This window comes from Anolis carolinensis, chromosome 2, assembly GCF_035594765.1.
Source record: "Anolis carolinensis isolate JA03-04 chromosome 2, rAnoCar3.1.pri, whole genome shotgun sequence".
Lineage (NCBI taxonomy): Eukaryota > Metazoa > Chordata > Lepidosauria > Squamata > Dactyloidae > Anolis > Anolis carolinensis.
In genome coordinates this window covers 285,376,199-285,664,523 of record NC_085842.1, presented here as the reverse complement: position 1 = coordinate 285,664,523, position 288,325 = coordinate 285,376,199, and the positions used below count along the sequence as shown (strand labels likewise).

At 40.0% G+C, this 288,325-nt stretch overlaps 5 protein-coding genes across 17 annotated transcripts in view; 4 read left to right on the top strand and 1 right to left on the bottom strand.

Moving 5' to 3' along the window:
• The window catches only part of msh3 (mutS homolog 3), an 83,118-nt gene extending 69,990 nt beyond the window's left edge, over positions 1–13,128 (top strand). For 4 of the 7 annotated variants that reach the window (XM_062972291.1, XM_062972296.1, XM_062972293.1 and 1 more), the window contains 4 exons: positions 6,054–6,240; positions 7,800–7,929; positions 8,154–8,328; positions 10,580–13,128. In XM_062972291.1, coding sequence (XP_062828361.1) covers positions 6,054–6,240; positions 7,800–7,929; positions 8,154–8,328; positions 10,580–10,679 — 592 coding nt within the window. In that variant the 3' untranslated portion in view covers positions 10,680–13,128. The other 3 variants (XM_062972292.1, XR_010003556.1, XM_062972297.1) reach the window with 3 other exon arrangements.
• A 43,247-nt stretch (positions 13,129–56,375) lies between these two features.
• Positions 56,376–194,271, top strand: rasgrf2 (Ras protein specific guanine nucleotide releasing factor 2). Of its 2 annotated transcripts, none has more exons than XM_062972286.1 (27): positions 56,376–57,003; positions 98,504–98,610; positions 101,496–101,643; positions 102,114–102,203; positions 110,575–110,828; positions 112,899–112,978; positions 115,238–115,431; positions 115,681–115,790; positions 121,145–121,263; positions 128,129–128,289; positions 129,660–129,726; positions 130,683–130,819; positions 134,905–134,987; positions 136,354–136,602; positions 138,200–138,588; positions 143,548–143,673; positions 145,539–145,628; positions 157,536–157,642; positions 170,764–170,876; positions 173,543–173,603; positions 176,326–176,429; positions 177,987–178,071; positions 179,240–179,437; positions 183,672–183,751; positions 188,179–188,296; positions 189,219–189,287; positions 190,879–194,271. In XM_062972286.1, exons 1-27 carry the CDS (start codon positions 56,746–56,748, stop codon positions 190,969–190,971), a joined length of 3,690 nt encoding a protein of 1,229 aa, XP_062828356.1. In that variant the 5' UTR covers positions 56,376–56,745; the 3' UTR covers positions 190,972–194,271. The 2 variants fall into 2 exon arrangements, with proteins under 2 accessions (XP_062828356.1, XP_062828355.1); XM_062972285.1 differs by having other exon boundaries at positions 56,377–57,003; positions 143,545–143,673.
• A 2,573-nt stretch (positions 194,272–196,844) lies between these two features.
• ckmt2 (creatine kinase, mitochondrial 2) lies at positions 196,845–233,693 on the top strand. Its single transcript, XM_003216273.3, has 10 exons — positions 196,845–196,990; positions 210,816–210,987; positions 213,655–213,853; positions 218,280–218,375; positions 220,228–220,449; positions 222,485–222,570; positions 227,542–227,665; positions 228,944–229,078; positions 229,267–229,392; positions 233,425–233,693. Exons 2-10 carry the CDS (start codon positions 210,836–210,838, stop codon positions 233,542–233,544), a joined length of 1,260 nt encoding a protein of 419 aa, XP_003216321.2. The 5' UTR covers positions 196,845–196,990; positions 210,816–210,835; the 3' UTR covers positions 233,545–233,693.
• A 4,180-nt stretch (positions 233,694–237,873) lies between these two features.
• Positions 237,874–243,847, top strand: zcchc9 (zinc finger CCHC-type containing 9). 2 transcript variants are annotated; one of them, XM_003216274.4, is made up of 6 exons: positions 237,874–238,033; positions 240,088–240,470; positions 240,878–241,028; positions 241,197–241,289; positions 242,060–242,128; positions 243,154–243,847. In XM_003216274.4, the coding sequence occupies exons 2-6, from the start codon at positions 240,114–240,116 to the stop codon at positions 243,270–243,272; spliced, it is 789 nt and encodes a 262-aa protein (XP_003216322.1). In that variant the 5' UTR covers positions 237,874–238,033; positions 240,088–240,113; the 3' UTR covers positions 243,273–243,847. The 2 variants fall into 2 exon arrangements, with proteins under 2 accessions (XP_003216322.1, XP_008101202.1); XM_008102995.3 differs by having other exon boundaries at positions 237,932–238,082.
• Positions 243,848–245,163: 1,316 nt separating this feature from the next.
• Positions 245,164–286,971, bottom strand: acot12 (acyl-CoA thioesterase 12). 5 transcript variants are annotated; one of them, XM_008102991.3, is made up of 15 exons: positions 286,643–286,948; positions 276,096–276,165; positions 270,599–270,659; positions 269,689–269,790; positions 264,325–264,460; positions 261,147–261,303; positions 257,838–257,957; positions 256,198–256,348; positions 255,426–255,481; positions 253,093–253,156; positions 252,234–252,317; positions 250,207–250,340; positions 247,790–247,903; positions 246,729–246,852; positions 245,164–245,652 (listed from the first exon to the last, which is right to left on the bottom strand). In XM_008102991.3, exons 1-15 carry the CDS (start codon positions 286,758–286,760, stop codon positions 245,521–245,523), a joined length of 1,623 nt encoding a protein of 540 aa, XP_008101198.2. In that variant the 5' UTR covers positions 286,761–286,948; the 3' UTR covers positions 245,164–245,520. The 5 variants fall into 5 exon arrangements, with proteins under 5 accessions (XP_008101198.2, XP_008101200.2, XP_008101201.2 ...); XM_008102993.3 differs by lacking the exon at positions 246,729–246,852 and having other exon boundaries at positions 245,164–246,657; positions 286,643–286,954; XM_008102994.3 differs by lacking the exon at positions 246,729–246,852 and having other exon boundaries at positions 245,164–246,661; positions 286,643–286,953.
• Between the last annotated feature and the right edge of the window lie 1,354 nt (positions 286,972–288,325).

Here is a 288,325-nt window from a genome sequence, read left to right as displayed (position 1 = left end):
TGTCTTATGAACCTCAGAAAAAACCTCAAATTCTAGACAGATAAACACAAAAAGTGGGGTCGAAGCCATCCTGTGTGCTGTTTCAACCAACTTGAAACATTTTGTGCTGGGATTCCTATACAGTCCACATGGATAAAATGATTAAGTCTTACTAGTCTAACAATAAATGTCTTATTAATTTGCAAATTTTATATATGCACTAAACCTTTTAATGCATTTTTGTTCTCCATTATTATAAAGTAGTACTAAATGAAAAATGAAAAGTGATTGACTAACACTTAGAGTTATATCTGGAAGAGATGCTTATTTAGTAAGATTAGGAGTATGGGTGTCAAAACCCTTTGAATATATTTCATAATTTCAAGAAAAAATGTATGTGCTTTAATATAGAATTATAAATGCACTTGATTGTTTCAGGGAAGAATAGCATCCACTAGCAGTGACAAATTGACAACTCTTCAGTTTTCAAAATTAGTGCCACTGCATTTTTATTTATTTATAAAAAGATGTGAGACTGAAGAATACCTACGTAGTAGAACAAAGTGCTAAACATGGTTCACCTAATGGAATCATAACAGACATATGCAAATTCTTAGAGAATCAGAAAAGTGCCTAAAGACAGAGGGGGGCCAAATGTCTCCTTTTAAAAGGAGGGGTGGTGGGTTGAAGACCCAGGCAACTTCTGACCATTCAGCTCAACTGAGGTCCGGGAAATGTTCTAGAACTATTTAGAATCAGCATGTGTCCTTCGAAAGAAGTTCATGCCAGACCAATCTCTCCTTTTTAAATTATTGTAATTTGCATTTACATAGATAAGGGGGATTCTGTAAGTGTAGTTTATTGTGAGTTCAGTAAGAATTATGAGAAGATAATTATATTCTTGTAGAAAAGTTGGTAAAATACTGTTGAGCATATTTGTAGTTGATTAATGAATAGAACAAAGATTAGTTAATAGAACTCAGGTGATTTCCTGTCATCTTTCTGAGAGATGACGAGGACAAAGTTTTTGGATAAAGAAGTTGGCATCCTCATCAAATGTCCTCACCAAACTGGAAACAGTAGCTCAAACCTCAGAATACGAAGTCATGATTTAAGCTGATCTGAACAGAACTGAGTCTATGGTGGTCATCTCATTTTGCAGTAAAAGTTTTGCATTTAAGTAGGTAAAATAAGGTGAAAAAATATAAAATAATACCTAGGTTTGCAATAATAAATATGAAAAGGATCTACAGGTCTTGATAGAACACAAGCTAAGCATGTGTGATGTTGTGGCAAAAAGAAAAACAAAAAAAACTAATATAATCCTGGAAGTATGAACAAACATTTAGGTTCCAGATTGAAGGAACTCATGGAAACACTGTTCTGTCTTTGTCAGAGCCCACAAAACTAGACATAATGCACATTCTAAAGTGGGACACAGAATGATAAAGTCTCCAGAAAACAGCCTTTCGAGGAATAGTTGAGAAGAGAAGATTGAACCTGGGGAAGAGAATATTGAAAGCTGCTATCTTAAAATATCTGAAGGGCTCTCACATGGAAGAGCATATGAATCAGACCAGTAGGTTTAAGAGCTGTTTGATGGAAGTGAACAAACCAAAAAATTGTGAACATTCTTCTCACCGTGAGGTGAATGCCCATTGCAGGAGTGTTTTAGCCATTTCTGCATTGGCAGGAGGATTGACAACCATGTGTAACTCTTCCTGCTCTGTAATTCTCTGAAGGAAGGAACTGTGGAGGTCATGCCATACAAAACATGGCCTCCATGTTTTGTAAGCCTATTTTCCTGTCTCTTCAACTGGTTAGAAATTCCCAGTTAAGTATTTCTGAGGGGATACGGTAAGAACCATATGAAACTATTAATGGTTTATAAATCATTAGTAATATATTTAGAATCTTTAATAATTCTAGCTGCATTAGCTGTTTTGATTCAACCTAGGCCACCATCTTTCATCTACCTTATACTAATCTTTATACCTACTCATCCCCACTATATCATGATGCAGTTGCATTGATCTGCTGTGCTGGCTTCTTCCTACTGATTCTTTGCATATTATGTGACTACAATATCAGGGGAAATTGGATGAACAAACTGCCCCCATTGCTGTCATCTTAGGGAGAGGTAGGTGTAATTCGGACATGCCAAGTAGAGAAACGGGTGAAAAGGGCGGGATAGAAATATTTGAAATAAATAAAAAATATTAGAAATTTACCCTATATTGGTCCATTGGCTTCCCTCAAGAGACCGGTTGTATTAACAACATACTTTCTGATTTACTGGGGCTGCTGATGGATTCCAAATGTTTCCAAAATAATACAGCTACTATCCATTACTTGGTTGTGGATAATGGACTGATCAAGTAGGTAATTTTGAGACCCAGCTAAACAAGCTTGGTGAAGTGGACCTTTTCTAGCATTGTCTGTCACAATAGAAATAAAGAATTATCTAATCTTGGAGTTGGAAGTGATTGATAGGGCTATCTAGTCAACTTTCTACTGGCATGAATACATAATTACAGCTCTCCTGAAAAGAATACCCATCCATCCTCTATTTATGCATCTCAGTTTATATCATTCACCATGGCAGTATATTGCACTATTGAAACACTCTTTATCGGGAAGTTCTTCCTAATGTTGTAATTCTGTGAGGAGCAGATGCAGCACCTGTCCATTTGGAGGAGGATAAAAATTTGCAATCATGCATAAAGATTCCACTTGCCATAGTAGCGCCTTTGAGGCTTTGTACCTTGCACTGTGCCAAAGAGACAGCAGAGATGCTGCTTGAATATTGCCCATTCTGTTGCCCAACAGCCTCCCTATCTGAACTCGCACAGGTCATCTGAGAAGTGTTAGAGAGCAGTAGTTTGTAGGGAGAGACTTCAACTCCATATCAAGGATGGCAGTTTGTAGGGAGAGATTTCAACACCCATGCCAAGCCTCTTTGGATGGGGATGACTTGGAAAACAATGGGGCTGTATCAGTACATTATTGACCAAATTCATGTTGACAGTACTGACATCTCTCTTATTTTTTGCTCATGGGAAACTATTAGATACTTTACAAAAGGTTAAACAACCTTGCTGTCGTGATTTGGTGGTAGCAGGCCCTCCCTGTGGCAATTTAGTTGAGACCTTGATTTCATTTTAGAATAACAAGATGGAAAGGGCTGTCATTCCTAAGTACCTATTTCAGTACTATGAAACCCATAATTCACCTTGGCACGCTGAAGATCTACAGGCAGTAAAACAGGATGCTTGGCATATGTTATCGTCACAGAATAAGGAGTATGGAACATCAGTGAAAGGTTTCATGCTTTTTATGTAGCAGTGAAATGAGAGGGAAAATTTTAGCATTCATTTCTTATTTTACCCTCAGCATGCTACCCAGCAGCATTGTTTCATAAGATGGGAATTGGGCTCAAGGACAACTTTGGTTGCCTTCTGTAAAAAATTTACTAGTACCTCAATGAGGAAGTTCCTTGTATATGCTCAGATCATGATACCAGGGTTATTGCAGAGTTCGATTAAGTGTCCAGTGGTCGATCTAACCAGGTTTCTTGGGATTCGTTTCATGATTCTGTGCACAACATGCTGAAATCACTATCCTGCTCTGACTATCAAGGCTGTTCTGTTAGCATAGAGTCCAGTTGGTTGAAGCCAAGGGTGTGTATACAATATTATAGAAAAGCTTAATGGGAGGTCATAATGGCTGTAATGAAAGGGATGAAGAGCATGTGCTGAGAACAATCCAAAGTTGAGAGTGGAGTAGTAAAATCTGCATCAGAAAATCATAGGGATTCAACAAACATCATAGATAATGTGGTTCATAAACAGCAGTCAGTATTCCAAACAGAGAAAAGTAAAAAGCCAAAACTACTAAAGTTTCCAGCATTTTGCACAGCATACAAACCTATTATGTGGCGGGTTCTTCATGGGTATAGCGTTAATGTCAATTTTTAATTTAGTAGACTATCAAAGATGGATGAATATTTTTGTATAAAATTCATTTGCACCCAATTCCAGCAGCCATTGTCAGTAAAATATTTAATAGTGTTTGTTTTAAGAGAGTTGTTAATTCTGTCCACATCATCAGTTTGCGTGGTTGTAAACTTTAAATGACTCCTATGTGTCCAATAATGTTTAGGGTCTGTGGGGCTAATAAAATGTCAGCTAAGAAATTCAAGCTAAAGAGAGCTGAGTTTGATTCTCAGTTGGAAGATAAGCAAACTTTCGAAGGTGGTATTTTTAATGTTTGTTTTCCAGAGTTGCTGTTTTATACAGACATTTCTGATCATTCATATTAATAGTTTATAGCTACATCAAGTAATAATGTCTCCCTTTTGGTTTCTATGACTTTGCTGAGTATACTTGGTTACAGAGGCTATGTAATCCAAATATAAAAACGGATTAAGCAATTGCTGATTTATAAAGAAAATCAGCTCCTGTTCCACATTATCTAAAAAAAGCAAAAATATTTTGGCAGCAATTGTATACCCCTATTATAATTTTAATAAAGGGAAAACAAAAACATTTTATTTTTGATATCAGATACATTTACATTTTAAAAAATATCTTGAAATATTGAGCTCCTTTTAAAATTGCTTGCTGAACTAAGTAATCTGTGATTTATAGTTAAAAATGTTTTGTTCTGTAGGAATACATAGAAATGATTTAATTGCTTATTTCTAGCCAGGTTGAATTTGCTGTGTGGTAATGAGTTGAAGTCATTATATTAGAATTCTTAGTTCAGTTGGAATTTTGTTAGTAACTATATTGGTGGAGCACGGCGAGGAAAGCCCAGTCAGCACATCACAGTAAGATAGGATTATGGGGAATCCTAGCTTAATATGATAAAGCAATATTTAAATGTGATCCACTTCCTCTACCAGCAGTGTACATTTTAGACTTCTGTGTGCCCAAATTAAGAAAAAGAAAATGGACAAATCCCCAAGTACAGTAGAGTCTCACTTATCCAACACTCCCTTATCCAAGTTTCTGGATAATCCAAGCCGTTTCTGTAGTCAATGTTTTCAATATATCGTGATATTTTGGTGCTAAATTCGTAAATACAGTAATTACAACATAACATTGCTGCGTATTGAACTACTTTTTCTGTCAAATTTGTTGTAAAACATGATGTTTTTGTGTTTAATTTGTAAAATCAAAACCTAATTTGATGTTTAATAGGCTTTTCCTTAATCCCTCCTTATTATCCAAGATATTCGCTTATCCAAGCTTCTGCCGGCCCGTTTAGCTTAGATAAGTGAGACTCTACTGTACTACTAAATTTGGGTGGTGTTGCCATTTTGTGTTGTGGATATGCCTTCAATTTATTGCAAGTTAATTCTCTTTGTGAATGTTGGAAGAAACTGAATCATTGCACACATTTTATACAGTATGTATAAAATGGCTAAATGCCTTTGTGTTTAAAATACAGTTTTGCCTTTTTGAGAAGAGTTAAAAGTATTGTTTTTGAAAGAGTAATACAACTCATTGCTGTGTGCCTTTAGCACATCATTTGTATCATATGTTACTGTTGTAAAATTTATGGTAAGTTAAATCTGTTTATAATGAATGAAATAAAGATTAATTATAGCAAGTGATTCCCAAAAATAGTTAAAACTAAAATTGATTTTAAAAAATGGCTAATGTTTCAATGTAAACCCTGACTTTACAAACAAAAGCAGCATAAATCATCCACTGTCTGCCTTTGGCATTTTCTTACATTGCGGTTTGCTGTTGAATGTGCCTTATTTTGTAGCTCTTGATATCCTCTTTCAGGGTATTAAACATTGATTCAGAGTTTAGATCTCTTTTCTATATACCACAATACTTACATTTGTTTGTTTCAGTCCTTTATAATATATTTGTTTTCCTGAATGCTTCAGTAGTCAGATAAGGTTGTGATTGACAGAGAATACAGTAAAATTATTCACTCCAAATTCATGATTTTTTGCCATTGCATGTGCATGTGCTAATTAGAAAATAATACTATTGTGTGATGGTTTTGTTTATTTTGTGTCTGATAAGATTGATAAGCCTTGTTTTTTACTGCAGAATGGGTGCCACAGATAACATATTCAAAGGCCACAGTACCTTTATGGAAGAACTAACGGATACAGCTGACATAATTAGAAAAGCAACTTCACATTCACTAGTAATTTTGGATGAACTTGGGAGAGGAACCAGCACACATGATGGAATTGCAATTGCTTATGCTACTTTAGAATACTTCATTAGAGATGTAAGCATATTATCTAATTTTGAATGGATGTTGATGTGAATAATGAGAGACACTCTTTGAAATTGTGACCAGCCTAATTCTAGAATCTTGGAGAAATTACATTTAGGGCAAATCACACAGCAAAATTAATGCAGAGAAAGCAGGTGGAAAGGTAGCAGGTCTCACCACAGTTAATGCCATATACCCTCATATCTGAAATTACAGTTTTCCTGGAGTATTCTCAGACCCTGGCCTTGGCTAAACTTCCACTGGGGAGTGTTTCAAATGTGTGGGAACGCTGAATCTTTCTCTTTATGTGTGGTATTTATCAGAAGGATGTGTTTGATCTCTAGCTGAGAACTGGCTCCTTTTCTCTCACACTGACAGAGCTGTGTCTGAACACAGTAGGATACAGGAAGAAAACTTGGGCTTACATGCCTTCCCTCACCCTTTATAGAAGATTGAATTGAACCCATAAGTATACAAGTGAGTTATGTTGAATATTTATAGTCCATCTGCCATGGAACAAATGTACATGTTGCATATTGCCCTTGGGAGATTAAAAAAATCAATACCAAAGGTGAAGTGTTAGAGTTATATGTATCTTTGATATGCTGAGTCACTTTAGTCCACAGATGGCTCTTCCAGTAGTCCAAGGTGGCCCCACATACATTGTACTGCAGTATTCTAAGCTTCAAGTGATATTGATGCTTTGTCACTTTTTAAAGTTAGCATTTTCATCAGATGTGTGGCAAATGGTAGCCAGTATGGACTGTCACAATCTGGAATGGATCCAGCATTCTAAGATTGTGAATCTGTGTGAATTAAAGAAACTGAATGCCAGCTATTAATGTTGGTAGTCATGTGGCTCCCATCTCCTGATGTGAAATATATTAGACTGTTTGACTTCTTGGGAGGAGAGCAATGGCCAACCTTGACAAAATAGTGAAGAGCAGAGACATCACACTGGCAACGAAGGTCTGCATAGTGAAAGCAATGGTATTCCCCATAGTAACCTATGGATGCGAGAGCTGGACCATAAGGAAGGCTGAGCGAAAGAAGATAGACGCTTTTGAACTCTGGTGCTGGAGGAAAATCCTGAGAGTGCTTTGGACCGCAAGAAGATCCGACCAGTCCATCCTCCAGGAAATAATGCTCGACTGCTCACTGGAGGGAAGGATATTAGAGGCAAAGTTGAAGTATTTTGGCCACATCATGAGAAGACAGGAAAGCTTGGAGAAGATCATGATTCTGGGGAAAATGGAAGGAAGAAGGAAGAGAGGCCGACCAAGGGCGAGATGGATGGACGGTATCCTTGAAGTGACTGGCTTGACCTTGAAGGAACTGGGGGCGGAGACTGCCGACAGGGAGCTCTGGCATGGACTGGTCCATGAGGTCACGAAGTCGAAAACGATTGAACGAGTGAGACGACGAAGTTTGGTGAAGAGATGACATTATGTGTTGAACATGAGCTCCTCTGGCCCCAACTATATGTTTTAAAGAGATTATTGATAATGATACTATATGGCTTCCCTGTTAGCTTTCCAATTTTCAGATCTGAATGCATTTTATTTCTCTAGGTGGGTTCACTGACACTGTTCGTCACCCATTACCCTCCCTTATGTGAATTAGAAAGAGCTTACCCAAGACAAGTTGGGAACTATCACATGGCCTTTTTGGTGAATGAAGATGATAGTGAGCAAAAAAGAGGTATAGTAACAAAGCTACCTAACTGGTTATTTTCTTCTTGCAGTGTCTCAATGTTACTCAGATTTACTGCTTGTTACCATATTTAATATTTGAAGAAAGGAAACTAGAGGTGTTTTAGAATTATGTAATAGTTGGAAGTAACCTTGGAGATATCTAATGTTACTAAAATATAACATTGGAATAATTTTGAAATCTCAATAGAAAAGTCTTTTTTATTTCTCTAGGAATGAAAGATGAAGAAAATCCTGAATTTGTCACTTTCCTGTATCAAATAAAAAAAGAAGTTGCTGCAAGAAGTTATGGGCTAAATGTTGCTAAACTGGCAGATGTTCCTGAAGAAATCCTTAAAAAAGCAGCTCACAAATCAAAAGAGCTGGAGAGATTTGTGGATATTAAAAGGTTAGAGAGTAAATTGATTGATCCCTTGTTTTAGTAGTGACATTTTTATATGGAGGTAAAGTAAACTTCCAGTACTGTTCCATTATCCAGGCAGCCACTAGGGGGTGCTAGAGAGAGAAGGATAGTCCATTTTACAGGGGTGGAGGATGGGTTGAAGGAGGAAAACCATTTCCCCCTGTTTTTGTGTTATTTCCCCTACCCATGTCCCCATCATGGAAATAACCCTAGTTTATGATAAGGGAAGTGGGGAGTGGGGAATGACTAGCGAAAATGGGGGAAATGGTTTTTCTCTTTCAACTCCCTCCCTGTAAAATGGACTATCTTTCTCTATCACTCCCAGTGGCCTCTGCCCAGATAATGGAACAGTACCAAACTTTCTAAGTAGTCATAAAAAGTAGGTTTAAAATAGTCTAATTTGATACCTCAATACTTAATTGTATAGGTTTAAAACCAGTTGTTAGTCCCAGCTGAAGTAGAACTACTGAATGAATGAGACTGTTAAGTCCCTGCTTATCTAAGTCCTGCTGAATCAATGGGGCCATCAAGTTTGGGTTGAAAATTTGATTTAGCTACTCTATTAATGGAAAAACTAGGAAACAATGTTTCACTTTATAATGACTGAGCATAATGATATGATACAGCATACCTATATACAGTATGTAGCATTTAATCTCAAGTCAAGAAAACAGAAATAAATGACTTTTAAGGTTTATTATTCAAAAACTGGGGAAAAGTGCAGCATTGCTTATATATTTCCATCCCACCTTTCTCCAGAATGCTGGTGGTTCATAGGGATTTAATGTTTAAAGAAAATAATGAAATTCGTTTCCATATTTCAAAACTCCCAACCTGCATTGTTTATTGTAGCATTTAAATGCTTGGATGGAAAGAAATCAAACCAAATGAATGGTTTGATTTATTTTTATTTTATTGTGTGAAGGATTATTTTGGGTCACAGCTGTTTTGAAATACTAAGCCAGTATCCAGTGAAGTTACTTTTCATGTGGAAGCAGCTGCCACAGCTGAAAACATAAAGTACAAAATCTTTATGCCTCCTGAAGCCATCTCCTACATCTTGAACACTTGTCCTAGACCTTCCTGTCTCTTATAAACATGCTCTTAAGGCTGTAAAATTCTGTAGAATAGATTTTCACACCATAGAAGATTATAGTAGAGCCAGGTACTATTTAGGTAATACAGTAGAGTCTCGCTTATTTCCATCATTTCTATGCCGCCCTTCTCACCTGAAGGGACTCAGGGTGGCTCACAATCTGGCAAAATTCAATGCTGGTATACAGTACAAAAGATAAAACATAAGCAATTAAAACTATCTATTTAGCATAATACAATAAATATATTTAAAACAGTACAATAAAAATACTTAAACCATTCATCCACAGAAACCTTGCACGTAAACCTTAATCCAGACCGAGTCAAAGCCAACATCGTTCATTCATTAAACGCTTGCTCACGAAGTCAGGTCTTCACCTTTTTCCTAAAACTCAGAAGGCTGGCATAAACTGGCTGGTAGAATGTTGGATAAGCGAAAATGTTGGATAATAAGGAGGGATTAAGGAAAAGCCTATAAAACATCAAATTACATTATGATTTTACAAATTAAGCACCAAAACACCATGTTTTTCAACAAATTGACAGAAAAAGCAGTTCAATACATAGTAACGTTATGTAGTAATTACTGTATTTACAAATTTAGCACTGAAACATCACGATGTATTGAAAAAAATTGCTACAAAAACATTGACTACTAAAAGGCAGACTGTGTTGGATAATACAGAACGTTGGATAAGCGAATGTTGGGTAAGTGAGACTCTACTGTATGTGGTGGGAAGGACAGTGGTATGGTGATAATTCTCCATAATAAAGATATAAACTGCATATAATTTAATGAGTTAAAAAAGTAAATAGTTGAGAGTAATAATTCTGATAGTTTAAATATTAAGTCAGAAATCATTTAGAGGCACACAACAACAAGAGTGAGTTTGAACATAACTTTCTTTTAAATAAACATTCAGTTTCATTAAGGTTTGAATAGAACTTCAGGATGAAAGTTGCTTCTATTTTTCTCATTTGTCAGGTTTTGAAATTAAATTTAAATATCTTCCTAATGTTCTTTTTAATTAGACAAATGAATGATTTTATTGATTAGTTGCTGTGACTAAGAAAAGTGACTAAGATATTTAAATGTAATGTGCAATAAATTTTAATACTTTCTGGGTTTGTTTTTTTTTAGAAAAAGGCTGTTGATCTTTGCTGAATTATGGAATATTCACAGTGCTGGAGAACTGCAAAAATGGAAAAATATGTGTGAATCAGATCAGATACAACCTTAACATTTCTTCAGACTCTCCCAAATGAAAATGGAAATAGCACAGGAAATTTAAGATAACTGATTAGACAAAGAAAGACATGCAAACTGAAATTTCAGAGCCCTTAATGAATATAGTGGTGGAATTTAGATGGCTAATATAATCAGGGTTGTTTAATTCATATAAACTGGCTCCAATTATATTGTTTGGAGCAAGTTGCTGGAGGACAATCTTGTGGGACAAACTAGACATCAGAAGATCCACACCCTTTTTGTTTTTGAAATGCAATTATATAAAAAGAAAAGACAAACCAAGCAACTCTACAAATAATCCCCAGTTTTACAAATAGCAACAAAATTAAGCACCTGCTGATTTGTCCTAAAATTTGAACTCATCTTAGTTTTCTCCACTTTTATCTTCTTTCTTTTCCTGGACCTTTTTTTGAGTTCTAGCCGATTTTTTCCATTTTGTTTTATCGACGGGGAGCTGAGGAAGTCCGTATCTCTAAATAGGTCATTGTGTGAAGTTTACTTCTTCTTTTTTTTTTTTTTTTTTGGCCTTGCTGAGTTTGAATCAGGATCTGCTGGTGTAGAGAGTGCAGTTACTATATGTCATGGCACTGAGTAAGCTGACTTAGACAAAATGCAAGGCATGTTCTTCAGGGCAGTGTGAATGGGTACTGTGAGCTTGCAGAGCAGGCAGTCATCATAGGAGATGGCTGTCTCATGAAAACCTTAGAAAAGGGCTGGACAGTTCTTCAGTAGAAGACCGGATGAATCTGGATATCGCACCTGTACTCATGAGGCCAGGAAATGTAGGTCAGCATAGGATATGGATGACCTTTACACTGCCACACCAGACCCATCCACTTTGCCCCCTTCTGCCTTTTCGTGCTGACCCTTTCTTGCTCTCTCATTCCCTCATTTGTCACCCAGAACATTCATGTTTAAATTCAACATTTAAAAAAGCTGCTAAGGAGCTGAGGTACCTTTCATCTCTTGAACAATTTCTAGTTGAAATCATTCTGAACCACATTGCAGAGAAATATATAGGTATACCAGATGGCTCATAATTTGTTTTTCCTTTTTGGATAAACAACAAGGGGGGATACTTTGGGAAAACATATGCAGAGTGTTATGCCCAGAGTCGCTTTTAATTTTGAAACAAATGAACAAGTGTGTGAGATCCATCAATGGGTCTTCTGGTGTCTAATCTGTTTTGGCAGCCCGTAATAGAACTACTGCATCAGAAAATCACGGAATGACCCTTTAACATGGGCTTTAACATCAGGGATACATACAAGGGCTATAATAAGGTGTAGAAGATTTTGTTGGAAGAAAAAAATCGAATGTATCTTTCTTTTACCAGAATTGTCAATCCCAACCATCCTCTTATATTCTGAAAATTTGTTCTAGAGACTTGAGGAAACAGTGGGTCAAGTTTTTGGTGCCATGGAGTCCTGCAGAGGGGCAGATAAGGGGGAAGAAGAGAAATGATATCTTGATTTTACTGAGATTGATATGGAGGTGCATCATGAGATCTTGTCCTATGTGCCTAGACCATAAGAATTATTTAAATACAATAGACATGTTCAACGCTAATGTTTAGTTTTTAATATTCCTTCCTAATATCTAATCACTGAAAATAGAAGTATTTTATTAAATGTCCTCATAGGATGTTTCACAAAGGCAATTCTTGCCTATGTCTGCTCCAAAAATGTACTTAATTAAAACACATATTTTGCTGTTAGATGAAGTTAATTGGAATTATTGATAGAAAAATCATGAAAATCATAAATTATAGAGATATAGTCTTGTATTAGAGAAAATGTTCTTTAAAGACTACATTTTGTGTCTGGATCAGTTACAATGACCAAATAGTAAATCCTTTGAATTAATATTTATTAATGTTTATTTGTGAAGATAGTTGAATTGAGCTGTATCAAGTCTAAGGAGAGAGTACAAGAAATCCAATTTAAACTACAGTTTAACTCAGGAAAGAATAATGCAAATGATTAAACCATTTAAAGCAGGTTAGAACCATTTAAAATTATGTATATGTACAGACTGGATAAAATATTCAGATCAGAAATTTTTGTAAAATAATATGAAAGTTCTGTTTGCCATCTGTTCAGTTGTACAGAAGTGTATCTTCATATTTTATAGAATTAGATTTAATTTTTGAAATGTGGGTACTGTTTGCTTGCATGACTGCTGCATTATCAGCCTTGTGATGATAATACTCCTGTGGTGATCGTGCCTCAGTATTGCCACTCTTCCCAAGTGTGTACAACTACCAGGATGCTCAGTGAATTCAACTTCTGACATATGAAAAAAGATATTCCTAATATAATGGGCCGTTCACCTAACTTTTTGCTCTCACCTAGCTAAAGTGGTGGTAAGTGATATACTACCCAGGCAGCAGATGTGGTTATGCTGAAAAAAATAATAAATGTTTATGAGATACAATTCAATACGTTTATGGAACTTTGATTTTAATAACTGTAAACTACCTAGTCTTATGACAATATGTAGTACACCTTCACATAATATCTTAGACTTTCAGACTGTTTCTGTCTCAATCTACCCTAACCCTACCTTTCAATCTCAGCCTCATAAAATACTGCAGCAACGATGTTTAAGGTGCTGACCCACACTTGCAGTAATGAGTCCTACAGTTTTTTGTTGCTGGCTTGTTGGCTGCCATCAAGTTGTTTCAGATTTACAATGACTAAGGATGAAGCTATAGCAAACCTGTTATGAAGTGTCCTTGACAAGATTGCACAGGAAGTTCTCTGGAGATTTTTAAACAAGCTGAATGACCATCTGTAAGGCATTCCTTGATTGTGTTTCCGTGCATGGAAGGGATTAGACTGGATGGCCCTTGTGGTCTTTTCCAACTCTATGAATCTAAGTGCCACTGCCTTCTTGTGAGGCTGTGACTTGACCAAGGTCACCCAGTGGGTTTCAATGGCCAAGTGAAGATTTGAACCATACTATTCAGTCCAGTAGTAAATGTTTAGCTTCCAGTCTCCATTCTGATATATTATGGGGAACTGACTACATCTTCAGCCTTGCTGTCAGCGATAAGAAGCATCGCTAATCTGATCATTCAGTGTCATAAAACTTCAAGGCACAAGTATATACACCTTCAACTCTGCAGTTGTGCAACATGTTGCAGACTGTGACTAATGTCTGATGTGGTAGCATTAACACAATAACTCCATTGGTGTTTTGGAAGTGAGACTTCTGTTCTATGGGAAAAGGCCTATATAGGTCTAACAACCTCATCAGAAGGCATGCACCGATTCCTCTATAGTTTTACAATGGAGCCCCTGGCTCCTATTCCACAACATAGAACTACTTCCAGTGAGGCTCCATAGTAAAACTAGAGGAACTGGTGCATGCCACCGTGGCAGCAACACAGGAGGCTTTTCTGTGTTCAACTGGGGTGAACCCTGGGGGGGAGGGAGTCAGGCGGTAGATGCTTCCCCCATTGGATGAGGTGGGATGAAACTGGGCAGTGTGGACCATGGGGGCGACAGGTTCCCCATGCTTGCCAGCAGGCACAGCTAAATGCGCCATAACACTTGGCAATTCCAGCTGCCTATCTGATGAAGTTGTAAAACATGATGTCCCATGTACAGTACAGTTGAAATGGGGGCATTTGGAATGCAGAATCAATGTCTGTGATGACTCATGGGCCATGTAGTCCCGTTCCTAGTGCTGTTGTGACGGATGAAGAGGAAAACTTGGGTTTTCCACCATTTCAGCCAGAAAGGGAACTTTCCCAGCCAGAATTGGAGCCCTTGCACCTGCAGGAGGTTTGTCTTCCAGAAATCTGCCAAACAAGCCCTGAGTCAAAATCTCCCCCATTTTCTCGCCGTAATTATTATCAACAACAAAAAGGAGTTCAGCAGGCTAATCGCAGAAGCCTGAGAATCGCAGCAAAGCATTCAGATGATTAAGCCTGCTTCCATGAGAAATTTTAGGGAGTCATACATCTGGGCACAGAGATTGACTTTCGGTTCTGATTCCCCAGAGAAGTGTTCTTTGGTGGGAAAACGAGACCCTATTTAGGTTCCTTGCCCTTTAGGAATCTTGCGGAGTCAATTTGTCAGCTACTGGAGTAGTGTGTGTGGACAGCGCTACTCCCGCTTCCAAGCCTCGTTCCTGTTTCCAAGCCTCCGCTCCCAGCCTTGTTTACTCCCCGGATCTTGCCTTGCTTCCCGGACCTTGCCAAGTAATTACCACGGATCTTGTTCTTGCTCCTCGTTTCTTGTTGCCTTGTTTCAAGCCTTGTGTTCCAAGAATCAAGTTACTTCCTAGCCTTGCTCAAGTTTCATGGACTAAAGGACCTTGTCATCTCCCCTCACTTTGCTTGGCAAAGTGAGTGTTTCGGTTATTGGATTACAACTTTGGACCTTAATATTTCATATTGGACATTGTTTCTTTGGACTAATTTTGACCTTCCCTGAAAGGTCTACTTCTGAACTATTTCCTACACTTGCTTTTATTAACTTTATATATTCCCTTAATAAAGATATTAGATAGATTCTGGCCTCTGTGTATGGTTATTGGTGCTCTGCAGCCTGGGTCGTGACAGTTTGACTCCGCCGCCCTAAGCACCAATTAACCTAGGCCAGAATGTCTACCGGAGCCGGACCGGGGGCCCAGCCACTCAGCTACACCATCGACAAGGACGAAGTGGACCGTATCCGTGATAAGCTCAACGCGCAGGATGGTGAAATAAGGGGTTTGAAGGAGCGCGGAATCCGTCTCCCGGCCATGGCGTTGCCAACCAAGTTTTCTGGAGAAGCTTCTAAGGTTCATGTTTTCCGTCGCCAATGCCAGGCTTATCTAGAGGCCCGTGCTGCCGAGTTTCCCCAAGAAGACATCAAGGTGGCGTGGATTTACAGTCTCCTAGACGGGCCAGCGGCCAACTGGGCGACGGCACTGTTCGACCAAGTTTCCCCACATCTAAGATCAGCGCAACACTTCTTGGACCACCTTAAGGCGACCTGGGGGATCGAGGACAATTTGGAGGCAGCCGGCCACAAACGCCGGCGCCTCTCCCAAGGGGACAGACCCTTGTCCCAGTACATAGCCGAGTTCCGAGTGCTGGCCCATAACACCGGATGGAACGATGTAGCCCTCAGAGGACAATTTCGGGAGGGTCTCAACATCGAGATGCTGGAGGAAATCTCCAAGGTGGATCCTCCACACTCTCTTGAAGCACTCATTGATCAATGTTTACGAGCTGAAGTCATGCTTGCCAACAGAAGGCAATGGATCCGAGGCCAGAGCGGTAGGACCGGAGCGAAACCTCCCGCTCCCACCGGCGTCCAGCCGCGTCCAGTGTGGAGACCCCCGCCACCAGCCCATACCCCAGAGGAAGCGAGGAGGTGCCGATGCAGTTGGGCAATGTGCGTCCCAGATTAGATGCCGCCGAGAAGGCCCGCCGCCAACGCCTAAATCTCTGTTGGTACTGCGGAAACGGGGGCCACTTTGCCAGAGAGTGTCCAGCCAAAGGGAAGCCCGCCGCTCGTCTGGCGGCGGCGTCCTCCACGGAGACGAAGACGTCTGAGGCGGCTGGCGCACAGCCGGCGGGGGAAGCCAGCGACCGGGCGTAGAGAGGCTCGCCAACCCGGTCAAAAACCCCACTCAAGAGCCGCCAACCGGGGTCCTATTTCTCCTAGTGGTCACCTTGTGGTCAGTGAAAAAAGGACCCGTCATGGTCCATGCCATGATAGACTCAGGAGCCACAAACAATTTCATTGATAGAGAGTATGCCGACTCTCTGGGATTACAATATCATGACTTCAAGAACGCCCGTGTGGTGCAAGCCATCGATGGCCGCCCCCTCAAGACAGGTCCAGTAAGCGAGTGGTCGGAACCCACCATAATGTGGATAAGGGAACACATGGAAGAGATTTCCTTCTTTGTTACCGAGGTTCCCCACTTCCCTGTGATTTTGGGAATTCCATGGCTGACACTCCACGACCCAAGCATCTCCTGGTCCAACAGAGAACTGCAGTTTGCTTCAAAATATTGCCAAAACCATTGCCTTGTAGCCAAGGTCTGTCATGCCACAGACGCTGAACCCATCATCACCTTGCCCAAGAAGTACTCGGAATATTGGGATGTATTCAATGAAAAGGAAGCCGAGAGACTACCCCCACATAGACCTTATGACTGTGCCATTGACTTGGTGGAGGGGGCCCTGATCCCGCGAGGACACCTCTACTCCCTGACTGAACCAGAGCAAGAAGCTCTCAGGGAGTTCTTAGAGACAAACCTCCGCAAGGGGTTTATCAGACCCTCTCAATCCCCAGCCGCTTCCCCAGTGATGTTTGTGAAAAAGAAGTCAGGGGACCTACGCTTGGTGGTGGACTATAGAGCATTGAACAATATCACTAAGCGAAACCGGTATCCCCTGCCTTTGATCTCGGACCTCTTAGACCGGCTTCGAGGGGCTAAGGTTTACACCAAACTGGATCTTCGAGGAGCTTATAATCTAGTTCGCATCAGGGAAGGGGACGAGTGGAAGACTGCCTTCCAGACTAAATTCGGTTTATTCGAAACCCTGGTCATGAATTTCGGTTTATGTGGAGCTCCCGCAACGTTTCAACATTTTGTCAACGATATCTTTCAGGATTATCTAGACCGGTTCTTGATTATCTACCTGGATGATTTTTTGGTGTTTTCTAGATCACAATCAGAACATGAGAACCACGTCAGAATGGTGCTGCAACGATTGCGGGATCATGGACTTTATGCCAAGCTGGAAAAATGCGCTTTTGATCTACAAGAGGTAGATTTCCTGGGATATCGTGTCTCGCCACTAGGGCTCACCATGGACCCGGCAAAGGTTGCAGCAGTATTGGAATGGCGGGCGCCAACCAACAAGAAAGAGGTGCAACGCTTCTTGGGGTTCGCGAACTACTACCGCAAGTTCATTCCAGACTTTGCCCGCTGGTCTGATCCAATCACCAGCTGCATCCGAGGGAAACAGCCTTTCCGCTGGACAGAGCAAGCTGAGAAAGGATTCCAACAACTAAAAAAATTATTCACGTCACAGCCAATCCTTCAGCACCCAGATCCTGAAACCCCTTTTGTCGTACAGGCAGACGCCTCCGATGTGGCAATTGGAGCGGTACTCTTGCAACCAGTGGGAGAACATCTTCACCCTTGTGCCTTTTACTCTCGTCAACTGACTGCCCCAGAGAGAAACTACACTATTTGGGAAAAGGAACTTTTGGCCATAAAGGCAGCCTTTGAAACTTGGAGACATTGGTTAGAAGGGGCCAAATTTCCCATTGAGGTCCACACTGATCATCGGAATCTAGAACATCTAAGAACTGCCCGCAAGCTAAATCAGAGACAACAACGCTGGGCTTTATTCTTTGAGCGTTTTGACTTCCAAATTCATTATGTAACCCCAGCCCAGACCAAGCAGGCAGATGCTCTGTCACGAAAACCGGAATATGCTGCAGGGCGCAAAGAGACCTTTGAGTCCCAATTGCTGCAGCCCGAGAACTTTGCCACGCTCACAGTGGGAAACACCAAATCCACTCCAATTGAATCTACTCCCTCTACTCCAGGGCCCCTTTGTGCTCAGGAAATCAGGGCCAGTCAACAAGCAGATGCCTGGGCTCAGGACCAACTTCGCCAAGGACTACATTTTCCCTTCTCGCTTAAGGATGGTTTACTTTGCTATAGAAATCATGTCTACATCCCCCCGGGGCCGGGCAGGGAAAAGGCACTTCGTCTGTGTCACGACTGCAAGCCAGCAGGGCATTTCGGACTATTTAAAACCATGCATTTGATCCTAAGAGATTTCTGGTGGCCCAAGATCCGCAAGGATGTGGAAAAATATGTCAATTCCTGCCCAGTATGCCAGCGCTCCAAGACAAGACGGGAGAAGCCCTCAGGGCTTCTGCATCCCCTTCCTACTCCATCTCGCCCATGGGAAATAATCTCGGCGGATTTTATCACTGACCTACCACCTTCCTGTGGATTCACCACGATCCTAGTGGTGGTGGACCTTTTTACCAAGCTCGCCCATTTCATTCCCTGCGATGGCCTTCCCACGGCCAAAGAGACTGCAGATTTATTCCTTCAGCATGTTTTCAGATTGCATGGTTTGCCCAAAAGTTTGGTCACAGACCGTGGGTCTCAATTCACCTCTCGTTTCTGGAAAGCACTACAAAAACTATTGGGCATAGACTCTCGTTTATCTTCGGCTCACCATCCCCAAACGGATGGGCAAACTGAGCGCACCAATGCCACTCTGGAACAATACCTTCGCTGTTATGTAAACTACCAGCAGGACAATTGGGCTTCCCTATTACCGCTGTCGGAGTTTGCCTATAACAATGGTGTCCAGGCTTCAACTAAAGAAACCCCGTTCTTTGCAAACTACGGCTTCCATCCACGTTTCTTTCCTTCTATTGTTGAAACCTCAGAAGTTCCCGCAGCAGAAGACTGGCTGCAGGAACTCACAGCGGTGCAACAACTTTTGCTCCAGCAACTAGACCAAGCCAAGGAGGACTATAAACGCCACGCTGACAAACATCGCCAGCCGGGCCCCGAAATCAAGGTAGGAGACCGGGTTCTTCTGTCCACTTGCTTTTTGCCCTCCCATCGCCCTTGCCGGAAGTTAGATGTCCGTTTCATTGGTCCCTATCCGGTGGTGGCGCAACTTAACCCCGTGACTTTCAAACTCCAACTCCCGCGCTCTATGCGCATTCATCCAGTGTTCCATCGCTCCCTGCTCCTTCCGGCGGATGGTGTGCGCCCTGATGCAGACCGGCCGGCCCCCCCTCCTGTTTTGGTGGATGGGGAGGAGGAGTTCGAGGTTCAGGACATTTTGGATTCTCGCTTTCACCGCCGCCGCCTGCAATATCTCATTGACTGGGTGGGTTTTGGCCCCGAGGAACGCTCATGGGAAGACGCTTCCACAGTCCATGCCCCCGATTTAACCCGCCGCTTCCATCAGACCTACCCCACCAAGCCGCGGCCTCGCACCTCGGGGAGAGAGCCCTATTTTGAGAGGGGGCTTGAGGAGGGGGATAGTGTGATGACTCATGGGCCATGTAGTCCCGTTCCTAGTGCTGTTGTGACGGATGAAGAGGAAAACTTGGGTTTTCCACCATTTCAGCCAGAAAGGGAACTTTCCCAGCCAGAATTGGAGCCCTTGCACCTGCAGGAGGTTTGTCTTCCAGAAATCTGCCAAACAAGCCCTGAGTCAAAATCTCCCCCATTTTCTCGCCGTAATTATTATCAACAACAAAAAGGAGTTCAGCAGGCTAATCGCAGAAGCCTGAGAATCGCAGCAAAGCATTCAGATGATTAAGCCTGCTTCCATGAGAAATTTTAGGGAGTCATACATCTGGGCACAGAGATTGACTTTCGGTTCTGATTCCCCAGAGAAGTGTTCTTTGGTGGGAAAATGAGACCCTATTTAGGTTCCTTGCCCTTTAGGAATCTTGCGGAGTCAATTCGTCAGCTACTGGAGTAGTGTGTGTGGACAGCGCTACTCCCGCTTCCAAGCCTCGTTCCTGTTTCCAAGCCTCCGCTCCCAGCCTTGTTTACTCCCCGGATCTTGCCTTGCTTCCCGGACCTTGCCAAGTAATTACCACGGATCTTGTTCTTGCTCCTCGTTTCTTGTTGCCTTGTTTCAAGCCTTGTGTTCCAAGAATCAAGTTACTTCCTAGCCTTGCTCAAGTTTCATGGACTAAAGGACCTTGTCCTTTGCTTGGCAAAGTGAGTGTTTCGGTTATTGGATTACAACTTTGGACCTTAATATTTCATATTGGACATTGTTTCTTTGGACTAATTTTGACCTTCCCTGAAAGATCTACTTCTGAACTATTTCCTACACTTGCTTTTATTAACTTTATATATTCCCTTAATAAAGATATTAGATAGATTCTGGCCTCTGTGTATGGTTATTGGTGCTCTGCAGCCTGGGTCGTGACAATGTCAAAAGAACATGCCAAAAGTAGCCTCCATCAATATCCTTTGCAAGGTTTAAATCTTATTTGGAACCCAGCGGAAGAGACTATACAAACAGTTGAGATCCTCAAACTGATATTCAGACTCTTCTAAGTTCTCCTTTAACTTCAATCCCAGCCATGGTTTGACATTCTGTTCCAGCTGTCTGGGTCGGCTCATGAAGCTTCCTGTGACTACTAGTTTACTGTCACATTATCAGGGCGAGCAGCTTCATTCCAACATCAAAATGCTCTGCATGGAATCAGTCCCTACATGTATTTTCTGTACTTTAAGTCTCTATAAGTTGTCCATGAGAAAGTTATATGTCTACAACTGGTGCCATTTTTGTATCTTCATGGAGGGTAGATCTGCTTTAACAAATGAATATAACCTAACTTTAAAGTTGATATTTCTAGTAGCCATCACTTCTGCCCAGAAAGTAAATCAACTTGCTGTAGTGTGATTAGCCTTTCCTTTGTTTCCATAGGGATAAAGTAGTTCTGAACTTTATCTCATTTTTCTTCCAAAGATTGTCTTGGACAATTCTACCTATCTTTTATCCAAATCGATCTTTACCTCTTAAGAGTTCTCTTTACTTTCTGGACCTCGGGCAAAATCTTGCATTCTGTATTCAACATACAGCTTTTCTAAACAAGAGTCCAGGCTATCACTTGCTAAAAATCTATTCTATCTAACATCAAAAAAGACTCAACAAAGCTTGCTGTCATTTCTGAAGCTTTATTCAGAGATGTCTGTATATCACAGCTTTATAAGGCAGTCACATGGTCTCAGCCCTGTACTTTTCATTGAACACTACTACCCTTGGACTCATTTAGATCATATACTTACATGATTTTTGTTTCAGTGATACGACCCACCTATACTGGTCAACTTGTTCACCCATCTGTGTTAGGCAAAGAGATCACAATGAAGAGCAGGTTGCTTACCTTCAATGGTGATTCTGAATGGTCACATGTGCGGTCACACAATCTGTATTCCCACCCCCCTCAGTTCCATTGCATTTTTTTCCTCATTTTGGTGGGCTAAGGTTGTAATAAGGGAATGGAATTCCTGTCAAAAGCATCTAGGTGGTTCTAGAATGTGTAAAATGGGGACTTTGTGAGTGCAAAGCCCATTTATGTGTGGGTACAGGTCATCACTTGAAGAGCCACAGTAGCAGGAATGCAACTTGTTCTTCGCTGTCGCTATTTGTTGACAGTCTGCATGAGTTCCCTTCAAATGCTACATACTCCTAAGTGAGCAAATTGTAGAACTAGGACTGGATATTGTGGAAGGACAAGAAAAATCACTCTATTGAACACCATGCCCTCATTGGATGTCATCTTTGGATGCTTGTACTGAATACCTTTGGCAGGTGGATGAATAAAAAATCTGCTTTATTGTGTTCTGTCCCCTGACCCCAGTCTTTGTTTGCCAGAGTTTATTGAAATAACCATTATCAGTAACACTATTTTCTATCGGAAATAATGTATGGATAAATATCTGAAAGAAAGCTGTCCTCTGGAAGACTGTCATTGCGATCCAAATTAATATATCTAAGTATATAGATACAGTTTAGAATTTCTAACAGACATACATTGTGATGTACCCTTATGGAAGTGAAAATACTGAATGCATTCATGCTATCCAAAGTGAATGTATGAATTTATTCCATTTCTATTTGAATTTAATAATAAAAGCAGGAAATACAATGTCCCATAATACAGATTTTAAAAGTATGAAAGCTAATTTTTCTAAGTTTGCATAAATAAATTTATCTTCAAAATTGGGCATGTGAGCATGGCAACTTTTTGTTGTTTTTAATATATAAGTATAATTTAAGCAAAAGTAATGCTACAAATATTTCCTGCTGTGTTTCTGTGTAGTCATTACTTATTTGGATTCACAATTACCATTAATTGTTTGTCAGAATTAAAATTAGAATAGGGAGCAAAATTCTTCTGAGTAGATATTAAAAACGAAACCTTTAATATTTTTTTCTGTCTTGTTCAGATACAAAATTATTTCAGCACAACACATCTACAGATTAGCTATCATTAGTATCTTGTTCCAGCTAAACCTCTATTAGAAGGTGAGTTTCTTTCTCCCTAGCATGTCAATAGAATGTCATTTGTAGAAATTCTTACTGAAATTATTCAAGGATGCCCCTTTTGTTGTCTCTCACTTCTGAGGCCAGCCTGATTGCTTTGTGTTACGTAGCCACAGAAGACAACAGCCAGGTTGCCATGGTACAGCCATAATTGAGCTCCATAATGGCTCCCTGATTAGTATTGTGATGGCTTAAAAATAATAAGAAATATGTTTTAATTCTAAATGTGAATTGCAAATTTAGTCACATCTAGGAATGTTATTTTTTTCAGAGGTTAGCTGGCATCATGTTCTATTTTTCATGTCTGTAGATGTAGAAACAAATCAACCGAGTCACAAAAAGGTGGTACAAAGAAACAACTGAAGATACAAAATGTTAAGGATGTAATACATTACTGTATATGTGATTTAAACAACCAACCTAAGAAGTAAGGCAACTTGCCTTTGTAGCTAAGAGTATCTAGAACTGTGCCGTCCGCCGGACAATAAAAAACTATAAAACTGAAACGTGCTGTCTTTTATCCGGGCGAACTGCAAATCCCTATAAGCTGTCCTATAGATATTGAACGACTGAGTCTGGATAACTTCAAAAAAGGATGTTTATTCATACAAGGTTGTAAACCTGGCACAGATCTTAAAGTTGCAGAAAATGAAACAAATTTCTATAGGTTTTAGGTACAGAATTATCCCTGGTTCCAGAAAGCAAAGGTGATTATAAAACCACTATACCCTAATCACGCTGCCTATATTAGAAGGAGAAACTCTTTCCTTCCCTATCTTTACAGCAAAGATTAGTTCTAGAAGCGACAGAATAACCCTGCTCCTCCAACTAGATTTCCTATTCCAGATCAATATAATTCAATACTTATCTAATTTGGATAGGCTTAGATTGGCCTGGTTTTGAGGATGATTTGTCCCAGTTAGCCTTGCACAGCTCCAGCACGTTGGAAGACTATAGCCAGAATGAAGCTCCAAAATGGAGACTAGACCCTGGTAAAAAGGGCGGTCCTAAGATGTTGCATTCTTTGACCAATCACTGCAAAGAAAACTGCAGCCAGCTCTTGCAGATTCCAAGCCACTTTTCCTAGGCTTTTGCAGCCAGAGGCTCAAACAAAATGTAAAGGAGGGAAAACAAACAAACGACCAATAGGTAAGGCAAACCATCGTCCTGGGGGACGGAACACTCCCCGCTAAATTCCCAGGATGTGGGAATTTACCAATCAAAAACATACAAACACCTTTGTATACACAACAATACAAACACTAGAACTTTAAACATCTCCAATAAGCAACACGAGGTCACTAATTGGTCTGTCCAAAATGGACACTTTGCCTCTGTTGCAAGTCTTTAATTGAACTTTCCTGACCTTACCGTCCGGGCAAGGAAAGGTCTTTAATACAATGCCCATGGGCCATGCATGGCGGGGCAAGTCTTTGTCCTTTAACAACACAACGTTGTTAACCTCAATGTTGTCCTGTGGGCTTTGCCAGATTCTTCTAGCTTGAAGCTGGCTTAAGTACTCAGCTTTCCACCTTTTCCAAAAGTGGTTGGCCAAGGACTGCACCTGTTTCCACAGGGCACGGTGAGTTCCGTCCGGAACTGGCAACATGACGTCCTTCCATCCTGGCACCTTTTGTGTCAAAATAAGTGCAGGAGTCAGTGGTTGTAAGTTCTCAGGGTCACTGGTAAGGGGAACCAGCGGCCGGTTGTTGATAATTGCGGTAACTTCCGCCATAAGTGTCACCAAAACATCATGCGTCAATGACCTATGACTCAAAAACATGGCATTAAGGATTTTGCGACTAATACCAATCATCCTCTCCCAAACACCACCCATATGGGAGGCGTGAGGAACATTGAAAGTCCACATAATTTGTTCAGTATTCGTAAAGTTCTGAACCTTTGGGTCTCTCCCAAACCTAGACACACAATTGAGTTCTTTGGTCGCACCTACAAAATTGGTGCCACAGTCCGACCGAATTGACTTAATTGGCCCTCTGAGGGCTATGAACCTTTTCAATGCGTTTAAAAATGATGAAGTGTCCATCCCTTCTATGACTTCTATATGGACAGCTCGTATTACTAAACAAGTAAACAAAACTGCCCACCTCTTGTTATTTACAACACCACCCCTGGTTTTCCTAGTGACAACCTCCCAAGGACCAAACACATCGATTCCCACATGGGAAAAGGGTGGGTCTGTCAAAGTCCTATCCTGAGGTAGTTCTGCCATCAACTGACTTTGACAGTTTCGCCTAAGGTGCCTGCATTTAACACATTTGAAAATACAACTGTTGACCAACCTTTTGGCATTAACTACCCACAGACCTTCATTTCTAAGGGCTGCCTCAGTTAGAGTTCTACCCTGATGATGGATCCTTTCATGGTGATGCCGAACGAGCAGCAATGCAGTGTGACTATTAGGGGGTATGATGATGGGGTTTTTTATGCACGCCTTGAGTTTAGCTTTGGCTAACCTTCCTCCAACTCTCAAAATACCCTCCTTGTCTAGAAATGGGTTTAACTCATTTAGAAGACTTTGATTAGGGATGTTGAGCCCTTGCTCTAGCCTAGCTATTTCCTGCTTGAAAGCAGATCTCTGTACTGACTTGAATATGACGCTCTTAGCCTTTATCATATCCTGGACCTGTAAAGGCTCACTATCTTTGCAAGCTAAACGATGTATAAGCCTAGCAACTGCTCTAAGAAGACTGTGCCACTCCGAAAAACATTCAAAACGGTGTGGTTCCAGGCAAGATCTTTGGCCCATCTTGATTTCTGTGGTCATCTTGCAAACTTTCACCTCTGGAACGGACTTGGGCAATTCTGTATTTTCGGTGGGAGAAAAGGCTGATGGAAAATTGACTTCGGCGTAGTTACTTTGGAACATGTCTTCCATAAAGCCAACGATTTGCTCTTTTACCTTGGGGTCTTTCTGCATCTTCTTCTTCAGTGACCAGAGTCTATTTTCTGCCACATGCCTGTTGTTTGGCAAAGTGGGTTTTTCTGCTTTAAAAGGCAGAGGGGCTATCCAACTTCCCTCTGGACTCCGGGAAACTTGAGAGTTCATGATCTCTAAAAACCTCTGTTCATCTTTGGAAAGCGCTGTAGTTTCATCCCTTTCGGAGACTTCAAAGATGGAAGAATACTCTGGTGTTATCCCCTGACAATAGACCGAGACATGACTCAAACAGCTATGCATTAGTGTGGGGCGACTGCCTTGAAGCACGTGCGCTTGACGAGTGCCCACCGACGATGGAGGGTGCATCCTATTTATGCACACTGGGCCTGTAACTGTCCAGCCTAGTGGTAGCAGCTGAGCAATGGGCGCCCCTGGAGGTCCCTTAACTTGGTCGTTCACATAGAACAAGTTCGGACAGTCCGCACCAAGCAGAAGGGCAATGTCCACATCTGGACGGAAAGCAGGTAAGGCGTTCTTCAGCTTTCGCAAGTGAGGATGGGCTTCCACGACTTCTCTGGTGACAATCTGCCTTTTGTTCCGGGGAATAGAGGAACACTCAATGAGGTCTGGTAACTCGAACAGTCTCTTCTGGTCACAAGAGGAGACAACAAAGCCGGATGCTATGCGACCCTGCAACTTCTTCTTCCCTACACAGGTGGACATGGTGTAGTCGACCGTCTGGGTTTTTATGTCAAACAGTTGGAAAAACTCTGGAGTCGCCAGGGAGGCGTCGCTTTGTGAATCCAAAGCCACGTAAAGTCTCTTTTTAAGCCAAGGTCTTCTGGCTGGATATACATCTGCTAGGCAGATGGGATGGCAGACTCTGAACTGGTGCACGTCAGAGCATAGTTCAGTACAGGCGACCGATGGGGCATCCTCCTGCATCCGTGACGCGGTCTGCATGTTGGTGGCTTCAGTAGATGACCCTTCTTTGGAAGACGTGTCCCCTTTGGCGCGGGAGACAGCGTCAGAGTTGTGCATCGCGGTGTAATGCTTAAGGCTGTTACACCTTGCGCATTTGACGTCCTCTTTGCAGTTGGATGCAAAGTGAGGAGTTGCTCCACAGCACCTAAAACATATGCCCAGCTTCTGTACAATCTGTTGTCTTTCTTTATAAGGCTTCTTGCCAAATTCCCGGCAGTTGGCCAAACTGTGAGGCTTTTGGTGAATGGGGCAGAGCACCTCCTTCACCTCTGACTTGGATTCGTTGGCCCTGTGCTGAGTTTCAACAGCCTTAACACTAACCGGTCTTTTGGCCTCTCTGGATGGTTTTTTCTCCACTTTAGGTGCCTTCTCTGGCTGGGTCCCTTGGTATAAGGTGGGGAGGCCCGTCTGCGGATCATTCCTTTCTCTGGCCGCCCTGGTGATGAACTGGACCAAATGAGAAAATGGAGGGTATGCCTGGGAGTGGGCCTCCTTGTAGTTGAAGACCTCCTGTCCCCAGCGTTCTTGCAAAGTGAAGGGCAGCTTGGTCAAGATCTGCCTCTGGGACAGGTGCTGATCGAGGCACTTCAAACCGGGCAGTTCTGGATTCTCCTTGGCCGACTCTAATTCCGTAAGGAGATCGCTGAGGTCCCACAAGAGTTTGAAGTCTTTGAGTTTCAAAGCTGGGAACCTTTGGAGCTTGTCCATAAGAGATGCTTCAATCTCTGCTGGCCCCATACCTCTGCTGCAACCTGGCCCAGGCCTTTTCCAGGGCTTTGTCGGGATCGGCTACGTGGGCTGCGTAGATCTTCTTAACTTGTGAGGATGAGGCTGGGCCCAACCATGCAGCCAGAAGAGTCAGTTCTTCCTCAGGCAATAACTTTAAGTCTCTGATTGCTCTCTGGAAGGTGGCCTTCCAGAGAAGAAATTCCTCAGGCTTGTCCGAAAACTTTTCGACACCCTTGTCCTTAAGATCTCTTCTGGGGCTTCTGATGATGGAGACAAGCTGGGACTCTGGCGTTGAAGGGAACAATTGAGGAGTTTGCTGTTGTGGAGTGGACTCCCACCGTGCACCTTGCGTCAACCTTTGGCCTCTTGGAGGGATGACATCGACCACTGACGAATCGGTGGCTCCCTGTGCAGCTGTCTGTAAGGGCCAACTAGCACTTGGCCTTGAGGCCCTGATTGACTGACCTAGGGATTTAGCAGGAGGCACAGGTAGCTCGGGCAAGGGTGAGCTCCCCGCTATGACGCTCTGCTCTGCAGGAAACTCAAAAGTGACTTTGGGGCCCTGCTCTGGGTAAGGAGAGAAGTCTTCCTGTTCCTCATCCGAAAACTGGCTGTTTAAGCTATTAAGATGCACAAGCACCTTGGAAGAAGGGTCCTGCTTCGGCAACTGACTTACATTTTCTTCTGTGAGTGGCTCAATTAGGGCCTTGGCCAAAGTCTCAGCCCTTACCCTTTTGGCTGCGGCATCCATCTTTATTCTAAGCATTTCTATTTCACATTGCCTTTGGGCCTGTTCTATTTGCATTTTGCTTTGCAGTCGTTGCTCTTCTTCTTTAAAGGGAAGGGTGAGATCAGCTGCCTTAGCATCAGCCTCCGCCCCCGCTACCTTGCTCTTTAGCTCCAGACGTGCAGCCTCCTTAATGTGCAAGGCAGCTAGGGAAGAGATGGCACTCCCAGCAGCAGAAGACTTGCTAGAGTGGCTATGTTTAGATGATGCACACTCCCTTAGTTTAGATACCTGGCTAGAGCGGTTGGACTTAAGACTAAGTGCCACAGCAGGTGATTTTAAAAGATTGGTCTCATTGCTGCATAAGGAAGACTGATTTCCTTTTGGCTCAGACCTTAGATTAACAGGTGGAGAACTAAATTCCAAGGCATCTAGAATTGCCCTCACCTTATTTTCTTTCTCATTAGTGTCAGCTAAGACACTCACTATTTCTAACTCTGAATCCTTGGCGTTAATGCGCTCGAGGACCTGGACTATCTTAGACACCAAACCCCTCCAGAGACCGAAGGTCTCTTCAAGGTCGGTCTGTAATATGGATGGCACCCTTGTAATACCCAAGCTCTCAATTCTGTCCATCAATGTTACAATTCGCTCCCATGCCGAACCTAACCTCACATGGAGGAGCTCCTTTTCATCTATTAGATGGGCTAGCATCTTGGCTGAAGGGTGCTTTATCCTTTGGGGCCTTTCATTCCTACTTTCAGCCTCAGAAGGAGGTATACCATCTGTATCATCTTGAAATTGCATAGACATTATGTATTCTTAATAGCAAGTAAATTTACAACAAAAGCAAATACAACATACCAGCAAGTAAATTTACAATAAAAGCAAATGCAATATATAATACAATGCACAACACTTAACCATAGCAATATATATCACTAAGTAACTATACTTTACAAAGATTGTGACCTTTGGCGCCAGATTTTAGTGGGCAAGCTGCAAAATGCCAACTGACAGCAACTTGCCACTTGATACCTCCCTTGCCCGAGTGACGTAAACTGCCAAAATGGCGACTTCGCCAAATTTTCAAGCACCTCGTGCTCTGCGGCTCGAGGCCTGCCGCCGAAGGAGCACCGAGGCTGGCTTTGGAAAGGAGGAGAGAAAAGACGCCTCCTCCCCGCTGTGAAGGGAGGTCACCACCGCAGGACGATGAAGCAGGTCACCACCGCAGGACGATGAGGCAGGTCACCACCGCAGGACGATGAGGCAGGTCACCACCGCAGGACGATGAGGCAGGTCACCACCGCAGGACGATGAGGCAGGTCGAAGCCGGCCGAGTTCTCCGGCCGAACTCGCAGCAGCGTTGCCAGGCCTGTCCAGGTTCTAGCCTGGTTCTGGTGGGCTTCACGCCTCAGAGCCAGCCAAAGAACTGTCGCTGGTGCTCCGCGGCTCGAGGTCTACCGCCGAGGGAGCCCTGGACGTTGCTGGGAACTGCACAGCCTGTGCAAACCCAGAAAGCCACTGGGCCACGTGCGCACACGCGAGCCAAATAGCAAGGAAATAGAGCCCCACTATTTGACTCCTTCAGGTCTGAGAGCGGGCTCCACTGCCTCAGACGCTGGTAGAGTCTTTAGGTATGCAGACTGAGCTCAGGCGGAAAAGCCGCGGCCTATACTAAACTTCCTAAACTATAAAAAACTATAAGCCGTGCAAGCTAGCTCAAGCGGAAAAACCGCTGATCTACCTCAAAACTGTGCCGTCCGCCGGACAATAAAAAACTATAAAACTGAAACGTGCTGTCCTTTATCCGGGCGAACTGCAAATCCCTATAAGCTGTCCTATAGATATTGAACGACTGAGTCTGGATAACTTCAAAAAAGGATGTTTATTCATACAAGGTTGTAAACCTGGCACAGATCTTAAAGTTGCAGAAAATGAAACAAATTTCTATAGGTTTTAGGTACAGAATTATCCCTGGTTCCAGAAAGCAAAGGTGATTATAAAACCACTATACCCTAATCACGCTGCCTATATTAGAAGGAGAAACTCTTTCCTTCCCTATCTTTACAGCAAAGATTAGTTCTAGAAGCGACAGAATAACCCTGCTCCTCCAACTAGATTTCCTATTCCAGATCAATATAATTCAATACTTATCTAATTTGGATAGGCTTAGATTGGCCTGGTTTTGAGGATGATTTGTCCCAGTTAGCCTTGCACAGCTCCAGCACGTTGGAAGACTATAGCCAGAATGAAGCTCCAAAATGGAGACTAGACCCTGGTAAAAAGGGCGGTCCTAAGATGTTGCATTCTTTGACCAATCACTGCAAAGAAAACTGCAGCCAGCTCTTGCAGATTCCAAGCCACTTTTCCTAGGCTTTTGCAGCCAGAGGCTCAAACAAAATGTAAAGGAGGGAAAACAAACAAACGACCAATAGGTAAGGCAAACCATCGTCCTGGGGGACGGAACAAGAACAATTAGAATTAAGTTTCAGAAGGGGTTATCGATTTTCTTTTTTCCCCATAGATGTGAAGGCCTTGTGTATGTGTGTGTGTGTCGGGGGGGGGGGGATAACATTGGGAAAACATGCTTCCCTCCCCATTTTTTCAAAGCCATTTTCTTTGGAGAAAAATGGGAAAGTTGTTTATGGGAAGTTTTTATATTTGAATATTTCAGATAAAATATTCATATGTTAATTCCCTCAAAATTATTTCTAAAAATTATATAATGAAATGATATTTATTTAAAAATTATCTGATCCTTTCTATTTCATAATTTTGAGTTTATTTTTGCTTGATGTGATGGAAGACAAAATAATTTCCTCTTGTTTTGCTAATGATTTTTTTATTTTATTGTTTGTTCTTAAAAGATTGAAAAAATGCAATGGTTCAGGATCTTGCAAGTTTACTTTCCAATCCTAAATAATTTACCCCTGAAGGAAGCCCCAGTAATTTAGTCTCAGTTAACCCAAAATAATTATCTAAATTATTCTGCATATAAATAAGATTATTTTTGAAGAGCTTTGAGGGTTCAAATAATCCCCTATTAAGCTTTCTCAACTTTGGATAGTAGCAGACAAGATCAGGAAGGATAAAGGGAGTTGGAGTGGTACATTGTGATACATTTGCAGATTCTCCTTAGTGAAAGGTGCTTAAGCAGAGGCAGTTCGAGGATGCAGTCGCAATAGATTTCATGTACTAGAAGGAGGTGGGCTAGACGATCTTTGATGTCTCGTCCATCTTCTGCACGTTGTTAGATTTGCTAAACATAAAAGATACACTGGCAATGAAGGTCTGCATAGTTAAAGCAATAGTATTACCTGTAGTAACCTATGGATGTGAGAGCTGGACCATAAGTAAGGCTAAGCGAAGGAAGATAGACGTTTTTGAACTGTGTTGTTGGAGGAATATTCTGGAGTGCCTTGGACCGCAAGAAGATCCAACCAGCCCATCATACTCCAGGAAATAAAGCCTGACTCCTCATTGGAAGGAAGGATATTAGAGGCAAAGATGAAATTCTTTGGCCACATAATGAGAAGACAGGAAACCTTCAAGAAGAGAATGATGCTGGGGGAAATGGAAGGAAAAAGGAAGAGGGGCCTACCAAGGACAAGATGGATGGACGGTATCCTTGAAATTACTGGCTTGACCCTGAAGGAGCCAACAGCCGACAGGGAGCTCTGGCGTGGGCTAGTTCATGAGGTCACGAAGAATCAGAAGCAACTAAACAAATAAACAACAACAAAACAAAAGACAGTTTAATCTGGAAGACTTCATAGCATTCTCATATTGTGACATACTGATCATCCAGAGTTGGAAAAGATTTCATCTCATCCTGCCCCTTTTCCAGGCACATTATAATAAAACAGGTGCAAATGCCCCTTGTACATCCATCTTGCAGGTAAGCAAATTGTCAGAAAAACGCTATCTCTGTTATTGTATCATGATTGCATATATGGTGTACAGATACACAGGAGTTTTGATCAAGGCTGTGAGTTTGAAGTGCTCTTATGGACAGTTTCCATTCCGGAGCCCAAGGTCTCTGCTATGCTTTGAGTGGAGAGAATAATAATATTCTCCAAGAGGTTTCTTGGCTGTTTTGAATGTTTCCAAGGCTGCTGCTTTCATTTTCCTTCTGTTTTTCATTGATTCATTCATTTGTTCACTCACTTGAAGTCTGACTTCTGGTATAAATTAAATGCATTTCTTGAATCTTCTGTTCTGAAGTGTCAGTGATCTGTTGGTAGGTTAGCAAAGAATGATTTTATGAGGGCAATGTGCAATATAACACTTGCCAATTATTACAATATTTGAACTTAATTGTAATGGGAAGGGTTTGCTTCTGTATGCTGAAGCTCAATGAAAGATCCAAGCAGAGTCCTTCAGTTTGCATACATGCTCCAATTAAGTTTCTCTTGATTTGTTATGTTGTAAAAACAGCAGGTAATTCCATTACTGCTGAAAATACTACATTTGTGTCACTGCAGGTTTTTGGAATGTAAATTTTATTTTGATTATTTTGAATTTCCACATGGAAATATAAGGAGTTGATCCAAAACCACACTGTGTTAGAGCTATCACACTGATATGAATAGCCTTACTATTACTTTTACTACTACCACTACTACTACTACTACTATTTCTATCATGCTTCCTCACTCTAAAAAGAGTCTCAAAGTGGTTACCAAAACAACATAATACAATACAAGGCAACTTTTACAGGTAGCCATTTAGATTCTCTTCTCAGTTCTGCTTTTGTCTGGCATGGTCTCTTCTCGTATCCAAAATGTATGTGGAAATGGTGCACTCCCTTCACTTCAGAGATAGATTGCACCTTAAGAAGTGAACATTGGCTGAGTGTTTTGAAATCTACCTCATGACCTGTCTGCCATATAGTTGCATTAATCTTGAATTATGATTGGATTGTCTCTTTTCATTGATGGAAAAAAACCTGTCAATGAGGCCAGCATGGCTACTGTTTTGCCATTTTTCCTTGTACAATAATTTACTTTTGCTGCAGTCCTGGTTTTGCAAAGTGAGGAAAGTTTGGGGACAATGCCAAAATGGCACAACAGTTCATGGGCAAGTTTTTTTTCAAATAGAAAAAACACAGTGTGCATGTGTCATTTGTGCCTCATCTGAACTGGTAATAATGCCATTGATTTTTGTATTCTTATGCACTTAGAAAACAACAATTGATTTTAAAAAGACCTGTGGCACATACAATATTAATTTTGTAATATGAAGATAGCTATTATTGTTTTTTTAACATACTACCAACCTTTGCTGAACGTTGTTTTTATTACTTAATAAATGAAGTAACAGTATTTCCTATTTCTTATTATTATTAACTTGAAAGCAATTGGCTGCAATTTTCATTAGACTAACACCAAGTGCTTGCGTATTTAAGGATCAGTTCGACTAGGAACAATCATGAAACCACAGCTCCTACATATTGCCCTGAATATTTTGAACGACACCTTTTTTATTAGATCTGGAATGTTTATATAGAAATACAATTTTTTTGTAACATATCTACCCCACACCTAAGAGATTTTGAAATCTGATGATTTAACACTCTTACATAGAAATAAGTGCATAGAAATATATAAATGCTATGTAATGTTAAGGGGAGAAAAATGTAGTCATAATGATATATAACAAATTTTGTTTATACAATAATAACTTACTAACAGACTGCCTTTATCTTTTAGATTCCTTAGGTAATAAATAGAATTAGATAAATGTCTTTATGAAACAATCTCACAGGAATAATCAATATGAACTTTTACAAAAGAAGGCTAGAAAAGAAGAAAGAACTACGGTAGAGTCTCGCTTATCCAATGTAAACGGGCCGGCAGAATGTTGGATAAGCGAATATGTTGGATAATAAGGAGAGATTAAGGAAAAGCCTATTAAACATCAAATTAGGTTATGATTTTACAAATTAAGCACCAAAACAAATTTGACAGAAAAAGTAGTTCAATACACAGTAATGCTATGTAGTCATTACTGTATTTACGAATTTAGCACCAAAATATCATGATGTATTGAAAACATTGACTTCAGAAATGCATTATAATCCAGAATGTTGGATAAGCGAGTGTTGGATAAGTGAGACTCTACTGTATATGAGAAAACTCAAGAAGACATCAGAAGACACAACTAATCGAGTTAAAACTAACTGATAATATCACTCCTCACCCCTACGGCTGAGGGGAAAAAGGAAAGGGCCCGATTCTGTTAGGAATTGTGGGAGTTGAAGTCCAAAACACCTGGAGGGCCGAAGTTTGCCCATGACTGTTATAGAGGATATATATAAACGTTTAAATACTTTTTAAACACCTTAAGTAATGAAAATAAGCATAATGGAAATGAAAAATTAGATGTATTAACCATAATTATGTACATTGCCTCCCCCCATCTCCACACCCCTCCCCTGCGAAATATTAGATATTGGTCAAGAATTAATTTACTAATAATAACTCCATTATCCACACTTTCCCTTTCTTTTTCTCTGACCTCCATACCCTTTCCCCTTGTATGTGTGTGGGGAAAAAAGTGATGTCTAATAAATATATATCTACAGATTAAAAATAATACTAATAATAACACTTTATTTATATTCCGCCCTTCTCCCCAAGGGGACTCAGAGCAGATGGCAGTATATAAACAAACACAGGCAAACATTCAATGCTTTGTTACAATGAGACACACATACACAGACAAAGACAAAGGCTTCTCCTTTCATTTACGTCTCTGGAGGCAATGCTCATCTTTGGCTCTGGGGGAGGGAGGTGCTCTTCTCCACTTCCAAGCCAAGGTGCCTGTGCTGTCAGGTCCTGGTCATGTGGCTGGAATGACTGCTTGGAGGGTCTTTTCGCCTTTTCCTATAAAGCAGTACCTATTTATCTACTCACATTTTCATGTTTTTGAACTGCTAGGTTGGCAGGAGCAAGGGCTAACAGTGAGAGTTCACCCATCCTGTGGATTTGAACTGCCAACAACTACCGTACTTTGGCAATTACAAATGGGCAAAGTCAGAAAATCAACTGTATAAATAAATTGTATAATTATGTATTTTTAAAAATAATAATAAATAAAAAATATTAGAGCCAAAAATACATTTTCAACAGGGTCATACCCATCACTTTAAGGTCATGATATTGTGGTTTGAATCCTATTACTTATTTCCAGCTAGAATAGATCCATTGAATTATTCTATGCTAATAAATGTGCTCACAATCCCCATTGATTCAGTTAGTGTACTAAAGTTGAGACTAATAGCAGCGATTCAGCCATGTGTTTTAATACAGAGCTGGAGACTGATGTGATTTGAGTGTATCCAAATATTTTGAAGATAAGATGACATACATTTCTATTAATCCATGTGGAAAAATCCCCAAATCGCAAATTGTTGTACTGACCAGTGGAAATGTTATAAAAGTGTGCAAGGTGTAGGGTTGAATCATCATTGGGATCAGTACTACAAAAAGAAGGAGCAATTGAAAAAGAAAAATGGACATCATCCTGAGCATTATTCAGATCAGTGGTTCTCTACCTGTGGGTTCCCAGGTATTTTAGCCTACAACTCCCAGAAATTCCAGCCAGTTTACCAGCTGTGATTTCTGGGAGTTGAAGGCCAAAACATCTGGGGACCCACAGGTTGAGAACCACTGATCTAGATGTTTGTTTTTACATGAACTCGTATAATAAAGTTTGTTTTTACACTGTTGACTCCATTTTCTTTTTATTTAAAGAAGGGGTGGGAAAAAACATGGCTTTCCGGATGCTGTTGGGCTACAGCTCCCAGCAGTTTTTGGTAACCCTGCATACTCAGGCTCAGAGTTACAATCTTTTAATAAACTCCTAATTGAATTTGTGTGATTGTGACTATAAGTATTAAATTTAATAGAATTAATTAAAATATGCCAGGAAGATAAAATTGCAGAAGCTACTGTCAAAAAAGCACAGTTCGGAGGTTTCTGACAAGTTCTAGGCAAAAATAAATCAAGCAACATTTCTCTCCCTTGCAATTAACCAAATGAAATCTGCATCATTTGGCATGGAGACAGACTCTCCCTTTTGCTTATGCAAGCAAAGGGATTTTGTTCTTGCTAATATTTTCCCCGTCCTTTACTGTTCCATACTCCTCTCATAGTTCTTTATCTATTTAATGGTTTTATAACATGTTAAACAATTAAAATGTGCATACAAGAATTACTGTTTACATTTCTAATGATGACATTACAGGTGCCTGGATTGTGAACTTTTGCACTGCAGTATTTTGCCACTTTTAATTCCCAGACTCATTACCTTCATATCAACCAGATGAACAATTATCTAGAACTCGGATGCTTCATTGTCAAACGTATCTCACTTGCATGGTCTTTAAACTTTAATCAATCCAGGTGTGATTAAAACTCATCACAATTTATATAGAAATCTAACTTCCTTTCAATTGCAAGCATATCTTTACAATAGATTATTGTAATTGAATGAAATACATACGATAATTATACAATTTATTTATAAAGTCAATTTTCTGTCTTTGCCTATTTGTAATTGCCCAATTATGGTGGTGCAATGGGTTAAACCCTTGTGCTGCTGAACTGCTGACCTGAAGTTCTTGATTTTCAAAACACTCTTCATTCGAAATAAATTAGTGCAAATCTCACCCCTGAAAGTAACAGGAGGAGGAAGTGCATTGCAATAAGCAGAGTCTGGAAATGTAACTTTTTTGGACTCTAGCTCCCAGAATTCCCCAGGGTCAGATTTTAGGGATAATAATGAAAGCAATTTTTCAGAGTTCTGAAGGTGACCAATTAAGGTCAAGTATTATGAGATTGAGTTGTGTTGATAGACATACAGATACAATATATAACTAATATAAATAGTAGCATCCATTTTTTTCGATTTCTATTTGTTTATTCAAAGCATTATAGTGCTAGTCCATCTCAAAACAGTTTGAGAGGCAGAACCAAAAGATGGAAATCTGAAACTTAATATTTAGCTTCAATGGACAATAAAGCTAGACATCTCAATGGGCATTTAATATTCCAGGCTGGTATTCACAGATCCCTGTTGATCTGTGTTATGCTAGTAGCCACATGTTTATGTTTAACAGCAGCAACAATGTCTCTTCTTTGGTTATTTTCCTACTGTAAACAATAACATTATAGAACTGTTCAAAATATGGCTCCTAATAAATTATCAATATAGTAAATATGAACTACCAACAGAAGCCCTTTCTCCCAAAGTTTACAAAATGCTATTGAATACCAATATAGGGAGTTGAACTATGACCCCAGCTGTTCTTAAATGGGATTTATTTTAAAGGTCGCTTTTTTATCAAAATGCTACTTAGATGCATTTAACTGCAGTGCTGGATATGTGCTTGATAAATACAGTAAGTCTTTAAAATAAGACTGTTCTGAAAGATGAACTTCTTATATATTACCTAAATGTTAGCTTTTTCCTCTTGGAAAGATCTTCCCTTGCATAATATAGTGACACTTTGGTGTCCCATGTTTGTACCCAAAATGGATTTTTAAATAAAAGCTTACACTAAGTGATTCCTTTTCTGTTCTGAAAATATTTGTTTTTTATACATTTAATAAACGATGTGATAGCACATTCATTAAAAACTGTGATATAGTGGCGAAAGTGTTGGATTATGACTCTGGAGACCAGGATTTTAATCCCACCTTGACAAGAAAACCCATTGAATGACCATAAGCAAGTCACATTTTCTTAGTCTCAAAGGGATGCAAAGGCAAATCCCCAGTGAATAAATCTTTCCAGGAAACTCCAGTGATAAGTTTTCCTTGGAGTCACTATATATTAAAAGTAAATTGAAAGCAAACAGCAACAATGACAGTAACATATAATTTAGTAGTAACAATATTTTTACAATACCCAGAGAAAGACAAGAGGAAACACAAATCTCATATGAAAAAGCTAGCTATATCAGGCCCAGAGAGAATTAAGGTCTTCAAATATCTGAAGCCAGAGAATACTTGTGCTGCATTGGACAGGAGTAGAATGAGTGGGTACAATGCAGGGAAACGAATCTTGGCTAAGCTTCCTAATGGTACAAGCTGTTCCAACAGTAGAACAAAGTGCTGCAAGAGGTGGTTTGTTCACCACCAGAAATATATCACCAAAGGCTGGTTAGTCCTGTATGAAGGATGAGGTAGTGTCATCCTGCATGGCAGGACATTGGCGTGGATGGCCCAAGCTTCCCTTCAACCTTTAGTTTAATTTGATATTCCAAGAGTCAACAAACAGAGATCATCTGCTTTAAAACCTGCTCTTCTGTTAGTTCGATTAGTTCAATCTTCTATCAGTTTTGTTCCCAGGTTGCTAACAAATGTCACAGCTGAAGAAGAACCTGGAGGGGAAGACGTAATAGCTGTTGCTTGGAGACTCCGGGGAACACAGCTCGATTCACAATTCATTTACTCAGGTCTCAGTAACACAATCCAGATTGGCATCTTAATCCATTATCAGATCATGAATTAGCAGGTTGTTGGGAATGTATAGTTGTGTTGTAAATATGATGCACTGCAGAAATGAAAAAGATAAATTCCATATAAAGATGATTAGATAATGAATCTGGCACTACTGTAATGTAAGTAAAGTAAAGTAAAGTAAAAGTTTGTTTGTATACCACCCTCTCTCCCGAAAGGGACTCAGGGTGGTTTCCAATATAAAATCAGCATAAAAGATTGTACAATAAAACACTGAAAACACTATAAAATGCTATAAGAATTAAAAAAAACATAACAATTGACTAAAACAATCACATAAACAGAAGCAATATAATCACTCAAATAACATATGAATCAGAGAAGAAGAAAAAAAAAAGACCACTGGGATGGAGGAGAGGATGTGTTAATATTAATCCAGAGCACATTTGGAATACTGTGTACAATTTCAACTGTCCCATCTTTAAACAAAACAAAAGCAAAGGTGCAGCAAAGGACTGTCAAACATGGCAAGGCTTGTTTCTTTTGACGCATCTACAAGGTTGGTTTCCTTTCCAACTGAGGAAATCCTTCTCAAAATGATTTCTCAACTTTCTTTTTTTAAAAAGTAAGTTAACAGGAAGTAATAGAACGAAGGGGTGGGGGGCGAAAGGTAGGAGTTATACCTCTCTTTCTTACAATATTTCAACTTTCACACCAGCAAACAGACTCTGCTTTGGAAGGCTTAGGACAGAGGTAGTCAGTTGTGGCAGATCAGAGACTAATGTTATGGCCCTAGGGCACTTAATTCCCCAGAGATTTCTGGAGTTTTGGAAAGAGAAAATGTCTCTCAAATATCTTCAGAATAGTGTATGCGTGCAAACAAACAAACAAGTTTGCTACCACTCCACTGCTGATTTTAAAACAATTCTTATTTGCTGTTAAATACTGCAGAACAGGGCTCCAGTGTATTTAAAGGGTGGCTTGCCACTCCCAGAGGCTTTCAAGACAGGATTTTTTCCGTATTCTGGAGAGTTTGGAGGAAGAAGTTGCAGAAATAGATTTGAGACCAATGTGTAACCCACCTTGTTTAAAATCTGCTTAGACCTAAACTCATTCAGTTGCTTTTTATCTCCCACCAACTTATATAGTAACTGCTTTGGGAGATGGTGATCGGGCATTCAGACAACATGGCCAGTCCAGTGGAGTTGATGGAGTAGGAGCATTGCTTCAATGCTGGTGGTCTTTGCTTCTTCCAGCACTCTGACATTTGTCCACCTGTCTTCCCAAAAGATTTGCAGGATTTTTCGGAAGCAATGCTGCTCATTTACCCATCCATTCATACGCTCATGGAGGCAAGAGTGCTAATCCTATATCCTTAACAATTCATGTGTTTTTCCCTTCCTTCCTTCACCTGCCTGAGTTGCCCTTCTTCTCCACTCTTATGCTATTTCTTTTCCCTTTAATCTTTCTCTCCTCCCACTTTTTTGCCTGCCTCCATCCAGGTGCTTGTTGAGCACTTCCTTCTTCTCTGTTAATTCCTTCTTCCAAATATTTTAATTAAAAAAAACAACAACAGTTGTATCACTTAATGAGGGAAGATGTTATTGCAGACGACAGCTAGAGTTACATAAACTACTTTTTCTTTTGGGTGGTTTTATTTCACCACCATCTTGATGGGATGCCCAAGTTTAGTAGTATCCAAACAAAAGTATTCTGAGTTTCATGTTAATGGTTTTAAAATAAATCTGATTTTTTTCATCTCCTCTTTCAACTTTCTTTTATCTGTCTAATTCCCTCATTTTTCTTTTTCCATGTTTCCTCTTTTCCAACAAAATCATGCTGGAGTTTCTAGACACGTAATGTTCTTCCATATATAACTAATATCCAAAGGCACATTATCGTGTCAATCCTGTTTAAGCACAATGCATTGTATTCAGTGGAATGTATATGCAGATTAAAATATTCAAACCTATCCACATTCTGGCATGTGCATAAATATCACTTTAAAACATGACAAGAGCTTAAATAGCACTTTAAACCATGGCCGGAATCACACATGTTTAGAAATTAATTCCTTTTAGTAGTGCTTCCAGTCTGTAAACTCACCGCTTTTTTCATTCTAGTCTATTTTCCTCCAACAGAAGCATTAAGACTCAGAAATCCTTTTATCAGTTTTTTTGTTCAACCCCCCATCTATATAATAGCAAACCCTAATCCAGGACCTTCATTTTCCTCCCTCTCGGATATAGAGCTTGTCAACTCACATTACAGATGGTTAACAGAGAAACATAAAGACATACCCTTGGGTAGGAAACTTGCTCAGCTTTTTAGGATGGTCAGGCTTAAGTGTACAAAATTACAATAGTATGTGGTAACAACTATAATGTTTTATGAACCTGACTGTCATTATGAACTATATCCCTCAAACAATACCAAACATATGCATTAAAAACAAAAAAAGTGGGAGTATATAGTTAGGCCAAATTAACACAGAAGGATTTTATTAACCTGGTCCTTATCATATGCAGTTCACAAAGAATCAGGATGTGTTTCTGATTCTACTGCAGTTGCAGTAGTGCAAGTTAGCTAGTGTTTTAACCAGGCATGCTTGTTGGTAGCTTGTAATTTCATTATTTATACTGAAAGTACTAGATCTAAGTCTGTTTTCCATGTATGCATGCCTGTTTGCATGGGTTTGTCAGAACGATTTGTCCATAGTTTCACCAGCTGGAAGGCTGTCTTGAAAATCTGTAAGAGATGACGGTAGTATATATGTTATCCTGAATCCAATTGGATGTACCAATAGTACATTCATACAAATCTCATGGTTTGATAGGGTCTACTTTAACTGGGACTAGCAATTAGTCTTGGGCCATGAATGCTACATAACAACATTTCAGCTTCCCCCACCCTCACTTAATATATATTATTAGATTTCTTCAATTTTCATACGATTTTGTTTCTAAAAGTTGGTGTTGGTCCAGGTTGTTCAATACAGTTACTATAACTTACTAGCTGTGCCCGGCCATGCTATGCTGTGGCGTTGTCTGGTGGTGTTGGTGAGAACTTGTTGAGGTAGTGGTGGTATTGAATGTCTGTTGTATGGTTGTCTTTATGTTTAGTATGCATTTGGTTGTTTGTGTACTGTGAAAGTGATGAGGGTAGAGGGGGTCTATGTCCCTGTGTGGTATTGTATAAGGAGCCCCGGTGGCGAAGTGCGTTAAAGCACTGAGCTGGAGACCAAAAGGTCCCTGGTTCAAACCCCGGGAGCGGCATGAGCGGCCGCTGATAGCTCCAGCTCCTGCCAACCTAACAGTTCAAAAACATGCAAATGTGAGTAGATTAATAGGTACCGCTCCGGCAGGAAAGTAAGGGCGCTCCATGCAGTCATGCCGGCCACATGACCTTAGAGGTGTCTATGGACAACGCCGGCTCTTCGGCTTAGAAATGGAGATGAGCACCAGGCCCCAGAGTCAGACATGACTGGACTTAACGTCAGGGGGAAACCTTTACCTTTACCTTTAGTATTGTATAGTATTTATACGTTGTCCATGTGTTGTGAAAGCTTGGGTTGTGTCCAGCTGCATAGTAGAAAGGGTTGGGCTGGATGGCCCCTAGGAGTCTCTCCAAACTCTTGGATTCTATGCTTCTATTATTATTATTATTATTATTATTATTATTATTATTATTATTATCATCATCATCATCATTATTGTTATTATCATTTTCCTAATCATCATTATTATGTAGAGGCTGGATGGCCATCTGTCAGGAGTGCTTGGATTGTGTGCTCCTGCATGGTAGAAGGAAGTTGATCTGGATGAACCTTAGGGGTAACTCCAAACCTTAGGATTGTATGATGTTGTTATTATTATTATTATTAGTAGTATTAGTATTGAGAGGCTGGGTGGCCATCTGTTGGGAGTGCTTAGATTGTGTCCTCCATGGCAGAGTTGAGTTGGAGTGGATGGCCTTTAGGGGTGTCTCCTAACTGTCTGATGCTATGATTCGATGTGTATTATTATTGTGCAGATATTGGATGGCCATCTGTCAGGAGTGGTTGGATTGTGTCCTCCTGCATGATATAAGGAAGTTGAACTGGATGATCCTTAGGGGTATCTGCTAACCTTAGGATTGCACAATATTCTTATTCTTATTCTTATTGAGAGGCTGGGTGGCCATCTGTTGGGCGTGCTTGGATTGTGTCCTCCATGGCAATATTGGGTTGTTCTGGATTACCACAGTAATTATTTCATATTACAGTAGAATCTCACTTATCCAACATTTGCTTATCCAGAGTTCTGGATTATCCAACGCAGTCTGCCTTTTAGTAGTCAATGTTTTGTAGTCAGTGTTTTAAATTCATTGTGATATTTTGGTGGTAAATTTGTAAATACAGTAATTACAACATAGCATTACTGAGTATTGAACTACATTTTCTGTCAGATTTGTTGTATAACATGATATTTGGTGCTTAATTTGTATAATCATTACCTAATTTGATGTTTAATAGGCTTTTTCTGAATCTCTTCTTATTATCCAACATATTCACTTATCCAACGTTCTGCCGGCCTGTTTATGTTGGATAAGTGAGACTCTACTGTATATTGATAATCTTATATTATCTGCTTAGAACTGGATTATCTGAGGCCCCTTCTACACAGCTGTATAAAATGCACACTGAAGTGGATTATCTGGCAGTGTGGACTCAAGATAATCCTGTTCAAAGCAGATAATATAAGATTATAAATGGGTAATATAGCTGTGTGGAAGGGCCTTGAGTCTACACTGCCATTTAATCCAGTTCAAATCAGATAATCTATGGAAAATGCCTAAGTGAGGCCTAACTGTGCCTGTCCCGTGAGCTGAGTAGGTTGCTAGGAAACCAAGTGGGCGGAGCTTAGCACTCTAACTAGCAGCAATTGGATAAAAACAATTATTCCTCTCTCTCTAATTAGGACTTTATTTTTCTTTTCTTTTTGTTGTATCAACCTAGAGGCGTGGATGATGGGTTGTGTTGTCAAATTTCGAGGTTGGGGGGCCTGTACTTTTGTTGTTTTGTCCACTGCCCTGATGCCATTACTCTTTTATATATATAGATTATTGCAATCAATTTAAATGTTTAAACTTTTCTAGGTATAGCATATCAAGCATTTTTGTGTGGTACTTTGCTATGACAACAATCCTGGGTGATTATTCATAGGTGCATCTGGTTTGCACATAATAATTAGCAGTAGCAGAGCATCACTTCCAACACTTGGCACTCTTCTTCTAGTACAGCCATATCATTCAAAGTGTTTGCTTCAGTTTCTATGAATGGCTATTTCATGCTAAATCCAAGTGGGAAAAGGTAGATAGTTTTAAGTATGGTTTGTCTGAATACATCAGGATCATTAACCCATGATTTGAAGTCTTGTTTAGAAAACATAGTGAAAATTAACTATAATCTATTAACATTCACAGCTATGATGTGAAAGGTGAGAGCGGTGCATAAGCTGAAGTGGAAAGAGGTAGAGCAGGAAGATCATCAAGCTATAAACAGACATTTGCATTCAGGTGGGATCTGTTGATCTTTTTTTGCTTAGGTAATCTTAGGGTGCATCTACACTGTAGAAATAACACCACTTTAACTGTCGGGACTCAAATGCTCTGGAATACTGGCATTTGTAGTTTGGTGAGGCACCAGCACTCTTTGACAGAGAAGGCTAAAGATGTGGGAAAACAACAACTCCTGTGATTCCAGAGCATTGAGCTATAGTGGTGAAAATGGTTGTTGAACTGCATTACTTCTACACAGTAGATATACCCTAAGTTGCATAAAGGTTCTACAACTGACCTAGCAACCATTCTTTCTCTGGAGGATAGCACTTGTGGTCCAAGTGGCATCTAGCCATCGAACCCTAGTAGAATCATAGAATAGTAGAGTTGGAAGAGACCACATGGGCCATCCAGTCCAACCCCCTGCTAAGAAGCAGGAAATCGCATTCAAAGCACCCCCGACAGATGGCCATCCAGCCTCTGCTTAAAAGCCTCCAAAGAAGGAGCCTCCACCACGGCCTCGGGGAGAGAGTTCCACTGTCAAACAGCTCTCACAGTGAGGAAGTTCTTCCTGATGTTCAAGTGGAATCTCCTTTCCTGTAGTTTGAAGCCATTGTTCCGTGTCCTAGTCTGCAGGGCAGCAGAAAACAAGCTTGCTCCCTCCTCCCTTTGACTTCCCTTCACGTATTTGTACATGGCTATCATGTCTCCTCTCAGCCTTCTCTTCTGCAGGCTAAACATGCCCAGCTCTTTAAGCCGCTCCTCATAGGGCTTGTTCTCCAGACCCTTAATCATTTTAGTCGCCCTCCTCTGGACGCTTTCCAGCTTGTCAACATCTCCCTTCAACTGTGGTGCCCAAAATTGGACACAGTATTCCAGGTGTGGTCTGACCAAGGCAGAATAGAGGGGGAGCATGACTTCCCTGGATCTAGACGCTATACCCCTATTTATGCAGGCCAGAATCCCATTGGCTTTTTTAGCAGCCGCATCACATTGTTGGCTCATGTTTAACTTGTTGTCCACAAGGACTCCAAGGTCTTTTTCGCACACACTGCTGTCAAGCCAGGCGTCCCCCATTCTGTATCTTTGATTTCCATTTTTTCTGCCGAAGTGAAGTATCTTGCATTTGTCCCTGTTGAACTTCATTTTGTTAGTTTCGGCCCATCTCTCTAGTCTGTCAAGATCGTTTTGAATTCTGCTCCTGTCTTCTGGAGTGTTAGCTATCCCTCCCAGTTTTGTGTCGTCTGCAAACTTGATGATCGTGCCTTCTAACCCTTCGTCTAAGTCGTTAATAAAGATGTTGAACAGAACCGGGCCCAGGACGGAGCCCTGCGGCACTCCACTTGTCACTTCTTTCCATGATGAAGACGACGCATTGGTGAGCACCCTTTGGGTTCGTTCGCTTAGCCAATTACAGATCCACCTAACCGTAGTTTTGTCTTGCCCACATTTTACTAGTTTGTTTGCCAGAAGGTCGTGGGGGACTTTGTCGAAGGCCTTACTGAAATCCAGGTACGCTACATCCACAGCATTCCCTGTATCGACCCAACTCGTAACTCTATCGAAAAAAGAGATCAGATTAGTCTGGCATGACTTGTTTTTGGTAAATCCGTGTTGACTATTAGCAATGACCGCATTTGTTTCTAAGTGTTCGCAGACCACTTCCTTAATGATCTTTTCCAGAATTTTGCCTGGTATTGATGTGAGGCTGACCGGACGGTAATTGTTTGGGTCGTTCTTTTTTCCCTTCTTGAAGATAGGGACCACATTCGCCCTCCTCCAATCTGCTGGGACTTCTCCCGTTCTCCAAGAACTCTCGAAGATAATTGCCAGTGGTTCTGAAATAACTTCCGCTAGTTCCTTCAGTACTCTTGGATGTAGCTGGTCTGGCCCTGGGGACTTGAATTCGTTTAGAGTGGCCAGGTGTTCCTGGACAACTTGTTTCCCTATTTGGGGTTGGATTTCCCCCAATCCTTCGTCCATTCCATGTTGCTGAGGTTGAAGATGGCTTTCTTTTTGTGAGAAGACCGAGGCAAAGAAGGCATTAAGTAGTTCTGCCTTTTCCCTGTCCCCTGTCGCCATCACCCCATCTTCTCCTTGCAATGGCCCTATCGCCTCCTTTTTCTTCCTTTTTCTACCAACGTAAGCAAAAAAGCCTTTTTTGTTGTTTTTTATGTCCCTGGCAAGCCTGAGCTCATTTTGCGCTTTAGCCTTGCGAACCTTTTCCCTACAGGTGTTGGCTATACGTTTGAATTCTTCTTTGGTGATTTCTCCCCTTTTCCACTTCTTGTGCATGTCACTTTTGAGCTTTAGCTCAGTTAGAAGTTCTTTGGACATCCATTCTGGCTTCTTTGCACTTGTCTTATTTTTCTTTTTTGTTGGCACTGTTTGCATTTGCGCCTTGAGTATTTCACTTTTGAAAAACTCCCATCCATCCTTAACTCCCTTGTTTTTTAATATCGGCGTCCATGGAATGCCGCTCAGTAATTCCTTCATTTTTTGGAAGTCAGCTCTCTTAAAGTCCAGAAAGCGTGTTTGACTTGTCTTAGTTTCAGCATTCCTTTGTATTGCAAACTGCAGGAGCACATGGTCACTTGCCCCTAAGGATCCAACCACTTCAACTGTATTGATCAGGTCTTCCACATTTGTTAAGAGTAGATCAAGAGTTGCTGATCCCCTTGTTGCCTCTTCTACCTTCTGGACCATAAAATTATCTGCAAGGCAAGTGAGGAATTTGTTGGACTTTGTACTCTTGGCTGAGTTTGTTTTCCAGCAGATATCGGGATAATTGAAATTGCCCATGACTACTATATCTCTTCTTTGTGCCTGTTTGGTCAGCTGTTGACAGAAGGCTTCATCAAGTCCTTCATCCTGACTCGGAGGTCTGTAGTAGACACCCACGACAAGATCTGTTTGAGTCCCGGTTCCCTTGATTCTTATCCAGATGCTTTCAAGCTGGTTTCCCGGATTACAGTCTTGCATTTCTTCTGCAACGTAACTGTTTTTGACATATAAAGCTACCCCCCCCTCTCCTTTGTTCTATTTCTGTGAAAGAGGTTATAGCCCTCAATGGTTAAATTCCAGTGATGGGAGTCATCCCACCAGGTTTCAGTGATGCCTATGACATCGTATGTGTGGTGCTGTGCTAGGAGTTGGAGTTCGTCTTGCTTATTTCCCATGCTCTGAGCATTAGTGTAAAGACATGTAAGCCCCTGTGACCTCCCCTCGAACTGTTTATTTGGGATTATTGTGCTCTCTGTACTTGGTCCTTGCTGTGTTTGTGCAGCCCTCCGTTTAGCCTTTTGGCGGTTCCCTGTGGTCGTGGGTAATATAGTGTTCGCCAGGCTGTTGTTCCCCTCCCCCAGTGGATCTAGTTTAAAGTGCGCCTGATGAGGTTTGTGAGTCTGTGTGCAAAAAGATGTTTTCCTACTTGTGTGAGATGCACCCCATCGCTTGCCAGTAGTCCATCCTCTTGGAAGAGTAGACCATGGTCAAGGAAGCCAAAATGCTCCTCTTGACACCATTTTCTGAGCCAGTTATTGACCTGTACTATTTTTCCGGCCCTTGTAGAGCCGTGTCCTACAATGGGGAGGAGGGATGAAAAGATCACATGTACATTATACAGTTTTAGCTTTGTTCCCAGAGCTCGAAAATCATTTGTGATCTTTTGAAAAGTATGCCTAGCGGTGTCATTGGTACCTTGGATTGTGAGTTGGAGAGTGTGTTCCCTGGATTTGCATAACTCCTGACCAATTGATGGGTTCAATTGGTTTTCTATAATATAATTAATCCTATAATTAATCATTTCTTTTGTCTTCTTGCTAATGGCAGAGACCAGAGTGTGCTTCCCTTCTGTTCTGCAGTTCAACCACATCCTATGAAGCCCCCCAGTGGCACAGTGGGCTAAACCCTTGTGCCGGCAGGACTGATGACTTGAAGGTTGGGTTGCTGACCTGAAGGTTGCCAGTTCGAATCCAACCTGGGGAGTGCGTGGATGAACTTCCTCTGTCAGCTCCAGCTCCATGTGGGGACATGAGAGAAGTCTCCCACAAGAGTGGTGAAAACATCAAAAAAAGTCCAAGCGTCCCCTGGGCAATGTCCCTGCAGGTGGCCAATTGTCACACCAGAAGCAACTTGCAGTTCCTCAAGTCACTCCTGACACACACACACACAAAACATCCTATGATATACCATTACGCGTGTAAGTATAATATCTGCTCACAAGGGTTGAATTTTATGTCAAGATCTAAAATTTAAATTTAAGCATTACTACAATAAATACAATGAATAGTCACTAGAAAATAGTAGCCTCAAATTTAGACCCAGAACTATATTGACCTCAAGTCTCTTGAAAGTACAAGTCTTCCAGAGAACTATACAATCTGTTTCCTTGTTTGCTTCTCAGTGGAGCTACATTTCAGACTAGTTTGTGATTGTACTGGAATAGTATGTAAACTTGTGCAGGTCAAATTTCAACCCTGATATCACATGTTGCTTTTGTGCTAATTTTGTTTCCATGGTTACCCACTTCCTTTCGATACATTTAGCAATACCAAACATTTTGCTTTCTGAGTCTCGTCGCACCATCCCAGTTGGTTCACACGGGATAATTGTTTGGTCATTTGGGGGATTATGCAAGTTTCACCATCAAGTATAGATGTGTCTTCTACCTTGAAAGAGTTAGTCAAAATTAATTTCTTGCGTTTCCAAGAGGTCTTGTATATGTGTGTCTATTGATGCAGATTGCTCTTGCTCTACGTAGCTCAGTATTATCCGTAAGATTGCTTTGCTGCTTTGAGACTTAATGCATCTAGAACATAAGCATATATATAGATAAGATTTAGCATTTTTCATCTGGAATTGCCTGTTGGGGTTATATAACCAATAGGGTCAGGAAATCAGCAGTATATTATTACCATACCATGCATATACCTGCAGACATGAATAATAAATGCTCATTATCTTCATGCAGAAATCATTCCCATGAGAGGTGGCTTTCATGTAGAAATCTTTTTCTTAAACTTATCATTTGCTAGTTTAGAACACATATCTATAGCATTCTTAGACTGCTTCTCTAAAAGCAATTAGCTCCCTTACTTCTGTCAATTTTGTAATGCTCATATTGTGTAACAAACAATGTATAATGTGAAAACCACGCATTCAGCTTGTGCTAGTTGCAGTTTATAGTTGATTGTTTTCTCTTTCTGTCTTGGATTGACGGTAGTCATATGTAGCCCAAAAAGCAAAAGAAAGCTAAAATATAATTTTTAGGATTATATAAAAGTCATGTTGATACTGTTGATGGCCTATTTGCAAAATATGAACAGTATGAACATCTCACAGGGTTGCTCACTTATGTACTCCCATAGTGTCGTAATCTATCCCTATTGGAACCTTGTGCAGCATTTGATGGAACGAAAGGAGAAAAACGCAACCAGTAAAGAAATAGGGTTGGAGCAAGATTAATTAAACTGGGCATACCAATCACCCACTTCAATCAATGTGAAATAATTCCACATAATTTCAGCAACAAAAAGCAAAACCAATTTATCATGGACTCAAATTACAATACAGTAAATATATTTTGGCAGCAATATGAAATAAAGCAGAGTAGGGTGGATAAGCATCTGTAGTTCTCAAATATCTGAAAAGAAGATAGAAACTCTTCAAATATCTGTCGAGTAAAAGGTAAAGAGCCATGGATTGATAAATTCATCAATCTGTGTCTATTCACTCAGACATGGTGATCCATACTCTTCTCATCCAAGCATGAGTAAAGCCCTGGAAATGGAAACTCTGTCATTTGTTTATGGAATAGATGAAAATGTTCTCTCTAGAAATCTCTAGGCTCTCCAGTGTGATTTTATGGTCAACTTCCTCCTGTCATGCTGGAGGATCTAGAGCAGTGGTTCTCAACCTGTGGGTCCCCAGATGTTTTGGCCTTCAACTCCCAGAAATCCTAACAGCTGGTAAACTGGCTGGGATTTCTGGGAGTTGTAGGCTAAAACACCTGGGGACCCACAGGTTGAGAACCACTGATTTATAGTTTCCAGAGACAACACTTATATAAGAATCTGTAGTTCTTTTGGTGCAATTCTTTAGGCAGCTTCCAGTAAAAGTTAACCACAGAGTCATGTTGGAAGACCTCGAAATTCTCTCTGGTAAAAATCCCAGGAATGTATTTATCACTGGGGCTGTGTGGACGGCTGGCTGTATAGGGATTCTCCAGTTATTTGGTTTGATTCATTGACTAATTCTTATCTATTTTGTTCATTATAATTATTATGCATTTGTATTCATAAGGTTCAAACTAGTCCTATAAAATAATTGCCAGTAACCATGCATAAAATTAGAATATATCAAGACAACAATAATACAATTAAAAAGTGTTCGCGTAAAATATTATTTGGGTTACAAAGTAATCACTAATCAAAAGAAGACATTTTCACACAGCAAACTGGAAAAAAAGATTAGCCAGTTTATTTCCCCAAAACGTGTATCAGAAATTATACTATGTTGTGAGGAGTGTGGGGGGAATGAATGAACGAGTAACTTGTTTCTTGAGTTAGGCATATGAGTCAGGTTGTAAACTGCATATCCTGTTTACTATTAAAAAGCTACAGTATTATTGTAGCTGGCAATCCGTATGGCGATTAGTGAAGAAGGATGTCAATGCTACAGAAATTGTAATTGTAAACAGCTGGAACAGCTGGACGGTTTGGATTTTGCCAGTTTGTTTGATCATATGGCAGATATCTTCCAAGTCTGATTGACCTTGCTGTTAAGTTGTTGAGCTGAGACTGCAGCAAAAATGTCATTCTTAGTTCTACTGAGCTTGATTTTATCTGCATCTGTGAAGAGGATGTTGCTTTTAGTCTGAATATTATAGACCATTCTTAGCCCGTTTTCTGGATAGTAGGAGTGTGTGATATAATTGGATCACTGCAGAACTGAGTCTCCCTGGTTTTAAAATCGATGGTTTCTTAATGCTCTATAAATAAAGCAAGCATGTTCTTTCTCATCAGAATTTCCATGGTTTTATGCACCTAAAATGGATGAATTGAGAATGTGACTGAGTGCAATCCTGTGAATAGCAGTAAATTGGCTGTTAGGAATTGTGGGAGCTGAAGTTCACAACACCTGGTGGGCCGAAGTTTGCTCATGCCTGATCTAGAGTCAAACCTTGTGATTTTCTTATCAAAACATAGGATCTAAATCAAGGGTGAGAATCATGTGAACACTCCAGAGTTTGTTGTACTGTGACTCACAGCATTCCTCATTGTTTTGGCATGTCAGGGATGCTGGGACTTTTAATTCAGCAAATCAGGAGCACCACACCATCAGTCAGACACAAACTATGGCTCCAATTTTCTGATTTTCTTCCAACCTTCTGCCTTTACCCTCCTCCTCCTCCTCCTCCTCCTCCTCCTCCTCCTCCTCCTCCTCCTCCTCCTCCTTCTTCTTCTTTTTTGTTTCATCTATACTGATGCAAAGTACTGAAGGGTTGAAAGCTTGAATGCTATTCTATGACATCTTGGCAGGTTGTTTCCTTGATTGATTGTCTGTGGCAGGATGTCATGAATTTTAACCATGGTTTAACAGGTGATGTGTTGAACTTGAAATTTCCACCTAGAAGAAGGGCATCGCCTGCGCAATTTCTGTAATATTTCTCATTAGAATTTCCATGGTTTTGTGCACATTAAATGGTTCTCTTCTTGATTGATTGATTGATTGACGGCAGCAGAAGGATAACTAATACTCCAAAGGACAGGATCAGAAGTCAAAACAACCTTAAAAGATGAGAGAGCTGGATCAAAACTAACAAAATGAATTTCAGCAAACCGAAATAGAAGATACTGCACTTAGGCAAAAATAATAATAATAAAAAAATTAAACACACAGATATAGGATGGGTGACGCCTGGCTTGACAACAGTACATGTGAAAGGGATCTTGAAGTCTTCACAGACAACAAGTTGAACATAGGCCAACAGTGTGAGGCAGCTGCTAAAAAGGCCAATGCAATTTTAGGATGCATCAATAGGAATATAGTGTCTAGATTGAGGGAAGTCATAGTTCCACTCTGTTCTGCTTTGGTGGGATCTCACCTGGAGCCATGTGTCCAGTTCTGGGAATCACAAGTCAAGAGGGATATTGAAAAGATGGAACAGAAAAGGGGGACCACAATGGGCAAAGGTTTGGAAGCCAAGCCCTATGAGGGAAATGTTGGAAATCGCAATCTCCCAAACCTTTCACTATTTATTTGTTAATGTATATATATGCTAATCTGTATTCTATATGTATGTTGATTTGCCAGTTTGACTGTATCTCTTTAGTGTGGAAGGGGTTATAGACATATGATTGTACTGAGCATGTTCAGACTCAGGACTACATTTTGTTGTCAGTCTGCTTCAGTGGAGGTGGATGCCTGTCTGCTTTACACCTCAGTGGAGGTGGATGCATGTTTGCATCAGACTTCAGTGGAGGTGGATGCATGTTGCTGTTTGGACTTCAGTAGAGAAGTATGACTTATGGACTTCAGTGAATATAACTATACCTAAAGACTATGGACTATTGAGTACATACGGTATCATTCTTAATCAACACCCAGAGAACTACGTCCGATCGATAACTGAACCTTAATAAGAAATGTGCCTGTATAGTGAATTAATACAAGATGTGAGTAAACAAGATATGTTATTTTTCAAAGAAGACTTTGTTGTTGTTTTTTATTATCTCTGAGTGCATATTTTAAACTCAGAGTTTTCAAGGGAGTGTATATCTTTTGGACAACTGCAACTGCAATTTCGGCTTCAAAGAAACAACCATCCTCTGCTAACAAAATTTATTTTGTAGTGGCATGTCTTTGTCCTTGGTAGTTCAAAAACATGGTTCTTCAGTTTAATAGCTGAGTTACCTGTGTGCCTTTACATGAATGCTTGAGAATATCACATGTTCAAAGGGTTGACTTCCAACAAGGTTGTGCTTTTCTTGATTAGTGGTTTTCAAAAGGTGGTCTCCACATGTTCATGGAGATTCACATTTGCCAAACAGATATGACACCCTTTCCCCCCTTTTCAATAAGGTTATGATTGCCATTTATTTCCAAAGGGATATATTTGTGCCCAGACACTGGATGCAGTTTTTTTCCAATAGGAACTAGGTCTGGGTTGTTGTGAGTTTTCCAGGCTGTATGGCCATGTTCCAGAACTGCATCTGTTTAACTTGGAGAAGAGGAAGAAGACTGGAAAAGCCATTTAATCACCTTAATTAGCATTGGAAAGGTTTATCTCCTGGCTATTTCTGCCTGGGGGCATCCTTTGTTCAGAGTCATTAGCTGCCCTTGGAACTATTCTGTTTTAAGAGTGTTGCTTCCTATTTACAGTATTAAAAAAACTCAAAAATCAGAACAGTAAATAGGAAGCAACACTCTGAAAACAGAAGAGTTCCAAGGGCAGCTAATGACTCTGAACAAAGGATGCCCCCTGGCAGAAATAGCCAGGAGATGAACCTTTCCAATGCTAATTAATGTGATTAACTGCAACATTCACACTGGCTTTCCAACTGACAAAGAGTTCTTCTCACACCCTGGACTTTCCACAGATATATATTAATCTTCCTTGTTTAGTTTCTCCATACCTCACAGCCTCTGAGGATGCCTGCCATAGATGTGGGCGAAACTTCAGGAGAGAATACTTCTGGAACATGGTCATACAGTCCGGAAAACTTACAACAACCCTGTGATCCCGGCCATGAAAGCCTTCGACAATACATAAGCCAGATGGTCCTCTGCCAGGAGTGCCTTGAAGGTGTGTTCCTACAGGGCAGATTGGGGTTGGACTGGATGGCCCTTCCTTGGGGTCTCTTCCAACGCGAGGATTCCTTGATTCTAAAGCCAGAGTTCAACAGGTCCTCCCTCCGTCCCCGTTCATCCCCGCCGCGCTCTCTCTCTTCTCGGGAGCGCGCACCGGAGAGCTTGCCTTCCTTTTCGCGCTCCCTTCGGGCAGCAGGACTGGCTGGAGAGAAAGCAAAGTGTGTGTGTGTGTGTGTGTGTGTGGAAGATAGAAAGAGAAGCCCTTGGGGCAGCAGGCAGAAGCAGAGAGAGAAAGAGAGGGAGAGACAAGGAAAGAGGGAGGGGAAGAAAAAAGAGAGGAAGGAGAGAGGCAAAGAGAGAGAGCCCAGAAAGAGAGGGAAAGAGCGGAGAGAAAGGAAGAGAGAAAAAGAAAGAGGCGAGAGAAACTGCGAAGTGATTTCCACCCATTCCTATATTTAATTGGATCTTGGGTTGCTGTGAGTTTTCTGGGCTGTATGGCCATGTTCCAGGAGCATTTCTCCTGACGTTTCGCCTGCATCTATGGCAGGCATCCTCAGAGGTTGTGAGGTCTGTTGGGAACTAGGCAAGAGGGGTTTATATATCTGTGGAATAATGTCCAGGGTGGGAGAAAGAATGAACTCTTGTCCGCTGGAGGCAAATGTAAATGTTGCAATTGGCCACCTTGATTAACATTGAATGGCCTTGCAACTTCAAGTACTGACTGCTTACTACCTGGGGAAAATCCTCTGTTAAGAGGTGTTAGCTGGCTCTGATTGTTTCCTGTCTGGAATTCTCCTGTTGCGTGTTGCTCTTTATTTACTGGCCTGATTTTAGAGTTTTGTTTAGCCAGATTTTGTTCATTTTCATGGTTTCCTCCTTTCTGTTGAAATTGTCCACATGCGTGTGGATTTCAGTGGCTTCTGTGTGTAGTCTGACATGGTGGTTGTGAGAGTTGTTCAGCATTTCTGTGTTCTCCAGTAATATGCTGTGACCAGGTTGGTTCCTCAAGTGCTCTGCTATGGCTGACTTCTCTGGTTAGATCAATCTGCAGTGCCTTTCAAGTTCCTTGATTCGTGTCTGGGCAATGCTGCATTTGGTGGTCCCTATATAGACTTGTCCACAACTGCACGGAATACATAGACTCCTTGTCCTTTGTTGAGCATAGCATAGCACAGCACTTGATGAACCAACCTGGACACGGGATATTATTTGGGAGCACAGAAATGCTGGACCACTCTGACAACCACCATGTCAGTCTACACAGAAAATCCATTGAAATCCACAAGCATGTGAACAATTTCAACAGAAAGGAGTAAACCATGAAAATGAACAACATCTGGCTAAACAAAACTCTAAAATCAGGGCAGTAAATAAAGAGCAACACTAAAAAAAAAACGAACCCAGGGGAATTCCAGACAGGAAGCAATCAGAGCCAGCTAACACCTCCTAACAAAGGATTCCCCCAGGCAGTAAGCAGCGAACCTGAAAGGCAATTCAATGCTAAACAAGCTGGCCAATTGCAACATTCACAACCTCCAACAGACAAGAGTTCATTCTCCCACCCTGGACGTTTCACAGATATATAAACCCCACTTGACTAGTTTCCAACAGACCTCGAAACCTCTGAAGATGCCTGCCATAGATGCGGGCGAAACGTCAGGAGAGAATGCTTCTGGAACATGGCCAGACAGTCCGGAAAACTCACAGCAACGCATCTTTTTGAAATTGTGAGCCGCGTTGCGGATAAAAGCGAGATACATATAAATATATACCATTTCTTTTTCCTGTGTCGGGAGCGACTTGAAGAAACTGCAAGTCGGTCCTGGTGGGAGAGAATTGGCCGCCTGCAAGGACGTTACCCAGGGGACTCCGGGATGTTTTGATGTTTTTAACCATCCTGGCGGGAGGCTTTTCTTATGTCCTCCACATGGCGAGCTGGAGCTGAGAGAGGGAGCTCACCCTGCTCTCGGTGGAGTCGAACCGCAGCAGGCAAGGGTTTAACCCAGGCATGGGCAAACTTGGGCCCTCCAGGTGTTTTGGACTTCAACTCCCACCATTCCTAACAGCCTACCGGCTGTTAGGAATGGTGGGAGTTGAAGTCCAAAACACCTGGAGGGCCCAAGTTTGCCCATGCCTGGGTTAACCTATTGCGCCATAATAATAATAATAGGTAAAGGTAAAGGTTTTCTCCTGACGTTAAGTCCAGTCGTGACCGACTCTGGGGGTTGGTGCTCATCTCCATTGCTAAGCCGACGAGCCGGCGTTGTGTGTAGACACCTCCAAGGTCGTGTGGCCGGCATGACTGCATGGAGCGCCGTTTATAATAATATATATATATAATAATAATATAATACCATAATAATAATAATAGAGAGAGAGGGTCAGGCGTCCTCTCTGCCAGGGGCGGGAGTGCTCTCTCTCTCTCTCTCTCTTTCTCTCTCTGATTCAAGGGAGGGAGGCGGGAGTGCGCTCTGCTCTGGCAGCCGTGGCCGCGGCGACTTTGCTCTTTAAATTGGTCTCAAAGCCGATTACAGCTGATCTCCCACGTGACATTTCCCCTTCTGGCTCCCTCCGAGGGAGGAAGAGGAGGAGGAGGAGGAAGGAGACAGGGGCCCAAGAGAGAGAGAGACACACACAGAGAGGGAGAGACAGCAGTGGGCAAAGGCGCGCCTGGCACAACTTTTCCTGGCGGCGCGCAAAGGAGGACTGCGGAGATGCTGCCGGGAAGGCTGAGCTAAGGACAGGAGCGAAAGGCAGGCAGGCCAGGCGGGCGCAGGGTTAGGGTCCCTTTGGGGGCTCTCCCGGCGGGTGGGGACCATGCAGAAGAGCGTGCGGTGCAACGAGGGCCACGCCTTGTACCTGGCGCTGGTGGCCCGCAAGGAGGGCTCCCGCCGGGGCTTCCTGAGCAAGAAGACGGCCGAGACGGCCAGCCGCTGGCACGAGAAGTGGTTCGCGCTCCACCAGAACCTGCTCTTCTACTTCGAGGCCGAGAGCAGCACCCGCCCCGCCGGGCTCTACCTGCTGGAAGGCTGCACCTGCGAGAGGGCCCCCGCCCCCTCCGCCATGGACAAGCAGGTAGCCACGGGCCTCTGCCGGGAGGGATCGGCTTGGGTTGTCCTTCCAAATGTCGAGTTCTATGACTCTCGCACTTGAGAGCTTGGTTTCCCTCTCTTCCTTTCCTTCCCGAGGAAGGCATGGGCAAACTTGGGCCCTCCAGGTGTTTTGGACTTCACCTCCCACCATTCCTAACAGCCGGTAGGCTGTTAGGAATGGTGGGAGTTGAAGTCCAAAACACCTGGAGGGCCCAAGTTTGCCCATGCCTGATCTACATTCCAAGTTTGTGTTGGAATTACTTTCAGGCTGTAAAGCCATGTTCCAGAAGCATTCTCTCCTGATGTTTCGCCTCCATCTATGGCAGGCACCCGCAGAGGTTGTGAGGACTGTTGGTAAACTATAAGTGAGGCTTATATATGTCTGAAATGTCCAGGGTGGGAGAAAGAACTCTTGTCTGCCTGAGACAAATGTGAATGTTGCAGCTGGCCAGCCTGATTAGCATTGAATAGCCTTGGAGCATCAAAGCCCGTCTAATTCCTGCCTGGAGGAATCCTTTGTTGAGAGGTGTTAGCTGGACCTGATGGTTTCATGTCAGGAATTCCCCTGTTTTCTGAGTGTTGTTCTTTATTTATTGTCGTGATGATAGTGTTTTTAAAATACTGGTAGCCAGATATTGTTCATTTTCATGGTTTTCTCCTTTCTGTTGAAATTGTTCACATGCTTGTGGATTTCAGTGGCTTCTCTGTGTAGTCTGACACGGTGGTTGTTAGAGTGGTCCTGCATTTCTGTGTTCTCAGATAATATGCTGTGTCCAGGTTGGTTCATCAGGTGGTCTGCTATGGCTGATTTCTCTGGTTGAACTAGTTTTCAGTGCTTTTCATGTTCCTTGATTCGTGTCTGGGCAATACTGCATTAGTGGGTCCCTATGTAGACGTGTCCACAGCTGCATGGTATACGGTAGATTTCTGCAGAGGTGAGAGGATCCCTCTTGTATACCATGCAGCTGTGGACAAGTCTACATATGGACCCACGAACCCAGCATCGCCCAAACACGAATCAAAGAACATGAAAGGCACTGCAGACCGATTCAACCAGAGAAGTTAGCCATAGCAGAGCACTTGATGAACCAACCTGGACACAGCATATTATTTGAGAACACAGAAATGCTGGACCACTCTAATAACTACCATACCATATTTGTCTACACAGAGAAGCCACTGAAATCCACAAACATGTGGATAATTTCAACAGAAAGGAGGAAACCATGAAAATGAACCAAATCTGGATACCAGTATTAAAAAGCTCAGAATCAAATAAAGAACAACACTCTGAAAGCAGCGGAATTCCAGGCACGAAACAATCAGGGACAGCTAACACCTCCTAAAAAGGATTCTCCCAGATAGGATGTAGCCAGGCTTTGAACCTGAAAGGCCATTCAATGCTAATTAAGCTGGCCAGTTGCAACATTCACACTTTCCTCCAACAGAAGAGTTCTTTCTCCTACCTTGGACATTTCACAGGTATACTGTATACAGCCTACTTGTTTCGTTTCCAACAGACCTCACAACCTCTGAGGATGCCTGCCATAGATGTGGTGGAACGTCGGGAGAGAATGCTTCTGGAACATGGCCAACTCACAGCAACCCAATGCCAAGTTTGCTGCCACATTCACTGCCCGGGCTCAATGCTATGGGATCTTGGGGGTCTAGCCTTGTGAGGAGATGCCACAGCTCTTGGATAGAGAAACTACATCTCTCCTAATTCCATGTCCATAAAAGTGTTAGGCTACTTTCATTCTGCAGTGTAGAAGGAGGCAGACTCGGACTGCGTACCTGGAACTCTTCTCTGCCTCTCCTGGGGCGCATCTACACCATAGGGAGGGCAGTTTGAGGATACTTTAACCGCCATGGCTCTATGCTAAGAAATCTTAGAATCTGCAGTTTAGCAGAGAAGGCATCTGGTGTTTCCCACTCTGCAAAGGAGAGGATGAAGCCAGGAGCTCGTTTACAAGCCTTCCATCTCCGAAGTCTTCTACTTGGAAGCCCTTTTAAGAACAGGGGTAGATCTTTATTATATACAGGCATGGGCAAACCTGGCCCTCCAGGTGTTTTGGACTTCAACTTCCACCATTCCTAACAGCCTCAGGCCCTTTCCTTTCCCCCCTCAGCCGCTTAAGCGGCTGAGGGGGGAAAGGAAGGGACCTGAGGCTGTTAGGAATGGTGGAAGTTGAAGTCCAAAACACCTGGAGGGCCCAAGTTTGCTCATGAGTGCTAAATAATTAACACAATTGGATTGTTTAGATGCCATGGCTCATTTCTAAAGAATCAGGGGACTTGCAGTTTTACAGCATCTTTAGCCTGGTGCTTCACCAAACCACAACTCTCACAATTCCATAGTCTTGAGCCATCACAGTTAAAAGTGGTGACAAACTGCATTAATTCTGCAGTGTAGATGCAGCCAAGAGCACTTAAACCCAGTCACTTCTGTTCTGTGTTACTGTGTCCCTTGTACACCTGGGCGTGAAATAAGGAATTAGATGGTCATTATGTGTAAAAAAACAGCTTCACTGCACCTGTTCTGTTAGCCACTAATAGACAGTTTCTACTTCTCAGCTGTGACCAATTTTTGCTAGAATTTGGGTTAGGAGACCCTTGGAAATGTTTTTCTTCCATTGGTGCTTTGTGATGTATTGTTGGAATACGAGTGCACCTGCTATTAAAAAACACCTGCTATGGACTTGCAGAGATCTGGGTATAGAGAGAGTTCATTTTGACTAAATTTTAGGCAATTTGTACAGTGTAAATGACAAGGGAAGCTGGCATAGAAAACATTGCATTGTCCCACCAATCTCCTCTTTGTGCTAGGCTGGTTTTGATCTGCCCACTTCCCCATCTTTGCATTGCTTGTGGGCAGATTACAGCACAGCCCACTTCTGCTTGGAAGTGTTTTCATTTTCATGACAGTCACACACTTTTTCTTGGGCTGAGCCTTCACAAAACAGATTTACGGTCTGTTCAAAGAGAGTTCTGTGTTTGAGGCTTAAGATGTCTTCTCAGCTGCTTCACAGAAAGATACAGAGATAGAACCAGTGAGGAGCATGCAATACCAGGTTTTGCCTCCATTGTAAACCTTTCTAATATTAACACGGATTATGTTCTTCAAGGTGGAAGAGCAAAAATTCAACATAATGGAACAGGACAAGATGAGTGAAGGTGTAACACATTTAGTGTCAGTGTACATTACAAAAGATTAATAATCTATGGTTTTTCCATCTTGCAGTTTAAACAAGACCTGTGACTTAAATATTTTGTTAGGTAATTAGTCAGCAGTTGTAGATCAAATATTCCCCAGTGCGTATTTTCATATACCATTAACGATGTGTACTTCGATAGAACAAAATACATCTTTTGGAATGAATCTAAATGAGCAGAATGTTTTTGACGGCTCAGAGTGAAATTTTCTGACATAGTTGGAATGCCTGAATCTTCAAAAATTCAGTTTGACTGCTTAGATTTGGGTTGACTGGGTTGTTCTGAGCTCTTTCTAATCCCGGGGAGAACAATAGACAAGAGAGCAATAGACTTAGTCAGGCAAACATTTTTTAAAAAACAAAACAAGTTTGCAGACTAATCTGTACACCTTCTACTGTGAAACTAAACAAATTGGATTTCAGTGGGGACAAATCACAAGTTTGAATTAGCCCCCGGTGGTGTAGGGGATTAAACCGCTGAGCTGCTGAACTTGCTGACCAAAAGGTCAACAGTTCAAATCCGGGGAGTGGGGTGAGCTCCTACTGTTAGCCCCAGCTTCTGCCAACCTAGCAATTCGAAAACATACAAATGTGAGTAGATCAATAAGTACCACTCTGGCAGGAAGGTAACAGCACTCCATGCAATCATGCCAGCCACATGAACTTGGAGGTATCTACGGACAATGCTGGTTCTTCAGCTTAGAAAGGGAGATGAGCACCAACCTCAAGAGTTAGACATGACTAGACTTAATGTCAAGGTGAAACCTTTACTGAAGAGCTGAAGAGCTTAGGCATTATACAGATATTAACATTTAGGGCTGGATCCAGAAGCGAAGTAACAATTAGCACTGATTTATCTTTTGGAGACAGAATCTGGAGATATCATATTCAACAGAAGTGTGCAAATTTGTTTCTCATTTGGTGTCATGAAGCTGAAGCTGGGAAGTTCTGGATTTACAGATGGGCTTACTTTTACAAACTGAATATAAGAGCTCGGTTGATGAAGTAGGCTTTATCAGAAATTATCATCTGTGAACCAGTAAGCTTTCGAAATGAAGACAAATTAGATTACCCATATAGGAGTGGTATGTTTGAAGAGGTAGTATGGATGAAACAGATTCCTTCGGAGCTGCTTCCAGATTGAAGGTTCTTGCTGTTCAAAGTTCAAAGCCACAGTGCAGATAGATATTATGTCTTTTCAACTTGACAGATTTTATCTGCTAAGAAAAAACTGGAAAAAATATTGGGAAAACATGGGAAAGATAAAAACCAAAGACAGCACTGCCTAGATCACTGCTTCTTAAATTGTGGTTCCCAACCCCAAATGGGGTCCTCTCAGCTCAATGTTGGGGTTGCAAAAAAAATGGCAACAGTGAAAGATTTCTGAACTATTTAATCTGAACTACATACATGAATTGCATAAATATGTTAGCAACAACATGCAATATTTACAGTGGGCTCTGCAAAAAAAAAAGCAAAAAAAGAGGAAAATCTACTTGTTTAACAAGACTTGCAAATGCTGATTTATTATCAGTACTTATTTGATTTTTATGCCTATTTTATATACTTGTATACTAGGAGTTAGCTTTGGTGAGCTTGTTGTCACTCCATCATTGCGTGTGTGTGTGTGTGTCTTCAAAAGAAGTGATCTGAGCATTTGTCTACAGTTCTAATGACCAGGGTTTGAATCTGGGCTTGGCCATGAAAACCCATTGGGTGACTTTGTGCAAGCCACCTTCTCTCTGCCTCAGAGGAAGGCAAGGCAAGCCCCCAACCCCGCTCCTCAAATCTTGTTAAAACAGCTCCATGATAACTTTGTCTTAGGGTCACCATAAGTCAGAAGTGACTTGAAGATACACGAAAACAACAATATAACCAAGCCGCATGTTAACTTATGGTAACCCCAGGAATTTCTTTAGGTTATCCTACCAGTTCCCTCCTATGAAGTTATAGCCTACAGCACCCTATACTAACCAGGGTTGACTCTGTTTTGCTTTCACAACCAGAAAGAATCTAGAGCCTTTGGGGGAACAGGCACGTTTTTTTTTCTTCTGAGAAAGAATTTGTATTTTGTAGATGTTAGAGTGAGATAGGCTGTAAAATAAAATATGTAAGATTAGTTTTGCATGACTTGTTTATGAGAAATCAATGTTGACTATTGTCACTAAAAGTCAACATGGGTTTCTCCAAAACAAGTCATGCCAGGCTAGTCTTCTCTCTCCCTCTCTCTTTCTCTTTCTCTCTGGTGGCTGTATGTGTGTGTGTGTGCTAGAATTACAAACTTGTTACATGGATGGAACGCTGTGGATGCAAGGCCTTTGACAAAGTTCCCCATATTACTCCTTCAAACCAGCTAGAAAAATGTGGGCTAGACTATGCTACTGTTAGATGGACTTTTAATTGGCTGGCTCTACAATGACACCTCTTCATTCTGAAGAGAAGTGACTAGTGCTATTCAACATCTTTATCAGTGACTTGGATGATGGAATAGAGAACATGCTTGCCAATTATGTAGATAACACCAAATTAAAAAGGGTAGCTAATACCCCAGAGGGACAGGATCAGGATCCAAACTGACCGTAACAGATTAAGGGTTAAAATTAGCAAAATTAATTTCAACAAGCTCACATAGCAGCTGGTTTCAGGAGGTGATTGGTGAGGGAGATTGTTGGTGCTTCATCTACTCTGAGTCAGGCACATCTGGATGGGGCTTTGGGAGAGTGGAAGACTAACAATGGTCTTTGCCAACCACCTCCTGAAGCCCACACTGCTGCTGACTTTGGGAGGAGGTTGATGGGGAAGATCACTGGTGCTATACCCATCCAAAGTCAGCGGTTGAGGTGTGCATATTCACACAGCATCCCTGGGCCAGGGGAAGGAGTTGGTGGCATCCATGGCAAAGTAGCAAAGTGGTAGCAAAGTAACAATACTGTGAATCATAAAATCTGGGGTTGTCTAATCCACAAATTTATAGTGTTTAGTTCGAAGGAAGTCATAGTACCACGTTATCCTTTTTTTGGTAAGATCTCACTTAGAATACTGTATCTACTTCTGGGAGCCACAATTAAGAAGGATATTGACAAGGTGGAACATGTTCAGAGAAAGGTGACTGAAATGGTAAAAGGTCTGGAAGCCAAGGCCTTTGAGTGGCTTAGGATATGTCTTGCTTGGAGATGAGAAAGTTGAGAGCAGACATGATAGCAATGTTTACATTTGTTTCTACTACTTCAGAGACTAGGTCACAGAGCAATTGATTCAAATTACAGGAAGGCGATTCCACCTAAACATTAGGAAAAACTTCCTGACAATAATAGCTGCTCAACAAGTACATATGTTGCCTCTGAGAGTGGCAGAGTCTTCTTCTTTAGAAGTTTTGAAACAGAGTATCGTAGCCCATCTATCAGAAGTGCTTTGATTGTGTTTTCCTATTTAGCTGGGGGTTGGATTAGATGGCCCTTGTGATCTCTTCCAACTCTTTGCTTCTAATAGAATCCAGAAAGATGCAAATCATGTCTCTTACCCTAAACGTTCAAAGGGATGCATAAGGAGCAAGGCTGTGGCGCAGCTGGTTAGTAGCCAGCTGTGATAAATCACTACTGACTGAGAGGTCATGAGTTCAAAGCCTGGGTCAGATTGAGTGCCTGACGATTAAATAGCCCCAGCTCATTGTTTACCTAAGCAACCCGAAAGACAGTTGCATCTGTCAAGTAGGAAATTTAGGGATCGCTTACGCGGGGAGGCAAATTTAACTAATTTATGTCACCATAAAAATGTCCAACAGTGTGTGTGCTATAAGATGAGGAAGTACTCCATCAAGGACTCAGCGTCACAGTGGATGATGAAGCAGCAGCTCCTCCTGTGGCTGGAATCATGAAGCCAGAAGCTGGGAAATGTTAAATAGCCTCTGTGTCTCTGTCTGTATGTCATACGTCTAATGGCATTGAATGTTTGCCATGTATATGTGCATTGTGATCCGCCCTGAGTCCCCTTCGGGGTGAGAAGAGCGGAATATAAATACTGTAAATAAATAAATGCATAAGGTGATACAGATCTTTCAGATCTTCACAGTCCTCAATTGGTGCAGAGATGCAAAAGCAATAAATCCACTTATCAAGAGTCAATTTCCCTAGGTTCAAAACTCTCCTTGAGATGATTTTATTTTATATGTGCACTGAGGAATCTTTTGTATGTGGTGTGCCATGTAACCACTGTTTTTATTAGGTTGCTGTGAGTTTTTCAGGCTGTATGACCTTATTCCAGAAGCCTTCTGTCTCGACGTTTCACCCACATATATGGCAGGCATCCTCAGAGGTTGTGAAGTCTGTACAGACCTGTAGAGGAAAGAATGCTTCTGGAACATGGCCACACAGCCCGGAAAACTCACAGCAACCCAGTGATTCCATCCATGAAAGCCTTTGACAACACATTGTCTTTATCATATCTCTGCTAATGGATTGAAATTTAAGAATAGAATTCAGTTCATCAGGTTTTCTTTCTAGTTTTTCATTATAATTTCCTTGTTCAAAGACTTATAAATCATTTACTGTGTGCCCAGGAAGGCTGAAATATTCTGCAAACTGGTTTTTGGGTAATGCTATTTCTAATGTAAGATTTATGTCCAGTAATCCTCTTGTATAGAATCTGGCCTGTTTGTTCAATGTAGAGTGCAGAGGGACAATGCTGGCCGAGGATGGCATGTATCACATTGGGGGAAGAACAAGTAATAGTACTTCTGATGTTGTGAGTGATGTTATTGGCCCCTGTAATATTGCTTCTAGAGTTGACATGGGGAGAGTTGGCACCTGGGTTTATGGCAGGGTCTTGTCCTGTATTACCATTTGTGTTATATATCCTGTTGTAAATGAGTTATTGTTTAAGATTTGGAGACTCTCTATAGGCCAATAAAGCTGTGCTCTTCTGCAGAATTGGTTACAGCTTGTCGATGATACATTTGAGTGGTTTCAGATGAAGACTGTTGGTGGGCATTAGAGGTGTATTTTGGGTCTGTCTTATAGTAAATAATTCCTGGGTTAATTTTGCCTTATCAATTTGTTTCTTCACTTCATTTTACTGGTACTGTAGTTTGTATGATGCCTATTGTAAATCCAAGAGTTTTGAGGCTCTGTCCTGTGGGCCTGAGCAGATGTGGTTGTATCCAAGGGCTTGGCTGTAAGCAGTAGATTTGGTAATGTATTCTGTGTGGAAGCTGTAGGAATGTAAGTATGCGTAACAATTGATAAGACTGATAGGATGTGGTGCTTAGAAGTCCATTGTGCAGTTGCACAGTGGTGTCAAGAAAGTGAATTTGTTGTGTGGATTATTCCAGGCTCAGGCTGATGGTAGGGAGAAAGTTGGTGAAATTCTGGAGGGACTTTTTAGCGATGTGTCTTACTTAGAAAGATGTAATGAATAAGCAGAAGTTAATGTTAAGTACACTTATTCAAGTCAAGTAGACTTACAGGTGGGCTGTTTGTTTTTCCACTTTTGAAACCGTATTAGGTGTAAATGGTTTCCAATGTAACCACCAGAACCTAAGCACAAGATTATGTTCTGCTAGAGCACAATCTATCTTTGTAGTGAGCTGCCAGTCTACACCCACAAGTCAAACTATATTTAATTTTGTACATTAATGCTTGCATATGGAGATGATTAATTGAAAGAAAGTAATATTGTTCTTTTCTTACAAACATTTTACTTGCTCTGCTGTTTTGACCAAGCCCTTACTAAAAAGAAAATGTGTTTTGCAACTTAATAACAAATTGAAATAAATCCTGTGGATTTACCTAGAATATATTTATCCTTAATAGGTATTATGTTACAATCCTGTGGTGCAATTTGTTGATTTCAGTGGGGCTCACTGTACTGGGAATGGCCATATGATTGCAGTGTTGGAGACCAACCCGCTATTTATCTCAGTGCTGCTGTACAGAATTATGTATTATTTGCAGGAGCATTGATATTAGCTGCACTTCAACTCATGGCACTGAGCTCTCTCCAGATACTAACCTTTGACTCTCTGTAGTAATGCTTCTGCGTCTTTTGTGCATCATCTGCAATGATATTTCTATGTTGCCTGGAATGGAGGATGATCTCCAATGGCCTATAAATACAGATACTGCTGCAGCATGAGGAAAATGTATGTAGACAATTCCTTGCTTTCATTCTTAGGTCCCTTCCACACAGCTGTATAAAATCCACATTGAACTGGATTATATGGCAGTGTGGACCCAGATGTATTGTGGATTATCTGCCTTGATATTCTGGATTATATGGGTGCGTGGAAGGGCCCTCAATGAAAGTAACAAGTAATATTAGCAGTTTTCTTCCTACTACTAAACATTTGCACATTGTTATTCGTTTTGTTGCAAATGTACTTTTTTGCACAGAAAATAGTTTTTATGCACAAGAAACAACGTTTTCTGCATAGAATCAGCCATTTGCCCAGAAATATTTTTTCCTGTGCAAAAAATGCTGTTTTCTGCAATAAAACACAAGCTTTTGACAAGTTTCCTCATTGTCGACTTAGGCCCCATCTGCACAGCCATATAATGCAGTTTGAAGCAATTTTCAAGGGAAATAGTCTTGTTTCTCCCTGCGTATCTCCCTCCTGTAGTCTGCTGGAATGGCTGCTTATGGTGAAATCATTGTATCAATGCCTATTTTGAGGGTTTTATGGTATATTCCTTAGAAGTCAATTACACCTTTCCATGAAACCTGATTCTAAGTGAAAGTAAGATTTCAGGCGAAAGTGTATGCTTAAGAGTATACTCTAGAAACCACTAGAATTCACTTCTGATTAAACATGTATAATATTACACCTTAAATTATTTGGTTCATTTTAGTTGAAACTTTAATTGCAAACATCCATTGAGTTCAGTTTGAATTGATAGAACCCAATGAGAATTTTTGTTCACATACTAGTTTCTATGTTGATGACTTGGGGAACTTTTTCTTTTAGACCAGCAGAGTTATCTTATAAGTTGTTATGGTTTACAGGAAATCACATAATGAAGGCCTCCATTCTGTTACAGTAGCTCCAAACTGTTTGATGCAGTGTGTTTTGATTTACTGCATCCACCACTGAATGATGTATGATGAAAGGTGTAGAGTTGTGTGATGATGTACAAACATTTCTAAGACTGTCATGAAGTGGACCATTACAATCAATAGACATTCTAAAGGGATTAATATACAACAAGTGTTTAGAGATTTATTATAGAAGCCTCTTTTATTAGGCATTGCTCAGTCCTATAGTCTGAAATGAGTATGCTTAGAACTGCTGTGAAATCAATGCCTGGATGACAATGTATATATTTTGCCTTTTATAGATAATGTAATAATATGCAATATGGTAACTGTCTTTAAGAAGTGTAAGTAACTGACCTCCATATAGGCTCCTCAAGCATTACATATGGAAAGTCAGAATATATATGTAATTATTTATTTATTTATTTACCATATTTCTATCCCACCCTACCTCATCCCAAGGGAGACTCAGAGCGGCTTACAGCTTGGCACAATTGGATGCCACATCAAAACATAAACATAATAGATTATAAATACATTAAACATTAAATCATTAAACTTAAAACAATAACATATAAATACAATTAAAACAGGATTTAAAACAACTATTAAAACAATCACATAGTCATGTATAATATTTAGTATTATGCCAGAAGATATTATGAATGTTGATATATCTTTAGAAATAATCTGTGTTGTGCTAAAACCATTCAGTGAATTTAGATGAATTTATATGTCTACAGTAGAATATTTACATTCATAGTAAAATGATTGTAACTCACTTTATCATAAAATTTCATGGCAGTATATAGATAAAATCAATTTAAATGTGCTTACCATTCCGTCTGGCATACCACCTAATACTCATTTGAACTAACATTTGACCCATATTCCAGGCTTTAATTAAAAAAAAGTATCATTCTTTTCTAAGAATGCATTTAAGGTGCCAAATCTGTTATATATCTATCTGAGCCCTCTCCTTTATTTCAGTATTTAGCCAATTAGTCATATGTAAGACTGACTGACAATGGAAATGCAGAGTTAAATATGACTCATTTGTCAATCAGTACCAATTTCTAGACCTTGAAACCAGTGTTACAAGTTTGCAAGAAATTCTAACTTTGAAGGGAAGTCTAACTCACTGCTGCTCAAGATGCTGAAGAGCCAGACAGTGTGTGGTTAGTTCGTAGCCCTCAGAAAGGAGTGTTAGTGTGATGCTGGATTAAAATCCAAATTACAGTAGATTCTCCAGGAGTTTGTCTCCTTCCATCCTATGACTTCTGTCTGGTTTCAGAAGTCAGTGACAATAAGGCGAAACTGAAGAGAAAAATGTGAGCAATGGGGATGTATATGTGCTCTGAATATGTGGTCAGGGCATCTGAAAATAGTAGTAGTGCAACTGGCTGGCTGCTTATTGTTTTCTAATGCTGTTCAGAACAAGGAGTAGCAACAGCTGAGAAGGGGAGAGTGCATGAAAGAGATGATAAGGAATTTCCTTTTTATTTAAGAGAAAAGGAGCAATGAGAAGAGAATTTGGGGAGCCATTCACCATAGGTTGGTCTCTACATTTGATCTCTTTCTCTCTGAGTAAACATTAGCAATGGAAACTGAGTCCCTGTATTGGGTGAGAAGGGCAGGGTAGAAATCCTGTAATAAATAATAAATATATAAACAACTGCTTCCAAATTTGATTTGAGGATCATCTCATATCTGTTTCTGGCTCATCTCTTTTCCTTTTCACTGACTTTGGAGTGAAGCAGAATATTTGACTATCTCCTTGTTTGCCTTAGCTCCAAAGCCAGCAGAAGAAGCAGACAGTAAATATCATCAGGCAACAAAAAGCTCCCACCTAAACAAATATCAGAAAGATTGGATCCCTTCTTTAGCATCTCTGGTTCAAACTCTGTTTTCAAATTTCATGGATGGAGTTAAAGATATTGGTTATACATTTTCTTTTTTGTTCCATCCATACCCTCCTTTCCTCCTTTCGCTTCCTCTTTCCATTCTCCTTCCTAATTTGTATCTTTCCTCTTTCCTCTGTCTTCCTCTCCTTCATGAAACCATGATTGCTCTCTTGCCAGAATTCTATATCAGATTCAATTCAGTAAAGCTAGTTTGAGAACTATGACTGGCCTATTGGTTCCTATTGTCTGAATGCCCTGTTGTTGACGATAGAAACAGAGTTGGGAGGAGTATGGTATCATTATCCTTATCATCTCCATCATTACCCCTTTCAAAAATGTATATGGTGATTATTAGGTATGTTATTATGTTGATAGCAGAGGGATAAGGGCAATTCCATTTCAATTCTAAAACTAGGTATTTAAAAATGTTGCCATTGAAGGGAACTGGTTAATTAGAGCAATACCGCGGAATAATTACTCACCTGTTTGCACTAAAATTGTGATCAAAGTTGTGATTTGACCTCAAAATTCACTTAAAAACCCTCCTGCTAAAGAGTCTTGGTGTGACAAGACTTCATAGGGGTCCTTGCTTCTACTGAAAATCCTATATCTGTAGGAAGGGATTGGTCACTTCACCCTCCAGCACCCAGCTTACCAGTGTTGCAGAACTCTGTTGCTCAGCATAGCTGACCAGCTTTTATGGTGGGTTTCTAAGGCATTTATTATTGTGGGAATGATATGTAACTGTAGAGAGGCAAAAAGGTTGTATGCATATAAGTCTAACTTATGGCATTGTAACTAACCATTTTCAGACAGTATTTTTTTTAAAAAAAGAAACTTGATAAAACCTAAAAGGGCTTGTTTGGCACTACAGGTGTAGTGACAGAATCATAGTCCATGAGACCTCTTCCAACTTGATCTAGTCCAGCCCCCTGTTCCTACATGGAGTCCAACTCCTTCCTACAAGGAGTTGGACTTGTTCCCTGTGGTGCCCTTTCAGTTCTATTATTGTTTTTTCTTGCTTTCAGATGTTCAGGTTTGATGGCCTAACAACCATGAATTTAAAACAATTAAAATAATATAAATTTAAAACAGTACGTAGGAAGGTATATTTTAAGCAGTGAAAGATACTAAGTAGTTCAACAATTAAAATATTTAACAATTTAACATTTATAGAAGATTTAAGATAGTTTGCAAATGCACTCTTAATATTTAATGTTTAACTACTGAAAGTGCACCCAGGGCACTCCCACACATAAGAGTGATAGCAAACATGGCAACTACTGCCACATTTACTAGTCTAGAAAGTGCTTAAGGCTCTTGATTTTATTGTTTCATAGCCCAAACATTTTTGGCATTTTGGCTAGAGATATAGCAGGAACAATTGATGGAAATTATTTTTGAGTTCAAAGCACGCTATTGCAAAATGCAATGCATACATATTGTCTAGGGGTTAGCATGGAAATAAATGTGTGCACTTGATTTATTTGGAGTAATTTCAGGTGCCATTGCACTCTATCTTTCTCTGATGTATTGCCAACAAAAGTATGGTCTGCTTCTCTGAAGCAAACAACCAAACATTAAAACAGCAGGCAGGTGCAGGCACATAGCACTGCTGGTATTTGTTGGTACCCACATTGTCCACTTGGAGCCTTTAGCAAGTTGTTAGGTTTGTGAATGTAAGAATTTTTCGGAACCTAATGGTAAAGATAACATCATTTTGCTAATTTTGATTAGTCATATTGCAGACTTGAGGCTTGAGACTAAAATCAGGTGGAATCCAGTTAAGCCCTGAGTTTTACCACAGTAAGTGCTCATTATGGAGAAGTACTATGCATTTGGAAACTTCCCACAGTAAGTACTCATTGTTGAGAAGAATAATGGAGACTTTGGTCATTTAAAAGTTCTTCTTCACACCAGCTTTGCAACTCCTAAACAGGCTCCTATGGATGTCCATATGTGGTCCAGGGCTAGGCATGTTTTCCTGGCTGATGGATAGTCTAGTACAGTTCTGTGAAGAGTACATCTGTGAAAATGTGAATAAGATTATGGCTTGACCAGAATAAGAAAAGTTACTTTTTGAGTGAAAATTCACCAAATCCTTGCAGCTAGCATATTTCCACAACATTTCCCATTTGGATTGTTTATTCTTGCTTTAACTCTTGTATCTTCCTCATGTTACGTTTTTTTCAAAAAAATGTTGTGAGAAACTTTGAGTCCTGAATTGGGAAAAAGGTAGGATAGAAATATCATCATACATACGTAGCAATTCCTAGAGTGCAGTGCTAGAGTAAAATAAAAGTCTCTCTAAGCAAAGGAAACAATTTTTCAAGACTGAACTACAGCTGACACATTGTCTTCTAGTTTTCTGAGTAAGTCATAGGTGTTCTTTGCCAACAGCGACAAATGAAGTTTGAGCCTCCCAGAACCTGGCCTGCTTTAAATATATTGGAGAACTACTTTGAAGCTATGTTCCGTCCCCCAGGACGATGGTTTGCCTTAACTACTGGTCGTTTGTTTGTTTTCCCTCCTTTGCATTTTGTTTGAGCCTCTGGCTGCAAAAGCCTAGGAAAAGTGGCTTGGAATCTGCAATAGCTGGCTGCAGTTTTCTTTGCAGTGATTGGTCAAAGAGTGCAACATCTTAGGACCGCCCTTTTTACCAGGGTCTAGTCTCCATTTTGGAGCTTCATTCTGGCTATAGTTTTCCAACGTGCTGGAGCTGTGCAAGGCTAACTGGGACAAATCATCCTCAAAACCAGGCCAATCTAAGCCTATCCAAATTAGATAAGTATTGAATTATATTGATCTGGAATAGGAAATCTAGTTAGAGGAGCAAAGTTATTCCATCGCTTCTAGAACTAATCTTTGCTGTAAAGATAGGGAAGGAAAGAGTTTCTCCTTCTAATATAGGCAGCGTGATTAGGGTATAGTGGTTTTATAATCACTTTTGCCTTCTGGAACCAGGGATAATTCTGCAACTAAAACCTATGGAAATTTGTTTCATTTTCTGCAACTTTAAGATCTGTGCCAGGTTTACAACCTTGTATGAATAAACATCCTTTTTTGAAGTTATCCAGACTCAGTCGTTCAATATCTATAGGACAGCTTATAGGGATTTGCAGTTCGCCCGGATAAAGGACAGCACGTTTCAGTTTTATAGCTTTTTATGGTCCGGCGGACGGCACAGTTTTGAGGTCGATCAGCGGTTTTTCCGCTTCAGCTAGCTTGCACGGCTTTATAGTTTTTTATAGTTTAGGAAGTTTTAGTATAGGCTGCGGCTTTTCCGCCTGAGCTCAGTCTGCATACCTAAAGACTATACCAGCGTCTGAGGCAGTGGAGCCCGCTCTCAGACCTGAAGGAGTCAAATAGTGGGGCTCTATTTCCTTGCTATTTGGCTCGCGTGTGCGCACGTAGCCCAGTGGCTTTCTGGGTTTGCACAGGCTGTGCAGTTCCCAGCAACGTCCAGGGCTCCCTCGGCGGTAGACCTCGAGCCGCGGAGCACCAGCGACAGTTCTTTGGCTGGCTCTGAGGCGTGGAGCCCACCAGAACCAGGCTAGAACCTGGACAGTCCTGGCAACGCTGCTGCGAGTTCGGCCGGAGCACTCAACCGGCTTTGACAGCCTCTTCATCAGGAGTTCGGCCGGAGCACTCGGCCGGCTTTGACCTGCCTCATGGTCCGGCGGTGGTGACCTGCCTCATCGTCCTGCGGTGGTGACCTGCCTCATCGTCCTGCGGTGGTGACCTTCCTCATCGTCCTGCGGTGGTGACCTGCCTCATCGTCCTGCGGTGGTGACCTGCCTCATCGTCCTGCGGTGGTGACCTGCTTCATCGACCTGCGGTGGTGACCTCCCTTCACAGCGGGGAGGAGGCGTCTCTTCTCTCCTCCTTTCCAAAGCCAGCCTCGGTGCTCCTTCGGCGGCAGGCCTCGAGCCGCAGAGCACGAGGTGCTTGAAAATTTGGCGAAGTCGCCATTTTGGCAGTTTACGTCACTCGGGCAAGGGAGGTATCAAGTGGCAAGTTGCTGTCAGTTGACATTTTGCAGCTTGCCCACCAAAGTCTGGCGCCAAAGGTCACAATCTTTGTAAAGTATAGTTACTTAGTGATATATATTGCTATGGTTAAGTGCTGTGAATTGTATTATATATTGAATTTGCTTTTATTGTAAATTTACTTGCAGGTATATTGCATTTGCCTTTGTTGTAAATTTACTTGCTATTAAGAATACATAATGTCTATGCAATTTCAAGATGATACAGATGGTATACCTCCTTCTGAGGCTGAAAGTAGGAATGAAAGGCCCCAAAGGATAAAGCACCCTTCAGCCAAGATGCTAGCCCATCTAATAGATGAAAAGGAGCTCCTCCATGTGAGGTTAGGTTCGGCATGGGAGCGCATTGTAACATTAATGGGCAGAATAGAGAGCTTGGGTATTACAAGGGTGCCATCCATATTACAGACAGACCTTGAAGAGACCTTCGGTCTTTGGAGGGGTTTGGTGTCTAAGATAGTCCAGGTCCTCGAGCGCATTAACGCCAAGGATTCAGAGTTAGAAATAGTGAGTGTTTTAGCTGACACTAATGAGAAAGAAAATAGGGTGAGGGCAATCCTAGCTTCCTTATGCAGCCATGAGACCAATCTTTTAAAATCACCTGCTGTGGCACTTAGTCTTAAGTCCAACCGCTCTAGTCAGGTATCTAAACTAAGGGAGCGTGCATCGTCTAAACACAGCCACTCTAGCAAGTCTTCTGCTGCTGGGAGTGCCATCTCTTCCCTAGCTGCCTTGCACATTAAGGAGGCTGCACGTCTGGAGCTGCAGAGTAAAGTGGCGGGGGCGGAGGCTGATGCTAAGGCAGCTGATCTCACCCTTCCCTTTAAAGAAGAAGAGCAACGACTGCAAATAGAACAGGCCCATAGACGAAGCGAAATGCAAATAGAACAGGCCCATAGACAAAGCGAAATGCAAATAGAACAGGCTCGTATAGAGATGCTTAGAATAAAGATGGATGCCGCAGCCAAAAGGGTAAGGGCTGAGACTTTGGCCAAAGCCCTAATTGAGCCACTCACAGAAGAAAATGTAAGCCAGTTACCAATACAGGATCCTTCTGCCAAAGTGTTTGCGCACCTTGGCAGCATGAACAGCCAGTTTTCGGATGAGGAACAGGAAGACTTCTCTCCTTACCCAGAGCAGGGCCCCAAAGTCACTTTTGAGTTTCCTGCAGAGCAGAGCGTCATAGCGGGGAGCTCACCCTTGCTCGAGCTACCTGTGCCTCCTGCTAAAACCCTAGGTCAGTCAATCAGGGCCTCAAGGCCGAGCGCTAGTTGGCCCCTACAGACAGCTGCACAGGGAACCATCGATTCGTCAGTGGTCGATGTCATCCCTCCAAGAGGCCAAAGGTTGACGCAAGGTACACGGTGGGAGTCCACTCCACAACAGCAAACTCCTCAATTGTTCCCTTCGACGCCAGAGTCCCAGCTTGTCTCCATCATCAGAAGCCCCAGAAGAGATCTTAAGGACAAGGGTGTCGAAAAGTTTTCGGACAAGCCTGAGGAATTTCTTCTCTGGAAGGCCACCTTCCAGAGAGCAATCAGAGACTTAAAGTTATTGCCTGAGGAAGAACTGACTCTTCTGGCTGCATGGTTGGGCCCAGCCTCATCCTCACAAGTTAAGAAGATCTACGCAGCCCACGTAGCCGATCCCGACAAAGCCCTGGAAAAGGCCTGGGCCAGGTTGCAGCAGAGGTATGGGGCCAGCACAGAGATTGAAGCATCTCTTATGGACAAGCTCCAAAGGTTCCCAGCTTTAAAACTCAAAGACTTCAAACTCTTGTGGGACCTCAGCGATCTCCTTACGGAATTAGAGTCGGCCAAGGAGAATCCAGAACTGCCCGGTTTGAAGTGCCTCGATCAGCACCTGTCCCAGAGGCAGATCTTGACCAAGCTGCCCTTCACTTTGCAAGAACGCTGGGGACAGGAGGTCTTCAACTACAAGGAGGCCCACTCCCAGGCATACCCTCCATTTTCTCATTTGGTCCAGTTCATCACCAGGGCAGCCAGAGAAAGGAATGATCCACAGACGGGCCTCCCCACCTTATACCAAGGGACCCAGCCAGAGAAGGCACCTGAAGTGGACAAGAAACCACCTAGAGAGGCCAATAGACCTGTCAGCGTAAAGGCAGTCGAAACTCAACTCAAGACTGACGAACCCAGGTCGGAGGTAAAAGAGTTGCTTTGCCCTATTCACCAAAAGCCTCACAGCTTGGCCAACTGCAGGGAGTTTCGTAGAAAGACATACAAAGAAAGGCAACAGCTAGTTCAAAAGCAGGGAATCTGCTTTAGATGCTGTGGAGCAACTCCACACTTTGCATCCAACTGCAAAGAAAACATCAAGTGTGAGAAATGCAACAGCCTCAAGCATTGCACCGCAATGCACAACTCCAATATCATCTCCCACCCCAAAGAGAACGCTTCACCAAAAGAAAAGTCAGCAGTCGAAGACACCGACAAGCCAGCCGCACCAGAGATGCAGGTGGAAGTTTCAGCAGTCGCCTGTACAGAGCTGTGTTCTGACTCGCACCAGTACAGAGTTTGTCATCCTATCTGCCTAGCGGATGTATATCCAGCCAAGAGCCCTTGGCTTAGAAAGAGACTCTATGTGGCCCTGGATTCACAGAGCGACGCCTCCCTGGCTACTCCAGAGTTCTTCCGCATGTTTGACCTTAAAACCAAGATGGTCGACTACACTATGACTACGTGTGCAGGAAAAAAGAAGTTGCAGGGTCGCATAGCATCTGGCTTTGTTGTCTCCTCTTGCGACCAGAAGAGACAGTTCAAGTTGCCAGACCTGATTGAGTGTTCCTCCATCCCTCGGAACAAAAAACAAATTGTAACTAGAGAAGTTGTGGAGGCTCATCCACATTTGCGACGGTTAAAGAATGCTATACCAGCCTTTCGGCCAGATGTGGACATTGCCCTTTTGCTTGGCTCGGACTGCCCGAGCTTGTTCTGTGTGAACGACCAAGTTAAAGGACCTCCAGGTGCACCTATCGCACAACAATTGCCATTAGGCTGGACAGTCATAGGCCCAGTGTGCATAAACAAGATGCACCCACCATCGTCGTTGGACTCCAATCAAGCACAGGTGCTTAAAGGTGGACGTCCTACACTTGTGCGCAGTTGCCTAAGTCATATCTCGGTCTACTGCCAAGCAATAACTCCAGAGTATTCCTCCATCTTCAAAGTCTCTGAGAGAGACGAAGCCACAGCGCTCTCGAAAGATGAGCAAAGGTTTTCGGACATTATGAATGCTCAAGTCTCACGAAGTGCAGAGGTGAAAGTTTGCAAGATGACCACAGAAATCAAGATGGGCCAAAGATCTTACCTGGAACTACACCGCTTTGAGCATTTTTCAGAGTGGCACAGTCTTCAGAGAGCAGTTGCTAGGCTCATACATCGCTTAGTCTGCAAAGATAGTCAGCCTTTGCAAGTTCAGGACATGCTAAAGGCTAAGGGAGTAATACTCAGGTCAGTTCAGAGGCATGAGTTTAGTCTAGAAATAGCCAGGTTAGAACAAGGGCTTGACACCCCCAGCCGGAGTTTCTTGCGTGAGTTAAACCCATTTCTAGACAAGGAGGGCATTTTAAGAGTGGGAGGGAGGTTAGCTAAGGCTAAACTCAAAGTGTGTACAAAGAACCCCATCATTGTACCCCCCAATAGCCATATTGCTTTGTTGTTGGTTCGTCACTACCATGAGAAAATCCATCATCAGGGTAGAACTCTAACTGAGGCAGCCCTTAGAAATGAAGGTCTGTGGGTAGTTAATGCCAAAAGGTTGGTCAACAGTTGTATTTTCAAATGTGTCAAATGTCGGCGACTCAGACGAAACTGTCAAAGTCAGTTGATGGCAGAACTACCTCAGGATAGGACTTTGACAGACCCACCCTTTTCCCATGTGGGAATCGATGTGTTTGGTCCTTGGGAGGTTGTCACTAGGAAAACCAGGGGTGGTGTTGTAAATAACAAAAGATGGGCGGGTTTGTTTACTTGTTTGTCAAAACGAACTGTCTATATAGAGGTTGCAGAGGGAATGGACACTTCATCATTCATAAACGCATTGAAAAGGTTCATAGCCCTCAGAGGGCCAATTAAGTCAATTTGGTCGGACTGTGGCACCAATTTTGCATGTGCAGACCTTAGCCAACCACTTCTGGAAGAGGTGGAAGGCCGAATACTTAAGCCAGCTTCCAACCAGAAGACTCTGGCAAACCCCAAAGGACAATGCCAAGGTGGGAAACCTTGTGTTGCCAAAGGACAAAGACTTGCCCCGCTATGCCTGGCCTATGGGCATTATACTAAAGACCTTTCCTTGCCCTGACGGTAAGGTTAGAAAAGTTCAAGTAAAGACTCATAGTAAGGACAAAATGTCTGTCCTGGACAGACCAATTAGTGACCTCGTGTTGCTTATTGGAGATGTTTAAAGTTTTATACTGTTGTATTGTTGTGTATACAAAGGTGTTTGTATGTTTTTGATTGGTAAATTCCCACATCCTGGGAATTTAGCGGGGAGTGTTCCGTCCCCCAGGACGATGGTTTGCCTTAACTACTGGTCGTTTGTTTGTTTTCCCTCCTTTGCATTTTGTTTGAGCCTCTGGCTGCAAAAGCCTAGGAAAAGTGGCTTGGAATCTGCAATAGCTGGCTGCAGTTTTCTTTGCAGTGATTGGTCAAAGAGTGCAACATCTTAGGACCGCCCTTTTTACCAGGGTCTAGTCTCCATTTTGGAGCTTCATTCTGGCTATAGTTTTCCAACGTGCTGGAGCTGTGCAAGGCTAACTGGGACAAATCATCCTCAAAACCAGGCCAATCTAAGCCTATCCAAATTAGATAAGTATTGAATTATATTGATCTGGAATAGGAAATCTAGTTAGAGGAGCAAAGTTATTCCATCGCTTCTAGAACTAATCTTTGCTGTAAAGATAGGGAAGGAAAGAGTTTCTCCTTCTAATATAGGCAGCGTGATTAGGGTATAGTGGTTTTATAATCACTTTTGCCTTCTGGAACCAGGGATAATTCTGCAACTAAAACCTATGGAAATTTGTTTCATTTTCTGCAACTTTAAGATCTGTGCCAGGTTTACAACCTTGTATGAATAAACATCCTTTTTTGAAGTTATCCAGACTCAGTCGTTCAATATCTATAGGACAGCTTATAGGGATTTGCAGTTCGCCCGGATAAAGGACAGCACGTTTCAGTTTTATAGCTTTTTATGGTCCGGCGGACGGCACAAGCTAAGTGGGGTCAATCTTTTAGTACTGGAAAGGGAGACTCGCAATGAATACAGGTGCTGAAGGCAAGATTTCAAAGGCTGTGGTTCACAGTTTAAGACGCTATGACTATGTGATAGAGTACCAGCCTTGTGATTCGTCAGTGATGCGTAAAAGCAGTCATAAAAAACTCCTCCATCAGAAAACCACTTTATATCTGTGATTGTGCATAAAGCATGTTTCCTCCTCCTTTGCAAGCTTAACAAAATCAGACATAGATAGTTTAATAGTACTTCTAAACCCATGATTAGGCATTTTACATAAACAAGCCAGGATAATAAACCAGACTAAACTAAGTCTGTTTCTAATGATTCCTGGCTTGTATGATCTCAGTAAACTATAATGTTCAGTTGACAAAACTTTAAACCAGTGATGGGCAACATAGGTAAAGGTAAAGGTTTCCCCTGAATGCATGGAGCGCCGTTACCTTCCCGCCGGAGCGGTACGTATTGATCTACTCACATTTGCCTGTTTTCGAACTGTTAGGTTAGCAGGAGTTGGGGCTAACAGCGGGCGCTCATTCTGCTCCCGGGGTTTGAACCTGGGACCTTTTGGTCCGCAAGTCCAGCAGTTCAGCACTTTAACACTGAGCCACCAGGGCCCCCTTGATGGGCAACATAAGCCTATCTAAATCTTTTACACCATGGCTAGCATTATGGCAGTATGAAGGCTATAGTTCGGTTTGTTTATCCATTTATCCAACAAATGAGGTGTTATTATTTTTGTTGTTGTTGGGTGTCTTGAAATTATTTTGGCATACCTTTCATGGAGTTTTCTTTGCAAGAGGAAGTTTGCCATTGTCTTCCTTCAAGAATGAAAGGTTGCGACTTCCCCAGACACTCATTGGGACTCCATGGCTGAAAGGGATTCAAACCCTGGTCTCCTGTCATAATTTAACAGTCAGACTACTGTATCATACTGGCCCTATGCACACATATAGGTTATTAAGCCAGCGTTTCTGCCATAAAATGAATTGCAGATGTGTTTACTGGTTTTCGATCATGATTTTTTTTTTGGATCAAATAATAATCTGTGGCCACAGCAAGCTAGAATAAAAAACTGAGATACTCTGGTCTGGTCAGCCACCAGAGTTAACCCAGTCACTGCCTGATTTTGATGGGGAAGTTCTGGTTCCGTCTGCTACTGTTAAAAGCCTTGGGGTTGTGTTGGACTCATCGCTGACAATGGAGGCCCAGATCACTGCCATAAGTAAGCAGGCCTTTTTTCATCTTCTCCAGGCAAGGAAATTGGCATCCTACCTTTCAACAGAAGCATTGGCAATGGCAATCCATGCAACAGTCACCACTAGGTTGGATTATTGTAATGCCTTATATGCCAGCCTTCCGAAGACAAAAACCCAGAAGATCCGAATGGTCCAAAATGCGGCGGCCAGGCTGCTAGCGGGATCATCTATAAGATCCCATATTACACCGATTCTGAAATAACTGCATTGGCTACCAATAGAACATCTGATCTCTTACAAGATACTGATACTGACATTTAAAGCTCGAAAAGGCCAAGGACCATTATATCTTAGGGACTGCCTCATTCCTTTTATTCTGCAAGGCGTAGAGCCTTTTTGACCTATGCTCCAATTCTGTGGAACTCATTGCCTCCATATGTTAGAGCAATGTCGGAGTTGCGACCTTTTGTAAAGGCGCTCAACACTTGGCTGTTTGGTTGTGCATTTAAGTAAACCAGATCAAATTTGCCAAATAGTCACTGTTGAATGTTTTTATGTTGAATGTTTTTATATTGTGGAATGATATTTTAAATTATAAGTCGCTCGGAGCACTCTGGTGGAGAGCGACTAATTAAGAAATAAGGTGAAGTGAAGTGAAGAATACAGACATTGACCAAGGCCTTTCACACCACACAAATAGAGCACTATGCCTTCATTTCAACAGCTATATTTCTATTCTGTGAGCTCCTACGATTTGCAGTTTAGGGGAAAGCATTTACAATTTTCAGCGAGAGCGTTCAAGTGCTTTATGAAATTACAGTCCTTAGGATTTCAAAGGTGGTAGGTAAAGGTAAATGTAAAGGTTTTCCCCTGACATTAAGTCTAGTCGTGTCTGACTCCGGGGGGCTGGTGATCACCTCAATTTCTAAACCGAAGAGCCAGCATTGTCTGTAGAGACCTCCTAAGTCATGTGGCCATCATGACTCCATGGTGTGCCGTTACCTTCCCGCCAAAGCGGTACCTATTGATCTACTTACATTTGCATGTTTGCATAGATGGTAGCCATGGCTTAATGCAGACTTATAGTACTATGATGGAACCCGCGGTGTTGCAGTAGGTTAAACTGCTGAGCTGCTGAACTTGCAGACCGAAAGTTCGAACCCGGGGAGCGCTGTTAGCCTAGCTTCTGCCAACCTAGCTGTTTGAAAACATGCAAATGTGAGTAGATCAATAGGTACAGCTCTGGCAGGAAGGTAACGGTACTCCATACAGTCATGCCGGCCCATGACCTTGGAGGTGTCTACAGACAACTCTGACTCTTCCGCTTAGAAATGGAGATGAGCACCAACTCCCAGAGTCGGACACAATAGACTCAATATCAGGGGAAACATTTACCTTTTTATAGTATTACGGGCCTGTCATTTGGATGATCTTATTCTGGTTTAATAACCACATTATGCATGAATATTATGCGTCCAGGCTTGTTCACTTGATTCCTGAAACTTTAGTGCTAGAATTAAAGAAGGCAGGAAACAAACAACCATGGTTTCCTTAAATTTAAAACTTATTATTTGAAGCATTATATATTCTGTCCTTGAACAAAAAAAAATCCAGATGAACTAACAAAAAACAACAAAAAATAATTGTCTCTGTTCTCAAGCCTACAATCTAAATAAGACAGGATGTAATACAATCCTAAAGCAAAGAATGGGGGAATTAATTTTAGCTGCATCCATATCTTAGCATGATACACCCCAAACATCAATGCAGTTTGAGACCACTATAGCCCCCATAGCTCAGTGTAATGGAATCAATGTCTTTAGCCTTCTCTGCCAAAGAGTGCTGGTGCTTTACCCAACTACAACTCAGGTTGTGGCAATGATGAGCTAATAAGCACTTTTTAAAAAAACAAGCTATGAAAGATGCAACATTTTGCTCCGTATCTTCATTTTAACTGTGGGCAGTCAATTCTTCTTAGTCCTAATGGTTTTTGTGTTTGTGCTGTTGTAAATATTGCAAATGGAAATGGGAAGGCCTGAGGGATACTGGATACTGGAGGGAAAGCTTATCAAACCGGTGTCCAGTAATGGCCCATTATGTGCAGTGAACTGAGAGCATGTTTTGATGACCAATCTCAACATTGCTTCCAAGCAAAGAACATAGAAGTGATGTACAACATGTAGTCATATTAAAGCATTTTACAAAAAAAGGGCATTTCCCCTGTTTTGCAGCATGTCATAATAGTAATGTGTGGCATGCCATAAGGAATACTGTAAAGATATACCATATTTAAAATAATTTAAAGAAAGAAAGGTGTAATTAAAATGGAAAGAAAACATACTACAGAACTGTTCACTACATTAATAGTGTTGATTCTTCCTGGCCATAGGGGTGCCTTTAATGATGGAAATTAGAGTTCTTCTTTAGCTTTATTCTAATTTTTGACTTTTAACAGTTCATGATTTGTGCCACAATCTCCTTCTAGTCCTTTTTGTGCAAAGAGAATGAAGCTTTTCCATCATCTGATTCCAACTATGTAGTCGGTTTGTAACTTTTCTGTCTTTGCATTTAATTATCTTATTGGTTTAATTTATATGTCTGTGTATTCTATAAAGGTGGGAGAGATGTAACAAACCAAACCTACCAATTCACATCCCCAACATTTAAAATGGGTATGATATAAAAAGTCATAATACCATTGGAATCACCTTCCTGTGCCCATCCGGACAGGTATTCCTGAAACATTGGCATTTTGGACCAAGTTCTGGAATGTACTTGTTGCATTCCAGAACTTTGTTGTATGACTCCTGTTTATTCTTCTGCAACTGGTGAATTTGGTAAGCATGGCTATCTGAGAGGTGTAATCATTTAAAATTGGAAGGCATGGTGAGTGCAATCTTGTGTCTCTGGGTTGCCTGAGCCTGGGCAATATGGAGTGGCTGTGTAAACAGTTGCAGTCAGTTACTTCTCAGTCAACTCAACAGCTTACATGGGGCCAAAGTCACAGTTTGCTCTGGATTCTTTGGAATAACCCATGATTTGTGTATGTGGTTCAAGGCCGCATTAAGGCTAATCGGCTCCATGTGCTCTGCAACTGCTACAGAGTTGGGCTATTTTCCAGAAGACAGGTGTTTTGCATGGAATGGGTAATACAAAATCATTTCTGTGCAATTTCTGTGACTTTTAGCATGGACCCTATGTAATCTTGTGCATCTACTGAATTTGGTGAATTTGGCAAAGAAAGAAGGAATTGTTCAGTTCACACCTCACTTTCCATGATGAATGCTCCCTAAAACAAACTGTTTGATGACCATACTGCCAAGTATTTCTTGATTGTATCTGTTATTATATTGGTCTCAGAATGTAAAAAATACTATATCAAAATGACATTACTTTTTCCATAAAGCCACCGTCAGACATGTAAGCTTTCCTTCCTGCTTTGAGATATTATCTTTCCAGTGTTGACCATGTTCTGGTAATTGTAATTATCATTGTGATTTTAAGGCATTCTCTCAGCTATTAAGGTAAATTGCAGGGATGAGATTGCTAGGCTGCTTGACAGTTGACACAGATCATTTGGAAGCTAATTTAGATCACTGAGTGTAAAGACCTTAGTTTGAGCTATCCAGTTTCTTGAATGTTGTTCTTTTTCATTAGTAACTTCTAATGAGTGTATTTATCTTGGAAGCTAAGGAGGAGATGTGTAGATAAAGATGCACAAGGAATTAGAAGAATGTCATTCTGTTGGATGAAGCGCTTTTGCCAGGAGGAGTTGAGCAACAAAACCTATGTAACTATGCCATTTATTGCATTGCAAAACAAATAATAAAAACATCTCTCAAAGATTGCAACATGGAGCATCATAATATGTTTTTGCTTATGATGCATATTTACCAAAAGGATTTCATGGGAACATCTATGGACAAGATTTGTCTTGTCTGCAGTATGAAGTCACATTCCAGCTTATCCAGTTTCTCCTTTGCTTGTATTTTGATACTGAACTACTTGTAATAGCTTATAGTACACTCAAAATAGAATAGGGACAAATTAATTTGACTGGCAGCAGATGTTTCAAGGGTAAGGCACATCACTTTCAGATCATTTAACTGGAGGTGGGATGGGTTGAACCTGGGGCTTTCTGCATGCTAAGCTAGGTGCTGTGCCACTGAGCTGTGGTTCTTCCTGTTCTTAAAAGAACTCGTTGAGATTAAATACAGAGGGCCCATCCAGACAATACCTTTATCCCAGGAGCTCCCGCAGCAACCAGGAGGATGGCCAGACACTGTTCCCTGCAAACCTGGAAGCAATCGCTACAAAAGGCAAAAACCGCGAGATTTCCAGGTGCTGGAATATCGCAGTTTTTAACTGAATATCCAGATCTTCGCATGTCTATATGTCCCTGCAATCAGAAATCATGGAATTTTTTATCAGGGTTTGTTCCTGAGTTTTAGATGTTTGTTCCTGATTGGTCAGTTCCTAAAAAGAAGGTGACCCTCGAGTGGAAGGCTAAAACTTTGGGAAGAGGAACTTCGCCTTTCACCTGTTTAATAAAGTTTGTGGCAGAAAAATGAAGTTCCTGGGGTGCAACAAGTACTTTCACATTAAGTAGTACTCAATGAAACAGGAACAGACACTTTCAACAAGGAACAGAATGTCATCATAACTGTAATTAGTCAGACCTTGTTGTATGGCCATCTGTACAGACAGGTTTTGTGGTGATGTTGCCGGGTTATACATTGGGTGTATGCTGACAACATGGGTACAGTTTAGTAAATGGCAAAAACTTGTTGTTGGGACATGGATGTGTTGGAGTGGAATGTAAATACTGAGAACCAAGGTCATGCAAGAGGCTAATAGGAATAGCCATGTATAACCCAGGAACAGCACCCTATTGTTCGACGCCACAAGTACACAACCAAATCTGCCTGGACAGATTGCCAGGCAGCCAGGCTCTAAAAAGTGTCAATAATGACATAGTTCTCTTCCTGGCTTGAAAGCGTGTTTTCCTGTTTCATGGTGTACTGCTGACTTGGACAGAAGTGGTCCTACCCCATGAGGTTTGTTTGTGTGGCAGATATTTCAAGAAATGTTTGGAGGGCATAGTTTTCTGGCCAGGACAAAGAACAGAACTTTTGCTGTGATCCGCATATCTGCATATCCGTATATCTTTATCCCGGGGCTTTAAAAAAAAAAAAAGCTGCTGAGGTTTCCAGTGGAAGTTCTGCAGCAGCCATCTTGGGAATCTCTAAATCTCAGAACAAAGCAGCAAGTCTGGACAACGGAGGCAGAAATCCCAGGACTAACAGGTCTGTATGTAGACCTCTTCTGAAGTCCTGGGATTTTTGCCCCTGTTTAAAAACTGTGATTTAGTGTTGTCTGGAAGCGCCCTGGGTCATTCCACTTGAAGGTGTCGAAAACACTGAAATCCACCCAATTGTCTTTTGGATGCATAGTGAGGACTAGAATGATCATCGTATGGAGAGCTTAGAAGCATTCATATTACTCTCTCTGGGTTTTTGGGACAACTATTATTGGATTTGCAAACACAATTAAAATTTGTCCCAGTGTATATTTTTAAGAGTACAACAAAATCAGACACAAATGCATTGTACCACAATTTCCAAGTGAAATTACAGGCATGTATTATGCAGACATAGGGCTCATGCTGCAAAAAATAATAAAATAAAATAAAATAAATTAATACAATGTTGAAGAGATTGAAATTTGTTGTGTACCTTCAATTATTTCTAACTTAACGGCAGGGGTTTCTTAGCAATCTTTGTTCAGAGAGGATCTGCATTTACCTTTTTTGAGGCTGAGAGAATGTGATTTGTCCAAAATCACTCAACATGTTTCTGTAGTTAAACAGTGGTTAAAAGCTTGGTTTACAGAGTTATGGTTCAACATTCAAACTACAACTTCCCACTGGCTTACAGAATGAAAATAACATTAATGTGGGACTGATTGGTTATCCTGACTATTGCTGATGGGAGTTGGCCCCAAAGCATCTGGAGGGCCACATGATCTCTAGCCTCGGGCTATGAACTTTAATTCCTTAGAGTCATTAATCCGCTAAATCATTACACTGAAGCATATCTTTTAGAATAGCAGAAAATGACCTCTATAAGTTAACATAATGAGGCATGCTAAAATAGTATTCTTTGACATATTAAGTAATGAATTTTACATTTGCTGATAAAAGATCAGTGAATTAGTGTAATTAATTAATTTCTGCACATTATTTCTATACTCTAGGACAGCAGTAGTAGTCATGTGGCCCTCCAGATACTGTTTGAAACTTCCAGCAAATCTAGCCAGCATAGTGAATGGCGAGGAATTGCAGTCCTATACCATCTGAAAAGCCGCAGGATTCCCACTCCTGCTGTAGAGGAGACTCGAAAAGGTACAATTAACTGCAGTGCTTTTCTGTAAGAGCCCTAATGCAGCCTCCCTGGTAAAGTGTCTTAATGTATTCAACTTTAAAAATACAAGTTAAGAGAAGAGTTAGACATTTCTTATAGACTACACAAATGAGACAAGAGAGGAATAATCATTATGCCAAGCAATTTTAGTAAAAAGTGACATGTCGATAAAAGCACACAGGAATGACAATTACTAATCGCTGCACGTTCCATTAAGTAAATACCCTTCAGTTTAGCATATTTTGTTATTTGTTTTCCATGTTGACTTTGGTGTAAAGAAGTGAGAGGTCTCACAATAGACCTCCCAACTTGTTGCCAGATTTTGTCTGCTGTTGCCACAGCGGCATCCACTTGCAAAAACAACAATCTGGCAAGCTCCAGTTCGCTACCAGTTGTTGGAATGGCCAAGAAACCCAGCATGAACATGTGAAAAACCCTATTAAAAGAAACAAACCCCTTCTGCATGGGGATAAAATGTTGCTATTGATACTTTGAATTGCGAGCAAATAATCCATGTCAGTAGAAGCTTTGTTTACTTAAAACAAAACTATGAATTACAGTAAGAGAAACTGTAACATTCACCATTTGCCTCGTCAAAACTGTGCCCCCAGACATGATGATATAGTCAGAAATCATAAACAAAACCCAAGCCCAGCAAAGCCTGTGGAAGAAAACTACCTAACTACTGGAGCAATTCTTCAAACTTTCCACTCCTTTCCAAACAAGCCTTACTCTTTCCATCTGAAAATTAGCACGTGCCATTCTCAAACCTGTTGCTCTCACAAGCTTCAAGTCAAAACAATCTGTTGAGCCATTTTCCAACTGTGCAGCACCTGTATCTGCCTGTGTATGTTATCTATTCCTCAGTTATCACAGGGCCACAAGTGGGGCCCTGTGATGAATGCAGTGACATAATGCATTCTCCATAGAATCCTTCAGAAGTGTTTTTATAATCTGAGTAGCACTAGCGAGAAAATTACTTGTTTCAGTTCACATGGAAAACTGGGCATCTTAATCTAGCATTTTTGTATATATGCCATTAAGTTTTATCTCAGGTCAAGATTATTTCCAAGCCCCGAAAGGGAAGGATATGGAAAGGGGTGGAGTACTGTGGAAAATGTTGCCAATAAATGGAAAAATGGTTTGAAGGATTGTTAAAACAAACCTAAAGCAAATTTTACAAAGTGTTAAGGTTTTGGACTGCTTCCCAAATTGTATTCCATTGTCTTTTATTAATTGCCTTATTTTTTTTGGAATAGATGGGAAAACCAAATACATGTAAGACAAAGGTATTGTATTGTGTACCAGGAAAAGCTTTGTTTGGTGTACATGCATATATAAGATTTTTCTTCTGACATATTTTTATACAATTATAACCAGAGTTTTAATCAATGTGTGTAAGTGCCTTCAAATTGAAAGGCAGCTTATGGTGAACTGATGAATATCATCATATTTTCTTATGCAGTAGTAGGTTTGCCAGTTCCTTCCTCTGAAATAATAGGCTACAGTTCCTGGTATTTGTTGGTGGCCTCCCATTTAAGCATTAACCACGGGGTTAACCCTGCACAGCTTCCAATATCAGTCAGAATCTGGTGCCATCAGGATATTAGCCACACATATGCTTGCAAAAATAGGTTTCATTATTCTATCTCAGGAAATATTTATTTTCATTATCTGGTAAATGCCTTAGATATGTAGTTATGTGTGTGTGGGTTCCTAGCAAGATCTATTGAGCTAAAGAGAAGGGGGAAAAGGATAAATATTTAACTATTAATGTATGTTTCTCTCTCACCTGTATTGTAAGTACCTTAAAAATATTGTAATGCCTAGACATATAGTACTAGGCTCTTGGCATTTCCTAAAGTTCTGGTTGTTTCAGTTGGACCTATTAATAAACCACAAAATAACTGTTACAATGCCTTTAAAGATTACCTTTGCATCTGCTCCTGGTGGCGCAGCAGATTTGCTGCGTTGTTGAACTTGCTGACTGAAAGGTCAGTGGTTCGAATCCTGGGAGCAGAGTAAGCTCCCACTGTTAGCCTCAACTTCTGCCAACCTAGCAGTTCGAAAACATGCAAATGTGAGTAGATCAATAGATACTGCATTGGCAGGAAGGTAACAGGGCTCCATGCAGTCATGCTGGCCACATGACCTTTGAGGTGTCTACAGACAACGTTGGCTCTTCGACTTAGAAATGGAGTTGAGTACCAACCTCCAGAGTTGGATACAATTGGGGGAAAACCTTTACCTACCTACCTTCAATTAGCCAATTTGCCAGCTGTTTGGATATCAACCAGTAGCTATGTTTATACTTGATAGTTTTTGCAGCATCAGAAATCAGAAAATAATAATAGAGTCAAGAAAAGTGACTTTTTTGGAATATGGATTCCAGAATCTCTCAGTGAGTATGGTAGATTCTGGAAGTTGAAGTCTAAAAACATTACTTCTCTAATTTATGATAATTAAAGCTGAATTATCACAATAATAATGCAGCAGTTATTCCAATACACCAAGGGTGGTATTAGGAGTTGCAAGACAGTGGGCTTTTCCACATTGCTTTAAAGAAGCAAGACTTTTTTTTGGTTCTGCCAGTTATTGTTGCCTCTGTGGTCTACTTGTTTCATGCTTTTGGTGGGTGTATTTGTAGTCATTTCTTGGATCCGCACGAGGGTTCTTTCAAACATATTATTATAACTGTGCTGTATTTTGCAAAGTTATCTTCTGTTTTGAAGGGCAAATTTTCTACTCTGAATTTTTTAAAAAGAGTAATAATAGAAAGGGCCCTTTCACTGATGCACTGTAGCACTGTAATTGTAGAACAGGCACACACACATTTAAAAAAAGAAAAGCAAACTAAATAACAGAACAGATTATTTCAATATGTTTCAGAATTAAAAACAAGCCCTCCTGAGGGCTGGAATATAATGTTCCAGCGTGTTGCTGGCAATTATCAGAAAACAGTAATTTGAATATTTTTAAAGCACTCAAGAGGTACAGCAGAGACATGTTCTTCAATCTCCTGACACATGCGTCCCATTTGAAGGAGCTCCACAGTCTGTCAATATTATAAATGTTGCTTCTTAGAAATTGTAAGCAATTGGGGCCATATGAGTTAAGACACAACGTTAACGCTTGGCAAGAAAATCAGAAAAGTAAGTGGCAGGAAGGAGAAAGAGGAGTTAAGTCCATGAAGATCCTGGGATGTTGTTGGATGGATAGATGCTGATATGGGATGGATAACAAGGGCAACAAGCAGCAATTCATTGGCTTCCGGGCTCCATGAAAATTGAACAAAATTGGGAAAGGAGGAAGAAGTCTGAGCAGTGGGAATTGTAGTCTTGAGAAAGAGGAGCTTTGTTAAAACTGATACATTAGAATAACTGTAAATTGAAAGGTTTGGTAGTGAAGTGCAAGCACTATTAATGGGCTGCTGACTATTAATCTTTTTCAGCCACTTCCAATTAGCTGTGCATGCTCATTTTTGGAGAGAATGAACATTTTCTGCTTCGCAAGCACCGCTTAGTTTAAATTTTATTTCATTCTAAAACAAATGAATTTGAATTATTTATACTCATCTGTCAATATGGATGTCAATATGGATTTCTTGCATGCTATTTGAGGAAGAAGGTATCTTATTTAGCCCAAATGCATTGAGTATTGCATTGAATCTATTTTTTTTTTGTGAGAGAAAATGACAACTGCACTAGGATAGGGTGAGGTGGTAAATCACTGAAAAGGAAATAGAACCATGAAGGATCTGAGGAATTCTACATTAATAATAATAATAATAGTAATAATAATATTTTATTTGTTACCCACCTCTCCTCACGGCTCGAAGTTAGGCATAACACAGTCAAAACATATCACCAAAAAGTACATACAATAAAATACATATATTAAAACATATGGTACACAGATTAAAATACAATAGTAATAGAATTAAATCTAAAATTAGTGATTTAAAATTGACTTGGTAGGCCAGTCAAAAGCGCTTGGAGACAGCTGCTGAAAGAAGCTGTAAGAAGATTGCTGCAAAAAAAAAAAAGCACTATTGTAAGTAACAAAGCAAACACACTTGCAATAAATGAATTCCTAAACAGATGGGTTTTTATAAAAGAACACAACTGATAGATTAAAGAAAAGATAGAATGAGAAGCAAATATATTAAAACACTGATTTGATCCTCCTGGTTTTCATATGGCAATCTTTCTTTTCACTGTCACCCACACTCACTTCAAATGTTGTTGATACGTACATACATTTCAGGAAGGTGGTTTTTTAAGTGGTTTTTTTCCTTTTCTTTTTTTTAAAAAAAGTGAAGCTTTTTACAGTAGTAAGAAGGACTCCTTTGTCACTTGTCTGGGATAATGTCTTCAAATAATGCAGCAGACTATGTTACAGAGGAAGTAACTTTTAAGAAGAGTGAATGTAACGATATGCTAAAACCATCCATAAGTAATCCTTGATGGAATGATTCTGAAATGATTCTTTTTTTTCATGACAGGAGTGACTTGAGAAATTGCAAGTCACTTCTGGTGTGAAAGAATTGGCTGTCTACAAGGATGTTGCCCAGGGGAGGCATCTCTCATGTCCCCGCACGGAGCTGGAGCTGATAGAGGGAGCTCATCCATGCTCTCCCCGGGTTGAATCCAAACCGACAACCTGCAGGTCAGCAACCTAACCTTCAAGTCATCAGTCCTGCTGGCACAAGGGCTTAACCCACTGCGCCAACAGGGGATCCAGACCTAAGATGTCATCCTACCATTGCTCAGTTATGGATGACGTCACCATGTCATTACATTAATTTGTCTTAAAAGTAACTTTCGAAGCTCTGCAATTCACTTTTGCTATCTCTGTGTTTAAATCCACAGTTGAAGTATGCTTACATTCTGTTTTTGTTTTCAAAGCATAAAACTTAGCTAACTTGCTCATAACAATCATTCTTGAGAGAAACAAAGTGTCAAATATTTTCATCAAGGAACTTAACTGTCAGGACCCAGGCTGCAGAGCACCAATAACCATGCGCAGAGACCAGAATCTATCTAATATCTTTATTATAGAAATATATAAAGTCAATAAAAACAAGTGAAGAATATAGTTCAGAAGCAGACCTTTCAGATGAGGTCAAATATAGTCCAGAAATGTATTGTCCAATATAAGATATTAGAGTTCAAAGTTATAATCCACTTGACCGAAACACACACCTTGCCAAGCAAAGTGTGGGGAAATGACAGAGTCTTTAAAGTCCAATGTAGCTTGACAACAAGGCTGGAGAATAAACTTGGTTCTTGGCTAGATTCAAGACTTGAAACGAGGCAACATGAAACATGAACAGAGTCCAAAGAAGTCCGTGAAACAAGGCAAGGCTGGAAACTTGATCCGAGAAACAAGGAACTGGGGTTACGAAGTCCACACACGATCTCTCTCCTCAAGCTGAACAATTGACTCCGCAAGGTTCCCCTTGCGGCAAAACTCCTATATAGGGTCTTGTTTTCCCGCCAACAGAACACTTTCCCTGGAGAACAAGAAGCGAAACCCAACTCTGTCCAGATGCATGACTCCTTAGAATTTCCCAAGGGAAGCAGACCTAATCAGCTAATTGTTTGGCTGCGATTCTGAGACTCCGGCGATTTGCCTCCCTGACTCCTCTATCTCTATTATAATTGTCCTTTCGGGATGTCAACAGCTGAACATCCTTTCAGCTTGAGCCTAGTTACCTCTTTCAGCACATCACCAGTTGCCGTCTGCTGTAATTCAGTAGTTTGTTGAGAGATTTCCAATCTGAGCATGTAATCTTCTGACACTATCTCTTGTTTTGGATTGTCTCATCATAGGGTTTTCATGGTAAAAGACACTCAAAAGGATTTACCATGCCTGCTTCCTCAGAGTACTAACAAATATTAGGTATCGTGCCACCGTCATTGTCTCTAAGGTACCCCTCCTCCCCCTCCTCTCTCTTACTTATTTATTTACTGTACTTATACCCTGCCTTTCTCACACCCAAAGGGGGACTCACTCTCACTCTTCCACACACAAACCTTTACTGTTTGGCATATTTAGTCTGACTCCTCAGCAAAAGCCAGTCTGCAATGGGAAATCCTATTGTCAGCCATTCTACTGTCAGCCTAGTCTCTGGCCTTAAGTACCACTTCTAGTGGTTCTCCTAACAGCTGGTAAACTGGCTGGGACTTATGGGAATTGTAGGCCAAAACACCTGGGGACCCACAGGTTGAGAACCACTGATCTAGTGGATTCAGGATTTTATGTACATAAAACTACACTTGCAACATTTTGAAACTTTTTGAAATGGCATTGCAGTGATATTGTATGGTGCCACATATCCAACACAGAGCAGATTCATTTTGAGGAGTATTTTCTTGCTGTTGCTTTGTCTGCAACAGAGCTGGGAATCATGTGGGTCACCAAACATTGTGAGGCTGCATTTTCTAGCAGTTCAGCACAGCCAATCGTTGAGGGATGCTGATAGATGCAATCTAACACTTGAACTTTTTTTTATCACAGTGACTGGGCCTTACGCTCCAGTTTTCATGGATCATCTCTAAGGCTGATCAAATAATGCCATTTGAACTGCATTATATGATCAGTAGTAGAACTATATAATGCAGGCATGGGCAAATTTTTAAACTTGGGGGCCACATGGTGGGCCGGAGCAGGGTGGATGGGTTGGGCAGGGAGGGGGCAGGGGTGGTTGGTGCAGGGGGAGGGAGGGTTTCACACATGGTAGCTTGCCTAGTCCACAGCTGTGCCTAAAACATTGTGCTCATCAGCACCACCCCCGGGCAGAGCCTCTTCCTGGCCTGCACCTTCGCCTCCACTGCCACGGGACTCAGCTGCTCCTTGCCAGCACACTCTCCTTCTTCTGGGCTTCTGCCCCTGGTGACAAGAAGGGCAGCTCCTTGTCCTCTCCTCCACACCGTCACCTGGGCATGCAGCTGCCTAGGGCTCTCCTTCCCTTCCCTCCTGCTCCTGTGGTTCTTCTCTCCGAGGGGGAACTTGTCCTTGTCCTTAAGGAGGGAGGCAGCAGCAGAGAAGGTGGAAGAGAAGCTGCTCTCTTCATTGCAAGGGCCGGAGGCCTGGAAGAAGAGGAATGTGTTGGCTCCATGCACGCCAATGAGGAGCAGCTAAATCCCGTGGAGGTGGAAGCCAAGGTGCAGGCCAGGAAGAGGCTCTGCCTGGGACTGGTGCTGCAGTTGCATATGATTTCCCTGGTCTCTTCTCAGCATGAGGACGTGGCAGGCCGCCATGTTCTCATGCTTATAGGAAGGTGAAAGAGAGGAGGGCCTGAGAAAAGAGCCCAAAGGGCCTCATCGGACCCCTAGGCCTGGATTTACCCATACCTGATATAATGCATTTGAAATTCAAGCTGCATTATTTGGCAATGTAGATCCGGCCTAAGCAGAAAACAAGGGTCCAATGAGCTCAGCTCCAAGCGAGAGAAAAGTATTCAAATCTCCTTCTTTGTTATTAAAGCAGAAGCCTGCTACAATTAATCATTTTGTTGCTGTAACTTGCAAAAACTCTTCAGAGGATTTATCTGTTTACTTAGTTGCCTTCTTACTTCCCTCTTGGTGATTGTAATGCTTCCATCCTGCTCTGCATTCACCTTTACAAACATCTGACAAATGATTCATAGTTAAGAATGGAAGTGAGACAACAGGAAGAAATAGAAATCTGTCCCTAGGAAGGGAAATTCACTCCTGAAAGAGTTATCATGGGGAAATAGGGTCTCCACTGAAACTTTTCCACCAATCCTTGTTTCCACAACAAGCCACATTTTTCGACATCCAATGATCACAGAGACAGAAAGTGAGGTGAAATCTTCTGAACAGGGGCACAGATAGCAAAACAAATACCACAAGGATGTTAATGCTTCCCTATATTATCCAAAGCTAATTAATATATATCTTTGGCTGGAGTTACACTTCAAAAATGTACCTGTTTCAACTTACATACAAACTCAACTTATGAACAAACCTACAGAAGCTATCTTGTTTGTAACTTGAGGACTGCCTGTATGTGTTCCCCAATTCACTTTGAACTTAAAACTATTTAGCTATTATTTCTGTGTAAATTCCAAAACAGGAAAATGTAATATGTATTTCATGAAATGTTATTTATTGTATCAGAAATGAAATGAGGGTACAGTTGTAATGTATTTAGAAACACAAACAAAGTTAAAAACTTGTCATGATACAAAATGTCCTTTGACAAGAAACTGGCCACTTGGAGTGCCTCTGGTGTTGCTATAAGAAGGTCCTCCATTGTGCATGTGGCAGGGTTCAGACTGCGTTGTAATAAGTGGTCTGTGGCTTGTTTTTCTGCACATTCATATGCCGTGGACTCCACTTTGTGGCCCCCTTTCTTAAGGTTGGCTCTGCATCTCGTGGTGCCAGAGCGCAGTCTGTGCAGTCCCTTCCAAGTTGCCCAGTCTTCTGTGTTCCCAGGAGGGAATCTCTCATTCGGATAAGCCATGGCTTGAGGTTCCGGGTTTTAGCCTGCCACTTGCTTGCTGGGGTGTTCCTGCGAGTAACTCTATAGATCTTAGAAAACTATTTATTGATTTTAGGCATTGGCTTGCTGGCTGATATCCAAACAGGGGATGGGCTGGAAATCTCACTGCCTTGGTCCTTTTATTATTGGCTGCTATTTCCTGGCAGATGTCAGATGGCGCAATACCGGCAAAACAGTATAATTTCTCCAGTGGTGTGGGAAAGACAATATGTGAGTGACTGTGGATTGGTACTAATGCATAATGCTTAATCACATTTCCAGGGGTCATCCCTATTCTCAGGTTTTGGTTCCAGGGCCTGGAACAATCTGAGCTGGCAGTTTTATTACAATATGTAGAGAATCACACAATTTCTACCCAACAGTCTTAGATACTAGAGCAGTGGTACATCTTATATTTACCATGTGAAGATTCTTTATTTTGAAAATCCTGACACAAGTCAAAAATCCTTCTGATCCCTATTCTTTGTAGCTAATTTCCCTAGGAGTTAGGAGAGAAGAAAACGAAGGGAAGATACCACACTATTGATGAAGACTAGCCAATGTTTTTTTTAAATGAATCATGTTCTTCCTGCATCCCTTCCAACTCTGTCTGCCAGATGGTGAACCCTCTTTGTACTTTTCAAGCTTTTATCTGTTGGGTTGCTGTGACATGCAAGCACAATATGTAGCCAGACTCATTGGTTTCATTCAGAGGTAACTCTCTTGGGCCAATAAACCAATCTGTCTCCTTTTCTGTGTCCTACACCTACATATTGAGCTTTGGTACTTCAATCCTAGCTTACTAAACTATAGTTTCTCACGATATATGTACCAGCAAATTATATTTTGATTGGGTGGGCTCATGATCTCATCTTGTCAGGGAGCTCATCTTGTCAGAGAAGGTTTCCTCCAAGATGTCAATAGCAATTGTATTACAGTACTTTCATCTTTTAAACTGTCATGCAAAACTGTGTATTAATAAGCCAGGAGAGAAGTGTTGAAGCCATGGGAGGAAGAGATTGAGGAGGAGGCATTTTCTTACACAGCCTTTTCTTATATCAAGAAACCACATTTTGTTAGTTTGAAGAATGGTGCCTTAGATTGTGTCTTGAATAGGTAAAACAAAGAAAGTCAGGCTCACTATTTCAGTTTTGTCAATGAGAAGAACTAATTAAGGCAGAGTTGGGTTTCTTTTGCCAATGCCACATAAAATGATTGCAACATACCATTAAAGGCTCACATATTTTAACCAGGAAATGATATGCTGTGTACATGTGCTCTCCCGTAAGTTAGTTTTATGACCTAACCATAAAATAAGCAATCTGTGCTCCTCAGCACAGCTTGCATGGATAGTGGAATGCAGAAGGATTCTGAGTCAGGGCAGAGCATCCTAGGCAATCAATGTCTTTTGGCGAACATGTGAGAACAGAGGATCCTTCTGTATATAACAACCATAGCTTGAGTATCCCTTGTCTGCTATGCTTAGAACCAGGTCTGTTTGGGATGTTGGTTTTTTTCAGATTTTGGAATATTTCCATGTACATAATGAGGTGTCATAGAGATGGGACCCAAGTATTACATGAAATTCATTTATATTTCATATGCACCTTACACATACACTCTGAAGGTAGTTTTATACACACTATTTTTAAAATTTCTCACCTTTTCAAAGTTATCACCACAATATCATTTTGAGATATACAGCATAAGATATTGCTGAGCACCTTCTTGGATAAACTAATGATCTGAAAAGTAGAAAGGAAAATGCAGTCATGTTATACCCTCCACTTTTTATTTTCCAACCACAATCCCTTGTGATGTGAGCTGCTGCAGGACAATTAGGTACACAATACGAATAAATCAAACTGAATAGAAATGCATTGTTTTGACTGAAGTTTTCTGTGAAAGGTTACAAAGGTACCAATTCCAAATTGGTACTGACAGAAAACGCTTGGAAATGTTGCCTGTTCTGTTTTACTACAAGTCTCAAAGCAGCACAGTCAGCTTGGTGAATTGTACAGATCTTGCATTAGTACATCTGTACTCATTAAACTGCTGAGCTGCTGAACTTGCTGACCAACAGGTCAGTGATTCGAATCCGGGGAATGGGTGAGCTCCCGCTGTTAGCCCCAGCTTCTGCCAACCTTTGTCTCCCATTGGTAGAAGATAATCAGCAGGTTCCATGGAAACAAATCATGTGTGGTCTGTTGATGTGCATCAATGGCTAATAACAAAAGCTAGGCAGCTTTTAATGACGTCATCATATTAGCCAGGTGAAGGGTCCCACTTTGCCTGGCATCCGGAAGGACAGAGGGAGCAACATGGTGAATCTGTTGCTCTGCTTGCATTTCCCTCTTGATAACACTTTCCCCATCACATGGGGAAAGTGTTGCCCTCCTGGAGAGGCCTAGTGAGCCTCCCATGTTGCGAGGGAAGCGTCGTATGATGCTTTCCCTCCGGTTGAAGCTGGAATGAAAGCCTTGTAGGATGCTTCCCAAGGTAAATGTGATGAAGTGGCGTGACAGCTTTATGAGCCTTTGGCCTGTCCTTGGATCTATATAGCATTCCTTACACTTTTCCAATACAACAATAACAGCTAGCTGACCTCTTGGAAGCTGAGTAGGAAATGTCTGTGTACTATTGATTGGTCCAGATTCTGCTCCCCACCTTCTCCTATTTGCTGTCCAAGCATTTGAGAAAGTTTGGCATGAATTGTCTGCCTGTCTTACTATCTCAGTCACAGCTTGGTTATGTGGGTATCCAAACAGATGAACCAGAGTACCTTGGTGAGCACCCAAAGGTACATGGAGAATTAAAGTTCTCTGGCACAGTTCTCGTCAATGGTGGCCATTGGATCTGGTTTGAGAACAGCTTGACAAACTGTCACCTGTTCATTACTGGTCAGTGAAAGTGAGGTGAGCAGGAACAGATTTCTTTATTTGTCTTCATGGAAAGGAGGCAACAAAAATCGAATTACATTGATAGTGAGCTGTATATATGTAATTTTGCAAGGGAAGTATTTTATTATCCTGAGCGAAGCTGATTTGTCAGGCTCAAATAGCATGGGAAGCCTGCATTTACCCTTGTTTTGTCACCCATTTCATATCGTTTTATGGACTCTGAAGACTTTCATTAAATGGATAGATTTGGGGAGAGCAATATACCATGGCCCATTAGATTGAAAATGTTTGGTCCTTCGGAGTTTCCCTCATGTCATTTTGAATTTGTTATATTATTAATCAGTGGTATTTTGCAAGATTCCCCCCATTAAAAAAACAACAAAGGAAAACCTCAGACAACAAATAATCTAGTTAGTTCAAAGCAGTATGTAGAATTTAATCGCATTTTGCCTCAAGGCCCTCATAGCCAGCTTACAAGATTCCCATGAGCACCTTTTTTCCACTGTAGAAAAAAAATGCTGACCTTCTGATATCACTGAGCAATGTTTTCTTATTTGTAATGTGCATACTGTTTAAATTATGAGTCAGAGCTGAACTGCATGTATTGACAATGTTTACAATACAGGTTAAGTATCCCTTATCCAGAATGCTGGAATCCTAATTATTGAAAATGTAGAAATGAGATAGTGATACCTTTACATAATATTGTATAAATATTTGCATAATATTGTATAAAATTACTTTGTTATATGTATATAAGATGAAATAAATGCATTTTGCATTTTAACTTGGATTCCTTCTCTAATGCAATCTCAATATGTATATGCAATTACTCCAAAATGCCCCTAAAATCATAAATGCAGATCACTTCTGGTCACAAGCATTTTGGGAAAGGAGTGCTCCACTAGTGTATTAAATGTGTGTATCATATTCATTCACAGTAAAAATGACTGTGTTCAAACATGACTTTCTCTTTTTTTTTGTCTTTTTTTTTTTACAACTTAATAGTTCTACTTCACTGTCCTTTTTGGCCATGAAGGACAGAAACCACTTGAGCTCCGCTGTGAAGATGAAGCAGATGGAGAAGAATGGGTAGATGCTATTCACCAGGCGAGGTATGAAATCAAACCTCCCATGACTACAGTTAATTCCTAACCAATTGTTGTGGTTTGCTGAGACAGAATTTCCTTCCTTTTCTTGTGTGTTTAATTGGCCCCAAGGATCATATGAAGTTGAATCTGCTCTTGGTCTGCTTTCTCCTGAGAGACAACAAAAGCTCCAATCCAGTAACTTCAGTATCATTTTTCAGTGGCCAGTATAGGCTCACATTAGGAAAGCTACAAAACTCCAATTTTCTTTGATTTGCTCATGCTATTACTTCATTACATGCTGTTCAAGTCTGTCAAGGCTTTCTCAGCTCTGTCTGGTTCAGTATAGTGGCAATGCCACCTAACTGTGCTCCACTTGAGCAGCACTCTTCACTAAATGCCATACATCCCCCCAGGAAGACTTTCTCCTTGGATTTCCTGCCCATTAATATCTAATTAGTACTATCAAAGAGCTAAAACCTTGATGTTTCCATTGTATATATAATAGACGTCATTTTACTGTGCCATTGTATATAATTGGACTTGAGCAGCCACAGATTTTGGTGTCCGTGTTGGGTCCCGGAACCAAACACCAATAAATATGAAGGGCCCCCTGTTACTTCTAATGCCAATGCTATTTTTACTTGAGTATATCCAATTCATTGTTTGGATTATAATTGCCAAAATACTTCACTATGCATAGCCACTAGCCATGGTGCATGATGGATTGTGGGAGTTGCAGGTTTTCCAGAAATTAGGTTTAATATAAAAAGCATCCTTATCCAGTACATGAGATCTGAGTTACATCAGGAAGCACAGAGGTATTGTTTTGGTTTCAGTGATAGTAGTGATGGTAATTATGATAACAGAGGTAACTATTTTGTTTTCACAGAAGAAAATGACTTGAAGAACCCTTCCCAATTAAGTTAATAGGATTTTGTTTTCCAGGCCAGCAAACAAGTTTAATGATAATCCCTAATTTCATCCATTGGTTGATAGAATATTATTATATCATAATGAATGTTTTATAATGGTTTTGTTTAGTTTGGAAAAGAATAGGTTGACATTTTAAATACCTTAATTTTTTAATTTGAAAATGTTTTAAATGCTAGATTAAAAGTGGGAAAGCAATTGTAGGAATAGACCATTTCAGATATAGTCAGGGGAACTGCCCCCATTAAACACGGCAGGAGTAGATATGCATAGGATTATGCTGTCAATTGGTTTTTGGTTACATGATAATATTTTTCCTGAGCAAAAGCTTTTGTTCTTAGGTAAGCAACCTGAAAGGCAGCAGAAGGAATTGCAGAATGGGGAACAAGATATACAGGAATAGGATGTTTCAATGGAAGGTGGTATTGTCCTGTCCTCTAGAGTCTGGAATTGATTCCACTGAATTATTGGCTTTCCTTCAAAAACAATGCAGTATGACCTCTCCTTCGCCATATTCACAGGGAATACATTCTGGAACTTATCATGGAAACAGAAAACCATGGATAATTGAAACCTATTGAATTGAATAACTTCTGCTAGAAGTTTCAATAGAATTGCATTGGAGGATGTAGAAAATTATTGGAGAGGCATCCTCTCTGAGAACTAGCTAAGTCCTCCAGGGCAACTGTATGGTACCGTCTAACAGAAACAAACCACAGAACTACCTAGAGGACCTAAAAATTCCTAGAGACAAAATTCATATTTTGTCTCATGTGGGTAGATGAAACCACAAGTTCTGAACTTATGGATATGCAGGTCTTACTGGATACATTACATGTTCTTATCAAAGAACGTTCTCAAGGGTGACATATTGCATAAATTCTTAACACTTGGCAGCATTTTAGAATTCTATTGTTCGATCCTGCAATATATGAATATCAGTTAAATAAAACACATATTCCGATATCAGCATTTATCAATCATTTATTTCAATTAATAATATATATATATATATTTTCCATGTTGAGCCTCTGGTGGCACAATGGGTTAAACCCTTGTGCTGGCAGGATTGCTGACCAAAAGGTCAGCAGTTCGAATCTGGGGAGCGGGGTGAGCTCCCGTCTGTCAGCTCTAGCTGCCCATGCTGGGACATGAGAGAAGCCTCCCACAGGATAGTATAACATCAAACATCCGGGCGCCCCCTGGGCAATGTCCTTGCAGATGACCAATTCTCTCACACCAGAAGCGACTTGCAGTTTCTCAAGTTGCTCCTGACACACAAAAGATATATAATAGGTTGGTGACTTCTCTTTCCATTTTTACCCATTATGTTAAAAGAGTGGTATCTTGCCAATGCATGCAATTAGGAATGCCTATAAATTTATGGCGTAACTACACTTTATTGAAAATAATTGGAAAGTGTAATAGATTAACTGAGTTAATCTGTGAGGTTTTTCTTTCAATTTCTCACATATTCAAGACTTCAGTTTGTTTCATCCTATTTCTGCATCAGTTTGCAATTTGAAACAAAATCTAGAAAAAAATAGTGTGTGGATTTCTCCTAATATGCACATTTTTCACATAGTTTTGCTTGGAGAATTACATAACAAAATCAGGAAATACAAATTTGGTATGTTTATATCTCTATGCAAAATAAGCAAAAAATTCTCCCAGCTTCCCAATCAGAAGGCATCTCAACATAAGTGCAGATAAATGACTGTTAATATAAATGATAACTCTAATTGCCATTTACTGATCAAATTCAGCAAAAAAAATAAATCAAAACATAAATTAAAATACAACAAATTATTAAAGTGAATTTTGCCCTATCCCTTAGCAGCACATCCTGTCCCTGAAATAGGAGGGATGAAATTTTAAACTTTTATCATCAATTCGCATGTTTTAAAAGTGATCATGAAAGTTGTATCTGTCACGTTTGAGAACTTAAAATGTTTTCTCTCTTCTTTGTCTATTTGTAGTTACTCAGATATCTTAATTGAAAGGGAGGTATTAATGCAAAAATACATACATCTAGTTCAGATTGTAGAGACAGAAAAGATCTCAGCCAATCAGCTGCGACATCAACTTGAGGATCAAGACACAGAAATTGAAAGGCTTAAATCAGAGGTATGTACTGAAAGCAGGAGCAGATTACTTTTCTCTAGTGCAATTATTGACCAGTTTATATATTGAAAATATAATTTATGCCTCATTTCACTCAATGACATGAAACATGCAGGCAGAAACAACATATTGTGTATGACTTTTGAGGTTTTCTGACTGTTCTGAGGGATTTGGGATGAAGCTGAAGCTTAACAAAAAGCTCTTGTTGTTGGAGGCCTCAAGTAATGGAGATTATCCCATTGGAGTTGTTTCCCCCCATTCTCTCCTAATACTTAAGAAGCTTGGCAGTGTAAGAAAAGGTTTAGGAGGCTAACACTTCCCATGTTTTAAATAATCACTTATCAGGTTTTGCACGAACAATGATAAAACTAAGGAAGCTAAGAGGACTACTCTGTCTTGAAAGTAAACCACTGAAGTAAGATTGTGGAATAGGTTTAAATTTGTAGAAAATCCTAATGATTTCTTTCTTTCAGATTGTAGCTCTCAATAAAACTAAAGAACGTATGCGACCTTATCAAGGCAGCCAAGAAGAAGAAGATCCAGATATCAAAAAAATTAAAAAGGTAAACTTCCACACTTTGTTTTGTATCAGAGGGAACATATACATTTCCAGTTTGTTCTTCAAATTATCAAGAGACCCCACCACACTCTGAAGTGGCGTATTCCACCGTGAAGTAATTATTACCACAAGGAGTTTTTCCTAATGTTCAGGTGTAATGTGAATAGGCTGTTAGGAATTGTGGGAGTAGAAGTCCAAAACACTCGGAGGGCTGAAGTTTGCCCATGCCTGGGCTATACTCTATCTAGGCACGTTTATTTAGGAAATCTTTTCAATAATCCGATTCAATAATTACGATAATTTCACAATTTTAATTTTATTTATTTATTTATTTATTTATTACATGCATTTATACCCCACCCTTCTCCCCGAGGGGACTCAGAGCGGCTTACATTCTGCCACGAGGGCCAGCAACAAATATACTATAAAAACAAAACAATTAAAACATGATAAAAACATGATAAAAACATGATAAAAAGTATACAAAAATTAAAACGCTGCAAAGTAGCGATATTGCACCATCCTCAGTCATTCACTACTGCTACAATTACAGATTTGCGACCCGATTACAACAGCCAATGAGCTTATTCGCTGAATGCCTGGGCGCAGAGCCAAGTTTTTAGTTTTCTTCTAAATCCCAGGAGGGATGGGGTTTGCCGGATATCGCTGGGGAGGGAGTTCCACAGCCGAGGAGCCACCACTGAGAAGGCCCTTAGCGTTTAATAAAATTGCTATGAGATTTTAGTTCAGTGTGGAGCCTCTGGTGATGCAGCAGGTTAAACTGCTGAGCTGTTGAACTTGCTGACCGAAAGGCCAGTGGTTCGAATCCAGGGAGCAGGGTGAGCTCCCGCTGTTAGCCCCAGCTTCTGCCAACCTAGCAGTTTGAAAACATGCAAATGTGAGTAGATCAGTAGGTACCGCTCCGGCGGGAAGGTAACAGCATTTCATGCAGCCATGCCAGCCACATGACCTAGATGGTGTCTACAGACAATGCCGGCTCTTCCGCTTAGAAATAGAGATGAGCACCAACCCCCAGAGTTGGACATGACTAGACTTAATGTCAGGGGAAAACCTTTACCTTACCTTTAGTTCAGTGAGCCTCTTGTGGGCATTTTCAATTATAAATAATAACACTAATGATCTGTATGGTGCACCATTCATGTTTTCCACTTTACTCCCCCCCTCCCCCCCAAAACAACTATTTTTGGATTGTAGCCTACTTTACCAAAACTTTTTTAACCTTATTTATTTTGTACCTTTTGTTGGACACTAATGCTGTATATGGATGGTTTCTTCTATGCCATTTTTTCCTGATAGTGCTATTCTCAGATCCAACTCACATGCAAGCTTCATCCTCTTGGATTCCTTGTAATGTATTTTATATTACAGGAAGCTTGCCCATTTGTTTTACTTATAATATAGCTGAAATATATCTCAAATACAGTTATGGCTCTTTGGGGATCTTCTGTTTTGCTTTAACAAGGAAACAATATATTCCAGATAGAATTCATTGATTCAAGTTTACTTGTAAATTCATTTGTTTGCAAAGGTTTACCAGTTACAGATAGATCTTTTATCCTATATATTTTACCTTATAATTCCTTGTATTGATGCAGTGTATGTTTTAACTAAGATGGATGATATGATTTCTATATTCACAAGGGGGTATGTACCAAGCCCACTGTGGATATCTGGAACCATTAATAATGAACTTTATTCTGACTGTACCTTGGCCCAAGACATGCCATGGAATAGTATGGTATGCTTTTGGCCCAAGCAGGGACACTTGAGTTCCTCTTATAACTCACCTGAGTTGTAACCAAGGCAACTCTTTTACCTTTTCATAGTTTATTTTAAGTCCAGTAAACCCCGGTCTTCTGTATTTTCATGCCACCTTTTATATCAGTACGGATATAAACTGCTGGTTTAATATGAATGTCTGAAGGAAACGTATTTTAGTACCTGCTGTCTATCTGTATAATACTGAGTGCAATAACAGTGACAACGCTTTGCATTTGGATCTCCAAACTGTAAAAATCCATATCTGCCCATAGCATTTTATATTTCACTGAAATTTTTATTGATGCAGCTGTATAATTTTGCCACATGCCCTACAAAGAGATTATATTGCCATTTTCTTGAATGTTTAGATGTAGTTAAATACAGTATGTTGAATGTTTAAGCATTTATAGAATGTTTAGATGTAATTAAATTGACCTTCGGTACAGCTGTACAATAATTGTTGTTATACATAGTCCTGTATCTTGTTGCCAGAAGGATTCTCATTGTTTGCATCCATCCATAGTTTTGCTTTTCCAAATAGTTTACTGAAACACTTGTTCTTGATTTTCTTTTCTTGTGTGTCATCAAGTCATTTTTACTTATGGCAACCCTATAATGACAGGAGTTGTTCAAATGGGAATTTGCCTTTGAGTTTGAGGGAATGTGACAACTAAGGTGGGTTTCCATGGCTAAGCAGGGATTTGAAACCAAGTCTCTAGAGTCATGAGGGCATCTATACTGCAGAATTAAAGCAGTTTAATACAAGTGGAAGAAGACAATAGAATAAGAAGGACAAAAGACCTCTTCCAGAAAATTAGAAAAATCGGAAGTAAATTTCAGGCAAAAATGGTCATGATCAAAAACAAAATGGCAAGGACCTAACAGAAGCTGAAGAGATCAAGAAAAGGTGGAGAAAATATACAGAAGATCTGTATAGGAAGGATAATAATATAGAGGATAGCTTTGATGGTGTGGTGAGTGAATTAGAACCAGACATCCTGAGGAGTGAGGTTGAATGGGTAGTCTATCGCCCTGGTCAGATGCGCCGCCTTGCAATCTGCTGGGTCTGAGTGTCTCCACTTGAAGGTGGGTACCCGGGACAGTTTGGGGATTCTGCTGGTGTACCGTCCACCCCGCGACACAGCAGTCTCCCTGCCTGAGCTAGCAGAGGTGGTCTCTGGCGTGGTGCTGGGTTCCCAGCGCCTGGTGGTGCTGGGGGACTTCAACATTCATGCTGAGGCCACCTTGACAGGTGCAGCTCAGGAATTCATGGCCACCATGATGACCATGGGTTTGTCCCAAATAATATCGGGTCCCACTCATCAAGCGGGACATACACTCGACCTAGTCTTTCTGGCGGGCGACGGTTTGGTTGGAGTGGAAGAGCAAATTATTCTTCCATTGTCATGGTCCGACCACTATCTGATCAGTTTAAGCCTTACCACATCCTCAAACCTCCGCAGGGGTGGTGGACCTATTAAGATGGTCCGCCCCAGGAGACTTATGGATCCTGAGGGATTCCTGAGGTCTCTTGGGGATCTGTCTGCCATGGAAGCTGACGATCCTGTTGATGCCTTGGTCGCTCGCTATAATAGTGAGTTGTCCAGGGCAATAGACATGATCGCTCCCGAACGTCCCCTCTTGCTACATGGAATTGCCCCAGCTCCCTGGTTCACCGGGGAGCTGGCGGAGATGAAATGCTTGAGAAGGAGACTAGAGTGCCGCTGGCGGACAACTCGTGATGTATCTGACCGAACACGGTGTAGAGCTGCTATTAGGGCCTATTCCGCGGCGTTGCGGGCAGCCAGGAAGGCTTTCTCGACTGCCCGCATCGCGTCTGCAACAAATAGATCCTCAGAGTTGTTTCGGGTTGTTGGGGAGCTCCTCCACCCTCCTCAGGCTGGGGGGGTACCTGACATCCCGGCAACTCGGTGTAGCGAGTTTGCTCACCATTTTGCAGACAAAGTCGCTCAGATTCGTTCTGACTTAGATGCTGGCCTTGTTGCAATGCCAGGTGAGGTAACCGAGGCTTCTGTCTGTTTGAACTTGTGGGATTCGTTTCAGCTTGTGCAGCCTGATGATGTGGACAAGATTCTTGGAGCGGTGAGGGCGACCACCTGTGCCCTTGACCCTTGCCCATCTTGGCTTTTAAAACAGGCCAGTGGTGGGTTGGTTGATTGGTTTTTGAGAATAATTAATGCCTCTTTGGGGCAGGGTAGATTTCCATCTTGCCTAAAACAAGCGGTGGTGAGACCTGTCTTGAAGAAGGCCTCCCTAGACCAACTTGTGTAACTACAGACCAATCTCCAACCTTCCATTTTTGGGCAAGGTCTTGGAGCGGGTGGTTGCCTCTCAGCTCCAGGGATTCTTGGATGATACGGATTTTCTGGACCAATCACAGTCTGGCTTCAGGCCTGGTTTCAGTACCGAGACGGCTTTGGTCGCCTTGGTGGATGACCTCCACAGGGAACTGGACAGGGGGAGTGTGACCCCTACAAACTACAAACTTCAAACTACAGGAAAGGAGATTCCACCTGAACATCAGGAAGAACTTCCTCACTGTGAGAGCTGTTCGACAGTGGAACTCTCTCCCCGGGGCCGTGGTGGAGGCTCCTTCTTTGGAGGCTTTTAAGCAGAGGCTGGATGGCCATCTGTCGGGGGTGCTTTGAATGCGATTTCCTGCTTCTTAGCAGGGGGTTGGACTGGATGGCCCATGTGGTCTCTTCCAACTCTACTATTCTATGATTCTATAATTCTATGACCCTGCTGGTTCTCTTGGACATCTCAGCGGCTTTCGATACCATCGACCATGGTATCCTTCTGGGACGTCTCTCTGGGATGGGCCTTGGGGGTGCTGTTTTGCAGTGGCTTCAGTCCTTCCTGGAGGGGCGTTCCCAGATGGTGAAGCTGGGGGACACCTGCTCGGACCCCTGGCCATTGTCCTGTGGGGTCCCGCAAGGTTCTATTCTGTCCCCCCATGCTTTTCAATATCTACATGAAACCGCTGGGCGAGGTCATCCGGGGTTTTGGAGTTCGGTGCCATCTCTACGCGGATGACGCCCAACTCTATTACTCTTTTCCACCAAAATCCAAGGAAGCCCCTTGGATACTGGATCAGTGTCTGGCCGCTGTGTTGGCCTGGATGAGGGCGAACAAGCTGAGACTTAATCCTGATAAGACAGAGGTCCTCCAGGTCAGTCGCAAGTCTGATCGGGGTATTGGGTGGCAACCTGTGCTTGACGGGTTCGCACTCCCCCTGAAGGTGCAGGTCCGTAGCTTGGGGGTCCTCCTGGATTCGGGGCTGACTCTTGAGGCTCAGGTGTCGGCCGTGGCCGGGAGGGCCTTCGCACAATTAAAACTTGTGCACCAGCTGCGACCATACCTCGAGAAGTCGATCTGACCATGGTGGTCCATGCCTTAGTTACCTCTAGACTGGACTATTGCAATGCGCTCTACGTGGGGCTGCCTTTGAAGACGGCTCGGAAATTGCAACTAGTACAACGCTCGGCAGCCAGGTTTCTAACTGGAGCAAATTACAGGGCACGTTCAACGCCTCTGTTTAAGGAGCTCCACTGGCTGCCATTTACCTTCCGAGCCCAATTCAAGGTGCAGGTTCTTACCTACAAAGCCCTAAATGGTTTGGGACCCGCCTACCTTAGAAACCGCATTTCCTCCTACGAACCCGCACGATCTCTTCGCTCGTCGGGGGAGGCCCTTCTCTCGCTTCCACCACCCTCGCAGGCTCGGTTGGTGGGGACGAGAGAGAGGGCCTTCTCTGTCGTGGCCCCCCAGCTTTGGAACTTGCTCCCTAGGGAGATTAGGCTGGCCCCCACCCTCCTCTCCTTCCGGAAGAACCTGAAAACCTGGCTTTTCCGGAAAGCCTTTGATGAATGAATTCTGTTGGTTCAAGTTGTCTGCCTACATAATAATAGACCCACTGATTCACCTTCTTATTGTCATTATTGTCATTTCTAGTACTTTAATGACTATGTCAATTACGTAACTACCTCCCCCCGATTTGACACATTCGCCCTTTGGCCTAGACTTGTGTTTTATATCTGTTTTTAACGCTTTTTCCTGCAATATTGTTTTTATGATGGTTTTACTGATATTGTTGATTTGTTGTTGTAAATTTATGTGTTTTGATTTGTTTTTATATTGTGATGTTGGGCAAGGCCCCATGTGAGCCGCCCCGAGTCCCTACGGGGAGATGGGGCGGGATACAAGAATAAAATTATTATTATTATTATTATTATTATTATTATTATTATTATTAAGAAGCATAGCTAATAACAAGGCAGGAGGAGACAACGGGATCCCAGCTGAGTTGTCTAAAATCTTGAAAGATGATGCTGTCAAGGTGATGCATGCCATATACCAGCAAATATGGAAAACACAAGAATGGCCATCAGATTGGAAAAAATCAATTTATATCCCCATACCAAAAAAGGGAAATGCTAAAGAATGCTCAAACTTTCATACAGTGGCACTCATTTCACATGCCAGTAAGGTAATGCTCAAGATCCTGCAAGGTAGACTCCAGCAATTCATGGAGCGAGAGTTGCCAGATGTACAAGCTGGGTTTAGAAAAGGAAGGGGAACAAGAGACCAAATTGCCAATATCCGCTGGATAATGGAAGAAGCTAGGGAGTTTCAGAAAAACATCTATTTCTGTTTTATTGACTATTCTAAAGCCTTTGACTGTGTGAATCATAATAAATTGTGGCAAGTTCTTGGTGGTATGGGGATACCAAGAAACCTTGTCTGTTTCCTGAGAAATCTTTATAACGACCAAGTAGCAACAGTAAGAACAGACCACGGAACAACAGTCTGGTACAAGATTTGGAAAGGAGTACGGCAGGGCTGTATAGTTTCACCCTACCTATTCAACTTGTACACAGAACACATTATGTGGGGCTTGATGAATCCACGGCCAGAGTTAACATTGATGGAAGAAATATTAACAACCTTAGATATGCAGATGATGCCACTCTGATGGCTGAAAGTGAGGAGGAGCTGAGGAGCCTTATCACCAAGGTGAAAGAAGAAAGTGCAAAAGCTGGGTTGCAGTTAAACATCAAGAAAACCAAGATTATGGCAATCAGCAGAGCCATCCTTAGGTAATTTTCAGGAGTAGGCAAACAGAATTTTGCCCCCCCCCCCGCGGCACGGGCGGCGGGGCCGCGTGGGGCGGGAGGTGGGGCCACGTGGTGCAGGAGGCGGGGCCTAGGTCTAGGTCCCTGGCCACCTTTGCTTCCTTCCTTCCCTCCCTCCCTCCTCACCCCCTCACCAACTTCCCAGGAGGCGGAACCAAGGCGAGGCCCCACGCGCCAAGAGTTGGCTTCTTCCTCTTGGGACAACAGAAAGGAGGCAGCTGTGGCCCACTCGCTAAGGCAGCCGGTCTATGAACCCCCACTTCCTCCGCGGCCCAAGCCTTTCCCTCCCTCTTCCCACAAGTCAGCAGTGCCAGACGAATGCTGGGCCCCTCCTCCTCCCCTCCCTCCTTCGCAAAGGCCTATCCCACCAAGAGAAGCACCCCATCCTTTCCTTTGCATTCCCTTCCCCGTGCACAGAGGAGGTTCTACCTCACAGAAGCCAACTGCGTCTCGCGCCCAGAGGCTCGGGGAGGGCGCGCAGTTCACGCGAAGCTCCAGAGTCCCCGGGGGCAACAAAAGCCAACAGGAAGCTCTGGCATGGGCTGGTCCATGAGGTCCCGAAGAGTCGGAAACTACTGAACATTAAACAACAAAACAACACAATACAACTTTAACTGCCATGGCTCAATTTTGTTGAATAATTGTAGTTGTAGTTTTATAAGATCTTTAGCCTTCTTTGCAAAAGCCTCTCCAAACTAAAAAACTCAGGATTCCATAGAATTGATCCATGGCAGTTAAAGTAGTATCAGACTGTATTAATTTTACAGTGTAGATGTACTCATTGTCCAAGACTTAATGTTGGTCAGGTCAGAGTAAATCAATGTCTGCTCTAGATTCTATTTTGTTACTTTAGTCTAAAATCCTGGGTGAACTTCAGAGTATATGTGGTGCTCATCAAAAACCAAAACCTTTAATTCTCCTTGTTGCATGAGGCAGACCCTCTTCCTTCGCAAGAAAACATGGGCTTGGAATATAGCTCTTCATATTATGATGTGTACAGTTATGAAACACTGAAAGCAAACTCTGTATTTTGGCTGAAGCCCAGTGCTAAAGGACAAGCTCTACACGCAAAAGGACCCAGGTTCAGTCAAGGACATTAACAGAGTAGATTTTGAAAGATTTCTGTCTGCATTCCTAGAAGGTGCTCTTATTTATACCAGTAATCCATATAATAGTGAACAACATGGGCTACTGTACTGGCATAAGGCAGTTTCTTATAGTCTCTGTTCTTGCTTCACATATAATGATTTCCCCCCAGTGAAAGTGTACAATTTCTACTCCCTTTTTTACAGTAATGTCTGATGTTTCAGGGGGACTTAATATTTTTTTGTAAATTTGTTTCAATGACCATTATTATTATTATTATTATTATTATTATTATTATTATTAAATTAATAATTAAGTTTCAGTTTAATCAATTATTTGTTTTATTTTTAGGTTCAGAGTTTTATGCGAGGTTGGTTGTGCAGAAGAAAGTGGAAGACAATTGTCCAAGATTATATTTGTTCTCCTCATGCAGAGAGCATGCGGAAGAGGAATCAAATTGTTTTCAACATGGTTGAGGCTGAATCGGAATATGTGCATCAACTTTACATTCTTGTTAATTGTTTTCTAAGACCCTTAAGAATGGCCGCAAGCTCAAAGAAGCCACCCATTAGTCATGATGACGTCAGCAGCATATTTCTCAACAGGTATTATTTGATGTATTGCATAGATGTCATTGATCATGGTTGGATTAAATTGGCCCATCTTTGTCTGTATTATGTATCTTAAACTCAACCAGGGGCAGAGATGGCCTTACCTAGGACAAAGTGAGGCAACTGCCTCAGGCAGCAGCTTGTATGGGGCAGTAGCACACCAACTACCACCCTGTTATTCACATTGAACTTCACTGTGTCAGAAGAGGTAGCCTAGTTGATGATCAATCTGGGAAAATGCAGTGGTTTTTGATCTAGTGCAAGGCTTCTTAAACCTTTTCCACTCACAACTTCTTTCTGCATGAGAAATCCTTTTTGTGACCCCAGGTATATTGGTATATAAGATAGGTATAGAATCAAACTTTGGTGCTGGAGGAAAATCCTGAGAGTGCCTTGGACCACAAGAAGATCCAACCATCCTCCAGGAAATAATGCCGGCTGCTCACTGGAGGGAAGGATATTAGAGGCAAAGATGAAGTATTTTGACCACATTATGAGAAGACAAGAAAGCTTAGAGAAGAGAATGATGCTGGGGAAAATGGAAGGAAAAAGGAAGAGAGGCCAACCAAGGGCAAGATGGATGGATGGTATCCTTAAAGTGACTGGCTTGATCTTGAAGGAGCTGGGGGCAGCGATGACCGACAGGGAGCTCTGGCGTGGACTGGTCCATGAGGGCATGAAGAGCCAGAAACGACTGTGTGATTGAAGAAGAAGAAGAAGATAGAATCAAACATTAATTAATAGTAAATTAGCATTTCCAAGTCTTGCTAAACTGCTAAATCAGCATTTTCAGGTCTTGTTGATTAAAGCTGAACTATTTCCTGCAGAATCCATTGTAAAGACTGCACATTGTTGCTAATAGATTTGTGTAAATGGGTAGCATTCATGACCCCAACATTGAGCTAAGGTGGGATAGTTTAAAAACCAATGATCTAGTGGATCTGTGTGTATCTCCACTTAGTACATGGAAAGCCCCACTCAGCCATTCCACATAGTACTGCCCCTAGAATGGTACGAGAAAGAAGAGAGCAGAGATGTGGAGACCTGGAAAAATAGGAAGTCTTCTAGAAATGCGTCGTCCTCCCCGCCCAAAGCCATATTTTAATGAGAAAAATAGGGAAATAGATTATAATAATACACCTTATTTATATTCTGCTTTATCTCCCAGAGAGGACTCAGAGCAGATTACAACATACACAGATAGGAAAACATTCAATGCCTTTAATACAGTGGAATAACAATGACATGCAAATGCACAGAACGAAGGTAAAGGCTTCCTCTTTCATCTCCGGCTTTCTGGAGGCGGTGCTCAACTCTGGACATCGGGAGGTGCTCTTGTTGCATTTCCAAGCCGAGGAGCCTGTTGTCTGTAGACACCTCCTGGTCATGTTGCTGGCATGGCTGCATGGGAGCCTTATTACCTTCCCACTGAAGCAGTACCTATTGATCTACTCACATTTGCATGTTTTTGAACTGCTAGGTTGGCAGGAGCTAGGGCTAACAGCGGGAGCTTCCCTCACCCATGCCTCAAATTGCCAACCTTTAGGTCAGTAAACAATTCAATGATTTAACCTGTTGCGCCACTGCAGCCCCTAATTGAATATTTCCTTATAGAATTCTGACTAAAATGTTTAAGGCATGGCATTCAGAGTTCATTCTGCTCACATTGTTTCACATAGTGCTTTATATTTGCTTGACATTGCTTTGCTTTGCTTTGCTCATATTGATAGGCTTTTCTATTTTCATTTCTTTTCTGTGATATTTTCATAAACTAGCAAAAGCAAAGAGGTCTCTTAGAGTTTATGACCTTGAGGTTCCATTTGTTATTATTTGTATTATGTTCATTATGTTCAGTGACAATGCCATCATTTTTAGACAGAAGAGTTGTTTATATTAAAAAAACCAGTAGCATATTTTTATTTTTATTTACCCTTTAATCCAAGTCTATGGGGTTTTTAACAATACCTGTTTATGCAAATATATGTTGGGTCAGACTTCATGATGATTTTCAGACAATACCTTTTAGCAACAGACTTAACATGTTATCAAATTATTTTTTTCCAGTGAAACTATAATGTTCTTGCATGAAATATTTCATCAAGGATTAAAAGCAAGAATAGCAAATTGGCCAACTCTAATTTTAGGTAACTATCACAGTATTTCTTACATTAAAATGTGATTTTTCTGTTGTGTTCCAAAAAGGTCCATGACTAGATTGATATGGCTAAGTGATGTTATTGCTGTTGACTGCTGCCAAGTCAGCTTCGATTCATGGCAACCCAACGAACGAGAGAACTCCAAAATACCCTCTGTCTTGCTGAGGTCCTGCAAATTCAAGGCTGTGGCTTTGTCCATTGAATATATGCACCTTTAATGCAGTCGTCCTTTTCCCCTACTGCCTCCCACTTAGCAAGCACTATTGGTTTTTCTAACGAGTGTTGTTGTTTCATGCTACCAACAAAGTTCAATAACCTCAGTTTGGTCATTTTGACTTCTAGGGATAGTTCAGTTGTGATGAAATGGTATTATAAGCTAACAACAACAACAACAACAACAACAACAACAACTTTATTCTTATACCCTGCCACCATCTCTCAAACGGGACTTGGGGCGGCTTATATATGGGGCAAAATGCCCATAGACACACATACAAACAACCAACCAAAGCAAAAGACATAGGTTAAATTTTTTTTGTGTGTGTCAGGAGCAACCGGAGTTGCTTCTGGAGTGAGAGAATTGGCCGTCTGCAAGGACGTTGCCCAGGGGATGCCCGGATGTTTTGATGTTTTACCATCCTTGTGGGAGGCTTCTCTCATGTCTCTGCATGGAGCTGGAGCTGATAGAGGGAGCTCATTCACGCTCTCCCTGGGTGGGATTCAAACCTGGCAGCCTTCAGGTCAGCAACCCAACCTTCAGGTCACAAGGCTTTTATCTCCTAGGCCATTTGCTATTTTTAATAATGTTTTTATACGTTAAAATAAAACATTATTAAAAAATAGCAAAACAGTTAAAAACACAAATTCAATAAACCATAATAATATAAACAGCTGCATAAACAATACTGAGTGAACCCAGTTGCCGTAATACAATGGGTGTGATCAGGATATACAAGGGTCTGGCATGGGGTAGTGCAAGCAGCATAGATAGGGCTGGGTATTGGATAAAGTGAAGAGAACAGCATATTATTGTGGAACCTGGGGATGAGGCATTTGTGACTAGGGCCTGGCGTTGTCAAAAGCGAGCTGAAACAATCAAGTTTTCAGGTCCCTACGAAAGGTGGACAATGTTGGGGCTTGTCTAATTTCCCGTGGGAGGGAGTGCCAAAGCTGGGGGCCACCACTGAGAAGGCCCTTTCTCTCATTCTCACCAACCGCGCTTGTGACTGTGGCGGAAGTGAGAGGAGGGCCTTCCTGGCAGATCTTAGAGCCTGTGACGGTTCATAGGGGGAAATGCAGTCTTGAAGATAAGCAGGACCCAAACCATTTAGGCTTTATAGATCGTAATCTGCAGTTTGCACATAAACTGCCGAACCTTTAGGAAAAGGTAAAGGTTTCCTGACTCTGGGGGTTGGTGTTCATCTCCATTTCTAAGCCGAAGAGCCGGTGTTGTCTGTAGACACCTCCAAGGTCATATGGCCGGCATGACTGCATGGAACGCCGTTCCCTTCCTGCCGGAGCGGTACCTATTGATCTACTTACATTGGCATGTTTTCGAACTGCTAGGTTGGCAGAAGCTCGAGCTAACAGCAGGCACTCACTCTGCTCTCCGGGTTTGAACCTGGGACCTTTCGGTCTGCAAGTTCAGCAGCTCAGCGCTTTAATACACTGAGCCACCGGAGGCTCCTCCGAACCTTTGTCACATACAAAATAAAGTATGTCTTTGAACAGGTCAAAATAATAAATAAATTTGAAAAAATGCACATTGCCCTCCTTAAATATTAGATTCAATCTCTGCAAACTCTAAAACTTTATTTGATTTTATAAAGATGATGTATTTCTCTCCCCCCCCCCCCCAAGAACTAACAACCTCCATCAAGATGAATGATTGAAAAGATAAAGCCTCCCTAATAGAATGAAAAGATAATAGCCTCCCAATTGTCGTTAACAATTGTATAATAGAAATTCCACACTTTTTAAGCTCTGGATTTCTATACCTAAAAAAGAGATGCCTCTTAAACTGTCTTCATATTACATTACTTAATAACCACACCGTTTCTGTTAGATGAAAATGGCAGCAAGCTATTAAGAGATGAATGTTAGATTGCAGCTAGAGTTTGCATCCAACATCAGCCAACTAATGTGAATAGGACAAATTGCACAATGCCTCCAATGTAAATAATTTGAATTTAACATTCTGCCTTTTTCTAGCAGCACACACTAACTATTCCTCTTAATCTTTTACAGCTGATTTATTTGACATCTTGCTACCAATGCTGAATATTTATCAAGAATTTGTTAGAAATCACCAGTACAGTCTTCAAGTTTTAGCAAACTGCAAACAGAATAGAGATTTTGACAAACTTTTGAAGCAATATGAAGCCAACCCTGCATGTGAGGGCAGGATGCTTGAAACTTTCCTCACTTATCCCATGTTTCAGGTAGTTCTATTATCGGTGCATATGTAACAACAATTTATATAATTTTGGTTGTTAATCCTAATGCCTGTTGCTATATAAGTATTTTTTTGGTTATATTTGGTGGAAAAAGCTTTAGCTTTATAACAAATAGCAGGCAATTAATCTGCTCTTGATCTGAGATTAATATTTCTGAATTATATTTTGAAAGACATTTTGAACTATTTTCAATCATTTTAATTGCTTGCTGCTAACACTTTTATTCATTTTTAGATCCCTAGATATATTATAACTCTTCATGAACTTCTGGCTCATACACCACATGAACACGTGGAAAGAAAAAGCCTTGAATTTGCTAAATCCAAGTTAGAAGAACTTTCAAGGTGAGACTTCATTTGTTCTATGGATGTGAGATTAGAGTTCCCAGGGGAAATATCCAGTCTCTTTAAACCAATTAAACTCTCCAATTTCTCTAAACATACAGAAGAGAGAATTTTGCTTGCATGATAAGTAGCAACTTCTGAAATTCCCTCTTCTAGACAACCATTAAAGGGAGAGGGGCTGTGACCCTTTTTTCACCTGGCAACCCTGTATGAGGCGAATAGAAATAGAAATAGAAAAATGGTAAGTTATTATATCAGTGTGGTATTTTTCAAAATGAAACTAAGGTGTATGCAAGCATTAAAAAAAGTTCTCAAAGACTGAACGTGGTTTTTCAGAGATCATTCAACAGTCAGTCAGTATTACTCAGTATAGGCATCATTTTGCATGAATTATTTATGGGATTTACCTCCTTTATCCCACCCTAGTTTAAATAGGCACAAAACATACGTGCCTAAAGAAGCTGTCTGGGTTTCTTATTGGAGGAATTACAAGGTATGAAGTATGGCTATTCAAGATAGTCCCATTTTCAGAGGCGACTAATATCCGAATCTTTATTCTTATTAATGTGCTTCAAACCAGATATAGAAAGCTGCTGCTTGGACATTTAAAAAAGAAACTTCATATTCCTTCAATGGAGAAATGTGACTTTAATAGAATAAGTGACTGAAGTATGTTTAGTAGTGACAATTCTAGTGCAATGAAGTAGTGCGGCAGGCAAATTTTAGTGAAATATTTAATCTCATCTAATCTATTCAAGAGAAATACTGTTTTCCCCATTATGAAATATTTTTCTATTTTGTATTGCCCAGAAGATTATATTTATTTGTTTTTAATATTTGTATTATATATATTTTTTCTTATCAGGGAGTTGATATTTAAGCTGTATTAAAATAAGATTGGTGGGCTGTCGCACCCAAGCTACTTTAAATGTCTTTGGTGTTAATGTTTTCTGACTTTCTATCAACTTGGGGGATGCTGGATTGCCTTTCTGTTTGAGCAAAGAACCCCACAGAATCAAGGTTCATACTATTGCTTTCAAGAAACAATAACAATAAGTCTTGAGTGGAGATAAGTCTTGGGCTTATCTCCACCCAGGCGCTATCTTGATTTCTCTGCAACAAAGTCCATACTTAGAGTTTGAAGGTAACTGATTGTTTTTGAAGTTGCTGGTCATGGATGATTCTGGCGACGAAGGACAAATGAAGGTCTCCCTTGCTCACTTTTTCTGGTAGAGGGGCTTCTGGGGCACCCAATGCCCAAGTTGGTCAGGCTGGAGGTAGAGAGAGCAGGTCCCTTCTATTGAGGCCTCTCACCTCATTGAAGGTGCTGGAAATTCCATAGACTACCATTGACCATAGGTAGGCCAGTATAGTCAGATGAGTTCCCAGATTAGTTAGTTAGTTAGTTAGTTAGTTAGTTAGTTAGTTAGTTAGTTAGTTATTGGCTTGAAATGGCTTATCCAAACTTGGATCTCGCTGGGGTGAACTGCAGACATGTCTTGCTTTCAAGATTCCCAGGTGGTAATAATTCTAAACTAAAGATGGCTCTATCACAGTTGGGCAAGCTTTGCTCCTTAGATACTTTTAGTCCTCACTTCTGACCATGCATGATTTTGACTGTGCCAACTGGGAATGATGGGAGCTGGGTGTCCGCGCAACATTGAGCAGTAGGGCTGAGTTTCACTATCATTATTTTGAATAATGACTTGCCAAGCCTACCTACTGAGGTTTATGAACTCAAACAATTTGTACACCTAGCATTCCAGAGCATGACTTTCCATGTTTTTATTAGTTATATATTCTTGGGGCAAGGTGTTCAAAAATATTGACTGATTGAGGAGTCAATATTTATGAAGGAGATATGTGTTGTCAAAGGCTTTCATGGCCGGGATCACAGGGTTGTTGTATGTCTTTCGGGCTGTATGGCCATGTTCCAGTAGTATTCTCTCCTGAAAAAATATATATCTGTGGAGATATATTGCCACACCCTGGACTCTCCACACCCTGGACTGTCCACAGATACATATTTTTTCCTTTCCTTGCCTAGTTTATCCATGCCTCACAGCCTCTGAGGATGCCTGCCATAGATGTGGGCGAAACGTCAGGAGAGAATAATTCTGGAACATGGCCACACAGCCCGAAAGACATACAACAACCCTATGCAGGAGATATTCTTTAACGCGAGTGTGTGTATATATGTGCCTTCCAGTCCCATGTCTACTTATGGTGGCCCCATGAATTTCATAGGGTTTTCTTAGGCAAGGAATACTCAGAGGTAATTTTGCTAGTTCCTTCCTTTGAAATGTGATCTATAACATCTGATGTTTGTTGGCAGTTTCCCATCCAAGTACATCACTAGATGGCTAAGTGTAATTAGCTTCCAAGATCAGACAGGATCTGGTATCTTCAAGGTATTTAGGCTCAAGCTTCCATGTGAATAAATTCTTGCATTAGAACTACTTGGATTTTGTCAGGTTTTGAGAGTTGGTTCCTATACATACACTTGTTCCATTTTAAGGCTGTTTGTAGCAATGTCTTGGATCTACATAGTTTACTGAGGTGGACCTATGATTTCAACAGCAAATGTCCTCCCTTCCACATAGTCCACTGGTGGACTATAGCACTATAAGTCTAAAAAAAGGAAGGAAGGAGAGACAAATATTGTTTTAATATGTCTGCAAATGTTTTTTTTTAAAAAAATAAGGGCAGGAATAAAATGTTGATCTTGGTATTAGGAATTGCTGGAAAATAGTTTGGGACAGTGGGGGTGCCATTTAGATACTTAAGTAAAAACCCTGAAAACTGCAGCAACAAATACTGCAACCTCCTGACACATTTCCCTTTTCTAAAAAAGTTCCCAATCTGAGTAAAACAGTCTAAAACAAAGAAATGACAATAGTTCATGAAATCATTCAAAACTATTCAGTAACAAGTCATTTTGATGAGCCACATTTGAAAAAAGTAAGGATCCAAGCCAGTATTTCAAAATTAAAAACGACACAATGAAAATACTCTTTCTCCACTAACTGTCCACTTGACCTTAAATATTGGTGAGACCAGAAAGAAGATATCTGATGAAGGTCATAAAGCTCAAATGGGGCATTAGGGCCCACATTTAATTGTAACTAAAGCAGACCCGTTGTAAGTCAACATGTATTGAAACCTCATTTGTTGTGACTGCGCCTTCGGGGATTATGGTTGATGGGGATGGAATTCGAAGAGGAAGAAAAAACCCTCGTGATGAGGGTTCACTGGAGGAGTTAAGCAGGAAGCGACTTAGTGTGATGTCTCATGGGCCTTGTAGTCCCGTTCCTAGTACTATTGTGGCAGATGAGGAGGAAAACATGGGATTTCCACCGGTTCAGCCAGAATCGGAGCCCTTGCACCTGGAGGATGTTTGCCCTCAAGAAGTCAGCCAAACAAGCATTGGACAGAATTCTCCCCCGTTTTCTCGAAGGGACAATTATAATAGAGATAGAGGAACTAGGGAGGTGAATCGCCGGAGCGCCAGAATCGCAGCCAAACAATTAGCTGATTAGGTTTGCTTCCCTTGGGAAATTCTAAGGAGTCATGGATCTGGACAGAGTTGGGTTTCACTTCTAGTTCTCCAGGGAAAGTGTTCTTCTGGTGGGAAACGAGACCCTATTTAGGTGTCTTGCCGCGAAAGAAACCTTGCGGAGTCAATTCGTCAGCTTGAGGAGTGAGATCGTGTGTAGACTTCGTACTCCAGTTCCCTGTTTCCCGGATCAAGTTTCCAGCCTTGCCTTGTTCCACGGACTTCTATGGACTCAGTTCTTGTTTCATGTTTGCCTTGTTTCAAGTTTGATCTTGCCAAGTTTCAAGTCTTGCCTTGCCTTGCGTTTTAAACCACGGACCTTGCTTCCTAGATTCAAGCCTTGTTTTCTAGTTTCCTTCGGATTTACCTTAAGCCTCGAAAGACTATGGACAGTTCCCCACACTATTGCTTGCCAAATAGTGTGTGTTTGGGTCAAGTGGATTATAACTTTGGACTCTAATATCACATATTGGACATTGTTTTCCTGGACTATAATTGACCTTTCCTGAAAGGTCTACTTCTGAACTATATTCTTCACTTGTTTTTATTGACTTTATATATTCCTATAATAAAGATATTAGATAGAATCCGGCCTCTGCGCATGGTTATTGGTGTTCTGTAGCCTGGGTCTTGACACTTAGAGAGCTATATGGGGGATCTTCTGAGGAAGATTCAGATGGGGAGATGGATGCTGAGGAACAGGTGGTGGCTGGGGAAGTGGGCACTGAATGGGCACAGCCACCGGAGATGTCTGGGGATTTGGGGTCTATGGATACTTCTGAACCTGGGGTTTCTGCAGGAGCTGATCCCAATTGGGATGCTTGGAGAAGGGAGGATGGTTCTTTAAGTGTTCATGGGGCTAAGTGTGGGCAGGATGATTGGGACTTCGACGAATTGCTAGGTACTCCAGATCCACGAGCTCTAGCTGTGTGGAGCTCAGACTCTGAGTAGATTTGGGACACCTGGTGTTTGGGTGTGAGTGTTTGGTCACCCAGGAGGAAGGGGAATAAAATGGGAATGTTTGGCCACTGCACTTTGCGTGTGGCAAGGTGTTGCTGAGGTGCCATTGGGATCTCTGTATTTCCATGAAGACTGGACTTGGACTATGATTTGAATCTGCTGTTATCACCTAGCTTGGCTCTCGCTGTGTTTTATCGTGGACCTGTTTTGGATGACTGCACCCTCTTCAGACCTTGGATCGGAATTTGACCTTGCTACTGCCTTCGCCCTGTGATTGATGACTACTATCGGCTTTTGACTCCTGGCTTGCTCTTTGGACACCGCTGTTATCTCCTGACCTGACCTTGGAATCCCGGACGACGTCTTTTCACCATCCTTTTGGAGCCTTCGGCTTTATCCACATTGTGGAAGCAGTCTACTGCATTCTTAGTTTGTTTGTTTGTTTCCTGACCAATTTGGTGTTTTCTTTTGGGAACTGTTCCTTTGAAAACTACAGAGCCGGCTGGCAGGGCTTGGACTCAGAAAGTGCAGTTTGCACTAAGTTTGTTTAGCTTTGTTTTTACCTGCTTGTGTTGCTGAATTATATTTTTGTTTGAACTGCTCTTGAAGCACTGATAGTGAAGTGTTTCAAGGTTTTTTCTGTGTTAACATTGCTTTTTGGCTTATCTGCTGAATAAACTCTATTTTTGTTCGCTTGACATCATTGATCTGGAATTTCTGCAATACATTGGATGACTTGTTGGATTTAGGCCAATTATTTATGGATAAGTACTTGTATGCAGTTAGCAGTTTATATATAGAAACTAAAAACTCTCTTTTTAAAAACTGCTTTTAACAGAGTGATGCATGATGAAGTTAGTGAAACAGAAAACATACGGAAAAACCTTGCAATAGAAAGGATGATCGTAGAGGGTTGTGACATATTACTGGATACCAGTCAAACTTTTATACGACAAGGTAAGGTCATTTTGTTTAACTCTAATTCATGTAACATTAAGAAAATTAAATCAGTAGAATTAATGTTGGCATCTCTGGAAAAGATAAGGATGCAGGGCAGTATATAGCTGGCACCAGATGTCTGCCCTTACCCAGATATGATTCATGAATACGAGCCCTGCAGTTTTGGGCGGCTGCTGAGCCCCACCTCTGTGCTGTTTTTTTCCAGGGGACATGAAAAACAGCAGCACTATAATAGTAAAGCATCCATGGGAAAGTAAAATACACAATAAGCGGACTGTCATCTTCAGTGGACCAGAAATTATCTACAACAGCATGGAAAATAGGTCTGTCTGGCCAATAGACGTTGCAGTTCCAGATGATGCCAACATCCAGGCAAAAACACAGGAGAAACTTGAAGTACTTGAAGCTTTGTCAAATAGTGGAGAGATTGTGAGGAATGAAAATAGCTGTCTGTTGTTCCCATTTTTAATCTGTGCTTCAGCAATACCACAAAATGATAGAATTTGATTTTTTAATTTTGATTTTTTAAATCAAATTGATATTTCTGTGCTACTGCCAACTGATTTTTAAAAATGTGAATGTTAAACAATTTCCTGGTGTATCCGAAATGCCTAGCAACATGCCTTTCCTTATATGTTGAAAGGCTTCTACTAAGGTTCTTTGGGAAGCTTAGCATATGTGAACCTATATCACAGTGAATACTAATGCTCAGTTATCAACAGCTAGTAGCCAAAGGAAAACTCCTGAGTTGGGCAAGGGAAGAGAAAAGATGGGTAAAGGAGGCAGAAGAACAGAAGGTGCAGGAGTTTGCAATAATTGCGAACGTGTAAAGGAATACTATATTCTGCAACATGTTGTGCATCCCATTCATGCTGCATGAATTAATGTTGCTTTGTGTATTATTTACTTGAGTCTAATGCACCACTGAACCTAATGCACACTTCAGTTTGCAAAACCCTGAAACCAAAAAAGGTATTTGCTGGCGCATTTAATGGGCAGCAGCACAGTTGATGCCTGATTAGAATTTCTTCTTTAAAAACATTTGTGTTGAAACACCAACGTTTTCAGCAATGGAAAAGAAACCTTGGGGTGCATCTATGCTGTAGAATGAATCCACTTTAATTGCCTTGGTTCAATGCCGTGGAATCAAGGGAGATGTGGGTTTATAAGGCCTCGAGCCTTCTCTGCCAAAGAGTGTGGAATGGATGTCTCACCAAACTACAAATCCCAGGATTACGTAGCATTGAGCAATGGCAATTAAATTACAGATGCCATCCCTAAAATAAAAGCTCCAGATGCTTCTGAAGCAACTTTCCAGGTTGGCGGTTCAAATCTGGGGAGAGTGTGTGAGCTCCTTCTGTCAGCTCCAGCTCCCCGTGTGGGGACATGAGAGAAGCCTCCCACAAGGATGGGCAATGTCCCCTGGACGACATCCTTGCAGACTGACAATTCTCTCACACCAGAAGTGGCTTGCTGTTTCTCAAGTCTCTCCTGACACGAAAAAACACTAAGCTTACAGTATTATGTGAAGCTAATGTTCACTCTAATTTTAGCAAAGTAATTTTGCCAAAAATGTGAGCATTAGAGTTGAGTAAATACTGTAAATACAGTGGAAAAAGGCAGCTACCATCTAACAATCGCTTTTTAAAAAGCCCAATACTAGTTACTTACTCAAATACGGTATTGTTCTTGTTTTGTGCCTTCATATTGTTTTGGACTTTGCTGACATTGAGGTAAACTTACCTTGTGTTTTTTTCTTGACAGTGTTGTTGCAGTGTCCCAAGTGCTGGGTAGTGCTATGTTAGGCTGCTGATTGTGAAACATATTACAAAATAAATCAATTGGCTGCACTGAGAAACCATTACATACTTATCTGGATGGAGCCTAAATGTCTTTGGATTGTTCTCAGAAAGACTTTATGCAGGCAATTTACATAGAATCTAGGCAGAGTTTATAGTGATATTTCACACGGTGAATGTTGAAAACAACTCTCCACTTCAAACAAAAGTACAGGAAATAGGCTCAGATTAGAATTATCAGCTGGCTAGTTTCATTTTAAGAAGGCAGGAGATAATAATGAAGTGCAAGAAAGAAATACAAGACAGTAATGGCAAATCTTTGTTGATGTTAATGGCTTAAAAAAACCTGGCATTCAATAGCTGATGCAGTTGCCTAGGCATTTTGAATTTTTTTTCCAGGTCTGAAGAGTTTGTATGAAAATAACAAGCCAAGAACCTGCTCTGTCTCCTGGCAATTTCAAATATTGTTTATACTGCCATTGCCATTGCTTTTCTCCTGATCAATATTTATGTCAGAATGATCTGCCTCCAAGATGAGTAAAGAAGCAGTAGAAGTGAGAGAGATGGCACTTGCAAAAAAAAAAATCAATGTATCCAGCACAACAGTTCACTCTCTGGCTTAATACATTTTATGATGGAGCCACTGAATCACAAAGTCTTGGAGAGCAGTGTTTTGTGGGATGTACATCTAGATAAATATAATGAATTATTGTTAGGCATTTGCAGAGTAGGGTATTTTATCTTTTCAAATATGAAGGTCTGTCTGCAGCATGTACATTTGCTAGGGCTTGGCAGTATATTTTTTCAAATTTTCAGTGGTCTGGAAAATGGGCTGGTTTTTTTAAAAAAAGAAAATGGGCTGGTTTCAGTGTCTTATAATAAAATGACCTTGCAAAAACTGAAGTCATTTGTATACATTTCATTCCATCAAACAACTGCACTGTTGGAAATTATTTCAGACTGACCTTATATGCACCAGTAAATCTTTTCTCATAAAGACAACAATTGTATTTGAAATGTTTAGAAAGTTTTCTTTTGTTATATTTGGAGTCAAGAAAGAATCACCAATTCTATGGGATTACTGTATTGATACCACATTCTAATGGAAATATGATGTTATATGAGAATCTTTGTGATCTATATTGTTTCTTCTGTACTCTGCTGTGTTAAGTATATTCATTGAATAACTTCTTATGCCAACATATTTCTAAAAAAAGTACCATTTGACTTTGACTATAGTTCTAATTGGAAATGTGTCTCACTTCATTCAGTTGAACTTAAATCTGGTTTAGACAGGATTGCAGGTGCTTATTAACACAGTTGTAATGTGATCTGCTGCCTTGTTTTAAGGGTTCTTTTTCAATGGATTAGTTTTCACATGTGCAGCTTTTGCATATTGGGAACCAGACTCAGATTATTAGTCGCCTTAGAAGATGATGGACTCCATTCCTGATAACAGCAGTCAGAATAGGGAGTACAATAAAAGCCCAATGGTACAATGCCTTCCGTCCTCTAATATGTATATGCTGTATCCCATTCTAAGCATCTGCTACCTAAAGCAACTGGCTTAGTCTGCCTTACATCTGCACATTAATGGTCTGTGGCTTAAAAGGAATCTGCACTGACATTAAATAATTACACTTATTAAGATTACCTGTTGGTGTCGGGCTCCATGGATTCCTACACAGAGTTCTTATATATTCAGCATTGTGTTTGAATAGAGCATTTCCTAGTAAGTTTATTCTGAAGTTGAAGCCTTAACATGTAAGCAATGACTGATTATGCTTTATGTGCCTATCTAGAAACCTGTACATTAATAAACTATAACAGAACAAAATTGTATTTTAGTATATTTTTATTGAATGAACTATTTCACTCAGAAAGATTTCTTTTCAGAACTCTGGTCAGTGCTTCTTTTAAAACATAAAGAGAAAAGTCAGTGCAAAAAATTCATCACGGTCACTTTAGATATATAGCTAGATCTGTTTATTGATTAGTCCACTGACCATATCAACAATAAAAGACAAAAAACAAAGATACACAGACAAATAGATATCAATCATTATTGTAAAACTTCTGTAATAGTTAACTAAAATAAATTAAAACACAGTAAAACTTGATTAAATGATAAGTTTAGTAAAATGGGATTAAATTGCAAGATGAAAGTAGGAGGAGGAAAGTGATGAGTGTGAAAGAATCAGTCATCACCATGACAAGGGACCCCATTTTGTGAGATAATGAGATCTCTCAGGTGGGTGGCTTTTATAATGAATTTGGCTGCACAGCAGACAAAGTGTAGATTCTCCCCAGAAAGAAAATAAGACAGTCTGGCAATTGGATCCTAGTTGGTTGTTCTTTATTTTATTTATTTATTTACTTATTTTTACCTCGCTCTATCTCAACCCCAAAGGGGAATCAGTGTGGCTTCCAAATTGGAAATAATTCAATGCCATGGTAACACAGGACAAACAAAACACAATATGCATTGTTCGGTGAATCATGAAAATCATAAAACACTAACATATAAATATACATAAATAAGCTGTTAAAACATGACACTTAGACCAAAAATCATAATCCAGAAGACGTTCCAATCACATTGCCATTTAGAAAAAAGGATTATCATAAATGTTGATTTAAGACTTGTATTGGTTTGAATCTGTGTCTATATATGGCAGACTTCTACTGAAAACTTTAAAACATCTTTAAAATAGGTTTCAGTTGGTGTAAGAGAATTTACTTACTTTTCCAAAGAGCAAACCAGAAATTTCATATAGCAAAAGAAAATAAAGTCTTACTATTGGAATTCGAATCAGTTGGGTTCCAGGTTGTGGCTCATTTCTGCACCTGTTTAAATAATTAACGTGCTGCAGTTCTACACACGGTTATGTTACTTAGACCTCGTGTACTTCATTGGGCCATAACCAGCTAGTGTATATAATGCAACAGTTAAATTCTTCATTGGATCAAGAGTAATTTGGATGTTAATCTGAAGAGATACAGGTATATTGCAGCTAACAAAGCAGATGTGTTTCTGGGTGTCACTTCATCAACAGAAAATTTGGTAGCAGTGGCAGAAATATCATGGGAGGACAGACTTCCACCCCACAAAACAAGAGCAGTTGAACATATTTCAGCATTTTTAAAATCCAAAATTAAAAATACACATGTGTGAAATAAATTAAACAGACATGTAACTTTTCTACAAGCCAAGAAAAACATTAAAACTTTTGAGAGACTACCTGAAGATATTTCCAAAATGTATCCAGGGATTATTCTTTTTTATGATTTCCATTTCAGTGGCCAAGCATACAGAGCTATACTTTAAAAATATTGAGAGTAGCTTGTGGAGCAAATTTATATGCTTTCGCTTCTTCTCTCTGTTTTGCTGTTTGTTCATTCTCAGCAAGGGATTGTGGAGGAGCTGCAATTTGCCTTGCCTGTTGTAGGCAGGCACACAGTTATAGTAGGATTAGTTAGAGTAGAATCCTATCTTTTCCAGCTCAAACTTTATTATATTGTTTAGTTCAGACACACTACCATAACCTGACACCCAAAGTGTGTGTTTCTCTAGCCCTCTTTCACCGCTCCCCCCCTCGTTCCCTGTGCCACTAAAATGTCCAGCTAAACAAGGGTGGAGAGGGGCTGGGCAGGTATGAAAATACCTTGTAAAAAGAAACACCTTTGTCTAAGGCTTTATTAAATGAGATATGTCTGTACATGAATCTGACTATATAATAAGATACTAAATCAGTGCGACCACCAATACCAAACATACAGTATCAGCCTATTATATGCCAATTGGTTCCAACTATAAGGGCTCAGAAATAGGAGTGCTTTATTAAAATAGTAAAAACCTGCTCTCAGGCTTCTATACTGAGGGGCTGTAGGACACACTATCTTCAGGGTATTACTCCTGATACAGCTGCCTTGTTGGAAGGCTCCACAATGAAGATGCATTTAGTTAGCGAACTCTTTAGGCAGGGCAGAGCATTCTGTCCTCCATCTCTGAAGCCAAGAAAGAGCAGTGAATAAAGCTGACAACAGAAGCTGATATGGGCAAGAATAGCCAGAAGGCATGGAGGCTGTTAAGACGGTTGAGCAATGACCCTTCACAAACTAATATCCATGCAAACATAAAGGCAGATCAGATAGTGCATCGACTTCTGAAGAATGGGAAACCCAACCTTGCTACAAAACTAGGAAGAAAAACAGTTGTCAGACAACCAGATAATGAGAACAACAACCTTTATGAACCTTTTATACCTACTGAATTGGAAACGGCTCTCAAATGAATGTAAAAATTGCAAAACTGCTGGCCTGGATGATCTACGGATGGAACAAATTAAGAACTTTGGCCCAAAAGCAAGGTGCTGGCTGCTGAAGCTGATGAAGAAATACATTGCATCCTGTCAGATCCCCAAAATCTGGAGGAAAGCAAGAGTCATAGCCATTTTGAAACCAGGCAAAGACCATAATAATCTAAAAAGCTATAGACCAATCACCTTGTTGTGCCATCTTCATAAAGTTCTGGAGAGACTTATTCTGCATAGAATTATGGGGAAAATAGACCCATGTATGATTCCACAGCAAGCTGGTTTCAGGAAAAGGGAAAGCTGCACATCACAAATTTTGAACCTGACTCAGCACATAGAAGATGGTTTTGAAAGGTAGCAGATTACAGGAGCTGTCTTCATAGTCCTGTCAGCAGGATATGATACTGTAAATCATTGCCTTCTCCTGAGGAAAAACAAAATATCACAAAGGACTACCATCTCACCCACTTCATAGGAAATCTGCTGTTGAGTTCCAGGGTTAGAGAAACAGATGGCAAAAACAGGAGAACAACTTGCCTCACGGGAGTGTGGCCAGCTTCTGGTCAAAGAAAATCTAGTATAATGTCAAGATTTTTTTCTTTGTTTGCGTGTTTTTAAATATATTATAACTATATTGACATCAATTCGCTTCTGACACAATAAAATAAATAATAAGATATTAAATGAGAAGAACCCTGCTGTCTAACCTTGTATTTACAATGTGCTGTTTGCTTTTGTAACCACCAGGTACTCTCATTCAAGTCCCTTCAGTTGAGAGGGGGAAACTTAGTAAAGTTCGTCTGGGATCATTGTCTTTGAAAAAAGAAGGAGAAAGACAATGTTTCTTATTTACAAAACACTTATTAATTTGTACAAGAAGTTCTGGAGGAAAGCTGCATCTGCTTAAGGTACAGCCTTTTCACATTTACAACTAGCATTGTGAAATGAAGAACATACAACTTCTGGTTCTCATGTTTTCCAATATACTGTACAGTAGCAGAATTTCAACAGGAAGTTTTTGTAGTTAAATTAAGCAGCAAACTGAGACACTGAAGCAATGCACAAGGATCTTTTGGAAACAGTTTATGCTAATTTACTAGATCTAAAGAAGGTGTTAAGTTTTCTGAATTAATTGTGATAAAAATTGAAATCTGCTTAGTGAAATATTATAGGAATACCTTTGTATTTCAAAAAGGAGAATAAAGGTGTTGGAGACCTCAGTGGTTGAATCAAGCTCTCTTGAAGTTCCAGCCCAGCCCTCTGAGAGTGGCCTACAATGTGCCGGGCAGTAAGGGTGGGCACTGCCTGATGAATGGGGCTGATGAATGCCGTGGCTCCTTCCTTCTCTCCCACTTCTCAGGGAAACATGAACGGAGGTGTGGAGCTGGGTCAGCCCAGTGGTTATACTGGGCCTTTCTCAGACCATTAACACCAACCCTCACTTCCTGGTGTTGGAAACTCCCATTGTTACAGATGGGAAGTCAAGCGAAGCAGCACTGGGCAGGTAGCAATTCTTCCTTTTATGTGGGAGAAAAGAACAGGCATTCTCACCCCCTTCCCATTATTACTCTTGAAACTGGTACTTGCTATTTCCAGAATCTTCCCTCCTCCCTCTCTTTCACCATTCTCTCACATTTGAGGGATTTCTTTCTGTTTTCCTTTTCTCATGCCCCCAGTGCTACTTAACCCCTCTCCTTGTGAGATCCTATTATGCTCCCTCTCTACAAAAGGTGCAGTGGCTACCATTCTCAATGTGTTGAACTATTTTATTCTTAGCTGTGGATATACTGGGTTGCTGTGAGTTTTCCGGGCTGTATGGCCATGTTCCAGAAGCATTCTCTCCTGACATTTCACCCACATCTATGGCAGACAACCTCAGAAATTGTGAGAATGCTTCTGAAACATGGCCATACAGCCCGGAAAACTCACAGCAACCTAGTCATTCTGACCATGAAACCCTTCGACAACACTTTGGATATACTCCTTATTTTATCTAACATTTTCTCCAGTTGCTGGCCTGGTATTAATCCTGTTAGTTAAATTTATTTCATTTGTACTTTGATAATACATTACAGCGTGATTTTAATTTGCATGCAGTATGAAATATTTTTAATTCACTGGCATTAATAATCCTCTTTATTCTTGGAAACACATCTTAAATTTTGGAATAATCCTTTCTATGAGTTGTTGCAATATTAAAATGCATAGTTTTGCATACCATTACGTGGGGAGAAGGAGAAAAATAGATTTCTGAAAAAAGTATAATTTGTTTCTTTAGGCAGGAGGTGTCCTTTCGCTAATAGAATGCACACTAATTGAGGAAACTGATATGAATGATGAGGACTGTAAGTTGTATCAAACTGTTTAATGTAATCTATTGTTTAATGTAATCTATTATTTAAGTTAACATTTGTTCATTTTTTTCTATGTTGTATGTATTCATGTAAACCATGGGAATTGATTCTAGAAGATGATCCAATTAAAAAGGGGTTGTAATAGAAAATTGTAGAATTTGGTGTAGAATCACTCTTCTTGCAAAATCTTTAGCTGAATTTAATTTTTCTTGTCATTTTATACAGCAAAGATGTTAACATTAAGTTAAGTAAACAAGTGTTGAATCTGGTCAACCATCTTCTGCTTTTCTGACCCTGTTTTTAGTATGCCTCAATATGCTGATCAATATCCCGATCAGATTATGCCCATGGCTTCTAGTATTTGAAAATCAACAGTTCTTTTTTTCACAATATGCTGTGATTTATTTTGCTGTACGTAATTTTGATATTCAATTCCCAACCTGATGTTACGTGTGATGGAGAAGAGGGTGGGAGGATAACTGCTTGTGTCCTGGGGCAACAACTGATTGCAAGTTTAGAAATAAAAATATCTAGTGAAAGCACATTCAGGTATGTAAACAACTACTGCGATCAGCAAAGTGCAAACATTTTTGCAGATCTATACCCTTCCAGATCTCTTGGATTGCCCTTCTTTTGTCCAGAAAATGGGATTGAAGACCGTCTCTTTTGGGGGAGCCATAAGAATGGGTTATTTGTTTTTTAAAATAGGTGGTAAGGGTCCCTGCCGTATTTAACATTAAAAGTCTGTCCAAACCAGAATTCAGCTTCCAGCCAGTTCCAGATTTCTTCTTCCCCTTTGAGGAGGTGGTTTTGGCCGCCATGTGGTCCTCAAAGTGTGTCAGGGACAGAATATTGATCCTGACAAAAATAGTTTTTTTTCTGGTTGATGTTCCTTTATCTCCAACTTTCAATCTTCAACTGATTGATTCTCCTCCTCAATTATAAAGCAAAAAATTCTGGACAGGTGTTTGGACACCTTGACTTCAAGATCGTGGTGGAACCAGCAGATGCACCTCCTTTTACAGTTGTCTTGTTAGCTCCTTCGAGACAGGAAAAAGCAGCATGGACAAGCGACATTAGTCAGGTAATGAATCTTTTTTTTTGGGGGGAGGGGGGGGGAACTGTATGGTTGATATGGCAAAATAATTTCCTAACACAGAAAAGTACAGCCAGCCCTCCACGTTAAATGGAGTTAAGGGAACAGGACTCTCGTGCACATGAAAAACAGTGAATAAAGAAATTATATTTTTTTTAACCAGAAAAAACATCTCTTTAGTGATATATAGATCTTCCAGTATGGCTCTGTGGTCAACTTCCACTGGAAGCTGAATATGGAATCGCATTGGAAGATCTGGGACGATGTCACATTAACGTTCTAAAGTGAGCACTCCCACTTTGCTATCTACTGCAGAATTCTGGGAAATGTAATTTAGGGAAGCCAAGGACTTCTCCAGCTGAGATTTCCAAAGGCTCTGCCCTAAACTACATTTCCCAGAACTCTGCAGGAGATAGAGTCCGCTTGAATGTGACATTGTTCTCAGAGATTCCTCGAGGGATCTTTCTCTAGAAATCTCTAGGTCAATGGTTCTCAACCTGTGGATCTCCAAATGTTTTGGCCTTCAACTCCCAAAAATCCTAACAACTGGTAAACTGGCTGGGATTTCTGGGAGTTGAAGGCCAAAACACCTGGGGACCCAAAGGTTGAGAACCATTGCTCTAGGTCCTCCAGCATTACTGGAGGAAGTTAACACTAGAATCCCAGAGAGAATGTTTTTGATCAAATCCATGAATAATCAAAACTGCAAAAGTAAAAACTTGCAAGTGTGGAGGGACGATGTCCGCATAATATTTACGTGGTGCTTACAAAATTTTATGTGATAGCATAATTTCCTTGTGAGTCTAGAACAAGATGATGATATAGGGAGCCAAGCTGCTCATCTAGACTGAAAAAAACCCCTGTTTAAATCTGATCATCATCATAGTAAAATAATTAAAGCATTGGATTAGAAGAAGGGGCATCCAAGTTTCAAACCTCATTCGTCTCCACAGTTCATTGGATGATTTTGATCTACTCGCTGAGCAGTCACAGTACAGAGCTATGACATGAAAAGGAATGTGGTAAGGTGGTATGAGGAGAAAAATCCTGTGTTTCCTTGAGATTCTTGGAAAAAGAGTGTGATAGAAATAAAACATAATTTTCTTCAATTTCTGCAATGGTTTGAGTGATTGTTAGTAGGAGAAAAGAAGCTCCAAATGCCTGTGGGTGCCTGGAACATGTTACAGTCTTCTTTGTATCTCAGCTAGCACACAATCCATGCATAATAATCTGCAGAAAACACATGCTTCTCTCTCCCACAATTCATATTCCGCTTTTAAAAAAGGAGTGTTGATTCTGCACAATTATACCTGTCCTCCTTTGCACTAAAATGGCTTCTAATGCATTTATAGATTAAGATTAAAAGGAGAAGAACTTGAAAAGAACTGAAAACTGACAACTTCTAAAAAATATGGAGGAGTCAAATGTTCTGTTTTTTTTCCTTTTGTCAGTGGGAAATATGTGTGTGTGTTTGCTAATGTTAATTCCAGTAAAACAGCAACAATAATTAGATTTTATAGTGTAGGAAGAAGAAGAGGACAGTAGCCAGAAAGAGGCACATATCATATTACACACATGCACACAAATATATATTATATATTTAGAGCTCTTCAGTGGATTTTATGCAGGCCTATTAGAAAGTGAAGTAGAAACAGTTCGTAGATGAGGTGCGGACTATGTCTCCTCCTGCAATAAATACCATGAAAAACTGTTTTTGCAATCAATTATATATAGCAAAATATTCTTATAGTTAAAGTTGAAAGCTTCACATTAGTTATTCTAGAACAGTTAAATTGGGATCAGTAAGCTGCTTGTGAAATAAACCAAAAGGAAATGAGAGGGCATTTATCTCCCCCTGGCCTGTGTTGGTAATATGATTAGGACTGCATCATTTAATCTTTTTAATTGGTACATAAATCAACTAAAGCTTTAATCGCATATTAAAATTTGCCTCTGATTAATTAGTGGGGCTAAAACTAAAGGGCAAAACTCCTTCTGGCACAGAGACACACAGATCTTCTTTTCCATGAAATATGATGAGAGAAAAACTTAGGGATGGCTCTTAAACACACGCACACACACTCAGGTCATACTAGCAAATATTTGAATTTCATTTCAGTCATAAATCTATCCTAGAAACACATTTCAGAAATATTAGTATTCATAAAGCAGCAAAAACAAGTTTAAGTGTCTCAAAGTAATTCTGTCTTCAAGACAAAGCTTCATGGTTTCACTCCTATATTTCCATTTCCCATATTGTAGATATTTGGCAATGAAAATTACATGTGTTTCCCATCTTTAAAACATTGGTACTGGTTACACAAGATTTTCATCTTTAAAACATTGCTACTGGTTGTTAAAATGATGTCTCATGGAAGTTCACTTAAAAAACATTACAAGCATGGCTTCAAAAAGCTAGCCCTTTGGATGACAAATCTCCAGATTTCCTAGCATACAAGGATTCTGGGGGGTTGTAGCCTCAAATAATTATTTTTCCAAACTCTACTATAAGCCAACTTGCCACTCCATCCACATACTGTTTCCAGCTGATAAAGGCAAAGGTAAAAGTTTTCCCCTGACATTAAGTCTAGTCATGTCCAACTCTGGGGGTTGGTGTTCATCTCCATTTCTAAGCCGAAGAGCCGGCGTTGTCCGTAGACACCTTCAAGGTCATGTGGCTAGCATGTCTGCATGGAGTGCCGTTACCTTCCCATTGGAGTGGTACCTATTGATCTACTCACATTTGCATGTTTTCAAACTGCTAGGTTGGCAGAAGCTGGTGCTAACAGCAAGAGCTTACCCCACTCCCCAGATTCGAACTGCTGACCTTTCGGTTAGCAAGTTTATCAGCTCAGCTGTAAGGTCTGGAAAGCAAGACTCCTCCTTTCTGAACCTTACTCTTATAAATATGTGAGTAGAGTTAGTAATTCATTTGACAGGCTGGAATGAGAGAGGAAAAAAGCTGGTGTACGGACCCTCAGTGATCACAACATAAGTACCGTTTTGAATGGCTTTGGTTTTGATATTGAGTGATGTGACAGAGCCAAGGAAATATGCCACTACTGCCTTTCCTTTGGATTCTAGAGGTGATTGCAGAGGAGACAGGGCAAAGCAAGCAGTAAAGTAGCATAAGGGGGGAAGACATTATTTTAAATACCCTTAGTGCTCATAATAAGTAATGAGTGACAACCCCAAAGCGACACAACATCAAGGATGTTCAGTTTAAGCAGATGGTCTTTCTGCTTTGGAGCTACTCATTTCCCTTTTCATCACCAAACAACGGCACTGAACAAAGAGCATTTCTAAAGGGATCAATGCAGCTGCCTTCATATCTGAGTCAGATACCCCTCCCGCTCTACTTTGTGCCAAAAAGAGCTTTGAATGGCTACCGTAAACAAGGGAGCAATCTATTTAATCCCCTTCTAGTGTCCCTGATGTAGTGTCACTCTGAAGTGAGGCTACACGGAGGATAGTGGAGAAGGATTAAAATGATGGTTCTATTTATCCCTTTCTGCAGATGCCCAGGACTTCTCTCCCCCTCCACCCTGACTCTCCTCCATGTTGAAACAACTGATCTAGCTCAGACAGGTGTCAGGAGGTCCTCTTGGGGTCACTGGGTTCTACGATTTGCTTGATCATACTCTGTGCCTGGTGTAAACAAATACATTTTGCATCTCCAAGTAACTGCCCATCATAACAGTAGTGTCATATGGAGGGCTATATCCTAGAAGCCTACATGAATTGCTTCCCAATAGCAATTGAAACAATTGCTTCTTATGAAGGACATACACTATAATTTGACAGTTTGGAAAAATGGCCAGAATATACCTTGAAATACTCTAGTAAATTGCTCTGACTCCACTGGCTTGAATTTTATACACAGTGCTACTTGAACTTAACCTCCAGAACAGTCTAGTGTATTTTCTGTTTCCTAGGTAACGTTTACATTTTTATTCCAGTTGTCTTTTCGTTTCTAGTGAGCATGAAATGTGTGGTTAGTAGGCTTGTGGGCATTTCAGGTTTTGGGGAAAAATTTGGTTCTTAATGTTGTTCTTCATTATTAACCTTCACAGTGTGTTGACAACATACGCTGTAATGGTTTAATGACCATAGTATTTGAAGAAAACTCCAAAGTCACTGTGCCACATATGATCAAGTAAGTGTGACAAGGTTTTTTGTCGGCATAATGTAGACTCAGACTTGTTGCATTTCTGTTCAGATACAAAGTTAAGAGGTAAAGTCGGGCCTTTGTTTTCCTTTAATTGGATATTCTATGTTGCACTATTTTTGTGACTGTATTAATTTTTCTCCAGGATTTATATAATAGAATGGACACTGGTTTTCTTTTTGAAAACATTATAATAAAATATATATTGATGAAGCTGATGTTATGCTGGTCAAGCAAGCTGGGGGAAGTGTTCCAATACCAACCTGCACAGTATTGGCTTAGTCCACAGATTTTGGCCAAATTTTTCAACTATCATGTCAATTGTGGTTCTGGAAAAACATGGTAGCATGACACATGCAGGGATGAAAATTGGCCCCACCTGCAATAGATGCCTACTTGTGAAGAGACAGTGGAAACAAAAGGCATAAAAAAGAGAGTAATACGATTTTCAAAATATCACTTAGCGTTTTTTGAGAAACAATATTTCTAATAAGCTTATGCATGCTGGAATATTGTTTAAGAAACATCACTGGAATATGAGGCAAAAATCTCCAAATAGCACATATATGGCACTAAGTGCATAAAATGAAAAGTATGAGGCCACATTAGTCCTTATTGAAATGGCCCTTTTGGTTTTGAGAACGTTACAAAAACATGGCCTGGTTCTTCCAAAGAAACTTATTGTGCATTTATCAGAGATTACATTATGTAACACAGTTTTTGATCCTGAGATATAAATGTCATTTCCTTATTATTTTTATCATAAAAACATAGAAAAAGTGTATTAAACTACAAAAGCTTTGTTTTTGCGGGACATCCTGCAGCACATTTTGCTATAGTTTTTCAATGAATATCTTATAGTGTCCCAACCAACATACAGTAGAGTCTCGCACGTCCAATATAAACGGACTAGCAGAACTTTGGATAAGCGAAAATGTTAGTTAATAAGGAGGGATTAAGGAAAAGCCTATTAAACGTCAAATTACGTTATGATTTTATAAATTAAGCACCAAAACATCTCAATGTATTGAAAACATTGACTACAAAAACACTGACTAAACAGCAGATTGCATTGGATAATACAGAATGTTGGATGAGCAAAGGTTGGATAAGTGAGACTCTACTGTAATTTGTGGCAACCACAAAAACAAAATTTCTGGAGTATAACAACTACTTTCAAATTTTGTTACATAGTGTTATTCGTTTCATTTATAGTCGTTGTCTCCCTAAGAATATGATCAAAATTGCAACTTCATGCAGTCATTTCTGAAAGAACTTGAGCAGTTTTTTTAAAAAAGTTAAATGTCCCTTGAAAAGTAATGCTAAGGATGCTTTTAAATAATTTCTTATGTAGATCTGATGCTCGTCTTCACAAGGATGACACTGACATCTGCTTCAGCAAAACACTAAATTCCTGCAAAGTGCCCCAGATTCGTTATGCAAGCGTAGAACGCCTTTTGGAGAGATTAACAGACTTGCGATTCCTCAGTATTGATTTCCTTAATACTTTCCTACATACTTACCGCATATTTACTACTGCAAATGTTGTACTGGAGAAACTGTCAGATATATACAAACGGCCTTTCACCTCAATCCCAGTTCGGTGAGTTCTTTTCTATTCTTGCTTTTCTAATGACATTGCCTGCCATAATAGCATGGAACTTGCAATAGACAACAGTTTTACTTACAACAATTTACAGCTACTGATGAGGTATCCGCTTGTTTACAGCTAAAATTATCCTAAATCTAAGATACCATCTTAACGCATTTTTTCAAAACAATGTTGAAAAAGCCAGTACAATCTAAATAACAGACCATTTTCGTGTTAAGATAGAATTGCCTAATCTTTGTATATATTTATTGTGGGATGTGGGTTATTATTGTGATATGTTTACTGTATGTTTATTTAAATTTTGTCTTGTTATTGAGGAAATACGTTTTATTATGGTTTTTGATGTAAAGTGCTTTAAGCTTCGTTTTACTATGGAAAAGCAACATATAGAAAGAGTAATGATGATAATGGTAAATGATTTATCAGACCATTAGAAGACTAGACAAGATAAAAAATGTCTTAACAGGGTCCCAAAGAATGATAATGAAGCTGAACTCATATTAAGGGAGGCTGCATAATACAGGTGCAACCACAGTAGTTGATGTTAATCTTTGTTGGATGTGATATCCCAACTAACATTTATTTGTTATTTATTAAATGTAAACATCAAACAAATGGAAAATTTCTTTAGGAGTCATTTATAAGCACAGACCCTCAAAGCAACCAATAAAATAACAATCCAAACAGTCAATTTCAGGGTTAGTATTTTTAAAAGGCAGCAATTCAAGTAAAAGAAAAAAAAATGATGAAACTGGTTTTCTGTGAGTTTTCCAGGCTGTATGGCCATGTTCCAGAAGCATTCTCTCCTGACGTTTCATCCACATCTATTGCAGGCATCCTCAGAGGTTGTGAGGTCTGTTGGAAACTATGCAAGTGGGCTTTATATATCTGTGGAAAGTCCCGGGTGGGAGAAAGAACTCTTGTCTGTTTGAGGCAAGTGTGAATGTTGCAGTTGGCCACCTTGATTAGCCTTGAATAGCCTTGCAGCTTCAAACCCTGGCTGCTTCCTGCCTGGGGGAATCCTTTCTTGAATAGCTGCAAGGAATTGACATTCACAATTTAAGATGGCATCATACAACTAGCAGAAAATAGCAAACCCTTGGGTCAGTTGTTGAAGAAAGTCAAGAAAGAAAGTGCAAATGTAGGTTTACAGTTAAACATTAAGAACACAAAATAATGACCACAGATGATTTACACAATTTTAAAGGAGATGATAAAAGACATTGAAAAAGTTCAAGTTTTGCCACACCTTAGTTAATCCGTTAGAATGCTAACTCAAGCTAAGGAAACAGAAGAAGTCAGGATGTGGAAGGGCAGATATGAAGGAGCAAGACAAGTTTCTCAAAGTGTATAATTGAAAATTAAATTTAGGATTATCCAGCCATTTTTATGCATGATTGTGAATGCTAGATAATGAAGAAAAATAATAAAGAAAATTGAAAAAAAAATCACATTTTAGTTTTACTTCTTCTCATGTACTCTTTCTTTCCTTGTGGAGAAAAAAGGGGTATACATAAATATAAGAATACCATTAACTCTTACATGAAGTTTTAAAAATTATTTATATACTCTGTTTTTGTTTCCCTAGATCTTTGGAGTTGTTTTTTGCTACTAATCAAAACAACAGAGATCATTTGGTTGATGCGAAATCACCACACCTCTGTCGCAAATTCTCTTCTCCTCCACCGCTGTCACTCTCGAGGACTTCCTCGCCTGTCAGAACCAGAAAACTGTCATTAAGCTCTCCACTAAATTCAAGAATAGGAGCTTTAGACCTGTCTACTACCTCCTCTCTTGCTAGCAGTCCTACCTCAACATATAGCCCTGCTACATCACCACCTCCCACTTTGTCTAAAGTACCCCTAGACCTGAGCAAAGGGCCTTCATCTCCAGAACAAAATTCTAATTTTGTCGATGAGAACTCAGAGAATCCACGCATGGAGCTTTGCAACAAACTGAGAAGAAGCCTTCGAAGAGGTATTTTTAACTACATTCATCTATTGCAGTGTTTCTCAACCTGGGGGTCGGGACCCCTGGGAGGGTTGCGAGGGGGGTGTCAGAGGGGTCACCAAAGACCAGAATTTTCTGTTGGTCACAGGGGGGTTTCTCTGTGGCCCAATTATATCATTGATGGGGTTCAAGGGGCTCTTTGATTGTAGGTTGACTATAAATCCCAGCAACTGCAACTCTCAAGTGTCAAGGTCTATTTTCCCCAAACTCTAACAGTGTTCAAATTTGGGCATATTGAGTATTTGTGCCAAGTTCGGTTCAACTCCAGCGTTGGTGGAGTTCAGAATGCTCTTTGATTGTAGGTGAACTATAAATCCCAGCAACTACAGCTCCCAAATGACAAAATCATCCCCATCCCTAACCCCACCAGTACTCAAATTTGGGCCTATTGGGTATTTGTGCCAAGTTTGGTCCAGAGAATGAAAATACATCCTGCATATCATCCGATTCGTAACAGTAGCAAAATTACAGTTATGAAGTAGCAATGAAAATAATTTTATGGTTGGGGGTTACCACAAGATGAGGAACTGTATTAAGGGGAAGGTTGAGAACCACTGATCTATTTGCTGTGTATCTTTTGGACAGATATTGCTGTCAAAAATGGATATGGGTTGACCCAAAGGAAATAAGTGTACTTCTTTTTTGGTGAGCATCACCCATTGGAACAGTATATCATCTGTAAGCATCTGATGTTTGTAGGTACAAAGGGGAAGAAAATATGCTTAACTGTTATGGCAACCTTTGTGCTTTTCTGTCTTGTACTCCCTATCTTAGAAATATATAAAAAAGACTTTGAGGAGAGGCTTTTAAATGGAGATGCTTTTCTAGATTTGTAAGATGTACACATACTCTATGTCTTCAATTCTAAGATGCACTCCACCCAATATAAACATCTTTAAAACAGGGCACATCTTAGAGTCACAGATGCTTTATATCTATATCTCTCTATAAAGAAATATGGTATTTAATTTATGCCATCCCATTGTAGAGTGATCTGGACAAAGAAAGACCAGATGATCTGCTCACATTCCCTCTTTCCCATCTCCTGATTGTTTTTCCCCTCCTGTGGCAGCACAACAGTGTCAGGGTGTCTCCTGGCCTTAAATGACCTTTCCTGCCATTCACTTCCACTTTGAGCTGAGCCGAAACAACACCAGTGACAGCTTCAGAGGCTATAAAAAGCCACAGATACATCCAACCTAGATATCCTAAAGCATACACAGTCACTTTCATGTAGTTGTTAGCAGTGACTGGGGTTTTCCATGTCAGTGGCACAGTGAACCCAGTATGGGTTGATCTGAACTTTGAAGACATGCTCTAACAATATTGGGACTCACCAAGGGCCACATCATCCGCTTGAGATGAAAGAAGGAACAATTACTTAAAATAAGATGTGCTTACTCCACATTATTTTCGGTGGTTATGACTGCAGATAGGATTCTCTTGTGGGGTTTTGGTGGTGGTGGTGGTGGTGGTGTGTGTGTGTGTGTGTGTGTGGAGGGGGGCAGTCACATTTCTTTTCAGATTTTTCCTATGTGGTTCATAAACATAGCATTGATAGGGTAGTATGTAGCCTTCTGATTACATGGCTCCTGCCAATTCTTGAGACTGACAACCAAATGAGCTATTTGATACACAGAGTGCTGCTATGTATCTTGTTCTTACTTTCTTTAATTACAGGTACATTGTGGGTTGGGATACCTGCCAAAAAGTAATGCATGAAAAACAGAGACATATGACATCTTCCCAAGTACAATGAGAACAAGGTCCCTCTTTCATTAGCGGGTGGGATGGTTAGATAATAATTTCCCATTGGCACCAATTGGGACTATTTGTCTGAGTGTTGTAATGACATACACTTAATTTAAAGCTGAAATATAGTGTAGTTTTAAGATGTAAGGGCTGCCAGAGAGATTGTTTTCAACTTAAACAAAAAAGAAGAAGAAGAAGAAGAGAGAAATGGTTTTGATTTTTTATGTCTACATAAAGCATTCTCTATTGTTAAATACCCAAATGCTGATCTGGAAATTACAACTAATTAAAACTTCTCTCATCCTCAGTCTCATTATTTACAGGGATTTATTCTGGTAGCCTTCTTTTAAATTCTGTGAAAAACCTCCCACGTCCAGTGAAAGGGATCACAGTCATGACTGAAGAAGAAACAATTATGCCTTTGAAATAGAGCATCTTATAAACTCCCTGATGAGACATTTAATAACCTTATCAAAGGATTTGTTGTAATATATTGTTTAACAAGGGATCTTTTAAAATTGACTCTAGTGATAATGGCAAATGTAATTGCCAATCATAAATAAAACAACAAGCTCAAGAAATAGTGTCACTAAAATATATTGCTAACGAGTAAGAGAAAAAAATGTTTAAATCTTTATTTAACTGGCAAAATATTGCTACTAAGTAAAATAAAAGGTATAAATTAATGTTTTATGGAAAAAATATGAAAAATGTAGCATGTAATAATAGTGCGTAGCCACAATATCTAGAATTTTAATGCCAGTCATGGGTGTGATATTTCAAGAGTGTGGTACTAAAATGAAAACTGCAGCTTCTATCATAAATTCATCAGTGCTAAGTTATGAACAGTAAATTTCCTCTAGATGCAATTTGAACTTTGGAGTAACCTATATTTGTGGTTTGAAAAAGATCTAATTAGTTTGCTTCTCTTGCCCACTCCTGCAAATCTGTATATATGAAAGAGTGATGGCATCACGGCGACCCACAAAACAACAAAACTACAGGCCCCCCAACCTCGAAATACGACAACACAACCCATCATCCACGCCTCTAGGTTGATACAACAAAAAGAAAAGAAAAATAAAGTCCTAATTAGAGAGAGAGGAATAATTGCTTTTATCCAATTGCTGCCAGTTAGAAGGCTAAGCTCCTCCAACTTGGTCTCCTAGCAACCCAATAAAAAATAATAAAAAACACTAAAAAATTAATACAATAAAATACTATAATAACAGAAAATAACTAAAAATAATGCAAAATAATAAAATATAATAAATAAAAATATAACTTACAATAAAATTAATAAAAAATGCAAATAAAGTCAAATAAAATTACACAACAATTTTAAACCAATACCACCACCACTTTGCCACAGCAACGTGTGGCCGGGCACAGCTAGTATATAATATTTGAATGGGTCAGTTTTATAGACAATATCAGATTTAACAGATGTTGGTATTTTATTTTACACATTACTGTGCAGTCAGTGATTGCTGATGGCTTCTGGGTCATATAGGAATTGAATCTACACTGATGAACCTTTTTTGGGAGTAGCATTCATCCCCTTGGAAAGATCTTTTAAAGTTTAGAGTATAGCCTGACATCGAATCTGCCAGCCATCACTGTGGATGCATCTACACTAGGCATAGGCAAATTTTGGCCCTTCAAGTGTTTTGGACTTCAATTTCAATTCCTACAAGCTGTTAGGAATTGTGGGAGTTGAAGTCCAAAACACCTGGAAGGCCAAAGTTTGCCCATGCCTCATCTAAACAGATTAAAAAGACCAAAAAGCCCTGTTGTTCGGGATTTCATTTTAGAGATCCATTTTGTTTATCTCCGAGTATTCAGCTGTCTGTTCAAGCAGAGATTTTTTTATACCAGATCCCCATGTCAGTTTATTTTAACGCAGCCTACAATAAAAAATAACAAAAACAAAATAATTCTGGATGGGCCTTACATACAGCTCTCACAGATGTAATAATTGTATCAAATCCTTTCCACAACACAAACAGCACTGATTCTGTTTCTACCTTTATTGCAAAAGCAGCACTTTTTGCCAGTAAAGTCTATGTCTATACAGACAGGTTATTCCATTGTTAATATGCCCCAGAGCCATGTCTAGATGGTCCAGCTAGACTGGGACTTTGTCAGTCCCGGTGAGATGACACCTTGTCCCTTGTGTCACTACCACGACTCCCTACTGGTGGCACAGAGGAAGGGTGGTAGGTGTAGTGTTCATCTGGACAGGGGATCAAACCAAAACGGATGCAATCTAGGTGTCCAGATTTCCGCAAAGTCTCAGCATACTCTGGAATTTCTTCCAAACTCTAGAGTATCCTCTGACATTCCTTTAAGTGAAGCAAAATTGGGTTAATGCCAGAAAACCTAGGATATGCACTGAAAGTCCACATGCATCTGGAGACAAATAGAACTGGTTTTGAAATGAGTGCATTTTTCATTAGCATAGACAAGCACAAAGTGATTTAAAATGTTTCTAGCTTTGATCTTGTGATGTATATTGAAACATTGTGTGACTCCTACCGTCACAATTAATAGTCCAGTGTTATTTTAAGATTGTGTTTCCAGTCTAAGAATTTGATTTAAAGATTATTGTGATTATGTTGTGGAGTACTTGATATACCATATTGAATTTATATTGGCTGGTATAGCAGGATAAAAGGTAAAGGTAAAGGTTTAGGTTTCCCCTGATGTTAAGTCCAGTCATGTCTGACTCTGGGGGTTGGTGCTCTTCTCCATTTCTAAGCTGAAGAGCTGGTGTTGTCCGTAGACACCTCCAAGGTCATGTGGCCGGCATGACTGCATGGAGTGCCGTTACCTTCCCACCGGAGTGATACCTATTGATCTACTCACATTGGCATGTTTTCGAACTGCTAGGTTGGCAGAAGCTGGAGCTAACAGCAGCTGCTCACGCCGCTCCCGGGGTTTGAACGTGGGACCTTTCGGTCTGCAAGTTCAGCAGCTCAGCGCTTTAATGCACTTCGCCACCGGGGTTCCTTCATAGCAGGATAACCTTAGTTATATGTCAAACTTCCTAGCATAGTTATCTCAAAGATCTAGTGGCAAAATTAAATGTCAGCAATGTAAACCTGAGGAGATAGCAGGGTTGCCCTGTATTACAGGATTGCCCTGTATTAAAATGCATGCTTTTTAAAGCAGCGGTTCTGGAGTCTGTATCAGTGGACCGTACAATCCCAGAAAGTGCCTCATCCGTGGATAGCCCTGAGCTCTCCCCATGTAGATCTCCTTCAACTCCAAGGCATTTGCGCTATCGACAGTCAGGGGGTAAGTTTTTTTAAAAATTGTTTTAATGCATTTCATATTTGCCCAAGTGTAAGCAACTTCAATAGGGTTTATGCTTCTTTGATTTGATCCTGGATTGCAATCTTTGTCTTAAATTGGAAGCAGATTTGGGGTGATTAAAAATCATATTATATTAAAGGTTTTTAAAGTTTTATTTACCTTTTATTTCCATTCATCCCAGAGACTATAAAAAAGAAAATGAGACTAACGTCATTTTAGATGACAAACATATGAGCAGTACCAGGATGAAAAGCATATTTGCATTAAGATGTGATGAAATGTTCAGCAATATTTTGAACAAGATGTACATTTGTTCAAGAAAAATATTGACCTGAGTCTTGCTACTGACAGATTTGCATGATTCAAGTTGTAGGCACATATTGTGCACTGTGTGCAATATGAAACGTTGTAATGTCTACCACTGTTATTTGGGGGGGGGGGGGGAGAGAATATGTGCAGCATTGGAAATTTACAGATGGTATCCTAATGACTCATTACAGGATGTGAACAAATTGTGTAACTACTAGTCACTGAAGTTCTTTTGGTAGAACTCCAGCAGATCCTTCACCAGATGCTTTAAGAATACAAGACACAAACAACTTGATCCTGAATACAATCATTGTGATACAATTGATCCAGTGCAGGAAGGGAAACACAGCCGAATTCAACAAAAAAATCTTTGTTTCTTGATTTTTAGGCCTGTTCTTGGAGTTACTTGGGGATCTGATTCAGAAAATTGCATTGGATAGACTGCATCCATTCTAGTTTCTTAGATATGGTTATCATGATTTTCTGTGAGCAAGCAGATGGCAACTGGTATGTGCATATGTTATGTATCTCAAAAACTAGAGCTGATGCAGGAAAACTGGTGACATTTTTGGAATCAGCAGTTCAAATATACACAGAAACAAGTCTAGTGTTTGAGGCACCAAAATGTGTGTTGGCCAATGAAATTCTTCTCCTCTGTATATTATAAAAACATCTAGAGTAGAACTTCCATCTCTCTACTCTCAAGAAGTGCATCTCTCTAGGATTTGTGGTCTCCTCTCCCTATTTTTCTGTTATCCACAGCAATTTTATAGTGATTATCACTTGAGAAAATAACACTTTAGAGCTGCTTATCTTTGCAACCCTAATCACGTTCAAAGTTTCCTGAATACATATACAAGCATACCTCACTGATACCGCAAGTTTGGTTCCGGATCACTGTGTAAAGTGAATATTGCCTTAAAGTGAATCACAGCCTTCTTTCCACCACCTTGTCAGTCCATATAAAATATTAAACATAGATTTATAGACTGATTGGGGGTAATAAAATAGTGCCAGTTGACTCGTTCAGTTAAGCTTAGAAAGTTGATACTGCCGAAAACTCTTTAGAAGCAAGGGAAGCACTGAAAATAATAGACATGCATATACAGTTGGCTCTCCACATTTACACGTTAGACTTTTGTCAATCTGATTATTTGTGGATTTGATTAAGATGTTCTTTTCAGAAATCTCTAGGTCCTCTAGTGGAATGTTTTTCTGAAGTCACTATAAAGTCATGCTGGAGGACCTAGAGAATACTTATTGAGAATACTTACTGAGTTTCCAATAGAAGTTGATCATAAAGTTATGCCGGAGGATCTACAAAGAATGAGCAAAATTTAACTCAGACATTTCTTATTAAGATAATGTTTGGTGGCTATTATTTCCATTATAGTACACAATATATTTGTCTACACACACACAAACATAAATGCATCCCTTAAAAAGTTTGTTTTTCATGTGTATTCAGAATCAAATTCTTAGTTGCAAAACCATGTTAGCTAGTTGTTGATGATTCATATTTTTATTCTTCTTTGCAGTACAGGTGACTGACAACAGCCATTGTTCTGTTTCCCCTGCTTCTGCCTTTGCTATTGCTACTGCGGCAGCTGGACATGGCAGTCCATCAGGTGAGCCTTTTAGTGCTAGAAGAAGAAAAAACATTTATGAGCATTAATATATGCAGTTAAATTGGCTTAATTGGGCCACAAAGTAATACAAGATCCAAAGCATGAGTAAAGGAACTGCAGCCTGCAATTGCATTTGGCACAACTTCTTTTCTACTTTCAAAGTCTCCAAAACCCTCTTATCTCCCCAAATCCAGTAGTGGATTGCTTAATTTAATTCCCATATCTTTCAAAACATCTAAATGTTGAAATTGAAACCAGGTCTTACTTCTCTGGTCACTATGATATCAGTTTTTCTACTACTGTGGTCTGCATGTGTGCTCCAGAGGTGAAATTTGGTCCCCATTTCTGATCGCAGTAATTAATGAGCTTTAAGGCTTAGGTAGAAGCATTACAATTGCAATAACAAGGCAGGGCAGAATTTGAACAAAATTACATCAAAGCATGTTTTGAATAGAATCTAATGATTACATTACCGATGTTTTAAATGGTTGTTGTTGTGGCCCTTCAAGTGATTTCTGACTTATGGAGACCCTAATGTGAAACTATCATCTTGGCAAGCTTTATTCAGAAGGGGTTTGTCTTTGTCGACCTTTGAGGCAGAGAGCGTGATTTGCCCACTTGTCACCCAATGGGTTTCCATGGCTGAGCAAGGATTTGAAGTATGATTTTGAGAGTCATACTCTAATGCTCAAAGTACAAAAAACTGGCGCTCTCATTTAAAATACTGGTGGTGACAATCATAGAATCATAGAATCATAGAATAGTAGAGTTGGAAGAGACCACATGGGCCATCTAGTCCAACCCCCTGCTAAGAAGCAGGAAATCGCATTCAAAGCACCCCCGACAGATGGCCATCCAGCCTCTGCTTAAAAGCCTCCAAGGAAGGAGCCTCCACCACAGCCCCGGGGAGAGAGTTCCACTGTCGAACAGCTCTCACAGTGAGGAAGTTCTTCCTGATGTTCAGGTGGAATCTCCTTTCCTGTAGTTTGAAGCCATTGTTCCGTGTCCTAGTCTGCAGGGCAGCAGAAAACAAGCTTGCTCCCTCTTCCCTATGACTTCCCTTCACATATTTGTACATGGCTATCATGTCTCCTCTCAGCCTTCTCTTCTGCAGGCTAAACATGCCCAGCTCTTTAAGCCGCTCCTCATAGGGCTTGTTCTCCAGACCCTTAATCATTTTAGTCGCCCTCCTCTGGACGCTTTCCAGCTTGTCAACATCTCCCTTCAACTGTGGTGCCCAAAATTGGACACAGTATTCCAGGTGTGGTCTGACCAAGGCAGAATAGAGGGGGAGCATAACTTCCCTGGATCTAGACGCTATTCCCCTATTGATGCAGGCCAGAATCCCATTGGCTTTTTTAGCAGCCGCATCACATTGTTGGCTCATGTTTAACTTGTTGTCCACGAGGACTCCAAGGTCTTTTTCGCACACACTGCTGTCAAGCCAGGCGTCCCCCATTCTGTATCTTTGATTTCCATTTTTTCTGCCGAAGTGAAGTATCTTGCATTTGTCCCTGTTGAACTTCATTTTGTTAGTTTTGGCCCATCTCTCTAGTCTGTCAAGATCGTTTTGAATTCTGCTCCTGTCTTCTGGAGTGTTAGCTATCCCTCCCAGTTTTGTGTCGTCTGCAAACTTGATGATCGTGCCTTCTAACCCTTCGTCTAAGTCGTTAATAAAGATGTTGAACAGAACCGGGCCCAGGACGGAGCCCTGCGGCACTCCACTTGTCACTTCTTTCCATGATGAAGACGACACATTGGTGAGCACCCTTTGGGTTCGTTCGCTTAGCCAATTACAGATCCACCTAACCGTAGTTTTGTCTAGCCCACATTTTACTAGTTTGTTTGCCAGAAGGTCGTGGGGGACTTTGTCGAAGGCCTTACTGAAATCCAGGTACGCTACATCCACAGCATTCCCTGTATCGACCCAACTCGTAACTCTATCGAAAAAAGAGATCAGATTAGTCTGGCATGACTTGTTTTTGGTAAATCCGTGTTGACTATTAGCAATGACCGCATTTGTTTCTAAGTGTTCGCAGACCACTTCCTTAATGATCTTTTCCAGAATTTTGCCTGGTATTGATGTGAGGCTGACCGGACGGTAATTGTTTGGGTCGTTCTTTTTTCCCTTCTTGAAGATAGGGACCACATTCGCCCTCCTCCAATCTGCTGGGACTTCTCCCGTTCTCCAAGAACTCTCGAAGATAATTGCCAGTGGTTCTGAAATAACTTCCGCTAGTTCCTTCAGTACTCTTGGGTGTAGCTGATCTGGCCCTGGGGACTTGAATTCATTTAGAGAGGCCAAGTGTTCCTGGACAACTTGTTTCCCTATTTGGGATTGGATTTCCCCCAATCCTTCGTCCATTCCGTGTTGCTGAGGTTGAAGATGGCTTTCTTTTTCTGAGAAGACCGAGGCAAAGAAGGCATTAAGTAGTTCTGCCTTTTCCCTGTCCCCTGTCGCCATCACCCCATCTTCTCCTTGCAATGGCCCTATCGCCTCCTTTTTCTTCCTTTTTCTACCAACGTAAGCAAAAAAGCCTTTTTTGTTGTTTTTTATGTCCCTGGCAAGCCTGAGCTCATTTTGCGCTTTAGCCTTGCGAACCTTTTCCCTACAGGTGTTGGCTATACGTTTGAATTCTTCTTTGGTGATTTCTCCCCTTTTCCACTTCTTGTGCATGTCACTTTTGAGCTTTAGCTCAGTTAGAAGTTCTTTGGACATCCATTCTGGCTTCTTTGCACTTGTCTTATTTTTCTTTTTTGTTGGCACTGTTTGCATTTGCGCCTTGAGTATTTCACTTTTGAAAAACTCCCATCCATCCTTAACTCCCTTGTTTTTTAATATCGGCGTCCATGGAATGCCGCTCAGTAATTCCTTCATTTTTTGGAAGTCAGCTCTCTTAAAGTCCAGAATGCGTGTTTGACTTGTCTTAGTTTCAGCATTCCTTTGTATTGCAAACTGCAGGAGCACATGGTCACTTGCCCCTAAGGATCCAACAAGTATATTGAGAAAGTTGACAAGTGGGTACGGTATTGAATTACAGAATTGAGATTAATGTTTTGCAATATATTTGCCGAAGTGCCTTTCTTTGTGCCTTTTGTTTGATGATTGCTTATTATGATGATGATCTTGTTAAATTTCACATTTTTCATTTGACAAAGGTAATGAGGTGCAATTGTCTTACACTAACTAAGGGAATTATAAATCAAAGAGTGAATAAATCTGGGAGATGGGGAAAGTTGTTCATGGCTTGCATATACCTTCCAAAGCTAGTTTTGCATCTCTCATGAGCTAAAGGTGTATATGTGTGGTTTTACTAGAAAGGTCCCCTTGGCTTTCTTTCACACACATACACATATCCAAAATATGCCTTTTTAAAATTAGTAAGTAAATTGGAAATGGATTACTGGTTTACTTCTTAGTTCAAAAAACGGCTCTCCAGAGCTTAAAATAGCTTCCCTAACATGGTCAAATTGTCCACTTGCTTCTTAAACTGTAGGCTCTGACCCCCTTACCTGAATCTTAGGGTCATGAAAAATTTGCAACAGGAAAGGTTTTCAGAAGACCACTTATTTTCACAAATATGTTAGCAACAACATGCAGTGTGTTTACAGTGGACTTTGCAGAAAAGACTTCAGCTGTGCTTCACAAAAGGAAAAATCATCCTGTTTAGCAAGAATTGCAAATGCTTTATACCTATTTTATATACCTATGTACTGGGGGCCATGTAAAATTTTCTTGGATGGAAAGTGTTGCAAATGGAAATTGTTTAAGAAGCCCTGCCTTAAGGACATTGTGGGACATTTTGATTTTTCAAGATTATAGGATGGTGTAAAGCCATTCCTGGAAGTGAATGAATCACTCTTGGAATGATCTGATGGTGTAAGGCAAAACACATTAAACAATTTAAAATAACAAAAGATTAATGGCAGCGTTCAAATGAATGAATTGTACCATATGCTTTAATACGTAAAATACTGTGTCCTCAGATGCACAAAATGCATCTATATATGCATGGATTTTATGTGTGTGTGTATATGGAAATGAAGATATAAATATAAATTAATGGCATTGAAAGGCAAGTAATTGCACACATCAGTTGCATTCCATAACTTTCTGGCTCCATCCCTAATGTCCACAGGTTCACTGATATACAAATACTTTCTACGAGTATTTGATATGGGGACCTGATTATATAGATGCATGTTTTATAATTGTATTTTAGAATATTTCAGGTTGAAAACCTGTTCACATTTACTTAATAGTAAGTGCCAATGAATTTATAAGAAGTAGACAGTAAACATACCTCATTTAACAAAGCCTTTTAATGCCTGCCTAGCTTCCTCTTTGTTTCCTGTCGAGTTGGAAGGTTTTTATAGCAGCATCAGCAATGGGATAAGCATAGACATTCACTTTCAGGTTGCCGTAGTATGACTGCAGTAAATAATGCAATAAAGCTTGATCTGGAAGCAAATGACTTATTAGCTATGCCCAACATGTTTTAAAAAGCACATTCCATCTAATTAACCACCAAAATGCAAATCATAACAAAAGTAAAGGCTAGTGAGAGAAATAAAGAAAATGTCACCCCTAGATACATTTTGGAAGAAACTTCCACGTGTTTTTAGAAGATGTAAACCCTTTACTTATGCAAGACTTGCTTGACCTGTTTCTTTAATTTCGTGTGCACATATTTTTAGGTTTGAATAATAAGTTTGCTGAAGCCATGTTGACCTGCTCTTCTTTTTTTGTGGTGCAGGAACCTATCTCTTTTCTCTCAGTTTTATTTGTGTCTCTGGTACCAGATTTTCTGTTAAGGAAGAAATGCATAGGAAAGTATCTACTTTGTTAACGGAAGTATTCCTCTAGCATTTGTTTTCAAGAATGAAGTGTATCTTGATTTCCACAATTAAGATTGTATTCCCATTTGATATTAATTTTAGTTTTGGCATTTCGTCCCTATTGACATTTCATGTGAAAGCTATATGCTTGTCGCATTTACTCCAAAGACTGTATTTTATTGACCATCTGATAATCCAATAATAATAAACAGTTAATTCTTTTCCAAATGTCTTTAAATTTTACACTGACGAACATTACGCTCTTTTCTTGTATCATGAAAAACTCTGTGATGAATTTGAATAGCTTTCTATTTTTGTTCAAGAAGCAGGAGCTGTTTTGAATCTAGATAACTGTTGCTTAGCAATTCTGTCAACTGGTTGGGCAAATGTTCTCCTTCAAACTGAGGCAACTCAAATGGTGCAGCTTTTTATTAAGCAATAATCTTCCATTAAAGTTTGAAATCATCGGAGAAAGTGAAAGGCGATGTTCCCCTGTAAATGAATTCTTCTGGTGTATGGTGATGTTGGCTGATGATTCTTGGCCAAATTTTAAAGGAGCTCTCCAAGGTTCTGAGAACTATTAACCAAATACATTTAGCCTTTCAAGACAAGACTAATCTGGATCTCAGCTGACATAGGCGTCACCAGCCAACATCAGGGAAGAGTAGCAGCTCAAGGGAAGATCACAGGATTTGCATGCAAAAATCTCAGGATTTATTACTAGCACCTCCAGTTAAAATCCAAATAATAGATAATGGGAATAAGCTGTGCTGGAGACCTTTAAAATCAATTGCCAATAGCAAACAGGAGGCCACACTAGGCTAGATGACTCAGTGGTCTGACTTAATGTCAGCCACCCTTATGTGTTCATTTATACGGTAGAGTCTCACTTATCCAACATAAACGGGCCAGCAGAACATTGGATAAGCAAAAATGTTGGATAAAAGGGAGGGATTAAGGAAAAGCCTATTAAACATCAAATTACATTATGATTTTACAAATTAAACAACAAAACATTATGTTTTACAGCAAATCAACAGAAAGTCATGGCAACGTTACGTAGTATTTACGAATTTAGTACCAAAACATCTCAATGTATCAAAAACATTGGCTACTAACAAATTGACTCCAAATAAAGACAGAACTGCATAAAATGAACTTATAGTAACAACATTGTCAATAGTTAAAGCTGTAAAAAGTTCAGTCCTTGCTGCCTAGAGAAACAGCTGTGAATCCGGACTAGAGGCAGGCTGTGTTGGATAATCCAGAATGTTGGATAAGTGAAGGTTGGATAAGCAAGACTCTACTGTACTGAAATGAAGTTAAGGATTGTGAGTCATATTGCTCCTTGTGGGAGACATTGAGGAGACTGTCCCACCCACCCACTGCATCCCATCACCATTTCAAACCTTTTGGGAGAACTTTTTGTTTGCTACTTAGGTGTCTTTTGGGCTGTTTTACAGCCACAAGAGCCCTTTTTCTAACCAAGAAGTAAGATGGACATTAACTTGCAATTCTGGGAGGGTGTTCAGAAAAATGTGGATAAATGTAAACTTGGGGGGGGGGGGGAGGATTTCAGGCACCCCAGGTAACTCAATAATAGCCTTGGGTCCCTTATGAAAAAGCAACATAAAACGGATCACAGTCAAATGAAGTTGTGCTTGCTCATACTATGTCTACTGCTCAGTTGAGTGGATAATCTCCATACAAACACCTCTTTCTTGCATGAAGACTCCCTTGGGTATTAATCAGCCAAGATGGTATTAATCAGCCAACATTTCCCCTTCCCTTTGTCCTTTTCCCTCTCTTTTAATAAAGAAAATAAGATCCTAATTAGAAATGCAAATCTTCAAAGATGTGGATGTACCATAATGCTTTGCCCTTGTGGGAGCTTTGACATCAGCAGCAGCACTCATTGCCCTTCACTCCCTTTCTCCCTTCACTTTCCTGGAAAAAAAAGTTGTTGTGAGCAGGATAGGGTTCATGTGGCCAGGAGAGAGTTTATTTGAAAGAATGAGTGGAGGGGAAAGACTAGATCATTCTCCGTCATCATCCCTTTTGTATGGAAAGGACAAGGCAGGGCCAGGCTGTGGCGCAGGCTGGTGAGCAGCCTGCTGTAATAAATCACTCTGACCATGAGGTCATGAGTTTGAGGCCAGCCCGTGGCGAGGTGAGCACCCGTCAGTTAAAAAATAAAAAATAGCCCTGCTCGTTGCTGACCTAGCAACTTGAAAGATAGTTGCATCTATCAAGTAGGAAATAAGGTACCACTTATAAAGTGGGGAGGCTAATTTAACTAATTTACGACATTGGAATGAGGAATTGCCATCACAGTGGATGATGAAGCAACTGCTCCCCCCTGTGGCCAGAATCGAACATCCCCTCAGGGGAAGGTTAAATGGCCTCTGCATATGTCTCTGTCTCATTCTATGTGTATATGGGCATTGAATGTTTGCCCTATATGTATATAATGTGATCCGCCCTGAGTCCCCTTCGGGGTGAGAAGGGCGGAATATAAATACTGTATTTAATTTAATTTTACGTGTGAAATGTCTCCACACCATCAAAATGCTCTGACTTTTCAGGGTTTCATTGTTCTCCATAATGGATGTTTCATTTTATAGATATCCAACTGTTCTTCTCCCCATGAAAGAAGCAGCAAAGAAGAGGAGAAGAGCTAGTCTGCTCCTTTAGCACAACTTTCCAAGTTGGGGATGTACAAGTGTGGAGCAATCTACATTTTTACTGGAACTCAGGAAGCCAAACATATTTGATTATAGACAGATGGAGGTCTTTGTCTTGTTTCTCATATATTGTGGTTACGCAGTGTAATGATTTCTGTCTGAAAATGAGAAGGCAGCATCAAAGATGCACAGTCAATTTACTTGTGTAAGATTTTGTAACAGGGAGACTTCTATGGATTATTTGCAAAGGCCATGTCACAAGCTATTGTGGAAATCAGGGAAGCTTATTTCTGCATTTAGCAGAGTGTAGATTAGGTTGTCAGAGCACAGCTGTGAACAGCTAAAGCCACATGGAATACTTCATCCTACTGACTTCATTCCAGAGATAAGATAGTCCATATACTCTTGTTAGGACACTAATTAGTTTTTGTTCCCTTTCCCACATTCTCCTGAAAATGCAGTCTGTGAATCAGTCACTATAATAGCTTCCTTTTTTTTTTGCTAGCAATTTCTAGATGAGTTAGGCAAACCCATAAAGGAGCTACAACTAAACGGACCACTTTGGGTTCTTGATCCACATCAAGCAAGATGCAAGCATCTTTCGGTATATGTTTCATGGGGATGTCTGTAGTGACCTGGAGGGATGTTGTAAGCATTCCTTACTTGTTCTTTTTGTTCATATTCTGTATCCATAACCCCATAATTGTGCTGAAATAGGTCATATTTCACACAGAGTGGCCTAGTTTCTTCCTAAGCACACTTGGATCTAATTTGTAGGAGACTTGATTGGATCAATCCTCTCGTTAAGACCTAAGTCACCTGATTTTCTGTGTTGTGCTCAGCCATGCTTCAGGGTTTAAGCACAGAGAGATGGAACAGTCCAAAATGTATGAGCAGTTATGATTCTTGAGGGAAATTGAAGGATAGATGCATAAATTGCAAAATTCAAAATTTTGAAAGTCTGGAAGGAAATATGTATCATGTTTTTGTATAATATAAAAAGGTACATAGCTGTATGAAGCACTTAAGTTGATGCTTACTTCACAAGTGATTTTATATTAATTTTAGGCAAATCTAATGTGGGTGAGATACGTCAGATTTCTTTGCAATAAAAAGGAACTAATTGTCTGAGTGCTATATTGCAGTTCCTGCAGTAATGAGAATAACTGATTGTATAGATGCTACATTGAGAGAAACAAAAATGGAAAAGCCATTAAATGCAAAAGAAAGCTCATGAAAGTGTTCTTTAATGAATTAAGTAAATGCTTTCTTTGCAAATTAGCACCGAGAAGTAGTTATTTCCATAAACATGTTTTCTATATTATAATAAATGAATATTAAGAAAAATTAAATCTTTTGTGATTAAAATTGGTTTAAAAATAAAACACAGGTCAAGAAAGATGTCAAGTATGTCATATGACGTATTTGGAGAAGGAGGAGAAATCACTGCAAATTAAAACACAGAACTTACATTATGATCAGTTTTTCAAATAGGAAATAGTAGCCCAATGGTAAGGCTCAATACTCTCTTGTGTAAAACCTTTGAGAGTTGTTCCTAGTCAGTATATAAAATCCAGGTATTGAAAGGGCCAGTACTCTTACAGTGTGTTGGTCCATAAGGTGCAGGTGAGTAAACATATAGTGATGAAATACCATGTGGTTTTGATCCCTAAAACTTCCCCTTGACCCCAATCAAAAAATTTCTGTGGGCCTGCATATTGGAATGCTGGGAAGTGACTTCTGCAGCATTCTCCGAATTGTGGGGCACATTGAGAGAAGCAGATGTGGCAGGAGATTGCGGGGTCTTTCTAGCTTCCTTTCAGTTGGAGCTCATCATCACCAAGGGTATTCTGATGGAGCTCCCTCATCGTTGTTGTGTCTGACCAAGACATTGTTGTGTCTTGGTCACAGTGTTTGGAAACGGCTGTATTTATTTTTTATGAATCAACTGATACTTTTCCTGTATTCAAAAGACAGACAAAGTAGAGATGATTTAAAAAACCCAGACCTATCTAAACCTAAACCTGCCTACCTAAACAGTTTGGGCCCAGACTACTTGAGGGGCCGCATCTCCTCTTCCCAGCCCACTGAAGCCCTGAGATTGTCAGGAGAGGCCCTTCTCTCAGGCCCACCACCATCACAAGCATGATGTGATGGTTGGGAATGAGAGAGAGGGCCTTTTTGGTGGTGGCCCCACGGCTCTGAAACTCCCTTCCTAGAGAACTACGATTGCCCCCCTCCTTGCTGGCCTTTCAATCACAAATTAAGACCTTTTGTGGAGTCAGGCTTTCCCAGATGAATGATAATAGGCACCACCAGATAGATGCTGGTAATATTTACCTCTGAATGCTAAATAGGACCTGGAAAATGTGACATGGTCTTACGAAAATGGAGTTTATTAGGATCTTGTATAATCTCTTTTATGAATAACCTCATTGGCCTGAAGTTAGGGAATTTTTAATGGTATTTGTTGTAAGTTATTAATTTGTTATATATGGTGTTGGTAAATTGGGTTATTTTGCTTTAAAGTGTTTTGTGATGTTTTAGTTGAATATGTATTTTATGTATTTTTGTGTTTTTACACCATTGTACGCCTCTTTGAATCCCACCCATAGGAGAAAAGCAGGATAAAAATGAATAATAATAATAATAATAATAATAATAATAATAATAATAATATGCTGTTCTGTAAAGAATTATCTTCCAGGTTGTCTTAAGATGAATTTCTCCTGTCACTTATTTGCTTTGCAACACAACCTGGATGCAATTAATTCCATAAGTCGTTATGTTTAAGTGAATAAATGCATCATTTTCTTTGTCCTGAAGTATTATCAACCAGCTTCACTGGATCATTCTGAAATTAATCATTTTGAAAGAGATATTTACTATGTAAAGCGTCCAGAGGAGGGCAACTAAAATGATCAAAGGTATGGAGAACAAGCCCTATGAGGAGAGGCTTAAAGAACTGGGCATGTTTATCCTGCAGAAGAGAAGGCTGAGAGGAGACATGATAGCCATGTACAAATATGTGAGGGGAAGCCACAGGGAGGAGGGAGCAAGCTTGTTTTCTGCGGCCCTGCAGACTAGGACACGGAACAATGGCTTCAAACTACAGGAAAGGAGATTCCACCTGAACATCAGGAAGAACTTCCTCACTGTGAGGGCTGTTTGGCAGTGGAACTCTCTCCCCCGGACTGTGGTGGAGGCTCCTTCTTTGGAGGCTTTTAAACAGAGGCTGGATGGTCATCTGTCGGGGGTGCTTTGAATGCGATTTCCTGCTTCTTGGCAGGGGGTTGGACTAGATGGCCCATGAGGTCTCTTCCAACTCTACTATTCTATGATTCTATGATTCTATGTAGTGTCTCTTTCCACACTTTTACATGTATTGATAAATATGTGTTGCTTTCCATGTTGTTCTCTGTTTCTAAATTGAAAACTCTCTTTACTAGCATTTTCTCCCTCAGTCCATTACTATTTAAGTTGTTGTTATATTTGTCTTTTCCAGATCTACAATATCTCCCTTTGAGACAGTACAATAAAATGTATTAGCAGTATTCTAAATGTAGGCTCACTGTAGACTTATGTAACAGCATTGTTTGTTGTTTTATTTTCTGTTCTTTTCCTTTTTGATTTTGCCTACAGCTAGAACATAGTGAGCTGCTGTATTCAGTGCTTTTTTCCTGTTGTGACTCCAAGATCTTTTTTGGCGCTAATGTGTAGGCCAGACAACACATCACGACACTGCCTCTCTGAATTCAGAATGGTTTCTCCCCAAATACATGCCATTCTATTTAATAAAACTGCACTTATTAATTAGTGTAGCTCTGAGATTATCACCTTGAATATTTGCTATTTTCTGTATTTATAACATATTCTTCTTCTTGGAAAAGCTCAGCAGCACCCCCCCCCCCGACACACACATACCTGTTTGTAATGAAACCACATGGTTTGAAGCATCATTGTAATTGGGCAATAATGACAACTCACATCAGTGCACATGCTCATTAGAAGGTTTCAAAAGTAAATTAGTATATAGTTTTAGTCCTGTCAGTTATTGATACAGTACATGTAAACTTGGCTTGAAAAGTGTTTTATCTAACTATAAGGATGTTTTTTCAATTCAGTTTTGCTGATACACTGCACTATTATTATTATTTTTTTATCAACAATCATTTTGGTGTTTCCCAATGCCTCTTTCTAGAAATCTTCACAATCTGAGCAAATGGAGACATCATATATGTGTATGGGGAATGCCAAGTGAAAAAAAGGCAGTCAACTGTTTACTATAGCAAAATCTGCAAAATCTTTATAATATCCTTAGATTCTCCAACCCACTCCTCTTGTTGCATTTCTTTCACCATGATCTGTCTTTTACATTGTGTAGGATTTAATAACTCTGAAAGAATGTGTGATAAGGAGTTCATCATACGCCGAGCAGCCACAAATCGTGTCCTGAATGTCCTTCGCCATTGGGTCTCAAAACATTCCCAGGTACTTTTTATATCCAGATTTTCTAGCAAAAACTGAATTGTGAAAGATTTGTATTTCTTTCCTGTTGTTCTGATGTTGCCTCCCATAGTGCTACAGAATTGCCAAGTATGGTGGTTAAAAGCTTTGTAATAACATGAATGTAGTATTTGCCTTGCCACCTTATTAAAATAGCTGTTCAGTGAAACATTCTAGGTCAGTCTGTAGTTCCCTGTGAGCAAACCTTGCTTTTAGCCAAAAGTAATGCCTCTGCACATCACTGTCATGAATAAGAAAAAATATCCATCAATTCATGAGGCAGACTCCAAGAATTTCCAAGAATTCAATATTGGAACAGCAAAATATGTCTCTTGTGTTACTAGTTAAGTGTATTTTCATGCCCCCAGGTTATAGTTCTGTGGTGTCCTTCTACAATGGGCTTCAACTTGTAACCTTCCAAAGAACAGCAGCATAACAAATTTATTCCTTTGTGATTCAGCAATTACATTTCTCCACAAGGACTCTAATGCTGTCATGTTATAGCTTTCCATTTAAGCACAATGTACCAAACGGATTAGTCAGTCATGGAATGTCTTCATGTCAGTACTGCATTTTCTTGACAATAGTTGAAGTTGGTAATGAAATGCTCCTCCTAGCTATGCTGAGCCTTCCAGCTGTACCTCTACAAACTTTATTCACCACCATGAGCAACACTGTCATTTGTCATTGAGTTCACTTTTTTCTGTGTTGACATAAGAACCACCCTCCTAGATCAGCCAAAACCTTCCTAGTCACAGAACTTGGAAGTAATGAGCTCATTTTTTTTGGTAAAAATGTTTGCCATAGTTATTGTAGGTGCTTGTGTATAAATCTAAAAAAATCAATTGAAAAACCCGATCCCAAAACCCTCGGTCAATTTATTTTTGGGTTAATGTAAGTATTTACCTTAACTCTTATCATAAAAAAGGAAACATCTTGTTCTCTGAGTAGTGTAGAGAAATGCGAGGCTTTGTCTATGCCAGGAAGCTTTTGAAAAACACCATTGTCCTCTACTCTCTCTGTCATTGCACTGCTTCTGGTTATTTTGATTGCCTAGTGCAGTGGTTCTCAACCTGTGGGTCCCCAGATGTTTTGGCTTTCAACTCCCAGAAATCCCAACAGCTGGTAAATTGGCTGGGATTTCTGGGAGTTGTAGGCCAAAACACCTGGGGATCCACAAGTTCATAACCACTGGCTTTGTGGGACAATAATTGCCCTTTGGCATTTCCCCACAAAGGCGTGCCAAGGGATTAGAGTTGTTGATGCTTCTTTTAGGTTCTCCTGGGAAGGACTAAGCTTTTTGCCACTCTTCTCAGAAAAAGCAATGGTTCTTTTTGGAGGTTTTATATAAAAATAATACTATGTTTTAACTTTTAGCATATAACAAATCACCCCCTTCTCTGAATAAAGTCCTTTTTGAATGCCTATGTGGGGAAATGGTGGCAGCTCTCCTCATAATGATCCTTAACTTATCCATGGTTGAAACCATGTGATGCAGCTGGCTAGTAACCAGCTGCAATAAATCATTACTAACCGAGAGGTCGTGAGTTCGAAGCCCGGGTCGGGTTAAGCCCCTGACCATTAAATAGTCCGGCTTGCTGTTTACCTAAGCAGCCCGAAAGATAGTTGCATCTGTCAATTAGGAAATTCAGGTACGCTTTATGCGGGAGGCTAATTTAACTAATTGACAACACCATAAAACTGCCAGCAGCACGTGGAAAGGAATGAGGAAGTACAGCACTCAGTGTTACTCGTGGATGATAAAGCAAACAGCTCCCCCTGTGGCCGGAATTAAGCATACCCTAATGAAGCTGGAAATGTTAAAATTGCCTCTGTGTGTGTCTATATTGTATGTTGTTTGTCTGATGGCATTGAATGTTTGCCATATATATGTTCATTGTAATCCACCTTGAGTCCCCTGAGAAGGGCGGAGTATAAATACTGTAAACAAACAAACAAACAAACAAATAAATAATGTTGGCTGTAAAATGTACCCTTTATTTATACATGAAGTCAACGTATACACTAGGATATATGGCACATTTAAAATAGTTATAGTGGATAGGATCAAATTCCTTGGTTGGTGCAATGAGTAACTAATTCTAGTAACTTTTAATTTTTACCTCTAAAATGATCTAGAAAGTTTTATTGTCATTATTTATAGAATCTCACATTAGTTTGACAATGTATAAATTCCCTCAAAACCGTTTCCAAGGCTCTCATGAATAGCATATTGATCTAAGAGCAATTTTAATTCAAATTTAAGAACCACAAAAGAACATTCTAATTAAATGCTTCATCTCCATTGTATTTGTACTGCAGTGTGCCAGTTTGGTAATGTATAAACTATGTTGTCATATACAAAATATTTAATATAGATAGTTATAGTACTGCTCCAGCAGACAAGCTGAAATGTAAGATTTTGATTGTCTGCATCCCTTCAGGAAATTTGAGTTTCCTTAGACTACTCACCAAGCACACAATCAGTCAAACTAATTAGAGGTGTGCCATAGCTGCTTCTGCTCAGTTTTGACAGGTTAGTCTTCATTAGTGAGTGGGCCTTTTGGTGATGACATTAGACATTCAGACTCAGAAGATTTGCACACAGAAGTGTCGCGTGTTTCTTTTTAAAATAACTACTGAAAATAGTTCCTGATTACTCCCGTTATGACTGTATTGTTATTTCAAGGTTATTGTAGTGTCAGGTTACGGACTGGCAAAACACCTAAAGACCTTTCAGAATTATTTGGTCATTTTATTAGCATGGCTTATGATCAAATTGAGTCCCCTGGTGGTGCAGCAGGTTAAACCGCTGAGCTGCTGAATTTGCTGACTAAAAGGTCGGCAGTTCGAATCTGGGGAGCAGGATGAGCTCCCACTGTTAGGATCAGCTTCGGAAAACCTAGCAGTTTGAAAACATGCAAATGTGGGTGGATCAATACGTACCACTCCAGCGGGAAGGTAACTGCATTCCATGCAGTCATGCTGGCCACATGACCTTGGAGGCATCTTTGGACAATGCCGGCTCTTTGGCTTAGAAATGGAGATGAGCACCAACCCCCAGAGTCGGACACAACTAGACTTAATATCAGGGGAAACCTTTACCTATAATCAAATTATATCCAAGCAGATTTGTCAGACTGCTGTTAGAGCAACAGATCCCCAAATATTGATACTTACTTTTTGCTGGAATTGAAATAGGAAACATTTGTGGCCAAAACCATTGACAAATTAGAGCTACGTATATTCAATTTGTAAGTAATATTCAGGGTTAATGATATATAATCTATTGACGCAAGATAATTAAGGTTAACTAGGTATCACAAATAAACTCACAGTTGTGGAATAATATAAGAAGCTTGCAGTGTTTGCATTAAATGTTGTGATAAAAGCATGAACCAGGAAACAATGAATTTTCCTCTGACTGTGAATGCCAGCTAACAACAGGAAAGCGAACAGCAGCTGACTCCAGAATCCTTTACTGATGAATAGCAAACCAATGACAAAAGGGGAAAGCGGATAAGCCTGCCTCAAAGCTCCCCCAGCATGTTAAACACAGATGTATATGTTTGGTTACCAAACTGTAATAATTTTGTTACTTTTTTTAGCAGTCTAATAACATTTAAGTTACTTTGGAGACTCGTGAAAGTAAAAGTCATTGGCGAGAAAAGCAGTAAATAAAACGAACCTTACTCTTGTTGAGTTCCTTATGCATATATTCCTCCGAAACGATATATAAGGCAGTCCCCAAGTTATGAAAAAGATAGGTTCTGTAGATTTGTTCTTAAACTGAATTTGTAGGTAAGTTGGAACAGGTATATCTTTTACAGCTTTGGATATCAAAGGGAAGGGTATCTGTTTTGCTGTCTATGCTCCTGTTCAGAAGGTGTCACTTCACTTTCTGTCCCGGTGAGAGATAGATTTTGAAAAATGTGGCTTGTTGTGGAAATAAGGATTGGGGCTAAAGCTTAAGGGGAGACACCTTTTCCCCATGATAACTCTTTCCGGAGTGAATTTCCTATCCGAGGGGTAGATTTCTCTCACTTCCCTTCCTGCTGTTGTACCCCCATTTTTAACTATGAGTCGTTTATAAGTTGGATGTTTGTAACCTGGGGACTGCCTATATTAAATATTTATTTATTTATTGAGAGTATTTCTGTTCCCCTCTTCAATAAAAAAGGCTCCCAGAGTGGCTTATGAATTGTTAATTGGACATCTCACTGTCCTTAAGCTGTTAAATCTAACTGAAGACCAGCATAGTGTAATTATAATTGGCTGTTAGCAACATAGGTTGTCACTGAAAACTACGCCTTCTAATCTATTTTTCTCCTCTTGTAAAACCTACTGAAGTTATTTAGAATGCAAAATTGCCTCAGCAAGATTTTCCTCCTTCCTGAGAGTGGCAGACAAATGGGAAGAAGAAGCAGAGAAATTAGTTTGATCATATTATACTTTGGAGTTTATTAGATGTTATAGGACACAAGGGAGGACAAATGGACACGGGATGACATTTTGCCATGGCAGCACCATGTCATTTGGAAAATCTAGCTCTGCCCTGAGCATATTAAATATCACCAATTTTGCAAGATATCTAACTTTTATCTGGATTGTGCCCAAATGAGACTTCACTTCCCAGTGTCCCATCCTTCACAGGACTTCCAAGTGAGACTTTTCCCCTTTGCCATTTTCTGTTATTAATTATTTGGAGATTTTCCTCTAGCAAGGCAGGAGCATGTGTGTGTTGCCATGTTCTCAAAATGCAGTTAGTTTCCATGGCGATGCACTGGTTGTCCCATAATGTGCAAAGTGGCCCCTGTTGTGGGCTGAAAATGTGTCTTTAGCACCCACAGTGCAATGCTTCTCCAATTTCTCTGGCAAAGCATCCCAAAGGTATTTTTCATTTCTCGCCTCTTCAAAGCTCAGCATTATGTAACAAATGCATTTTCTTTATATGTAAGAGGCAGAGTTCTCAGAATTATGCTGACAAGCAGTACTCCTCCTCCTCCTCCTTTTCACATAGAAGTTAAAAGAACCTGCCATTAGCAACACTGCAAAAGTTTTCTCCGCAAAAATCTGCAAAAACAAAGATAGAAAGTTGACCCTGCTTTTAGAGATCTAGAGCAATGTGGGACAATAAGGACTATTAAGTTTGTCATATTTCTATTGTGGCAGATCTGTCATGTGGGTGTTTTGAACTTTTACACAGTCCTTATCATTGGGTTGCTTGTGAGTCTTTCAGGTCATGTTCCAGAAACTTTCTCTCCTGACGTTTCACCCATATCTATGGCAGACATCCTCAGAGGTTGTTGGAAACTAGGCAAGGGATGTTTACATATCTGTAGAAGGTCCAGGGAGGGAGAAAGAACTCTTGTCTGTTGGAGGCAGGTGTGAATGTTGTAATTAATCACCTTGATTGGCATTTGATGGCTCTGCAGCCTCCAGATATGGCTTTTTCATGTCTGGGAGAATCCTTTGTTTGGACCTTCCACAGGACCCTGGACCTTTCACAGATATGCGAAGGTTGAATGAAAAGTAATGCCTCCACCTTCGTTACTTGGGTTTGGACAGGAATATTTTAATAAATCAAACGCAGAAATAATCCTTAGAATGTGCTCTTTAACTACCACTATTCACTTTTCCACATAATCACCAGACAATTGGATACATTTCAGCCAACAATGAACAAGTTTTCTGAAGCTGTCATGGAAGAAGTCGACACTCTGTTTCCGCAACTAGTGTCTCACAGTACCCATCGTGCACAGATCTTCTGATAGCCAAGCAAAGCAATAATGTGACCCACATGTTCTTTTAAAATGCCGATTATGCTTGAAATTTCTCGTCCTGAATCAGCCTGTCAACCTTTTGCTTGTGAAACTTGGTAGTTGCTGTCACAGGACATCCAACTCTTTGTTTGTCTCGCAAGTCGGATGTTCCCATCTCAACATCTTTGAACTTATTTGCCCAACAACGCACAGTACTCACATCAACATAATCACCATAAACAGCTCACATTCTCTGATGAATCTCCTTTGGGTGACACCTTCTGCTGTCAAGAATTCAATGACTGCACGTTGCTTAAGTCGCATTGACCGACCGTCTGCACAGGGTTCCATACTTCGCACTTTAACAACACATTCGTTCAATGCCAAGGCTTCCCACCAAATGGAACTGTAGAGGACAGTCTACTGAACAACCCAGTACCTGCTGCATACCAGTACTGCCATCTGTTGAGGAGTTACGAAGGTGGAGGCATTACTTTTCATTCAACCCTGGTATAAACCTCCCTTGCCCAGTTTTCAACAATCTCTGAGGATGCCTGCCATAGATGTGGATGAAACATCAGAACAGAGAGCTTCTGGAACATGGCCATACAGCCCGAAAGACCCAGAGTAATCCAGTGATTCCGGCCATGAAAGCCTTCGACAATACAGTCCTTATCATTGCTTCTCAAGAAAACTGTATTAACAAGTTTAAATAGTTCTATCTTCATGTTTTCCATTGTATTGGAGAAGAAACCACCGGTATCCTCTTCTAGCATGGGCTGTATTAGATGATTTAGCTGAGGCCAAAGTATACATGAAGCTCAACCACGCATACTTTGTTCCCAGTACTTCTGTATCTTACAGAATCCAGCTTCAACAAATTAAAGGAGAAGATTGGCACAAACACTGGGTGGAAGAAGTATTCTTTCTAAATCAGGGGTGTCAAAGTCATTTCCACTGAGGGCCACATCAGACTTATGGTTGCCTTCAGAGGGCTGTTTGTAATTGTAACGCTGTATAAATGTAACTATGTTGCACTGGCATTGAAAGCCTCGTGGGCCACATAAAATAATGTTGTGGGCCAGATTCAGCCTGCAACCCCTTGTGTTTGACACGTGTGTTCCAAACTGCATGTTGCCATGCAGGAATACACAACCAAAATACTCCTGACAGATGGTCATCAAGCCTTTGTTTAACACCACCAAAGAAGATGACTCACCCACACTCCGGGCAGCATATTCCACAGTAGAACAGCTTCTACCATTTAGATATTCTTCTTAATGTTTAGGTGAAATTTCTTTTCCTTTGGTTTGGATCAATTGCTCCATGTCCTAGTCTCTAAAGAAGCAGAAAACAAGCTTGCTCCCTCCTCAATAAGAGAGACTTTCAAATATTTAAACATATATTTAAACATGTCCCTATATCTCAAAATGACACATTAATATGACTGTACTGCAGGTAAAGAGGAAACACTTTTGACTGCATGATAACATCCTATTTACTTGCGAGGTCTGATCAACCCTCTTAACCTTCACTTGCTCTGCATTCCAGATATTTCTGCCATTTAGATACAGATAAGTAGATTTTGCCTGAAGATCAAATATCTTTTGTTTCCACATGAATAGTGTAGAGCTTCCAAAAGATTCACAAGATAAATATGTATTTCATTACTTTTCATTTATTATCTTACTATGAGCAATGTGCCTGAAGAGACATGCAAATAAAGGGTGAACTCTTGCTGAATTTTGCCTCAGTGACTTCCCACTGTGAGCTGAATTAGTTTGATAAGCATGTTTTGCGTAGTCAAAATAAAAGAATTAAATTTCAATGGAAAGTCTATGGGATATGTTATACTGTTACACTATATTACACTAAACTATGAGTAAACTATAATACTAAATCTAACATTAAATGTTAACTGTAACACAATATAAAACTAAACCAGACATCAGCAAACTTCAGCTCTCCAGATGTTTTGGATTTCAACTTCTACAACCGGCTGTTAGGAATTGTGGGAGTTGAAGTCCAAAATACCTGGAGGGCCAAAGTTTGTCCATGCCTGCACTAACAACAACAACAACAACAACAACAACTTATGCCTTAAATACCACCACCCAGCATTAAAGAACTGGTGGGATCACAAACCTGCAAAAGTATTGGAAAATGAGCACGCAAAGATACTGTGGGACTTCCGAATCCAGACTGACAAAGTTCTGGAACACAACACACCAGACATCACAGTTGTGGAAAAGAAAAAGGTTTGGATCATTGATGTTGCCATCCCAGGTGACAGTCGCATTGACGAAAAACAACAGGAAAAACCCAGCTGCTATCAGGACCTCAGGATTGAACTTCAAAGACTCTGGCAAAAACCAGTGCAGGTGGTTCCGGTGGTGATGGGCACATTGGGTGCTATGCCAAAAGATCTCAGCCGGCATTTGGAAACAATAGACATTGACAAAATTACGATCTCCAACTGCAAAAGGCCACCCTACAGGGATCTGCATGCATCATCCGAAAATACATCACACAATCCTAGACACTTGGGAAGTGTTCGACTTGTGATTTTGTGATACGAAATCTAGCATGTCTATCTTGTTTGCTGTGTCATACAACAACAACAACAACAACAATAATACTTTATTTATATACCGCTCCATCTCCTCGAGAGGACTCAGGGCAGTTTCCAACATGAACATAAAAAACATTCAATTGTCAAAAAACACCATACAACAAAGTTAATCATAGTAAACATAATAAACAACATCATAAGACAGAACAGAATCCTAAGACAAAACAATTCTATTAAAATTAGAAATCCAAATCAATATACTCCATCAAGGATTCAAATACCAGTAAACAGGACTTCAAGGTAGACATGGTCAATTATAAGGGATAGGTAAAACTTGTCTATCAGAGTATCAGAGTATCATAGGGCCAGGGAGTGGATAAAGTGCAGAGCAGGGTCTTAGTTGACAACCCGGTGTGGGGGGTGTCTAGGGACTAATCTTTCTCAAAAACCTGCAGGAACCACCAGGTTTTCAGTTCCTTGCGGAAAGGGGACAACGTAGGGGTTTGCCTGATCTCTCTGGGGAGGGCGTTCCAGAGCCGGGGGGCCACGACTGAAAAGGCCCTCTCCCTCCTCCCCACCAACCACGCTTGCGACAGCAGTGGGAGCAAAAGGAGGGCCTTCCCAGCAGATCTTGATTACAAATAATGAAAAAAATACAATTATCTGAAAATGGGAGCAAATGCAACTTGTCTCCTTGCATTAATGCTAGAAAAGAAGGAAATGAAGATGGCACAGACTTATGTGCATAATAAACTGGAAGAAGTATGGAAGGTCTGAGGTGCTGGTCAGACAGCAGTTGGCTTTCTTGATGGCATTGACTCCTTGTCAGTTCTAACCATTGACGCATATTCATATAGACCGCTTCGATGGCCATCTGTTAAATGTCTTCCCAAGTTATTACTGAGCATTCAGGATAGCGTGACTTCCAAACTGTTAGATAGTGACTTCATGTTTCCTAGCTGGAGTGATAATTGCCCAATTACTACCTCTTCCTTCATTTTACTTCAGTACTAGTTAGTGTAAACGAAGTGTACAAATGAAACAAAACATAGAAGGGAGTTTTCTTTAAACTCAATAACATTTTGTGATAGGTGGTAAGAGCTAGAGGTCAAAAATCCACAGACTTGAAATGGAATATAACATATTAGGACAAGTTATATAACCTTTGTTCGGGGTACAAATATTGATGCTGCAATTTACATAGGCCCAGAAAGCTCAAACATAACTGCTAAACATTTGGACAGAAGGGCATTTGCATAGTTCTAGCTCTTTTAAGCTCTTTTCATTAGGTAGATGATAAAATGGGATTACAAAATGATATTATAGATATAAAATCCCTGACTATTCTAAACTACTGTGTGAGTGACCTGTTTACATTTATTATTTTGGGGAAATTTTACTGCTATTTGTCTACTAAAAATTAAGGCTGATTACAGGAGAGATTATCTATCTATCTATCTATCTATCTATCTATCTATCTATCTATCTATCTATCTCACATCATCCAGCCAAGGTACAGACATAGGAATCCCAATAAGAAGAGAGTGATAAGAAACATAAGAATAGAGGGTCAAATCTAAAGTAGATAGTTTCTCTTATCAGACTCCCACAGTGGTCTCCCATAAAGACTCAGACCGCATGAATGGAAAGAAACGTGGTGCCAGGTGGATATTTCTCAAATGCCTGGATGAACATGTGTTTTGGAGAGGCCAAATTTAACTGTGGTTGCTGTTTATTTGTAGTGGTTATGTTTATTTATTTAGCATTAACTAATTTTCCTCAATTGGGACTCAAAGCAGCTACTGAGCTTCCATTTGGGAAAAGAAAGTTCAGTGATACCCAATTCCAATATTTAAGGGACACAATTTTGACACACACACACACATCCACTGAATTCTGTGGTTTGAAATGTTGCTGTTGTTGTAGTTAGGCTGCACTAGGGCTGAGCAATTTTTTTTAATTTCATTTATGCCCACATTTGGGGATGAATGTTGGTTAATACTGGTTTTAATGATTGCTGTGAAATCCTTACACGTGGCTAGTCATACAGATTTCTGGAGTGGTCAAGATTAGATGCTGATGATAAAGAAGCTTAATCCATAATATCTGAAATGCTTCAGATATCAGTAATGGGAAGACAGGGTTCCCAACTGGACAACATTTTGGTCCCATACATGTGCATATATGTATGCGTGTGGAGGGTGTGTATGTATAGTATGTGTCTCTCTGAATTATACATTCAAAGTAAAATGTACAGGACTCTCAAAAACTTTGCTAGGGACTATTGTTTCTGTTTCTATGGAAACAGGTGCCGAATTGCTGTGCACATGGCAGTGAACAATCACTATAAAAGGAACTGCTGCAAATTTACTGGCTAGAGGAGGCTTTTAGTTTAAATCCTTTATACAAACATCTGCACTAAGCTGAAATGCAAATGGATAGAATTAATGCTTCTCAGTGACTCCAAGCATGAGCATCCATTGAAGGTTCTGCTGCATATGAGCTCATTTGAGTGCCACCCATCCATTGTTTAATCTTTGGAAATATTAATTCTTCTGAGAAGGGACACAAGTACTCTAAAATGGGGAATGTAATTCATTCTCTGTCTGGATTTGATCCAGAGAACTCATATGTATTGTTTTTAAGCATAAAAAGTATTTATTCAATACCCAAACTGGCCCAAAATATTTTGCTAGCTAACACTGTGAATAAGATGGGACTCTCTTCAATCCAAGTAAGTTCACTCGGTGGAGAGTTGAATTTTAACTCAGCACTGGCAATGAAAGAAAAAACCCTCCACTATACCCAAGTCTCAGACTGCGCTAACGATTGAATTTGACAGAAAAAGTAGTTCAATACGAGATAATGCTATGTGGTAATTACTGTATTTACAAATTTAGCACCAAAATATTATGATTTATTGAAAACATTGACTACAAAAATGCATTGGATAATCCAGAACATTGGATAAGCGAGTGTTGGATAAGTGAGACTCTACTGTATTTTGAAATAAAAACAAATACAGTAGAGTCTCACTCATCCAAGCCTCGCTTATCCAAGCCTCTGGATAATCCAAGCCATTTCTGTAGTCAATGTTTTCAATATATCGTGATATTTTGGTGCTAAATTCGTAAATACAGTAATTAAAACATAAAATTTCTGCGTATTGAACTACTTTTTCTGTCAAATTTGTTGTATAACATGAAGTTTTGGTGCTTAATTTGTAAAATCATAGCCTAATTTGATGTTTAATAAGCTTTTCCTTAATCGCTCTTTATTATCCAAGTTATTCACTTATCCAAGCTTCTGCTGGCCCGTTTAGCTTGGATAAGTGAGATTCTATTGTATTGTAAAATGCCAGTAGCCTTATTAAAAGGAAACTGGATTTGGGAGATATGCTCATGCCCCTGGCGTTCTTAGCTCTCATATAAATAGGTCAAAGAATCATAACATTATGGCCCATCCTTGCTGTTCTCTTCTTGTGTGCCTTCTAGTCATATATGACCGATGTTGCATCTAAGGCAGCGGTTCTCAACCTGTGGGCTCCCAAGTGTTTTGGCCTTTAACTCCCAGAAATCCCAGCCAGTTTACCAGCTGTTAGGATTTCTGGGAGTTGAAGGCCAAAACATCTGGGGACTCACACGGCTCTAAGGCAATTCCGTCACAGGGTTTTGTTGGCAAGATTTGTTCAGACGAGGTTTACCATTGCTTTCCTCTGAGGCTGAGAGAGTATGCATCCAGCCAAAGTGCATCCAGTGGGTTTCTATGGCTGAGCAGGGATTCAAACCCTGGTCTCCAAAGTTGTATCCAATTCTCAAACCATTGCGTCACACTGGCTTCCTCTCTTCTTGTATTAGATCAATGTTATTTTGCACCAAAGGCCTTTGTGACTGCTTACCTGCCTTTAATTTATAGACTGGCTTACTGAAATTATTATTTTTTTATCACTTATATTGTACCTGAATGTTTTAAATCATATATTAACATTTTACTTAATAAATTTGGCAGTAATGACTGATTAGAAGGAAAACCTGTTCTTAAAATAGCGTGTCAGATATTTGTGGCTGCTTTGTCTTTTTGAAGGTGCATACTTAATAATAAACAATTCTTCCACTATTAAGTTTGGGGCTGGAACACCAGCATGACTTCTTTAATTTAAATATGGAATGTGGTTGGATGGGATAAGAACAAATGTATATGTTTGCCAGCACAGCAATCCAAAATTAAGTGAACAATAAGTATTTGACCATTTTTCTTTCAACTGACAATGAATATTTGAGATAAATATACACAGTGTCTAATCTGTAGTAATGTAAACTATAGAGCATAAAGAAACCATTTTAAAAAACGGCAAAAGTAAAGGGGAATTATAAGTTGCAAGGACACTGGGACTGCCATTCACTCGTTCTTCCCACAAACTGTAGCAATTTCAGAATGGCTCATGTGAGAAACAATTATACTGTCTCATGTGATCTCAATGTTGCTGAAACAATTTGAAACTAAATTATGGAAGTGTATTAACAAAAGCATCACAGCAAGAGAAGTGGCTCTAAAACTTACTCAGAAATTGTTTAAAGAGAAGTTGACATAACCAAAAAGCAGTTTTCAGTTCTCAGCTTGTTTACCTTCACAGAGTAGTTTGTGTGGTTTAAGCGTTTGTTGCATTGAAAATATGTAACAGTGACACACACAACCCTCTCCCCCAAAATACAACATCCACATTTCACAAATATAGTGTGGACATTTTATACAAAAATATTTTTCTTTTATAGGATTTCGAGCTATACAATGAACTGAAAATGAATGTTCTAAATCTTCTAGAAGAAGTGTTGAGGGACCCTGACCTGCTGCCACAAGAAAGAAAAGCTACAGCAAACATATTGAGGTAAAGAAATTAAACTGGAGATTGAACTGATGCAATAAGGGCAGCAAAGAATTGTTTCTGTGGAGTAAGCTCTAAAATGGACCCCAGACTATGCTCAATCAGATTTATCCTATGTCTCCTCCCACTGTTGTTCTAATTTTCTATTACAACCAGAACAACTCCTGTGGAAGAGCTGGAGTCATAAGTGCATGGCAACAAATTTGCTAAATATTTTGCAGAGAAAATTTGAGAATGGTACCAGCTCTGGCTAGATGCCCCTCAGCTGCTTGACTCACCTGCTAGGCCCCATTTCACGCACAGCCACCACATTGGGGCCTTGGAAAATAAAATCTGGGGAAGTAATTGAGCCACATATGTGTCTGGTTTTGATAGATGAGTTTCCTTGAAAGAGGCATGTTCCAAGCCCTTTAAAAGAAGCAATTGGATAATAAGGAAAGATAAAGGAAAAGCCTATTAAACATCAAATTACATTATGATTTTACAAATTAAGCACCAAAACATCATGTTTTACAACAAATCAATAGAAAAAGCAGTTCAATACATGGTTTATGTTATGTAGGAATTACTATATTTGCAAATTTAGCACTAAACATTGAACAGGGATATAGGTCAGTGTGGACTTAGATAACCCAGATAGCCCTCAGTATTGAAAAAAACCCCTCTAAAATCAGGACAATAAATAAAGAACAACACTCTGAAAACAGAAGAAACCCAGACAGTAAACAATCAGGGACAGCTAACTCCTCCCAAAAAAAGATTCTCCCAGGCAAGAAGAAGCCAGGCCTTGAAGCCACAGGGCCATTAAATGCTAATCAAGGTGATTAATTACAACATTCACACCTGCTTCAAAGAAAAGTTCTTTCTCCCATCCTGGACCTTCTACAGATATATAAACCCCACATACCTAGCTTCCAAGTTCCCACAGACCTCACAATCTCTGAAGGCCCCAAAAGTGGGCTCGTGTGGTGCGAAGGTGGGTCCGCGCTGGCCGAAAGGCCCAGCGCGGGCAGAGGGAGGCCCAGTGTGGCCGCCGGAAGGCCCGAAAGAGAAGGAGGTGGAGAGTGGTGCCCTCCTCCCAGGACAATGGTGCCCCCGGGATGATGGCGCCACAGGCAAGTGCCTAGTTCGCCTTATGGTTGGACCGCCTCTGCCTGTTGGCCATCAGGTTGTGGAGTCCCAGATAGTTCATACTTATATATTCATACTTAATTCCTAACTTTCTCCCCTGTCTCCATTCAAGGTTGTTTTACACTCCTTTCTGTTTATATTCGGCTACAGATATATTTATATTAGGCTATAGATTGATTTAATGAATAGTCTAAACATGTTATATACTAGGTGTTTGAGAACGTCAAAACTGATGTAAATCTGCCCTTTGTTTAACTCAACCTAGCATCCTCCGGATGTGTTGGATCATAATTCCCCTCATTACAAAACAGCAATGATGGGAATTAAGTCTGGTTTATTTGGAGAGAATTGGATTGCAGATGGGTGACTTGCAGTTAGCAGTGACAGGTAGTTCTGTGTGGTTATAAGAAGGCCCAGTAGATGCTTTAAATTATTGTCTCTCCTCCACACCCTGAATAAGTGTATAACTGGAGAATAGCTCCACTGCAGAATTTCCACACTACAGATAAGCTAATGTTCACATATTCTGAGGGTTATATCAGAAGCAGATATCTTACACAACAACAAGCCTTTTTTACCCTCTCCCTTCAACATAGACATTGAAGGGAGGTTTTAAAAAAAACGTTTACACCCAGCTAAGTAGAGAAAGGATTCCATTGGATCATCTCTAGGACTCTGTAAAAGGTGCAGTAAAGGATTCACAGTGATCACATTGGAAATGGTTGCCAGGAACAGGTAAACTGTCAAGAGGCAACAGAAACTGTCCCACAACACAGAACCAAACAATAAAATACTCCTCACTCTTCAGAGCTTTCACTAACAGTTTAGTGAGAGCCACATAAAAATTCGCATAACTAATCAACCATGTAGTCATAAGCAACAGGTAAGTCTTTTGGTCTAAAATACTGAGAGATCCATAAGAACCTCTCTTCCACCTCTATGTTGAAAGGAAGGTCTTAATGGGTTTCTCAGTCAAGTTCTGAGGGTGATTGAAGGATTATTTGTGTTAGGAAATGCACCCATCCTTTTTACAGACATCACAGGATCCAATGAAACTCAACTTTAAGTAGAAACATATAGGATTCTGTTACAGTAGAGTCTCACTTATCCAACATAAACGGGCCGGCAGAACGTTGGATAAGCGAATATGTTGGATAATAAGGAGGCATTAAGGAAAAGCCTATTAAACATCCAATTAGGTAATGATTTTACAAATGAAGCACCAGAACATCATGTTAGACAACAAATTTGGCAGAAAAAGTAGTTCAATACGCAGTAATGCTATGTAGTAATTACTGTATTTACGAATTTAGCACCAAAATATCACGATTTATTGAAAACATTGACTACAAAAAGGCGTTGGATAATCCAGAACGTTGGATAAGCGAGTGTTGGATAAGTGAGACTCTACTGTATTGTTAGAAATGATCTAAAACAGTAATTTTCCCACAGTTATGTCTTATAATTGCAACTGAAATATTCTCATTGCCAATAAAGAAGTTCATTTTGCTATGACGTCTTTTGCCTATTGCTTTTAGGGCACTTTCCCAGGAAGATCAAGATGACAATCACTTAAAAATAGAGGACATCATGCAGACGGTGAGTTTAGATAAGCATATCTTAGGTTTTTCTCCATGATTCTATAAAACTGGCAAAATCACTAGCAACCTTGATAGGAAATTACTGCCCCTTTCAAATTTGCATTTTATCATTCTGTGCTCAGTTTTTGCAACAGCTATTGTTGAAAAAAGAATAACTCCACACATGAATGCTGACTCAGAGGGTCGTTAGGCAAAATATGGGCCACTCTTTTGAATATACATTCGAGGTCATTTTGAGTGAGGCATATTCTATAAATGAGCCTCTTACATATGGTCACTCCAGTTATATTATTATACAAATTATTTGAAATGGGAGTGACAATTTGCATGTGAAAGCACAAACGAAAGGACATTAGGGGAAAAAGACTCAGTGTGCTGTCTTAAACCACAAAGGACTTATTTACATGGAGGAAAGTATCAAATGAGAGGAAATTTGGAGTACAGAAAGACTTCTTCCTGGGGAAGCAGATAGCTTTGTAATTATAGTCCTTGCCAATCAATGTGTTAACATGCTTGGCGTAAAAGTGACACCAGGCTCTCAGCTCTACCGATGTTCAGGAGCTAGAGAAGATCAGTTACTGAATTAAGCTCTCCTTAATTCTTCTGAAGAAGGATTGCATCTCAAAGATAGAACATAGGCCAGACATGTCTCAATTTAAGCCGTGGCGTTTTCAAGTCGTGAGAGAAAAGACTCCTGCAGTAGAACTATTGCTTATTAGCATTGGTAGCTGTAGTCCAGATAGACTAATTATCTGAGTCAGTATAAAGGATTCCTATTAGCATTTCTTTTCAGTCTGGAGTACTGTGCTGTTGTTACTTTTGCAAATAAGACCATTTATTCAGAACTCTACACAATCCTGTTTTTTTCCATTCTGTTTTGGAGTTCCTATCAACTGGTTTTATTTGCAAAAGTAGCTGTGTGTATTACACATCAATATTTTATGTAGGTTTCATTGTAATAATATGTTAGTAAACTTGCATAATTGCCTGCTTCTTTTAGCTTAACCATTATCTGGCTGACTGTTTTATCACTTTTAATAGTGAACTGAGACAGTGAGTGCCAATAGAACTGCAGGGAAATAATAATAATAATACAACTTTATTTATACCCCACCACCATCTCCCCAACAGGGACTAGGGGCGGCTAACATGGGGCCATGCCCAGAGCAGTACAATATAATAAAATATAAAAACAGCATACCATAACACAATTAAAAGCAATACAATAAATGATAATATACATTACATCAAAAAAACCCAAAGAAACAGTAAAACAAGGGCAGGCCGCATGAAATAAGGCCACTAAGAACCAATGGGAAGATATCAGCAAGTTCAGGAGAAATGAAAACAAAACTCTAAGGAAATAAATCCTAAAGAGGAATCCAAAATGTTCAACCAAGAATGTTGAACAGACGCAGAACAATGTCTATTGGGAAAGATAAACAAAAAGCTGGAGGAATAAATAGGAAACAAAATGGAAGAGGGCATGGCTAGAATTCTGAATAGGAATACTCCTTTTACGGAGCAATGATACATTTATGGGCCAATAGGAATACTTCTTTTATGGAGCAATTATGTTGTAGGTTCCACCTGTTATTTGCTATTTGTTGTTGTTATGAGTGCTCAAGTTATTTCTAACTTATCATGATAGATTAACCAATCATAGTTTTTAAAAGATTTTTTCAGAAAGATTTTACCTTTGCTTTCTTATGAGACTGAAAAATGTGTTTTGCCTAAGAAAATGGGTTTTCGTGGCTGAGTAGAGATTTGAACCATGGTTTCCAAAGTCATAGTCCCACGTTCAAACCAATATATCATGTTTACTATTAGCTATCATTAAGTACCAACATTACATGAAACTCCATAAAGAATACAGATGACATTCCTTCTGGAATTGGTTCAGTTGTATAGTCTGTGTCTGTATCAGAAACTATATTAATTCCAGTTTTCAAATGGCTAAGGCATGGAAAAAAGAACCGTTCTTATTTGCAACAGTCACAAAAATGCAATTCTCCAGCCTACCAAGCAAACAAAAAAAGGATGCAATAGAGTGAAATCTCTATGGTCATTAACTTAATTTGATTACTGAAATTTAAGGATCAAATTCTGGCTTTCACGAATCGCATCTTCAACATTATATTTAAATGGCATGTTTTAAAGTATCCACCTAAAAAAGAACTTGTGAATAATACTTTAATCATACATTTCGAGAAAAGTATTATTATATTTGAATCCTTTGCATAATAAGCTTCATTCCCAACATTTTAGAAACTGAAAAATTTACCACTTGGAAGTCTACTTTACTGAAATAATATTCTATCATCAAGCTTGGGATGATGTAGAACTATAATAGATATATTTTCAAAAGAAATTCCTTTTTAGTGTTTGTTTTGCTGTCTGTGCACCTGTTCAGAAGATTTCACTTCAACTTTCTATCCCCATGAAAGTTGGCTTGTTGTGGAAACAAGGATTGGTGAAAAAGCCTCAGCTGAGATCCCCTTTTCCCATGATAACTTATTCAGGAATTTCCCTTCCTAAAACTAGATTTCTCTCATTTCCTATTGTCTCACCCCTATTCTCAACTGTGAATTGGAAGTTTGTACCTTGGGGACTGCCTATAATAGGAAGTAGGTGGTAAAATTACTACAGTACGTCATTAACCTAACATGATGTGAACAAAAACTTCCTTTTTAATCAAACATGTGCTTCTTTACTTACAGTTAGAATGTCCTAAACCAGAGTGCTTTGAAACGCTATCAGCCATGGAGCTTGCTGAACAAATAACTCTCTTAGATCACATTGTTTTCAGAAGCATACCCTATGAGTAAGTAGCTTTTGAATAATTATAATCGAAGTGAAAATATTTTATAAGTGAAGTTTCAAAAGAGAGGGTGATTCACACTAGTGGCAAGTCTGCAAAAACAATGTGAATGCATAATAGTCTGAGTTGTGTTTTGTGTTGTTTAAGATCTATTAAAGAATAAATGAGCCATGAAAGACTAATGTCAATATGTTTAACAGTATCATAGTGTCTCTATGCAGTTCTTTGTGAACAGGATGCAGTTCATTTCCTGAAGGGGCTAACTGCAAATAACATCTGGCATTATTGTTATCATACTTGCTACCAGATCAGGAAATCTGTGGGAACAAAGCTAGGAAAGGTTGAGCAAATAAAGCAAAGTGTGGCTCTCCAATGTTGTTAAGTTGCCAATTACAGTATTCCTCAGCATTGGCTATGCTAGGCAGGAACAATGGCTGGCTAGGACCAAGACCCACTTTTTGATACAACAACCTATCCTTATTGCTCCCTAAATTAGCCATTTCCTTAATATGGGTGTCATATCTCATGTGCTGTGGTGTTCCTTCTCTGAGGTTGACCATCATAGTAACTGTCCAAGTGGTTGCTTCCTCATGAAGTCAGATCTCAGAGTATAAATCCTCAGTCTTGGGGACCAGGTAGGGGCTGTATAAGAGACATATCAGTAGGCAGGAGGGAGAGGCTATGGATCTGCAGGAAGGAAGGAGCAGAATGTGGAGTCATCCCTGCTGCATCACCACCACAGATAAAGCACAGTATATGTCAATCCTGAAGCTGATTAATTTGTCTTCCTTTCATTACAATGGAAAAGATTTCTCCTTAAAACATAGAGAACGTGTACAAGAGGGAACCAGGTCCCCACTTTTGCCCTGTGAACAAGATCCAATAAGAAAATTGGAAATTTCTGTAACAAAGTGCTTTGTAAAGTCGGAGTGCTCTTTTGTTGTTGATCTAAGTTCTATTCCACAAGTGGTTGTATTGGCTTAGAGGTGGCACAAAGGTATTATTCTATTCAGGGTTGCATAAATGTTACGTATGGATGCAGTGCCTAGGAGATTCTGTAAATCTAGCCCTTAGTGGTGAGTTCATTTGGGATATGAAGCAATGGAAGAATGCATGGTTGAAAAGCAGTGTGATTCATTACTCCAAGATAGGCACACTTTTTAAATGTTATGCTAGGCAACTGGTGAAGAAGGTCTCAACCTAAGTCTGTATACTCCATAATTTTCTCATTATTGGAGGATAGTAGATCCAAAGAAGGTACATGAGGAACTCTGTGACTCACATATTTTTCATAATCTCTCTGACAAAACCAATTGTGTGCTATTATTGATTTTAGTGCCAGCACAAAAGACTTGCAGCTTGTTTCCTTACTTTAAACAGTTGTCTGTAGCAAGCTTGGTTCTTAGATATTCAATTCTTTCTTCAAATAGAAGAGGAAAGGTACAATGGGGATTTAGGCCCTTGTTGTATATCCAGGGGTCTCTTTATCAGTCAGTCAGTCAATCTTTTTCTACCTTTTCCTATCTTTATTCTTTTTCTCTCTTCCTCCATTTTTTCCAGAGAGTTTCTTGGGCAGGGTTGGATGAAATTGGACAAAATTGAAAGAACACCTTATATTATGAAAACCAGCCAACACTTTAATGATGTAAGTTACTTTAAAATAGGATACTTTCAAGTAAAAGAAATAATCTGGATTTACCATTGAGATCTCTACAGAATCTAGTTTGTGAGCAGATTACAAACAATTTGGTAGTACACTGGCCCCATGATATCCATCCACTGGAATTTGGTTCCAGGACACCCCCCTCCGAAATGAATACCAATATTCATGGATGCTCAAGTCCCAGTATATACAATGGTGTAGTAAAATGGCATCCCTTAAATATATAGTGAATAACTCAAAGCAAATGCCACAGTTTGTTTTTTAAACTAAAATAATATTTGTTATACATAATTTAGTTTATTCATCCTAGTTTTTGCTTTTAGCATACAGCTGAGAGCCATTGCCAATAGCAACCGTGTTAATGTCAGCAGTCATGTTATTTGGTAGAATATTGTTCTGTGATTATCATCTACTCTACACTTTATTTCACTTGCTCTTGTCTTGTTACCTTTAGACGTTCATGAAATGTATTATTAGTCTTAATTGCTAAAAAGGCATAATCATTCAGTTCATTTATACTGTTTAACTCAGGGGTCCCCAAACTAAGGCCCGGGGGCCGGATGCGGCCCATCGAAGCCATTTATCCGGCCCCCACGGCACAAGGGCAAAAGGGGGTTGGGCTAAATGGCCCAAGGGGTCTCTTCCAACCCTCTTTATTATTATTATTATTATTATTATTATCATTGAGGCTGGGTGGCTATCTGTCAGGGGTGCTTTGTTTGTGCTTTTGGTGCACAAAGGCAGAAGGGGATTGGACTCAATGACCCAAGGGGTCTCTTCCAACCCTCTTTATTATTATTATTATTATTATTATTATTATTATTATTATTATTATTATTAACATTGAGGCTGGGTGGCTTTCAGTCAGGGGTGCTTTGCTTGTGCTTTCGTTGCACAAAGGCAGAAAGGGATTGGACTCAATGGCTCAAAGGGTCTCTTCCAACCCTCTTTTTTATTGTTGTTGTTATTATTGTTGTTATTGTTGTTGTTGTTGTTGTTATTATTATTATTGCTCAGTGGCCAGCTATAGTCCGGCCCTCCAACAGTATGAAGGATCGTGAACTGGCCCCCTGTTTAAAAAGTTTGGGGACCCCTGGTTTAACTCTACCTTGTAAATGCAAGTATCAAAAAAACTCCTTCTTTGGCCTAGATGAGCAACCTTGTTGCATCCCAGATTATGAATTATGCGGATGTTGGCTCACGTGCAAATGCGATTGAGAAATGGGTAGCAGTGGCAGACATCTGCCGATGTTTGCACAACTACAATGGTGTGTTGGAAATCACATCAGCCTTGAACAGAAGTGCAATCTACAGGCTGAAGAAAACCTGGGCTAAAGTTTCTAAACAGGTAAATAATATGCATTGATCTACATTTTTTTCAAATGATTTTTATTGAATTGTTTATCAAGTGCAAGTATAATTTTTTTGGGGGGGGACAATAATGGGGAGGGGAATGGGGAGGGGAGAAGGGCAAGCGGGGAGGTATGGAGTATGAAATAATAATACAGGATACAAGGGCAGGGGAAATGGGAAAATGGAAAAGGGGAGAAGGACGGGGAGAAAAAAAGGAGAAAAAAGAGATCAAAAAAAAAAAAAGAAAGAAGAAGAAAAAAGAGAAAAATAAATAAAAATTGGAACTGATAGAGAGATAGGATCTCTACCATGCTCATCCTACTAAAGAGAAACTTGGTCATAGACTGGACAAAGAGGTCCATACTTCCAGCTTTCCATAAAAAGATGTTAATCCCATCTGTATCATGTGTAAAGTAGGAATTTTCAGCTGCTAATTATGTTAGGGCCTACATTTCTTCTAACCTTAGCTGACTATTACTTGGTCATTTATTTAACTTTACAATTACATTTACGTGAAACCATCTGCAGTTTACTCTGAGAGCAAGACAATGAAATCAAGAAACCTGAGCTACTTAAGACTCCCACGAAAGGCAATGAAGCTAACTACTTGAGGGGGAGGGGTTCTTCTGGTACTAATCCTTTTCAACCTGCACAAGCGGGTCAACCTAGAAGTCTTCAAAGCTTTTATTATGAGCTTCCAGAAAACTTGTATGCATTGAAGTGTCCCTCGTAAAGCTCAGTATATACATTAACTGCAACCTCAAGAGGAATGTGTATGCATGTGTATTCATGTAGGATTCTTATCTCTCATGGGAATGGAAGAGAAGCCTAGGCTGAATCGGAGGTGGGAAAAGTGTGAGTTAAACATCTCAGTAACTTCCAATAGGTTATATAAGGTGAATTGGTGGTGGTGGTAGTGATGGAATTCAAGGGTCCCCTTGTCATGATGTGCCTTGTTCATGTTCAAACACAGATAGTCAAAATCTAAGTCCAAAGTTCTTGAATCAAAGCCTAAATCCACAATCCCAGTGCCAGTAAGTCGTTGTCCATATTTCAAGGTCAAACAAGCCAGCAAGTAATAGTATAACTAATTGTAAGACAGAATCCAATGTACTTAAGTTCAGTTCCAGTCCAGGGTTCACAAAGCTAGTCTTTTGCTAAGGCCACAGGTGTTGCTTGTGGATAACCTGGCAGACAAAAACAAACAAACAAACAAACAAACAAAAAGATTAACTGGTCAGTTGAGTGAGAAGGAGTGACCATAGTCTCTTGAGATTTGTTTTTCAGAGGCAAGGGGAAGCCAGACCTAGTCAGATACTCAGTCTTTAATAAAGTTGATTTTAATAAGCTTAGTGATATACTGAGTGAAATCCCATGGTTAGTAATGTTTCATGGTACTTGGAGGTTTTTTAACAGCGGCACAATGAAGGCAATTTACAGGAGGAAGAAAAGTAGGGGTGTTCAGAAAGCCCCCAAAGTAGAGGGCATTCAGAAAGCTGCGTTCTAAAAGACTCATGTACAAGAAATAGAAGAAGGGGAAAACCTCTAGAGCAAAACACAAATGAGAAGCCAATCCTTGTAAGAGAAAAGTCAGAATTGCTAAAGCTCAGCTGATCTTAGGCTTACTAGAGAGGTTAAAAATAATTTTAAAATGGTTTTCTTGGGCTATGTTCAGAGCAAGAAGGAGAACAAGGAAATGATAGGGCCACTGCATCTAAAAGATGTTGAAAAGCTAAGAGAGAAGAAGCCAAATTGTTTAATACCTTCTTTGCCCTAGTCTTCTTGCAATAAGTAAAGAGATAATAAAGAAATAGCTACTCTAAATGAATCCAAGTCTCCAGGGCTGGATGAATTGCATCAAGAGTGCTGAAGGAGCTTGCAGATGTAATTTCAGATCCACTATCAATAATCTTTTAGAATTTTTGGAGAATGGGAAAGGTCTCAGAAGACTGGATGAGCTTTGAAAAAGGGTAAAAAAGAGGACTTGAGCAACTACTTACCAGTCATCTTTAAGTGGATAATAGGAGAGATTAGAGAATATTAAACAGTCAGTCTTTGTGCACTTAGTGGTTACTAAGAACCAGCATGGGGTTCCTAAAAATAGATCGTGCCAAACTAAATCTATTTTTCGATCAAGGTACAAGTTTGGTGGATCGGGGAGTCCTGTGGGTATAGTATATCTTGATTTCAGTGAGAGTTTTGACAAAGTTCCCCATGATATCCTCAGGCAAGCTGTTGAATTGTAGGCTATAGAATGTTATTTGGGTGGGTTGTACTGGCTGACAGACTCAACCCAGAAAATACCCACAAATGGTCACTTTATACAGGAGAGAGATTATTGATGGGTGTTCCAGGGTTCTATCTTTAGTCTGGTGTTCTTTCAGTGTAATAAAAGAAATGGGAATGCTTATCACATTTGCAGATGACACCACCAAATGGAGTGGGATAGAGAAGTGAATTTCTTAGAGAACAGATCAGAATTTAAAATTACCTTTACAGACAAAATAAATTTCTCTAATGTTAAATGTATGTTTCTATATCTAGGCAGGAAAAGAGGAAATGCACAAATATAGACTGGATGACTTGAAAGCAGTAGATGTGAAAAAGATCTAGGGATCTTAATAGATCGCAAACTAAATATGAGTGAGCAGTGTGATGCAACAGCCAAAAACATTTTGTGTTGCATTGACAGGAATACAGTGTCCCAGTTGAGGGAAGTGGTTGTGCCACATTATTCTGCTTTGGTTAGATCTCCTTTGGAATACTTTGTTCAGTTCTGGGCATCACAGTTTAAAAGGGAACTTGAGGATTACTAATAAGAGCAAGGGTCTAGAAACCCAGCCTTGTAAGGAATGGCTTAGATAGCTGCCTGGGTATGTTAGCTTGCAGAAGAAAACATTTAGAAGTAATCTTTAAATACCTGATGGAGCAAACTTTTTTTTTAACTTAAACAATAGGAACCTTTAAAAAAAAGTGTAAGATTAGTTCATCAGTGGAATAGATTACTTTGGAGGATGGTGTACTCTCCATCTCTGGATGGATTTAAAGAAAGGGTGGATGGGCCTCCTTTGAGAGTGCTTTAGATTATTATTATTATTATTATTATTATTATTATTATTATTATTATTATTATTATATTCTCGCATGGAAGGAAGTTGGACTAGTTGGCCCCTGTGGTCCCTTCCAGCTCTAGGTGTTTATTATTCTAACCCACTGAAGGGTAAGCTAAAAGTCCAAGCTGATGTTGTGTCTTAAATGCAATAGTTTCTCTCAAAATCTAGCATTGTAGCATTTTAATTAATATTTATTTAATGCTACTTTTACTACAGTTGGCTTTCCTGTTTCTTTTTCAACTGGTGCCAATGTTGGTTAATGGGCAAATACTGGACTTGGTCTGGGTGATACATGTTCAAATCTTGATTAAGAGCCAAACCATGTAATTCTCAAATAATGGAAGTAAAGCCGATGCTCTATGGGGACTACTGGTTACACCAGTTCACCACACCCATTCTGGAGAGCTTCACTCATGTTTTAGATATACAGCCTGTTGCCTATTGGAATAATTCTGTCTCAGATTTCAAGTTTTTTTATTTTAAAATTGCTTTTATATAAGCAAAGGTACAGGGCAAAGTTTTCAGGTAATACTGTTTAATACTCCACAGATATTTTTGCCAGGGTCAGAAATATCTAGTATGTAATTCTGGGGGTGTGATATGCGATCTACACATTCAAATAAATTGCCATCTGGATTTTTTTCATGTCAGGAACGACTTGAGAAACTGCAAGTCGCTTCTGGTGTGAGAGAATTGGCCATCTGCAAGGATGTTGCCCAGGGGACTCCCTTGTGTTTACCATCCTGTGGGAGGCTTCTGTCATGTCCTCGCATAGGAAGCTGGAGCTGACAGATGGGAACTCAGCCCGTCCCCCGGATTTGAACCACTGACCTTTTGGTCAGCGGTCCTGCTAGCACAAGGGTTTAACCTATTGAGTCACCGGGGGTTTTCACTGGGTGAAATGGTTGTATTAGAGTAATTGCTTTGCCCCTGGAGAGCAACTTGTTTTATATGAGCTATGATTAGCAAAGATTGCTTAATTCCACAATTATTTCAGAGCTACATGTTTATTTAAAGCAAACTATTTTTTTTCAAAAACAACAACTTTACCGTCTGCTGAGTGTCATATTGTATTTCCTTGGAGAAGTCACTCGTCTTACATGTTCTTTTTTGCAGACTAAGGCTCTTATGGATAAACTTCAGAAGACTGTATCATCTGAAGGAAGGTTTAAAAATCTCAGAGAAACACTCAAGAAGTAAGTCCCAATTGCATTTTGCTATGAATATTTTGTAGTTATGGTGAAGTTTTCCAATCAGTATATTAATCCATTATCTCTTGGTCTTTGAAAATTCATGGAGAACAGGGAAGTCTATGCAGACTAAAGGTGGGCTATATATCTCTACTCTCTTCAAAAAGGAAAGGTAGGGGAGAAATGGCACAGATATCAGCTGGGTTGATGTCAATACCAAGAAAGATCCTTGAAAGATGGTTAAAAAGCTTATTTGTGCCCCCATAAAAAAGCATGCTGTCATAAGAGTCAGTTTGAATCATAGAATAGAATCATAGAATAGTAGAGTTGGAAGAGACCACATGGGCCATCTAGTCCAATTTTCTTTTTTAAAACATGTCACACTATTTTCTTTCTCCTTTTATTTATCTCTCTAATTTAAAATAGAATTGTTAAGTTTGGTAGTGCAGGGGAAAGCTCAATATGGTGTATATTGCTTTTGGTTGGGCTTTGAATAGAGTTCACAATTATATTCTTCCTGACAAGCTGAAAAAATATGTCCTCAATGGTGCTGCTACCTAGGAGATTTGTAGTTCGTTGACAAATCAAAGCCAAATAGTATTCACCAATAGCTACTTCACAGTTGAAAAAAGATGGCCATATTGGTTTGTTCTGGCATGAAAAGACATAAAAGAATCCAGCAGCATCTTTGAGACTGATTGGGAAGAATCAATTCCTAGTTTATACTTTCTACTTCATCAGATGAAAGTACAAGCAGCATGCCATGCACAATGGGCAGACAGTGACTTAGTAATACTTAGAACAGACCCATTTAAATCAACAAGATTTAAGTTAATCGTGATTAGCCTAAGTCCCTTTGATGTCAGTGGGTCTATTCTAAGCATAACCAAACTTGTATCTGATTTATTCCTTTCTTCTAAAACTAATACACTTTTCAACTTTCATCTTCAAAAATTCTTATTGTTGTTTGAGTCTTACATAAGCAAGGACGCATCTACAGTGTAGAATTAATGCAGTTTGACGCCACTTAAAATTCCATGGCTCAGTGCTATGGGATCATGGGATTTTTAATTTAACAGGGACTTTAACAGTTCTATCAAAGAGTGCTTTGATTCCATTATGTCTTTGTGTGAATGTTCTGTGTAACAATCTTTACCAAGTTCCATTCCTTTTAATGGAATTTGTAGCACAGCCCTTCTTAAATGAGTGGAAAGTATGCAAGAGCATACTTTGCCAATTGTACAAGGGTTGGCATGTTGCTTAAATACACAATGATTAGAGTCCATAAATGATGGATTCTATAATTTCATAACATTAGAATATCAAGGAAATTTTATTGAATTATTTTCTTTTCCTGACCATAAAGGCATCAAGGTATGTTCAAATATCAGTATTTGGTTGTTCCTACTACTTTTTCTGGATAGGCTCTAGGCACAGAAGGCACATTTCTCCAGTAGAATAACAGAAGAATAGAGTTGGAAGAGACCACATGGGCCATCTAGTCCAACCCCCTGCCATGCAGGAAAAACACAAACAAAGTACCCCCAGCAGAGGGCCATCCAGGGCAGCAGAAAATAACCCACATAACTTCCCCTCACATATTTGTACATGGCCATCATGTCTCCTCTCAGCCTTCTCTTCTGCAGGCTAAACATACCCAGCTCTTTAAGCCGCTCCTCATAGGGCCTGGTCTCCAGACCTTTGATCAATTTAGTTGCCCTCCTCTGGACACTTTCCAGTATGTCAGTTGAACTGTGTCTTAAAATGTGTTGCCCATAATTGAACATAATATTCCAGGTGAGGTTATACCAAAGCCGAATATAGAGGCATCATGACTAGCCTCGATCTAGACACTATACTCCTTTTGATGCAGCCCAAAATCCTGTTAGCTGCTGTATCACACCTGTTATCCTTTAAGACTCCAAGATCTTTTTCAGATGTACTCTTGTTGAGCCAGGTGTCTCCCAACCTGTATCTTTGCATTTCATTTTTACTGCCTAAGTATAGCATCTTACATTTGTCCTTGTTGAAATTCATTTTGTTAATCTTGGCCCAGCTCTCTAATCTGTTGAGGTCATTCTGAATTCTGATCTTGTCTTCTGAAGTATTAGTTATCCTTCCTAATTTGGTGTCATCTACGAACAACGCCGGCTTTTCGGCTTAGAAATGGAGATGAGCACCAACCCCCAGAGTTAGACATGACTGGACTTAACATCAGGGGAAAACCTTTACCTTTTTACAGACTTGCTAAGCATGATCTCTAAACCTTCATCTAAATCATTAATAAAGATGTTGAACAGCACCAGGCCCAGGACAGAACCTGGTGGCACTCCACTAGTAACTTTTTTCCAGAATGAAGATGAACCATTGGTGAGCACCCTTTGGGTTTGGTTGCTTAACCAATTACAGATCCACCTAACAGTAGTATTATCTAGCCCACATTTTACTAGTTTATTAACAAGAAGATCATAGGAGACCTTGTTGAAGGCCTTACTGAAATCAACATATGCCATACCCACAGCATTCCTGCATCTACCAAACTTGTAACCCTATTGAAAAAGGAGATAAGATTAGTCTGGCATGACTTGTTTTTGAGAAATCCATGTTGACTTTTAGTAATCACAGCATTCCTTTCTAAGTGATTGCAGACTGATCTGCTCCAGAATCTTTCCTGGTGTTGATGTCAGGCAGACTAGATGGTAATTGTTTGGTCCTGTTTTTCCCCTTCTTGAAGATAGGGACAACATTTGCCCTCCTCCAGTCTGCTGGGGCTTCTCCCGTTCTCCATGAATTCTCAAAGATTATTGCCAGTGTTTCTGAAATGACTTCTGCTAGTTCCTTCAATACTCTTGGATGTAGTTCATCTGGCCCTGGTGGCTTGAATTCATTTAGAGTAGTCAGGTTTTTCTGGACTACTTCTTTGGGTTGCATATCCCCTATTACCTTGTCCATATTGCTCAGGATGAACACTAGTCTCCTTTTGGGAGAAGATTGAGGCAAAAAAGGTGTTGAGCAACTCTGCCTTTTCCCTCTACATTTCACCCCCTTCTCTATGCAGAGGCCCTGTTGCTTCCTTTTTCTTCCTTTTTCTACTGACATAACCAAATAACTCCTTTTTATTGTTTGAAATCTCTCCGGCTAGCTTGAGCTCATTTTCTGCTTTAGTCTTTTGGACCTTTTCCCTACATGTGTTGGTTATTTGTTTGAAATTCTCTTTGGTGATTCCCCATCCCCCCTTTCCATTTCTTGTATATGGTATGTCCCTTTTCAATCTTATATCAGTTGAAAATTCCTTGGACATCAATTCTGGTTGTTTTACACTTCTCTTATTTTTTTTCTCCTTGTTGGCACTGTTAGCATTTGTGCCTTCAATATTTCGCTTTTAGGAAACTCCCATTCATTATTAACCCCCTTCTCTTTAAGCATTCCTATCCATGGGATCACACTCAGTATTTCCCTAAGTTTCCTGAAGTCAGCTCTCCTAAAATCTAGAATGCATGCCTGACTTCTTTTAATTTCCCTTTTCCTCTGTATCACAAACTCCAAGAACACATAGTCACTCCCACCTAAGGATCCCACCACTTCCACTCCATTTACTAGGCTCTCAGTGTTGGTTAGGATCAGTAGAGGTCTTGTAACAAGAGAGCAGTATGCTCTTTGAAAACAGGCACTATTTTATAATCTGGCTACAGATTTTTGGAGAGCTGCAGCTTACAAAAATTATTCATAAACAATCCCACATAGAGTGTTATAAGGGCGGCATATAAATGTAGTAAATAAATAAATAAACAAATAATAATCTAAACAAGATATAAATTAACTCCCTGTGGCCAGATCAGAAATGTTAACTGTGTCAGTGCATTTGGTCATTATCAACACCTAGGCATCCAGGTTGGGGTCTGAATCCAAAAATACACTCAAATTGTGAGCCTGTATCAGTTAATCCAGTTAACCAGAAGTGTTCCTAGTCAATGAAAAGATCAGGATATAGCAATTAAGCCTGGAAATGATGCCATTACATCCCATCCCAGTAAGGTGGATAATGTCAATAGTTTTGAAGGCTTAGAGGTCCAGCAGAACCAAGAGGAACACATCCCCCTGTGTAGTTCCTGATGTAAGTCATCTACCAAGCTGTCCAAAGCCACTTGCTTCCCATAACTGGGCTTGAATCCAGATTCAGATCTAGAGAAATTGCGGTTTATCATCAATCTATAATTAGATCAATTCAAGTTTAATCAATGCTATCTTAAATTGCAGTCCTACTGCATACATGTTAAGGAATTTCATAAGGCACAGTGGAATTCATATCCAAGTAAAGACACATAGAATTGGACTGCATGTTATTTTAAAAACAGCGCTGTTTGTTGTGCCAAAATAGTCCATAAACAGTAAAGGACACACAGTAATAAAAGCTAATATTTCTTGTCATGCAGCTGTAATCCCCCTTCTGTACCATATCTTGGAATGTACCTAACAGACCTGGCATTTATTGAAGAAGGAACACCAAATTTTACTGAAGAAGGCCTTGTTAATTTTTCCAAAATGAGAATGGTAATTCTTCTATGGTCTCTCTTTTTCTCTTTCTTTCTGTATTTATAATTAGTTGTATATGTGCTGCATTTCAAAGGTGTATTATTGGCAGAAATTAAGAAGCAACTGTTTGTTCTTGTATCCAGGTTCAGCGTTCTATCACCACCTGCTGGTGGATTTCGTAGTATCACTACAGGTTGAGGATCTCTTATATAAAGTGCTTGGGACCAGATGTGTTTTGGATTTCTAATTTTCTTCCCCTTTAGAACGACTGCATTTGCATATATGTACATAATGGAGATGAGACCCAAGTCTAAACACAAAAATCGTTTATCTTTCATATATATTTTTTACACAATATTTTAAAGAATTTTGCCCATAAAGCAAACTTTATGTATGTTGAACTTCTGGAGAGTCACACAATTCCTAACCTTGTTATACACACTCATCTGGGAGGAAGCCACTTTAAATTCAGAGCACTGACTCCTGAATAGACATGCATAGGATTGCCCCTGCAACATTATTATTTTGGGGAATCAGTTAAACCATTTTCCTTGTTGCTTTCACAATGTATCATAAAACAGGTGGTGAATAATTTGGACAATATGGCCCAAGTGGGATTGAACTTGAATTGTTCTTCAGAAAAACAATCCATATATAGTTCACTGAAACAACATTGGTACCAGGAAAAATGCATTTCTTGTTTAGTTCTAGACTTGGATCCTAAATAGTTTCTCTCTCTACTTTGATGGGCAGTTGATTTCTGCAAATTCCCTCTTTAGGTACAAAACCTCCATAATATATCCAATGTCATTCCCATTTATCCCTCGACCTAAAAGCACAATTAGTTCATAGGCAGTCAAGCTAGAATGCAAGTCTGTCTGTCTGTCAATCCATTTATCCAATGAAATAAAAGATTTATTTATGTCCATTTCTTTAAAAGATATCACATATAATCAGGGAAATACGGCAATTCCAGCAGACGTCTTATCGCATAGATCATCAACCAAAGGTACAGTATTTTCATCTCTTCTTTTGCAGTGCTTTTGAATATTTTGAGTACTTGTGAGTGTTTTATTTTTTTACTATTAGAAAGGAGGAGGAGATGTGGCATAATTTGTGTTTAAGATATGTCCAAAGTATTTTTTAGAAAGGATCACAACCTCTTCACACGACACTTTTGGGCTGTGCCGTTGTGTCGGCAATTACCAATGAAAGGGAAGGCATCAAGGGCGGCCCGTGGTGCCCCGCATTATATCCTCCCTCCTCCCGTCATCACACACAGGGGACAGGAGAGGATACATGGCACCCTCTCCCTTCAGATGGCAGAAAGAGCGGTGACATGCATTGCCCTGCTGCCCTTCCTGCCATCACGTGGCAAAAAGGGGAAGGAAATGCAGGTCGCTCTGTTGGAGATACCCAAACTACACTTTCCTCCCTGTAGTGGAGAAGAAAGTGCCTTTGAGGCAAATGTGGTTGGGGCCTGCTGTGCGTTGTGTGATGGCGCATGGCAGGCCTCGTCCTTGCTGTGATTAAAAGCAGCAAAATGGGGCAAAAATGCCCCATATAAAGAGGTTCAGGACTTCATTTGGATAAGCAAAACTATGGATACTAGTGCAACGTATCTCCAAAAACTTGACTTCCAAGAATATCAGAGTTGTGCTAGAGGATCTGGAAAATATCTACCGTGTTTCCCCGAAAATAAGACAGTGTCTTATATTAATTTTTGCTCCCAAAGATGCTCTAGGTCTTATTTTCAGGGGATGTCTTAGTTTTCCATGAAGAAGAATTCGCATTTATTGTTGAAAAAAAATGAATATTATATACTGTACAGTAGTTGTCATCACAAACCAGCATAACCAGACAAACTGAATCCTATCAAGAATTTCTTGTTACTACCATTATTTCCATGTACAAAACTCTATGGTACGTACATTTACCAATCCTGCATGCTCTGGTGTTCTGTTCAGCAGGCATGCTTTCAAACAAAAACTTTGCTAGGTCTTACTTTCGGGAGAGGCCTCATATTTAGCAATTCAGCAAAACCTCTACTAGGTCTTATTTTCTGGGGATGTCTTATTTTAGGGGAAACAGGGTAGCAAATGATATATTTTTGTTGGACATGGATAAATGAAAATATGAGTCTCAAAGATATGCAGGTTGTACTGTATTCCCATGGAGCTCCTGGTGGTGCAATGGTTAAACCCTTGTGCCGGCAGGACTGCTGACTGACATATTGGTGCTGGATTCGAACTGCTATCTTCGGTTCGAATCCGAGGAGAGCGGGTAAGCTCCAGCTCCCTATGCTGGGACATGAGAGAAGCCTCCCACAAAGATGGTAAAACTTCAAACATCCAGGTGTCCCCTGGTTTGCAGTTTCTCAAGTTGCTTCTGACACACACACAAAAATCTGTATTCTCATCTAACATATGTCCCCACCGCCACTTTAATAAAACAGACTTGCATCTTTTCAAAATAAAACTCTCTTGCTTATTGACAAGAAGGCAGATGTAATTATTTAGAAAAAAAATCAGTTGAACCCAAGGATATAAATGATCTTTCTACTGTTACATATAAATTGTTTCCTGTTCTTGTTCTTCCAGGTCACTCAGTACTTACTTGACAAGAGTCTCATCATAGATGAAGACACATTGTATGAACTATCTCTAAAGATTGAACCCAGATTGCCTGCCTGAAAAACCAGTTTTGTTCTTCATCCCACAGAGAACTCTAGTGTAATGGAAAAATTATGCATGGCATGTCCCCTAAACAATGCAAGGGGGAAACACTGAGAAGAATTCAAGTTCCCTTTGCCATTAAGGGACACAGAGTCTCACGGAGATTCCTTTTCAGGCAGAGATGAAGCTGTTGGAGGTCCAAGTCAAAAGATTACCAACAAGGGTTGAATGCTTTTACTTTGTAAAGAAAACATTTCATGAAAGAAAGACTGGGGGCTAAGAAAAATATAAGAAACATTTGTAAGAACTATACTGAGCCTGTCAATAAAAAGGCAAAATGAATATAGGGAGCATCTTCCCTTAGATGACAATAAATGAAGATAGCAAGTGTAAAAGAGATAAGCTTCTCCACTCTGGCTTGGACAAAACACATGATCCATAATGAGCATGAAAGCATCTGTGTATTTTGAAGCTATTTGAATTTGGTGGTATCCATTGTAAACAATAGGCATTTAAAAGTATTTTTCTGTATAATGTGACCTTTAACATCATTAAGGCATTTGCTTCCTAAATGACTTGTTTAATTGAAAATGTCTCCTTCGTAAATTCTTCACAGTATGTTTCCAATTTCAAAAATGGATAGAAGGTTGCAAACATTGGTGACATATTAAATGCCAGCTAAATACTGTAAATAGTTTTTTCATCTAGGAATGTGATGAAACTAATATAGGATGCATCCGCATAAACTGCCTTTTATGGTTGTCAAAGATACAAGCCTAGATGGGATTTTTAAGTTCAATACTTGCATTTCATAATAGATTAATTTCATTGGTATTTTGCACCTTGTTTTCCATCAACAACATTATTCCAGCAACCTTTGTTTAAAATGCATGCTGTAATTCAGAGCATTGTGTGAGCTCCAGGGCGACTTTATGGCACCTTACATGATGGCTAGGATTCTTTCCTTTACTTATGAAAGCAACTTCAGACAAGTGTCTTGGTATGAACACTGCACTTTCATGTTCATGGAAGCCAGTGAGGAACCTCTACCTGTGCATCAGCATCAAAGCCTAGTCACTACCCATTGGGAATAAATAGTTGCCATGGTAGTATTATAAGTTACATATGCCTTTGATTTTTTTTAAAGTACTTAGAACTATTTTTCAAGGTTTATACTTTGTTAAGCTTAGTTGTCATGCTTAACTACTACACAGCATGACCACTACCCGTTGCACTGTGATGTGGGTTGAAGTACCATAGAGCCTCACATTATGGTACACTAAACTGTGACAAATATTTCTCTCTGTGTGTATGTGCGTATATATGGGCATGATTCCAATGTCAATTTAAATGTAGTATCTGCATCCACTGTGGTCTCTGATTCAAGAGCCTGCACGTAAGCATTTGCTCTGGTGTGCACATGAGCTGGGATTGCCCCACTTTTTTGGAATAAGAGTGCATTTCCCAACTATTTGTAAGCTCTGGCTTGCATAATGTGGCATGGACATGTAACTAACTCTATGTTCTGTGGGGCCAACTATCATTGAATATTGCAAACAGTCATAATTGAACATACACACACACACACACACACACACACACACACACACACAGAGTATATCAAGTTATATATTAAATTTGGCATGCATATGCATTTTCTCAAAATTTCAAAGCATCAATTGAAGTGTCAGTGCAGCCCTTAATACCAGGAGTGTTCAATCTTTAAGTCCTAAGTGAAAGATACAAAACATGGGACAATGAATAATGGAAATTCCACTATAAGGAATGTATCATTTTATTCCTTCCTTCCTTAAATATATAATGAAAGATACTGTGGCCTTATTCAAGGTGAAAAGGGCCTCCTCCTTACCCATGGCAATTGCAGCTCCTCTCCAGGGAGAACTGGAGTAAGTACAGGGTTTCCTTACACATTCGGCCAAACCAATAACTCAAAGGAGTTGCACACACTGGAACTCAGATACAAGTCTCAGACCACACCTGTGACCTTGTAGGAATTACAAATTCTTTGGCTCAATAAACAGTTTCTCCCTCCCATAATGGTTCTTTCAGAAACCAAAATATGGAGAATGAGTCACATGAAATCCAAGAAGAAGAATGTATTTATATTTGTCAATCAGGGGAATGGAAAAACAAATAATAAAGATCACAAGACGGATCAACTTAAGAGCCTTTTTTCTTTGTGATTCCAGATTAAGTACTTTAATGTTTTAAGATATATATGATCATTCTTATGAAGTGTGAAATTTCCTGCATGGAAAGTGATCATAAACAATCGTGAATCCGGAAAGCTGATAGCACCGTTGAACAACTAGGCTGGAAAAGTGCCTTTACTTTTCCAATCCTTATCAGTCTGCTGACAATAGGGCTAAATCTCATTAGTTACCTCCCTTTTAACCCTCTCAGGTAGACAATAGTTTTTTTAAAAAAAAATTGGCATATTTGAGTTGATATTTCTTATCAGTCTAACTAAGCTGCTAAATCCTAACAACTGTGGAAAAAATCTGCCTAGCTTTTGCTTTTTGTGTATGTTTCTGTGCACTTTAATTATATTGCCAGCCCAGACAAAAGCTGAACAATAAAATCAAATTTTGTCTCACTTTAAATTATATGTCAGTAGTAAATTTTTCAAGTTCTATTTATTAAGAGCCTATTTTTATAAACAAATACACGAATAAATATCAAAGAAGTATCAAAAAATCTATGATTAGAAAAAAAGAAAATCAAAAATCCCTAGGGCATGTTTAAATACTTCTGGTTAATGAATACGGTAGAAGTGAACATAAAGAATATTATTTATAGATGCTTGTTTATCATTATAGTTCAAACTGCTTGTTTTTTTTCATTAATTTTCACCAAAGATAATGATTGCATCCTGACGCATGATAAATAGAAGCATGGATTATTTGGACCAAATGGCTAATTTACTGCATATTCTTGTTGTGTTTGAAATATATTTTTTAAAATTGCATATGTCAGATATTGAACAAAGTGATACTAATCTCAAATGCTGTACTTTTTTTTACTTGTCTCTGTTTTCTTTGTTCGTGTTATAAAGAAACCAGCCCTTTATCACAAAAATCTATACAGCATAACAATTCATTAGTGGGCTTTATTTGTGATGTATCGTGGTTGGTTGGTTATTTATTGTTTGAATTGTATTTCATTTTACAGTATCGGCTTTGTACTTTGGGATGGGAGCCCTTTGCAATTCCTTGTATTGAAGTGCTGCAGAAGGTGCATTTATTTGTCTTTAACCTATTTATTTTACAACTTCCATTAAAATATAGATTCACATTATTATTTTGTAGTCCTTGCTGTCAATAGCTGGCCTCCTCATTTCAAAATCTGTAGTGAACCTGAACCAAACTTTACCACTCCAGTCCAACAGCAGCAAGTCACGTGTATAAACAAAAAGAAAGGCAAGTAACACAAAAATTGGGGCACAAATACAAAAAGATAGCAGTTTATATATAGCAAGGAGTAGCTAGAAATTGTTCATCAATCAACTAGCAGATCTACCTTCTGGCATCATCCTAAAATCACATTCCATTAAAGTCTACTAAAAATAAAAGTGCAGAATATATACAAATGATCAAGATCTTCCTTCTAGTGTGCATTCAGTGAATTATGGATTGGCTCTCCATAAAAATGATACAACTGCATATGTATACATTAAGATGTAGAAACAATGGTGTATTGTTTAAGTAGAAATACAATATGATGCATCAGAGGGTGATACGTCATAAGTGGCTGGCTTGTCTACCCTCTAGGTGGACTCTCTCTAGGCACTTTTTCTCCATTTTTTCTAATACTTTAGCTTTAAACTAGATTTTGACTGTATAGTCCTTCAAGTAGAGGACCTCTCTGTAATGCAGGACACTTTCAGAGAATTGTAAGAGTTGGAGGAGACCTCGTGTTCATCCAGTCCAACCCGCTGCCAAGAAGCAGGAAAATCGCATTCAAAGCACTTTAGTTTACAGTCACAGGTGTCTGTGGGAATAGAATGGAATATGAGGTATCCCTTCGGTATAACCCAATAGGGCTTTTCATATTTCGTTTCTATTGTTTGAAAGAATACCAGGTAGGTAAATGTAGCCCTCCAGCAGTGTAAAAACTACCCTTGATAATTAAATCCTTAACATTGAACAGTGTTACAGTAATGCTGAGACTAGGTTTCCCCTAACCCTCCTATTTTAGCTACGACTCCAAATTGACACCTCACAGTTGTCAGTCTGTTTGCCTTCCTATGAACATGCCTCCTTCCTTGATTTATCTTTTCTTCCACACTGTTTTGCATTTTTGTGTGCTTTTCTTGTGTGCACAAGTGACATACTTTTCTTGTGATTCACCCACTCTGCCAGTCCCCATTTGGCCTCTTTGATCAGCCAAGAAAGGCAAGGATCTAGAGCACATCGCTATCTCTCACTTCTCCTAAGATCCTGTCCACATCCTCAGGCTGCACAAATTGAAAGGTATCCATCAACACTGGACAAGCAGGAGCCACAGTTGCAAGCACTGGAACTGTATTGATAACAGCATCCAAGTTAGAGCGGATCTGAGCAACTTTATCTGCAGAGTGACACACCAGTTCTTCACAGTGGGCTGCTGAATGGTTGGTATTTTCCCCTTGAGGACCAGTATATAATAGCTTCTCTGGGTAGTTCTTTGCAGATGCAATGCTGGCAGGAAAAAATGATCTATTTGCTGCCTTCATTGCAGTGGAGTAGACTTGCAAATATGTTCTAGCCCAAGCTCTGTCAGATTCATTTAGAGTCTTCCACTAACATGGCTCTAGTCTCTGTCTCATTTGCTTCATTGCCCCCAACTCCTTGGAAAAGCAGGGGGTTGATTTGGCTCTGCTCCATAAGAGGAGATATTCAGGACTGACTGTGTCCATTGCCCTGGCCATTTCCCCACTCCAGAGTCAGCCAGAGCTTTGACAGAATTGCTTGCTGAGGTGACAGGAAAATCCCCAAGATCCATGAGGAATCCATCCAGCTCCATCAGCCAAATCGGCCTCACACCACTGTGGAGGTTTGAGTCCCAATGATTCTACACCTGACTCACTGGGACTCAAAATGATAATGATCAATCCATGAGAATAGAACTGTGGAAAGTTCCTCCAAACTACCATCACCCCATCCCGCACAGAAAACAAGATCCAAAGTGTTCCCAGCAGTGAGAGTAGGATCAGATATCACTTGGGACAGACACATGGTAGCCATGGAGGCCTGAGCCACTCCTGACAGGGCACTCTCGGCATTGATGTTGAATTCTCCCAGTACTAGTAGCTGGTATACAGCTCATTTTAAGAAGTCTCTGAAAAGTTTGAGTTCAGCTGAAAATACACTGCAGCAAATGCGAGTGGGTCTCAGATCCAGGGCAAAAATGGATTGCAAAATGTAGAGTGCATTGTTGACATCCGCCCTTGGTGATGCATAGTAAAGAATCCCAAACTCTGGCTGCTGAAAAAGATCCATGCGGGTGGCTGGGTGGCAGGGGGCTAATTGATCCCCTGGGAGGGGTAATCGATTACCTCCACTGCTGTCACTTTCCATCTTATTTTTACCCCATATGCCTCTGGTGTACCAAATGCACATCTCTCCCAGAAAAGGAGAAAAAAAACCCATTACATGTAATCACCCAAGCCAATGTAATCACCAAGCTGGCTGACGATGAGGGATGGGAGAAATTTTGCCTCAAGTCCCAAAAGGAAAAGAGTTTGGAGGAACATTGAGGCCAGCATTAAATATCTATTTAGGCGCAGAGACTTAAGCGTGCCACACTAGGTCATCCTTGTTGTATTCTCAAGGGCATGGCTATGTGACCAAAATGTATCAAAGAGACCGGAGAGGAAAGGGATTGGTTAATGGAAGGAGCACTTATCCCCTTTCTTCCCCCACCCTCCCGCTTTGCTCCTCGTATGACCTGTAATTTTGTCGCAGCACAAACTGCTTGTTCACTTTACACTTCTTGGCTCCTGGGCTTGCAGGACGTGTCTGGCTTCGGCTTCAAGGTCAGTTGGACTCCCGTCTGTTTATTTGCCCTGAGCGCTGACATTTGAAAGGGGAAAGTTATTTAAAATGGACTCAAAAATGCCAAAGATTGTAGCCTTTTGGGAGACAGAGCTTGCTGATTTGCATAAGTGCTCCAAACACCGGCAGTGATATTTTGTCAGATCGCACTGCTTCGGCTCCAAACAGTGATTCTGAAACAAACATGTGAAATATAAGAAAACAAAACCCGCTTTATGCAAATCGTAATAAACATTTCTACAGGCAACCTGTTGAATAGACAGTTTTGAAATGTCAACCCTGTCCATAAATGTCTTGTATTAATATGAGAGAGATGATAAAGTATTGTGATGTCTTCTTTATTGTTGGAAAACAACAGTACACGAGAACAGAATCGTATATTACTTGATTCCTGCCCAGAATGGTTTCTGCCTGAATTACCCAGCATCTTAGATTTTAGTGAAGAGTATTATTAACTTGTGTACCTTGTTTTTAATTTTTCATTTAATCAACTATTGTTGTCTTAGTTTAGTAAGAAACAGTATAATCCCACAAGCTCCTGTCCTCAGGTCTGCTCTCTTCCCTTTCAAAGGCATGTTGCATTATTTCATTAGTTCATATATAAGAACATTTTTGTACCAGAGAATCATTGTTGGTTGCCTTCAAGTGTTTTCTAACTTACGGTGACCCCAAGATGATTTATAACAACCCCATCAGAGAGTTTTCTGAGCTGAAAGTTTGTGATTTGCTCAGGGTCACCGAGTGGGTTTCCATGGCTGAGCAGAGAATTGAATCCCAGTCTGCAGATTTGTGGTCCAACAATCAAACCACCGGCACAGTCCTCAAGTTGCCGTTCTAAACACACATATTTGAGACTAAGCAGCTTTAAACACAACAAGACTTAATTTCTGGAAAACCACATTTAGGATTACACTGGTAAAACGTCCCTTTGGGAAAAGGTGACCCGGCTGTCATGTAGTCCAATCTCCCTCTTAACAACAGAGCCAGACAAATGAGCTCCCAGCCACTGATAACCTTTCCATGTACATTTTAAGCCCAATAGGCCTCAGAATGAATATTCCATTTGAACTGGGTTTTTATCACATACCAGACCACGTCCAAATAATTGAAGCAAATGGTTTTATCAGAGTGTGTGTTTCAACAGTATATAGACTACATGCAGATTTGAACTAGTCTGTGCCGTGCTACTTTGAATCATTAAATGCTATCTGATAATAACAGGGCAATGTAAATGCCATTCCATGTTCCTACATACATAATGTAATCTTACACTTAGAAATAAATTCCACTAGTTTCCATGAAGGCTTACTTCCACGTACAAAGATAACAGGATTGCTGTCTAAACAACTAGTAGATTACAATAATGCACAAATGGGATCCCTGAAATTAATTAAGTGCATAAATATTTCAGTTATATCAATGGTAGGCAAGCATTATGAACAAAAATAATATTTAATTTTATGCATATAGGAACATTGCTCCCAGGGTGGTGTTTTAGCAGATATAATAAAATAAAGCTGCAATTATTATATAATAATGGAGAAAATTATGTGTTTGGGTAGATCTTTACTGTTCATGGAATATACTGTTATTGTTGTTGTTTTCGCTGGCCACAATTGAAAATGCAAATTGATTCACATATTAATGTCTTCCTCTTTAGATTATAATCATGCAGTTTCTGAGCAGATGTATAACATTTTGCTCAAACTTAACATGCCTTGAAAAAAGTAAAAAATCACAGAGTTCACAAGATGCATTTCTCTTCCTGTTATGACCGAAATGTAATCTACACCATTTCATAAAGGGCAACCTTCCTGCCCATAGATTTTGTTTCACCATGACAAGCAAAGCAGTCTAATGCTTGCATGTTTCTTCATATTAAGGCAAGAAGAAAATAAATGTGAAAGAAAAAGGGACCAATTTATTTCATCTCTCTACCTCACTCATTTCTCTTTTGGCAGGGTTGCTTTTAGGCTTCTCTAGCTTCAGTGGGTTAACATGTGACCTGCAGTTTATAGATTCACTGGGCTTAATCTGACACCATGTGAACATGCCAGCCAAGAGAGCAACTGTCCCTGGAAAATGCTGCCATTAGGAGAGGTGAAAACTCTAGGTCAGCTTGGAGAGACCTGGTAGAAGTAATAACAGGGAGTCTTTGCTGTTCCTAAATTGCAAATAGGAGATATCAAGGCTCAGGAGTAGAAGAAAGCAGATCCTCCTTTGGAAGGTGGGGTGGAGAGGTTTAATTGTGCTGAGCAAACAGTGAGGAAGTGTCCTTTCAATGTTAAATGTTACAGGCTGCGCAAATCTAATATGAGAGGCTCATGTTTCAGGACTTAGCACCAGTTGCTAAAAGTGAGTATGCGACTTCGTATGAGACACGGGAAATATTATCTTTTTGGACTACCAGAATCCTCCAGACAGCATGGCCAGTAGTTATCCCATTTGAGAAATTGTGTCATTCGTACTTCAGAAAAATAATTTTCGCAACCTTGTTACCTAATTTTCCTCAGATCTGTATGTTAGTGTCTGCAAAACGCTTAGAATCCCACTCCAACCCTGTGCAAATTGACAGTAGGTGAAACTGGGTGGTGGGTGGGATTTGGAGCATTCAAGTTTTTGCTGATCTCCACGGTGCAGCAGGCAGCAGGGGTGACAGACAAAGGTGAAGTAGTTCTCCAAGTGTGGGCTGGAGTTCATTTTAATGACTCCTCCACGGCAGTAACAGCAGGAGCAGTAAGTACAATTCTCTGCCATTGTCACATCAATGCAACTTAGCTAGATTTCTTTTACTTGAGATTTTGAAGGCCCTGCAAATGATCTCTCCACCCTCTGTGGGTGACTAGTTGGTACCCGATTTTGACATACTTTTAAGACACAAGACAGATCCTACTATTACACCAATCATGTGGTAAAGTGGGGTCTGTGTCCCATATGGAATGCCCAGCACCATCTTTGCCCCCCAATTTGCTCTAAAGACTCAAAATGCTCCCAAATACTCCTTCACTTTGAAAAAATGGTGGCTGAATTACTCCTGCCCTATGTTTTTTTTTTAAAAAAAAAAACCACCCAAAAAGCCCCAAAATGTGGTTTCTCTTGTTCTTTTTGATTGAGATCAGTAAAGAATTCTGGCCTCCAAGTGGCCTTAATGCCACTGTAAGTCACTACAAAGATGCCAACATATTTTATAAGTCATAGGACTCTAAGGATTAATGACATGGCTTGAAACTCTCAATAGTAGAAGCAGGGATGCTTTTCTTGAGTGTTGGACCCAATCTAAAGCATAGCGATTAGAAGTAGGTTTTGCTAGTTTGGATACTTAATTTCCCAACTTCTGAAGTTTTTACAGTTAAACCTCCAAACTGGTCTGTTGGGCATTCAATTTTTATTTTATTGAGTGCACGAGCAAGTGTCTGCTTCAGAAGCTTGGCTTACAGCAGATGCACAAATCTGTTTAAAGAAATGCTGGAGAAAGGTGAGAGCTTTCAAGCGTGTGACCTTCTATATTGGCTGGCTGCTATCAGTTTCTTGAAGTTCACATATTGCAGGTCTGGGTGAAGAAATGTTGTTCTACAAAAAGCAATTAAATTTGCTCTGAGTTTTCATTTTCTTTTGTGGCAGTCAGCTTGAAAGGTCATGACAAGAAATTAGCTCTGAGGGCAGTGTTTGAAATCTGTGTACAGAATTAAAACATCATGCTTTGTTTCTAATCACTGTAGTTCCCTATTAATCACTCCCATTTCAAAATGAAGGAATAGGTATTCTGCTGCACAATATACATTAGTTTCTTTTTTAAATGTCTGCTGGCTGAGGTCTAACATTGAACTTCTTTAACATAAATCTACACGGATATAATTGAGCATTACTTGCACTATACCATATAATAATAATAATAATAATAATAATAATAATAATAATAATAATAATAATAATAATAATAAATAATGGGGACTCAGAGCGGCTTACATGGGGACCACTGATCTTTTGAATTGTACAAGTGACATTGTACAACTGGTTGTGTATCTGTCATTAGCTTCCACATCATCCCATTTTCCACTGGGTATGCACAAGGGGTATTTTTTTACAATCCCAGTGAATCAAGGGATATATTGAAACCACTGGCAATTATGTACCATCTGACAATGTGTCATTATATCTTCAATAGTTACTCATGCAAAACTATGAATCAACCATGGCTACAATGGCCAAAAAACATTTTCAATCACACATGGAAGGTTAAATATGCCTGTGCATTACAAGATTTAGGTCATTGTGTGGAATCAGGACTACACCTACTGCAATCAAAATAACATTGAGTTGTATGATTGAAGTTCCTAGGACAGTGGTTCTCAACCTGTGGGTCCCCAGGTGTTTTGGCTTACAACTCCCAGAAATCTCAGCCAGCTGTTATGATTTCTGGGAGTTGAAGGCCAAAACATCTGGGGAACCACAGGTTGTGATCCACTGTCCTAGGATCTCCTTGGCAGTCCATATGGACAGCTGTGCTGACTGTATTCAATAGCAATGTTTCTAAGCTCTGGTCTTATCATTGGCATTTCCTCATGGTAGGGCAAGGAGATAATCCTACATGTGGGTCAGTCTAAGGATAATGCACATTTCTTACAATGAACTTGTCTCCCCTCCCATACCGGGTTGCCTCAGAGTTACAGGTTTCAACAATTAAAAGTAGACATTAAATCCTTATTTCTAATGATTGATTGTAAAACTTAGCACATGGTACAAAAGATATGGAGATGGGGAAAGCATATGCATTTCATCACTGGAGAGAATGACTCTCCAAAATATGCTATACATGATCTAGTTTGACCTTCAAACAGTGCAGGAAATGCCAGTCAGAACTGGTCAGCCTTTCTCAACCTTATTTGTTTCAGATGTTTGGGATTAAAACTCCCATCATCTCCAGGTTTAGGGAAAGCTAGTATAGAGAAATGATACTAGATTAATTAGGTTGCCAATATAAGAACATTTCCTATATGCCTGTCCTTGAGCTAGTTTATGCATATTCTAAATATAACGCTAAAAATAGAATTGATATTATTTAGGCTTTTGAATCTTAGAAAAGAAGATAACCATCTGAGCTGCATCTTATAAGCATTCTATTTTATTTTTCTTGGAAAGTTTGACGTCGTCCTCACTACCACTTTATAAAATACAATGGCCATGAAATCTCAGAAATATCATACAAACAAAGGGAAAGTTGTTGTATCTCCTTCTGGAATAGACCCAGAATGCTTGTGGATTTATTAGCTAGGACGACTGTAGAGTTCACTAGTCTTTTCCCTGCTGCAGAGTCCACAAAGAACCAAGAACAGGATTTAACAACCTTTGAAAATAGTCACACTTGTCTTTGGCAAGACTCATCCAGCCCACAATAGGTTCTGAATGTATGATGTCATGTAGAATTCAGTTTATATGCTGCTACTGTCTCCAGGCACCATGATTATATACCTATTGTTGACAAGATGCTTTCAGATTATTTTGGTTGGTTGTGCATTTAAGTAAATCAGATCAAATTTGCCAAATCTTCACTGTTGAATGTTTTTAGGTTGAATGTTTTTATGGTGAATGTTTTTATGATGAATGTTTTCTATTGTGGAATATTTTAAATTGTAAGTCGCTCGGAGCACTCTGGTGGAGAGCGACTAATTAAGAAATAAAGTGAAGTGAAGTGAAGATTATTTCCCCGATATTCATATCAGATTTCATCTCTTCCCAACTCCAAAATTGGCTAAAACAAGAGGGACGGGGGGGTCACCCTGCAATTTAGACAAGACAGGAGACCTGTGCGTGACCTCACCTGTCCAACAACCTCAAACCTGACCCATCTTTAACTGATGGGGGATGCTACAGTATTACTTTGTTGGTGCTAAAACAGATTCAGTTGCTATTCCTGTTTGGTACTATATGTTGGATGTGGGGGTAAGGATTTGCTCTCCTTTGTGTCAGATAGCAAAATGTATTGGGCTGGCTTTGCAGATATTTTATGTGCAAAGAATGAATTTATTACAACAGAGGGCATTTTGGTGCCAGGCTTCTTTTCCGCAGTTCAATGTTCATTATGATATTGGAACAGAGCCGAATTAATGTGTTATGTGGTAACCGTTTAGGTGTCAGGAGGAGAGAAAACCTGCTACTATGCTGTCACACACACAACAGGTACAAATACCTGAAAAGTGTTTGTATGCAACAGAGAGAACAAAGTCGATAGTGTGAATTTTCATAGAATATGGCTGTACCTGTCAGGACCCAGGCTGCAGAGCACCAATAACCATACACAGAGGCCAGAATCTATCTAATATCTTTATTGAGGAAATATATAAAGTTAATAAAAACAAGTGTAGAATATAGTTCAGAAGTAGACCTTTCAGGAAAGGTCAAATATAGTCCAGGAAAACAATGTCCAATATGAGATATTAAAGTCCAAAGTTGTAATCCAATAACCGAAACACACACTTTGCCAAGCAAAGTGAGGGGAAATGACAAGGTCCTTTAGTCCATGGAGCTTGATGCAAGGCTGGGGAGCAAACTAGATTCTTGGCAAACAAGGCTTGATTCAAGGCAACAAGAAGCGAGGAGCAAGAACAGGGTCCGTGGCGAAATCCGTGGCGAGGTCCGGGGAACAAGGCAGGGCTGGAACGAGAGCAAGGTCCTGGAAACTGGAGTAGCGTAGTCCACACACAATCTACTTCCGAAGCTGACGAATTGACTCCGCAAGGAATCCTTTGTGGCCAAGCATCTATATAGGATCTTGTTTTCCCGCCAAAGCACACTTCCTCTGGGGAACAAGAACCGAAACCTATACTGTCCAGATGCAGGACTCCTTAAACTTTCCCAAGGGAAACAGACTTAATCATCTAATTGTCTGGCAGCTATCCGGGCGCTTCGGCGAGTCGCCTCCCGCGCGTGTCTATCTTGATTATAATAAAGACGGCGAGAAAATGGGGGAGATTTCTCCTCAAGGCTTGTTTGTCTGACTTCTTGTGGGCAAACATCCTGCAGCTGCAAGGGCTCCAAATCTGGCAGAAACGGTGGGAAACCCAAGTTTTCCTCTTCATCTGTCACAACAGTACTAGGAACGGGACTACATGGCCCATAAGTCATCACAGTACCTGTAGTATAGAATTAATGCGGATTGACGCCACTTAAACTGCCATGGCTCAATGTTATGAAATTCTGGAAGTTTTAGAATTCTCTGCCAAAGATTATTGGTAGCTCTTATGATTTCTTGGTATTGAGCTATGGCAGTTAAAGTTGTGTCAAACTGCATTAATTTTACACTGTAGCTGCATTCTAAATCTGCTTCCTCAAATGGATGTCAAGTCTATGTAAACTTATGCTACCAACTGCATTATCTTATCTTTAAGGTGCTCCAATATCCATCAGCATACAAATATCTCAGACTAACATGGCTACTATATATTCTGATGTATTAGTTGACCTCATGTACATATAAGTTGAGAGCCCGTTTTGGGCCCAAATTAAGGATTTTGTTATGACCCATGGATAAGTTATTCAACAAAGAGATTAAAACACCAGTTCCAATTCAGTGGGCCAGCCACTCCAGTTACATCATTTCCCACCCAGTCATTCAAAAAGGATATATGGCAGAGAGAGTAGAGGAAGTTAGTGCTCTTTTTCGATTCCACTGAGATGGACTAAGCTCTTGCCTTGGACCACTCAGAAGAGGAGATGGTTACTTTTTTTGGTAATATTTAAGATATAGTACTCAGATTGATATGTGGATAAGTCACTCCAGGTTTTTGGAGTTGATGTTTTGACTAAATCTTCTAGACTTATGCATGAGTATAGGGTATGTCTCTAAACAGTACTTGTTAGTATACTTTCAAATTAAATAATAACCATAGAAACATCTAAAAAACTACTCATCTTTTGTTAATTTTAGCACATCTGAAAGCCACTATAGGACCTGCCCTGAATATTTTCCCTTGTTTTGCACTCACTTCATTCCCACATGCCCATCTATGCAAGTGTACCTACTATCAGACCTCCTTGTACTCTACTCCCACTTCTATTTTTCTGTGCCTTCTGTTATGTCTGCCTCTTGTGTGGGAACACGGGTTAATTTTAGATGCTTGTTCAGAGTGAAGGTTGATGAAACTGGCATAGGGGTGAGAATCAAGGCAGCTCCGTTTGCTCCAGGCTTAGGTGTTATGCCAGTTAATGTCATGAAAGGTTAAGGGCACATCACACATTAAATAAGCCATTGGAAAAAGAATCAAGGGGCTATCAGCCAGTTGCTATTTTATAAAGTACAGAGCATCTTCATTTGAATGATGTTACGATCAGTACTCTAAACAAAACAAATGGGTGGCAAAAGTAAGTTATCATTCCCAGTACCTTGGACAGGGTATGATACTTATATTGGTTTGAAATGCACATATTTCCTCATATATTGAACCCATTTAGTTTTCCAAGTGAAGGGGAATGAAATAGCCTCCATGCTGAAAAACCAATTCACCATACCAAAGAAATGACTATGGATTTTTAAAATAATGCTGTCTATCACACAATAACACGTAGATTTTGGACACTGGCAATTTTGCGCACAAATCACACCTGGGACAAAATAATAGCAATGTCAATGGGAGAGACTTTTATAAAGACTGAGCTGATTTATCCTACTTTTGAGAGGCACAAACCAAACAGCGTGTTCATGTAACAGCACTAGGGCATTTGCTATTTGTATATGCTCCAATTTTGTTATTTCCAACCCATTTCATGAAAAGGCATCAGGATGTAATAATAATAGCCAGTCAATCAATCATTGCTAGTCCAATATATGTGATGACTGTGTCACATCCCATTATTTTAAAGAATGATCAGGATATAAAAACAGCTTTCCTTGTCCTCGCTAGCAGAAATGATATGAACTAGCCAAATATGACGGGCTGTCTGATGATATTAATGTTACCTGTTATTTGATGGAATATCTTGTCTTCAACAGAGGAAATGTTTTGCTTATTTTTAAGAAATCTAACCTCATTGTCTGGTTTGTTTCCTTAATTTTGACAGATTATCAGTCTAAGAAAATACATTAGAAGGGACAGTCCTTTGATAGATAAGAATGCCATATATATCGCTCAGAATAGGGGTAATTCTAGCAATTTCATACTCTTGGGCAGTCAACAGAAAATATTTTTTGATCCTCAAGGCCATGTTAAACTCACAAGAACAATTCCTATGGACCTCAATGATTATTCAGAAATGTGTTGTCGAAGGCTTTCATGGCCAGAATCACTGGGTTGCTGTGAGTTTTCTGGGCTGTATGGCCATGTTCCAGAAGCATTCTCTCCTGATGTTTCACCTAAATCTATGGTAAGCATCCTCAGAGGTTGTAAGGTCTGACCTTAAAATCTCTGAGGATGCCTGCCATAGATGTGGGTAAAATGTCAGGAGAAAATGCTTCTGAACATGACCATACAGCCCTGAAAACTCACAGCAACCCATTATTTAGAAATATTTGTCCATTGCATGAGATTTTGCTATTGAACTTTGAAACATCAAGGCTGCTTCCAATGTCACTTGCTGTCATCTTGTATTTTAAAAGTGGATCTTAACTCAACTTATAAAAATGCATACATTGGCTGGTCTTTCATTCCCCACATCCAAAATGTACATAGGGAAACTGAATATCAGAAGCAGCCCTTCTTTCTATAGAAGCAGACCTAATTTTTGTATGCTTTGGAAAACATCTTATGAGTCAATTACTTCTGACTCTTGTAATTCATGCGAGTTTCTCATGTTAACCTCTAGGGCATGTGGATAGGCTGTTAATGCAATCTTGAGCTGATGTAGTTTGTGAAAGTCATATTTTTCTCTGTAATGAATCCACAAGGCATAAAATAGCTGTTCCGAAGATATATAAAACTTGTGTTTTTTTTTTAACAACAGCCTGGAACAAAGATTTAGGGAAACAAACACTGAGGTAAATTGCTAGTTGTAGTAGAATAGTACTTTCATTCCATCCTGACAATTGAGTGCCAATGCTGTTCCCCTCAAAATTGCACCCTCTCCAAATCCCCTACTATATAACTGGGCTCCAAGAGAGTTGTTTTTTTACTTAACTTTTATTACAATTTCAAAAGAAATAACAGCTTAAATCTAACCAATTGAAATGTTTAATTAGTAGCAATTGATGACATTTACAGTGAGCCTTCCACATTCACTGAAGTAAGAGGTGCAGGACCCCAATGGAAGTGGAAAAATCATGAATCATTTTATATCTTGCTTTTGATATCAGAGAGAACACTCTAGAAATGTCTAGGTTATACAGTATGATTCTGTGAGTCAACCTCTGGTGGAAGTTGTCCATAGAAGATTTCCGAAGAGAACATTGTAATCAAATCTGCAAACGTCGGAGGGGCAAATGTCATCCCACCTGCCTCCAAGGGAGCTCAAGGTGGCCTTCATAGCTCTTCTCCTGAATTTATCTTCACAACAACCCTTTCAGATGAGTCAAGCAGAGAGACAAAGATTAGCTCTAGAACCAAGGCATCGAGATCTCCGGCCCATCCCGTTTGGATATCAGCCAGCATGCCAACTTTGAAACATAGAAATATTTTCTAAGATCTACAGAAATACTCGCAGGAACACCCCAGCAAGCAAGAGTCCTAAAGTGGCAGGTTAAAACCCGGAACCTCAACCCATGGCTGACATTGGATGAGAGATCCTTCCTGGGCACACAGAAGACTGGGCGACTTGGAAGGCAGTGAACAGACTGCGCTCTTGCACCACGAGATGCAGAGCCAACCTTAAGAAATGGGCCACAAAGTGGAGTCCATGACATGCGAGTGTGGAGAAGAGCAAACCACAGACCATCTACCACAATGCAGTCTGAGCCCTGCCACATGCACAATGGAGGACCTTCTTATAGCAACCCCAGAGGCACTCCAAGTGGCCAGCTACTGGTCAAAGGACATTTAGTATATTGCTATTTTTTTAAACTGTGTTTTCAAATACATTACAATTTGTACCCTCGGTTGGCTTCTGACACAAATAAATAAGCTCAAGGTCATTCAATGAGTTTCAGGAATCAGAGTTTCAGAGGCTCAGATCTCCACAATTCTAGTCCACTACGTTATGCTGTCTTTTAGTAGTTTCTTGATCTAGCTCCCAATAACTGCATGATATGAAAAGAAACATCATGCATGTAATCTCCACCTCTTACCTGTGGTTAGGGCAAACCTCAATCCTGACCGACACCAATTATTGACCCAAAACCTTTTCTTTTATTCACTAGGTCAGTGCTTCTTCTTTGTGATTAAGCCCTGATATGTGAAATGTGTGCTCACTGGATGCATAAACAGTTTGATTTGTTTTCCAATGCCCTTTGCCCTGAAGACTAATGGAAATCTGGCATCAAACAGTTTAGAATAGGCACAGAACAAGCATCAAACATGGTCCTCTGCAGACCTATACAATAATATGTAATAAGTATATAAGGAACAGATTGCAGCCGTTTGACTGGGGGCAAGGAGGTCTTATGACAAAAAGTGGTTTTCCAGGAAAATAGCTAAATTACCTTATGAATGTCAATCACCCCACAATATGAATACTAAGAAGATCTAGATGACAATAATCGGATTCATCCTGAGGCTAGAATGATTGTTGTTCAAAAATGACATTGTCTTTGTCAGAGATGATGTTTGGGGACACAGAGCAAACTTTGCTGAAGCCTTCAAATACAAGTTAGTAGAGAGCAACACACTTTCTTCTTATGATGCTAGCTTTCTTAAAGTAATATGTAACATAAACATGGCAGGTTTTGATTGTGCAAAAATTTTCATTTGGAGAAAAGCACTATGGGTAGATAGATTCTAACTGGTTTAATCTTTCCTCCCTTGAAGTGCTGGCATTGAAGGTGCAATGTGGGCACATGCAGAAGTCACTTTGTGCAAACTACCACCTGGTGCAGAACTGGGATGGGTAATAATAGACAAAGCAAATACACTACACATTTCTGCCTACGATTAGGTAGGATAAATGTCAAATTTCTCCAGCAGCACAGATATGATCCTAGCTGGCATTCCTAAATGCAGTTAATATTTTAAGCATTCATTTATGTGGTGTATTTACAAATGTAGTGCTATTGCCACAACTGTAAATACCCAACAGAAGCCATCTTAATCTCAAAGGATTTACACTCTGAATTTACAAAGGTCTGTGGTGTGGATGAGCGGGGTGCTTCTGGATGATGAAAGTAGCCCTTTCCTATGTTCCCATCAAAATATACCTGCGAGGGTGGTAGAATGGAGAAAAGGCTCACCCAGAAAACCTCTAAATATGGAAAGGCCAATGCGGGAGCATGCAACCCTTCAGGTAACCTGGAGACAAACAAAGTTAGAAAGCTCTTTTTCTGGGGATATAGTATTATGGGCTACATTTATTGTGGTTGAAAGAAAGCCATTCATTTCTAGAAAATGTTTATGGTAAGCTTTAGGCAGTATTCTATTAACATTGATTTTCACATTTCTGAGCCTGAGATCCGTCACTATGATGAAGAAAACAAACAAATAAACAAACCTCTACTAAACAAACCTGAGAAGCGTTTACAACACCCACATTATTTACAAAGCTCAATTAACCACCAGTTGTCTCAATTTGTATGTTTGTATACATTAAGATATTAAGTCCATGAGTGACATTAACAGCAACAGCTAAAACATTTGTCTTCCCTCTTCCAAAGAGTAGTAGCTGTAGAAGTCAGAAATTTAAGAAACGATTTCCCCAGATATGGTGAAATAAAGAAGGTCTACTGACCTTTGAATGAAGAGAAGTGAGAAATAGATGTAGCAAGTCATCAGTTCTGGTGCCATCCCAGCAAAATCCATTTCAATTCAGGGATGAACAAAGAGCAGCCCTTAATGTTTTAGTCATGAGGGCCCATTGTCCCTTACTATTGGCAATGCTAGCTAGGGCTGAATCAAGTTGTAGCCCAGCAACATCTGGAGAGCTGTACTTTCTACATCCTGTCCCAGGTGATGACAATCAAGCACTCAAACAAGCCAGGAATGTACTGCCTGATCATAAATCTCAAGAATGGAGGCCATAAAGGAGAAGGAGCCAAGAAAATGAGAACTCGGCTCATTAAGCTAGCCAATTTCTGGAGGAGACAGTCAACAATTTTCATCCACAGATCAACTCCTTATACCTGCATGCTAGAAGAGTGATGTAATGTTTTGGCCAAATTTTTTCAATAGTGAAGTGGGAAGGGCAGTTTTAGTGGAATGATGTTGAATAGCCATACTGATGTACAATTTGGGCTGCATTCATGCCAAAAAACTTCCATTAAAAAACAAACAAAAAAACATTTGGAGTTTTTAGGGGCTTCCAGGTAGGATTTGGGAGCTCCAAAAATGGCCTAACCAGAACATGCCTACACTTACTCATCCTCAGCCATTAAGGGATTTAATTATCAAGACAGTTTGAATTTGGGGCCTTGAAATAATCTGGAAGTCAATTGTGTTACCACATGCAATATAAGATGCATTATGACTAAGCTGCCTTATGGTTCTGAATTGTGGAATAACTGCATTGTTTGAAGCTTCCTACTTATCTTCAAGGGCAGCCTCACAAAGGATCCAAGATGACTCGAACAAATAGTACTCTGATTTATCCATTGAATGTGAATATCTATTCGAATTGAATTACAATAGGGCTAGGTCATCATCCAATTGAGCTCATCACTACTGTTATTTTCCTTATTAATCATTTCCTATTTTATATTTTCAGTTTTGATAATAAGTTTATGTTCTCATTTTTCAGAAACATCAGGGTTTCAAAAAATGGCCAGCACATTCTCACGTCTCCTGGCAGGTCGAAAAACCGCTGTTCTCTTTGCAACCGTTAGCACTGGAGCCTTGACAACTGGATACCTGTTGAATCAACATAATGTGAAAGCTGGATCTTCTGGAAGAAACAGATTATTTCCTCCAAGGTAAATACTTTGATTCTAATTATGAATAAATGCTGGGATATGTTGCTTCAAAAAACGTAACATCTCTACTGAACAATTTTTGGGAAAAGGTAGCATATTGAGAAAGTAAAGCATGCAGGGGAGAATTGCCAGTCAGCATGTAAGGGAAGAAGTCATATGGCCTTACTTGGCTGGCGGTTTCCATGAGCATAGACCTAAAATATGGCCTTTCCAAGATTTGGGACTAAATTAAAGAAAGTAGAAGGGAGGAAATCAGAACACAACCCACATAGCTGAAGTTGGCGAAAAGTCTTGTGGAAAGCCAAAGAAGATTATGCTACAAAATGTAAGCAAGGAAAAGCACTCGGCAGTGAGTCAGAGGATGAACTAAGGTGAATAGGGCAGAAAATGAGAAAGTTGAAATTTAGAGAAGCATAAGCAGATACTCCTCATGATAAGTAAATCATCGTTTTTAAAGACACAGACTCTTCAATAGAAAGGTAGGAAAATTTCTAACTGGTATTCTTAATTAAGGAACCAACTTGGCATAGTGGTCTGAGTGTTTAGGTCTATGACTCTAGAGAATAGGATTCAAATTCATATTTGGCCATGAAAACATGTTGGGTGACCTAGGGCAAGTCACACACTCTTAGGAGATCATCACATTAGGAAATACTCAGTTTCTGAGACTGATTGAGGATGATTTCCAACGGGTCCCATCACATGATGTTTACCCTATCCCATCAGTAATCCATCAAAATTTGTCTGCAAAACTTCACAAAAACAGAATATTTTTAATGATATTCTAACTGTAGTATGTGAAATACTATGGAGTTTTCAGTTGCTGAAGTGCTGTTTTTGCATGTGATTGGGAAATCAATATGCATCCCATCAGCAACTGTACGACTTGTCATCAGGGAGCGTGTTTAGTGGGCGGAATATTTTGAACTCAAAATTTTCATGATGGAAGCAGCCGCTATTTCTGTTTGGGATGTCAAAGAGTAAGGAAATCTGGAATTTCTACTTTACTTAATTGTATATATTTTTAAAAAATGTAACCAGAATCTGCTCAATTTCTTCCTCTGTATCTGTGTTGAAGGAACAGACTTTTATTTTTAACTATTGCACCTCCTCCTCAGAAAAAGCAACATTGTCAGAAGCTGTTGTAGCCTCTGCATTGCCTCGAGTTCAGCTTCATAAAACTGAAGTAGTCACCACAGCAGCAGCAATAATAGATGCAGCAAAGGAGCCATATCTAATGAATCAATAATCTATCGATTAAAATTCCAATAAGATTAGATTCCTCAGAACTCTGTACTATAGATCTCTGTATTTTGCACCCAAAGGTAATGATAAGATGAATGCATTTACTATGCAGACATGAATACACTTTCAAATTTCGTGAGAGCAGTAATTCGAGACTTCGAGGCTACATCACTGTGCAGATTTAGAACATTTATTAAAGGTCATAGAGTGACATAGGGGGTTTTCTGAATGGATTGGGAAGAGCCAGCTTTTCATGGTGTGATGGGACAAAGCACAGCATTTTTCGAAGGTAAGAATCATAGTATTCGGGTGTGATGGGGTCAGTACCCATCCCATCTGCATTCAGTCAGAAAAAATGGCAGGATGCATAATGATATCCTAATTGTATCCTAATTAGCCTTAGAAAACTCAATGACAAGTTCTCCTTAGGACAGCGGTTCTCAACCTGTGGGTCCCCAGATATTTTGGCCTTCAACTCTCAGACATCCTAACAGCTGGTAAACTAGCTGGGATTTCTGAGAGTTGTAGGCCAAAACACCTGGGGACCTTAAGATCACCTTAAGTCAGAAATGACTTGAAGATATACAACAATTCTTAGTTAAATGTATATCCTCCAAGACGTTCACAGCATCTCCCCGCTAGCATTTAGATTACAAGTGGTTCTCAACCTGGGGTCCCCAGAAGTTTTTAACCTACAACTCCCAGAAATCCCAGCCAGTTTACCAGCTGTTATGATTTCTGGGAGCTGAAGGCCAAACACATCTGGGGACCCCAGGTTGAGAACCACTGGATTAGACTGAGAGTGAATGACTGGCCTGCATTTACCCAACGTGTTTTATTGGCTCATTGGCATCTTGAACAAAGTTCTCTGAGTACTGCACCACACTCGCATTCTTTGGTAGTATTGATTTTGAATAATGAAAGTATCAATATTTTAGTGTAAAAGGTCCATCTTTGCAAATTGTGTGAACAGGTATTGTTTCAGCAGTTCTGCTTTGGTTGTGTTGATTTCTACCAGCTGTGTATTCAGCTCATTAACTTTACTTGCACATTGGATTTGGCAGAAACCGGCACAAATATCAATTCTTCCTTCCATCTCCACTTCAACTGTCTCAGTGGTTTCAGCCGAAGCCAGCATCCCCCCTGGAAGCACTGTATGTTTGCTTCCATGTAAATTTCAACTGCATGCCTGAGTCAACAACCAATTATGCTTCCCAGTCTCCTGCTGTTTTTCTTAACATCATCCAGTTCACTGTAAAATATTTACACTCTCTCGTTTCCCCCCTTTTCCACAAAGGCACAGAGGCATGAAGACAAGAACAATACTGATTTCCTCCACCTTCCTCTGCATATATTTATGAACTTTAAAACACAGCAAGCGTTACTTATTAATATGAATGTCTTTAATTTCTTTTTATCCAGTGCAGACTATCCTGATCTTCGTAAACACAACAACTGCATGGCTGAGTGCCTCACTCCGGCAATCTATGCCAAACTGAGGGACAAAATGACTCCCAATGGTTATACCTTGGATCAGTGTATCCAAACAGGCGTTGACAATCCTGGCCACCCTTTCATTAAAACTGTGGGCATGGTCGCCGGGGATGAGGAATCTTACGAGGTAAAAACAAACATTCATATGGTGTGTCTATGTCACTGGCTTGTACATTTAATTCATGAAGCATATAACTGATTCCTCATTTGCCATTAACTGTAGAGTTTAAGGGGAATAGGACACTAGAGTGTGCACAAAACAAAAGCCATATGAATATTTTTCTTCTTTGTTGGATTTTGGAATCTTTCCCCCCCTTAATAGGAAGCTCAGTGAGGCTAAAGCACCATCAAAGAAGCTCTGTATATAGTGATATAAAATGAGGGCATAGAAGACAATATTTTATTTGTCTCCTACAGCTGCTTGCTCTTTCACTGTTAAATTTAGTCTGAGGTTTTTATTTTAAAGTAGAACTTTAAAAAACCTAGATTTCCAAATATCAGTATACATCTCTACTATATAATTAATGCAGTTTGACTCACTTTAGCTGCCATGGCTCAGTGCTAGGGAATCTTGGGATTTTTAGCTTTGTGAGGCTCTGGCAGAGAAGGCATGTATAAAAAAGTATTTTCAGAGAATAGGCATGAGAAAACCTGGGTGGAAAAATACTTTTCAAAATATTTAAAAATATTTATAGGTTTTTCTGGGACTGTGTTTTCTGAAAACTAATATAGCCACTTTTTCAATATGCAATAATAATAATAATAATAATAATAATAATAATAATAATAATAATAATGTTTATATTTATTATGTTTATTTGTACCCCACTTTTTCCTCTCCACAAAAAAGACTTAAAGCGGTAATGGGATCTGGCACCACCTAGAGATTAACTGAGAGAATGAAGTTGGTAACAGACTAAGGGTGTATCTATACTGCAGAATTAACGCAGTCTGACACCACTTTAACTCCCATGGCTCAATGCTATGGAATCCTGAGATTTTGAGTTTGGTGAGACACTAGCATGAAACTACAATTCCCATGTTCCATACTATTGAGCCATGGAGATAAAACTGCCAACCTGCATTAAGTCTACTTTTTCAGATGCATCTATCAAAACGTATGTTACCAACTCCATTCTCTGTTAGTCTCCAAGATTCCCTCTTCAGACTAACACAACAATGTTTTTAAATTCTACCCAAATAGCTTCTTGTTTTATTTATTAGGTACATTAAAATTGCAATTCACAGCTCAGATAGAAAATATTAAAACAAATGGGGGAAACAAAGACACATAGCCTATAGGAATTTTGTCAAACTGTAGAAGAATGCATTGAAATCTAATGTAAAGCAGTGCCCAGTTTTTCTCTTCCAACAGGTAGAAATATATAATTATTGTAGGTTTTTCAAAATGAATTAATAAGCTTCCTAGAGACTGGAATAAGGGTAGCAGCCAGAGGGGAAGCAATATTTCTGGTTCTAATTAAGAAGAAGCTGCCATAACCCCTTTAACCCTTGCTGAAACTGTTTTACTCTCCTAATGAAACCTAAGATATTAGCTTCAGAGGCTGGTGGTCACATTGTACAGTCTCCTGTGATACTACATAGGCTCTAATTCTAATTTCTGTACATTGTGCCTACTAAATTGCCCCGAGTTTTGACATTTTTAGGATATCTTGCCAATAGTCCTATGAATAGCAAGTAAAAATTTTCACCCCCTTTTAAGCTCTGTAGCTGTGCTGCACCAAATGTAATATTGCATCATTCCCAAGCAATTTTTGTGGTACTGAGGGAACTCCTTGATGTTTTGGGGCAATGAAGCCCCCATCTGAAAAAACACAACTTTAAAGCAACCCAAAGCTATCTAAAGAGTTTATTTTTTTTCAGCTTAAAACTTGAGAAGCAGTTGCATAGAATCAAAGAGACCCCAAGGGCGATCCATCCCAACCTTCTGTCATGCAGGAACACTCAATCAAAGCACTCCAGACAGATGGCCATCCAGCCTCTGTTTAAAAGCCTCCAGAGAAGGAGACTGCGTCACACTCCCAGGCAGCATATCCCACTGTTGAACACCTCTTAACTATCAACTGTTGAACACCTCTTAACTATCAGGAAGTTCTTCCTAACATTTAAGTGCAATATCTTTTTCCTGCAATTGGGATCCATTGCTCCTTGCCCTAACCTCTAGAGCAGGAAAAAACAAGCCTGTCCCTTCCTCAATGTGACATCCTTTTAAATGTTTAAACATCACTATCATATCCCTTCTCAGAAGTGAAAGTGACCAATCACGTTAATGTAAGTAATGGGAACATTCCAATATTTATCTGTCCATTTAAGAGGGACAAGAAAATCACAGGGAAGAAGCAAACTGATAGTGAGATACAGATGGTGTCGTCAGATAGCTATCTTCACCAAAGGTGCCCAATTTATTCATTGATCTAGGTCCCTTTGAATTCTGTTCCTCTTTTCTACCATATTAGCTACAGTTTTGTGTCATTTGCAAAGTTTTTGCTCCATCATCTAAGTCATTGAGAAAAATGCTGAGGAGTAATGGCCCTTTCATTAGGCCAGTGGTTCTCAACTTGTGGGGTCCCCAAGTGTTTTGGCCTACAACTCTCAGAAATCCCAGCGAGTTTACCAGCTGCTATGATTTCTGGGAGCTGAAGGCCAAAATAACTGGGGAAACACAGGTTGAGAACCATTGCATTAGGCCTACGACTCCAATGTGTTATCGAAGGCTTTCATGGTTGGAATCACTGGGTTGTTGTGAGTTTTCTGGGCTGTATGGCCATGTTCCAGAAGCATTCTCTCCTGACGTTTCGCCCACATCTATGGCAGGCATCCTCAGAGGTTGTGAGCACAGTTCTCCAACCAATTATGGCTCCATCTGGCAGTATTCCCATCTAGTCCACATTTAATCAATGTGTTAATCAAAATATTGTAGGGGACCTTATCAAATGCTTTGCTGCATTGGCTAAGAAAAAATGTATAGCTTTCTTTTTAAAAAGACAGAGCATTTTTGAGATACAAGAGAGTCATCTAAAACAGGGCAGATTTAAAATATAAAAGGAGAAATATTAACGATTCTGCAAAGGAAAAAAACGAAAAGAGCAAAGACTTTGTCAGGTATTCACTAGCATTTAAACTGTCACTGTCAGATATGCTAGCTAATTAGTGTAATTGGTGCATAGGTTAATGATGGGAACTATAATTTTCGAGAAAACTGAAAGAGATTGCCCTACTGAAGTGCTAATGCTCTGGAAGTCCTTTGTTAATTCTTCTTTGGCTCTAGAGTTCAGTATTAGCATTGTATATTTACATTAATTTAAATGCAATGTGTGACACACTGATAAACGGCTTGTTTCAACTTGCCAAATATCCAAAAAGAAATGATAAGACTGGAAAGAAATGTATTTATCATTACATTGCCATTACAAAATTCTGTATTCCAAGGGATTACTAAATCAATGTTTCAAATAGTGGATCAGAGGGAAATATTAAAATGTCCTGTTTTCTTACAGAGTTGTTAACAATCTTCTTCAACAAGAAAGGGGGGGGATACTAATGTATCTGAATGGTGCTTGTATTCTTTGTCAAATGTATAATTTACCTTTTTAAAAAGTCAGAATGACTAACAATTAAGATAAATGTAATTTTACATAATAGCATGAAGATGGTTCATATAGATATCTTTGGACCAGAGAGTGAGAGATTAATTTTTATGTGTGGAGGCAAGGTGTTTAGTTAATTTTTGGAGAAATTTTGTGTAATTAATGTGAAAAGTCTGTGGTAGATTGGTGTTCTTTCTGGTTTGTTGTATTTTTCTATACTACCATATATACTCGAGTATAAGCCGACCCGAATAGAATCTGAGAAATCTAATTTTATCCAAAAAAAAAACCACCCTGAAAATTTATTGACTTGCGTATAAGATGGGGTGGGAAATGCAGCAGCTACTGGTAAATTTCAAAAATAAAAATAAAATCTGATACCAATAAAATTACATTTTAATTAATGCATCAGTTGGTTAACTGATTTTGAGTATTTACATCTGTAATTTAAGATAATAATAAGACTTTAATGCGATAAGACTGTCCAACTCTGATTATCTATATACTCGAGTATAAGACGACCCGAATATAAGCCAACCAGGACCCTCACTAGAGTATAAGCCAAAAAGGGCTGAGAAACGTGGCTTATACTCAAATATATACAGTATACAGTAGTTGAAAATAAGTAACAGAAGTAATTATTATAAAACGGCAGTTACTAATAGAACAATGAAGTTAATATGTGATAAATACCATGTCTTTTCAAACATGCAACTTAAAACTTGTTGAGTCAGATTGTTGAGGATTTCTGTTGAGGCAATTCCATAAGAGGAACTAGAGCTCAGAAAGTTGCTTCTGAAAAACAATCTGTTACCATTGTAGTTTCAAGCCAAGGTAGTCAGTCACTATTGTAGCTACTTTTTACCTTTGAAAGTAGTTCCTTCCAAGTTCTGTGCAAATTCAAACTGTAAAAATGATAATCAATATTTACCATTGATTCTATAGGTATTTGCAGCGATTTTTGATCCTGTTATCAAAGTGAGACATAATGGCTATGATCCAAAAGTAATGAAGCACCACACTGACCTGGATTCTTCCAAGGTAGGACTAAAGAGGAAAATGTCCATCTGCAGATAAAATGGTAATAATAATAAGGCTAATTCAGTGAGCAAATATTGTCCTCAAAATATTCCTTATGACCCACTGAAGAACAGGACTATATTAAATGAACCGAGAGCCAAAACAAGTTAATTAAGATCTCCTGGTTTTTAATTTTTGTGCATTATTGAAATAACAGTGGGAGAATCTTGTTTTTAACAGGAATGAAGGCTATCATTTCATTTGCCTGAACACAGATGTAGTGCTTTTCTTGATCTCGAACTCAAGGGTGTGAAAGGGGTCCCAACTTTATGGGGGAATGTAATTTGTGTGTAGCCAGAAACATTACAAATCTCCCTTCTGACCTTACTACTCACTGTAGGGGACAGGACCAGTTCATGTAGCCCAGTGGTTCCCAACCTGTGGTCCAGGGACCATTCGTGGTCCACAAGAACTAAAATATGGTCTGCGACCTCACCATCACTACACCACTGCAACAAGAGCAACTGGACTTGCAAAACCCTCTTTATAGTGCTGAGGCAACGGGGATGTCGGGAGGGGAGACGGTGACTACCCATGAAAGGAGAGACAACAAGCCTCCTGTGCTGCTTCTCCTCCTCCTCCCTGCCCCTGAGCAGAGCCATTCCATGTGGTGCCTGTTTCTGGGGTTATTTGGAGTGCTGATTCAGAAAATTGTATTGGATAGACCATATCAGCTCTAGATTATTAAATATGGTTTTCTGTCAGTGAGTAGATGGTGACTACTGGATGGCATATGTTCTGTATCAGAAACTAGAGCTGATGTGGTCTATCCAATGCAATTTTCTGAATCAGCATCCCAAATAACCAAACCAAATTTAAAGTTGACCAAAAATTGATTCATAACCCTTTTGGAACTTTATTTATTTATTTATTTATTTATTTATTTACAGCATTTATATTCCGCCCTTCTCACCCCGAAGGGGACTCAGGGCGGATCACATTACACATATAGGCAAACATTCAATGCCTTTTAACATAGAACAAAGACAAGACAAACATAGGCTCCAAGCGGGCCTCGAACTCATGACCTCCTGGTCAGAGTGATTCATTGCAGCTGGTTTCAGCTGGCTTGCTCTCCAGCCTGCGCCACAGCTCGGGCTGTTGATATGTGGTCCCTGTGGGAACCACTAATGTAGCCCATCCCTTGATCCTCTGAAGATGTCCATAGAGAGCCACAGGACTGCTCACGGCTACCAGCCATACTAGGAGATAGAGGGCCAGGCATCTGATTTTCATAACAATGAAAGGGCAGAAAATGTTAATTGTTTAAAAGGCATTGTTATTGTACTTCTATTTGGAAGAAGCGGCAATGAGATTTTCTGCCTCATATGCTAAAATAACACCTACAGCCATTACTATGGATATCCTCCAGTGCCAAAAATAAAATTGATGCATATTCTGGGGGAAGTGGATCATTTGTGATCCTGCCTCAGGCAATAAAATTTCTTGTGCCACACCTGGAATTAATGAATGAATGAATGAACATTATATCCCAACTTTTTCCTAGCATAGAAATAGTCTTTAACATAATACATGTTCTCTGAATTCAATTGTGGAGTTTGTTTCCAAAAGTTACTATATCCATCTGAATTAATTTATAAGAATTGAATAAACATGCTGAGGATATGCATTTTTTTTGCTATAAAATGAAATTTGCCAAGCCCCATACTGAAATTATTTGATACATTTTGATAGGATAATATTCTACTCCTAGCCAGCAATGTGTTGCTGTCTATAACTCATTTTTCTTTTCTTTTATAATACTTATTGGAAACAAACTCCACATTTTGTCATTACCTTTTTATGTATTCAGATTACCCAAGGACAATTCGATGAGAAGTACGTTTTATCGTCCCGTGTCCGCACTGGCCGTAGCATCCGGGGGCTGAGCCTGCCTCCTGCCTGTTCCAGGGCAGAGAGGAGGGAAGTCGAAAATGTTGTTGTTACTGCTTTGGCAGGACTGAAAGGAGACCTGGCTGGGAAGTATTACAGTTTGACCAGTATGTCTGACAAGGAGCAGCAACAGCTTATTGATGTAAGTACAATGTCTGGAATCTATACACAGATATAATCAAGCTATTGTTTGAATTAGATTTGAATCCTAAATAGCTAGATATTGGCTGTAACAGTTCATGAGATCAAAATGTCCCATAGTGTTAACTTCCACTGTTGTCGTGTGCCTTCAGGTAATTTCTGATATATAGTGATCCTAAGGTGAAACTTTCACAGAATTTTCTTGGCAAGCTATGTTTAGAAAGGGATTGCCTTGCTTCATCTGAAGCTAAGACTTGCTGAGCTTTCTTCAGTGGGTTTCCATGCCATGGCTGAGTGTGGATTTGAACCCTTGTCCTAGTCCAAAACCTAAACCATTACACCATGCTACAGTTTTGTTTGGCCAGTTTGTTTTAGAGCCAACCTTTGTATTCTTCTGCCTCAACACACCCATTCTGCATTATGTCCTTATGTAACTGGTAATCTGGAAAATGAAGGAAAGTGAAAAAGATGTTCATCTAAACCAGTGGTTTCCAACCTGTCGTCTGTGGACCACCAGTGGTCCCCAAGAACTAAAATATGGTCTGCAGCCTCATTGTTACTACACCGTTACAACAAGAGCGACTGGTCTTGTGAAACCCTCCTAGAGTGCCGAGGCAACGGGGATGTCAGGGAGAGGCTGACTACCCACAAAAAGCATGACAACAAGCCTCCTGACTGCTGCTTCTCCCCCCCTCCCCCCGAGCGGAGTCATTCTATATAGCACCTGGAAGCAGGGGCGCCTAGGTGCCTTCGTTTTTAGGCCTGTTCTTGGGGTTATTTGGGGTGCTGATTCAGAAAATTGAATTAGATAGACCACATCAGCTCTAGATGATTAAACATGGTTTTCTGTTGGCAAGCAGATGGCAACTACTGCATGGCATATGTTCTGTATCAGAAACTAGAGCTGATGTGATCGATCCACTGCAGTTTTCTGAATCAGCACCCCAAATAACAAAATCAAATTTAAAGTTGACCAAAAACTGATAAAGTAATCCTTTTGGTACTAATGTTGGAAAGTGGTCCCTGGTCAAAGTGGTCCCTGGTCAAAAAAAGTTTGGGAACCACTGACCTAAACCATAGCAAACTGTGCATGATCAAGGTTTCTCAACAAGGCTAGGAAATAAAAAGAAATGAACATTATTACTTAAAGGTCAGAAATTAAAGGAAGTATAACAGTTCTCTTATTTATTTATTTATTTATTTATTTATTTATTTATTTATTTATTTATTTGAAGTATTTTTGCATCACCTCAAAACCCACAAGGACTTCTGAGGCAACAAATAAAAACCCATTTAAACAATATGAAGATAAAAACATTTTAAAAATACATTAAAATACCATTTGCTATGCTTTGTCAAAACGATTGGTCAATTCAAACCCCAAAATCCAAAAATATAGATGGGGAAAAGCCTCTGTAATCACTCCTAGACCACAGGGTCATTATCGGGGATGGGTGTTTTTGTATTTTTTATTTGTATATTTATTTATTGATGGTAAGAATAAAGGTGTGTGGGAATGAGTCCAATTAAAAAACTTCAGTTTCATCTGGGTCTTAACCTACTGAACAGAAATAGAACTGAGAATGAAGGACAGGACTAATCAATAATAATGAAAAGGTCAGGCTAAATGGCTTTTCCATTTTTACCGTAAGATTTTAATAAGCTTCTTGACTGAAAATTCATATGTCCAGGTTCTTAATATTGAGAATCCTGTTGGAATATAAATTGGTGCACTAATATAAACATTCATTTCCCACCTTTTGATTCTCCATATTGATTCTCCCTAATTGTTTAAAAACGGTATGCAACAAAATGGTTATTGTTACGAATGGTTACTGCTGTTAGAATCTTTATCATTACATGCAAATAAATATCTATAATGGTACCTGGATATGCTGCCCAGTAGTGGAGAAAAATCCAGAGTAATCTTTATACGTTGGTTGGTTGTGGTTGTGCCGGTGGAATCTTCTTTACAATGATAAACAGGAGATTGTTTCTCTTATTTCCTTCTGCTCTGCCTATCTGCTGGTGTGCAGGACCACTTCCTGTTTGATAAGCCAGTGTCCCCTTTGCTAACGTGTGCCGGGATGGCCCGAGACTGGCCAGATGCCCGAGGAATTTGGTATGGAATGAGAACTGTGTGTCTGTTTAATCTGTGAACAAACAATCTGTATTAATTCTTTCTTTAACAGAGCAGCTGTTTGTCCTAACTCTGATTGCATGCTTTGCCTGCATTCTAGCAATGGCTCTCTCTTCCTTTTTTTATTTTGCTCAATTAACTACTGATATTTTTTCAAACTGACAAAATAAGGCAATGAACAAGTATGGTATTTAGGAAATGGGTTTATTTCATTAACTCACACCCCCCCCTCGCCCCAATTTTAATGTAAAGGAATGATGTTGACTAAAGTGAATTGGCTTATTGCAGGCATGAATTTAGTATTGTTTTAGTCTTGTGGTGTGTCATTGCCTGGGTGCTATGTGAACATATTCTCTGTTTATTCTGTTGTTGTCAAAGAAATCTTACTTTCTACATTAAAGGTAGAGTATGACTCCCATATCAAGGTGGATTATGTTTCTGGACTTCACATGGATACACAAAAATGCAGATAACAATGACCCTTATTGAAATGAAGGACTTCTTGTCCATGAATACCAGAAAGTAGAGGACCTAGAAAATTTTGGAAAATGGGAAATCTCCATAGCCTTTTAGAGATTTTATGATCTTTGGAAAGGCATGACCTTATTAGAAGTCGTAACCTTTTGAAAAATGATGCCATAACCTTTTGGGAAAATGGTATTCATGCAAGGCAATTAGGTTTCTCAGCTGCTAAACTGATGTACCTTATGTCTTTGAACTCTTAGGGACAAAGATATGCCAGTGCACAAAAACATACATATATATAGCAGAGTTTCAGGAGTGTTATTTTAAGTTGCCTCAAAACACCTACTCTCTCTTAAAATATATTTGCCTTTAAATCATGCACTCAAGAGACAAAAATAAGCAGAGTTCTTTAAAAGTAACATAGTTGTTTACTCACAAACTTCATGTATTCAGCATACAGGTACTTTGCATATCAATCCAGTTACAGATAGGATTTGAAGTACAGTGTTCCCTCACTACTTTGCGGTTCACTTTTTGCAGATTCGCTGTTTCACGGTTTTTCAATAAACTCTAAAAGACTATTATAAATCATAAAAAATCACAATTTACAGCCTAAGGAAGGGAGGAAGGTGAAGCCAAAGGGAGAGAAAAGGAGCCCAAGTGGCAACGGGAGGAGAAGGAGGCAATTTATCAACACACAATTGGTTGATAAAGTCTTAAAATAGTGTATAACTACTAAAACAATGTATAAATATTAAAATAAATATAGTGTCCCTACTTTGCGGATTTTCACTTATTGCGGGTGGTCATGGAACCTAACCCCAGTGATAAGTGAACACTGTAGTTTCTCTGTATTGGTAGAGTAACACAGGCCATAATTCTTACAATTAACAAAGTTTAAAGCATCCTTCTCTTCTGAGAGTCTAATAGAGTCTCTGTCTAGTCTGAAAGTGCAATGGAGTCTCTAAACATACTGTTCCTACTGAAGTCTCTAAGCATACAGCTCCTGCATTAAAGTCTCTAAGCATACTTCTTCTAAAATGGAGTCTGAGTCCTGAACAAGCCCAGACCTGATCACATGGTCTACAGCTCCTCCCGCAACAAAGAGTTAAAGAAAAACTGCAAACCAATACACACATATACAATACAGTAAGCAACCTGAATTATATACCCAACAATAGCTAGTGGAGCCTTGAAGAAGGTTGCTATTTCCAACAGGAAATGCCTATTTTGTCAGACATAGGTGAATGAAATTGCAGATACCGGTTCCCGGAATATTGGGGTTGCACAGCATTTAAAAATTTCTGATCATGTTTGTTCTTGTATGCAATGAAAGACTATAATATTTTCTTTTTTTCCATGTGTGTTACTGGTGTACAATTATTTCATTTAGGATCCAGTGTCAATTGCTTCAAAATCTCATGATGTGAAGCAGAATACAAATACAGTAGAGTCTCACTTATCCAACGTTCGCTTATCCAACGTTCTGGATTATCCAACGCATTTTTGTAGTCAATGTTTTCAATATATCATGATATTTTGGTGCGAAATTCGTAAATACAGTAATTACTATGTAGCATTACTGCATATTGAACTACTTTTTCTGCCAAATTTGTTGTATAACATGATGTTTTGGTGCTTAATTTGTAAAATCATAACCTAATTTGATGTTTAATAGGCTTCTCCTTAATCTCTCCTTATTATCCAACATACTCACTTATCCAACGTTCTGCCGGCCCATTTATGTTGGATAAGTGAGACTCGACTGTACTATGAATTAAATAAAACATATCCTATAATCCCTAGGAGCCATAGAGTTTTTCAGATTACTTATGGGGAGATTTGACCTTGGATGTCATCTCTTGTTGGCCCCAATTTCAACATAAAAAGATGACAACTGTCCTGTCTGCATGTAGCCTGTGGGGTCTTTATGTAACTCTAGGATCACCTTACTTTCTCATATAAATTTGGAGGGAAGTACTTCTGCACTCATGTGCAATGCTTACAGGTAAAACAAGAGACACATCTCAACGTATTAAAAGGTTGGTCTTTTTATTAGCTAAAAAGGGGATATATTGGCTAAAAAACTGTTCTTGTGCACCTTAAGTCATGACTCTTGCCTTCTTTGGTGGATTTCATTGGATGATCAACACTTTTTGCTTTTTTATTTATTGTTTACAGTTGCCAGTGCTGACTTTTTGTTTAGGATTCAAATATTTCAGGGATTGTATTGTTGAAGGCTTTCATGGTGGGAATCACTGGGTTGCTGTGAGATTTTTGGGCTGTATGGCCATGTTGCAGTAGCATTCTTCCCTGATATTTCACCTGCATCTGTGACCGGCATCTTCAGTGTGGAACTCCAGTAGCGCAGCAGATTAAACTGCTAGCTGCAGGAAATCTGTCAACCGGAAGGCTGGCAGTTCAAAGCCTCAAGTTGAGGTGAGCTCCCGACTGTCAGCCCTAGCTTCCGCTAAGCTAGCAGTTCAAAAGAATGCAATGTGAGTAGATCAATAGGTACTGCCTCGGCAGGAAGGTAAAAGGATGCCCTGTGCAGATATGCAAAGCATGCCAGCAACATGATCGGAGATAACAGGCTCCTTGACATGGGAAATGGAACAAGAGCACCTCCCCATGGCTGCAGTTGAGCATCTCTTCCAGACGCCAGAGATGAAAAGGGGGGAAGACCTTTACTTCTGTGTACTGTAAGTCATTGTGTAAAAAAGGCATTGAATGTTTGCCTTATATGCGTTCTGCACTCCGCTCTGAGTCCCTCTGGGGAGATAGAGTGGAATATAAATAAATTTATTATTAAAGTGTATTATTCAGTTGGAGGTGAGTCAAAGAGAGTGTATATATATCTGCAGAATATCTAGGATGGGAGAAAGAACCCTTGTCTGTTTGAAGCAAATGTGAATGTTGCAATTAGCAAGGCTATTCAATGCTAATCGAGTATGCTAATTGCAACATTCACACTTGCTTCAAACAGACAAGGGTTCTTTCTCCCACCCTGGACATTCCACAGACACAGACACACACACACTTCACTTGCCTCATCTCCAACAGACATCTGACAATGCCAGCCACAGATGCAGGCAAAACATCAGGAGAGAATGCTACGGAATATGGCCATACAGCCCGAAAAACTCACAGCAACCCATTTCAGGCATTGGGGGTGGAGCTGGCTACTGTCAGTTAAAGCAAATCCTGGTCAATTCTTATTTCCTAAGACGCTTTCTGATGTTATGCTACTCTCTGTTAAACAAGAACCACGCATTATCGCTCTTGGTGATATCACAAAGAGATAAACGTGAAACAAAAATAAGGAGGCAGAATGTATATACAAATTACCTGTAAAGTGTTCAGTATCTTGAATAACTTAAACTCACACTGAAATGTTGGTGAAAGCATACTGTGTAGAATATCCCAACTTCAAAAAAATATGATTACTTATTTCAAAGCTGTTCTCCCAGAGACATAGACCAGCAACCATTACACTGTACTGGCTCTGAGTGGAAAACATAAAATTTTTGTTTTCATGTTGTTATGGAACACCTAGAAAATAAAAATAACCTTTAAAAAAACACACAGTATAGGCTTCAGACAAGTTGTTCCTGTTTCAAAATGTTCCAAACTTGAGGCACAAATTTCCTCTCCTGCCACCTGTTTAAAAGGGTGTCCACAGTCTTCCATTTCTCAGTTCCCATAGTAGCACACACTGCATTTGTTTCAGAGCATAATTTGTATTTTCTAGGCTAACAGCAGTTCATTATCAGTGGGACTGACACTGAGCAAGGTTGTTCTTCATATAACCTTAGAAACTAGACCAATTAAGTCATGATTACAATGAGAAAAACAATAGCCATAATTCTAATTATAGAAATAATAAACCGACATGATAAGAAGCAGACAGGGCAAGAGGCCAATAGGGCATTTCTAATCATAGGATGCTTCTAAACTGAAGAATGTAGTTTGTCACCACTTTCACTGCCATGGCTCAATGCTATGGAATCATGGAGATGTAGCTTTACAAGGTCATTAGCTTTCTCTGCCGAAGAGTGCTGGTGCCTCACTGCAACTCACAGGATTCCATAGCTATGGCAGTTAAAGTGATATCAAACTGCATTAATTCTACAGTGTAGATGTACCCACAGAGCTGAACTTGACCACAAGGGTTATCTAGTTTAGTGGTTCCCAATCTTTGCTCCTTTAGGTGTTTGGAACTAACTCCCAGAAGCTTTCAGGAATTCTGGGCGCACTCCTAAGCACTCCTGAGAGATATCCATCTAACTTCTGTTTATAAGTCTACTTCTACAGAAGTAGTCTTCAGAAGCATGCATTGTCATCACACACTGAAAAAGATTTTTTCTCATGCTGAAATTCCTCCCCCTTAGGAGAGATGGGCACCCGGGAGAAGTGATGAATTAATGAGGAACGTCTAAGAATTGTTTTTAAAGTTTGTGTAACAATTGCTTTTTTTCTCCCACCCAGGCACAATAATGACAAAACATTTCTCATTTGGATCAATGAAGAGGACCACACAAGGGTGATCTCCATGGAAAAAGGAGGCAACATGAAAAGGGTCTTTGAAAGATTTTGCCGTGGCTTGTTAGAGGTAGGTACCCAGTTCTGCCCTTGATAAACCTGGGCTTTAGAAATCATTGTTACAGCAGCTTCCTGCACCTTTGCAAGGTTACTGGTCTTTTTTCCCCCTTCTATTTATCTTAATGTCTTCACATTCTCAAAGTTTTTAGCGAAGGGCAGAATAGGATCACTACATGCAAGAAAGGACAGAATTCCTGCTCCTTGAAATGTTATATTGGGAGAAGGATTTCAGAAGATGTAGTTTATCAATGCAGATTTTTTTTTGTGTGTGTCAGGAGCGACTTGAGAAACTGCAAATCACTTCTGGTGTGAGAGATTTGGCTGTCTGCAAGGATGTTGCTCAGGGGATGCCCATATGTTTGATGTTTTACCATCCTTCTGGGAGGCTTATCTCATGTCCCCACATGGGGAGCTGGAGCTGCCAGGGGGAGCTCCCCGCTCTCCCATGTCTATCAGCAGTGCTGCCAGCACAAGGTGCTACCGGGAGCTCAATCAATGCAGAATGACATGACAGAGTTGGGAAATAGTGAACTGGATGGTGCCATATCTGCCCATAGGTGGAGGGATCTGCTTTTCAATTATCTTATTTTATTTTTAACCTTGCAAATAGAAAAGAGTGTGAAGGTTTACATAAAGCCAGATGCTAGTTTTTCTCGGTGGTGGTGATGGGACCTTCCTTGCTGAAATATTTGCTTTTTGTTTTATGTAGGGACACTTCAAAAAAGTATTTCCCTTTGTAGTCGGTAGTTTCCTCATTTTAAGATGGTTTCTAAACTAAAATCCAAAAGATGTAGTCTTTTTCGTCTTACTTTCAGTAAGAATATGAAAAACAATTTCTGTGCAAATATACAGTGAGTGTTACTTAATACTAAAAGATGAAAACGTTATGAGTCTAACCAAATAAAAGCCAAATTGTGTACATGAACCCTGCATATCCATGAATTCTGCACCAACAGATGTCACCATATATGAACTAAAAATATTTTTAAAAAATTTCAAAGAGCAAACCTCAATTTTTGTGAATGTATATAAAAGATGCCTTTCTACTATGTCATTGCATATAATGTTGCTTCAGCAGCCATGGATTTTGAATTTCATGGGAGTCCTAGAACCAAACCCCAGCAGATACTAAAAGCCCACTGTATTTATCTCTAATCACAAGCTTTGCTCTTGTGCAATTATAATATAGGTTGCTAGTGGGTAGAATTTATTGCCACAGAACACTGGTGCTTACCAACAGATAGCACATTTATATGCTGTGGTTCACTGCATTTTATTTCCTCTGCAGGTCGAAAGACTAATTAAAGAACGAGGATGGGAGTTTATGTGGAATGAACGTTTAGGATACGTCTTGACCTGTCCTTCCAATCTGGGAACGGGATTACGTGCAGGAGTTCATGTTAAACTTCCCAAGCTTAGCAAGGTTGGTATTTACCTAAAATGACTTTTCATCATACATTAATCTTTTGCAATGTCAGTACGAACCATCTTCATAAATTAGCTCTTTGAACTAAAACAAGTAAAGTGTGAATTAAATAAACTACTGTTTTCAAGTACATCTGTAATACAAGTCATCCACATTTAAAAATAACCAAGCCTCCCTTATCACAGGATCCTAGATTTGCAAAGATCCTGGAAAACCTGAGACTTCAGAAGCGTGGCACAGGTGGCGTGGACACAGCTGCTGTAGCAGATATATATGATATCTCCAACCTAGATCGCATGGGCCGATCAGAGGTAAGCTCCTCACCCCAAGTTCAAGGAGAAATTACTTACATAGACTAGTATTTTTAAACACAGTATGTAAGAAGAACAATATTTGCGGGATCATCCTACGCATGCCTGTTCTTTTTTCTACCCTGATTGACATTGATGCTGCTTTCATTCCAGTGCCAAGTTAATATAAAGGTTTTCATTAAAGCTTTTGGGGCTTTATTTGAACATTTTGATTTGTTTGTACATTATATTGCTTAATATGTTTTAATCTGTTTAAATTATTAAATATACCTCACAACCTCTGAGATGTGGGCTAAACGTCAGGAGAGAATACTTCTGGAACATGGCCATACAGCTTGGAAAACACACAACAACCCTAAATTATTAATTGTTGGGGATTTGGGGAGTGGAAGTCTTATTGAGGAATTTGGTTGCTGTGAGTTTTCCGGGCTTAGAGACTACACACAGAAGCCATTGAAATCCACAAGCATGTGGACAATTTCAACAGAAAGGAGGAAACCATGAAAACGAATAAAATATGGCTACCAGTATTTAAAAAAACCTCTAAAATCAGGACAGTAAATAAAGAACAATACTCTGGAAACAAAGGAATTCCAGACATGAAACAATCAGGGCCAGCTAACACCACCCAACAAAGAAATCCCCCAGGCAGGAATCAACCAGGCCTTGAATTTACAAGGCTATTAAATGCTAATCAAGGTGATTAATTGTAACATTCACACTTTCCTCCAGCAGACAAGAGTTTTTTCTCCCACCCTGGTCCTTGCACAGATATATAAAACTCACTAGCCTAGTTTCCAATATACCTCACAACCTCTGAGTATGCCTGCCATAGATGTGAGCGAAATGTCAGGAGAGAATGCTTCTGGAACATGGCCATATAGCCTGGAAAACTGACAGCAACCCAGTGATTCCGGCCATGAAAGCCTTCGATAACTTAATGAGGAATTCTTCCAAGCTCTGTCAAATGACTGTACACTTAAAGGTATACATCTGTGAAAATTTTATCCTAAAATTTAGAACCCACATTGAGGTGGACAGGAAAGCTTACACAACGGGCGAAATGAAATAGAACTATTTCAGATTGACTGTGTAAACAAGCCACTTATGTGAATTTGTTTTGATGAAGGGAGCGAGAGCTCCCTAAACTCATGCCATAGTGGAAGGCATCTGGACCTTAGTATCCTTTATATGCTTGTTTTTGTATTCACATCACAGCAAATCCAATATCTAAACAATGAAACCAATAAAGGAGATACAGGTATTACCCCCAAGAGCTCTCAATCTAAATAAGACAAGACAGAGCAGCCCAAGAGGGCAGGAAAGTTTCATTGTCAGACATGACTTTCTTGCTAGGTAATACAGTTATTGTGATGTAAATGTTTTCTCTCAGATAAATAATTTCCCAACTGGTACACAATAAAGCTATTTAGTTTTGGGTTTCTTTCAGTCACTAGTCAATGTAAACTTAATCATTTTTCTCTCTGTTTCCTCACAAGGATGACTCGGAAAGGGACAGTAAAATAAATGACCAAATAACTCAAATACACTGTAAACTAAAAAACCAATTTAGCATTGGTCATTGGCACAGTCAAATATTTGGATTCGGCTTAGATGACCCATTTAATAAACCATCACTCAAGACTGGTAATGAGGCATTTTATGAGGTTTAGAAACATCAGCAGTATGCTGTAGGTAATATTTTCAGAGGAAGTAGAACATGTTAAGAAGGTTTAGCACACTCTTATTTCAGATTGATGTTGCCCAGCTCGGGTGTGACATCAGAATAATCACAGAATAATAGTAGATTCAAGATATTTAAAAGGCAACAAATGTCAGATGCTATTACCAAAGTGTCTCTTCCCAGTGCAATGGACTCTCACAACAGTTGCTTGAACATCTTCCTAACAGTCGAGTATTCTTACTTCTGGATTTAACCTACCTATTTGGCTCTTCTTCACATGAAACCTTATAAAACTTCATGCTTAACTTAGTATGAAATTTTTCTTAAACAAATACCATACTCAGGCATTACTCATCTCGCTTGCTCAACAAGTGAGCATATACCCCTGCCCTACCTTCCTCGCAAGGCAACACACCTAAGAGGTTCCTATTGTGTGTGGTGAACCCTTTCACTGTCACACCTGACAAACATACTTAAGCCAGGAAGACTTTAACCATATTCCAGCACTGAAGCAGGTAATAAGCAGTCTTATCCCACCTGCTCCATGATTGCTTTGCTATCATGGAAGGTAGCTGCAACTGTTGGCTTTGATGTCAGTGATGTGGTAAATCCATCCAGGAGTTAAAAGAGCTATTCAAGGTACTGAATACTATCCCTAAAATATGTCGAAAACATTCAATGGTGCCTTCAAAACATGAACTAAACCCTAGACGCAATGCACCACTTAACTGACATGATTTGGGCTCCTTTCCCAGGCTCACTTCTTGAATTTTGTAAGGTATTTCAGCCTGATTCTGGGAGGCAGCTGACCCTTTGTTCACTCTCCAGAAGTCTGCTGTGTCTCAGGCATCTTCTAGTGATTGGCTGAAATACTGAATATTTTTAAATAGACAGTCATTTTGGTGTCACCCTGATGTTGTCACCAGGTGTGGTTCATATCCCCAACACCTATGTAGTGACACCAGAAATAGCTCCACTGATTTCTGGTGATCTCATAAATCCCTATATTGCTTAAATTGAAGCTATTTGAAGGACTGTATATTACCTTATGTGCCCATTAGAATTCTAAGATCTTATGACATCTTTCTGTCTGTCCCGCACCTTCTCAGACTTGCTTGGTGGGAAGAAGAGAGGGAGACTTCTAGGTGACTTCTTCTAGATTTTGAAACTATATCATCATCATCATCATCATCAAAAACTAAAAGACACCAAGATGATGATTTATTTATTATACTATTTATTGTACTATTAGATCCAAAGCAGCTAATAGTAAAAAGAAATATAATATACAGTTTAAACTCTAGAAAACATACAAACATTAAAATAGAATTAAATATTGAAACTATTATAAATAGTTAAAAACCATTAAAATCAATTAAAAACCTCACACCTCTGAGGATGCCTGCCATAGATGTGGGTGAAACGTCAGAAGAGAATACTTCTGGAACATGGCCATACAGCCCGGAAAACATACAACAACCTTGTGATCCTGGCCATGAAAGCCTTTGACAACACAAAAACCTATTCTCATAGCTAGCACTTCACAACCCCCTTCTGGCTTGATCTTCAACACTTTCTTCTTTAAAAGCTAAGATGTGACCAGAATGGCTGTCTCCTTGCTCTTATTCTGTCAGCAACTAAAAACATTCTCTTAAAATACAATGGAACTTCAACTTAAGAGCATCCCAACTAAAGAGCATTTTGAGTGAAGGGTCGTCACTTGGCCCGAGGTGCCTCATGCTCTTGTCTGCTTTGGGAGATTGCTGTCTGCTTTGCTCCTGTCCACTTTGAGGAACTTTGGGTTTGTTAATTTTATGTGGTTGTTATTCCTGGTATTTTTGGCTTCATGAAGAGAGGGAGGGAGAGAGTGCAAGAGAGGGAAGGAGGCTGGAATGAGTAAAATATGAAGAAAATGATGCATTTGCCTCGTCACTTTGTGCTTTGTGCTTCCATGCCACCACTTTGTGCTTCTACCATTTTATAAGTTTATATTTCTTTTTTATTGTTTCGCGTGAATTTATATATTATACATTATGTATTATTTATATAGTACATTTTCCTATTTAAAAACACAGAACAACAAAATTCAGGGAGGGGTTGGGGGGGGGGGCTGAAACAGGTTAATAGCATTTCAGCAGGAAAATCTGCTTTGAGACCAGAGCAATTTGAGTTAAGAGCTCAGTCATGCAACAAATCAAACCCTTAACTCAAGGCCACGCTGTATATTTTTGATCACATTGGGTCTCATAATTGGAAGAAAGGTGGGACGTAGTTACCAGTTCAGGTAATCAGACCATCCTCAGCTTTATCACATAATCTCAACAAAAAATTCTTTTTGTTTTTTAAAGGTGGAACTTGTTCAGTTAGTCATTGATGGTGTGAATTATATGGTTGACTGTGAGAAGAAGCTGGAGAAAGGTCAAGAAATCAAGATACCGCCACCATTGCCCCAATTTGGAAAGAAGTGAAGCGGTTTCTAATGATTATCAACTGACCTGGAACGTGTCTGCTATGGCAGCCTTTTAACTCTGTATATTCAGTTCCTATTAAATAAATAACTTACTGATTAAACAATGATTCTAGCACAATGTTCAGTAAAATACTACCTTATATTTCATATGTTGTATGTCTCAATAGCTTATTTTGAAAGGACAGGGTTTAATGTTCAAACATGCTAATCCTACAGTGATTATTAGATTGGTATGTTAGCCCAAGGCTTCTTAAACTTTTCTTCTCATGACTCCCAAGGAATGTCTTTGTGACCCTGGGTACATAGATATATAAAATAGGGATAAATTGAAACATTTACTTATAACAAATCAGCATTTGCAAGGCTTGCTAAACAGACTGATTTTCCTTTGCATGAAATATTATTATCATTACAAAGTACGGCTGAAGCATCTTCAGCAGAGTCCACTGTAAACATTGCCCAATAGATTCATGTAAGTGACGTTCAGAAACCTTTTACTGTTGCCAATTTTTTTGGACTCCAGCATTGAACTAAGGGGAGCCATTTGGGGTTAGGTTTAATAAGTAGTGTATTAGGCCCCCATGGTGTATGTGTAATTCTAGAAGCAAAGCAGAAAGGAATGGCAGATATGGGGTAAGGTGGCAACATCAAGAATGCTTTCCACAGTATTCCCAGCTAACACCCCTGTTCCCATTTTGCTGGCCATGTTATTCAAGCACACACTCCATGGTAATTTGTATTCATGCTTTTCCTAAGATGTTCTACTATAACATGCCATCAATTGCCTCTCTGCGTTATACAACTCATCTGCCTAGTCATGACAAAAGCCAATTTAGTCTTTGGCACAGCCAAAAATATTGGGATTTAGCTTAGCCGACCTTGTTCAATAAATCACCACTCAAAACTGTATAAGAGTGGTAGGGTAGGAAAAGTCAAGTGGTTTGGAGTACAATTGTGGGCAGTGGAGGCAGAGTATTGCGATGGGCACCTACCCGGTGCTTGTCTCACCTTGATCAACTGAACTAACAAATGATAAGTACTGAAACCAAAGCTTTTACATAAATTGTGAGACACATTTATATAAATTACATGAGAATATGAGTGGAAGCATGGTATCTGTACAACACACAGTAAACACTAAATATTTATCGAGTTAATTTATCTAAATTGGGGAAAGTCACTGTGCCTCTTAATTCTGCTTTGGTTAGACCTCACCTGGAATACTGAGCCCATTTCTGGGCACCACAGTTTAAAAGAGATATTAACAAGCTGGAAGTGTCCAAGGGAAGGCAACTAAAATGATCAAAGGTCTGGAGACCATGCCCTATGAGAAGCAGCTTAAAGACCTGGGGATGTTTAGCCTGCAGGAGAGAAGGTTGAGGGGAGACATGATAGCCATGTATAAATATGTGAAAGGATGTCATAAGGAAGAGGGAGCAAGTTTGTTTTCTGCTGCCCTGGAGACTAAGTTGGAGCAATGTGTTCAAAGTACAAGAAATGAGATTCCACCTGAACACTAGGAGGAACTTCCTATTGTAAGAGCTGTTCAGCAGTGGAACTCTCTGCCTCAGAGTGTGGTGGAAGCTCCATCCTTGGAAGCTTTTAAACCAGTGGTTCTCAACCTGTGGGTCCCCAGATGTTTTGGCATTCAACTCCCAGAAATCCTAACATCTGGTAAACTGGCTGGGATTTCTGGAAGTTGTAGGCCAAAACACCTGGGGACCCACAGGTTGAGAACCACTGTTTTAAACAGAGGCTGGATGACCATGTGTCAGGGGTACTTTGATTGCGTTTTGCCTGTATGGCAGGGGGTTGGACTAGATGGTGCACGTGGTCTCTTCCTACTCTATTATTCTATGATCCTATGATCAATATCACCTTCATATTCTGCTTTAATTTTGGCACACTACACCTTTCCCAAATTAACTCTGCATCCCATGGTGCGCAAACAGGGCCTTTCCTAGACTTGATAATAAGGAAACTAGATAGCAATGAAAGAATTAATATCTCCGTACCTCTCACTTTCATTGTTTTTTATTGTTTTTGTATCCCCCATTGGTGCCACAGACCCTTCGGCTGGTCTTCTATGAAGCTAGCAGCATTCATATCCTAGCTAAGTACATCCTGTTTTCTTGGCTCTGCTGTGAATCATGACGTGGAGTGACACAAGGGTGACAGCTCAAGTGTTTTGCAGGGAACGAAGGCTGGTGAAAACAGGCAGCAGGAAACAAATAGCACAGAAGGTTTGCTAGAGATAAAAGGACTATGATTCCCACATAGAGTGGAAACACTGAAAAATCCTACAAAATTAGGGTCCCCAGATCTCAGTGTGAATCTTGTTTTGTGGGCCACCTCTAGGTAGGAAAGAAGGGTGCAAGTTCTCCAGTTCTAGTGGGCTCATCTATGGGGATAAGGAAAGAAATGAGTGCAAATATCTCAGCTACTAGAGCAGGCATGGGCAAACTTGGGCCCTTTAGGTGTTTTGGACTTCAACTCCCACAATTCCTAACAACCTACTGTCATAGCAGTTGTGGCATCATAATTAACTCTCCTGCATCCAGCTTCACTTTCTCTTATGTGCCTTCCAAGTCATACTTGATTTATGGCAATCTTAAGGCTATCCTATAGTAAAATTTTGCTTGGCAAGATTTGTTCGGAGGGAATTTGCCTTTTCCTTCCTCTGAAGCTGAGAGAATATTACTTGCACAAGGTTCCTATGACTGAGCGGGGATTTCAGCTTGGTCTTGAGTCTTAGGCCCCTTTTATACTGCTATACAATCTAGATTATCAAACCAGATAATCCACATGATCTGCTTTGAACTGGATTATATGTCACCCAGTCAAAAGCAGATAATGTTGGATTTTTTTCAGCTGTGTGGAAGGGGCCTTAGGCTCCTTCTAGTAAAGGTAAAGGTTTCCCCTGACGTTAAGTCCAGTTGTGACCGATTCTGGGGGTTGGTGCTCATCTCCATTTCTAAGCCGAAGAGCCGGCGTTGTCCGTAGACACCTCCAAGGTCATGTGGCTGGCATGACTGCATGGAGCGTCATTACCTTCCCGCTGGAGCGGTACCTATTGATCTACTCACATTTGCATGTTTTCGAACTGCTAGGTTGGCAGGAGTTGGGGCTAACAGCGGGCGCTCATTCCGCTCCCAGGATTTGAACCTGGGACCTTTTGGCCCACAAGTTCAGCAGCTCAGCGCTTTAACACACTGTGCTACCAGGGGCTCCTTCTACACTACCATAAAATCCAGATTATCAAAACAGATAATCCACATTATTTAAACTGGATTATATGAGTCTACACGGCCATAGGAGTCCCCAATGGCGCAGCGGGTTAAACCACTGAGCTGCTGAGCTTGCTGACCGAAAGGTCGGTGGTTCGAATCCGGGGAGTGGGGTGAGCTCCTGCTGTTAGCTCTAGCTTCTGCCAACCTAGCAGTTTGAAAACATACAAATGTGAGTAGATCAATACATATCACTCCAGCGGGAAGGTAACGGTGCTCCATGCAGTCACGCCGGCCACATGACCTTGGAGGTGTCCACGGACAACGCTGGCTCTTTGGTTTAGAAATGGAGATGAGCACCAACCCCCAGAGTCGGACATGACTGGACTTAGTCAGGGGAAAACCTTTACATTTACCTTTTACACTGCCATATAATCCAGTTCAAAACAGATAATCTGGATTTTATATGACAGTGTAGGAGGGGCTATAGTTCAGCATTCAGACCACCACACCACAGTGGCTTAGTATGTAATGAGTAATAACAACTGCTGAATAATTATGCTTTGTATTAGAAAGAGTTGTTGCTTGGCTGCTGTCGGAATGTTTACTGTATTTGTATGTTTACTGTATTTATGTTGGATTGTGCCCTGAGTTTCATGCTACAAATTTGTTGTTGCTTATTGTGACCTCATGGACCAGTCCACGCCAGAGCTTCCTGTCGGGCCGTCGCTGCCCCCAGTTCCTTCATGCTACAGATAAGATGAACTCTATTATTATTGTGATTGAAATGTGTACTTATTTCGCAGCTGATTAGAAAACCTTCCTGAATGTCATGCATTGATATTTTTCCTTACCTTTAGTAAACATATTCGCACAATTTCTAATTCAAGGCCATGCAGGAGAACGTAATCTGGTCCTTTGTGCATGCTTCCATCTCCTGGTAAAGTTCTGTACTACACAGAATAGGGAAAGAAATAACTTGGGCCCGCCATGGGTTTTGGACTCCAACTCCCACAATTCCTAACAGCCTACCGGCTGTTAGGAATTGTGGGAGTTGAAGTCCAAAACCCCTGGAGGGCGGGCCGAAGCTTGCCCATGCTTGCTTGACTCAGATCCTCTTTGCTCTCCACTGTTGCTAGAACGTCCGCCAGCCGGCGCTCTGGAATCTGTACTCGGAGAGCGGAAGAGGAAGTAGTGTTATTTCCCACGCTTTTGGGTTCTAGGAAGAGCCAGCCACCAGGAAGGATTTTGGTTTGAGTGGTGAGGATGGAAGAGGGAATTGGGGAGGCGGGCATTTCGTGGCCCGGAGGTGAGGGGAGATGTCAATTACACAGAAGAAGAAACGCCATGGATTGGAAGCCTTTATGGCAGGTATGGGCAAACTTGGGCCCTCCAGGTGTTTTGGACTTCAACTCCCACAATTCCTAACAGCCGGTAGGGAGTTGAAGTCCAAAACACCTGGAGGGTCCAAGCTTGCCCATTCCAGATTTATGGCCACGTTTAAAAGGCTTCCCTTTTTGTGTGGCCATGTTCCAGAAGCATTCTCTCCCGACGTTTCGCCTGCATCTGTGGCAGGCATCCTCAGAGGTTGTGAGGGCTGTTGGAAATTAGGCAAGTGGGGTTTATATATCTGTGGAATGTCCAGGGTGGGGGAAAGAACTCTTGTCTGTTTGAGGAAAATGTGAATGTTGCAATTGGCCACCCCGGTTAGCATTGGATAGCATTTCAGCTTCAAGGACTCGCTGCTTACTGCATAGGGGAATCCTTCGTTGGAAGGTATTAGCTGGCCCTGATTGTTTCTTGTTTGGAATTCCCCTGTTTTCTGTTATTCTTTATTTGCTGCCCTGATTTTAGAGTTTGTTTTTAAAAAAAATACTGGTAGCTAGATTGTGTTCATTTTCATGGTTTCCTCCTTTTCTGTTGAAATTGTCCACATGCTTGTGGATTTCAGTGGCTTCGCTGTGTAGTCTGACATGGTGGTTGTCAGAGTGGTCCAGCATTTCTGTGTTCTCGATTAATATGCTGTGTCCAGGTTGGTTCATCAAGTGCTCTGATATGGCTGATTTCTCTGGTTGAGTTAGTCTTCATTGCCTTTCATGTTCCTTGATTTATGTTTGGGCACTGTGTTTGGTGGTCTCTATGTAGACTTGTCCATAGCTGCATGGTATACAAGAGCAATCCTCTAACCACTGCAGGAGTCTACCCTGTACCATATATTTGTGGACAAGTCTACATAGGGGCCACAAAATACGAATCAAGGAACATGAAAGGCACTGCAGACTAATCCATGCTATTCAATGCTAATCAAGGTGGCCAGTTCCAATATTCACACCTGCCTCAAACAGACAAGAATTCTTTCTCCCACCCTGGACATTCCACAGATATATAAACCCCCCTTGCATAGTTTCCAACAGACCTCACAACCTCTGACGATGCCTGCCATAGATGCAGGTTAAATGTCAGGAAAGAATGCTTCTGGAACTAGGCCACACAGCCTGGAAAACTCACAGCAACTCCGCTTCCCCTTTTCTTTCTGCCTCACCTTCCCTACAATTGTCTTCCCTTATAGCAGGCCTGGGCAAACTTGGGCCCTCCAGATGTTTTGGACAACAACTCTCACAATTCCTAACAGCTGGTAGGCTGTTAGGAATTGTGGGAGTTGAAGTCCAAAACACCTGAAGGGCACATGTTTGCCCATGCCTGATCCAAGACATTTGTTGATTAACCTGAAAAGGTAAGACATTTCTGGGACATAGGTAATTCCAGACAATAAACAATCAGAGCCAGTTAATACCTCCCAATAAAGGATTCCCCCAGGCAGGAAGCAGCCAGGCTTTGAAGCTGCAAGGCCACGCAGTGCTAATTAAGCTGGCCAGTTGCAATTTTCACACTTGCCTCAGGCAGACAAGAGTTCCTTCTCCCACCCTGGACATTCCACAGACATATAAACCCCACTTGCCTAGTTTCCAACAGACCTCACAACCTCTGAGGATGCCTGCCATAGATGTGAGCGAAATGTCATTCTTCTGGAACATGGCCACACAGCCTGGAAGACTCACAGCAACTCACAGGATAATTGTTATTTCTCAATATAAAATTTCCTAGTGTCCTGAGCACTTTTCAAAAATGCACCAACGATAGTTTTAAAAAAAAATCCTCAAATTTTTGGTGCAGAAATATTTCTAACATTGTGATAGCACTGAAGCATAGAGTAATAGCACAAAAATTGTCAAACAAGTCTTGTGTTTTTATTTATCCACCATATTATTGAATGTTGAATGTGTAACTAGTAATAACCTGTCTTTCTCCTAAAGCCTTATAGGAAATACTGCATGAAATCATGACCCGGTGGGCTCGATCAAACGTCACCCACAGTAAGAAGGCTCTGGATGCGACACCATGGGAAGATATGAAAAACGATGCTGGAAACATAAAAAAGGATGACAGACAGACCTTTGGTAACAAGCTTTCTGTAAAGAGTACCCAGGAGAAGAAGAAAAATAAGAAGAAAAAAGATTATCTGAATGAAGATGTCAATGGGTTTATGGAATATTTGAAACAGAACTCACAAGCGTTACATAACGGACAGGTGATCAACAGCCATGAAGTAAGGGAAGAGATAGCAACTGCGTTGAAAAAAGACCAGCGTCGAGAAGGAAGGAGAATAAAAAGACAAGAAGTAAAGAAGAATGCAATGGTAACATGCTGTTTTGTCCTCTTTCACTGTGTGGGGTAAAATAGAAGCTGTATTTAATTTTGTTTTAAAAGCTATTCTTAACCAATTCACATTGGCACCCAGATGTGGGGCCACAAATACTAGTATCCTTATCAGCTTGTCTACTGCCTGGTGATGATGACAGCTTGAGTATAAGCTACTCTTGGGTACCAGAGTAGGGAAGGCTGGTGTACATAATACTCTATTTAGGGTACAGGGCCTGGCAGTGAAGGTAGAAAAAAAAAAGGCTTGGTTTGGGAGCATGTAGGCATTAATAATAGTCCAGAAGAGGGCATTTCAGCAGGAATACTTCTTAAAATTGTTTGAAAAAGAGATCAGTGAGTCTGATTTCTCTTGCTTACTTCATATTCCATTTTGTATTTTCAAAGGTGTGCTTCCATTGCAGACAGCCGGGACATGGAGTTGCAGATTGCCCGGCTGTACTTGAAAGCCAGGATATGGGAACTGGAATTTGTTTCCGCTGTGGCTCTACAGAACATGAAATCAGCAAATGCAGAGCAAAAATAGACCCAGCTCTTGGTATATATAATTAAAACACGCTGTGTAAATTGCTTGCTAGAAGTTTCTGTCAAAATGTTTCAGTGATAAATTTATCCCAGATAACAGTAAACCTTGTTCAATGTAGTGCTTAATGTGATTTTAGGATACTATTTATATCCTAATACAAACATTGTTAAATATTTTCAGGAGAATTTCCATATGCAAAATGCTTTATTTGTGGTGAGATGGGACATCTCTCACGGTCATGTCCTGATAACCCTAAAGGACTCTATGCACACGGTAAGAATAACTCATTTCAGATCCCATAATTTTTCAAATCAAACTCAGTTAATGGATTCACTTGAGAACACCTTGCTTTATTTTTGAATAACTTGCATTGAAAGGACAGAGGAAATGGGACATTTCTTGCTCTTTTGAAAGCTTTTATCTCTTTCCAGCACTTTCCCCACTCTTTTCACTATCTTATTATAAAATTGATTGTTGTAGTAATTTCTTTTCAGAATATTTATGTGGACAAATAACAAAATGTCAGTTTTTAGGAATACAGGTTTGCAGTGTTCATTTATTTCTTTTTGCATATTGAGCATATTGATTTTGAGTCACCAAATAGTTTACATATCTGAGTGATACCTACAAAATTACTTTTTATTGCCTCCCTCCCCCATATGGCACTGATGGTCTCACTACACCGTGGGAAAATTTGGAACCATGTCTTCTGGTAAGACCCTAAGAGCTGATGAATTCTTGTGTGAAGGAGATTTTTCATTTCATTGCCATTTTTTCCTTGCTGTGTATCAAATGAGGAGGACTTTACTCCATGAAAACTTACACTACAATAAATCTGTTCAGTTTAGTAGCAAAACAGTGAAGGGTCTTGTGTATTCCAGGGAATTTGTTTCAGCCTTGAAATACTGATTTGAAAGTAGGAAAGAACAAAAAAGTGAAAACACTTTATTTTCTTTCATTCTTGTATCATTTATTATAGCATGAAATTAAGTGAATAATTGATACATTACAGTAAAACATATGTACTTTTTGATCTTCTATAGGAGGGTCTTGTAGGATCTGTGGATCTGTGGAGCACTTCAAAAGAGACTGCCCAGAGAACCAATCCTCAGGTGGGAATCCTATGTTTTTCAAAGAACTTAGATATATGCACTTAAACTGTTCTATAACACTATGTAACAATTTGAAAAAAAAAACCTCCTGGTTTCTTTCCTGTTTACTTGTGTGGTACTTACTTTGAAAGCAGTTGTTATACACCAGAAACGTTGTTTTTGTGGCTGCCATAAACGAGGTTGAATTAGTTGAGAATCAATGAGATATTCATTGAAAAACTAGAGCAAAATGTGCTGCAGGATGCAGTTTAGTAAACTTTCCCCATGTTTTTATGATGGAACCCATTAGGAAATGACATTTATAACCAAGGGACAAACATCGTGTCACATACTTTAATTAATCAACTCTGCTACATTTGAGTTATAAATGGAATTCAACAATCCTTGATATTTTGTCACCTAATCCTGATGTTTTTACATAACACTAGAGCTTTAATTTGATATGTAAAGTTAAGTCTATGCTTGCATACATGTACATAATTCAAGACTGAAACTAATGCAATTCTGTATTGCTGTGTTTTGAGACAAGTTCACCCATGCGATATCTGGGAATTTCATTTTTTATGCTTAAGTGTAGTACCTTTCTTTTCTTCTTGTTGAAAGATAATATCCCAATCATCAACAGCCCTTCAGAGACAGTCAAAACTGTTTTTAAAGGCTTAAGAGTAAATTCTACTATATTACAGGAGATTCTGCATAAAGAAGAACATGGAGCAGTAGATAGTATTACAATTTTCTTAGAATGTTGTTACCAGACATCTTTTGCTTGGTAAATGGTGAGTGATGGTTCGATATGTAATATATTAAGAGCAGTTTTAAATCAACACACTTTCATAAAGGCTAAATTCATAAATTTGACTTGGTTCCACCAAGAATAAACAAATTAAGAGGGATAAAAAAAGTGATAAATACTGACACTAGGTTGAATTGCTGGTTTTTGTAGGATAGTTTTGCAGCATTCATGCCTTGTATCTTCAATATAACTAGGAGTTCATTTTTTGATGTATTTTTCTTTTGTTTCACAGATTGTGTGGTAACTGTTGGACGGTGGATGAAAGGAATGAGTGCAGATTATCAAGAAACCTTAGAGAGTCCCAAACAGCCAAAACCTAAACAAAAACCATCTAAAGTTGTTAACTTCTGACACCTTGTTTCTAGCACCATCCATGGTAATGATTCTCACAGTATGGCTTAAAGGTGTCATAAAAACCAGCAGGACTTGGAAATGCCATATCTGAAGTATTCACCTCACTGAGATGATGAGGGTGAAACCCTAATCTAAAGGGAACTTCCAGGACAATTTGGTGGGCCATGGCACATGCCAAAGAATAGAATGACAATGGAAAGAAAACTGCTCTTCTTAAAAATTCACTGTCATGGGGGACATGAACCAGTTTCTGCTGATATCAAATGGAACTTTATTAGATTTAAATAGCTCTGTGCTGATTTTCCTGGAAGTTGAATTAATACAATTGTAGAACAACAATAACAGCATAAGACCCTTGTAAGATATTAAATTATAACAGCAGAACTTCTATTTCTACCTTTTCTAACCTTTGAAACGAGAATGTACATTGCTGCGATCAAGTGCCTACAGTAGACTGGCCCTTGTCTCTTTCAACCCTATTATTCTAGTTCATTATGATTGCAGTAGTAAGCACAGTGTAAAACAACTATTATTTTTTAATTTTTTTAATTAAATTACACCATCGTTCTGTTCTAGGGTGTATTATTTACATTGAGCTTCTATAACATTTTAGCTTCTATGCAAATGTTTAAAGAAAGGGATGGAACTGAAAATGAGCTCAGTGGCAGTACATGAACATTTAGAATTGCTGACTAGAAGCTGAAGTGCATCTCTGAACATTTGTATTGTCTATTGTGTTGCTTCCTTTTTACTTTTTTACATTATCACAGTGGATATGCTAGCTAAGCTTGTCAGATATGCCAGGAAAATTAAAATGCAGAATATACTTTTAAAAAGTGAGTATCTCATATAGGAAAACAGCTGCTCACTTCTAATTCCTGTAGAAGCTCTTCAGCATGTATCTTCAGCACTCGAATAGAGGAAAGCTGAAAGAGCAGGCCCTGGTCTCTAAGCCTGCCCAGCCCACAAACATTATTTCAAAACAGTTCCTAAACTATGCCAAATTCACAGGTTTTGGTCCATGTAGGCAGGAAATTACTGATCCTCTATTTCATTCTGTTGGCTTCCTGTCAACAAAGATTTGGATTTCACAGAAGGTCTCACATTGCAGAACAAGATAGGATTGGTCTGTAGGTGCATTCTGCATACTTCTGTGTAGTTCTGTAAGCCATAAGTATGCAAAACACTGAAAGCTACATATTTACTTAAATATTTTATACCCCCGCCCCCCCAAGCAAACCAAACAATGGACTAAAACAATGTTTATAATAACTAAAGCAGCATAAGAGCAAAAATCATTATTTTAAAAAGCAGTCTAGAACTGGGATGGACAGTTATCTAAGCTCAAAACACCTCCGACAATTTTTGGGAGGGCTGCCCTTGTTTTGTACATTTTTTGGAGGTACATTTAAAATATTTCAAATGGTTCAAAGAATCTTCCTCAACTCTGTAGGGATTGTGGGAACCATTTTTTTTCATCTACGTGAAAGGAGCCAGCCAATTTTAGGTGCATGGGTGATTTTTTTCCCAGCAAGAAAGAGACTAGCATGTCTTCCTATGAGTCCTACATGATGAAGTTTTGTTCTAGGCCTGCCCACACCTCATGGATACCAACATCTGGATATTCAAATCCCATAATATACAATGGTGTAGTAAAATTACTCCCTTACATGAAATGGCAAAGTAAGTTTTGCTTCTTAAAAATCTTTTCAAGCTATGGATGGTTGAACCTGTCCATATGAAAGGCTAACTGTATTTGGCTACTGAAATTTGTACCGACAGAGGATGCCAAGCAATGCAATTCCAAAATCATGAAATGTTGTTTTGATACTTAACCACATTCTGTTCTTATGTACATATAATTGAAATGAATAGCAGAACAGTCAAATTCTTTTCAAAAATTTATACTTACACTCAAGACACTTTTTAGAAAAGCAGTATTCTTTCATTACATGAAATACATATATTGTATTGACAAACATTCTGAGAAATCCAAAAGAATTAATGACATGTTATTAATGACATGTTAAAGTGACATGATCAGGTATTCAGTGGAGACTTGGATGATGTGGCATACTGTGCTCTGACAGTTTAATAATAAAATTCCTGATTTTTATTTATGGCAGAGCATTTGCAAGATTGCAAACATTACTGCACTTGTCCATTTATTCGCAAGAGTCATTTTCAAATACCTCAAATAGTATTAACAAAGCCAATGACTCAAAAGCAGGACTCAATGGTGGTGCTAAATGCAGTTCATCCTTTTGCTCTCAGATTCTAAAAAGTGAATATATATGGAAGCTGTATCTTCAGTTAATTTTAACAAGCCAACAAGATTTGCAGCAAAACAAGGAGTACCTTGGAAGAAGTAAGATACCTATAAAATATAGGAAAGAAAATTTGTGTCATTTCTCAAGGAAAGCAGTGAGATCATCAAACTCTACTTCATATATATTAGTGTATCAATCCTGGCTGGTCAGAGTGCAATTACGTGTATAATTTTCCGTTGTCAGATCACCGGATTATGTGGGTAGAAACCACATGACATGACCATGCAACCCTATGGATTCCTGTGTAAGGGGATTTAAATATTGTACTCATAGCACATATAAAAACAATAGATATTTTACATTGCAAGTCTTTCTAGCTGCACAAATCATGCTGTTTTCCTTTCTGTTTTTTAAAGTTATAGAAGAAGTCTTATCAATTCTGTGATAATCCCTAAGGGGCACTGCTTTTCCCATTTTGAGCAGGTAGCTTTTTAGCTGATCTTGGCATGCTTTAGTTGTAATTGAGTAATGATTACATACCAGAAGAGGGAGATTTAAATATGTGGGCTTGGTGGTGGTGTCTATTCTAGTCCAACAGAAAATATGCCAAACCTTTTTTTAAAAACCCTGAGATACAAGCACCTACATTGCATTTCAATCTGAAAAACTGATCTAGGAGATTTGGTGTGGTTTAAAGGGCTATACAGTACCTAATTTGGGGAGTAGAATCATACAGAACTATTTACACATACTCACTTGCATACTATTAGACTTATAATCTTGTAATTGTTTTGTAATCATACTTGTGATAATGGAACGATTGTGTTCTGTGGAACTGGGAAGCAGGTGCTGCAGAATGATATGGCCAGCCTCTTCCTAGCAGGGAGTGACAGTACTGCAAAGATTTGACACAACCTCACAGATGTCCCTTCTCCTGCTCACTGCACCGTCGGTCTCTGGTGGGAGGAGGCTGGTCACGTCATCCTGCAGCATCCACCTGCCAGCTGTATACTCAGTATGGATGCCGAAGAGCTGGGTCAGGACATGGAAGGTTGCTGTGATGTTGTAGCTATGCCTCCACTGCAGGATCTTAGCCATTCTTCTTAATCAGACTATCTTTGGAAAAAGAAACAACAGCAAATAAGCAAACATTAAATGATTGGTCAGTTATAAAACTGCTTACCAAAGAGGAGTTCCCATTGCTATAAATCAGGAATCCTGCACACTGGATCCCACTTCTAGGGTTCTCATTAGAAGGTGGGAATGCTCTCAAGGCAACTGGCTTCACAGCTATTATATAAGGGTCCCTGAATTTAATAAAAATAAAATTAAAGTCTTATAACAAAAATGTAAGCTGTCAAAATGCAATTTTCTCCACTAATTAAAGTGATAGCACTTAAGGCTAAGGTTTGTGTATATGTCTTCAAATCATCTGTTGACTTAAGGCAACCCCATTAATTCCATGGTATTTTATTAGGCAAGGTATACTCAAGAAGTGTTTTTGCTAGTCCCTTCCTTCAAAATACAACCCACAGCATTTGGTTGTTGTTATTTTATACACAAGATTAGTACACAGCGAACAAGATCACTATGCTGGTTGTTGTATTGGAGAACACGTCAGACACTACCCAAGTATCTAGGACTATGTGATGTATCGGCGAATAATGCATGCAGATCCGAGTAGGGTGGCCTTTTACAGCTGACAGATGGTAATTTTGTCAGCACCAATTGTTTTCAAGTGCAAGTCAAGGCCTTTAGGCACTGCACCCAGTCTGCCGATCACCACTGGGACCATTTTTACTGGTTTGTGCCAGAGTTTTTGCAGTGCAATCTTTAAATCCTCATATCGTGTCAGCTTTTCCAGTTGCTTCTCGTCAGTTCTGCTGTCGCCTGGGATTGCAACATCGACAATCCATACTTTGTTTTTTTCCATGATCGTGAGGTCAGGAGTATTGTGCTCTAAAGCTCTGTCAGTCTGAATAGTTGTTGTTGCTGTTGTTATTATTATTATTATTATTATTATTTATACCCCACTTTTTCTCTCCACAAGGAGACTCAAAATGTCTATTCATTGGTAGTCTCTCATCCAAGTTCTAACCAGAGCTGACCCTGCTAAGCTTCCAGGATCAGATAGGATCAGACATTTAGGCCTCTAATGTACTTGTCATAAAACAATACATCTCTTAACCTATGTGTGTAAGGAGAGATTTAGTTTAAATGCCTTAAGTCTGCACAGTTACTTACCCAGTTCTACAGGGTTTCCGTTGTGATACAAGAATGGATAAATCATGAATTAATGGGGATGTAATTTGGTAAATGTTGTCCTCTTTGGTCACACTCTCTATGAGCTTACAAGTTCTGCATGTAGATAAGGCAAACAGAAATGGAATTTAGTATCTGAAGTGTCAAGTAAATACCAATTAGAAGAGATGTTCAATTGTGGTTGGAGATGCACATTTTTTTCTCAAATTAATGAATTTTTGATGCTGATTTTGTTAAATATATTTTCGTTTCTCAATAGACAAATCAACAGGATGGCAGAAAGGAGCAAAAGGTGAAGAGTTGTTGCTCATTATAATTCACAGATATTAAATATGCTTTTGTTAACCTTTGCCTACACAGCTTTATCTCAAAATACCCTTTGCTCCATTTTCAAATGCATTCCTGTTAGCATTTTTAAAAGAGGCAATTGTTTACTTTATTAATGAAGTCAAGCCAAAACAAGAGTTCTAGGTACTAAGCAGTATGTACCATTTTTGAGTCTTATTTAAAAATGCAATCTTTTGAATGTGGTTCAGTAAGGCCACTGACTTTAGTGGGGCTTTCAAATCTGTTTAGGATTGCAGCCAAACATTGCATCTACATTGTAGAATTAATACAGTTTGACATCACTTTAGTTGCCATGGCTCAATGCTATGGAATCCTGGGAGCTGTGGTTTGGTGAGGGCACCAGGATTCTGCCAGAGAAAGCTAAAGACCTTGTAAAACTACAACTCGCATGATGCACCCTAAGTTGCTTTTCACTGTACCGCAATGAGAAAAACATGAAAAAGTCTAATTACCTTGGGATCTAAGGGGCAAGATCGATACAACACGTTTACCTCTAATGAACCCAAAATAAATGGAAGATCATCTTTATCACACTATTTCCTTCCTCGATAATAATAGCTCCTGCTCAGATTAAAATTAGCTTCAATAGTCTCATAATCGCATATTTGAATGATTAAATATGCCCCACTGAATTGAATGGTACATTTCTGCAGATATGAACACATTTGACATGAGACGTGAGAGAAGCTCCCTACAAGATTGTAACACATCCAGGCGTCCCCTGGGCAACGTCTTTGTAGATGGCTGATTCTCTCACACCAGAAGTGAATTGCAGTATGCAAACAAACAAATGGACCTTTTCAAGACCAACCATGGCAATAATCCCAATTAACATTGAAGGTATGTCAGCTGCCAAAGAACAGCTGTTTTATGAACTATGTTGAGATAAGAAATGTGATGTGCTGTGTGTCCAAGAAACACACAGGAATAAACAGAAACAACCAAAAGTTCCAGGAATTATCTTAGTGGTGGAAAGACCACATGCACAGTACGGAAGTGCTGTCTTTTAAAAACCAGGCCTCCCAAGTCAAAAGTGCCCAGAAAATAATATAGAGGTTATAACAGTAGAGCTTGGTACATAATTACTTCTATGTACAAGCCCCCAAATGAAGAGTTTTGTTTCTCCTCTCCTGTGAACTTTGATAGGCACCAAAGGGTGATAGTAATTGGTGACTTTAACAGCCATAGCCACGTATGGGGCTATGGAGAGGCTGTCCTTTCCTGGGCTGAATTGCACAAATCATCGCTTATTCATGATAGTAAACTACCACCATCCTACAACAGTGGGAGATGGTACCCAGGATATAACCCAGACCTTCTGTTTGTGAATGAGAATATTGTGCAACAATGCACTAAATCAGTGGGACCATCAATAACAAACACACAGCATTGGCCGATAATATGCCAATTGTTCCCAACTATAAGGGTTCAGGAAGCTCGATTTAACCGAAGATTCAACTTCAGAAAGGTAGATTGGTCTAAATTCTCAGATATGTTAGATGACAAGATTATATTGGGCGCCCCAACCTCAGGAATACGAGAGCTTTATCGAAACAGCAACACATTTGAAAAGTAAACACACTTGCTAGGAAGTACATGTTCTAGAAAACTCATAGTTCTGTCATATCACAATTTACATCTTTGATTTGGATGAACAGGTGTGTAACAGAATAGTTGTTCTCAAATGCTGCATATGTTTGGATTAGGTTATCTGATTTTTAATATATAAAGAGTTCTAAGAGGTTTACTCATGTTTTCAGTCAAAAATCTTCATAGAACTACCTGATAGTTACTAATTTCCTTTTTATTCTATATGATGATCCACTCCTTTTAACACAAGATTATATTTGTACCAATTTAGTGCATGTTTTATACGAATTAAAAATTATTATTTTACATTGGGCATTCAGCCATCTTTCTTGCCACGTTATTGAATCTTATGAAAACCACGTTTGCTTTTAATCAGTCATATCTCTCAAAGCCAGCAGCTACAGTACTCAAATTCAATCAAGAAAACTGGCACAGAATTAAAAATGTAAAATTATACTTACAAATATTGTTTAACCCAGTGCATATGGAGAGTGAAGTCCGATAAAATACAAAAAGTGAGGTTTGATGGCATCTGTACTTGCATTTCAACCTTGATTGACAAAGCATCTGTCTCCTCTAGAGTGAACATTTTTACCTGGAAAAAATGTATTATATGAATTCAAATTTAAAAGTTTTGGGATGTGTTCATTTTTTTAAAGGATTCTTAAGCAATCTGTTGCAGTGTTGTATAATTTCTACTAATGGAAATTAATGATATTTAATCTATCCGTTTTTTCATATACACTCTTTAACACAATCCAGAAGCAACTGTCACATTCTGAGCAGATGCAATTTCTTTTTTCAGCCACATAAATAAGATTCACAGATACTGCAGTTGTGACTGTGTCATTCATAAAGACATGTCAGAAATCAGCAAAGTGCTTAGTGAAACACAGGGATCATTTCAGCACAGTTTTACTGAAGACATGTCACAACAGCAATTCGCCCATCATCACAGCTTTGTCTCCCAATGCAGGACCTTGTTGCAATCTCATTTCCCTCAGTAAATGGGACTCATATATGACAAAGGATGGCTGGTATCATGTTCAGTATTTATGGTACTGTATGTTGGACTTACGACATCATAAATTTTGTATTAAACCTTTACACCATGACAACAACTAAAAGTGCTCCCTCAAATCTAAAAAAGCCAATGGGATTTTGGGCTGCATCAAATAGGGTATAGTGTTTAGATTGGTGGTTCTCAACCTGTGGGTCCCCAGATATTTTGGCCTTCAACTCCCAGAGGTCCGAATAGCTAGTAAACTGACTGGGATTTCTGAGAGTTGTAGGCCAAAACACCTGGGGACCCACAGGTTGAGAACCACTGGTCTAGATCAAGGGAAGAAACAATGCCTCTCTATTCTGCTTTGGTCAGACCTCACCTGGAATACTGTGTCCAATGCTGGGCATCACAATTTAAGAGAAATATTGACAAGCTGGACGGTGTCCAGTGGAGGGCAACTAAAATGATCAAAGGTCTGGAGATCATGCCCTATGAAGAGCGTCTTAAAGAGCTGGGTATGTTTAGCCTGCAGAAGAGAAGGCCGAGAGGAGACATGATGAGGGTCATGTTTAAATATGTGAAAGGATGTCATAAGGAAGAGGTAGAAGGCTTGTTTTCTGCTGCCCTGGAGACTAAGATGGAGCAATGTTTTCAAATTACAGGAAAAGAGATTTCAACTGAACACTATGAAGAACTTCCTGGGCTGTTCAACAGTGGAATTCTCTGCCTCGGAGTTTGGTGAAGACTCCTCCTTTGGAGGCTTTAAAACAGAGGCTGGATGCCCATCTGTTGGGGTTGCTTTGATTGTGCTTTTCCTACATGGCAGGGGGTTGGACTGGATGGCCCATGTGGTCTCTTCCAACTCCATGATACTGTGAGACCTACCATTAGAGCTGTGCAGCCTCACCAACAGAAGGATATCTTACGTCCTGTGGCAAAGCACTGGATGTGTCACTGCACACCCCTTTGCTCTTCAGTGCCTTCGAAATCCTCCTGTTTGCTGCTGAAAAGGTACATTTTCTAAGGGTAGCAGCAGGAGACACAGCTCTAATGGTGGAGCTCTGTTGTTGTAGCAACATCTCACAATATGGGATCTTGGCCTGTATCTTAAACCCCTGTCCTTCAGACGCAAACATTTATACAACAAAAGAGCTGCCTGACAAGTGTTCAGGCACTTTCTAAAGCTGTCATATGTATTTGTGTTATTCCTGTTTTTAACACATAGAAACAAAACGATGGTTTTGTTTTTACTAATCCATCCTACCCCACCTCCTTACTCTATAACAGCTAATTAGTATGTTGCTGGAAGACAGGTTCTGAATGTCAAATCGTTAGCACTAAACATGTAATGGTTTTATTCCTGAGCATTTTGCATTCTGTTTCTAGTTGAATTAGAGAGAAGCACACATTCACATTAACTCCTTTAGAGCAATAAGGTGGGAAATTTAAACACATTCTTGCAGGATTCGATTCAATACTTACATGGTCTTGAGTGCTATGTATTTCCCATCCAGATTTTGCTGCCAGAAGAGTCAGTGCTGCAATATTGCTTTCGATTACATTTACCTAAAATACAATAACCATCATTTTTTCCTTCCCAGAAAACCCCTCAAAGTTTTGAACTTATTCACAAATGGGAATTGAATCGTATCTCTCACACTGTTCAACATAAGGCTGATTAAAAGCGACTAACTTCACTAATGGGTTAACTAAACCTCTGAAGATGCAGCCAAACAGAAATGAAAAGTAATGTATTAAAAATGAACAAGGATCCACAGTGATAGAAATGCAAGAAGAAAAACCACAGCAACCTATCTATACAGAGATTCCGATACATGCATCTTGCTCAGTAATTACAATGTCATAAACTGGACTTATAAGATCAATTTTTTGGAAATCATGTTCCTGGTTGGTGCACTATTGCAATCATTGAAAACTGCCCCACCAATCTACCTCAGTCTGCCATGCTACTTCATTCTGCCAGCTATGTCCATTCTCCTCACTCAGGTTATATCATAGCTGGACATAGCCTAAATATTTTGCATGGGGGATGCATACATTGAAGCAGTGATTCCCAAACTACAGTCCTCCATGTGTTTGGGATCAGCTACTAGAAGCCTGTTACCTTGCCAGTAATCACAGATTCCAAGGGGCTGAAGTCCAAAAACACTAGGAAGTCCACAGTTTGGGAAACACTGTGTTAAGGGCTCAAATCTAAATGACAGTAGGACAACAACTGCTAGTATTCCTCACTAAAAGCTATGTTGGCTAGGGCTGCTGAAGCCTGCAGTCAAACAACATCTGGAAGGGTACATAGTGCCCATCCCACTATAAATCTTACTTGGTTGCCTCTGTCCAAGAATTCAGGGGTGCAACTGTCTTCTTTCTTCAAGAGATCATATTTCCTGTAGGTGATATCACATGGAAAGAGGACCAGAAGAAAGCTAAGGAAATCACCAAACTTCTTTTTAACATAAATTACAAAAAGCTATAGCATTAAACTTCCAAACACATTTCAACTAAGCAGTATCTTCCTATATGTTGCCAAAGAAACTAGCAACTAAAACCAGATTCTGGCCTAGACTGGAGTGAGATGAGAGTGGAGGAAGAATCAAGATCACATCCACCAGCAGATGTCAGTGGAGGCTTTTAAAAAACTAACTGAAGAACAAGACAAGCATTTTGGGGGACAGAGATTTTGGTCCATAAAGATGGCCATCTGAGCAATCAGATCATGGCTCATATTTGAGTACTAGGGGGTCTGCCTGCTTTGGTATGTGGCATCACCCACTGCTGGAAAGTAGCCCTTAATGTGTTTGGTCAGAATCAGTTTGGCCCTTAGGCCATACAAAACTCTCCAGTGCTGCACTAAACTAACTATATATGGCATTGTAGGCTCTATCAGTTCTGCAAAAATACCTGGATTTTTGTACAACGTTTTCAAGCAGTGCAATGACATGAGATAGGCATGATAAGCCATCCGTCGGGGTGTTTTGAATGCAATTTTCCTGCTTCTTGGCAGGGGGTTGGACTGGATGGCCCATGAGGTCTCTTACAACTCTTAATTCTATGAAAGATGGCATAGATTTAGGGAAAAGCTATAATAGAGATAGGACATTAAGCCAGGGGAAAGAACTGAATAGAGCGTCGTGGAGCGATCAGTGTTGAAATAGTTCAGGAGTTGTCGGATTCAATTATGTATGTAATAAGCTTCCATCAGTTTATTCTTTTTGCAATTATGTCTGGCTATTTCTGTTATGTTTTGATACACCTACAACTACAGTGCACCTACAGTGTCAAATTAATGCAGTCTGATCCCTTTAACTGCCATGGTTCAATGCATCCTGGGTGATGTAATTTGGTGGTTGTTGAATCCTGGGTGTTGTAATTTGATGAGGCACCATCACTCTTTGGCAGAGAAAGGCTAAAGACCTTGAACATTCACAACTCCCATGATTCCATAGCCTTGAGCCATGGAAGTTAAAGAGGTGTCACGCTGCATTAATTCGACAGTGTAGATGCACACATAGAATCTGGTCACAGAAAAACAATCCACTAGTATATAAATGGCAAATAGAGGGAGAAAACGTGGAGGCAGTGACAGACTTTATATTTCTAGGCGTGAAGATCACTGCAGATGCAAACTGCAGCCAGGAAATCAGAAGACGTTTACTTCTTGGGAGGAGAGCAATGGCCAACCTCAAAAAAATACTGAAGAGCAGAGACATCACACTGGCAATGAAGGCCCGCATAGTTAAAGCAATGGTATTCCCCATAGTAACCTATGGTTGCGAGAGCTGGACCATAAGGAAGGCTGAGCGAAGGAAGATAGATGCTTTTGAACTTTGGTGTTGGAGGAAAATCCTGAGAGTGCCTTGAACCTCAAGAAGATCCAACCAGTCCATCCTCCAGGAAATAATGCCTGGCTGATCACTGGAAGGAAGGATATTAGAGGCAAAGATGAAATACTTTGGCCACATCATGAGAAGACAGAAAAGCTTGGAAAAGATCATGACGCTGGGGAAAATGGAAGAAAAAAGGAAGAGAGGCCGACCAAGGACGTGATGGATGGATGGTATCCTTGAAGTGACTGGCTTGACCTTGAAGGAATTGGGGACAGCAACAGCCGACAGGAAGCTCCGGCGTGGACTGGTCCATGAGGTCACGAAGAGTGCATGAATGAAGAAGAGTCTATATAGGGATCACCTTGAGGCTGAAGTATGCAATCTAGGGGGGATCTTGAGGGGAAAGGTGGCAAGGGTAGTGACATTCGACCAAAGTTTTGGATCTGCAGGGCCAGCCTGGAGGGAGGATGTGACACAGGTAATAGTGGAGAGAAATGCAAAAATATAGCACCTGTTTCCTGTTTCAACACTGTGGAGTACGAAAGTCTTCACTTACAGGCAAGAGGGTGGTCATCCTAATCAAACATCAACTTATTCTAGAATTCTTAATAAGCAGCAAGAAATCTCAGGTTGTTTGTGGGAAAGATAAAAGATACTGTCTAACTAAAGTCTAATATCACACTGGTGCATATATAGCACATGAGGATTGTATCGTAAGGCAAGTATTTTCACAAATTAAACATAATCAGCACTACATAACTTGAAAAATAACATCACTTGTACTGATAGTGGTAATTTAAATACCTTCATGTTTCAGGATTATTAATACCTGGTTAATCTGATTTTCTTGCGTGCAATAGCTCCATGGAATCTCCTTACAGCATCCTTCACAAGAGAAAAGTAAAGGAAAAAAGAGCAGTTATAATTTATATATTTTAATGACTCTGCCCAAATTAAACAAATGGATGCTTCATTTATCTAAATCTCAGAGTATACTGACAGGCTGTATATGCCACATTTTCAAGACTATAATGCAAACTTTATGTGGATAAAACTGGTCCATTAAATAAAACATGTCAATTTACTACAAAGCAATCTGAAAGGCTCAACTTTCATCTGTCTTAGAATCAGATAGTAGTTATTATAAGATCTTTCACCTGGGAATGATACAGTGTGTGGGTATGTTGCTTTAAGTCACTTGTTGACTTATGGCAACCCCATACATTTCAATATGTTTTCTTAGGCAATTAATACTCAGAGGTAGCTTTGTAAGTGCCTTCCTCTGAAATTTAGCTTGCAGCACCTGATTATCATTAGCAATCTCCCACCCAAATAGTAACCAGGGCGGATCCTACTTAGCTTCCAAGATAAGGCAAGATCTGGTGCCTTTGGGATATTTTGGCCAACAAGTGATTCACAGGTATAACTTAAATAATCATCTTCCAGGTAAAATATCAATATCAAACATCTTAGAATCAGAAAAATGCGATGTTCAAGAAATTGCCTCTGTTTAAAGAGCCACTTCCATGGCATTCGACCTAACCAAATAATGTGACAATCCTTTATCTACAACTGTTTTCACTTTATTCAAAAGAGCTCACCTTTGTTGTAGGTCTTACTCTGGGGACAACGAGAGGTTCTCCATGTTTGTTTAAAATATTAAAAATTAGAAAGGCACTGTTGATATGCCGTGCTTGCCCCTTGCCCCATTCCTCACAGTTGTAGGCTTCAACGCGGACTCCAACCTCAATACTGAAAGAAAATCATTCAGTGAATTTAGCAGCCACAGTTAGACACCTCCAGCAGGGCATTATAAATGGGAAAGCAAAAATGGAAACTATGTTTTGGACTCTAACTCCTTTAATTCCCAGCCAGGCTGTGGTTTCCAGGAACCTCTGGTTCAATAAAGCTATACTATAAGCTCTTTGGAAAACAAATGCTATAAGCAAAGGTTGACATAACTTGAAGAGAAGACTGAGGACATGATAGTATCCTTCAAACACCTGAAAACTTGCAACACATATATTAATGCAAATGTGTCTAAAGGGCAGGACTAGAACCAATTGCCTTGAAATTACAGGAAGATAAACTTCTTTGGCTATTAAGGGAGGCTCTTGGTACAAAGTTTCAACACTAAAGCTAAATATCTAAAGGAACAGTGGACTTCCTATTACTGGAAGTCTTTAAAAAAAAATCCAGACAGGCATCAGGTAAGCATGGTTTAGCTCAGAATCTTTTGCACTGAGCAAATTGTTGGTCTAGAGCAGTGGTTCTCAACCTGTGGGTCCCCAGATGTTTTGGCCTTCAACTCCCAGAAATCCTAGCAGCTGGGAACCTGGCTGGGATTTCTGGGAGTAGTAGGCCAAAAGACCTGGGGACCCACAGGTTGAAAACCACCGGTCTTGAAGCCTGTCTCCTTTGTATGATTTTTATCAAAATGTTAAACACAAAAGTTATAACTACTGTATATGTTACATTGCATTTTAATTGGCAAGCCACATAGAGTCTTGGTTTTGGGGAAATATAGGTGTTAAGAAAATTAACCAATATCACTACCTGTAATAACAAGCACTTTGGAAAAAGTAATTCTATGTACTATTGCTTGAGGCGGGAGGGTTTGTATGACTGAATTCAGGGACTTGTTCATAGTAAATCTGTGTGATGTTTTCACTGCAGATACAAGACATCCATTTGTTTTCATTGTGGTTATTTGCCACCAAATCGACTTGGACTTAATGAAAGACCCCAAAGATCACTTGTCATCAACAGCCCTGATGAAATCTTGCAAACTCAGGGCTGTGGCTTCCTTGAATGAATCAATCCACTTTTCAGTCTCCCTCTTTTCCTACTGCCTTCCACTTTACCAAGCACTATCCTCCTTTCTGGCAATTATATTGTCTCATGATATGTCCAAAGTACAACACCCTCATTTTAGTAGCTTAAATTGTGCTACAGGTTTTAAAATGAACTTATATAATTAAAGCAGAACACTGATATGATAGCCAATGATAATATACATGAAAAATAGTATGTGCAGATCAGAGATTATAATCTATAGTACTATATTTAAGAATAGCAGTAATCTGAATAGGATGTTTTAATGCATAACAGTTTTATTGTTTTAAAACATATTTTCATTTGTATATTGTTACTGCAATTTGTTAAAGAAAAAACATAGTTTTAAAATCAAAGTAATTTTAGGCAATGCTACACAGTTTGTTACATAGGAAGGGAATCTTACCTTTTCTCAAAAGTATTGTTAACTATAGCATTAAACACTAGCCGGTCACCAACAGTTGAAGGTCCACGAAATTTAAACATATCTACGGATTTCAGAGTTGGATGCATATGACACAGGCGACTGAATCAAAATAGGAATAAAGGAAAACAAAATAAAATGTGTATCAGTTTTTCTTTGTACATATTAATGAATAGCAAAATCTCTACGAACAGGAAAAATTCAAATCTAATTCAAATTGTATCCAATTCTGATTTCAATAAAAAATTGTGAGGTTAAAATGGCACATTTTAGAAATCCAACAAAAATCCAGGTTTGGTTTCTGGCTTTAGTGGTATGTCTTTCCCTTTTTATCCCTGGCTGGACACAACACAGCTAGCAGCCAGGCAATTGGGCTGAATGGCCTCTTGGTGGGTAGCCAAGAAGGATTCAAGCATCACCTAGCCATCCTGCTTTTGCCACCACCCCTCGCTCCCTTGAATATGGCACTCACATGATGGAGTAGTTTTGCCTTTTATTGACTTTAGTAACTGTGGTCCTTGTCATAAATTGGGGATCTGAAATTCTGATATGAGATTGTGTTCATCTGAGGAGGGAGATGAGGCCCACATTCATGTTTCTCTGCATTATTTATTGTTGTTCTTGTTATTTATACCTCGCTTTTTCTCTGCTAAAGGAGACTCAAAGTGGCTTGACGATAAAGGTACCAAGGAGCATGCTCTGCATGGGGAGATACAAAAAGCGGATGCCTTTGTTCATTATTATTCTGCAATTTCCCAGCAGGCAGCCTCATGTAGAGTCAGCACTCAGCATCCAGTTGTTCAGTGGATCTATAATTGCCCCATGATGTACCAATGCATGAACAATTCTTCCTAACAAAATTGTGGTCATCCTAACTTCAATAAAATGCGAGTTTATGATGTTTGCTACTCTGTCCAAAACCTTTCCCTTACCACCTGGCAAATGTATTGTTTAGATCTAATGTGGTTTCTACTCACAAATGATACAGCTATTTTAAAAACTTTTATTACTTCCCCATTTTTCAAAAGTAAAATTTGCCTTTTATCTAGTTTAAAAAATAGACATCTGAATACAATCAGCAATTTGCTGATCCATGGTGCAAAGCACATTCTTCTCTTGTCCCCTGTTGTCACCTGAACACCCACAAAAAGGCAGGAAGCACCATCACAAACTAGTGCTTGAAAGACACAATACTATTCTCCATTTCATGGAGGCATACCTCTTTACCTATACAAGCAATTATTTAAAAGTTATGGTTGCGCCACAAAAAGGTGAAGTGACCCTTCATTGTAAATGTTTGTAATGTAATTATTCCTTTGTAATGTAATTATTCCTTCATTATGGGAGAGGCATTAATTACAGGGAAGTAATCGTTTTAACTAATTATTTCCTTGCATTGCACACACAACATACATTTACTATATTTTTTAAACACAACTTGCATTACTAGACTAAAGTGGAATGCAACTATGGACAATGAGAAACAATGCTATTCAGTTCATATCTGAATTTGACATCAGCCCTTCTGGAGTCCCTTGGTTGGGCTCCTATGAAATCTTCTGCTCAATGAGTGAAGAAGAGGATGTGGGAAATTGCACTTTAAATGTGAAGTTAATAGCCAGAATCCTGTATGTGGATGACTCTGTCATAGACAGTGGTGACGGGGATGAAAAGGCCACAGCACAGAGACCATGAAGGAAGTAAGAGACTGGAAAAGACTTAATAAATGTTTGCAGATTTCGTCTGGCTTCTCTTACAATCATTGTTATGACCCTGAAAAAAAGTGCAGCCATTAGTGTAGTATGTCTACATGATTTTGGGCACTAGCATCTACTTAACCATATGGTACTATGTAAACAAAGAAATATCTATTTTTTAAAATACCCGCAAACTGCATTCCTTGATATGCGAGAAATCCACTACATTCTCCAGGAAAGTTATTTTAATATTATGTATCTTCTTTTTAAAAATGATACAAACTAGTGCAACCTTTTACTATAGTCAAGTGGTGCTGTTGCAAGTATAAAATTTATCTCTAACCTTTGTTTAGCTCTTAAGACGTTACACTGTTTTGGACTAGTATTTATCCTCAGCTTTAACTCAATTACCCTTTATGATGTACCAGAATTGTTAACCGTGCACAATTATCTGTTTCTAATTAATTGAATTGTGCATCTTTATAATGCATTCAAATTACTCTGGTTTTTTCATTAGGAATAATTTGCTCCTCCTATTTAAATTGCTAAATATCTCATTTGCAATACTTACAATAAAGACACAAGCAGATTAATGTCAAGAATGGAGATGAGAATGAAGAAGATGAAGTTTGGAATCTTTTTGTTTAACTATCGTGGTTGATTTCCAAATAGATACCATTTTATTGGAAAGGTTAAACCTTCCATCCTTTTATAGATGGTATAATATACTTGGAATTAAAAAACAGGTCTTGTTGTAGTGTGTTTCTGCTGAGTCCAACAAGGCTTCTTCATTAGTATAAGAATATTTAAACTTTTAGAAAAGATCATTTAAATTTTGGAGAAAGCTTTCAGTTTGTTCTCTGAGTGCCACTTTAAAATAATCTCATTCTTATTCCTTGTAAGTCTGTGGCCATAGCAACTCTAACTGGCACCTTCAAAGGTCAAATCTAATTGTGTGTTGTCTTACAAAATCTTTGCGGCAAGGTCAGTTACTTGTCAAGCAGAATGGGCAGGTCTCAGTCACCATTCCCCACTGCTTGAACCAATAAAGGATATATTTGCAAATTGATGTGCTGTTATTTTTTTACCAGTAGGTCTGACAACCCCTGCACCACATTTTGGTGGGAACGGGACATTTAAACATCTAAATATATGAAATGTATGCTTACACATAAATGCTATCACTCAGGTCATAACTGTGTAAAACCTTTGACAGATTTGCACTTTTAATAAAATGAGCTGTTTGTCTTGCAACAAAGCAAACCCAGTTATTATTGGTATAACTTCAGGTTACAAATCAAAGCTACATGAATAATGAATGGGAATGACACATCCAGCATTCTAGCAATGAATCAGGTCCACTGGTGTGTGAAGGGAATTCTAATAGAAATGCATGTCTCACACACACAAAGAGAGAGATCTACATGTACCAAGCAACAGGGGGATGATGGATTTCTCTGCATGATTAGATGAACATTAAAGAAATAGACAAAAAGGGAAAGGCTTGCATTACGCACTAGACTTGTCCACTAATATCTGTCAGAAAAAAATATATGGTTAAATCTTCTTCTTCAGAAAGAAAGAAAGACAATACCTTGCTGAAATAGCAGCTACTGTTTCCATCCAAGTCATAATTTGGCCACCAAATGTATTTCCTTGATGATTGGCATGAGGAGGTAAGACAAGTTCAGTGCTCTGCACATGAGTAAGATCTGTGGAAAGCACATTTTCCTCTTGATCGGACATTTGACCTAAAATGTATAAATTAAGTAGCTAAAGGAAATGCAAAACAGTATTTGCCAAGTTGCAAATCTTGATTTCATGTTTTAGAATAAGGTAAAGGTTTTCCCCTGACATTAAGTCTAGTCGTGTCCGACTCTGCGGTTGGTGCTCATCTCCATTTCTAAGCTGAAGAGATGGCGTTATCCATAGACGCCTTGAAGGTAATGTGGCCAGCATGACTGCATGGAGTGCCTTTACCTTCCCACCGAAGTGGTACCTATTGATCTACTCACATTTGCATGTTTTTTATCTGCTAGGTTGGTAGAAGCTGGGACTAATAGCAGGAGTTCACCCTGCTCCCCGGATTTGAACCGTCAACCTTTCAGTCAGCAAGTTCACAAGCTCAGCAGTTTAACCCACTGTACCATCGAGGCTCCTCTTTTAGAATATTTGTTCTCAAATCAATACACCTAATATAGATGAGTGCTTGTGAGGTCTTTACTCAGGAAGAAAAGCCCTTAAATGCTATGTTATGTTTAGAAGAGCACAAGACAGTTTAAATAAGGAAGTAATTGGTGATTCCTACACATGAATTAGAATTATAGTTGTGTTTATTTACTTCAAAGTAAAACTTTTAACTGCAGGTCCATCCAAGGTTCCTATTTCAGTAGTAGAAGGAGAGAGCTATCTCCAATGAAAGAGATCATTATCAGAAAGTTAGGACAATGAGATTTCGTAGAGGCTGACCATTACAGTCTGTCACATGACATGCATGAACTGCTTGGCTTTTGCCCCAGTTAGATCTATTTTACAATCTCAGTGTTGCAGTTTGGATGCTTCTGACTGCTTTGTACTTTGAACTTGCTTATCAAGTTGTAGAATTTATATTTAGAAGACAAATTCCACCTTATGACTCTTCATGAACTTTATACATACAGGCAGTTCCAACAAGATAGGTTATGTAGGTTTGTTTGTAAGTTGAATTTGTTTGTAAATCAGAACAGGTACATTTTTGAAGTGTAACTCCAGCCATATGTGTGTGTGTGTGTGTGTGTATGAACCTCCAGTGGCACAGCGGGTTAAACTACTGAGCTGCTGAATTTGCTGACTGAAAGGTTGGCGGTTAGAATCCGGGAAGCGGGGTAAATTCCTGCTGTTAGCCCCACCTTCTCCCAACCTAGCAGTTTGAAAACATGCAAATGTGAATAGATCAATAGGTACTACTCCAGCGGGAAGGTAACAGTGCTCCATGCAGTCATGCCAGCCACATGACCTTGGAGGTGTCTATGGATAGTGCCGCTTCTTCAGTTTAGAAATGGAAATGAGCACCAATCTCCAAAGTCAGACAAGACTAGACTTAATGTTAGGGGAAAACCTTTACCTTTACCTTTAACTATAATCCAGTTCAAAGCAGATAATTTGGATTTTATATGACAGTGTAGAAGGGGCCATAGTTCAGCATTCAAACCACTACACCACATTGGCTCAGTATGTAATGAGTAATAATAACCACTGCTGAAGAGTTTTATATATATATTCGCTTTGGATAGCATAGGGAAGGGTTAACACCCCTGTGGTATTTGTTTTGCTGTCTGTCAGACGGTTTCACCTCATTTTCTGTCCTGTGATAACTAAAATTTGAATAATTTGGCTTGCTGTAAAAACAAGGATTGGAGATAAAGCTTCAGTGGAGACACCTTTTCCCCATGATAACTCTTTGCAGGAGTGAATTTCCTTTCTGAGAGCCAGATTTCTCTCCCTTCCTCTCTCTCCACTTGGTGACTCAGAGGCAGCAGCCCTTCCCTCCTTGGAGGTCTGCCCAAAAGCAAACCCTTGAAGGGGGCACCTGGGAGCGGAGGAGAGGGAGAGAAGGTTTTGTAACTCAGAGACTGCCTGTATTCAGTGTATTCAGTGAAAAGCTATCTTAATACCAACCGATTCCATCCTTCTTGCTATATACCCTGTTAAGAATGACCAATATATTTTAAAAGAGAGGAACAGAGAGCACATGAGCATCTTTCAGTGTCATAACATGCCTTGTGCAATGAACCAATGCCAATTTCCTAAGCTGAAAATGAGATATTATACTATCAGTCTTGATTTCAGCTACTGCAAACACATACACACACACACACACACACACACACACACACACACACACACACACACACTGCAAAACCTAGGAATATGTTCAGGAGCTATTTTCAAATTTTGAGGGTTATGATTTTAAAACATTTCCCATGTGGATAGCTTAGATTTATAGGGGAAAATGTATAAAACTCTGTTGGCCCACAAAAATAACTAATTAATATGTTTTTGCCAAGGTGTTTAATTTGATTTTTTTAACTGTCTGTTTTAATGTTTTGTGATTGCACATGGCATTGAATGTTTGCCATTTTTTGCCTTTGGAATAATAATAATCATCATCACCATCATCATCATCTTTATTTATAACCCACCCTCTCTCCCTTTTGGACTCGGTGCACCTTCCAAAAATATAACAGAAATGGCAAACATTCGATGCCATGTGAAATAAACAGCAATCAAAAGGAAACCAAAAACAAACAACTGCTCTGAGTCCCTTCAGGGAAAGGGGTGAGTTAAAAATAAAGTTGTTTATTATTGTTGTTGTTGTTTGTTGTTGTTATTACATAATATATTTGTCCATTCACAGAGGAGACAGAAAAGGTCTACTCAACTCTTGCAAAAGTAACTTTCCTTAGAGCACAAAACTGTGTTAAGCAGCCTTGTCCTGTATTGGGAGTGAGAAATAAAGTAAATAAACAAATTAAATAAATAAAGGCCTATGTGTCAATGTGGACACAAGTCCGATTCTCTGGTTTATACTGCCCATGTAGATGTGCTCAGAAACAGATGGAGAAAGAGATGTACCAAAGGAACATTGGGAAGTAACTACAGACCAGAAAGGACCCTGCTTGAAGCTACAAAGCACCCTAAGATTCCTAAAGTAACTGAGCTGGGCAGTGTTGTCCTTGAAACTCCTCATTTCTTAGGGGAGTGAGGTAGGTGCATGAATGTGTTTTCTTTACCACCATCTATACCACACTCCTTCAGCAGGTTGTTCAGGACATCTCCATGAGCCAGTCGGATCTTCCTTCTTTCAGCAGCCAGAGTGTGCTCTATGAAATCTTGTGCAGTGAGAAGGCGTACTGGTTTTAAGTCAACCTAAACATGATGTTAAAAATTAATTATCAAGCAAGAGATGCAATTCTGTTTTGAACCTATAAAACTAGAGTAACATCTAGAATGTATTTTGCAATTTTTTGTGACGCTAAATTCATGCCATATAGAAAGAACTGTTTGCCAACATATATTTTTCACATTTTACAGATTTTCTGAATGTTGCTGTCTTTTAAATGTGCAAAAAGAAAAAAAAGGAAGCTGGCTTCTCTTTTTAAACAACTTTTTTTCTTAGAAAACAAGACTTGAAACATAAGTTTGTTATAGGCTGAACATGGTAACACTATTGCAATTACAATGAACTTGTGTCGAATTGTTACAGCAAAGGTCTTTGCTGAATTTTCAATTATATTGTTTTACTATATATGATGGGACCTGAGGGAAGCTTCCCACAGGATGGTAAAACAGCAAACATCTGGGTATCCCCTGGGCAACGTTTTTGCCGATGGCCAATTCTCTCACACCAGAAGCGACTTGCAATTTTTCAAGTTGCTCCTAACATTAATAAAAAAAACCATATATGATACAGAAAGAATAGACTTTTCACCTTAAAAACTACAAATCTGTACTGTGTGTGTCTGTGTGTGTGTGTGTGTGGGTGGGGTGGGGGGGGACAATCACTTTTCTGGGCTACAATTCCCAGAATCGCCTATTAGCATGACCATTTAAGAGTGTTCTGCAATCTTTATACAAATTGCATATAAATGAACTCATTTTGCAGCCCTGCCTACAATTTCCCTAAACTAAGTACACTGGCTTAAATGAAGGAGGAGTTAAGTATCCAGGAAAACCAAAACAATCTATCCTCCAAAGAGTTCAGGAAGTGACTGCAAGATTAATTTCCACGTCACCTTTTCAGGAGAAAAGGCCTTTTCTAGGCCTAAAACAGTCTTAGGGGTGATACTACAATGAAACTGCCCCCTTATGACATGGTATTAGGAGGATGATAGAAGATATTGGGGTCAACAAAACCAACCAATGGGGCAAATTATCCCCATCCTGGTCTAATTCCAATCCAATAGTGGTATAGATAGCCATATTCTATTTTATCAAATCTATTCTAAGTATTAAAATGTCTTTAAAATACATTCCATCAGAAATATTCAGCATATTAGTTGTTCTGTGTTTTCTTCTACTAAATTCCACCCTTTATACCATTTGTAACAGTTAACCGATCTGAAAGTAGGAATGCAGAGGGATGATTAAAGTGCTGAACGTGGAACTGGGAGACCCAAGTTCAAATCTCTGCTTAGTCATGGAATTTAGCATATCCTCCTTTTAGCCTCTTCCTTTCTTTCATGCTTTCTTTTCTCTCTCCCGTCCTTGCGAATGACTCCCTCATTTTACTGGTGCCCTTGTAATGTATTTTGCATTGCTTCTTGCACTTTACTCCTTGCACTATCATTCTCCCTTTCCTTATATTCACTTCCTGCCCTCACCTTGTGCCTACACACAGTAGAGTCTCACTTATCCAACATAAACGGGCCGGCAGAACGTTGGATAAGTGAAAATGTTGGATAATAAGGAAGGATTAAGGAAAAGCATATTCAATGTCAAATTACATTATGATTTTACAAATTAAGCACCAAAACATCATGTTTTACAACAAATCGACAGAAAAAGCAGTTCAGTATACTGTAATGTTATGTAGTAATTACAGTATTCATGAATTTAGTGCCAAAACATCACAATGTATTGAAAACATTGGCTACAAAAACATAGACTGCTAAAAAGGCAGGCTGCGTTGAATAATACAGAATGTTGGATGAGCGAAGGTTGGATAAGCAAGACTCTACTGTACTTGCTTATTATGCTATGCTACTCACCTGCCCACTCTTCCCCTCCTCCTAACCTTTCCTCACCTGACACCATCACAATGTATCCCATCCTTGGCTCCAAACTAGATATCCTCCTTCTCCTGAAACTGTGACACCTGCATAGCACCTCAAATGTTTGAACCACGGGGGAATCCATAAATTAGGAATTGTGAAACATGGCACTTTGAGCTTTGGCAGTAGAGAACTAAAACTCCACAACCTCCTCTGTTACCTTTTTGGTATTCCCTAACAAATCTATCAGATACCATAACAAATCTATCAGATTACCATGCCCTGATTTGAATACTGGTGGGTTTTGAGGGGAAGTTCTTCCTGGGAACATATTTATGAGAGGTGTAACTAGTCTTAGTCTAACATCCTTTTACAATGTACAGTTAAGAGTTCAATGAGATGAAGATTCCACTAATCCTTCCCCACAAGGGAATACACGATTCTTATATTCAATTTGTTTTAAAATATCCCTCTACGTTGAATCTAGCTTTGCTGAATAACAGCTGGTATTTAGAAATACAATGGGAACATTAACATTACTGAAAGCGCGAAATCTACCCTGTTTCCCTGAAAATAAGGCATACCCATAAAATAAGTCATAGCAGGGTTTCAAAGCATTTGCGCAATATAAGATACCCCTAAAATAAGACATAGAGATAGCCGTGGCTATGCATAGTGATAGGCGTGGTCCTGGTTGTTCTGTGCGTGCTGCAAGATGAGGCATAATGGAAAACATAGAAAGTGAAAGTAAAAGTCTCCTCAGTGAAGTGAGGAGCAGGACATTCTGCTTTAGGTATTGTGTGTCCTCAGGGGGAAGAAGTAAAGCTGTGGCTGTCGTTTTACTCAGTACTGTGGGTCATTCTCCCACAGCACCAGCCAGTAATGGTCTGTGGGTCTCTCTCACCCCCCACAAACACTAGTAAAGCTGCTGCTCCCCAGCACTGACCAGCAACAGTCTGTGGATCTCTCTCATCCCACATAAACACCAGGGGATAGGGGGAAAGCTTCAGCAAGCAGTCTGCTACTTAGCCCAAAGAGATCATCCCATAAATACAGATTGTTGTACCATCTATCTATATCTATCTATATCTATCTATATCCATAATAAAAGTGAAAACCCGTATGTGTGTATGTGGCACGGGTGTCCACTCACAGACAGCCTCCAGCCTCCACAAATAGGCTATAGTTCCCAGTGCTAAGGAGCCGCCAAGTCACTTCTTTCCACTGACATTGCAGTTACAGCGAGTTCCATGAACATGTAGCCTGAACCCCTGCCAATGTCCTCCCCAAACACTACGGCCCACCACCCAAGAAATGTTTTCATTTGGGGACCATTTCATCCTAGATTTTGCATTGTCCTCCACCACAGGCAGGCATCCCAGGGTTCTCCATTGGTGTGGAATTTGCATGACCCCGCCTACTGCCCTTCCCTTTCAAATCTGTCTGCAGAACAAACACAGCACAACTACACTTCCTGGAGGAGTTTGGGGGATTGACTCCACATGGTGGAAGTTGTAGTTCACCCTGCATCAAGTCAGAGTACTGTGACTCCTACTGGGGAATGTAGTGGAGTTGTAGTTCACCTACACCCAGAATGCTATGAACCCAAACCATGATGGCTCTGGGCCAAACTTGCCATGCATACCTGATATGCCCTGATTTGAATACTGGTGGGTTTTGAGGGGAATTGGCCTGGACATTTTGGAGTAGTAGATACTGAGATTTATAATTCACCTGCAATTGAACCTCACCCATGATGGACCAGGACCAAACTTGGCACACAGAGCCCCCATAACCAATAGAACATATTGGACTACTTTGGGGGAAAAGGGAGTTATAGTTCACCTGCATCCAGAGAAACAGTGACCTCCAATGGACCGGGACCAAACTTCACACAGAAAAGCTTCATGAAATCTGGGAGTTGTAGTAGTTCACCCTCATCCAGAGAGCACTGCAGCCGGGCGATGACCAGCCAAAGACAGATCTGGACCACACTTGGTACACAGATCCAAAATGGTCACCTTTGAATACTGGCAAAGTTTGGGGAGGATTGACTCACGACTCTGGGATTTGTAGTTCACCCATTCCAAACTGAGAATACATAACATTCAAAGACATATACTGCCTTTCTCAAATGACCGCGGCACTGCCGGGTCCCCAAGCTAGTACTTAATAAAAATAAGACATCCCCTGAAAATAGGCCATAGTGTATCTTCTTGAAGAAAAATAAATATAAGACAGTGTCTTATTTTTGGGGAAACCTGGTAGTGTCATGCTAGCAAACTTTCTAATGCTTGTGGGCTTTCTTTTCTTCTCCCTTTCCCTCCTAGCCCACCCCACCCCCCTACACTATCTGCAAATCCTAGCTTCGATATGCACTGATGGGGTCTGAATTGATTACGAAAGGAATCTTGTTATTATGGTAGACAGCTTGATGTTCACAAATGCTGTAATTGGGGGCGGGGGCGGGGGGGACAAGCTCCAAGTTCAGTATTACTAGAAAGAACTGAAAACACAATTGCAATATCATGTATCTAGATCTGGAATAATGGGAACAGTTCTGGTTACTATATCAAAGATAGGATATTTCGAAGGTGTAAAAGGTGCAGAAAAGGATAATTGAAGCAACTCCCTCATGAAAAGAAGTTACAAGGGTCAGTTCAGTTGTAGTTTTACGAGGTTTTAAGCTTTTGTTTGTTTGTTAAAGAATGATGGTGCTTCACCAAAATACAAAGCAAATGATTCTATAGCATTGAGACATTGCAGTTAAAGTGGTGTCAAACTGCATTAATTCTACAATGTAGATACACCCTTAGATGGCTTTAATAGTAGAATACATAAGTTCATAGAGGACAAGGCTACTAATGGTAATCAAGATAGCTATGTGTCACCCCCAATATCAGAAGTAGTATGCCTTTATTTATCAATTACTAATAAGTACAAAATGAGAATGTGCAGCTGAACTTGTGTCCTTTTGATGAACTTCTCTTTTGGACAATTGGTTGGCCACAGTATAAAGAAGAATGTTAGATTCAATAGTCCTTCCATCTGATCAAAATGGCTCTTGCATTGTTATGGTTCTCCAATCCTTCAAAGTCTACTTTGAGGGGCTTCAGATCAAAGGGAAAACATAACCCTTCTTGTTCTACTGGTGGAAGGCATTTCATTGACCAGAGAATTTAATTGGCTATAATTAGTAATTTGAGATAAAGGGGACATGGATGTGTGGTATTCATTTGCAGGACAGAACTGACAGTTCTATATTGTTATTTCTATTTTGAAAGAAAGTATAAAAGTGAACCTCTTAACCAAGATGCAATGCTAATAATTACTTGCACATAAATGTGGTGTTAATAAAATAGTTAAAATAAAGAAATATATTACCTTTTCATTACAGCCTGGTCTTGCCACATATGTAGAGAAAGCCACGCTAATCAGTTTCTGAACATCAGTAAGGGGATCCTGCAAGGTAACTTTTACACCAACCTATGTATAGATAATAACAGCACCTTTGAACTCCAGCTAGTTTCATCACTCAAAAACAAGTTTATCGAATGATAGCACCTCTTCTATTCAAGCAGGTCTAAGGTATATTCTGGGATTCTGTCTGAAATGTGTTTCTATGTCTAGCATAGCACCAATTTCTCCAATGTACTGTTGATAATAAGGAATCACATTCCTCTTTCAGTGGACATGATATTGTGCTCCTTGCTAAAACTGCTGCTCAGCAACGTTGAAACTGACTAGCCTTAAGGCAAAAGGCACAAAAGCAGCTTCACAATTTCACCAGTGGAAAGATGATTCACATTTTGCCTTCACACTTGCCAAGATACTGCTTTGAGATTTTGGATGCCAACTACACTACCGTTTCCCTCTTTTCAAGGGATTTCTTCAATTCATTGCTAAAATTCACAAGTATTTTAAAAAGTGATTTGCAACAGCAAGTCTATCCCAACCTATAGCATGCAGACTGGATGTTTTATAACTGTATCAGACCATGTGGTTTCAAATCACATGAAAAAGCCATATTTTCCATCAACTGTCTAGAAAAATCTGCATGTATTTCTGGGCTTTTACATTATTGTGTGGGCTCGATCCTCTTAAAAACTCAGTGGACAAAATATGTTGATCATATAGAATGCATACTTTAAAAAAACACAATGACGTAAATTGTTTCATTGGGTTTGGGGGCACAAAAGGCAAACGTGTCCCATAACCCATGGTAGTTGCCTTTATCTGCCATATATGATATCCACTTAAAACAAATCAAATGTTTAAAAGTATAGTTTCTTACCTCCATACTGGTAGTGAATGCCCGGTTTACCTTTGCATTAATGCTGACAATTTGTCCAACTCTATTAACAACAACAAAAATCAATAATTTCATTACTTAGTACAGAATGTTAAGAGATATGATGTAGGAGTATGAACCTTTAAGATTGTTTTATACTGTTTTAAATAATATTAATAGTTAAAAATTAGTGCTGATCTTTTGTTTTAGTTATATTACATCTGTTATAACTTTGTAACATGCCTTTTGTCCCAGTTCTAGAAAAAGGTGGGGCTTGAATGAATTGGATAATATTTGTGTGGACAGAACGATACTGCTCCACAACTCAAAGAAAACACACAACAACCAGAGATTTGAATAAATAAGGCTAAAACACTAGTGTTAAAGCTGGACTGGGATTGGTTCAACTATGTGGGTTCCAGATCCAGGTATTGACCAACCTGACTATTAGGCTGTGGGAGCTGAAGTCCAAAACACCTGAAGGACCAAAGGTTGGGAACTACTGACCAAGGGTCTTGGGAAAGGCTAAAAACCCACTTCACCTACTGCATCACCTTTTTAGCCAAACACACCATAGTAAAGGTAAAGGTTTCCCCTGATATTAAGTCCAGTTATGTCTGACTCTGGGGATTGATGTTCATTTTCAATTCTAAGCCAAAAGCTGGCGTTGTCCATAGACACCTCCTAGATCATGTGACCAGCATGACTGCATGGAGCGCTGTTACCTTCCCGCTGGAGCGGTATCTATTGATTTACTCACATTTGCATGTTTTCGAACTGCTAGGTTGGCAGAAGCTGGGGCTAATTGTGGGAGCTCACTCTGCTCCCCGGATTCGGACCGCCAACCTTTCAGTCAGCAAGTTCAGCAGCTCAGCGGTTTAACCTGCTGCACAATCAGGGGCTCCAACACACCAGATATTAAAGCTTAAATTTCTGCATGCCAGTGTGTTCTTCAAAGCCATCATGCAGACCTTTTTACACAGAAAGCTGACTTACATATAGCATCAAACCTTTGATCAAGGTGATGATAAAAATACATGCATTGACTGACAGCTTTTTTCATAAGTTTAAGAAGAGGGTCTTTCCCATCTTTAACTAGAAATACAGGTGATTGAAAGTGGGACCTTTGGTAAGCAAAGTATCTCCTTTCTCAGTGAGATATGTGCCACCACATATAATTTGCTGACTCTTCTAGTTACCCATAATGCACCTTTGAATCTAATGTGCACCCCAATTTTCAAAACCCTGAAACCAAAAAAGTATTTACTGCAGAATGTAATGCACAGCGGCAAAAAGTGCACTCTTTGTAAATTAGCCAAAATTGTGTGCATTACAGTGGCTGCATGCTTATGATTCATTTGAAAAAAATTGTATTAGAACACCAAAGTCTTCAGCAATTGAATAGAAAACCTTGAGGTGCATCTGTGCTGTTGAATGAATCCACTTTAACTGGCCTGGCTCAATGCTATGGGGCCATGGTGACTGTAGTTTGGGATCATGAGGACTGCCAAAGAATGTTGATACCTCACCAAACTACAAATCCCAGCATTGCATAGCACTGAGCCATGGCAATTAAATTGGAGATTACGTCCCTGAAAGTGGAGCTCCAGGTGCAGCTTCTGAAGCAGTTTCCCCCTTTGCTTTGGGTGAACACACCAAGATTACCATATTGCATGAATCTAAGGCGCACTCTAATTTTGGGAAGGTAATTTAGCCAAAAAGGGTGAGCATTAAATTTGAGTAAATATAGTACATAAGAGAATTGTTTTCTTTTCATAACATATTCCTGATATAGTTAGAATCAGATCAATATGATATATTTCCTAGAACCGTGGAACCTTGTTTTGGATTATGCAATTTATCAGAATACTCTGCATAAGATCCCTGTCAGATCAATGATGCTCCATCTATAGTTAATTTTGTTTATATATAGGAGGGACATTACTTGGCCCTGTTGCTACCATTGAAGAGTATGGTGAAAGCCATTTATTCCTAATATAGGCACAGGGAATTGGAATTCAAGGAACACTGCTGTGTCACAGACCATTGCATTCCCATTGGTAACTCATAAGGACCTCTGAAATGTTGCAGACAGCGAGCTCTCAGTTAAAGGTACATGAAGAAAATGTACAAGGAGTGGAAACAATTTAAAGTACAGATACATGTAAAACAGGCAGTGATTCTGAATTTGTACCAGGTAAGAACATAATAGCAAACATTTGTTCCCTAATGAGGTAAAGAAATATTTCCCTAGACTGCTTAAGTGGACATTTCATTCTCCAAAGAAACCAAAAATACGTATCTATATAAAAGAGTGATGGAATCCCGGCGACCGACAAAACAACAAAACTAAAGGCCCCCCAACCTCGAAATTTGACAACACAACCCCTCATCCATGCCTCTAGGTTGCAACGACATAGCATTTGATAACAATAACACTGTAATGTAATAATACTAATCTATATATATAAAAGAGTGATGGAATCCCGGCGACCGACAAAACAACAAAACTAAAGGCCCCCCAACCTCGAAATTTGACAACACAACCCCTCATCCATGCCTCTAGGTTTCAACGACATAGCATTTGATAACAATAACACTGTAATGTAATAATACTAATCTATGTATATAAAAGAGTGATGGAATCCCGGCGACCGACAAAACAACAAAACTAAAGGCCCCCCAACCTCGAAATTTGACAACACAACCCATCATCCATGCCTCTAGGTTGCAACGACATAGCATTTGATAACAATAACACTGTAATGTAATAATACTAATATATATATATATATATATATATATATATATATATATATATATATGTGATGGAATCCCGGCGACCCACAAAACAACAAAACTAAAGGCCCCCCAACCTCGAAAATTGACAACACAACCCCTCATCCATGCCTCTACGTTCATACAACAAAAAAGAAAGAAAAATAAAGTCCTAATTAGAGGGGGAGGAATAATTGTTTTTATCCAATTGCTGCCAGTTGGAAGGCTAAGCTCCACCCACTTGGTCTGCTGTCAGTTAGAAGGCTAAGCTCCACCCACTTGGTCTCCTAGCAACCCACTCAGCCCAGTTCCACTTCAATCAGGCCTCTTCCACACTGCCTATAAAATACAGATTATCTGATTTTAACTGGATTATATGGCAGTGTAGACTCAAGGCCCTTCCACACAGCTATATTACCCATTTACAATGGACTTAATGTCAGGAGAAAACCTTTACCCTTGACCTTAACTACCACCAATTCCTTAATACTTTATTTCCCATACCACCAGACTTCGCCACAGCAACGCGTGGCTGGGCACAGCTAGTTATATATAAATAGCTATTCCGAACGGGTGTTCACGAATACTGTCTTACAGCCAAAGCATACATTCCCTTTAAATATTGAATTCAACTATGGCCATTCTTTTTCCATAAAGTACTCAAAATTAGATGTCCCAATCCAGATTGTATTCTCCACAATAGCTCAGGGTAGCAGTTGGGTGGCAGAGGCAAGCTTTAACCCTTGGTTTTGTTTCAGATGAGGCTAATCTGCATTTACTCCAGTAAGGGCTTTTCTTACTTTTTTTAGTGTAAGAGGTATGGGTATGTCCCAGACTAGGACCATATCCTGGGGCAAAGGGCTGAAACTTCCTCATCTGTTATGTAAAGACCCTGATCTGAAATCATAGAATCATAGAGTTGGAAGAGGCCTCATGAGCCATCCAGTCCAGCCCCCTGCCAAGAAGCAGGAAAATTGCATTCAAAGCACCCCTGACAGATGGCCATCCAGCCTCTGCTTTAAAGCCTCCAAAGAAGGAGCCTCCACCACACTCAGAGGCAGAGAGTTCCACTGCTGAACAGCTCTCACAGTGAGGAAGTTCTTCCTAATGTTCAGGTGGAATCTCCTTTCCTGTAGTTGGTAACTAGGTCTCTGTGTTTAATTCTCAGTAAACAGTAGGACAAAACATAGAAGCCAGTTGCTTGCATGCAGTTTGGTTCAGAGTAATAAGCAAGGATCAAAAATTCCTTTAAAAAATCCAGAATGCTACACTTGTATGTCTAATTATTAGTTATCATGCTGCCATGGATCTAAACTAGTGCCCTGGTAATACTGTGGATCACTACGATGTAAGGCTTGCAGGCAAAGGCCTGTTTCCTCAAAAGTAAGTTCCACAGCATTCAATGAGGCTTACTGAATAACATAACATAGGATTGCAATCTTTCTGTGAAATGTAAATACGATAGTTAACATAAGTGACTACAAATGGTACTAATCTTTGCAGATATATCAGCTTCTTATCAGCAGGAAATGGAACAAGAGGAACATTGCCTTGCATGTATTTGCTATGTCCTGCATATTTTTAATCCCCACCTTGAATAAACTGTCTTGAATCCCATTTTGGCAAAAAGGCAGGATATACATTCAATAAAACAAACAAACAAACAAACAAACAAACAAAATACCATAGTTTGCAAATCATGATTAAAACAAAGTGGTGGTATCTGCTATTTTTTGTGATATCATATAATAAATATATAGTATCTTGGTTTTCAAAACGATGGCTGCCTAAAATGGAAAGTTAACTTCATAAAGCTGACAAGTTTTTTTCTCACATAAAAATACAATCAGTTGATTGACATAAAGTCAGTTTTCAGAAGAAAGAATCTCCTTATTTCAGATGATTTGAGACAAGATACCTTTCTTGATTTCCTTGCAACTCCATGAATTCAAAGGGAGGGAAATACTATTTTATGACTGCCTTAGGCAAGAATGCGTTTTGTCAGTTCCAAGAAAAGAGTAAAAATAGACAACTTAAGTTACAAAGATCAAATGCTCACAGCAAATCCTTTATTCACTTCTGGAAGTGACAAAGATCAATAGTTACGCATAATCTTCTGCACTACGTCCTAGTTTATCAGGTCAAAAGTATCCAGAGTTGACAATAATAATAATAATAATAATAATAATAATAATAATAATAATAATAATAATAATTTTATTCTTGTATCCCGCCCCATCTCCCCGTAGGGACTCGGGGCGGCTCACATGGGGCCTTGCCCAACATCACAATATAAAAACAAATCAAAACACATAAATTTACAACAATAAATCAACAATATCAGTAAAACCATCATAAAAACAATATTGCAGGAAAAAGCGTTAAAAACAGATATAAAACACAAGTCTAGGCCAAAGGGCGAATGTGTCAAATCGGGGGGAGGTAGTTACGTAATTGACATAGTCATTAAAGTACTAGAAATGACAATAATGACAATAAGAAGGCGAATCAGTGGGTCTATTATTATGTATATGGGAAAATACTGATGCCTTTTCCCCAGATGTGTAGATTTGTGTCTAAGCAGGCAAATGTTCGCAATGAACTGTTTTCCCTTTGAGGACTCACTAATTACTATTTTGCAATACGATATGTATTGGTTAACTGATCTTAAACAGAAAAAAATATTATTATAAGGTTTAATAATAGCTATGCAAAGCTGTACCTGGCAGTCTCTTCAAACCGTATGTCATCCACTGATGCTGTCACACAAGGAAGGCCAGCATGTTTTTCAGCTACAAAGAAGAAAAAGGGAGATGGCAGAAGAAGAGGGCGGTTACAAATATCAGACAATCTGCCTCAGCGTGTTTGCTTTTAGACATGACAGGTTTCATTATCTTTTCAGGCACACTTTACACATGTTTTCTTACAAAAATGATATACCAGTATCACATAGAGTAGGTTGACTTATTATGTGAGCTTATTCGATGCAGTTTCAGTTATTTCAAAGAGCTTTAAATACAATCCAATTGAACTGGAGGAACTAGCAATGACCAGATAAGTACTCTCTCTAGGCCTAAAGCATGACTCAGTGGTCAACTTGCACTGGATCTTCCAATCTGCCAGAAGTTGACTATATAACTGTGTTGAAGATCTGAAAGGAGAACACTTTTCTAGGCATTGTAGGTCCTCTAGAATGATGATATGCATTGATGAAGCTGGAAGTCCAAGACCTAGTTCATTTCAGGTAGGAATAATAGGATTACAGATTATAGATGAAAGGTGTATTACACAAAAGGTCCAACAATGGATCCTCTGTGTAATACTGCATTCATTTTGCCATGTTTTAATACTGTAGCCAACAACTGGTCAAGTAATGATAGCTATAGCTTCCCAATTAGTGTGTGTCTACATCAGAGTTTTCTAAACATTTCATGCTGGTAACATACCTTTTTAGACATGCATCATTTAGCAACACAGAAATTCACTTTTACTAGAAAATCCGAAGTTAACCAAGCTCTTATAGAGTTATACACACACACACAAATTGCAATTACAAAATGTATGGGGAGACAACATATCTCATGCAAACCTTTCATTTATATTTCTAGAAATATATGATTTATTGCTTATTTCAGAAAAAACTTTGAAGTTTCTCCATATGTCCTTGCAACACACCTACAATTTTTTTTTTAGCGTGTCAGAAGCAACTTGAGAATATACTGCAAGTCGCTTCTGGTGTGAGAGAACTGTCCGTCCGCAAGGATGTTGCCCAGGGGATGCCCGGATGTGTTACCATCCTGTGAGAGGCTTCTTTCATGTCCTTGCATGGGAAGCTGGGGCTGACAGATGGAAGCTCACCCCATCTCATAGATTCGAACTGCTGACCTTCAAGTCTTCAGGTCAGCAGTTCAGCCAGGACAAGGGTTTAACCCAGTGCACCACCATGGCTCCTTACCTACAAACTGTAATCCACACACTAATGTGCCATGACACACAGTTTGGAAAGCTTTGGTCTACACCAGTGGTTCTCAACCTGTGGATCAGAAATCCCAGCCAGTTTACCAGTTGTTAGGATTTCTGGGAGTTGAAAGCCAAAACAGCAGGGGACCCACAAGTTGAGAACCACTGGTCTACACCCTAAAATAGAATTATGATCAAATAAGTAATGTCTTTCTTTCTAAGATAGATGGTGTCTCCATGTTGCCAGTTATTACGTGAAAGACAAAATCAGCGCTCTTTTTACAGCTAAACTGCATTATATTGGGTGCAGTTTAGGATCCCTTACATGTTTATATTCAGGTAAGCATGTGTGGCAACAATTCCAAATTGGAACTCGTGTATACAGGTGGAATTCTCTAGCTTTCCACATGAAAATTTAACATCTATTAACAGTTTGAATTCGGGTGGATGGGAGACATTTGGCTGGTGCTATTATAAATGGGTTGGGAGTCAGAATACTTGCTGATCCTTGCAAATGACACAGAAATCTACCTCTCCCACATAATCGTGTTGTAAACCTTTCTTCCTTTAACAACAAAAGAGCAACCTCTTATATTGTGCCATACAAAGCCCCACATATCCCTGGTTAAAAAAATCCAAATGTTTTAGTCTCTTTTGAAGGGAGAGACAAAGCTACAGTTCATCAGTCAATTGGTTAGTCAGTCACCCATACTGTTGTGCCTGAAGGAGCATTTAGGTCTCCTCCTTCATGCTTTAATTGGACATTAGTACTCTACAGCAGGCCTTCTTAAATCTTTCCAGTCAGAACTCCATTTGACCCAAAACATTTTTTCATGACCCTAGGTATATAGTTATATAAAATATGTTTAAAATCAAACATTTACGAATAGCGAATCAACATTTGCAAGGCTAGCTAAACAGGCTGGGTTTTCTTTTTGTGGAATACAGCCAAAGCATCTTCTGCAGACTCCACTGTAAATACTTCACAATAGATTCACATAAGTGTCTAAAACAGACACTAGGTGATGTTTACTGTTGCCAAAATTTTCATGACCCCAACATTGAGCTAAGGGGAATCCATTTGCTTCTTAAACTGTGGGTCCCAACCCCATATGGGGTCCCCTTAGCTCAATGCAGGGGTAACAAAAAATTAGCAACAGTAAAATGCCACATAGAAATTTACATAAATCTGTTAGCAACAAAGTGCAGCATTTACTGTGGATTCTGCACAAAATGTTTCACCTGTATGTTATAACAAGGAAAATCAGCCTGTTTAGCAAGCCTATTGCTGAATTATCAGTTAATATTTGGTTTTTATATCTATTTTATATACCTATATACCTGGAGTCACATAAAAATTTCTCTAGCAGAAAGGGGTCACAAGTAGAAAAGGTTTAAGAAGCCCTGCTCTAAAGTCACCAGATCCATCCTGATCTTGAACTAAGCACAGTCAGTCCTGGTTAGTATTTGGAAGGGAGATCATCAGTGAACACTCGATGATGTGGGTTATATTTTAGAGGAAGAACTGTCAAAACTATCTCTTTATATCTCTTACCTAAGAAAATCCTATGGAATTCATGGGGTCACCATAAGTCAACAGGTGACATAAAGGCACGTACACAATCATACCTGTAGCTGAAAGCCTCTCTCTGTTCCCTCAACTAGAATTCAGCCACTAACAGTGGTTCCCAAACTTTGATTCTCTAGGTGTTTTGGACTTCAACTCCCAGAAACATTGGCCAGCTTACCAGCTGTTAGAAATTGTGGGAGCTGAAGTCCAAAACACCTGGAGGATCAAAGGCTGGGAAACGTTGCACTAGAGATGTGGTTCTCAACCTGTAGGTCCCCGGGTGTTTTGGCCTACAACTCCCAGAAATCCCAGCCTGTTTACCAGCTGTTAGGATTTCTGGGTGCTGAAAGTCAAAACATCTGGGAACCTACAGGTTGAGAACCACTGCACTAGAGGGAAAGGAAGCATCAAAGTAATCAAGCTCTCTGGCTTGTGGAATGTGGCACTGATGAACTTGATTTACTCCCTTCTAATCACTGGATTTTGTACCAAGTGCTAGATTTAAAACTTACTGTGACATTTATTTATTTATTTATTTTATTTACAGTATTTATATTCCGCCCTTTTCACCCCGAAGGGGACTCAGGGCGGATTACAATGAACACATATATGGCAAACATTCAATGCCAGCAGACAAACAACATTCAGTTTTAGACAGACACAGAGGCATTTTTAACATCTTTCCAGCTTCACGATTCCGGCCACAGGGGGAGCTGTTGCTTCACCGTCCATTGGTGGCTGTTCTTCCTCTTCTTTTCCTCGTGAGCAGTTTTATGGTGTTGTAGATTAGTTAAATTAGCCTCCCGCATAAAGCATACCTAAATTTTCCCTACTTGACAGATGCAACTGTCTTTCGGGGCTGCTAGGTCAACAGCAAGCCGGGGCTATTTTTTTTTAATGGTCGGAGGCTTATCCCGACCCGGGCTTCGAACTCATGACCTCTCGGTCAGTAGTGATTTATAGCAGCTGGTTGCTAGCCAGCTGCACCACAGCCCGGCCCCTTTGTAAGCACCCCTTTTTTTTGTGTCTTGTATTTTAGACTGTAAATCTGCAGAAAGGGACAGACGTCTGTTTGATTTTTATGAACCACTTTGAGTGAAAATGGAGCACTGGTAGCGAAGTGTGTTAAAGCACTGAGCTGCTGAACTTGCAGACCGAAAGGTCCCAGGTTCAAATCCGGGGAGCGGAGTGAGCGCCCGCTGTTAGCGCCCGCTGTTAGCTTCTGCCAACCCAGCAGTTCGAAAACATGCAAATGTGAGTAGATCAATAGGTACCGCTCTGGCAGGAAGGTAACAGCGCTCCATGCAGTCATGCCAGCCACATGAAATGGAGATGAGCACCAACCCCCAGAGTCAGACATGACTGGACTTAATGTCAGGGGAAAGCTTTACCTTTACCTTGAGTGAAAAATGTGTTTTAAAAATAAATGGGATAAAGAAGAACACTGGTAACTAATGTTGTTACCTTTGGAATTGCTGTTCGTTTTGTGTAGTTTCATTCGTTTTGTCTCATTTTCATATTTGTTTCCGCTAACGAAAATGGGGCGCCTATACGAATAGAATTTTCATCTTGCCAACGAAAAAACATTGGAGGCAATGGCAGGGCTTCAGAGGCTCATTCCCCACTCAGATTTACAGTTAGAGGGGTGAAAATCACCATACACACCACAATCGCCACAAAGGAAATGGAGGATCAAGGCAGGCAATTGAGCCAGTGAGTCAGTGAGATAAATGGAGAAGGGAAAGGAAACCCAACAAGGAAAGGACTTTTTAAAATTAGGCAAGCAGCAGCCAGTCAAAATCCCCAAACCCCAAACCTCCCAGTCCCAGAAGTGCCCTCCCCAGAAAGGCAAGGCAAGCCCAAGCGGAGACACAGCAGCAGCCAGCAAGCAACCCAACCAGCCCCAGCGGCCAACAGCAGCAATGGCTCTTTTAGGTGCAGTCCTCCTCTTACATACACTCCCTGCCCAGCACACTTCAGTGATTCCTTGACCTCCGATTGGCCAAGGATCACCTCCTCCCCGCCTCCTTTACTGACGCATGAGGAATTGAATTGCAGTCATGGAGTCCATTTGGTTGAAAACGAAAGCAGGCATGATGACTGTGCTACTTTCATTATTGTGTCGTCTATCGTTTTGTACGAAAATGTTGTCAATCGTTTCGTGTAGACGAACGGTCGACACAAAAAAATAGCACAAAGGAAAGAAAGGAAACATTTTCGCGCACATCTCCACTAGAAAAAAAATGTGTTTACTTACAACTGCTGGCAGTGGAACAGATTAGGAAAGAGAGCAAATTGTACCACAGTGATGCTTCAGTGTCAGCCATCTCCACTTCAAAACTTCTAGGTATCAGCATTTGTGTTTCAGATTCAAATACTCTACTTTGTGCCTACACACTCACTCCTTGGCAACACTGGACTCAGACCCAATCCTGCATGTAAACTATTTGTTCAGGAAAACAATATTTATTATTTAAGTACCACTGAGGGAGTATCAACCTGTTCTCTCTGACTATTAGCAAGCAGTCAACTTAACAGTGGAGTCATCTAGCAGCTGTTAGCACTATACTAATCTCCACAGAGAAACTGACTTAGTGACAGGCAGAATGTAAATGTTCACTCATTCTCTGGTACACAGTCACAGGAAACTGCACGGAAAAATGCATGATACAGAACATATTTAGAAGGCAGATGCTGTGATTCTACTGATCACTGTCACGTGACTCCCAATTTCACTTTTATGAATGTATCTAAAATACACAGAGAAGCCTTTTTCAACTGTGTTTGTTTCTTGAAGCCCTTTCAGGTCTCAGGGAATATCTCACTATCACGATTTCTCATGCACCCCCTCGTGACTTCTCAAGGACTCCAGGTTAAGAAATATGAGAGAGAATATGGCTGCAAACTCTTTCCTGTATGGACTTGGGAAAGTTACCTTATGGACTAAAATTCCCAGACACCCACAGAGAGGATGAAACATTGGCCATGCTGGCAGCATTTTCTAGTAGTTATAGCCAAGACGAGCCATTTTGCTTAGCAGTGATGTTTTGGCAATAATAGCACGGTAGATAAAGCCAATCAGAGATGTAATCCTCAGATCCATTCATCATACAGAATTTTATTTTATTTGTTTGAAGACAATGAAAAACTGCAATAAATCCCTAGTGGTACTTTACAAATGAACTATTTGGCACAACATATATCCAAGCAAATTTCACTTGGCAGTGTGACGTAGTAGTTTAAATGTTGGACTGTGGCTCTAAGACCAGGGTTTTATTTATTATTTATTTACTCCATTTACTCCATTTACTCCCGAGGGGGACTGACAGCAGCTTACATAATTTTTCATAATTCAATGCCACAAGTGCAACAATAAACCCAATATACAGCAAAGCAAAATATGAACAATACAATAAAACATATAAATATAATAAAACTTTACAACTTTAAAACGTAATACATAGTCCTTCTGCTATCATTAGTATTGCTCCGTTTTGCCGAGTTCGTATTGCACGCTATCCAAACGCCTGAGTGCATAACCATGTGTTCACCCTTCTTCTAAAGACCAGGAAGGAGGGGGCCAATCTGATCTCACTAAGGAGGGAGTTTCACAGCCAAGGGGCCACCAATGGGAAGACCTTGTCTCTTGTTCCCACCAATCGCGCCTGCGATAGAGGTGGGACCGAGAGCAGTCCTCCCCAGAAGATCTTAACACTCTCATAGCTTCATAAGGAGAGATACGTTTGAATAGGTAAGTTGGACCGGAACTGCTTAGGGCTTTATAGGCTAAAGCCAGCACTTTGAACTGTGCTAGATAGCAGACTGGCTGCTTTGAAATCCCGCTTGACAATGGGTACCCATCAGGTGACATTGGGCAAGTCACTCTCTCTCAACCTCAGAGGAAGGCAAAAGCAAACCCCCTCTGAGCCAACCTTGCCAAGAAAACCCTGTGATAATTTGACTTTGGGGTCGCCATAAATCAGAAAGGACATGAAGGCAGACAATAACAACAAACTTCCCTGGCTTTGTCGAAGAAACAGTACAATACAAATGATGAGCACCACAAATAAGGTATTTTAACTTGTACTTCCTAATGTTTAGGAGGGTAAAATAATAGCATAAAGGTTTATAAGATAACATAAGAACATTAACACCATAATACTAACACAATGTCATAAAATGTAGCAAATTTAAAACTTTTCAAACAATTCAGGATAGTCAAAGAACAATGGAAACAAATTAACTAAAGGGAAATCAATATCTGCAATCCAAGATTATAAATCTGATCCATAAGCAGTTGTTTCAGCACCTGTTGAACAGCCAGGTTTAAACTAATCATTAAAATGAGACGAATGCATGAAACATTCGGAGAGAAGCCACTGACAGGAAGACCTCTTTCTGCACCCCACCGAATGTACAGAAGAAGGCCTTCCTCAGCAGGTTTTAGTGCAAGGACAGGTATGGACAGGGACAGGGCTCTCTCTGGTATCCTGGTCTCAAGCCGTTTCGAGATTTTCATATCTTCATCTTCATCTCAGACCGAAAGTGAATTGGCAGCAAAAATCCTCATAATTAAATAATAGGCAAACTGACAATCACAAGCATATGCTCATGTCTGTGCTGCTTGTTTTCTTTCATTAAATTATAAAGAAAAACATATGTGCTGTTTTATATTATTATTGGGGTTGATGGAAATACTGGAAGCAATGCAGCCCATGAAATATGTTGCAGGCTTTAACCTCCATTTGATGTAGCTTTATTTCTTTTTTGGTGTCATGCAACACTTTAATACCAAAGTGGATTAGGCTTCTAATTCCCACTCATCCATGGAAACGGACTGTATGATCTTGGGAAAGTCACATTCTCTCAGCCCCAGAGCACATCCATGACTAATCTCCACTCAATGAATCTAACCAAGAAAATTTTAGGACAGTGTCTCTATCAGTGGAAATTAGCTTGAAGGCACATAACAATAAGTTCATTGCTATGACTGGATTACACTATAATAATGTAAAACCTTTTTTTTTTTTTTTAGTAAAAGCTATTGTCTGGAATCGCAGGAAATTAGGATACTTTTGTAGGTAGGTAGGATCCCTTTTTTCCAAATATGGTCTTTAAATTCACATCTTCTGTGTAAAAAATACAATTGTCATCTCCCAAAGGGTTGTTGTAACTAATGACCTCATCACACTAGAGCTTGGATCCACTTTAAATCCACTTTAGCAAAGGGGCTTTAAACAGCTCATCCAGACAGGTCCTGGGCCTCACCAAACTACAAACCCCAGAATTCTGCAGGAGGCAGAAACCAGATTTAAAGTGGATTCATGCTCTAGTGTGATGAGGCAGCAAAACAACAATGAAATTGTGCATCATTTGAAAGACTAACCTATTTTGTGATTGCTCTCATAGATATTGCATCACTCTATTACGTAAGTGCAAACCAAAGGTGACTCTCAGTTGTTTCTCCCCGTGTGTTATTAATTTTGAAGGCAGCAATATCTCCCATCCTCATGCATACTGGCCAAGCTGGCTAGGGGAGTTTGCTGATGTCCTCCAGAAGATAAACATCCCGTGCTCCAGCTGATGGAGAAATAAAAAGTGTCCCTTGCCAAATATATTGGCTATCGGTTGAGCATCCATTTATCCAGAAATACAAAATGCAACTAGTGCTCCACATGCAGCAGGGTTAGGGGACAAACTCCCTGTGAAAGTGAAAAAGTGCAGATAGAGTGATACTATTTTTAACCTAAGAGAACACCTCTCTATTAATTTCTAGATCTTCCAGCACAGCTCTATGGTCAACATATACTGGAAACAGGACAGAATTGCACTGGAGGACCTAGAGGTTCCTAAAGAGGTGTTCTTTCTGGAAATCTCTAGGTCCTCCAACATAATCACAGGAAGTTGACATAGTAACACTGGAGGAACTAAACCAGGCAAACAACCTACCAGCTGGGGTCATTGGGAGAGTTGAAGTTCAAAACACCTGGAGGGCCAAAGTTAACATAAATGAATTTTGTGTTTGGACTTCTTTGTGTTATCACACTAGAGCTGAAAGAGTAGGCAAAGAGTCTGCATCCCATCTGAGAACCTGTGGCTTTCTCCAGGCATGGGCTAACTTGGGCCCTCCAGGTATTTTGAACTTCAACTCCCTCAATTCCTAACAGCCGGAAAGCTGGCTGGGATTTCTGGGAGTTAAAGTCCAAAACATCTGGAGAGCTGAAGTTTGATCATGCCTGAAGCAGCCATGGGATTTCTGATGGGATGCAGACTGTTTGCCTACGCTTTCAGCTCTAGTGTGATTTGGGTCCCACCTCCAGGAGATCGCATGATGTACATGCAAACAACCATTCCCTCTAAGGCAGTGTTTCTCAAGCTGTGCTCCCGCAGGTATTTTATTTATTTATTTATTTGCAGTATTTATATTCCGCTCTTCTCATCCCAAAGGGGACTCAGGGCGGATCACAATGTACACATACAAGGCAAACATTCAATGCCATATGAACATAGAGACATAAACAGAGACAGATGCAGAGGCAATTTAACATTCTCCAGCTTCCAGCTTCCTGAGGGGATGCTCAATTCTAGCCACAGGGGAGCAGCTGCTTCATCATCCACTGTGACATCTTGATGGATACTTCCTCATTCTAAATGGCTGCTGGACAATTTTTATGGTGTCGTAAATTATTTAAATTAGCCTCCCCGCAAAGCGGTACCTAAATTCCTACTTGATAGATGCAACCATCTTTCGGTTGCTTAGGTCATAAATGAGCAGGGGCTATTTTTTTTTTTATGGTTGGGTGCTCACTCCAACACAGGGTGGCGTCAAACTCATGACCTCTTGGACCAGGCCAGTAGCCAGGATTTTGTTTTGGGAGGGGCTGGGATTTTGGTTTCGGGGGGGGGGGGGGGGCTGAGTCTGAGTGGGAGAGGGTCTACTGAAGACCTGGCTATGTACGCAGGCATTTGAAGAATAAGCATGTGTTGGCTTCGACGCAGTCTGAATTACGGCTCTTGTATAAGGTCTGGTGGATGAATGGCATTTTATGACTGTTTTAACTGTTTTAACTTTTTAGTTCATTGTATATCAGTGTAACGGCATCAATTGCCACTTGTAAGTCGTCCTGAGTCCCCTCGGGTGAGAAGGGCGGGGTATAAATGATTGAAATAAATAAATAAATATCCTAGCAAGCCTTTTGTATTGTTATCCCAATACCCCCATGCATATGGGATATATTGGTGATCAGATCATGATACGAATAAACATAGTTTAAATAATAAATATAAGGCCTTCTCGCGGACCACCCTGAGAATTTCGGGGGGGAGGGGGCTGAAGCTACATGCCTGTCTTGGACATAGTGATTTATTGCAGCTGGCTACTTAACCAGCTGTGCCACAGGGCTGGGAGTTGGACTTCAACTCCCAGCCTTTAGAAATTGTGGGAGCTGAAGTCCAAAACATCTGGAGGAGCAGTTTGAGAAACTTTGCTCTCAGCAAAGGTTCCCAGCCTTTGGTTCTCCAGGTGTTTTGGACTTCTGCTCCCACAATCCCTAACAACTGATTCAGCTGGCTGGGATATCTGGGAGCTGAAGTCCAAAGCAACTAGAGAACCAAGAAAGAAAAGAGCCCAAAGCACTTCTGGCTCCAAGCATTTGGGAGAAGGGATGCGCTCTCAGCTCAGCGTGGCATTCCCACGGAAACCGGTGTGGAGGGAAGAGGAGGAGACTCGGGCTTCTTACCGGCCAGGCAGGCGGCGGTGTCCATCCACTGGAGGAGCTGCCCGGCGCTGAGCTGCCCGCGCTGGTCGCTGTGCGTGGGGAGGATGGCCTGGCACATGGGCACCTGCGTGCCCGCCATGCGCTCTCCGCCGGGCGCCTTCTTCCTCTTCTTCCTCTCCTTCCTCTCGCCGGAGACTCAGCCTCCTGGAGCTTTGCCTTCCCTGCCCTCTTCTCCTCCTTGCGCCCTTGCTGGGCTAATGTGTAAAGGAGTGCAGAGTGCGCTCTTGGGCCTCCAAGAGGAGCTGGAACTGGACCAGCTCCCTCCTCCTGCTCTCCTTCTTTCTGCAAGCAGTGATTTCAATACATCGCCTGGCTTCCTTCCTTCTTCACCTTGAATAGTGCAGCTTGGACCTCGCCACACTCGAGCATTTATCCACTGCAGAATTGTGGGGTTTGTAGTCTGGTGAGGCCCCCAGGACCTGTCTAAAGTCCACTCCCTAAAGTGGATTTAAAGTGGATCCAAACTCTAGTGTGATGAAGCCCTTTGACACCACTTTTAACTCCCATGTCTCAATGCTATGGGAGCCTGGGTAGTTTGTAGTTTGGGGAGGCACCTGCACTCTTTGGCAGAGAGGGCTCCAGAGCTTGCAAAACTACAACTCCCAGGATTCAATAGCATTGAGACATGGGAGTTCCAGGAGGTGACAGGCTGTATTAATTCTAAAGCAGGCATGGGCAAACTTGGGCCCTCCAGGTGTTTTGGACTTCAACTCCAGGTGTTTTGGACTTCAACTCCCACCATTCCTGACAGCCTCAGGCCCTTTCCTTTCCCCCCTCAGCCGCTTAAGCGGCTGAGGGGGGAAAGGAAGGGGCCTGAGGCTGTCAGGAATGGTGGGAGTTGAAGTCCAAAACACCCGGAGGGCCCAAGTTTGCCCATGCCTATTTTAAAGTATAGATTTATATGCATAGACTGAAGATCATTTTATACATCCTATTTTCAGTGCTATGGAACCATGGGAGTTGTCATTTTGTGATGCCTTGAGTTTTGTTTTTGTTTTGTTTTTTGCCAAAGAGTGCTGGTGCCTCATCAAACTACAACTCCCAGGATTCCACAGCATTGAGCTATGACAGCTTTAGTGGCATAAAACTGCATTAACCCTACAGTGTAGATGGAACCTTGGTTCCTAGGAAACCACAGCCAAGGAAATGGGGAAAATAAAACATTTTTGAACAGAGCATTACGTAAGCGCCACTCTTTACAACAAAAGTGTAAAAAAAGCCGATTCTACAAAAGTTCCTTTGTCAGGCAAGGTTAGGTCTCTGGAGAGCCTAATGTGGCAGCTGAGTGTTTTTCTTCCCCATGAGTGCCTTGTCCCAGATAATCATAAATAGCAAGGATTTCTAATGTTTTGGTTGCTCAGGACAGGTTGTTCCTGGGCAAAAGGCCACTGAGTTTGTCTCAAAAATGCTAAGCAAAGCTACACTGGGGTAGGCTAAAGCTTACAAAAGTTCATAGTTCAGTTGAACAGTAGAAACTTGTCCCCAGAATGCATAGCTGATTTGAAATGGTAGCACAGGTTGGATATCCCTTATTCAAAATGCAGAAGTGTTTTGGATTTTGGATTTGGAAATACCTGTATTTTCATATACATAGTAAAGGTAAAGGTTTTCCACTGACATTAAGTTTAGCCATGTCCAACTCTG

Bases quoted from the DNA above. Each gene is read 5' to 3' on its own strand.
- rasgrf2 (XM_062972285.1), top strand. From the start codon at position 56,746: ATGCAGAAGAGCGTGCGGTGCAACGAGGGCCACGCCTTGTACCTGGCG. The intron at 176,430-177,986 runs GTAAGTAGCTTT...CATTTTTTCCAG, and splicing joins TTCAGAAGCATACCCTATGA to AGAGTTTCTTGGGCAGGGTT. The intron at 183,752-188,178 runs GTAAGTCCCAAT...CTTGTCATGCAG, and splicing joins CTCAGAGAAACACTCAAGAA to CTGTAATCCCCCTTCTGTAC.
- ckmt2 (XM_003216273.3), top strand. From the start codon at position 210,836: ATGGCCAGCACATTCTCACGTCTCCTGGCAGGTCGAAAAACCGCTGTT. The intron at 210,988-213,654 runs GTAAATACTTTG...CTTTTTATCCAG, and splicing joins AACAGATTATTTCCTCCAAG to TGCAGACTATCCTGATCTTC. The intron at 222,571-227,541 runs GTATGGAATGAG...TCTCCCACCCAG, and splicing joins CCAGATGCCCGAGGAATTTG to GCACAATAATGACAAAACAT.
- zcchc9 (XM_003216274.4), top strand. From the start codon at position 240,114: ATGACCCGGTGGGCTCGATCAAACGTCACCCACAGTAAGAAGGCTCTG. The intron at 241,290-242,059 runs GTAAGAATAACT...GATCTTCTATAG, and splicing joins TAAAGGACTCTATGCACACG to GAGGGTCTTGTAGGATCTGT. The intron at 242,129-243,153 runs GTGGGAATCCTA...TTTGTTTCACAG, and splicing joins CCCAGAGAACCAATCCTCAG to ATTGTGTGGTAACTGTTGGA.
- acot12 (XM_008102991.3), bottom strand. From the start codon at position 286,760: ATGGCGGGCACGCAGGTGCCCATGTGCCAGGCCATCCTCCCCACGCAC. The intron at 255,482-256,197 runs GTGAGCTCTTTT...TCTCTTGTGAAG, and splicing joins GAGTAAGACCTACAACAAAG to GATGCTGTAAGGAGATTCCA. The intron at 247,904-250,206 runs GTAAGTATAATT...ATCTACATGCAG, and splicing joins CACTGGGTTAAACAATATTT to AACTTGTAAGCTCATAGAGA.